The sequence below is a fragment of the Halichoerus grypus genome, chromosome X (genome assembly GCF_964656455.1).
Source record: "Halichoerus grypus chromosome X, mHalGry1.hap1.1, whole genome shotgun sequence".
Taxonomy (NCBI): Eukaryota; Metazoa; Chordata; class Mammalia; order Carnivora; family Phocidae; genus Halichoerus; species Halichoerus grypus.
Genome location: NC_135727.1, coordinates 89861797 through 90149425, shown reverse-complemented (window position 1 = coordinate 90149425; position 287629 = coordinate 89861797). Strand labels below are relative to the sequence as shown.

General features: G+C 44.2%; 2 protein-coding genes, 2 long non-coding RNA genes and 1 pseudogene across 10 annotated transcripts; 4 read left to right on the top strand and 1 right to left on the bottom strand.

Moving 5' to 3' along the window:
* The first annotated feature begins 5162 nt into the window (after positions 1-5162).
* On the top strand, positions 5163-35672 carry LOC118532158 (uncharacterized). 4 transcript variants are annotated; one of them, XR_013444484.1, is made up of 6 exons: positions 5163-5317; positions 20926-20999; positions 30513-30604; positions 31216-31318; positions 33819-33944; positions 35473-35672. It is a non-coding gene; the product is annotated as an uncharacterized LOC118532158 (long non-coding RNA). The 4 variants fall into 4 exon arrangements; XR_013444483.1 differs by lacking the exon at positions 5163-5317 and adding an exon at positions 5573-5655; XR_013444486.1 differs by lacking the exon at positions 20926-20999.
* A 10342-nt stretch (positions 35673-46014) lies between these two features.
* Positions 46015-75347, top strand: LOC144380350 (uncharacterized). 4 transcript variants are annotated; one of them, XR_013444480.1, is made up of 6 exons: positions 46015-46169; positions 61779-61852; positions 69947-70038; positions 70650-70752; positions 73494-73619; positions 75148-75347. It is a non-coding gene; the product is annotated as an uncharacterized LOC144380350 (long non-coding RNA). The 4 variants fall into 4 exon arrangements; XR_013444479.1 differs by lacking the exon at positions 46015-46169 and adding an exon at positions 46425-46507; XR_013444482.1 differs by lacking the exon at positions 61779-61852.
* Positions 75348-85692: 10345 nt separating this feature from the next.
* On the top strand, positions 85693-114718 carry LOC144378757 (P antigen family member 3-like). The gene is made up of 5 exons (XM_078063940.1): positions 85693-85847; positions 109624-109715; positions 110327-110429; positions 112932-113057; positions 114586-114718. The coding sequence occupies exons 2-5, from the start codon at positions 109626-109628 to the stop codon at positions 114606-114608; spliced, it is 342 nt and encodes a 113-aa protein (XP_077920066.1). The 5' UTR covers positions 85693-85847; positions 109624-109625; the 3' UTR covers positions 114609-114718.
* Positions 114719-125119: 10401 nt separating this feature from the next.
* PAGE4 (PAGE family member 4) lies at positions 125120-287198 on the top strand. Its single transcript, XM_078065505.1, has 6 exons — positions 125120-125274; positions 148943-149012; positions 283124-283209; positions 283686-283791; positions 285745-285870; positions 287096-287198. Exons 2-6 carry the CDS (start codon positions 148943-148945, stop codon positions 287110-287112), a joined length of 405 nt encoding a protein of 134 aa, XP_077921631.1. The 5' UTR covers positions 125120-125274; the 3' UTR covers positions 287113-287198.
* Positions 163139-163247, bottom strand: LOC118534121 (U6 spliceosomal RNA; annotated as a pseudogene).
* Positions 287199-287629: the final 431 nt, after the last annotated feature.

Here is a 287629-nt window from a genome sequence, read left to right as displayed (position 1 = left end):
TCCTTACGAACACTTGGAGGGGGGGTCAGTCTCTTTAATTTTAGCCATTCTAAAAGATGTGTAGTGGTATTTCCTTGGAGTTTTAATTTGCTCAACCTGTTGAGCATATTTTCATGTGTTAATTTTCATCCATGTATATTCTTGTCTGGTCAAATTTCCTGTACATGTTTGATTTTTTTAAAGATTTTATTTATTTATTTGAGAGAGAGAGAAGGAGAGACAGTGAGAGAGTACAAGCGGGGAGGACAGGGAGAAGTGGGCTCCCTGACGAGCAAGGAGCCCGATGTAGGGCTCGATCCCAGACCCTGGGACCATGACCTGAGCCGAAGGCAGATGCTTAACCGACTGAGCCACCCAGGCGCCCCTCCTGTGCATGTTTTATTGGGTTGTTTATGATCTTTTTGTTTAGGGTTTTATTTATTTATTTATTTCCTGAAATTTTACAGTAATATACCTTTGTCTATGTTTTTATTCATTTGTGTTGGATACTCATGACCTTCATTTAAAAAAAAAATTTATTGTTATGTTAATCACCATACATTACATCATTAGTTTTTGATGTAGTGTTCCATGATTCATTGTTTGTGCATAACACCCAGTGCTCCATGCAGAAAGTGCCCTCTTTAATACCCATCACCAGGCTAACCCATCCTCCCACCCCCCTCCCCTCTAGAACCCTCAGTTTGTTTTTCAGAGTCCATCGTATGACCTTCATTTTTAAAGGATCATTCTTGCCTTTTTTTTTTTTTTTATAATTTTCTCTGCTTTTTTTCTCTGTTCTCAGTATCTGGAAGTTTTCTTAATCTAATCCTAGATTACCTTTACTAAGACTTTATTTTTTAATTTTTTAAAAAGATTTTATTTTTTAAGTAATCTCTGTACCCAACCTGGGTCTCGAACTTACAACCCCAAGATCAAGAGTCACATGCTCTACTGACTGAGCCAGCCAGGTGCCCCTAAGACTTTATTTTTTATTGTTTCATGCCTTTTGTCTGTTTATGCAACTTTATGGAAGATTTGCTCAACACTTTTTTTGTCTTCCATATTGAATGCTTTTTATTAGCTACTAGATTTCCAAGACATATTTAAAAATCTACTTTTCTTCACTTCAGTAACAATTTTTTAAAAGATTTTATTTATTTATTTGACAGAGAGAGAACACAAGCAGGGGGAGCGGCAGGCAGAGGGAGAGGGAGAAGCAGGCTCCCCTTGAGCAAGGAGCCCAATGCGGGGCTCGATCCCAGGACCCTGGGATCATGACCTGAGCCAAAGGCAGACGCCCAACCAAATGAGCCACCCAGGCGCTCCCAGTAACAATTTTTAAAAGATAAAAAGCAAAAAGAATCTACTTTTCTACATTTTCTTAATTCATGAATGCTTAAAATATAAACATACCGCTTACCTGATGCAGCTCACCTTGTTGGGTTCTGATACCAATATTATGGGAACTTCCTACAAAGTATTGGAAACTCATCCTTCCCTTCCCAGTGGGAGGGTTTAGAGAGCACTGGTATATGTTGCCCAAAGCCTTACAAGCCCTGGCATTCTTAAGCCTTGACAATAACCTAAGTGTTTTTGAAAAGGACAAAAGATGGCTCACGGGGAGCAGGAATTCTTCGGTTGTATTGACTTTAGTTGGAGTGTTTTCTTTGAGCAAAGCTAAACATGGGGCAAGCTGAAAGCCAGGAAAAACTGGCTGATATATGCTGTTTCCCCCCAAGTCACCTGACGACTGTCTTTGATTCAGAAATTTGGGTGAGGAGGCACTCAAAGGGAAAACAAAGTGCAGGCGATGAGAAAGGTGGGGAGTTTTTTTTTTTTTTCTTACAGAAAAAGATAAATCCCTGATACCCGTTTGGTCTGTTTAGACAGCAGTCTATCCATTAAAGGTGTTGGGAAATCTCTTTTTATTGCTCAGGCTTTGATTCCCAGACCTTTATCAGGAGCTGTGTGCCTGGGTCAGAAGTCATCCTGAAGGCTGGTCAGCTTCTCAGCTTGGGCACCTTGGAGAAGAGATACTTATCTAAGCTGTTGGGATCATAGTCCCAGGCAAGGTAAGTAATAGCACAAATTGCTCTATGTCGCCGGGACAAAGACCTCAGGAGGACCAGAGACTGCTAGATAATGTCTGCTGGGCATCAAGAGACTGAGAATCCCGGGGTGAATTCCAAAAAGAGGTACCAGCTCCTCCAAGAGCCATGAGCACCTGGAATTCCAGGACCTGCAGGATGAATATTTGCAGCAGCTGTGGGTAAAGGGCCTCCTCCTTCACTACAACAATCTTCTTTGGCCACTGCTGTGTTTTTAAAATTACTTATGTATTTAAAAATTGTGGTAAAATATATACAGCATAAATTTTACCACCTTAGCGATTTTTAGGTGTATAGTTCTGTAGCAGTAAGTACATTTACATTGTTGTGAACCATCACCATCCATCTCCAGAACTCTATTTTTTTTAAAGATTTTATTTATTTTTCAACAGAGAGAGAGACAGCGAGAGAGGGAACACAAGCAGGGGGAGTGGGAGAGGGAGAAGCAGGCTTCCCGTGGAGCAGGGAGCCCGATGTGGGGCTCGATCCCAGGACCCTGGGATCATGACCTGAGCCGAAGGCAGACGCTTAACGACTGAGCCACCCAGGCGCCCTCTCTTTATTTTGTTTTAAGATTTTATTTATTTATTAGAGAGAGAGAGTGTGTGTGTTGTGTGCTTGCTTGCGTGCACACAAGTGCACAAGGGGGGTAAGGGGCAAAGGGAGAGGAAGAAACCAACTTCCCACTGAGCAGGGAGCCCAATGCGGGACTCCATCCTAGGACCCTGAGATCATGACCTGAGCCGAAGGCAGACGCTTAACGGTCCGAGCCACCCAGGCGCCCCTAAGACAACTTTATTTTAAATTTAAAGTTTTCATAATTTTTTTAAAGTAGGCTCCATGCCCAATTTGGGCTTGAACTCACAACCCTGAGATGGAGAGTCACATGCTCTACCAATTGAGCCAGCCAGGTGCCCCTTCATAATGTTTTTTTAAAAATCATATCTCATTGAATCTCAGATTGTGTGTCACACTACTAGTTTATTTTATTTTTTAATTTAAATGCAATTAGCCCACATAGAGTACATCATTAGTTTCAGATGTAGTCACACTATTATTCTAGTTAACACTTAAGAAAGAAAGGATGCTGCTAATTAAACTATGACCCAATGCCTTCTCATCTCAGTGGCTGACTGCTTCTCCCTCTCCCCCCCCCCCCCGCTCGCTCACTCTCTCTCAAATAAATAAATAAAATCTTTTTAAAAAAATGATTTGAACTTATAGGAAATTTGAGCTGACTGTATTAGTCCGAATGGCGTCCTGGCCCTTCAGCTTCTCCCAGCTGCCCTGAACATTCTTCCTGGGGTCCGGTGCACAGGGGCTCACTCCCCATGGTGCCCACCCTGAGGGCGCTCTGGATGTCTTCTTCAAGATGGAAGCAGGAGGGGTTAGCCACCAAGTGAGCCTCTGCTCGGGGATGCCCACATAATGTCAGGTGCCTCCCTCCCGACTGCTGGAAATCTGGGAGTCCCACCGGCACCACACAAACCCTCAGGTGTCACAGTCTAGTGCAGGAGGCTCACACATATGTACAAGCACAACAAAAAGAAAGTGAAAGGCGCTGCAGTATGTAGGTATGAGAATGGAACACTGGATCCAGATGGCCTTGGTTCCAATCCCGGCTCCAGGATTTCCCAGCTGTGTGACCTCTGGCAGGTTGCTAAACCTCTCTGTTTCTCAGGTGCCTCGTTTGTTAAACGGAGAACACAACACTATCTCATTAGGTTGTTGTAAGGAGTATTATATGAGTTAATATTTGTGAAGAATTTAGAACAGGTCCTGACATATAATAAATGTACAGTAAATGCTTGCTAGTGAAAAAAATCTGAAGCATTGAATTACAAGTACAGCCCATGGAAGTTTAAGAAGGGACACAGGGGAAGAAGACATAATGGTCTCCTCACAGTAAAGCAAAGGGGATACTAGCACTACCCTCCAAAGTTATTTCCTTATATCTTTTTTTAAAGATTTTATTTATTTATTTATTTGTCAGAGAGAGTGCCCGCACAAGCAGGGGGAACGGCAGGCAGAGGGAGCAGCAGGCTCCCCGCTGAGCAAGGAGCCTGATGCGGGACTGGATCCCAGACCCTGGGATCATGACCTGAGCAGAAGCCAGATGCTTAACCAACTGAGCCACCCAGGCGCCCCTCCTTACATCTTTCTTAAAGTGTGGTCCTATGGCTAAGTCCCCATCCTTTAGCAGGAAACCTGTCCTCTCCCAGGCCAGAGCCAGTCCTCTCCAAGGCTACTCATCTAGGATAGCCCTGGGAGTGACGTAGAGCCAGAAATGAGGTGAGCAAAGCCCAGCCCCATTCCTCCCACAGGGATCAGACGCTAGCCTCTTGGAGTTGCATGTCCAGGTCTGGTATAACATGAACCCCAGTCATTAATTTTATTTTGCAAATCATTAGCTATAAATGGTCATTTAGAGTGTTTCCCCCCGGTAGTTCGTTCATACCAACCTTGTGCACACAGCTATGTGCACGTGTGAGTGTTTCTTTAGCACACAATCTTACAAGTAGAATTGGTGAGTCAAAGGAGTCACTCATGCAACAAACACCTAAAGAGTGCCTAGTAAGTGATGGACACCGCTCTAGGTGCTGGGGAGACGTCAAGGAACTAAAAGTCACACGTTCGTGGGAGCTGACATTCCAGTGGAGGAAGTTTCCAGTTTTTATCTTGACAGATGTTGCCACAATGCTGTCCAATTACCAACACCCTCAGCCCACCCCTGGAGTGGGAGCTTTGCGGCAGGCGGATGGATTCCTTGGCCTTTGCTCTCTGCAAGATCTTCAGGGTCAGGGCTGGGGACGTCCATGTGCAGTGCGTATGTGTCACGGGGAGACCGGGACGGAAGGGTCCACTGGGGGTGGGGGGGGGTGGAGAAGGAGGGAGAGAAATGGTTCACAGGGTCTTTGCGTAGAAGCCTCCTTGATCACACCACTAGGGGGCCTACAGGAGGTAGGGAGGAACAGTCCAAGATAGAACCGTCCTCCCAGGTTCTACCCCTTCAGGAGGTAGAGATGGAACAGTCAGCTCTGGGAGGTACCACTGGGTAGGGGGCGTCTATTCTGGAACAAACCATTGTGTGGGCTGGAGAGGCGCTAAGGGCTGCTACCACCCCCGTGCAAGGGGATTGCGCCCAAGCCCCTGATGGAGGCAGGAGTGGCACTGCCTTGACCGTCCGCAGCCCCCGCTCATCCTCCCGGTTCCCATCCAAGTCCCAGGTAAGCTCCCATTATAGCACCGAGAACGCCACCTTTCCCAAGCTTCCGTCGCAGCTTCTTCGGCCCCGCCCTTCTTGGTTCCTTGACTTTGAATCGGGGGCTTGCGCGTGCAGGGCCTAGCGATTGGATCCCAGGAGAAGGGAGCGGGCCCCAAGGCTCGTTTTGGGATCTGATTGGTCAACGCGAGCTTTCCCCAATCCCAAGCTTATCCCGTGCGCGGAAGGGACGTCAGCCCCGCCCCCGTCGCGCGCCGAGCTCCAATCGGCCCCTGGTTGGGCGCACGCGCGGTGGTTGCTTGGCAGGAGTTCGAGGCGTGCGGCGGTGGGGCTTTCGTGATGGTGAGCAAGTTCGAATCCCATGTCCGTGCCTCAGTGTGTTAACTTGTCAAAGGGGCTGAAGGTGGTACTCCTGAAGCAAAATTCAGAGATCACTGGCACGTAGCCATGCTCCGCCTCTTAGTGCAGCGGTGTTGTTGGCTGACCTCGTGTGTTGCCCGTTCATCCTAAACTCAGTCACAAGCCCAGCCCCGCCCCCTCGCAGTCATTCTTGCAGTGCTTCCATTCTTCTCTCCACTGCTGAAATTGCATCATCGGAAAAGTCACTTTATTAAGCAGAAATCCTGCCTGGTGGACCGCCCCTGACCCCAGGACCACAGAGCAGGGCTCCTTGGAGGAGCCGGGTCCCCCAGCAATTGGTGCTAGGAATTGGATATTTCGCCGTGTCGGTTTTCTTTTTGCTGTTAATTCCAGAAGTATGTTAAGGACCTGGAACCAGGTTATCTTGAAACCATACTGCAATCTAGTTTTATTTTTTTTAAAGATTTTATTTGTCAGCGACATAGAGAGAGAGCAAGCAAGGGGGAGCGGCAGGCAGAGGGAGAAGCAGGCTCCGCACTGAGCAGGGAGCCCGATGGGGGGCTTGATTCCAGGACCCCGGGATCATGACCTGATCGGAAGGCTTAACCCACTGAGCCACCCAGGTGTCCCTGCAATCTAGTTTTAAAAAGCAACATTAATTTTTTTTTTTTTTTGGTGGGCAGCAAAGTTTATTGAGCGATAGGGTAAAGCTCCTTAAGAGAGAGGGGACCTGAGAGCATTGCTCGCCACATTAATCTTTATCTAAAGGCAACAACAAATGCTTGTGTTCACAACATTACATTTCCAACATTTCCTCTTGTGATGCATAATAAAGTGGGGGAAGCTACATAGTCAAAAAATAAAAGTAAACATGAAAGTATGGGACAAAAAAGCAAACTCTAAAAGTGAATGCAAGCATACGCAAATGAACCTAACTCTTGATCAAATTGATAACTCACGGAGAGAGTATTCTTCCTGATTACTTTCTCTGGCTGCGTTAATATGGGTCATCACACAGAGGAAGGGCTCCATCTGCCCAGCCTTCAGTACACAATTTTGTTTTCTTTCTGTCAAGATTTCTGAATGCTTCCTGTTTGTTTTAATCAGGATGCTGTCATTTACCTGAAGCCCATTTCTCTAGGACAAGGGCAGACTGGAAAAATAGTCTGTTTATATCAGTTACTTGTCTGAAATTGCCTTGGAATACAAGAGTCAGAACTCGAAGAACTTGGTAAAAAGGTGGCTGGAGCAGACTCACTCTCCTCTCAGGTCCCCTCACCATTCCAGCCCCTGGAGTAGCTCCAGTCACTCTAGCTGCTGAGGGCCATAACCCCAGTGTGGTGCTTGTCATTAGCTCTTTCTTAGAATTCCACACTGATCTCTCTCATTCTATATCAGAGTGACTGCTGAAAAGCCATTATTTATGTAACTGCCTCTACTTATGACTGTCTGTCCTACGGGCTCTTACATGGCTCTAAAATCCCCACATTATACTCCTGTTGTGGTGAATGCATAGGAACGGGACTGTTTACATTGCTATTAGCAGCTGTTAATAGCTGCCCAGACAAACCCAAAAGCCAAAAACCAGCACACCCTGCTGGGATTTTGAGTGGATTGTGTTGAATCTATAGACCAGTCTGGGTAGAATTGATACCTTAACAATATTGAGTCTTCTGATCTATAAACGAGGTATACCTGGCCACTTATTTATGTCTTTAATTTTTCTCAGCAATGTTTTGTAGTTTTCTGTGTATAGGTCTTACATATCTTTTGTCAGAGTTATACCTGAGTATTTCATATTTTTGATGCTATTGTGAGTGGAACTGTTTTCTTAATTTCATTTTCAAATTTGCTAAAATTTTGTTTAGAATTTTTCATTTCGTTCGCTTTTTTATAGCTTCTATTGTATTTTCTACATGGATGATCATATAGGTGATCATAAGAACTTTTTGTTTTCCATTGTGGATGTTTTATTTCTTTGTCTTACCTGACTGCAGTGGCTATGACTTCTGGTACAGTATTGAATAGAAGTGGTGAGAGTGGAAATCCCTATCCTGTTTCTAATGTCAGGGAGAAAACATTCCGTCTTTCACCATTAAGTATGGTGTTAGCTGTGATTTTCCATAGATGCCTATTATCAGGTTGAGCAATGTTTATTCTATTCCTTGTTTGCTGAGAGGTTTTATCAGAAATCAGTGTTGAAGTTTTTAAAATGCTTTTGTCTACCTCTGTTGAAATGATATCTTTTTTTTTTTCTTTTCATGTGTTAGCATGGTGAAATAACATTGGTTTTCAAATGTTAAACCAGCCCTGCATCCCTGGATTAAGCCCTAGCTCCCATGATGTGTTATCCTTTTAATATATTGTTGTATTTGATTTGCTAAAATTTTGTTTAAAAATTTGTGTCTGTAATTACAAAAACATTGGTCTGTAGTTTTCTAATGTCTTGGTCTGATTTTTGTATCAGGGTATAATGCCAGCCTCATAGAATGAGTCTGGAAGTATTTTCTCCTCTTCTGTTTTTTTTTTTTTAATTTATTTATTTGACAGAGAGATAGAGAGCACAAGTAGGCAGAGCGGCAGGCAGAGGGAAAGGGAGAAGCAGGCTTCCCGCTGAGCAGGGAGCCCGATGCGGGGCTTGATCCCAGGACCCTGGGATCATGACCTGAGCCGAAGGCAGATGCTTAACCGACGGAGCCACCCAGGCGCCCCTTCTCTTCTTCTGTTTTAAAGAATTTGCATAGAACTGGTATTTTTTCCCCCCTTAAGTATGTGGTAGAATTCTCCAGTGAAGCCATCTAGTTATTTCTTTTTTAAAAATTTTATTATTTTTGGGTGCCTGGGTGGCTCGGTCGTTAAGTGCCTGCCTTTGGCTCAGGTCATGATCCCAGCGTCCTGGGATCGAGCCCTGCATCAGGCTCCCTGCTCATTGGGAAGCCTGCTTCTCCCTCTCCCACTCCCCCTGCTTGTGTTCCCTCTCTCGCTCTCTCTGTCAAATAAATAAATACATAAAATCTTTAAAAAAATAAATAAAGATTTTATTATTTTTAAGTCATCTCTTACACCCAACGTGGAGCTTGAACTCATGACCCCGAGATCAAGAGTCACATGCTCTTCCAACCGTGCCAGCCAGGCGCCCCCCTCCCCTTAAGTATTTGGTAGAATTCACCAGTGAAGCTATCTAGTTATCTTTTTTTTTTTAAGATTTTATTTATTTGTCAGAGAGAGAGAGAGTGAGAGAGAGAGCGCACAAGCAGGGGGAGTGGCAGGCAGAGGGAGAAGCAGGCTCCCTGCTGAGCAAGGAGCCTGGAGCAAGGAGCCTGATGTGGGACTCGATTCCAGGACCCTGGGATCATGACCTGAGCTGAAGGCAGATGCTTAACCGACTGAGCCACCCAGGCATCCCGCTATCTAGTTATCTATTTCTTTTTGAGTGAGCTTGGATAATTTTTTCTTTTGATGAAATTGTCCATTTCATCTAAATTGTCAGATTTATTGGTATAAAGTTAATGTTTCCTTAATTATCCTTCTAATATCCGTAGGAACCAGTAGTGATATCACCTCTCTCATTCCTGATGGTGATCATTTGTGCTGTTCTACCTGGTAATTCATTGTTGACTCTTGCCTCCTGGCTGACTTGCCCCAAAGAAGAGGCTCCACGGCCAGTCCTGTAAACTTGCCTGAGGATTTGCTCCATAGTCATGCTGATCATCTGTCTCTCTCTGATGATCTTGGTACTTGAGAGTGTGAATGGAACTACCTACTGTTCTTATGCTTCCTAAAATTCTAAACTCCTTCGTCCTTTCATCCCAGCTAGAGTATGGGCTCTCTTAAAGCAAGAAAAAGGGTTGATACCCCCTCTTTTTTCACATCCGTCTGGGTGCAGTGTGATGCAGAGCTGGGTACACAGTAAGTACCCAGTGCATAAGTGAGGACTGATCGTCCCCGCCTATAATAAACATTTGGGGGTTTTTTTTGACATGACTCCATTAATGTCCAAGTTGAAGCTTTTCCCCTCCATAAAAAGCTTCCTGTTTCACAGCAGTTGCAATTGCTTACGAAGACTATTTTGAAGTGTGGGTTGATTTAACTTAAGTCATCATGGTTGCTGAGTGAGAATCACAAAGTTAAGGAGAATTTCAGAGATGACAATATTTCACTTTGAGGGGGTTGGATACAGGGTACAAGACAGAGAACCAGACTTTGCCGCTTTATGTAAGCCCAGTTGAGGAAGTCAAAAATTCAGCTTCCCTCCTGACTCTTTGAGCTGGGCATTGGATTGTGTCCTAACGTTCAGAGATACCCAGTTTCTGAGAAAAGGAGTCTTTTTGAGGTGAGGAGAGGAGACCTGTGTGACATCTGCTCTTGGATTCAGTCAGGGACCCTCTGATGAATCCCCAGGCTGGGGGCTGGGCTGCCGTTAGGAAGCGCGCAGCAAAGCAGGAACTTCTGGTTCCAGTTGGTTCTTGCCAAAAGCCTCAAGACATTTGAAGGAGGTGAGATCTGGCACGCAAAAGAAAAGAGCTTTTGTGCAGCTTAGAGCATGGCACTGAACAAATGGCAGAATAGGCAGCCCCAGAGGAAGGTGCTGCTATCCCAGTGACATCCTGAGAGGCTGGATCCACCTGCAACAGGCCAGGCACCCATTTGGTACGGTTGCGGGGAAGAAAAGATGCATCTGTCATGCTCTCTTCCCTCCAGGAGGGATAAGCCACCCCAGGCAAGCACTCTGGAGGTCACCATTTGATCATTTCCACAACCAGGGCTTTGGGAGGACAGAACTGGTTGGTGCTTTCGAGCCGGTCCTTGAAATGAGTTTCCATGCAGGGTCTCAAAAGGAATAACCAAGCAGGGCAGTATTGACTTCCCCAGGGAGAGAGATTGGGTGCGCCAGGGAGCATCAGCCTAGCTAATTCACCTGTTCATTAACCGGCTCCCTTTTATTCAGATATTCAGTGCAAGACTGTGTTAACTGCTTCTCAGGAATGCTCTTAATCCTCACAACGTCCTTTGAAGAGATGTGGGCCATTGTGACCTCTGTTTTGCACATTAGGAACCCGGGGCACACGACATGTGACCTGCTTCTTGGTCACACTACTAGTGGAGGATGGAGCCAAGGCTCCAACCTTGTCTATCCGTGTCCTGTAGCCATAGTCCTTCGTTAATAACAGTAAGAACTAGCTCTTAATGAGCACCTGGGCTCTGTGACGTTAGCTAATTCATTTCATCCCCACAGCAACATTTTCAGGCAGGTGCCATTATTTCCCCATTTTACAGAAAGAGAAACTGAGGCGAGAAAGGTTAGGTTCCTTGCCCCAAAGTTACATAACACATAAATGGATTAGAATCCTGGCAGTCTAGTGCTGGAGCCCAAGTTCCTAAGCCACCCCCCCACCCCCGCCAATGCCTCTCAAGGGTCACATGACATGAAATGTTGGCCCAGCACCAACTGCCCACCCCGCAGCATAACGTGAGTGTTAAAACATGCCTTAGCAGAAGTGACCATGGGATTCCAACTCTGATGTGTTCTGCTGCAAATCACATTACTGGTTCATTCGCAGAGTCAGGACTATAACCCTGCCTTTCTGACTGGGGGTGAGGTGGGATAGCATGTAGAGAATAACACAAAGGCCCTATAAAAGGCCCCAGCTATTCAAAAACCTCTCTCTCTCCTATCTCCAATGAATTACTCTTTGTGTTAAAACCTCTTTCCCTAAAGATCATAACTGAAGATGAAATACGGTGCCAGATTTATTCCCCAGCTGTCTGTGGTCAGCTTGCTGAATTGGCTCAGAGGGTGTGGAACATAGAACAGGGCAGTTTGGATGGGGCGAGGGTAATGGGGAGGTTCTGGAAGGAAGGACAGTCAGGAGGCAGTGAGCAGGGCACTGGGTACCGAGCAGGACTAGTGAAGAGGGAGAGGAAATCTGATAAAAGAGAAAGAGGGTCCCCAGAGGAGGACAGATAAGAGGCCCCCCAATACTTAGTGTTTCCTCCATCATCTCCCCATAGCCTGACCTTGATCTTAGGAAGCCCTCATGCCCAGGATTTAGCTAAACAGCTGGGGAGGAGGGGGACATCAGTGCCACATGCCATCAAAACCCAGCTGTGGAATGAAACAACAAAACCATCTTGTTCCTTTGTGAAGGAATTTCAGGCATCATCAGCTGGTGGCTTGGGGTTTTCGCAAGGGGAGCGGCAAGTTGGAGCTGGTCTCTGGAGTGTCCTTGGGGTCTCACAAACTCCGCAGGCAGGAAAGCTCATTCTGCTGGGTGCCCAGAAGTCTGACTGTTCTCAACACCAGAAGTGGCAACAATGTGGACTGTATTTCTGATTTTATTTGCTGCTGTCTGCAGCCGTACCTGCATCCCATACTGTTGTGGGTATGGCCTGGGCGCTGCGCATTTCAGTGGCCTTTGTCAGCAGCGGCAACATTAGGACATCGGCTTTTGCAACGTTGTAGGTCCTGTTCCACTTCATGAGTTGCTTGGGGAGGAGGGTTTCTGTCCTCAGACTGAAGGATTCCACACCAGCATGCCGTTCATAGGCGTTCATGTCCAGATGCAGAGGGAAAGGCGCCATCCCACCTGACCTCGTCTCCGTGGGGCTGCCCTTGAGACCCTGGGCCTGGGCCCCAGTGCCCCCCACCCCACCCTGAGATCTGGCTGAGCCCCACGCAAATATACAGACCACAGCTGGGAGTGGGGCCCCTCAAACTCTCCGTCTTCATATGGAACCCTTTGTAGCGGAGTTGAGAACCGTTTATCTGCCAGAACTTCAGTGGTCTCGGTACTGTCACCGTCTGAGACCACTAACTACCAGTTCCTGCTTTCTCAACCTCCTGGATGACATCCGTGGACTATCTGTGGAAGCTCAATTTTAAGACCCCTGGTCTGTTTGTTACCTAGGTGATGTAAGTGAGAGAGGGCTTGTAGGTGTGCTTGGATACTGTGGTTACTCAGTGATCGCCGTTGCTCTGTTCAGTTGCCCACTGCATCCAGCTCTTCATGACCCTCTTGTAATGCCCTGATTACTGGGGATCTGCGAGCAGGGCATAGAGTAGACTGGGGGGGGTGGAGGAGCTTGGGAACAGATTTGGTGTTCAGAAGAGAACAGTGTGAACCCACTGAAGTGGGGAGTCTGCTTGAGACTCTCTCCCTCTCCCTCTGCCCCTCCTTCTGCTCTCTATCTAAAATAAATAAATAAATCTTTTAAAAAAAGTAGCATGATAATTCCAAATTGTATGATGGTTCCAGAACCCTAGGTGTGTGCAAGTAGACAATTGAAAATATTTATTGGCACTTTTTTTGACTTAGGGGAGAAAAGTTCTCCCTATGGGGGCAAACCCAGAGTCATGTATGCCTCCTGGAGGCCCCTGCTTAAAGAGGTCATGAAAGCAACATAGTAAATACTGAAAGAGCCCACTGAGTTAGCTGAGGGCATTCGGGAAGATATGGTGCAGGTACAAACATGAAGCAATAGCTGATGAACTCTTTGCAAAACAGCAAAACCATTTACCCCATCCCCCCACCCACCTCCCCTCCAGCAACCCACGGTTTGTTCCCTATAGTTAAGAGTCTCTTATGGTTTGGGGCACCTGGGTGGCTCAGTCGGTTAAGCATCTGCCTTCTGCTCAGGTCATGATCTGGGGGTCCTGGGATCAAGCCCCGCTTTGGGCTCCCTGCTCAATGGGGAGCCTGCTTCTCCCTCTGCCTCTGCCTGCCACTCTCCCTGCTTGTGTGCGCTCTCACTCTCTCTCTCCTTCTCTCTCTCTTCACAAATAAATAAATATTTTTAAAAATGGAGCTGCCTTTATAAAAAAAAGGGGCACTATGAAAAATTGCTATGGGTGGTTATTTAATTTTATGTATATATGTATTTCAAAGCATGGTTATTTTATTTTATTTTTAAAGATTTTATTTATTTATTTGACAGCACAAAGTTTTTAAAAAGTGGGGCAGCTGGGTGGCTCAGTTGGTTAAGCATCCGACTCTTGATTTTGGCTCAGATTGTGATCTCAGGGTCCTGAGATTGAGCCCCTCATCGGGATCTGCACTAGGCGTGGAACCTGCTTAAGATTTTGTCTCTCCTTTCCCTCTGCCCCTCCCCACCCTCTCTTGCTCCAAAAAATAAATAAATAATTAAAAAGATAAAAAGTTTTTAAAAAGTGCATACCTCACTTGTCCCACCTGTCCAGAGTATAATCCAGGGAAACCCATTCACACAAATGGATTTCATACAGTTTCCCCTGTCTTGTGGATATACATTATTTTAGTCATGGTTTGTAGGTTTTCACTGGGTCAAAGCTTTCCCTTGTAGACAGGCCACTGCTGCTGTAGCTAAAATTCTGTTAAAAAAGATTATCCCAACCTGGGGAATCCCTCTTGAACTTCATAGTGATTGGAGAATCCATTTTACCAGTCAGGTGTTTCAATGAGTCTATGCTGTTTGTCTGGTTTTACAACACTTTCATGGTGTGTATCATCCTCAATCCTTAGGGTTAGTTGAATACACTAAAGGCACTATGAAGACTCAGTTGGCAAGATTTGTAGACACCCTCCAAATAACTTGGCTGAAAGCATTGTCCCTGGTCCTTGTAAATCTCAGATCCACCCCCTTGGAACTTACAGAATTTTACCCTTAGAGATAGTCACAGGATGTCCAATGCACTTGGCCTCTGCCTTCTTTAACCCACTTCGATATTGTAAAGGTCTAATTGTTTCTATTTAAAATAACCATGCTGGGTGCCTGGGTGGCTCAGTCAGTTAAGCATCTGCCTTCGGCTCAGGTCATGATCTCAGGGTCCTGGGATCGAGTCCTGCATCGGGCTCCCTGCTCAGTGGGGGGCCTCCTTCTCCCTCTCCCTCTGTCTGCCACTCCCCCTGCTTGTGCGTGCTCTCTCTGACGAATAAATAAAATATTAAAAAACTTTTTAATTCCAGTGTTATATTAGTTTCAGTGGTTAAACAATTCCATACATCACACAGTGCTCATCACAAGTGTCCTCCTTAATCCCCATCACCTATTTCCCCCATCCCCCACCCACCTCCCTTCTGGCAGAGGTAGGCACTTTTTGTAGCCTTATTAATATCTCCCCACCAATATTGGTTCATGAACACTATCATTTTGTCAGTAGACTGATGGTTTAATGCATCTATAGTGTAAAGCAAAGGGAATTTTAGGATTTCTGGTAGAGCCAGATTGTTATTTGGTCCAAACCAGAGTTCTCTCTCTCTCTCTTTTTTTTTTTAAAGATTTTTATTTATTTATTTATTTGACAGAGAGAGAGAGACAGTGAGAGAGGGAACACAAGCAGGCGGAGTGGGAGAGGGAGAAGCAGGCTTCCCGCTGAGCCGGGAACCCGATGCAGGGCTCGATCCCAGGACCCTGGAATCATGACCTGAGCCCAAAGCAGACGTCCAATGACTGAGCCACCCAGGCGCGCCCAGAGTTCTCTTTTTATATTGAACCAACAATTATTAGATTTCCAATATTGTTTTTCCCTCTCTGGGGCCAATTGTTGGGTATCTCTTGTGAATTTTTCCAAATTATCATTTGGGAGAACATCCCTTTGAAATATGACAGAGGTTTGACTATTGGTTTCCTGGAGGGAAGCATTTTTGGTGGAAGTATCAGCAAGGTAGTTTCCTTTGGTGTCCAAGGAGTTGAGTCTGGAATGCCCAGGAACATTAACAGTAGCCAGAGCAGCTGGTAAAAGTATGGCATCTAATACATTTTGGACATAAGAGCCATTTAAATTTGTAGTCCCATTGGAAGTAAGGAAATCTCATTTCCATATAACATTTCACAGTCATGGGCTACCCCAAAGGCGTACTGACTATTGGTATAAATGTTTGTGGTTTTACCCTTGGCCAAGGTACAAGCTTAAGTAGGGCGTCTAACTCAGCCTGTTGGGCTGAAGTAGCCAAAGGTAAAGGTGTTGTCGCAATGACTTCAAAAGGAGTTGCAATAGCATACCCAGCACAATATCTACCATTTTCATCCTTTAAGTAAGAACCATCAGTAAGCCATGAAAAGTCTGCATTGGTTAGAGGAGTTTCCGATAAATTGTCACAGGGAGTCAAAAGGTGATCTGTCGGTGTTAAGCAGTTGTGAAGGGTTTCTTCTGGATCTAAACATGGTCTTTGCTCCAAGATCAGATGCCCTAACTATAGAACCTGAGTTTGAGCCAACTGCAATTTTTCTTTGGAGACTTTATGTCTCTTTAAGGCCAAAATTTTTTAACAGGTGGATGTGATCCTCCTGTGAAGAGGTTTGAGAAGGGGAGCAGAGAAGCAAATCATCTATGTATTGTAGCAAAGTAGAGCCTGCAGAAAACTTTACATCATCCAAATCAGCTTTTAAGGTTTGTGAAATATAAGAACTCTCTATGAAATCCTGGGACATTACTGTCCAGGTGTATTGCCTTTTTTCCCAAGTGAAAGCAAAAAGATACTGGCTATCCTTGTCAACTGGAATACTAAAAATGCCCTGCATGGATGAATTACAGTGAAAAATTTTCTTTCAGTGAGAATGGATGTCAGCAGTACATGGGGTTAGGAACAACAGGGTGTCAATCGATAACAATGTTATTTATTGCTCCAGGGTCTTGGATAATCTTCCATCCTCGGCCATTTGGGTTTTCTCACAGGTAAAATAGGGGTATTAGAGGAACTAGTGCAGGGGATAATGAGGCTCTGAGCTTTGTAATCTAGTATGGGGTTGATGCCTTGAAAGGTTTCTTTATTTATAAGGCATTGATTAATTCTAGGGAGAGGTTTTGAGGGATCTATTTGAATCTTGATGGGTGGTACATTGTGGATTCTGCCAATATCTGTTGAAGATTTTGCTCATAAAGAGGTTAGCAGCTGCTCTGATAGGAACAAATGATCAGTGTCCCTGGACTCAGTTACAGTGGCATCAGAGATAGAGCAAACAAAAGATGTCAAGGGTCATTTAATTCCCCTGTTGGCTATTTTAATTGCTACTGTCAAATTCTGGAATTATTTCCCCCTTTTGGGAGAAAGGAATTCTGGCATGATACTTTTCTAAGAAATCTCAGCCCAGTAAATGAATAGGGGTTGAGGAACGAAGGGGGAAAGGGTGTGCATCTCTCAAAGGGTGCAGACAAAAGGGAACAGGTTCAGAGACACAAACCTGTTGAGGTTTATTAGAGACCCACCCCTATTTGAACTTTAAGGACTCCAAGGCAGGGGCTGCTTTATAACAGTGAGACTGAACACCAAGAGTGTAGCTCTGGTGTCTATAAAGACAGAGATTCAGTCCCAGTCTCGAGAGTGGTTTCTCTGAGCTGATTGAGAGGGGAGAGCCCACGTGGTTCCTCAGAGGCCTGTCACCGGAAGTTAGGAGGACATTGGAAAGCCTGGCTAGAGGGCTGAAGGCACTTGGAATGCCTACGTTTATAACAGTCTTTTTTTCCAATGCCCTGGTTCTTTGCAATACTAGCAGAAACTAAAAGGGTTTGGGTTTTGTTTAGGGGCCTTTATTTGCTGGAGTTGAAAGTTGAGAATTTTAGTGGTCTTTCTTTTGGGTGACTCATCTAGAGTGTGAGCAAGCTGGTTTGGCAAATTAACTAAACTTGGAATGGACATGGTTTCCCATTCCATCCTGGTCCTTTCAACTAAAAGAGAAAGATCCTGGTTCAGTCCATTAATAAACATAGAGTTAAATGCTACCCAGGTGGATTCAATATCTAACAAAAACCCAGAGTTTTCTTTGAAAACAATCTGAAGTCGATTGTAATAGTCATGAACAAGTTCATTGGGCTTTTCTGTATAAACCTGAATTTCGTTCCAATCAACGGTCTTAGGAAAAGCTACTGTAATTGCTTGGCAGAGATTTTTGGTGAGTGTTCTAGCATCTTGCCAAAAGTTGTGGGGGGGGGGGCGTGGTTATCTCTCTAAATACCTTTCCAGATGTTCCCATCAGGCTAGTTTCATCCAATGTTTGGCCTGGTCTTCACCAAAAAGCATGTAGACTAACTGATATAAAACTGAGAAACCAGGTTGGTAAAAGTTTGAGTAACTATGTTACATGCTGCAGCAAACCTATAGGGGTCCTCAGTCACTTTAGGAAAACATTTTAACTATAGTCCCCAATTCGGCCTTAGTCCAGGAAACATAAGGAATTTGGGGCTTATTTGGATCCCCCAAATGTTTAACTTTAAAGGAGTCACGTTTTAATAGGTTCAGGGAGGAGGAAATGGGGAGAGTTTTGGAGGGAGAGGGAAGTTTGGAGAAAGGATTAGAATGAGGGATTGGGATATAGAAGAGGTGGAATCGGTGCAGACAAAATAGAGGCAAATGGCACCGGAGATGGGGCCCGAGCGCAAGATGTCTGCCATATGTCAGGAGACAAAGAAAGCAGTGGAGTGGGGAAAGAGGTCTCAGAAGCCCTTTTTACTTCTTTTAATTGTCCATTTGCCCCAGTTAATTTAGAAATAGTATTTCGTGGGGCGCCTGGGTGGCTCAGTCGGTGGAGCATCCGACTCTTGGTTTTGGCCCAGGTCATGAACTCAGGGTTGTAAGATCGAGCCCTGCGTCAGACCCCGCACTTGGTGTAGAGCCTGCTTGAGATTCTCTGTCGCTGCCCTTCCCCCAGCGTGCTCTCTCTCTCTCAATTAAATTAAATTAGATTTGATTTAATTTAATTTAAAAAGAAATATTATTTTCCAATGAGGCAAACTTAGAATCCTGAAAATGTTTGGAAGCCTCAGGCTGCCAATTAAAATAGGCTTTTGTTGTTGTTGTTGTTGTTTGTTTTTGTTTTTGTTTTGTTTTGTTATTTTGAACAGTGGCTTTCTAATTTAATTTTGAGAAAAAGAAGTTTTGGAGATCAAAAGTCTTCCATAATGGCCATTGGTGTACTTTTAGCTAAGTTGGTCCATTTAGGTAGAAATGCACATGAGGAGGGAACCGCAGTTTTTAAACATGAAACCGGCCAGGGTCCCAGAAAGAGAGGGGTGCCCTTAAAGTATTTTGATGACTGGGGTCCCACTTCTTAGAAGTTTTTCAGGAACAGCCTGGTTTCAGAAGGAATCATCTCTTTTTTTTTTTTTTTTTTTTTAATTTGACACAGAGAGAGAGAGAGAGAGACAGCGAGAGAGGGAACACAAGCAGGCGGAGTGGGAGAGGGAGAAGCAGGCTTCCCGCTGAGCAGGGAGCCCGATGCGGGACTTGATCCCAGGACCCTGGGATCATGACCTGAGCTGAAGGCAGACGCTTAACCGACTGAGCCACCCAGGCGTCCCTCCAGAAGGAATCAGACCAAAGGCCAGCACAGTTCCAGTAGGGACAGTCTGGTTCTAAAAAGGAGTCAGGCCAAAGGCCAACACAATTCCTACAGGAACAGTCCAAAGGCTAACATAGTTCCAGTAGGCACAATTCTAACAGGACCAGTCTGGTTCCAAATGGAGTCCGATCAAAAGCCAAAGAATACTCTCAGATAGGACAAAGCTTTAAAACAGATCCCAAATAATGCCCGGAGAACTCGAAACACAAAGTGAGCAGAACTTGAATCCAGGAGAAAACTTACCCTTAAACTCTAGGGTTGGCAAGAAAGCAGTGAGCATAGCTGGCTCTGTGGCTACCAGGACAGATTTTGCTCACCAGTCTTGGAGTTGTTGGGGGTCTTCTCTGGACCCCACTTCTGATCGCCAAATAATGTTAACCTTCAAAATAAAACTGTCAGTTATTTTATCTGTAAAAGTGGGTTTATTTAAGAATAACAGAGAAGTATAACTGGGGACATGTAAGCTATGGCAAAACCATAGGCAAGTTGGGAGAACAAAAGAAAAGGATGCTTTTTTATAGAGGAAAACGGGGAGCTGGGAGACACAGAGTCCACTGAAATAAACTAGGATTTCCAAGTGCACTGGTTTTTCATTGGCTGAGTTGTGACAGTCTCTCATTGGCTGGGCTGTTGCTGGGAAAGGAGAAAACCTTTCTCCCTCCTGCTTGGGTAGTAAAGTAGTATGGACTTAAAAGCTATCTTCCTGTTGGGGTCTGCAAATGAGGAGAAGTGATAGGGTGAGAGATCTCCCTTCTGGCCTCCTACCTCCATTTTAGTGAGGCTTCCCTTTCTTAACTGTTCATACAGCCTTTTCTGAATGGATGTCAGTTGATTGCCTTTCTCATGTGAGTTGAGAATTTTTTTTATGTGAGTTGAGAATTTTTCTTGGTTCTTCATATTCTGAATAATTTGAATTATATTCTGGACATTTTGAATATTAGATTATGAGACTCGTGGTCTTGTGTAAATCCTGTGGAGTATGTTTCGATTTCTGTTTCATCAGGCATTTTCTCTTCACAGGCAGGCACAACAGCCCTTGTCCTTGTGTCTGGAGCCAGGACAAGGGAATCAGGTGGGCCTTGGAGGGGAGGGGATTAGATGTAGATGAGGCAAGCCCTGGGGGAATGATTTGAGGTATCTGGGTCCTGGGGGCACCAGAAAATGCCAGCAAAAGGCAGATTTGGGAATCCTAAGTAGGCCAGGATAAAGGGGTGGGAAGGCCCCTACTCACACACCAATGGACAAGTGGGCATGCTCAGTGCCGCATGCCTCCGCATTGACCAATGGTGTGGGGCACGTGCACTGCATACCTCATGCTGAGTTGTGCTGGCCGCATCATACCCTGTGGATTCTTTCATTCTGCCAGAGACTCAGTCTGTAGGTCCCCTGATAAATCCTCCCTGGAGGGTAAGTGTGAGTGGGGGTGAGGGGGGAGCCAGTGAGTTTCAAACAGGTAGGGTCTGTGTGGTTCCTGACCTCTGAGCAGAAATATCCTCAAGGTCGTCACCCTTCTCTTCACAGGTACAGCACCCACCATGGCCTTTGATATCATTGCAGGCAGGGACAAGGGAGGACAATGGACTTGGGGGGGTAGACAAAATTGGGGCAAATATTGGGGGAAAGATTTAAGGTATCTCTGTCCTAGAAGACTCAGGAACTGCTAACAGAGGGCAGATCAAGAATCCCCAGTGGGGCCTGGATGAAGGAGTGGCGAAGCCACTGACCACCCAGCACACAAGATACACTTCACCTGCCCAGTGCCACCAACTTTCCCATCGCCCTTTGGCGTGTGTGTGTGTGTGTGTGTGTGTTTGTGTTTGTGCAACGCATTCTGGGTGCAGAGCTGTGAAGCTCCCACCCCCATGACACACAGGTGGGTTGCAGTGAGCCTGCCTACTAACATGTTCTTTTAAATCCCCTGTTGGCGTGGGGCTCGTGCAGTGCAGTCTGGGTGCAGAGCTGTGCAGGTCGCATCTTATCGTCTGGATTCGTTCTTGGTGTCTGAGACTCAAGTGGTAAGTCTCCAGATCAGTCCTTTCAAGAATTTAAGGGTGAAGAGGGAGCCAGCAGGCCTTGAGGGGGGAGGAGTGGTGTGGTATCTGGCCTCCAAGGAGGAAGGTCCTCAAGGTTGTCCTCCTTTTCCTCCGGGTGTCTCCGCAGACATGACCATTGTCTGTCTTGGTGGGTGTGGGACCCGGGAGGATGGTGGATGTGGGGGTGGGATTGAGAAGAAGATCGGGTGTCCTGGGCCATGATTTGAGGTATCTGAATCCTAGAGGTGCCAGGAATTGCCGACAGAGGGAGGAATAGAAATATTCAGTGGGGCTGAGATGAGGGAGTGGGGAGGCCGGCACCCCCCAAGACACGTGGGACACACTGTACCTGCCCAGTAGCATACTCTTTTATATCCTCCATTGGCGTGGGGTTCCTATGGTGCGTTCTGCGTGCAGAGCTGTGCGGGTCGCGTCTTACCGTCTGGATTCGTTCTTGGTGTGTGAGACCCAATTGGTAGGTCTCTGGATCAGTCCTCCCAGAAATTGAAGTGAGAAGTAGGAGAGCGAGCAGCCTTTGGGTGGGTAGGGGTGGAGGGGTTTCTGGCCTCCAAGGAGGAAGGTTCTCGAGGTTGTCCTTTTCCGCCGAGTGTCTCAGCAGCCATGGTCATTGTCTTTCTTGATGGGAGTGGGACAAGGGAGGATGGTGGGGTTGGGGGTGAGATGAAGATCGAGTGTCTTGGGGGGTGTGATTTGAGGTATCTGGGTCCTGGAAGTGCCAGGAATTGCCGACAGAGGGCAGATTAGGAATCCTCAGTGGGGCCCGGATGAAGGAGTGGGGAAGCCAGCGGCCCCCCCCCACACCCACGTGGGACGCACTGCGCCTGCCCAGTACCATGCGCCTTTTAATCAGCCATTTGCGTGGGGTGCAGAGCTGTGCAGGTCGCGTCTTACTGTCTGGATTCCTTCTTGGTGTCTGCGATTCAGTTGGTAGGTCTCTGGATCAGTTTTCTCAGAAATTTAAGTGTGAAGAAGGAGCCAGCAGGCTTTGGGTGGGTAGGGGTGGAGGGGTTTCTGGGCTCCAAGGAGGAAGGTCCTCGAGGTTGTCCTGCCTTTCCTCCAGCTGTCTCGGCAGGCAGGGCCATTGCCTTTCTTGGTGGGTTGTGGGAGTGAGATGAAGATCAGGCGTCTTGGGGACTTGATTTGACGTATCTGTGTCCCAGAGGCGCTAAGAATTGCGGACAGAGGGCAAATTAAGAATGCTCAGTGGGGCGGGGATGAGGGAGTGGGGAAAGCCCACCCCATTCACAGTGCGCCTGCACAGTAGCATGTTCTTTTAAGTCAGCCCCCATTGGCGTGGGGTTCGCGTGGCGCGGTCTGGGTGCGGAGCTGTGCAGGTCGCGTCTTACCGTCTGGATTCGTTTTTGGTGTGTGAGACCCAATTGATAGGTCTCTGGATCAGTCCTCCCAGAAATTGAAGTGAGAAGTAGGAGAGCGAGCAGCCTTTGGGTGGGTAGGGGTGAAGGGGTTTCTGGCCTCCAAAGTGGAAGCTCCTCGAGGTTGTCCTCCTTTTCCGCCGAGTGTCTCAGCAGCCATGGTCATTGTCTTTCTTGATGGGAGTGGGACAAGGGAGGATGGTGGGGTTGGGGGTGAGATGAAGATCGAGTGTCTTAGGGGGTGTGATTTGAGGTATCTGGGTCCTGGAGGTGCCAGGAATTGCCAACAGAGGGCAGATTAGGAATCCTCAGTGGGGCCCGGATGACGGAGTGGGGAAGCCAGCCCCCCCCACACCCACGTGGGACGCACTGCGCCTGCCCAGTACCATGCGCTTTTTTTTTTTTTTTAAAGATTTTATTTATTTATTTGAGAGAGAGAATGAGAGAGAGCACATGAGAGGGGGGGGAGGGTCAGAGGGAGAAGCAGACTCCCTGCCGAGCAGGGAGCCCGATGCGGGACTCGATCCAGGGACTCCAGGATCATGACCTGAGCCGAAGGCAGTCGCTTAACCAACTGAGCCACCCAGGCGCCCACCATGCGCTTTTTAATCAGCCGTTTGCCTGGGGTGCAGAGCTGTGCGGGTCGCGTCTTACTGTCTGGATTCCTTCTTGGTGTCTGCGATTCAGTTGGTAGGTCTCCGGATCAGTTTTCTCAGAAATTCAAGTGTGAAGAAGGAGCCAGCAGGCTTTGGGTGGGTAGGGGTGGAGTGGTTTCTGGGCTCCAAGGAGGAAGGTCCTCGAGGTTGTCCTGCCTTTCCTCCAGCTGTCTCGGCAGGCAGGGCCATTGCCTTTCTTGGTGGGTTGTGGGGGTGAGATGAAGATCGGGCGTCTTAGGGACTTGATTTGAGGTATCTGTGTCCCGGAGGCGCTCGGAATTGCGGACAGAGGGCGGATTAAGAATGCTCAGTGGGGAGGGGATGAGGGAGTGGGGAAAGCCCACCCCATTCGCACTGCGCCTGCGTAGTAGCACGTTCTTTTAAATCCGCCGCCATTGGTGTGGGGTTCGTGTGGCGCGGTCTGGGTGCAGAGCTGTGCAGGTCGCTTCTTACCGTCTGGATTCATTCTTGGTGTGTGAGACCCAATTGGTAGGTCTTTGGATCAGTTCTCCCAGAAATTGAAGTGTGAAGTAGAACCAGCAGGCTTTGGGTGGGTAGCGGTGATGTGGTTTCCTGCCTCTAAGGAGGAAGGTCCTCGAGGTTATCCTCTTTCTTTGGCTGTCTCCGCAGGCATGGCCCTTGTCTTTCTTGTTGGGTTGTTGGGGTGGGGGTGAGATGAAGATCGGGCGTCTTGGGGGCTTGATTTGAGGTATCTGTGTCCCGGAGGTGCTAAGAATTGCGGACCCAGGGCAGATTAAGAATGCTCAGTGGGGTGGGGGTGAGGGAATGGGGAAGCCCCACCCCACCCCGTGCACGCGGTTCGCAGCGCGCCTGCACAGTAGCATGTTCTTTTAAATCCGCCGCCATTGGCGTGGGGCTCGTGTGGTGCGGTCTGGGGCGGAACCCTGCAGGTCGCATTTTATCGTCTGGATTCGTTCTTGGTGTGTGAGACCCAATTGGTAGGTCTCTGGATCAGTACTCCCAGAATTTTAAGTGTGAAGTAGGGGAGTGAGCAAGCTTTGCGTGTGTAGGGGTGGTATTGTTTCTGGCCTCCAAGGAGGGAGGTCCTCGAGGTTGTCCTGCTTTTCCTGTGCCTGTCTCCGCATGCTTGGCCATTGGCTTTCTTGGTGGATTGTGGGGGTGGGGGTGAGATGAGGATCGGGCATCTTGGGGGCTTGATTTGAGGTATCTGTGTCCCGGAGGCGCTAAGAATTGCAGACCCAGGGCAGATGAAGAATGCTCAGTGGGAGGGGGTGAGAGAGTGGGGAAGCCCCCCCCCCACCCCGTGCACGTGGTTCGCAGTGCGCCTGCGCAGTAGCACGTTCTTTTAAATCCACTGCCATTGGCGTGGGGCTCGTGTGCTGCGGTCTGGGTGCGGAACCCTACAGGTCACGTTTTATCGTCTGGATTCGTTCTTGGTGTGTCAGACCCAATTGGTAGGTCTCTGGATCAGTCCTCCCAGAATTTTAAGTGTATAGTAGGAGAGCGAGCAGCCTTTGGGTGGGTAGGGGTGGAGGGGTTTCTGGCTTTCCAAGGAGGAAGGTCCTCGAGGTTGTCCTCTTTTACCTCCGAGTGTCTCTGCAGCCATGGTCATTGTCTTTCTTGATGGGAGTGAGAAGAGGGAGGATGGTGGGGTTGGGGGTGAGATGAAGATCGAGTGTCTTGGGGGGTGTGATTTGAGGTATCTGGGTCCTGGAAGTGCCAGGAGTTGCCGACAGAGGGCAGATTAGGAATCCTCAGTGGGGCCCGGATGAAGGAGTGGGGAAGCCAGCGGCCCCCCCCCACACCCACGTGGGACGCATTGCGCCTGCCCAGTACCATGCGCTTTTTAATCAGCCATTTGCCTGGGGTGCAGAGCTGTGCGGGTCGCGTCTTACTGTCTGGATTCCTTCTTGGTGTCTGCGATTCAGTTGGTAGGTCTCCGGATCAGTTTTCTCAGGAATTTAAGTGTGAAGAAGGAGCCAGCAGGCTTTGGGTGGGTAGGGGTGGAGTGTTTTCTGGCCTCCAAGGAGGAAGGTCCTCGAGGTTGTCCTGCCTTTCCTCCGGCTGTCTCGGCAAGCTTGGCCATTGTCTTTCTTGGTGGATTGTGGGGGTGGGGGTGAGATGAAGATCGGGCGTCTTGGGGGCTTGATTTGAGGTATCTGTGTCCCGGAGGCGCTAGGAATTGCGGACCCAGCACTGATTAAGAGTGCTGAGTGCGGCGGCGGTGAGGAAGTGGGGAAGCCCCACCCCCACCCCGTGCACGCGGTTCGCAACGCGCCTGCGCAGTAGCACGTTCTTTTAAATCCGCCGCCATTGGTGTGGGGTTCGTGTGGCGCAGTCTGGGTGCGGAGCTGTGCAGGTCGCTTCTTACCGTCTGGATTCATTCTTGGTGTGTGAGACCCAATTGGTAGGTCTTTGGATCAGTTCTCTCAGAAATTTAAGTGAAGTAGAACCAGCAGGCTTTGGGTGGGTAGCGGTGATGTGGTTTCCTGCCTCCAAGGAGGAAGGTCCTCGAGGTTATCCTCTTCTTCTGGCTGTCTCCGCAGGCATGGCCCTTGTCTTTCTTGTTGGGTTGTTGGGGTGGGGGTGAGATGAAGATCGGGCGTCTTGGGGGCTTGATTTGAGGTATCTGTGTCCCAGAGGCGCTAAGAATTGCGGACCCAGGGCGGATTAAGAATGCTCAGTGGGATGGGGGTGAGGGAGTGGGGAAGCCCCACCCCCACCCCGTGCACGTGGTTTGCAGTGCGCCTGCGCAGTAGCTCGTTCTTTTAAATCCGCCGCCATTGGTGTGGGGTTCGTGTGGCGCAGTCTGGGTGCGGAGCTGTGCAGGTCGCTTCTTACCGTCTGGATTCATTCTTGGTGTGTGAGACCCAATTGGTAGGTGTTTGGATCAGTTCTCTCAGAAATTTAAGTGTGAAGTAGAACCAGCAGGCTTTGGGTGGGTAGCGGTGATGTGGTTTCCTGCCTCCAAGGAGGAAGGTCCTCGAGGTTATCCTCTTCCTCTGGCTGTCTCCGCAGGCATGGCCCTTGTCTTTCTTGTTGGGTTGTTGGGGTGGGGGTGAGATGAAGATCGGGCGTCTTGGGGGCTTGATTTGAGGTATCTGTGTCCCAGAGGCGCTAAGAATTGCGGACTCAGGGCGGATTAAGAATGCTCAGTGGGGTGGGGGTGAGGGAATGGGGAAGCCCCACCCCACCCCGTGCACGCGGTTCGCAGCGCGCCTGCGCAGTAGCATGTTCTTTTAAATCCGCCGCCATTGGCGTGGGGTTCGTGTGGTGCGGTCTGGGGCGGAACCCTGCAGGTCGCGTTTTATCGTCTGGATTCTTTCTTGGTGTGTGAGACCCAATTGGTAGGTCTCTGGATCAGTCCTCCCAGAATCTTAAGTGTATAGTAGGAGAGTGAGCGGGCTTTGGGTGGGTAGGGGTGGTGTGGTTTCTGGCTTTCCAAGGAGGAAGGTCCTCGAGGTTGTCCTTCTCTATCTCCGAGTGTCTCTGCAGCCATGGCCCCTGTGTTTCTTGATGGGAGTGAGAAGAGGGAGGATGGTGGGTTGGGGGTGAGATGAAGATCGAATGTGTTGGGGGCTGTGATTTGAGGTATCTGGGTCCTGGAAGTGCCAGGAGTTGCTGACAGAGGGCAGATTAGGAATCCTCAGTGGGGCCCGGATGAAGGAGTGGGGAAGCCAGCGGCCCCCCCCCACACCCACGTGGGACGCATTGCGCCTGCCCAGTACCATGCGCTTTTTAATCAGCCATTTGCCTGGGGTGCAGAGCTGTGCGGGTCGCGTCTTACTGTCTGGATTCCTTCTTGGTGTCTGCGATTCAGTTGGTAGGTCTCCGGATCAGTTTTCTCAGGAATTTAAGTGTGAAGAAGGAGCCAGCAGGCTTTGGGTGGGTAGGGGTGGAGTGTTTTTTGGCCTCCAAGGAGGAAGGTCCTCGAGGTTGTCCTGCCTTTCCTCCGGCTGTCTCGGCAAGCTTGGCCATTGTCTTTCTTGGTGGATTGTGGGGGTGGGGGTGAGATGAAGATCGGGCGTCTTGGGGGCTTGATTTGAGGTATCTGTGTCCCGGAGGCGCTAGGAATTGCGGACCCAGCACTGATTAAGAGTGCTGAGTGCGGCGGCGGTGAGGAAGTGGGGAAGCCCCACCCCCACCCCGTGCACGCGGTTCGCAACGCGCCTGCGCAGTAGCACGTTCTTTTAAATCCGCCGCCATTGGTGTGGGGTTCGTGTGGCGCAGTCTGGGTGCGGAGCTGTGCAGGTCGCTTCTTACCGTCTGGATTCATTCTTGGTGTGTGAGACCCAATTGGTAGGTCTTTGGATCAGTTCTCTCAGAAATTTAAGTGAAGTAGAACCAGCAGGCTTTGGGTGGGTAGCGGTGATGTGGTTTCCTGCCTCCAAGGAGGAAGGTCCTCGAGGTTATCCTCTTCCTCTGGCTGTCTCCGCAGGCATGGCCCTTGTCTTTCTTGTTGGGTTGTTGGGGTGGGGGTGAGATGAAGATCGGGCGTCTTGGGGGCTTGATTTGAGGTATCTGTGTCCCAGAGGCGCTAAGAATTGCGGACTCAGGGCGGATTAAGAATGCTCAGTGGGGCGGGGGTGAGGGAGTGGGGAAGCCCTACCCCCACCCCGTGCACGCGGTTCGCAGCGCGCCTGCGCAGTAGCATGTTCTTTTAAATCCGCCGCCATTGGCGTGGGGTTCGTGTGGTGCGGTCTGGGGCGGAACCCTGCAGGTCGCGTTTTATCGTCTGGATTCGTTCTTGGTGTGTGAGACCCAATTGGTAGGTCTCTGGATCAGTCCTCCCAGAATCTTAAGTGTATAGTAGGAGAGTGAGCGGGCTTTGGGTGGGTAGGGGTGGTGTGGTTTCTGGCTTTCCAAGGAGGAAGGTCCTCGAGGTTGTCCTTCTCTATCTCCGAGTGTCTCTGCAGCCATGGCCCCTGTGTTTCTTGATGGGAGTGAGAAGAGGGAGGATGGTGGGTTGGGGGTGAGATGAAGATCGAATGTGTTGGGGGCTGTGATTTGAGGTATCTGGGTCCTGGAAGTGCCAGGAGTTGCCGACAGAGGGCAGATTAGGAATCCTCAGTGGGGCCCGGATGAAGGAGTGGGGATGCCAGCGGCCCCCCCCCACACCCACGTGGGACGCATTGCGCCTGCCCAGTACCATGCGCTTTTTAATCAGCCATTTGCCTGGGGTGCAGAGCTGTGCGGGTCGCGTCTTACTGTCTGGATTCCTTCTTGGTGTCTGCGATTCAGTTGGTAGGTCTCCGGATCAGTCTTCTCAGGAATTTAAGTGTGAAGAAGGAGCCAGCAGGCTCTGGGTGGGTAGGGGTGGAGTGTTTTTTGGCTTCCAAGGAGGAAGGTCCTCGAGGTTGTCCTGCCTTTCCTCCGGCTGTCTCGGCAAGCTTGGCCATTGTCTTTCTTGGTGGATTGTGGGGGTGGGGGTGAGATGAAGATCGGGCGTCTTGGGGGCTTGATTTGAGGTATCTGTGTCCTGGAGGCGCTAAGAATTGCGGACCCAGGGCGGATTAAGAATGCTCAGTGGGGCGGGGGTGAGGGAGTGGGGAAGCCCCACCCCCACCCCGTGCACGTGGTTCGCAGTGCGCCTGCGCAGTAGCACGTTCTTTTAAATCCGCCGCCATTGGTGTGGGGTTCGTGTGGCGCAGTCTGGGTGCGGAGCTGTGCAGGTCGCTTCTTACCGTCTGGATTCATTCTTGGTGTGTCAGACCCAATTGGTAGGTTTGGATCAGTTCTCTCAGAAATTTAAGTGAGGTAGAACCAACAGGCTTTGGGTGGGTAGCGGTGATGTGGTTTCCTGCCTCTAAGGAGGAAGGTCCTCGAGGTTATCCTCTTCCTTTGGCTGTCTCCGCAGGCATGGCCCTTGTCTTTCTTGTTGGGTTGTTGGGGCGGGGGTGAGATGAAGATAGGGAGTCTGGGGGCTTGATTTGAGGTGTCCGTGTCCTGGAGGTGCCAGGAACTGCTGATAGACGGCTGATTTTGCAATGCCCGGTGGTACCCGGATGAAGGAGTGGGGGAAGCCCCGCCCACTTGTGGCTGCCCGGCTCTGCACATGCGCACTGTTGTTCTCCTTCCCAGCGGCCATTTGTTTGGTACAAGTGCAGTGCTTTCTGGTTGTGAAGCTGTGTGGCTTGCATCCTGCTCTCTGTATTCTTTCTCACTGACGGGGGCTCAATTGATTGGTCCTCAGATTAGTCTCCCTAGGAACTTACGTTTGAGCGTGCGGGCTCAGCCAGCCGGCTTTGGGGCTAGTAGGGATGGCGTGGTTCCTAGCCCCTGAGGAAAAGTCCTCAAGATCATCCTTTTCATAGGGGTTGGGGTTGTCATGGAGGCACTAGGAACTGCTGAGAGAAGGAATATTTAGGAATTTCCAGGGGGGCCTAGGCAAGGGGTGGGGAAGCAGTGTGCATGCCTTGCACTGCTGCATCTTCACCCTCAGGTGTGGGGTATTGCAATGACTTCTGGGTGTTGAGCTGTGTGGGGTCTTTTCTTATTGTCTGGATTCTTTTCTTGCTGCTTGAGACTCAATTGGTGTGTCGGCAGATCAGTAACCGTGAGGAGGGAACCAGTAGATTTTTGGGGGGGTCAGGGCAGGGTGGTTCCTAGCCCCTGAGGAGGACAGTCTTTGAGGTGGTCTTCTTATGGACGTCACAGCCACCATGGCCCTTGATGTGGTGGCAGAACAAGACAAGGGAGGAGGGTGAGCTGGGGACAGATGAGGGTCAGATGAAGATGGAGTTGTCTTGGCATTATTTGAGGTATTGGAGTCCTGGAGGCACAAGGAACTGCCAACAGGGCACAGACTCGGGAGTTCTCAGAGTCTGGGGGCCCTGGGTAAGTGGCAAGTCCAGTGGTAAAGAAACTCCCTAGAAAGGGGGATTGTTGTGTGGTTGCCTCCCTGAGACTTGGAGTGTACCAAACAGGACCAAGAGAGGAGAGTGCCACGTGCAATCTTGATTGCAGGCACTCAACTTTGCGATTCTAGCGCAAAAATAATAGGAGACAGTCTATCAACAATGAATGTGGTTAAGTATCCCCGTAAAACTTTATTGGAGGTGTGGAAAGAAAGGGCTTAGTAAATCAGAGTGTGCGAACAATAGTAGATACTCAGTTCTTCATTCTCTGGTATTTTCTTTTTTCTTTATTGGTGGTATTTTCTTAAATGTCTCCATGATGGTGAATCAAGTTGTGAAACCAGATCCCTTTCAAAATATATTCTTGTCTTAATCATGTGCCTTACTTAATTTCTCCGTCAGCCTGGCCATGAGGTGAGCAGTTGCCTTTGCAAGCTGCCAGATTTGGTGTGAGTGGAGAGCATGCACAATTAAATTACCATTAGACTAACTTTAAAAATATTCTGTGTTGAGACAAAAAGCACACGTCTCCATTTGGCCAGAGAAGTGGTCAAATGTAACCGTCCTCTCAAGTGTATTTTCCAAATCCCAGTGTTCTATTTTCAGTGATGAATATGAATTGGCAAGTAAGATCAACATTCAGACCTAGAGCAAGACGAGATGATGAAAAATCTTCGCAGCCGGTTGGGCCTGTGGTTGTAAGTACTTGAACTTTTGTTTTTTATTAGTACAAATTTATTTTTGTGGAAATGTTGAGCTAGTATAGATACTGATAAGGATTTTCCATGGTAAGGAGCATTTCTCCAGGAGCATTACATTGTTATTTTTTGGATGGATGCGGTTGTGTTCCTGGGAAATATACCTGATGACTTTCTTTTCATGCTTATAAACAACCGATTGCACACATCCATCCCAACATAGATGAAAATGGCTTCCAAAGGCTTTGAGGATGACTCTTTTGGAGTAGCCTCTGTGGGAAGAGTAATTTTATTAAGAATAAGTATATTGAATAGTATTGGAGAAATGTCTTTAGATTTTTGTTGGTGGTGGTGCCATTAAACCATTTTATAAATTCCTTTTGTATGTGACCTCTTTACTAGCTGTGGAGAGTCTGTTCTGCCAGTCTTCGGGTCTTTTTTCTGGGTTATTTACACTTACGTGGTTATTATCTAGGTGTGTATATGGGATGAAGTGAGCTTAGAATCCTCCTACCCTGTCATCTTCCATTGTATTCCAGGTATTTATATTATTGATGTGTATTAACAGCACAAGTTTTTATCTGTTTACATACACATATGCGTACCCCTAGGCCCAGCTGCCTCCTGCTGAGCAACCTCAAGGAGAGGAGCCACCGACTGAACGTAAGGATATTATACCTGATCAAGAGAAAAAAGGAGCATCTGTGGTTCAAGGTGAAGGGAAAGGGAAGGAGAATACCCTCTTGGGGGGGGGGGTGTAAGTGCATGTGCGTTTCACGCATCGTGATATACTTGTAACAGAAGGGAAGACAACAACAGAAAGGAATCTCAAACATTGCCTGGAAATTGGCTGGAAAAGTGAAGAGGATATAGTTTGCAACCTAGGGCGGTTCCTCAGTATAGTAAGCTTTCCCCATTTTGTGAATGAGAAAATGAAGGCTCAAGGATTGTGTTTATCAAAGAGCCATTTGACTACTGAAAACAAAATTTGTGTTTTTTTTAAAGTGGCTCTTAAAAGGAGTTTACATTTTTCTATGGTTAGAAAAACCAAAAGAGGGTCCCCTGGGTGGCTCAGTTGGTTAAGCATCTGCCTTCAGCTCAGGTCATGATCTCAGGGTCCTGGGATGGAGCCCCGCATTGGGCGCTCTGCTCAGTGGGGATTCTGCTTCTCCCTTTCCCCCTGCTCGTGCTCTCTCTCTCACACTTGATCACTCTCTCAAATAAATAAAATCTAAAAAAAGAAAAACCAAAAGGTTAATTATCCTGAAATTAATATGAGACAAAAGTATTTCTCCCAGATACATAGTATTCCCAGTATATGGTATTTTTTTTTTTAAAAGATTTTATTTATTTATTTTGAAAGAGAATGAGGGAGAGAAAGCACATGAGAGGGGGAAGGGTCAGAGGGAGAAGCAGACTCCCTGCCGAGCAGGGAGCCCGATGCGGGACTCGATCCAGGGACTCCAGGATCATGACCTGAGCTGAAGACCGTTTTGAAGCAAGATCTTTACATAATTCAGGCCACTGTTTAAGGTTTCTAGAAAATGACTGACCACAACGTCCATTCATTTCTTTCTACCCTGCCTTTATTTTCACCGTAAAATAGTGTACTTATTGTTACTCACAAATAACTTTGCTCTTCTTTTGGTTCTTTGTTGTGCATGGGATTCACTTATGGAACATTACACATAGGGCCTTTGGACCTAAGTATAACTTTATTTTAACAAAGTAAGATTTGTCATAGTTCTGCAAATACACTCAGCTAAAGAAAATTACATTTTAATTGTAGTTTAATTCCTACCCATGGTGTAGACTTCAGACTTTGTAGAGTTGCTGCTCACTGCCCTTAGTACACTACGGCAAAATACTAGAATTGTACATGTATTATGGTTTATCCTTAGACTGTCATTTTTTAAAATAAAGGTTTCATAATACAGAAAAACTATGTAAAGTCCATTCATAGTTGCTACTAATGTTGCAGAAAAGGTCCTCCATACTGAACTGTACGCTTAAAAATGGTAAAGTTGGGGTATTTTATGTTATGCATTTTTAAACCACAATTAAAAATGAAGTAACTACTGGCTTCTGAAGTACAATGTCATATATTTTCTTTTTATTCTTTGTAGTTCCAAACCACAAAATTTACAGAAAATTTACAAGGGTAGTACAATTATACATATATTTATACAAAATTTTCATCTGGAGTCACCGATTGTCAATATTTTTTACCACTTTGCTTTCATATCTTCTTCCCTTTCCTTTATATATATACACACACATTTATTGGTATGTTTACTATTACTACTGTTTAATCATTTATATAAGGTTCAACTATTATGATCTTTTACCCAAAGTACCTAAGTGTGTGTATATCCTCAGAACAAAGAAAGTCATTCTCTGGGCTAACCACTGGACAGAAACTTGACAGCGGAAAACCTTTGATATACAGTGTAAATCAATTTCCCCAGTTGTCCTGATAATTTTCCTTCATATAATTTTTTTGGATCCAGAGTCCAGTTTAGGATCATGCATTTGCACTTAGTTTTTTTTAAAGATTGATTTATTTATTTGAAAGAGCAAGTGAGAGCGGGGCAGGGGCAGAGGGAAAGAATCTCAGTCACATCCCTACTGAGCCTGATGCACATGTGCATGGGGCTCGATCTCCCGACCCCTGAGATCATGACCTGAGCTGAAATCAAGAGTCAGATGCTTAACTGAATGAGCCACCCAGGCGCCCCACATACAGTTTTTTTTTAATCTGGAACGGTTCTGCACATTTTTGATGACAAAGCAATTGGTTTGCAGAATTTTTATCAATTTTGGGTTTTAAGACTTCTTTCCCCTCAACGTTTATTGACGTCTGCTCTTGCCACATCACATGCTAAGTATGAGAGACATGCTTTCAGCCTTGAACTCACAATCTAGTCAGAGACTCAAGTCACTGGCAAGTATAATGACAAGTACAGTGTAGATAAGTACAAAGGGGACACCTGAATTGTCTGAGGGCAGTTTTGAAAAAGGAAGAGGGTAATAAAACCCTGCGTTACTAGTTTCTGGTAACGGACCCCTGAAATAATGCTCTTGTAATTCTTACCACATTTACTACCACACTAGCCTAAGGCTTTTATTTCGTAACACTGAGGAAATGAATATTATTTCCTTTATTCATATCTCATGTTTTACCACTTAAATTAATCACTTTTTTATTTTCAAGGGCCTGCCCCGGAACCTAATCAAAAGGAACTGGCTGATGAAAAGACTGGGGGTGAGTGTGGAGATGGTCCTGCTGTCAAAGGGAGGGGACTTGCAAATCTAGAGCCCCTTAAGATGCCCGAGGCAGGTATGTGATCCATTAAGCATGCAAATTATAGCGCGTCTGTTTTTAGCAATGTTATATATTTAATAACAGAGGTAACTTTGTTGTTACTTCAATAACCGAGTTCACATATAAAAATTATTTGAAATGTAGTTCAGATCCCAAATGGCTGACTTACAGACTATTAGGCATAGGTTGGGTCAAAGCCATATAAATTACAAAGTAGGAAAACAATTTCTTTTAAATGTAAGTTCTTTAGCCAAGAGCTGATAATTTCAGATACTTTTAGAGAGATCCCCCTTTTTTAAAAATTTTTAAAAGACTTTTATTTGACAGACTCTGCAAGAGAGGGAACACAAGCAGGGGGAGAGGGAGAAACAGGCTGGTGGGCTCTCACAACCCTGAGATCATGACCCTGAAATCACAACCTGAGCCAAAACTGAGAGTTGGATGATTAACTATGCCACCCAGGTGTGCCCCAAGGAGAGATTTTTTTTTTTTTTTTTTTGAGAAAGAGCACCAGGCACAGGCACTAGCAGGGGGGAGGGGCAGAGGGAGAGGGAGAAGCAGACTCCCCGCTGAGCAGGGAGCCTAACATGGGACATGGGGCTCCATCCCAGGACCCTGGGATCATGATCCGAAAGCAGATGCTTAACCGACTGAGCCACAGGTGCCCCCCAAGGAGAGATTCTTAATAGAAGACTGGTATGAATCATTGGGAAAAAAAAATAATCCAACTAACAGATAAATCAAAGAGATGGCTCTTTTAGAAAATATTTATGAATAGAGGATCCACTAGTTTACATAATTTTGAAGAAAATGGACAAAAGCCAAGTATACACAGTAAAGAATATGAACAAGACAGGAACAAGACAGTAACAGATATTGAATATATATTTGGCTTTCCAGTTTCTTTCTTTTTCTCCCCCCATCCTGCCCCCTTTTTTCTGGCCAACCTGAGAAATGGTACTGTTTCTCCTTCACGATTTGATGTTACCTTGATGGTAAATGACTTAAAACTGGTGTGACCATATAATGTGTGCAGATGGGCACACACTTAAGTGTATAAAGAGGCACTGTTCATAATTACGGCAGGCATATGGGTGAAAACAGGGACAGATGGTCACCCTACTTCAAACAACCACATAAGGGCTAAACTAGCTTAAAGTACCGTTCTGCACTTTCCACAATACAGTCAAAACAAATGCAATACTAGCCTTTCTATTTATTTCACTTAAGCAATTCAAAGCAAGACATTACTGTTTTAGATAATCTTATATTCTGAAGGTTTTCTCAAATAAAAATATTTAATTGGTAACTTTTTAAAAGCTGCTTTTGTTTCTTAGGTTTCTTCTTGGTTGGTTGGATTCTTATTAACAGTATAAGAAATTTTTGCTTTCTATTCAAAACTACCTGAGTATAAATGCATTGGGTTTAATCTTTTCTGAACTTGAACCATTCCTTTCTTTGTGGTATTAGAAAGTGTCATTTCTATGCCTTTTAGTGTTGTCTGAATAAAGTTCTGCAAAGTAATGTTACGTTTCTTTTACAGGTGAATGGAAACCGCAGATTTAAACGAAGACAGGCTGAAGCCACGTGGGCACTTCTTGTGTTGAAAAGTGGCTAAAATTCTCTCAGTAAAGTTTTGTTCCTGTGTTGAAAAGTGGCTAAAATTCTCAGTAAAGTTTTGTTCTTGTGTTGAAAAATGGTTAAAATTCTCTCAATAAAGTTTTGCAGTTTTGTCCAAAAAAGTCTTGCACATCTTCTGTGAATTTATTCCTAGGAATTTGAGGTTCTTGAAAATAGTACTTTTTTTTGAAATTTTATATATATATATATTTTTTGTAAGATCAACAGTGACTTTTTTTTAAAGATTTTATTTATTTGACAGAGAGAGACCCAGCAAGAGAGGGAACACAAGCAGGGGGAGTGGGAGAGAGAGAAGCAGGCTTCCCCACGGGGCAGGGAGCCCGATGCGGGGCTCGATCCCAGGACCCTGGGACCATGACCTGAGCCGAAGGCAGACACTTAACAGACTGAACCACCCAGGCGCCCCTAATAACTCATATTTATAAGGTGTGTATCATCTGTTAGTCACTTCTCTGTACTAGGTTCTGTACGTTTATGATGTCATCAAATCCTTAACAAAGAAGGGAAGTCAGAATTGTCCCAGAATTGATCGTCTCTGGGGCGCCTGGGTGGCTCGGTTGGGCAGCTGCCTTCGGCTCGGGTCATGATCCTGGAGTCCTGGGATTGAGTCCCACATCGGGCTCCCAGCTCGGCGGCGAGCCTGCTTCTCCCTCTGACCTTCTCCCCTCTCATGCTGTTTCTCGCTCGCTCGCTCTCTAATACATAAATAAAATCTTAAAAAAAAAAAAAAGGATCGTCTCTGCCTTCAGTAAGAAGCAGATTTGGGGATTGAAGTTCTAAATTCAAAGCCTTCGATCTTTTCTCAGTAAAAGCTTCTGAAAGTGAATGAGGAAGAATCTGACGACCTATATGATGATTTTAGTTACAATCTGATGTTTATGTAAATATTTTTTAAAGATTTTAAAATTTTTTTTAAAGATTTTATTTATTTGACAGACAGCGAGAGAGGGAACACAAGCAGGGGGAGTGGGAGAGGGAGAAGCAGGCTTCCCGCCAAGCAGGGAGCCCAACGCGGGGCTCGATCCCAGGACCCTGGGATCACGACCTGAGCCGAAGGCAGATGCCTAACCGACTGAGCCACCCAGGCACCCCTGAAGATTTTATTATTTGAGGGCGCCTAGGTGGCTCAGATGGTTGGGCGTCTGCCTTCGGCTCAGGTCATGATCCCAGGGTCCTGGGATCGAGTCCCGCATTGGGCTCCCTGCTCCTTGGGAGCCTGCTTCTCCCTCTGCTTCTCTGTCTCTCATGAATAAATAAATAAAATCTTTAAAAAAAAAAAAGATTTTATTATTCGACAGCGCACAAGCAGGGGGAGTGGCAGAGGGAAAGGGAGAAGGAGGCTCCCCGCTGAGCAGGGAGCCCGATGAGGGGCTCGATCCTAGAACCCCGGGATCATGACCTGAGCTGAAGGCAGATGCTTAACCGACTGAGCCATTTATGTGAATATTACGTGTATATATATCATTTGACTTAAAAGGCTTTGTTCTCATCTTGAAGTATCCTAATATGTGCCAAACAGACCTCATGTAGTGCCCCAGATGAAGTCATCAGTAAAAAAAAATTTAAAAATCACATGATTATCTTGTGCTACAGAAAAATATAACTAGAGTACTAAGGCCATTTGAGACCGTTTATGGGGAGACGGAGGAAAGAACTTGTGCTGCAAGCCTCATGGTAAAATGCTACATCTCCTGCAAACATATCTTTTAAAATTATTCGGAGATGGGAGGGAGCAGCCACAAATCTCTTCTTCAACAAAATCTTTCATTTGCCTAATAGATCTCCCTTAGAATCCTCAACTGCCTGATTGCAATCTTCTACCCCTATTCCTATACACAATGACAGCAAGTTTCATCTCTGAGACTCCATTTGTATCTTTACCCCCCATAAAACAGTTTTTTTTTTTTTTTTAAAGATTTTATGTATTTGGACAGAGCTAGAGAGGGAACATAAGCAGGGGGAGTGGGAGAGGGAGAAGCAGGTTCCCCGCTGAGCAGGGAGCCCGATGTGGAGCTCGATCCCAGGACCCTGGGATCATGACCTGAGCCGAAGGCAGATGCCAAACAACTGAGCCACCCAGGCGCACCCCCATAAAACAGTTCTGAAAAGAAACCTAAAACAGTTGTGAAAGAATACCCTACTTAGAATCTACCCTGCTTAGGGAATGGCAGGGTATTACAGAAAGCCATGATTAATTCTCCCTCTTACAGAGGTTTAATAATGTTTCCTGACCCCAAAGGACTGAAAATCCAAGGTTCAAATACAAAGGGACTAAATGTAGGGGATCCCCATTTGCCACAAAATAGGTGAGAGGTCACCTGGTTGTAAAGCTGGCTGAAAAAATTAGGGCCTCCGAAGAAGAAAAGGAACCAAGGGGACTGGCTGAGGCAAAATACCTTGGATCCTACCTCCTTTGTCTCCTTATGGGCTATGCCATGAACTAGGCATGGGTTTCAGTCCTGGCTCTGACACTGATGGTACGAAAAGCATTTACATCCTTTGGACATCTAGGTCTGTTTCCTCATTTTTTAAAAAGATTCTATTTATTTGAGGAGAAAGAGAGCATGAGCTCGGGGAGAGGCAGATGGAGAGGGAGAAGCAGACTCCTCGCTGAGCGGAGAGTCTGATGCGGGGCTCGATCCCAGGAACTGAGCCAAAGGCAGACACTTAACCAACTGAGCTACCCAGGGGCCCCGTTTCTCTTCATTTCTAAAAGAGGAATTACAACGATTGCTGTGATGAATAAGAGAGCATACTGGTACATATAGTGCTTGCTCTGGGGACTATCACACTGGTGGGCCAGACAGATGTAAACCGAAAAGCAGTTGAAGTGCAGAAGAGAAACACAGGGAAGGGACCCAGGAAAAAACAGTGAGTGGGGTGGGGTGGCCAGGAAGCAGGAGGAAACCAGGAGAGGAGACTCACTGTAGGCGTGAAAGAGGCCACCTGGATTCCCATGTCCATTGGTCACTGGGTTTGCATATGTGATCCTGCTGATAGGAGGCTGGGTGACCTCTACCTCAATACTTAACACCAAAATAAGCAGATTGGTCTCACACTTAAAAACTAAGATAATCAGACTGGCACTGTTGTGTTGATCCAAAAGATATTTTTTGAGAGTCTGGTCTGGTCATCTACCCTTTTGTATATGGGAAGATTTTAGTGAATGAGCCGATGCAGCCCCCAGATGAGGGCTGATCTGATCAAGTAGCAGTGACAAAAGACTGTGAAGAGAAAAACAGACATTTATTTAATGTAGTAAGTTTTTTTTTTTTTAAGATTTTATTTATTTGACAGAGAGACAGCGAGAGAGGGAACACAAGCAGTGGGAGAGGGAGAAGCAGGCTTCCCGCCGAGCCCGGAGCCCGATGCGGGGCTTAATGTAATAAGTTTTACATGACCTGAGGAGGTGGTTCAACCTGAGCATTTTTATGCTGGATTTGATGAAGAGTGGAAAGTCATGGAAAAACATGATAGGACAAGAAAAGGTATGAACCGAGTGTAGTAAATTAGGGGAAACAGCAGGACCTGTTCATTCGGATCCCTCTTAGTGTTTTTGTGTTTTTGGAGAGAAGGGTGCTCCTTTTTTTTTTTTTTTTTTTAAAGATTTTATTTATTTGACAGAGCACGAGCAGGGGGAGCGGCAGGCAGAGGGAGAGAGAGAAGGAGGCTCCCCGCTGAGCCGGGAGAGCCTGATGCAGGACTTGATCCCGGGACCCCAGGATCATAACCTGAGCCAAAGGCAGGCAGTCGCTTAACCAACTGAGCCCGGTGCTCAAGGATGTTCTTTTCATGTGAAAGAGGGCACCTTTCACATGAGGGTCTTATGAGCTGTTTCAGGGAAAGGTCAGAAAATCCTGCCTGCACCTTCAGTTTCTCAAATTCCTATAGCTGAAATATTCAATAGGCCAAGGTACCATATTCTGGGGTAGTGTGTCCTGAACTCCATCTTTGGCTATACTTGATTAGGTGAGTAGCAGGTGTCATCCTCACCACTCAAACAAAAACCAAAAACCAAAACCAAACCAAAACCAAAACCAGGGGCGCCTGGGTGGCTCCGTCAGTTAAGCATCTGCCTTCTGCTCAGGTCATGATCCCAGGGTCCTGGAATGGAGCCCCCATCGGGCCCCCTGAGCAGCAGGGAGCCTGCTTCTCCTTCTCTCTCTGCCTGCCATTCCCCCCTGCTTGTCGTCTCTCTCTGTCAAATAAATTTTAAAACAAAAACCTAAAAAACCTTTGAGCACTTGCTGGGAATCAGGATCCTTGCTCTGAGGACATAAGAATGATTCCTACGGGATAAGTTCTGAAAGAGCTCATAGTTAATGACCAGAGGACCACCCACAAGATAACGACAGAGCAAATTTGATGACAGTCATGCAGGGGAGAGCCAGAGGGCGCTCAGAACACAGAAGAGAGAGCCCTTAACCCAGGGGGTCAGGAATGGCTTCTCCCAGGGGATCATAGGTGTGTTTCACTATAAATACATTGCAATCTCTGTTATTATCCCTCTTTCATTAGAAAAACAATCTTACTGCTCAATTATCCTCATTCTGTAGATGAGGTAATTGAGGATAAGAGAAGACAAGTATCTTATTCAAGGGCCAGCCACTTTTCAACCCCAGACTGTTTGAACCCCTGTGTACTCCTCTCTTTGCTTTTAATATTGTCTTCTGTCTTTCTTTTTTTTTTAAAGATTTTATTTATTTGACAGAGAGAGACACAGCGAGAGAGGGAACACAAGCAGGGGGAGTGGGAGAGGGAGAAGCAGGCTCTCCGCCGAGCAGGGAGCCCGATGCGGGGCTCGATCCCAGGACCCTGGATCATGACCTGAGCCGAAGGCAGACGCTTAACGACTGAGCCACCCAGGCGCCCCTTCTGTCTTTCTTTTTTGAGATTTTATTCATTTATTTGACAGAGAGAGAGCACAAGCAGGCAGAGCCGCAAGCAGAAGGAGAGGGAGAAGCAGGCTCCCCGCTGAGCAGAGACCCCCCGACGCGGGGCTCCATCCCAGGACCCTGGGATCATGACCCGAGCCGAAGGCAGACGCTTAACCGACTGAGCCACCCAGGTGCCCCTGTCTTCTGTCTTAATTCACATTCACCATAAATAATTTTCCTTGCTCCTCTTGTCCCATAAGTTCTTTTTCTTTAACTCATCAGGAGTGTATTTATTTAGCTTATTTTTTTTACAGCATTAGTGCCCAACTGCCAAAATAGTTTTCAAAGTGACCGTACCATTTTGCATCCCCACCAGCAGTGCATGAAGGTTCCAGTTGTTCCATATCCTTACGAACACTTGGAGGGGGGGTCAGTCTCTTTAATTTTAGCCATTCTAAAAGATGTGTAGTGGTATTTCCTTGGAGTTTTAATTTGCTCAACCTGTTGAGCATATTTTCATGTGTTAATTTTCATCCATGTATATTCTTGTCTGGTCAAATTTCCTGTACATGTTTGATTTTTTTAAAGATTTTATTTATTTATTTGAGAGAGAGAGAAGGAGAGACAGTGAGAGAGTACAAGCGGGGAGGACAGGGAGAAGTGGGCTCCCTGACGAGCAAGGAGCCCGATGTAGGGCTCGATCCCAGACCCTGGGACCATGACCTGAGCCGAAGGCAGATGCTTAACCGACTGAGCCACCCAGGCGCCCCTCCTGTGCATGTTTTATTGGGTTGTTTATGATCTTTTTGTTTAGGGTTTTATTTATTTATTTATTTCCTGAAATTTTACAGTAATATACCTTTGTCTATGTTTTTATTCATTTGTGTTGGATACTCATGACCTTCATTTAAAAAAAAAATTTATTGTTATGTTAATCACCATACATTACATCATTAGTTTTTGATGTAGTGTTCCATGATTCATTGTTTGTGCATAACACCCAGTGCTCCATGCAGAAAGTGCCCTCTTTAATACCCATCACCAGGCTAACCCATCCTCCCACCCCCCTCCCCTCTAGAACCCTCAGTTTGTTTTTCAGAGTCCATCGTATGACCTTCATTTTTAAAGGATCATTCTTGCCTTTTTTTTTTTTTTTATAATTTTCTCTGCTTTTTTTCTCTGTTCTCAGTATCTGGAAGTTTTCTTAATCTAATCCTAGATTACCTTTACTAAGACTTTATTTTTTAATTTTTTAAAAAGATTTTATTTTTTAAGTAATCTCTGTACCCAACCTGGGTCTCGAACTTACAACCCCAAGATCAAGAGTCACATGCTCTACTGACTGAGCCAGCCAGGTGCCCCTAAGACTTTATTTTTTATTGTTTCATGCCTTTTGTCTGTTTATGCAACTTTATGGAAGATTTGCTCAACACTTTTTTTGTCTTCCATATTGAATGCTTTTTATTAGCTACTAGATTTCCAAGACATATTTAAAAATCTACTTTTCTTCACTTCAGTAACAATTTTTTAAAAGATTTTATTTATTTATTTGACAGAGAGAGAACACAAGCAGGGGGAGCGGCAGGCAGAGGGAGAGGGAGAAGCAGGCTCCCCTTGAGCAAGGAGCCCAATGCGGGGCTCGATCCCAGGACCCTGGGATCATGACCTGAGCCAAAGGCAGACGCCCAACCAAATGAGCCACCCAGGCGCTCCCAGTAACAATTTTTAAAAGATAAAAAGCAAAAAGAATCTACTTTTCTACATTTTCTTAATTCATGAATGCTTAAAATATAAACATACCGCTTACCTGATGCAGCTCACCTTGTTGGGTTCTGATACCAATATTATGGGAACTTCCTACAAAGTATTGGAAACTCATCCTTCCCTTCCCAGTGGGAGGGTTTAGAGAGCACTGGTATATGTTGCCCAAAGCCTTACAAGCCCTGGCATTCTTAAGCCTTGACAATAACCTAAGTGTTTTTGAAAAGGACAAAAGATGGCTCACGGGGAGCAGGAATTCTTCGGTTGTATTGACTTTAGTTGGAGTGTTTTCTTTGAGCAAAGCTAAACATGGGGCAAGCTGAAAGCCAGGAAAAACTGGCTGATATATGCTGTTTCCCCCCAAGTCACCTGACGACTGTCTTTGATTCAGAAATTTGGGTGAGGAGGCACTCAAAGGGAAAACAAAGTGCAGGCGATGAGAAAGGTGGGGAGTTTTTTTTTTTTTTCTTACAGAAAAAGATAAATCCCTGATACCCGTTTGGTCTGTTTAGACAGCAGTCTATCCATTAAAGGTGTTGGGAAATCTCTTTTTATTGCTCAGGCTTTGATTCCCAGACCTTTATCAGGAGCTGTGTGCCTGGGTCAGAAGTCATCCTGAAGGCTGGTCAGCTTCTCAGCTTGGGCACCTTGGAGAAGAGATACTTATCTAAGCTGTTGGGATCATAGTCCCAGGCAAGGTAAGTAATAGCACAAATTGCTCTATGTCGCCGGGACAAAGACCTCAGGAGGACCAGAGACTGCTAGATAATGTCTGCTGGGCATCAAGAGACTGAGAATCCCGGGGTGAATTCCAAAAAGAGGTACCAGCTCCTCCAAGAGCCATGAGCACCTGGAATTCCAGGACCTGCAGGATGAATATTTGCAGCAGCTGTGGGTAAAGGGCCTCCTCCTTCACTACAACAATCTTCTTTGGCCACTGCTGTGTTTTTAAAATTACTTATGTATTTAAAAATTGTGGTAAAATATATACAGCATAAATTTTACCACCTTAGCGATTTTTAGGTGTATAGTTCTGTAGCAGTAAGTACATTTACATTGTTGTGAACCATCACCATCCATCTCCAGAACTCTATTTTTTTTAAAGATTTTATTTATTTTTCAACAGAGAGAGAGACAGCGAGAGAGGGAACACAAGCAGGGGGAGTGGGAGAGGGAGAAGCAGGCTTCCCGTGGAGCAGGGAGCCCGATGTGGGGCTCGATCCCAGGACCCTGGGATCATGACCTGAGCCGAAGGCAGACGCTTAACGACTGAGCCACCCAGGCGCCCTCTCTTTATTTTGTTTTAAGATTTTATTTATTTATTAGAGAGAGAGAGTGTGTGTGTTGTGTGCTTGCTTGCGTGCACACAAGTGCACAAGGGGGGTAAGGGGCAAAGGGAGAGGAAGAAACCAACTTCCCACTGAGCAGGGAGCCCAATGCGGGACTCCATCCTAGGACCCTGAGATCATGACCTGAGCCGAAGGCAGACGCTTAACGGTCCGAGCCACCCAGGCGCCCCTAAGACAACTTTATTTTAAATTTAAAGTTTTCATAATTTTTTTAAAGTAGGCTCCATGCCCAATTTGGGCTTGAACTCACAACCCTGAGATGGAGAGTCACATGCTCTACCAATTGAGCCAGCCAGGTGCCCCTTCATAATGTTTTTTTAAACAATCATATCTCATTGAATCTCAGATTGTGTGTCACACTACTAGTTTATTTTATTTTTTAATTTAAATGCAATTAGCCCACATAGAGTACATCATTAGTTTCAGATGTAGTCACACTATTATTCTAGTTAACACTTAAGAAAGAAAGGATGCTGCTAATTAAACTATGACCCAATGCCTTCTCATCTCAGTGGCTGACTGCTTCTCCCTCTCCCCCCCCCCCCGCTCGCTCACTCTCTCTCAAATAAATAAATAAAATCTTTTTAAAAAAATGATTTGAACTTATAGGAAATTTGAGCTGACTGTATTAGTCCGAATGGCGTCCTGGCCCTTCAGCTTCTCCCAGCTGCCCTGAACATTCTTCCTGGGGTCCGGTGCACAGGGGCTCACTCCCCATGGTGCCCACCCTGAGGGCGCTCTGGATGTCTTCTTCAAGATGGAAGCAGGAGGGGTTAGCCACCAAGTGAGCCTCTGCTCGGGGATGCCCACATAATGTCAGGTGCCTCCCTCCCGACTGCTGGAAATCTGGGAGTCCCACCGGCACCACACAAACCCTCAGGTGTCACAGTCTAGTGCAGGAGGCTCACACATATGTACAAGCACAACAAAAAGAAAGTGAAAGGCGCTGCAGTATGTAGGTATGAGAATGGAACACTGGATCCAGATGGCCTTGGTTCCAATCCCGGCTCCAGGATTTCCCAGCTGTGTGACCTCTGGCAGGTTGCTAAACCTCTCTGTTTCTCAGGTGCCTCGTTTGTTAAACGGAGAACACAACACTATCTCATTAGGTTGTTGTAAGGAGTATTATATGAGTTAATATTTGTGAAGAATTTAGAACAGGTCCTGACATATAATAAATGTACAGTAAATGCTTGCTAGTGAAAAAAATCTGAAGCATTGAATTACAAGTACAGCCCATGGAAGTTTAAGAAGGGACACAGGGGAAGAAGACATAATGGTCTCCTCACAGTAAAGCAAAGGGGATACTAGCACTACCCTCCAAAGTTATTTCCTTATATCTTTTTTTAAAGATTTTATTTATTTATTTATTTGTCAGAGAGAGTGCCCGCACAAGCAGGGGGAACGGCAGGCAGAGGGAGCAGCAGGCTCCCCGCTGAGCAAGGAGCCTGATGCGGGACTGGATCCCAGACCCTGGGATCATGACCTGAGCAGAAGCCAGATGCTTAACCAACTGAGCCACCCAGGCGCCCCTCCTTACATCTTTCTTAAAGTGTGGTCCTATGGCTAAGTCCCCATCCTTTAGCAGGAAACCTGTCCTCTCCCAGGCCAGAGCCAGTCCTCTCCAAGGCTACTCATCTAGGATAGCCCTGGGAGTGACGTAGAGCCAGAAATGAGGTGAGCAAAGCCCAGCCCCATTCCTCCCACAGGGATCAGACGCTAGCCTCTTGGAGTTGCATGTCCAGGTCTGGTATAACATGAACCCCAGTCATTAATTTTATTTTGCAAATCATTAGCTATAAATGGTCATTTAGAGTGTTTCCCCCCGGTAGTTCGTTCATACCAACCTTGTGCACACAGCTATGTGCACGTGTGAGTGTTTCTTTAGCACACAATCTTACAAGTAGAATTGGTGAGTCAAAGGAGTCACTCATGCAACAAACACCTAAAGAGTGCCTAGTAAGTGATGGACACCGCTCTAGGTGCTGGGGAGACGTCAAGGAACTAAAAGTCACACGTTCGTGGGAGCTGACATTCCAGTGGAGGAAGTTTCCAGTTTTTATCTTGACAGATGTTGCCACAATGCTGTCCAATTACCAACACCCTCAGCCCACCCCTGGAGTGGGAGCTTTGCGGCAGGCGGATGGATTCCTTGGCCTTTGCTCTCTGCAAGATCTTCAGGGTCAGGGCTGGGGACGTCCATGTGCAGTGCGTATGTGTCACGGGGAGACCGGGACGGAAGGGTCCACTGGGGGTGGGGGGGGGTGGAGAAGGAGGGAGAGAAATGGTTCACAGGGTCTTTGCGTAGAAGCCTCCTTGATCACACCACTAGGGGGCCTACAGGAGGTAGGGAGGAACAGTCCAAGATAGAACCGTCCTCCCAGGTTCTACCCCTTCAGGAGGTAGAGATGGAACAGTCAGCTCTGGGAGGTACCACTGGGTAGGGGGCGTCTATTCTGGAACAAACCATTGTGTGGGCTGGAGAGGCGCTAAGGGCTGCTACCACCCCCGTGCAAGGGGATTGCGCCCAAGCCCCTGATGGAGGCAGGAGTGGCACTGCCTTGACCGTCCGCAGCCCCCGCTCATCCTCCCGGTTCCCATCCAAGTCCCAGGTAAGCTCCCATTATAGCACCGAGAACGCCACCTTTCCCAAGCTTCCGTCGCAGCTTCTTCGGCCCCGCCCTTCTTGGTTCCTTGACTTTGAATCGGTGGCTTGCGCGTGCAGGGCCTAGCGATTGGATCCCAGGAGAAGGGAGCGGGCCCCAAGGCTCGTTTTGGGATCTGATTGGTCAACGCGAGCTTTCCCCAATCCCAAGCTTATCCCGTGCGCGGAAGGGACGTCAGCCCCGCCCCCGTCGCGCGCCGAGCTCCAATCGGCCCCTGGTTGGGCGCACGCGCGGTGGTTGCTTGGCAGGAGTTCGAGGCGTGCGGCGGTGGGGCTTTCGTGATGGTGAGCAAGTTCGAATCCCATGTCCGTGCCTCAGTGTGTTAACTTGTCAAAGGGGCTGAAGGTGGTACTCCTGAAGCAAAATTCAGAGATCACTGGCACGTAGCCATGCTCCGCCTCTTAGTGCAGCGGTGTTGTTGGCTGACCTCGTGTGTTGCCCGTTCATCCTAAACTCAGTCACAAGCCCAGCCCCGCCCCCTCGCAGTCATTCTTGCAGTGCTTCCATTCTTCTCTCCACTGCTGAAATTGCATCATCGGAAAAGTCACTTTATTAAGCAGAAATCCTGCCTGGTGGACCGCCCCTGACCCCAGGACCACAGAGCAGGGCTCCTTGGAGGAGCCGGGTCCCCCAGCAATTGGTGCTAGGAATTGGATATTTCGCCGTGTCGGTTTTCTTTTTGCTGTTAATTCCAGAAGTATGTTAAGGACCTGGAACCAGGTTATCTTGAAACCATACTGCAATCTAGTTTTATTTTTTTTAAAGATTTTATTTGTCAGCGACATAGAGAGAGAGCAAGCAAGGGGGAGCGGCAGGCAGAGGGAGAAGCAGGCTCCGCACTGAGCAGGGAGCCCGATGGGGGGCTTGATTCCAGGACCCCGGGATCATGACCTGATCGGAAGGCTTAACCCACTGAGCCACCCAGGTGTCCCTGCAATCTAGTTTTAAAAAGCAACATTAATTTTTTTTTTTTTTTGGTGGGCAGCAAAGTTTATTGAGCGATAGGGTAAAGCTCCTTAAGAGAGAGGGGACCTGAGAGCATTGCTCGCCACATTAATCTTTATCTAAAGGCAACAACAAATGCTTGTGTTCACAACATTACATTTCCAACATTTCCTCTTGTGATGCATAATAAAGTGGGGGAAGCTACATAGTCAAAAAATAAAAGTAAACATGAAAGTATGGGACAAAAAAGCAAACTCTAAAAGTGAATGCAAGCATACGCAAATGAACCTAACTCTTGATCAAATTGATAACTCACGGAGAGAGTATTCTTCCTGATTACTTTCTCTGGCTGCGTTAATATGGGTCATCACACAGAGGAAGGGCTCCATCTGCCCAGCCTTCAGTACACAATTTTGTTTTCTTTCTGTCAAGATTTCTGAATGCTTCCTGTTTGTTTTAATCAGGATGCTGTCATTTACCTGAAGCCCATTTCTCTAGGACAAGGGCAGACTGGAAAAATAGTCTGTTTATATCAGTTACTTGTCTGAAATTGCCTTGGAATACAAGAGTCAGAACTCGAAGAACTTGGTAAAAAGGTGGCTGGAGCAGACTCACTCTCCTCTCAGGTCCCCTCACCATTCCAGCCCCTGGAGTAGCTCCAGTCACTCTAGCTGCTGAGGGCCATAACCCCAGTGTGGTGCTTGTCATTAGCTCTTTCTTAGAATTCCACACTGATCTCTCTCATTCTATATCAGAGTGACTGCTGAAAAGCCATTATTTATGTAACTGCCTCTACTTATGACTGTCTGTCCTACGGGCTCTTACATGGCTCTAAAATCCCCACATTATACTCCTGTTGTGGTGAATGCATAGGAACGGGACTGTTTACATTGCTATTAGCAGCTGTTAATAGCTGCCCAGACAAACCCAAAAGCCAAAAACCAGCACACCCTGCTGGGATTTTGAGTGGATTGTGTTGAATCTATAGACCAGTCTGGGTAGAATTGATACCTTAACAATATTGAGTCTTCTGATCTATAAACGAGGTATACCTGGCCACTTATTTATGTCTTTAATTTTTCTCAGCAATGTTTTGTAGTTTTCTGTGTATAGGTCTTACATATCTTTTGTCAGAGTTATACCTGAGTATTTCATATTTTTGATGCTATTGTGAGTGGAACTGTTTTCTTAATTTCGTTTTCAAATTTGCTAAAATTTTGTTTAGAATTTTTCATTTCGTTCGCTTTTTTATAGCTTCTATTGTATTTTCTACATGGATGATCATATAGGTGATCATAAGAACTTTTTGTTTTCCATTGTGGATGTTTTATTTCTTTGTCTTACCTGACTGCAGTGGCTATGACTTCTGGTACAGTATTGAATAGAAGTGGTGAGAGTGGAAATCCCTATCCTGTTTCTAATGTCAGGGAGAAAACATTCCGTCTTTCACCATTAAGTATGGTGTTAGCTGTGATTTTCCATAGATGCCTATTATCAGGTTGAGCAATGTTTATTCTATTCCTTGTTTGCTGAGAGGTTTTATCAGAAATCAGTGTTGAAGTTTTTAAAATGCTTTTGTCTACCTCTGTTGAAATGATATCTTTTTTTTTTTCTTTTCATGTGTTAGCATGGTGAAATAACATTGGTTTTCAAATGTTAAACCAGCCCTGCATCCCTGGATTAAGCCCTAGCTCCCATGATGTGTTATCCTTTTAATATATTGTTGTATTTGATTTGCTAAAATTTTGTTTAAAAATTTGTGTCTGTAATTACAAAAACATTGGTCTGTAGTTTTCTAATGTCTTGGTCTGATTTTTGTATCAGGGTATAATGCCAGCCTCATAGAATGAGTCTGGAAGTATTTTCTCCTCTTCTGTTTTTTTTTTTTTTAATTTATTTATTTGACAGAGAGATAGAGAGCACAAGTAGGCAGAGCGGCAGGCAGAGGGAAAGGGAGAAGCAGGCTTCCCGCTGAGCAGGGAGCCCGATGCGGGGCTTGATCCCAGGACCCTGGGATCATGACCTGAGCCGAAGGCAGATGCTTAACCGACGGAGCCACCCAGGCGCCCCTTCTCTTCTTCTGTTTTAAAGAATTTGCATAGAACTGGTATTTTTTCCCCCCTTAAGTATGTGGTAGAATTCTCCAGTGAAGCCATCTAGTTATTTCTTTTTTAAAAATTTTATTATTTTTGGGTGCCTGGGTGGCTCGGTCGTTAAGTGCCTGCCTTTGGCTCAGGTCATGATCCCAGCGTCCTGGGATCGAGCCCTGCATCAGGCTCCCTGCTCATTGGGAAGCCTGCTTCTCCCTCTCCCACTCCCCCTGCTTGTGTTCCCTCTCTCGCTCTCTCTGTCAAATAAATAAATACATAAAATCTTTAAAAAAATAAATAAAGATTTTATTATTTTTAAGTCATCTCTTACACCCAACGTGGAGCTTGAACTCATGACCCCGAGATCAAGAGTCACATGCTCTTCCAACCGTGCCAGCCAGGCGCCCCCCTCCCCTTAAGTATTTGGTAGAATTCACCAGTGAAGCTATCTAGTTATCTTTTTTTTTTTAAGATTTTATTTATTTGTCAGAGAGAGAGAGAGTGAGAGAGAGAGCGCACAAGCAGGGGGAGTGGCAGGCAGAGGGAGAAGCAGGCTCCCTGCTGAGCAAGGAGCCTGGAGCAAGGAGCCTGATGTGGGACTCGATTCCAGGACCCTGGGATCATGACCTGAGCTGAAGGCAGATGCTTAACCGACTGAGCCACCCAGGCATCCCGCTATCTAGTTATCTATTTCTTTTTGAGTGAGCTTGGATAATTTTTTCTTTTGACGAAATTGTCCATTTCATCTAAATTGTCAGATTTATTGGTATAAAGTTAATGTTTCCTTAATTATCCTTCTAATATCCGTAGGAACCAGTAGTGATATCACCTCTCTCATTCCTGATGGTGATCATTTGTGCTGTTCTACCTGGTAATTCATTGTTGACTCTTGCCTCCTGGCTGACTTGCCCCAAAGAAGAGGCTCCAAGGCCAGTCCTGTAAACTTGCCTGAGGATTTGCTCCATAGTCATGCTGATCATCTGTCTCTCTCTGATGATCTTGGTACTTGAGAGTGTGAATGGAACTACCTACTGTTCTTATGCTTCCTAAAATTCTAAACTCCTTCGTCCTTTCATCCCAGCTAGAGTATGGGCTCTCTTAAAGCAAGAAAAAGGGTTGATACCCCCTCTTTTTTCACATCCGTCTGGGTGCAGTGTGATGCAGAGCTGGGTACACAGTAAGTACCCAGTGCATAAGTGAGGACTGATCGTCCCCGCCTATAATAAACATTTGGGGGTTTTTTTTGACATGACTCCATTAATGTCCAAGTTGAAGCTTTTCCCCTCCATAAAAAGCTTCCTGTTTCACAGCAGTTGCAATTGCTTACGAAGACTATTTTGAAGTGTGGGTTGATTTAACTTAAGTCATCATGGTTGCTGAGTGAGAATCACAAAGTTAAGGAGAATTTCAGAGATGACAATATTTCACTTTGAGGGGGTTGGATACAGGGTACAAGACAGAGAACCAGACTTTGCCGCTTTATGTAAGCCCAGTTGAGGAAGTCAAAAATTCAGCTTCCCTCCTGACTCTTTGAGCTGGGCATTGGATTGTGTCCTAACGTTCAGAGATACCCAGTTTCTGAGAAAAGGAGTCTTTTTGAGGTGAGGAGAGGAGACCTGTGTGACATCTGCTCTTGGATTCAGTCAGGGACCCTCTGATGAATCCCCAGGCTGGGGGCTGGGCTGCCGTTAGGAAGCGCGCAGCAAAGCAGGAACTTCTGGTTCCAGTTGGTTCTTGCCAAAAGCCTCAAGACATTTGAAGGAGGTGAGATCTGGCACGCAAAAGAAAAGAGCTTTTGTGCAGCTTAGAGCATGGCACTGAACAAATGGCAGAATAGGCAGCCCCAGAGGAAGGTGCTGCTATCCCAGTGACATCCTGAGAGGCTGGATCCACCTGCAACAGGCCAGGCACCCATTTGGTACGGTTGCGGGGAAGAAAAGATGCATCTGTCATGCTCTCTTCCCTCCAGGAGGGATAAGCCACCCCAGGCAAGCACTCTGGAGGTCACCATTTGATCATTTCCACAACCAGGGCTTTGGGAGGACAGAACTGGTTGGTGCTTTCGAGCCGGTCCTTGAAATGAGTTTCCATGCAGGGTCTCAAAAGGAATAACCAAGCAGGGCAGTATTGACTTCCCCAGGGAGAGAGATTGGGTGCGCCAGGGAGCATCAGCCTAGCTAATTCACCTGTTCATTAACCGGCTCCCTTTTATTCAGATATTCAGTGCAAGACTGTGTTAACTGCTTCTCAGGAATGCTCTTAATCCTCACAACGTCCTTTGAAGAGATGTGGGCCATTGTGACCTCTGTTTTGCACATTAGGAACCCGGGGCACACGACATGTGACCTGCTTCTTGGTCACACTACTAGTGGAGGATGGAGCCAAGGCTCCAACCTTGTCTATCCGTGTCCTGTAGCCATAGTCCTTCGTTAATAACAGTAAGAACTAGCTCTTAATGAGCACCTGGGCTCTGTGACGTTAGCTAATTCATTTCATCCCCACAGCAACATTTTCAGGCAGGTGCCATTATTTCCCCATTTTACAGAAAGAGAAACTGAGGCGAGAAAGGTTAGGTTCCTTGCCCCAAAGTTACATAACACATAAATGGATTAGAATCCTGGCAGTCTAGTGCTGGAGCCCAAGTTCCTAAGCCACCCCCCCACCCCCGCCAATGCCTCTCAAGGGTCACATGACATGAAATGTTGGCCCAGCACCAACTGCCCACCCCGCAGCATAACGTGAGTGTTAAAACATGCCTTAGCAGAAGTGACCATGGGATTCCAACTCTGATGTGTTCTGCTGCAAATCACATTACTGGTTCATTCGCAGAGTCAGGACTATAACCCTGCCTTTCTGACTGGGGGTGAGGTGGGATAGCATGTAGAGAATAACACAAAGGCCCTATAAAAGGCCCCAGCTATTCAAAAACCTCTCTCTCTCCTATCTCCAATGAATTACTCTTTGTGTTAAAACCTCTTTCCCTAAAGATCATAACTGAAGATGAAATACGGTGCCAGATTTATTCCCCAGCTGTCTGTGGTCAGCTTGCTGAATTGGCTCAGAGGGTGTGGAACATAGAACAGGGCAGTTTGGATGGGGCGAGGGTAATGGGGAGGTTCTGGAAGGAAGGACAGTCAGGAGGCAGTGAGCAGGGCACTGGGTACCGAGCAGGACTAGTGAAGAGGGAGAGGAAATCTGATAAAAGAGAAAGAGGGTCCCCAGAGGAGGACAGATAAGAGGCCCCCCAATACTTAGTGTTTCCTCCATCATCTCCCCATAGCCTGACCTTGATCTTAGGAAGCCCTCATGCCCAGGATTTAGCTAAACAGCTGGGGAGGAGGGGGACATCAGTGCCACATGCCATCAAAACCCAGCTGTGGAATGAAACAACAAAACCATCTTGTTCCTTTGTGAAGGAATTTCAGGCATCATCAGCTGGTGGCTTGGGGTTTTCGCAAGGGGAGCGGCAAGTTGGAGCTGGTCTCTGGAGTGTCCTTGGGGTCTCACAAACTCCGCAGGCAGGAAAGCTCATTCTGCTGGGTGCCCAGAAGTCTGACTGTTCTCAACACCAGAAGTGGCAACAATGTGGACTGTATTTCTGATTTTATTTGCTGCTGTCTGCAGCCGTACCTGCATCCCATACTGTTGTGGGTATGGCCTGGGCGCTGCGCATTTCAGTGGCCTTTGTCAGCAGCGGCAACATTAGGACATCGGCTTTTGCAACGTTGTAGGTCCTGTTCCACTTCATGAGTTGCTTGGGGAGGAGGGTTTCTGTCCTCAGACTGAAGGATTCCACACCAGCATGCCGTTCATAGGCGTTCATGTCCAGATGCAGAGGGAAAGGCGCCATCCCACCTGACCTCGTCTCCGTGGGGCTGCCCTTGAGACCCTGGGCCTGGGCCCCAGTGCCCCCCACCCCACCCTGAGATCTGGCTGAGCCCCACGCAAATATACAGACCACAGCTGGGAGTGGGGCCCCTCAAACTCTCCGTCTTCATATGGAACCCTTTGTAGCGGAGTTGAGAACCGTTTATCTGCCAGAACTTCAGTGGTCTCGGTACTGTCACCGTCTGAGACCACTAACTACCAGTTCCTGCTTTCTCAACCTCCTGGATGACATCCGTGGACTATCTGTGGAAGCTCAATTTTAAGACCCCTGGTCTGTTTGTTACCTAGGTGATGTAAGTGAGAGAGGGCTTGTAGGTGTGCTTGGATACTGTGGTTACTCAGTGATCGCCGTTGCTCTGTTCAGTTGCCCACTGCATCCAGCTCTTCATGACCCTCTTGTAATGCCCTGATTACTGGGGATCTGCGAGCAGGGCATAGAGTAGACTGGGGGGGGTGGAGGAGCTTGGGAACAGATTTGGTGTTCAGAAGAGAACAGTGTGAACCCACTGAAGTGGGGAGTCTGCTTGAGACTCTCTCCCTCTCCCTCTGCCCCTCCTTCTGCTCTCTATCTAAAATAAATAAATAAATCTTTTAAAAAAAGTAGCATGATAATTCCAAATTGTATGATGGTTCCAGAACCCTAGGTGTGTGCAAGTAGACAATTGAAAATATTTATTGGCACTTTTTTTGACTTAGGGGAGAAAAGTTCTCCCTATGGGGGCAAACCCAGAGTCATGTATGCCTCCTGGAGGCCCCTGCTTAAAGAGGTCATGAAAGCAACATAGTAAATACTGAAAGAGCCCACTGAGTTAGCTGAGGGCATTCGGGAAGATATGGTGCAGGTACAAACATGAAGCAATAGCTGATGAACTCTTTGCAAAACAGCAAAACCATTTACCCCATCCCCCCACCCACCTCCCCTCCAGCAACCCACGGTTTGTTCCCTATAGTTAAGAGTCTCTTATGGTTTGGGGCACCTGGGTGGCTCAGTCGGTTAAGCATCTGCCTTCTGCTCAGGTCATGATCTGGGGGTCCTGGGATCAAGCCCCGCTTTGGGCTCCCTGCTCAATGGGGAGCCTGCTTCTCCCTCTGCCTCTGCCTGCCACTCTCCCTGCTTGTGTGCGCTCTCACTCTCTCTCTCCTTCTCTCTCTCTTCACAAATAAATAAATATTTTTAAAAATGGAGCTGCCTTTATAAAAAAAAGGGGCACTATGAAAAATTGCTATGGGTGGTTATTTAATTTTATGTATATATGTATTTCAAAGCATGGTTATTTTATTTTATTTTTAAAGATTTTATTTATTTATTTGACAGCACAAAGTTTTTAAAAAGTGGGGCAGCTGGGTGGCTCAGTTGGTTAAGCATCCGACTCTTGATTTTGGCTCAGATTGTGATCTCAGGGTCCTGAGATTGAGCCCCTCATCGGGATCTGCACTAGGCGTGGAACCTGCTTAAGATTTTGTCTCTCCTTTCCCTCTGCCCCTCCCCACCCTCTCTTGCTCCAAAAAATAAATAAATAATTAAAAAGATAAAAAGTTTTTAAAAAGTGCATACCTCACTTGTCCCACCTGTCCAGAGTATAATCCAGGGAAACCCATTCACACAAATGGATTTCATACAGTTTCCCCTGTCTTGTGGATATACATTATTTTAGTCATGGTTTGTAGGTTTTCACTGGGTCAAAGCTTTCCCTTGTAGACAGGCCACTGCTGCTGTAGCTAAAATTCTGTTAAAAAAGATTATCCCAACCTGGGGAATCCCTCTTGAACTTCATAGTGATTGGAGAATCCATTTTACCAGTCAGGTGTTTCAATGAGTCTATGCTGTTTGTCTGGTTTTACAACACTTTCATGGTGTGTATCATCCTCAATCCTTAGGGTTAGTTGAATACACTAAAGGCACTATGAAGACTCAGTTGGCAAGATTTGTAGACACCCTCCAAATAACTTGGCTGAAAGCATTGTCCCTGGTCCTTGTAAATCTCAGATCCACCCCCTTGGAACTTACAGAATTTTACCCTTAGAGATAGTCACAGGATGTCCAATGCACTTGGCCTCTGCCTTCTTTAACCCACTTCGATATTGTAAAGGTCTAATTGTTTCTATTTAAAATAACCATGCTGGGTGCCTGGGTGGCTCAGTCAGTTAAGCATCTGCCTTCGGCTCAGGTCATGATCTCAGGGTCCTGGGATCGAGTCCTGCATCGGGCTCCCTGCTCAGTGGGGGGCCTCCTTCTCCCTCTCCCTCTGTCTGCCACTCCCCCTGCTTGTGCGTGCTCTCTCTGACGAATAAATAAAATATTAAAAAACTTTTTAATTCCAGTGTTATATTAGTTTCAGTGGTTAAACAATTCCATACATCACACAGTGCTCATCACAAGTGTCCTCCTTAATCCCCATCACCTATTTCCCCCATCCCCCACCCACCTCCCTTCTGGCAGAGGTAGGCACTTTTTGTAGCCTTATTAATATCTCCCCACCAATATTGGTTCATGAACACTATCATTTTGTCAGTAGACTGATGGTTTAATGCATCTATAGTGTAAAGCAAAGGGAATTTTAGGATTTCTGGTAGAGCCAGATTGTTATTTGGTCCAAACCAGAGTTCTCTCTCTCTCTCTTTTTTTTTTTAAAGATTTTTATTTATTTATTTATTTGACAGAGAGAGAGAGACAGTGAGAGAGGGAACACAAGCAGGCGGAGTGGGAGAGGGAGAAGCAGGCTTCCCGCTGAGCCGGGAACCCGATGCAGGGCTCGATCCCAGGACCCTGGAATCATGACCTGAGCCCAAAGCAGACGTCCAATGACTGAGCCACCCAGGCGCGCCCAGAGTTCTCTTTTTATATTGAACCAACAATTATTAGATTTCCAATATTGTTTTTCCCTCTCTGGGGCCAATTGTTGGGTATCTCTTGTGAATTTTTCCAAATTATCATTTGGGAGAACATCCCTTTGAAATATGACAGAGGTTTGACTATTGGTTTCCTGGAGGGAAGCATTTTTGGTGGAAGTATCAGCAAGGTAGTTTCCTTTGGTGTCCAAGGAGTTGAGTCTGGAATGCCCAGGAACATTAACAGTAGCCAGAGCAGCTGGTAAAAGTATGGCATCTAATACATTTTGGACATAAGAGCCATTTAAATTTGTAGTCCCATTGGAAGTAAGGAAATCTCATTTCCATATAACATTTCACAGTCATGGGCTACCCCAAAGGCGTACTGACTATTGGTATAAATGTTTGTGGTTTTACCCTTGGCCAAGGTACAAGCTTAAGTAGGGCGTCTAACTCAGCCTGTTGGGCTGAAGTAGCCAAAGGTAAAGGTGTTGTCGCAATGACTTCAAAAGGAGTTGCAATAGCATACCCAGCACAATATCTACCATTTTCATCCTTTAAGTAAGAACCATCAGTAAGCCATGAAAAGTCTGCATTGGTTAGAGGAGTTTCCGATAAATTGTCACAGGGAGTCAAAAGGTGATCTGTCGGTGTTAAGCAGTTGTGAAGGGTTTCTTCTGGATCTAAACATGGTCTTTGCTCCAAGATCAGATGCCCTAACTATAGAACCTGAGTTTGAGCCAACTGCAATTTTTCTTTGGAGACTTTATGTCTCTTTAAGGCCAAAATTTTTTAACAGGTGGATGTGATCCTCCTGTGAAGAGGTTTGAGAAGGGGAGCAGAGAAGCAAATCATCTATGTATTGTAGCAAAGTAGAGCCTGCAGAAAACTTTACATCATCCAAATCAGCTTTTAAGGTTTGTGAAATATAAGAACTCTCTATGAAATCCTGGGACATTACTGTCCAGGTGTATTGCCTTTTTTCCCAAGTGAAAGCAAAAAGATACTGGCTATCCTTGTCAACTGGAATACTAAAAATGCCCTGCATGGATGAATTACAGTGAAAAATTTTCTTTCAGTGAGAATGGATGTCAGCAGTACATGGGGTTAGGAACAACAGGGTGTCAATCGATAACAATGTTATTTATTGCTCCAGGGTCTTGGATAATCTTCCATCCTCGGCCATTTGGGTTTTCTCACAGGTAAAATAGGGGTATTAGAGGAACTAGTGCAGGGGATAATGAGGCTCTGAGCTTTGTAATCTAGTATGGGGTTGATGCCTTGAAAGGTTTCTTTATTTATAAGGCATTGATTAATTCTAGGGAGAGGTTTTGAGGGATCTATTTGAATCTTGATGGGTGGTACACTGTGGATTCTGCCAATATCTGTTGAAGATTTTGCTCATAAAGAGGTTAGCAGCTGCTCTGATAGGAACAAATGATCAGTGTCCCTGGACTCAGTTACAGTGGCATCAGAGATAGAGCAAACAAAAGATGTCAAGGGTCATTTAATTCCCCTGTTGGCTATTTTAATTGCTACTGTCAAATTCTGGAATTATTTCCCCCTTTTGGGAGAAAGGAATTCTGGCATGATACTTTTCTAAGAAATCTCAGCCCAGTAAATGAATAGGGGTTGAGGAACGAAGGGGGAAAGGGTGTGCATCTCTCAAAGGGTGCAGACAAAAGGGAACAGGTTCAGAGACACAAACCTGTTGAGGTTTATTAGAGACCCACCCCTATTTGAACTTTAAGGACTCCAAGGCAGGGGCTGCTTTATAACAGTGAGACTGAACACCAAGAGTGTAGCTCTGGTGTCTATAAAGACAGAGATTCAGTCCCAGTCTCGAGAGTGGTTTCTCTGAGCTGATTGAGAGGGGAGAGCCCACGTGGTTCCTCAGAGGCCTGTCACCGGAAGTTAGGAGGACATTGGAAAGCCTGGCTAGAGGGCTGAAGGCACTTGGAATGCCTACGTTTATAACAGTCTTTTTTTCCAATGCCCTGGTTCTTTGCAATACTAGCAGAAACTAAAAGGGTTTGGGTTTTGTTTAGGGGCCTTTATTTGCTGGAGTTGAAAGTTGAGAATTTTAGTGGTCTTTCTTTTGGGTGACTCATCTAGAGTGTGAGCAAGCTGGTTTGGCAAATTAACTAAACTTGGAATGGACATGGTTTCCCATTCCATCCTGGTCCTTTCAACTAAAAGAGAAAGATCCTGGTTCAGTCCATTAATAAACATAGAGTTAAATGCTACCCAGGTGGATTCAATATCTAACAAAAACCCAGAGTTTTCTTTGAAAACAATCTGAAGTCGATTGTAATAGTCATGAACAAGTTCATTGGGCTTTTCTGTATAAACCTGAATTTCGTTCCAATCAACGGTCTTAGGAAAAGCTACTGTAATTGCTTGGCAGAGATTTTTGGTGAGTGTTCTAGCATCTTGCCAAAAGTTGTGGGGGGGGGGGGCGTGGTTATCTCTCTAAATACCTTTCCAGATGTTCCCATCAGGCTAGTTTCATCCAATGTTTGGCCTGGTCTTCACCAAAAAGCATGTAGACTAACTGATATAAAACTGAGAAACCAGGTTGGTAAAAGTTTGAGTAACTATGTTACATGCTGCAGCAAACCTATAGGGGTCCTCAGTCACTTTAGGAAAACATTTTAACTATAGTCCCCAATTCGGCCTTAGTCCAGGAAACATAAGAAATTTGGGGCTTATTTGGATCCCCCAAATGTTTAACTTTAAAGGAGTCACGTTTTAATAGGTTCAGGGAGGAGGAAATGGGGAGAGTTTTGGAGGGAGAGGGAAGTTTGGAGAAAGGATTAGAATGAGGGATTGGGATATAGAAGAGGTGGAATCGGTGCAGACAAAATAGAGGCAAATGGCACCGGAGATGGGGCCCGAGCGCAAGATGTCTGCCATATGTCAGGAGACAAAGAAAGCAGTGGAGTGGGGAAAGAGGTCTCAGAAGCCCTTTTTACTTCTTTTAATTGTCCATTTGCCCCAGTTAATTTAGAAATAGTATTTCGTGGGGCGCCTGGGTGGCTCAGTCGGTGGAGCATCCGACTCTTGGTTTTGGCCCAGGTCATGAACTCAGGGTTGTAAGATCGAGCCCTGCGTCAGACCCCGCACTTGGTGTAGAGCCTGCTTGAGATTCTCTGTCGCTGCCCTTCCCCCAGCGTGCTCTCTCTCTCTCAATTAAATTAAATTAGATTTGATTTAATTTAATTTAAAAAGAAATATTATTTTCCAATGAGGCAAACTTAGAATCCTGAAAATGTTTGGAAGCCTCAGGCTGCCAATTAAAATAGGCTTTTGTTGTTGTTGTTGTTGTTTGTTTTTGTTTTTGTTTTGTTTTGTTATTTTGAACAGTGGCTTTCTAATTTAATTTTGAGAAAAAGAAGTTTTGGAGATCAAAAGTCTTCCATAATGGCCATTGGTGTACTTTTAGCTAAGTTGGTCCATTTAGGTAGAAATGCACATGAGGAGGGAACCGCAGTTTTTAAACATGAAACCGGCCAGGGTCCCAGAAAGAGAGGGGTGCCCTTAAAGTATTTTGATGACTGGGGTCCCACTTCTTAGAAGTTTTTCAGGAACAGCCTGGTTTCAGAAGGAATCATCTCTTTTTTTTTTTTTTTTTTTTAATTTGACACAGAGAGAGAGAGAGAGAGACAGCGAGAGAGGGAACACAAGCAGGCGGAGTGGGAGAGGGAGAAGCAGGCTTCCCGCTGAGCAGGGAGCCCGATGCGGGACTTGATCCCAGGACCCTGGGATCATGACCTGAGCTGAAGGCAGACGCTTAACCGACTGAGCCACCCAGGCGTCCCTCCAGAAGGAATCAGACCAAAGGCCAGCACAGTTCCAGTAGGGACAGTCTGGTTCTAAAAAGGAGTCAGGCCAAAGGCCAACACAATTCCTACAGGAACAGTCCAAAGGCTAACATAGTTCCAGTAGGCACAATTCTAACAGGACCAGTCTGGTTCCAAATGGAGTCCGATCAAAAGCCAAAGAATACTCTCAGATAGGACAAAGCTTTAAAACAGATCCCAAATAATGCCCGGAGAACTCGAAACACAAAGTGAGCAGAACTTGAATCCAGGAGAAAACTTACCCTTAAACTCTAGGGTTGGCAAGAAAGCAGTGAGCATAGCTGGCTCTGTGGCTACCAGGACAGATTTTGCTCACCAGTCTTGGAGTTGTTGGGGGTCTTCTCTGGACCCCACTTCTGATCGCCAAATAATGTTAACCTTCAAAATAAAACTGTCAGTTATTTTATCTGTAAAAATGGGTTTATTTAAGAATAACAGAGAAGTATAACTGGGGACATGTAAGCTATGGCAAAACCATAGGCAAGTTGGGAGAACAAAAGAAAAGGATGCTTTTTTATAGAGGAAAACGGGGAGCTGGGAGACACAGAGTCCACTGAAATAAACTAGGATTTCCAAGTGCACTGGTTTTTCATTGGCTGAGTTGTGACAGTCTCTCATTGGCTGGGCTGTTGCTGGGAAAGGAGAAAACCTTTCTCCCTCCTGCTTGGGTAGTAAAGTAGTATGGACTTAAAAGCTATCTTCCTGTTGGGGTCTGCAAATGAGGAGAAGTGATAGGGTGAGAGATCTCCCTTCTGGCCTCCTACTTCCATTTTAGTGAGGCTTCCCTTTCTTAACTGTTCATACAGCCTTTTCTGAATGGATGTCAGTTGATTGCCTTTCTCATGTGAGTTGAGAATTTTTTTTATGTGAGTTGAGAATTTTTCTTGGTTCTTCATATTCTGAATAATTTGAATTATATTCTGGACATTTTGAATATTAGATTATGAGACTCGTGGTCTTGTGTAAATCCTGTGGAGTATGTTTCGATTTCTGTTTCATCAGGCATTTTCTCTTCACAGGCAGGCACAACAGCCCTTGTCCTTGTGTCTGGAGCCAGGACAAGGGAATCAGGTGGGCCTTGGAGGGGAGGGGATTAGATGTAGATGAGGCAAGCCCTGGGGGAATGATTTGAGGTATCTGGGTCCTGGGGGCACCAGAAAATGCCAGCAAAAGGCAGATTTGGGAATCCTAAGTAGGCCAGGATAAAGGGGTGGGAAGGCCCCTACTCACACACCAATGGACAAGTGGGCATGCTCAGTGCCGCATGCCTCCGCATTGACCAATGGTGTGGGGCACGTGCACTGCATACCTCATGCTGAGTTGTGCTGGCCGCATCATACCCTGTGGATTCTTTCATTCTGCCAGAGACTCAGTCTGTAGGTCCCCTGATAAATCCTCCCTGGAGGGTAAGTGTGAGTGGGGGTGAGGGGGGAGCCAGTGAGTTTCAAACAGGTAGGGTCTGTGTGGTTCCTGACCTCTGAGCAGAAATATCCTCAAGGTCGTCACCCTTCTCTTCACAGGTACAGCACCCACCATGGCCTTTGATATCATTGCAGGCAGGGACAAGGGAGGACAATGGACTTGGGGGGGTAGACAAAATTGGGGCAAATATTGGGGGAAAGATTTAAGGTATCTCTGTCCTAGAAGACTCAGGAACTGCTAACAGAGGGCAGATCAAGAATCCCCAGTGGGGCCTGGATGAAGGAGTGGCGAAGCCACTGACCACCCAGCACACAAGATACACTTCACCTGCCCAGTGCCACCAACTTTCCCATCGCCCTTTGGCGTGTGTGTGTGTGTGTGTGTGTGTTTGTGTTTGTGCAACGCATTCTGGGTGCAGAGCTGTGAAGCTCCCACCCCCATGACACACAGGTGGGTTGCAGTGAGCCTGCCTACTAACATGTTCTTTTAAATCCCCTGTTGGCGTGGGGCTCGTGCAGTGCAGTCTGGGTGCAGAGCTGTGCAGGTCGCATCTTATCGTCTGGATTCGTTCTTGGTGTCTGAGACTCAAGTGGTAAGTCTCCAGATCAGTCCTTTCAAGAATTTAAGGGTGAAGAGGGAGCCAGCAGGCCTTGAGGGGGGAGGAGTGGTGTGGTATCTGGCCTCCAAGGAGGAAGGTCCTCAAGGTTGTCCTCCTTTTCCTCCGGGTGTCTCCGCAGACATGACCATTGTCTGTCTTGGTGGGTGTGGGACCCGGGAGGATGGTGGATGTGGGGGTGGGATTGAGAAGAAGATCGGGTGTCCTGGGCCATGATTTGAGGTATCTGAATCCTAGAGGTGCCAGGAATTGCCGACAGAGGGAGGAATAGAAATATTCAGTGGGGCTGAGATGAGGGAGTGGGGAGGCCGGCACCCCCCAAGACACGTGGGACACACTGTACCTGCCCAGTAGCATACTCTTTTATATCCTCCATTGGCGTGGGGTTCCTATGGTGCGTTCTGCGTGCAGAGCTGTGCGGGTCGCGTCTTACCGTCTGGATTCGTTCTTGGTGTGTGAGACCCAATTGGTAGGTCTCTGGATCAGTCCTCCCAGAAATTGAAGTGAGAAGTAGGAGAGCGAGCAGCCTTTGGGTGGGTAGGGGTGGAGGGGTTTCTGGCCTCCAAGGAGGAAGGTTCTCGAGGTTGTCCTTTTCCGCCGAGTGTCTCAGCAGCCATGGTCATTGTCTTTCTTGATGGGAGTGGGACAAGGGAGGATGGTGGGGTTGGGGGTGAGATGAAGATCGAGTGTCTTGGGGGGTGTGATTTGAGGTATCTGGGTCCTGGAAGTGCCAGGAATTGCCGACAGAGGGCAGATTAGGAATCCTCAGTGGGGCCCGGATGAAGGAGTGGGGAAGCCAGCGGCCCCCCCCCACACCCACGTGGGACGCACTGCGCCTGCCCAGTACCATGCGCCTTTTAATCAGCCATTTGCGTGGGGTGCAGAGCTGTGCAGGTCGCGTCTTACTGTCTGGATTCCTTCTTGGTGTCTGCGATTCAGTTGGTAGGTCTCTGGATCAGTTTTCTCAGAAATTTAAGTGTGAAGAAGGAGCCAGCAGGCTTTGGGTGGGTAGGGGTGGAGGGGTTTCTGGGCTCCAAGGAGGAAGGTCCTCGAGGTTGTCCTGCCTTTCCTCCAGCTGTCTCGGCAGGCAGGGCCATTGCCTTTCTTGGTGGGTTGTGGGAGTGAGATGAAGATCAGGCGTCTTGGGGACTTGATTTGACGTATCTGTGTCCCAGAGGCGCTAAGAATTGCGGACAGAGGGCAAATTAAGAATGCTCAGTGGGGCGGGGATGAGGGAGTGGGGAAAGCCCACCCCATTCACAGTGCGCCTGCACAGTAGCATGTTCTTTTAAGTCAGCCCCCATTGGCGTGGGGTTCGCGTGGCGCGGTCTGGGTGCGGAGCTGTGCAGGTCGCGTCTTACCGTCTGGATTCGTTTTTGGTGTGTGAGACCCAATTGATAGGTCTCTGGATCAGTCCTCCCAGAAATTGAAGTGAGAAGTAGGAGAGCGAGCAGCCTTTGGGTGGGTAGGGGTGAAGGGGTTTCTGGCCTCCAAAGTGGAAGCTCCTCGAGGTTGTCCTCCTTTTCCGCCGAGTGTCTCAGCAGCCATGGTCATTGTCTTTCTTGATGGGAGTGGGACAAGGGAGGATGGTGGGGTTGGGGGTGAGATGAAGATCGAGTGTCTTAGGGGGTGTGATTTGAGGTATCTGGGTCCTGGAGGTGCCAGGAATTGCCAACAGAGGGCAGATTAGGAATCCTCAGTGGGGCCCGGATGACGGAGTGGGGAAGCCAGCCCCCCCCACACCCACGTGGGACGCACTGCGCCTGCCCAGTACCATGCGCTTTTTTTTTTTTTTTAAAGATTTTATTTATTTATTTGAGAGAGAGAATGAGAGAGAGCACATGAGAGGGGGGGGAGGGTCAGAGGGAGAAGCAGACTCCCTGCCGAGCAGGGAGCCCGATGCGGGACTCGATCCAGGGACTCCAGGATCATGACCTGAGCCGAAGGCAGTCGCTTAACCAACTGAGCCACCCAGGCGCCCACCATGCGCTTTTTAATCAGCCGTTTGCCTGGGGTGCAGAGCTGTGCGGGTCGCGTCTTACTGTCTGGATTCCTTCTTGGTGTCTGCGATTCAGTTGGTAGGTCTCCGGATCAGTTTTCTCAGAAATTCAAGTGTGAAGAAGGAGCCAGCAGGCTTTGGGTGGGTAGGGGTGGAGTGGTTTCTGGGCTCCAAGGAGGAAGGTCCTCGAGGTTGTCCTGCCTTTCCTCCAGCTGTCTCGGCAGGCAGGGCCATTGCCTTTCTTGGTGGGTTGTGGGGGTGAGATGAAGATCGGGCGTCTTAGGGACTTGATTTGAGGTATCTGTGTCCCGGAGGCGCTCGGAATTGCGGACAGAGGGCGGATTAAGAATGCTCAGTGGGGAGGGGATGAGGGAGTGGGGAAAGCCCACCCCATTCGCACTGCGCCTGCGTAGTAGCACGTTCTTTTAAATCCGCCGCCATTGGTGTGGGGTTCGTGTGGCGCGGTCTGGGTGCAGAGCTGTGCAGGTCGCTTCTTACCGTCTGGATTCATTCTTGGTGTGTGAGACCCAATTGGTAGGTCTTTGGATCAGTTCTCCCAGAAATTGAAGTGTGAAGTAGAACCAGCAGGCTTTGGGTGGGTAGCGGTGATGTGGTTTCCTGCCTCTAAGGAGGAAGGTCCTCGAGGTTATCCTCTTTCTTTGGCTGTCTCCGCAGGCATGGCCCTTGTCTTTCTTGTTGGGTTGTTGGGGTGGGGGTGAGATGAAGATCGGGCGTCTTGGGGGCTTGATTTGAGGTATCTGTGTCCCGGAGGTGCTAAGAATTGCGGACCCAGGGCAGATTAAGAATGCTCAGTGGGGTGGGGGTGAGGGAATGGGGAAGCCCCACCCCACCCCGTGCACGCGGTTCGCAGCGCGCCTGCACAGTAGCATGTTCTTTTAAATCCGCCGCCATTGGCGTGGGGCTCGTGTGGTGCGGTCTGGGGCGGAACCCTGCAGGTCGCATTTTATCGTCTGGATTCGTTCTTGGTGTGTGAGACCCAATTGGTAGGTCTCTGGATCAGTACTCCCAGAATTTTAAGTGTGAAGTAGGGGAGTGAGCAAGCTTTGCGTGTGTAGGGGTGGTATTGTTTCTGGCCTCCAAGGAGGGAGGTCCTCGAGGTTGTCCTGCTTTTCCTGTGCCTGTCTCCGCATGCTTGGCCATTGGCTTTCTTGGTGGATTGTGGGGGTGGGGGTGAGATGAGGATCGGGCATCTTGGGGGCTTGATTTGAGGTATCTGTGTCCCGGAGGCGCTAAGAATTGCAGACCCAGGGCAGATGAAGAATGCTCAGTGGGAGGGGGTGAGAGAGTGGGGAAGCCCCCCCCCCACCCCGTGCACGTGGTTCGCAGTGCGCCTGCGCAGTAGCACGTTCTTTTAAATCCACTGCCATTGGCGTGGGGCTCGTGTGCTGCGGTCTGGGTGCGGAACCCTACAGGTCACGTTTTATCGTCTGGATTCGTTCTTGGTGTGTCAGACCCAATTGGTAGGTCTCTGGATCAGTCCTCCCAGAATTTTAAGTGTATAGTAGGAGAGCGAGCAGCCTTTGGGTGGGTAGGGGTGGAGGGGTTTCTGGCTTTCCAAGGAGGAAGGTCCTCGAGGTTGTCCTCTTTTACCTCCGAGTGTCTCTGCAGCCATGGTCATTGCTTTCTTGATGGGAGTGAGAAGAGGGAGGATGGTGGGGTTGGGGGTGAGATGAAGATCGAGTGTCTTGGGGGGTGTGATTTGAGGTATCTGGGTCCTGGAAGTGCCAGGAGTTGCCGACAGAGGGCAGATTAGGAATCCTCAGTGGGGCCCGGATGAAGGAGTGGGGAAGCCAGCGGCCCCCCCGCCCACACCCACGTGGGACGCATTGCGCCTGCCCAGTACCATGCGCTTTTTAATCAGCCATTTGCCTGGAGTGCAGAGCTGTGCGGGTCGCGTCTTACTGTCTGGATTCCTTCTTGGTGTCTGCGATTCAGTTGGTAGGTCTCCGGATCAGTTTTCTCAGGAATTTAAGTGTGAAGAAGGAGCCAGCAGGCTTTGGGTGGGTAGGGGTGGAGTGTTTTTTGGCCTCCAAGGAGGACGGTCCTCGAGGTTGTCCTGCCTTTCCTCCGGCTGTCTCGGCAAGCTTGGCCATTGTCTTTCTTGGTGGATTGTGGGGGTGGGGGTGAGATGAAGATCGGGCGTCTTGGGGGCTTGATTTGAGGTATCTGTGTCCCGGAGGCGCTAGGAATTGCGGACCCAGCACTGATTAAGAATGCTGAGTGCGGCGGCGGTGAGGAAGTGGGGAAGCCCCACCCCCACCCCGTGCACGCGGTTCGCAACGCGCCTGCGCAGTAGCACGTTCTTTTAAATCCGCCGCCATTGGTGTGGGGTTCGTGTGGCGCAGTCTGGGTGCGGAGCTGTGCAGGTCGCTTCTTACCGTCTGGATTCATTCTTGGTGTGTGAGACCCAATTGGTAGGTCTTTGGATCAGTTCTCTCAGAAATTTAAGTGTGAAGTAGACCCAGCAGGCTTTGGGTGGGTAGCGGTGATGTGGTTTCCTGCCTCCAAGGAGGAAGGTCCTCGAGGTTATCCTCTTCTTCTGGCTGTCTCCGCAGGCATGGCCCTTGTCTTTCTTGTTGGGTTGTTGGGGTGGGGGTGAGATGAAGATCGGGCGTCTTGGGGGCTTGATTTGAGGTATCTGTGTCCCAGAGGCGCTAAGAATTGCGGACCCAGGGCGGATTAAGAATGCTCAGTGGGATGGGGGTGAGGGAGTGGGGAAGCCCCACCCCCACCCCGTGCACGTGGTTTGCAGTGCGCCTGCGCAGTAGCTCGTTCTTTTAAATCCGCCGCCATTGGTGTGGGGTTCGTGTGGCGCAGTCTGGGTGCGGAGCTGTGCAGGTCGCTTCTTACCGTCTGGATTCATTCTTGGTGTGTGAGACCCAATTGGTAGGTGTTTGGATCAGTTCTCTCAGAAATTTAAGTGTGAAGTAGAACCAGCAGGCTTTGGGTGGGTAGCGGTGATGTGGTTTCCTGCCTCCAAGGAGGAAGGTCCTCGAGGTTATCCTCTTCCTCTGGCTGTCTCCGCAGGCATGGCCCTTGTCTTTCTTGTTGGGTTGTTGGGGTGGGGGTGAGATGAAGATCGGGCGTCTTGGGGGCTTGATTTGAGGTATCTGTGTCCCAGAGGCGCTAAGAATTGCGGACCCAGGGCGGATTAAGAATGCTCAGTGGGGCGGGGGTGAGGGAGTGGGGAAGCCCTACCCCCACCCCGTGCACGCTGTTCGCAGCGCGCCTGCGCAGTAGCATGTTCTTTTAAATCCGCCGCCATTGGCGTGGGGTTCGTGTGGTGCGGTCTGGGGCGGAACCCTGCAGGTCGCGTTTTATCGTCTGGATTCGTTCTTGGTGTGTGAGACCCAATTGGTAGGTCTCTGGATCAGTCCTCCCAGAATCTTAAGTGTATAGTAGGAGAGTGAGCGGGCTTTGGGTGGGTAGGGGTGGTGTGGTTTCTGGCTTTCCAAGGAGGAAGGTCCTCGAGGTTGTCCTTCTCTATCTCCGAGTGTCTCTGCAGCCATGGCCCCTGTGTTTCTTGATGGGAGTGAGAAGAGGGAGGATGGTGGGTTGGGGGTGAGATGAAGATCGAATGTGTTGGGGGCTGTGATTTGAGGTATCTGGGTCCTGGAAGTGCCAGGAGTTGCCGACAGAGGGCAGATTAGGAATCCTCAGTGGGGCCCGGATGAAGGAGTGGGGAAGCCAGCGGCCCCCCCCCACACCCACGTGGGACGCATTGCGCCTGCCCAGTACCATGCGCTTTTTAATCAGCCATTTGCCTGGGGTGCAGAGCTGTGCGGGACGCGTCTTACTATCTGGATTCCTTCTTGGTGTCTGCGATTCAGTTGGTAGGTCTCCGGATCAGTTTCCTCAGGAATTTAAGTGTGAAGAAGGAGCCAGCAGGCTTTGGGTGGGTAGGGGTGGAGTGTTTTTTGGCTTCCAAGGAGGAAGGTCCTCGAGGTTGTCCTGCCTTTCCTCCGGCTGTCTCGGCAAGCTTGGCCATTGTCTTTCTTGGTGGATTGTGGGGGTGGGGGTTAGATGAAGATGGGCGTCTTGGGGGCTTGATTTGAGGTATCTGTGTCCTGGAGGCGCTAAGAATTGCGGACAGAGGGCGGATTAAGAATGCTCAGTGGGGCGGGGGTGAGGGAGTGGGGAAGCCCCACCCGCACCCCGTGCACGTGGTTCGCAGTGCGCCTGCGCAGTAGCACGTTCTTTTAAATCCGCCGCCATTGGTGTGGGGTTCGTGTGGCGCAGTCTGGGTGCGGAGCTGTGCAGGTCGCTTCTTACCGTCTAGATTCATTCTTGGTGTTTGAGACCCAATTGGTAGGTTTGGATCAGTTCTCTCAGAAATTTAAGTGAGGTAGAACCAACAGGCTTTGGGTGGGTAGCGGTGATGTGGTTTCCTGCCTCTAAGGAGGAAGGTCCTCGAGGTTATCCTCTTCCTTTGGCTGTCTCCGCAGGCATGGCCCTTGTCTTTCTTGTTGGGTTGTTGGGGCGGGGGTGAGATGAAGATAGGGAGTCTGGGGGCTTGATTTGAGGTGTCCGTGTCCTGGAGGTGCCAGGAACTGCTGATAGACGGCTGATTTTGTAATGCCCGGTGGTACCCGGATGAAGGAGTGGGGGAAGCCCCGCCCACTTGTGGCTGCCCGGCTCTGCACATGCGCGTGTTGTTCTCCTTCCCAGCGGCCATTTGTTTGGTACAAGTGCAGTGCTTTCTGGTTGTGAAGCTGTGTGGCTTGCATCCTGCTCTCTGTATTCTTTCTCACTGACGGAGGCTCAATTGATTGGTCCTCAGATTAGTCTCCCTAGGAACTTACGTTTGAGCGTGAGGGCTCAGCCAGCCGGCTTTGGGGCTAGTAGGGATGGCGTGGTTCCTAGCCCCTGAGGAAAAGTCCTCAAGATCATCCTTTTCATAGGGGTTGGTGTTGTCATGGAGGCACTAGGAACTGCTGAGAGAAGGAATATTTAGGAATTTCCAGGGGGGCCTAGGCAAGGGGTGGGGAAGCAGTGTGCATGCCTTGCACTGCTGCATCTTCACCCTCAGGTGTGGGGTATTGCAATGACTTCTGGGTGTTGAGCTGTGTGGGGTCTTGTCTTATTGTCTGGATTCTTTTCTTGCTGCTTGAGACTCAATTGGTGTGTCGGCAGATCAGTAACCGTGAGGAGGGAACCAGTAGATTTTTGGGGGGGTCAGGGCAGGGTGGTTCCTAGCCCCTGAGGAGGACAGTCTTTGAGGTGGTCTTCTTATGGATGTCACAGCCACCATGGCCCTTGATGTGGTGGCAGAACAAGACAAGGGAGGAGGGTGAGCTGGGGACAGATGAGGGTCAGATGAAGATGGAGTTGTCTTGGCATTATTTGAGGTATTGGAGTCCTGGAGGCACAAGGAACTGCCAACAGGGCACAGACTCGGGAGTTCTCAGAGTCTGGGGGCCCTGGGTAAGTGGCAAGTCCAGTGGTAAAGAAACTCCCTAGAAAGGGGGATTGTTGTGTGGTTGCCTCCCTGAGACTTGGAGTGTACCAAACAGGACCAAGAGAGGAGAGTGCCACGTGCAATCTTGATTGCAGGCACTCAACTTTGCGATTCTAGCGCAAAAATAATAGGAGACAGTCTATCAACAATGAATGTGGTTAAGTATCCCCGTAAAACTTTATTGGAGGTGTGGAAAGAAAGGGCTTAGTAAATCAGAGTGTGCAAACAATAGTAGATACTCAGTTCTTCATTCTCTGGTATTTTCTTTTTTCTTTATTGGTGGTATTTTCTTAAATGTCTCCATGATGGTGAATCAAGTTGTGAAACCAGATCCCTTTCAAAATATATTCTTGTCTTAATCATGTGCCTTACTTAATTTCTCCGTCAGCCTGGCCATGAGGTGAGCAGTTGCCTTTGCAAGCTGCCAGATTTGGTGTGAGTGGAGAGCATGCACAATTAAATTACCATTAGACTAACTTTAAAAATATTCTGTGTTGAGACAAAAAGCACACGTCTCCATTTGGCCAGAGAAGTGGTCAAATGTAACCGTCCTCTCAAGTGTATTTTCCAAATCCCAGTGTTCTATTTTCAGTGATGAATATGAATTGGCAAGTAAGATCAACATTCAGACCTAGAGCAAGACGAGATGATGAAAAATCTTCGCAGCCGGTTGGGCCTGTGGTTGTAAGTACTTGAACTTTTGTTTTTTATTAGTACAAATTTATTTTTGTGGAAATGTTGAGCTAGTATAGATACTGATAAGGATTTTCCATGGTAAGGAGCATTTCTCCAGGAGCATTACATTGTTATTTTTTGGATGGATGCGGTTGTGTTCCTGGGAAATATACCTGATGACTTTCTTTTCATGCTTATAAACAACCGATTGCACACATCCATCCCAACATAGATGAAAATGGCTTCCAAAGGCTTTGAGGATGACTCTTTTGGAGTAGCCTCTGTGGGAAGAGTAATTTTATTAAGAATAAGTATATTGAATAGTATTGGAGAAATGTCTTTAGATTTTTGTTGGTGGTGGTGCCATTAAACCATTTTATAAATTCCTTTTGTATGTGACCTCTTTACTAGCTGTGGAGAGTCTGTTCTGCCAGTCTTCGGGTCTTTTTTCTGGGTTATTTACACTTACGTGGTTATTATCTAGGTGTGTATATGGGATGAAGTGAGCTTAGAATCCTCCTACCCTGTCATCTTCCATTGTATTCCAGGTATTTATATTATTGATGTGTATTAACAGCACAAGTTTTTATCTGTTTACATACACATATGCGTACCCCTAGGCCCAGCTGCCTCCTGCTGAGCAACCTCAAGGAGAGGAGCCACCGACTGAACGTAAGGATATTATACCTGATCAAGAGAAAAAAGGAGCATCTGTGGTTCAAGGTGAAGGGAAAGGGAAGGAGAATACCCTCTTGGGGGGGGGGTGTAAGTGCATGTGCGTTTCACGCATCGTGATATACTTGTAACAGAAGGGAAGACAACAACAGAAAGGAATCTCAAACATTGCCTGGAAATTGGCTGGAAAAGTGAAGAGGATATAGTTTGCAACCTAGGGCGGTTCCTCAGTATAGTAAGCTTTCCCCATTTTGTGAATGAGAAAATGAAGGCTCAAGGATTGTGTTTATCAAAGAGCCATTTGACTACTGAAAACAAAATTTGTGTTTTTTTTAAAGTGGCTCTTAAAAGGAGTTTACATTTTTCTATGGTTAGAAAAACCAAAAGAGGGTCCCCTGGGTGGCTCAGTTGGTTAAGCATCTGCCTTCAGCTCAGGTCATGATCTCAGGGTCCTGGGATGGAGCCCCGCATTGGGCGCTCTGCTCAGTGGGGATTCTGCTTCTCCCTTTCCCCCTGCTCGTGCTCTCTCTCTCTCACACTTGATCACTCTCTCAAATAAATAAAATCTAAAAAAAGAAAAACCAAAAGGTTAATTATCCTGAAATTAATATGAGACAAAAGTATTTCTCCCAGATACATAGTATTCCCAGTATATGGTATTTTTTTTTTTAAAAGATTTTATTTATTTATTTTGAAAGAGAATGAGGGAGAGAAAGCACATGAGAGGGGGAAGGGTCAGAGGGAGAAGCAGACTCCCTGCCGAGCAGGGAGCCCGATGCGGGACTCGATCCAGGGACTCCAGGATCATGACCTGAGCTGAAGACCGTTTTGAAGCAAGATCTTTACATAATTCAGGCCACTGTTTAAGGTTTCTAGAAAATGACTGACCACAACGTCCATTCATTTCTTTCTACCCTGCCTTTATTTTCACCGTAAAATAGTGTACTTATTGTTACTCACAAATAACTTTGCTCTTCTTTTGGTTCTTTGTTGTGCATGGGATTCACTTATGGAACATTACACATAGGGCCTTTGGACCTAAGTATAACTTTATTTTAACAAAGTAAGATTTGTCATAGTTCTGCAAATACACTCAGCTAAAGAAAATTACATTTTAATTGTAGTTTAATTCCTACCCATGGTGTAGACTTCAGACTTTGTAGAGTTGCTGCTCACTGCCCTTAGTACACTACGGCAAAATACTAGAATTGTACATGTATTATGGTTTATCCTTAGACTGTCATTTTTTAAAATAAAGGTTTCATAATACAGAAAAACTATGTAAAGTCCATTCATAGTTGCTACTAATGTTGCAGAAAAGGTCCTCCATACTGAACTGTACGCTTAAAAATGGTAAAGTTGGGGTATTTTATGTTATGCATTTTTAAACCACAATTAAAAATGAAGTAACTACTGGCTTCTGAAGTACAATGTCATATATTTTCTTTTTATTCTTTGTAGTTCCAAACCACAAAATTTACAGAAAATTTACAAGGGTAGTACAATTATACATATATTTATACAAAATTTTCATCTGGAGTCACCGATTGTCAATATTTTTTACCACTTTGCTTTCATATCTTCTTCCCTTTCCTTTATATATATACACACACATTTATTGGTATGTTTACTATTACTACTGTTTAATCATTTATATAAGGTTCAACTATTATGATCTTTTACCCAAAGTACCTAAGTGTGTGTATATCCTCAGAACAAAGAAAGTCATTCTCTGGGGGCGCCTGGGTGGCTCAGTTGGTTAAGCGACTGCCTTCGGCTCAGGTCATGATCCTGGAGTCCCGGGATCGAGTCCCACATCGGGCTCCCGGCTCGGCAGGAAGCCTGCTTCTCCCTCTCCCACTCCCCCTGCTTGTGTTCCCTCTCTCACTGTCTCTCTCTCTGTCAAATAAATAAATAAAATCTTTAAAAAAAAAAAAAAAAAAAAAAAAAAAAAAAAAAGAAAGTCATTCTCTGGGCTAACCACTGGACAGAAACTTGACAGCGGAAAACCTTTGATATACAGTGTAAATCAATTTCCCCAGTTGTCCTGATAATTTTCCTTCATATAATTTTTTTGGATCCAGAGTCCAGTTTAGGATCATGCATTTGCACTTAGTTTTTTTTAAAGATTGATTTATTTATTTGAAAGAGCCAAGTGAGAGCGGGGCAGGGGCAGAGGGAAAGAATCTCAGTCACATCCCTACTGAGCCTGATGCACATGTGCATGGGGCTCGATCTCCCGACCCCTGAGATCATGACCTGAGCTGAAATCAAGAGTCAGATGCTTAACTGAATGAGCCACCCAGGCGCCCCACATACAGTTTTTTTTTAATCTGGAACGGTTCTGCACATTTTTGATGACAAAGCAATTGGTTTGCAGAATTTTTATCAATTTTGGGTTTTAAGACTTCTTTCCCCTCAACGTTTATTGACGTCTGCTCTTGCCACATCACATGCTAAGTATGAGAGACATGCTTTCAGCCTTGAACTCACAATCTAGTCAGAGACTCAAGTCACTGGCAAGTATAATGACAAGTACAGTGTAGATAAGTACAAAGGGGACACCTGAATTGTCTGAGGGCAGTTTTGAAAAAGGAAGAGGGTAATAAAACCCTGCGTTACTAGTTTCTGGTAACGGACCCCTGAAATAATGCTCTTGTAATTCTTACCACATTTACTACCACACTAGCCTAAGGCTTTTATTTCGTAACACTGAGGAAATGAATATTATTTCCTTTATTCATATCTCATGTTTTACCACTTAAATTAATCACTTTTTTATTTTCAAGGGCCTGCCCCGGAACCTAATCAAAAGGAACTGGCTGATGAAAAGACTGGGGGTGAGTGTGGAGATGGTCCTGCTGTCAAAGGGAGGGGACTTGCAAATCTAGAGCCCCTTAAGATGCCCGAGGCAGGTATGTGATCCATTAAGCATGCAAATTATAGCGCGTCTGTTTTTAGCAATGTTATATATTTAATAACAGAGGTAACTTTGTTGTTACTTCAATAACCGAGTTCACATATAAAAATTATTTGAAATGTAGTTCAGATCCCAAATGGCTGACTTACAGACTATTAGGCATAGGTTGGGTCAAAGCCATATAAATTACAAAGTAGGAAAACAATTTCTTTTAAATGTAAGTTCTTTAGCCAAGAGCTGATAATTTCAGATACTTTTAGAGAGATCCCCCTTTTTTAAAAATTTTTAAAAGACTTTTATTTGACAGACTCTGCAAGAGAGGGAACACAAGCAGGGGGAGAGGGAGAAACAGGCTGGTGGGCTCTCACAACCCTGAGATCATGACCCTGAAATCACAACCTGAGCCAAAACTGAGAGTTGGATGATTAACTATGCCACCCAGGTGTGCCCCAAGGAGAGATTTTTTTTTTTTTTTTTTTGAGAAAGAGCACCAGGCACAGGCACTAGCAGGGGGGAGGGGCAGAGGGAGAGGGAGAAGCAGACTCCCCGCTGAGCAGGGAGCCTAACATGGGACATGGGGCTCCATCCCAGGACCCTGGGATCATGATCCGAAAGCAGATGCTTAACCGACTGAGCCACAGGTGCCCCCCAAGGAGAGATTCTTAATAGAAGACTGGTATGAATCATTGGGAAAAAAAAATAATCCAACTAACAGATAAATCAAAGAGATGGCTCTTTTAGAAAATATTTATGAATAGAGGATCCACTAGTTTACATAATTTTGAAGAAAATGGACAAAAGCCAAGTATACACAGTAAAGAATATGAACAAGACAGGAACAAGACAGTAACAGATATTGAATATATATTTGGCTTTCCAGTTTCTTTCTTTTTCTCCCCCCATCCTGCCCCCTTTTTTCTGGCCAACCTGAGAAATGGTACTGTTTCTCCTTCACGATTTGATGTTACCTTGATGGTAAATGACTTAAAACTGGTGTGACCATATAATGTGTGCAGATGGGCACACACTTAAGTGTATAAAGAGGCACTGTTCATAATTACGGCAGGCATATGGGTGAAAACAGGGACAGATGGTCACCCTACTTCAAACAACCACATAAGGGCTAAACTAGCTTAAAGTACCGTTCTGCACTTTCCACAATACAGTCAAAACAAATGCAATACTAGCCTTTCTATTTATTTCACTTAAGCAATTCAAAGCAAGACATTACTGTTTTAGATAATCTTATATTCTGAAGGTTTTCTCAAATAAAAATATTTAATTGGTAACTTTTTAAAAGCTGCTTTTGTTTCTTAGGTTTCTTCTTGGTTGGTTGGATTCTTATTAACAGTATAAGAAATTTTTGCTTTCTATTCAAAACTACCTGAGTATAAATGCATTGGGTTTAATCTTTTCTGAACTTGAACCATTCCTTTCTTTGTGGTATTAGAAAGTGTCATTTCTATGCCTTTTAGTGTTGTCTGAATAAAGTTCTGCAAAGTAATGTTACGTTTCTTTTACAGGTGAATGGAAACCGCAGATTTAAACGAAGACAGGCTGAAGCCACGTGGGCACTTCTTGTGTTGAAAAGTGGCTAAAATTCTCTCAGTAAAGTTTTGTTCCTGTGTTGAAAAGTGGCTAAAATTCTCAGTAAAGTTTTGTTCTTGTGTTGAAAAATGGTTAAAATTCTCTCAATAAAGTTTTGCAGTTTTGTCCAAAAAAGTCTTGCACATCTTCTGTGAATTTATTCCTAGGAATTTGAGGTTCTTGAAAATAGTACTTTTTTTTGAAATTTTATATATATATATATTTTTTGTAAGATCAACAGTGACTTTTTTTTAAAGATTTTATTTATTTGACAGAGAGAGACCCAGCAAGAGAGGGAACACAAGCAGGGGGAGTGGGAGAGAGAGAAGCAGGCTTCCCCACGGGGCAGGGAGCCCGATGCGGGGCTCGATCCCAGGACCCTGGGACCATGACCTGAGCCGAAGGCAGACACTTAACAGACTGAACCACCCAGGCGCCCCTAATAACTCATATTTATAAGGTGTGTATCATCTGTTAGTCACTTCTCTGTACTAGGTTCTGTACGTTTATGATGTCATCAAATCCTTAACAAAGAAGGGAAGTCAGAATTGTCCCAGAATTGATCGTCTCTGGGGCGCCTGGGTGGCTCGGTTGGGCAGCTGCCTTCGGCTCGGGTCATGATCCTGGAGTCCTGGGATTGAGTCCCACATCGGGCTCCCAGCTCGGCGGCGAGCCTGCTTCTCCCTCTGACCTTCTCCCCTCTCATGCTGTTTCTCGCTCGCTCGCTCTCTAATACATAAATAAAATCTTAAAAAAAAAAAAAAGGATCGTCTCTGCCTTCAGTAAGAAGCAGATTTGGGGATTGAAGTTCTAAATTCAAAGCCTTCGATCTTTTCTCAGTAAAAGCTTCTGAAAGTGAATGAGGAAGAATTTGACGACCTATATGATGATTTTAGTTACAATCTGATGTTTATGTAAATATTTTTTAAAGATTTTAAAATTTTTTTTAAAGATTTTATTTATTTGACAGACAGCGAGAGAGGGAACACAAGCAGGGGGAGTGGGAGAGGGAGAAGCAGGCTTCCCGCCAAGCAGGGAGCCCAACGCGGGGCTCGATCCCAGGACCCTGGGATCACGACCTGAGCCGAAGGCAGATGCCTAACCGACTGAGCCACCCAGGCACCCCTGAAGATTTTATTATTTGAGGGCGCCTAGGTGGCTCAGATGGTTGGGCGTCTGCCTTCGGCTCAGGTCATGATCCCAGGGTCCTGGGATCGAGTCCCGCATTGGGCTCCCTGCTCCTTGGGAGCCTGCTTCTCCCTCTGCTTCTCTGTCTCTCATGAATAAATAAATAAAATCTTTAAAAAAAAAAAAGATTTTATTATTCGACAGCGCACAAGCAGGGGGAGTGGCAGAGGGAAAGGGAGAAGGAGGCTCCCCGCTGAGCAGGGAGCCCGATGAGGGGCTCGATCCTAGAACCCCGGGATCATGACCTGAGCTGAAGGCAGATGCTTAACCGACTGAGCCATTTATGTGAATATTACGTGTATATATATCATTTGACTTAAAAGGCTTTGTTCTCATCTTGAAGAAGTATCCTAATATGTGCCAAACAGACCTCATGTAGTGCCCCAGATGAAGTCATCAGTAAAAAAAAATTTAAAAATCACATGATTATCTTGTGCTACAGAAAAATATAACTAGAGTACTAAGGCCATTTGAGACCGTTTATGGGGAGACGGAGGAAAGAACTTGTGCTGCAAGCCTCATGGTAAAATGCTACATCTCCTGCAAACATATCTTTTAAAATTATTCGGAGATGGGAGGGAGCAGCCACAAATCTCTTCTTCAACAAAATCTTTCATTTGCCTAATAGATCTCCCTTAGAATCCTCAACTGCCTGATTGCAATCTTCTACCCCTATTCCTATACACAATGACAGCAAGTTTCATCTCTGAGACTCCATTTGTATCTTTACCCCCCATAAAACAGTTTTTTTTTTTTTTTTAAAGATTTTATGTATTTGGACAGAGCTAGAGAGGGAACATAAGCAGGGGGAGTGGGAGAGGGAGAAGCAGGTTCCCCGCTGAGCAGGGAGCCCGATGTGGAGCTCGATCCCAGGACCCTGGGATCATGACCTGAGCCGAAGGCAGATGCCAAACAACTGAGCCACCCAGGCGCACCCCCATAAAACAGTTCTGAAAAGAAACCTAAAACAGTTGTGAAAGAATACCCTACTTAGAATCTACCCTGCTTAGGGAATGGCAGGGTATTACAGAAAGCCATGATTAATTCTCCCTCTTACAGAGGTTTAATAATGTTTCCTGACCCCAAAGGACTGAAAATCCAAGGTTCAAATACAAAGGGACTAAATGTAGGGGATCCCCATTTGCCACAAAATAGGTGAGAGGTCACCTGGTTGTAAAGCTGGCTGAAAAAATTAGGGCCTCCGAAGAAGAAAAGGAACCAAGGGGACTGGCTGAGGCAAAATACCTTGGATCCTACCTCCTTTGTCTCCTTATGGGCTATGCCATGAACTAGGCATGGGTTTCAGTCCTGGCTCTGACACTGATGGTACGAAAAGCATTTACATCCTTTGGACATCTAGGTCTGTTTCCTCATTTTTTAAAAAGATTCTATTTATTTGAGGAGAAAGAGAGCATGAGCTCGGGGAGAGGCAGATGGAGAGGGAGAAGCAGACTCCTCGCTGAGCGGAGAGTCTGATGCGGGGCTCGATCCCAGGAACTGAGCCAAAGGCAGACACTTAACCAACTGAGCTACCCAGGGGCCCCGTTTCTCTTCATTTCTAAAAGAGGAATTACAACGATTGCTGTGATGAATAAGAGAGCATACTGGTACATATAGTGCTTGCTCTGGGGACTATCACACTGGTGGGCCAGACAGATGTAAACCGAAAAGCAGTTGAAGTGCAGAAGAGAAACACAGGGAAGGGACCCAGGAAAAAACAGTGAGTGGGGTGGGGTGGCCAGGAAGCAGGAGGAAACCAGGAGAGGAGACTCACTGTAGGCGTGAAAGAGGCCACCTGGATTCCCATGTCCATTGGTCACTGGGTTTGCATATGTGATCCTGCTGATAGGAGGCTGGGTGACCTCTACCTCAATACTTAACACCAAAATAAGCAGATTGGTCTCACACTTAAAAACTAAGATAATCAGACTGGCACTGTTGTGTTGATCCAAAAGATATTTTTTGAGAGTCTGGTCTGGTCATCTACCCTTTTGTATATGGGAAGATTTTAGTGAATGAGCCGATGCAGCCCCCAGATGAGGGCTGATCTGATCAAGTAGCAGTGACAAAAGACTGTGAAGAGAAAAACAGACATTTATTTAATGTAGTAAGTTTTTTTTTTTTTAAGATTTTATTTATTTGACAGAGAGACAGCGAGAGAGGGAACACAAGCAGTGGGAGAGGGAGAAGCAGGCTTCCCGCCGAGCCCGGAGCCCGATGCGGGGCTTAATGTAATAAGTTTTACATGACCTGAGGAGGTGGTTCAACCTGAGCATTTTTATGCTGGATTTGATGAAGAGTGGAAAGTCATGGAAAAACATGATAGGACAAGAAAAGGTATGAACCGAGTGTAGTAAATTAGGGGAAACAGCAGGACCTGTTCATTCGGATCCCTCTTAGTGTTTTTGTGTTTTTGGAGAGAAGGGTGCTCCTTTTTTTTTTTTTTTTTTTAAAGATTTTATTTATTTGACAGAGCACGAGCAGGGGGAGCGGCAGGCAGAGGGAGAGAGAGAAGGAGGCTCCCCGCTGAGCCGGGAGAGCCTGATGCAGGACTTGATCCCGGGACCCCAGGATCATAACCTGAGCCAAAGGCAGGCAGTCGCTTAACCAACTGAGCCCGGTGCTCAAGGATGTTCTTTTCATGTGAAAGAGGGCACCTTTCACATGAGGGTCTTATGAGCTGTTTCAGGGAAAGGTCAGAAAATCCTGCCTGCACCTTCAGTTTCTCAAATTCCTATAGCTGAAATATTCAATAGGCCAAGGTACCATATTCTGGGGTAGTGTGTCCTGAACTCCATCTTTGGCTATACTTGATTAGGTGAGTAGCAGGTGTCATCCTCACCACTCAAACAAAAACCAAAAACCAAAACCAAACCAAAACCAAAACCAGGGGCGCCTGGGTGGCTCCGTCAGTTAAGCATCTGCCTTCTGCTCAGGTCATGATCCCAGGGTCCTGGAATGGAGCCCCCATCGGGCCCCCTGAGCAGCAGGGAGCCTGCTTCTCCTTCTCTCTCTGCCTGCCATTCCCCCCTGCTTGTCGTCTCTCTCTGTCAAATAAATTTTAAAACAAAAACCTAAAAAACCTTTGAGCACTTGCTGGGAATCAGGATCCTTGCTCTGAGGACATAAGAATGATTCCTACGGGATAAGTTCTGAAAGAGCTCATAGTTAATGACCAGAGGACCACCCACAAGATAACGACAGAGCAAATTTGATGACAGTCATGCAGGGGAGAGCCAGAGGGCGCTCAGAACACAGAAGAGAGAGCCCTTAACCCAGGGGGTCAGGAATGGCTTCTCCCAGGGGATCATAGGTGTGTTTCACTATAAATACATTGCAATCTCTGTTATTATCCCTCTTTCATTAGAAAAACAATCTTACTGCTCAATTATCCTCATTCTGTAGATGAGGTAATTGAGGATAAGAGAAGACAAGTATCTTATTCAAGGGCCAGCCACTTTTCAACCCCAGACTGTTTGAACCCCTGTGTACTCCTCTCTTTGCTTTTAATATTGTCTTCTGTCTTTCTTTTTTTTTTAAAGATTTTATTTATTTGACAGAGAGAGACACAGCGAGAGAGGGAACACAAGCAGGGGGAGTGGGAGAGGGAGAAGCAGGCTCTCCGCCGAGCAGGGAGCCCGATGCGGGGCTCGATCCCAGGACCCTGGATCATGACCTGAGCCGAAGGCAGACGCTTAACGACTGAGCCACCCAGGCGCCCCTTCTGTCTTTCTTTTTTGAGATTTTATTCATTTATTTGACAGAGAGAGAGCACAAGCAGGCAGAGCCGCAAGCAGAAGGAGAGGGAGAAGCAGGCTCCCCGCTGAGCAGAGACCCCCGACGCGGGGCTCCATCCCAGGACCCTGGGATCATGACCCGAGCCGAAGGCAGACGCTTAACCGACTGAGCCACCCAGGTGCCCCTGTCTTCTGTCTTAATTCACATTCACCATAAATAATTTTCCTTGCTCCTCTTGTCCCATAAGTTCTTTTTCTTTAACTCATCAGGAGTGTATTTATTTAGCTTATTTTTTTTACAGCATTAGTGCCCAACTGCCAAAATAGTTTTCAAAGTGACCGTACCATTTTGCATCCCCACCAGCAGTGCATGAAGGTTCCAGTTGTTCCATATCCTTACGAACACTTGGAGGGGGGGTCAGTCTCTTTAATTTTAGCCATTCTAAAAGATGTGTAGTGGTATTTCCTTGGAGTTTTAATTTGCTCAACCTGTTGAGCATATTTTCATGTGTTAATTTTCATCCATGTATATTCTTGTCTGGTCAAATTTCCTGTACATGTTTGATTTTTTTAAAGATTTTATTTATTTATTTGAGAGAGAGAGAAGGAGAGACAGTGAGAGAGTACAAGCGGGGAGGACAGGGAGAAGTGGGCTCCCTGACGAGCAAGGAGCCCGATGTAGGGCTCGATCCCAGACCCTGGGACCATGACCTGAGCCGAAGGCAGATGCTTAACCGACTGAGCCACCCAGGCGCCCCTCCTGTGCATGTTTTATTGGGTTGTTTATGATCTTTTTGTTTAGGGTTTTATTTATTTATTTATTTCCTGAAATTTTACAGTAATATACCTTTGTCTATGTTTTTATTCATTTGTGTTGGATACTCATGACCTTCATTTAAAAAAAAAATTTATTGTTATGTTAATCACCATACATTACATCATTAGTTTTTGATGTAGTGTTCCATGATTCATTGTTTGTGCATAACACCCAGTGCTCCATGCAGAAAGTGCCCTCTTTAATACCCATCACCAGGCTAACCCATCCTCCCACCCCCCTCCCCTCTAGAACCCTCAGTTTGTTTTTCAGAGTCCATCGTATGACCTTCATTTTTAAAGGATCATTCTTGCCTTTTTTTTTTTTTTTATAATTTTCTCTGCTTTTTTTCTCTGTTCTCAGTATCTGGAAGTTTTCTTAATCTAATCCTAGATTACCTTTACTAAGACTTTATTTTTTAATTTTTTAAAAAGATTTTATTTTTTAAGTAATCTCTGTACCCAACCTGGGTCTCGAACTTACAACCCCAAGATCAAGAGTCACATGCTCTACTGACTGAGCCAGCCAGGTGCCCCTAAGACTTTATTTTTTATTGTTTCATGCCTTTTGTCTGTTTATGCAACTTTATGGAAGATTTGCTCAACACTTTTTTTGTCTTCCATATTGAATGCTTTTTATTAGCTACTAGATTTCCAAGACATATTTAAAAATCTACTTTTCTTCACTTCAGTAACAATTTTTTAAAAGATTTTATTTATTTATTTGACAGAGAGAGAACACAAGCAGGGGGAGCGGCAGGCAGAGGGAGAGGGAGAAGCAGGCTCCCCTTGAGCAAGGAGCCCAATGCGGGGCTCGATCCCAGGACCCTGGGATCATGACCTGAGCCAAAGGCAGACGCCCAACCAAATGAGCCACCCAGGCGCTCCCAGTAACAATTTTTAAAAGATAAAAAGCAAAAAGAATCTACTTTTCTACATTTTCTTAATTCATGAATGCTTAAAATATAAACATACCGCTTACCTGATGCAGCTCACCTTGTTGGGTTCTGATACCAATATTATGGGAACTTCCTACAAAGTATTGGAAACTCATCCTTCCCTTCCCAGTGGGAGGGTTTAGAGAGCACTGGTATATGTTGCCCAAAGCCTTACAAGCCCTGGCATTCTTAAGCCTTGACAATAACCTAAGTGTTTTTGAAAAGGACAAAAGATGGCTCACGGGGAGCAGGAATTCTTCGGTTGTATTGACTTTAGTTGGAGTGTTTTCTTTGAGCAAAGCTAAACATGGGGCAAGCTGAAAGCCAGGAAAAACTGGCTGATATATGCTGTTTCCCCCCAAGTCACCTGACGACTGTCTTTGATTCAGAAATTTGGGTGAGGAGGCACTCAAAGGGAAAACAAAGTGCAGGCGATGAGAAAGGTGGGGAGTTTTTTTTTTTTTTCTTACAGAAAAAGATAAATCCCTGATACCTGTCTGGTCTGTTTAGACAGCAGTCTATCCATTAAAGGTGTTGGGAAATCTCTTTTTATTGCTCAGGCTTTGATTCCCAGACCTTTATCAGGAGCTGTGTGCCTGGGTCAGAAGTCATCCTGAAGGCTGGTCAGCTTCTCAGCTTGGGCACCTTGGAGAAGAGATACTTATCTAAGCTGTTGGGATCATAGTCCCAGGCAAGGTAAGTAATAGCACAAATTGCTCTATGTCGCCGGGACAAAGACCTCAGGAGGACCAGAGACTGCTAGATAATGTCTGCTGGGCATCAAGAGACTGAGAATCCCGGGGTGAATTCCAAAAAGAGGTACCAGCTCCTCCAAGAGCCATGAGCACCTGGAATTCCAGGACCTGCAGGATGAATATTTGCAGCAGCTGTGGGTAAAGGGCCTCCTCCTTCACTACAACAATCTTCTTTGGCCACTGCTGTGTTTTTAAAATTACTTATGTATTTAAAAATTGTGGTAAAATATATACAGCATAAATTTTACCACCTTAGCGATTTTTAGGTGTATAGTTCTGTAGCAGTAAGTACATTTACATTGTTGTGAACCATCACCATCCATCTCCAGAACTCTATTTTTTTTAAAGATTTTATTTATTTTTCAACAGAGAGAGAGACAGCGAGAGAGGGAACACAAGCAGGGGGAGTGGGAGAGGGAGAAGCAGGCTTCCCGTGGAGCAGGGAGCCCGATGTGGGGCTCGATCCCAGGACCCTGGGATCATGACCTGAGCCGAAGGCAGACGCTTAACGACTGAGCCACCCAGGCGCCCTCTCTTTATTTTGTTTTAAGATTTTATTTATTTATTAGAGAGAGAGAGTGTGTGTGTTGTGTGCTTGCTTGCGTGCACACAAGTGCACAAGGGGGGTAAGGGGCAAAGGGAGAGGAAGAAACCAACTTCCCACTGAGCAGGGAGCCCAATGCGGGACTCCATCCTAGGACCCTGAGATCATGACCTGAGCCGAAGGCAGACGCTTAACGGTCCGAGCCACCCAGGCGCCCCTAAGACAACTTTATTTTAAATTTAAAGTTTTCATAATTTTTTTAAAGTAGGCTCCATGCCCAATTTGGGCTTGAACTCACAACCCTGAGATGGAGAGTCACATGCTCTACCAATTGAGCCAGCCAGGTGCCCCTTCATAATGTTTTTTTAAAAATCATATCTCATTGAATCTCAGATTGTGTGTCACACTACTAGTTTATTTTATTTTTTAATTTAAATGCAATTAGCCCACATAGAGTACATCATTAGTTTCAGATGTAGTCACACTATTATTCTAGTTAACACTTAAGAAAGAAAGGATGCTGCTAATTAAACTATGACCCAATGCCTTCTCATCTCAGTGGCTGACTGCTTCTCCCTCTCCCCCCCCCCCCCCGCTCGCTCACTCTCTCTCAAATAAATAAATAAAATCTTTTTAAAAAAATGATTTGAACTTATAGGAAATTTGAGCTGACTGTATTAGTCCGAATGGCGTCCTGGCCCTTCAGCTTCTCCCAGCTGCCCTGAACATTCTTCCTGGGGTCCGGTGCACAGGGGCTCACTCCCCATGGTGCCCACCCTGAGGGCGCTCTGGATGTCTTCTTCAAGATGGAAGCAGGAGGGGTTAGCCACCAAGTGAGCCTCTGCTCGGGGATGCCCACATAATGTCAGGTGCCTCCCTCCCGACTGCTGGAAATCTGGGAGTCCCACCGGCACCACACAAACCCTCAGGTGTCACAGTCTAGTGCAGGAGGCTCACACATATGTACAAGCACAACAAAAAGAAAGTGAAAGGCGCTGCAGTATGTAGGTATGAGAATGGAACACTGGATCCAGATGGCCTTGGTTCCAATCCCGGCTCCAGGATTTCCCAGCTGTGTGACCTCTGGCAGGTTGCTAAACCTCTCTGTTTCTCAGGTGCCTCGTTTGTTAAACGGAGAACACAACACTATCTCATTAGGTTGTTGTAAGGAGTATTATATGAGTTAATATTTGTGAAGAATTTAGAACAGGTCCTGACATATAATAAATGTACAGTAAATGCTTGCTAGTGAAAAAAATCTGAAGCATTGAATTACAAGTACAGCCCATGGAAGTTTAAGAAGGGACACAGGGGAAGAAGACATAATGGTCTCCTCACAGTAAAGCAAAGGGGATACTAGCACTACCCTCCAAAGTTATTTCCTTATATCTTTTTTTAAAGATTTTATTTATTTATTTATTTGTCAGAGAGAGTGCCCGCACAAGCAGGGGGAACGGCAGGCAGAGGGAGCAGCAGGCTCCCCGCTGAGCAAGGAGCCTGATGCGGGACTGGATCCCAGACCCTGGGATCATGACCTGAGCAGAAGCCAGATGCTTAACCAACTGAGCCACCCAGGCGCCCCTCCTTACATCTTTCTTAAAGTGTGGTCCTATGGCTAAGTCCCCATCCTTTAGCAGGAAACCTGTCCTCTCCCAGGCCAGAGCCAGTCCTCTCCAAGGCTACTCATCTAGGATAGCCCTGGGAGTGACGTAGAGCCAGAAATGAGGTGAGCAAAGCCCAGCCCCATTCCTCCCACAGGGATCAGACGCTAGCCTCTTGGAGTTGCATGTCCAGGTCTGGTATAACATGAACCCCAGTCATTAATTTTATTTTGCAAATCATTAGCTATAAATGGTCATTTAGAGTGTTTCCCCCCGGTAGTTCGTTCATACCAACCTTGTGCACACAGCTATGTGCACGTGTGAGTGTTTCTTTAGCACACAATCTTACAAGTAGAATTGGTGAGTCAAAGGAGTCACTCATGCAACAAACACCTAAAGAGTGCCTAGTAAGTGATGGACACCGCTCTAGGTGCTGGGGAGACGTCAAGGAACTAAAAGTCACACGTTCGTGGGAGCTGACATTCCAGTGGAGGAAGTTTCCAGTTTTTATCTTGACAGATGTTGCCACAATGCTGTCCAATTACCAACACCCTCAGCCCACCCCTGGAGTGGGAGCTTTGCGGCAGGCGGATGGATTCCTTGGCCTTTGCTCTCTGCAAGATCTTCAGGGTCAGGGCTGGGGACGTCCATGTGCAGTGCGTATGTGTCACGGGGAGACCGGGACGGAAGGGTCCACTGGGGGTGGGGGGGGGTGGAGAAGGAGGGAGAGAAATGGTTCACAGGGTCTTTGCGTAGAAGCCTCCTTGATCACACCACTAGGGGGCCTACAGGAGGTAGGGAGGAACAGTCCAAGATAGAACCGTCCTCCCAGGTTCTACCCCTTCAGGAGGTAGAGATGGAACAGTCAGCTCTGGGAGGTACCACTGGGTAGGGGGCGTCTATTCTGGAACAAACCATTGTGTGGGCTGGAGAGGCGCTAAGGGCTGCTACCACCCCCGTGCAAGGGGATTGCGCCCAAGCCCCTGATGGAGGCAGGAGTGGCACTGCCTTGACCGTCCGCAGCCCCCGCTCATCCTCCCGGTTCCCATCCAAGTCCCAGGTAAGCTCCCATTATAGCACCGAGAACGCCACCTTTCCCAAGCTTCCGTCGCAGCTTCTTCGGCCCCGCCCTTCTTGGTTCCTTGACTTTGAATCGGTGGCTTGCGCGTGCAGGGCCTAGCGATTGGATCCCAGGAGAAGGGAGCGGGCCCCAAGGCTCGTTTTGGGATCTGATTGGTCAACGCGAGCTTTCCCCAATCCCAAGCTTATCCCGTGCGCGGAAGGGACGTCAGCCCCGCCCCCGTCGCGCGCCGAGCTCCAATCGGCCCCTGGTTGGGCGCACGCGCGGTGGTTGCTTGGCAGGAGTTCGAGGCGTGCGGCGGTGGGGCTTTCGTGATGGTGAGCAAGTTCGAATCCCATGTCCGTGCCTCAGTGTGTTAACTTGTCAAAGGGGCTGAAGGTGGTACTCCTGAAGCAAAATTCAGAGATCACTGGCACGTAGCCATGCTCCGCCTCTTAGTGCAGCGGTGTTGTTGGCTGACCTCGTGTGTTGCCCGTTCATCCTAAACTCAGTCACAAGCCCAGCCCCGCCCCCTCGCAGTCATTCTTGCAGTGCTTCCATTCTTCTCTCCACTGCTGAAATTGCATCATCGGAAAAGTCACTTTATTAAGCAGAAATCCTGCCTGGTGGACCGCCCCTGACCCCAGGACCACAGAGCAGGGCTCCTTGGAGGAGCCGGGTCCCCCAGCAATTGGTGCTAGGAATTGGATATTTCGCCGTGTCGGTTTTCTTTTTGCTGTTAATTCCAGAAGTATGTTAAGGACCTGGAACCAGGTTATCTTGAAACCATACTGCAATCTAGTTTTATTTTTTTTAAAGATTTTATTTGTCAGCGACATAGAGAGAGAGCAAGCAAGGGGGAGCGGCAGGCAGAGGGAGAAGCAGGCTCCGCACTGAGCAGGGAGCCCGATGGGGGGCTTGATTCCAGGACCCCGGGATCATGACCTGATCGGAAGGCTTAACCCACTGAGCCACCCAGGTGTCCCTGCAATCTAGTTTTAAAAAGCAACATTAATTTTTTTTTTTTTTTGGTGGGCAGCAAAGTTTATTGAGCGATAGGGTAAAGCTCCTTAAGAGAGAGGGGACCTGAGAGCATTGCTCGCCACATTAATCTTTATCTAAAGGCAACAACAAATGCTTGTGTTCACAACATTACATTTCCAACATTTCCTCTTGTGATGCATAATAAAGTGGGGGAAGCTACATAGTCAAAAAATAAAAGTAAACATGAAAGTATGGGACAAAAAAGCAAACTCTAAAAGTGAATGCAAGCATACGCAAATGAACCTAACTCTTGATCAAATTGATAACTCACGGAGAGAGTATTCTTCCTGATTACTTTCTCTGGCTGCGTTAATATGGGTCATCACACAGAGGAAGGGCTCCATCTGCCCAGCCTTCAGTACACAATTTTGTTTTCTTTCTGTCAAGATTTCTGAATGCTTCCTGTTTGTTTTAATCAGGATGCTGTCATTTACCTGAAGCCCATTTCTCTAGGACAAGGGCAGACTGGAAAAATAGTCTGTTTATATCAGTTACTTGTCTGAAATTGCCTTGGAATACAAGAGTCAGAACTCGAAGAACTTGGTAAAAAGGTGGCTGGAGCAGACTCACTCTCCTCTCAGGTCCCCTCACCATTCCAGCCCCTGGAGTAGCTCCAGTCACTCTAGCTGCTGAGGGCCATAACCCCAGTGTGGTGCTTGTCATTAGCTCTTTCTTAGAATTCCACACTGATCTCTCTCATTCTATATCAGAGTGACTGCTGAAAAGCCATTATTTATGTAACTGCCTCTACTTATGACTGTCTGTCCTACGGGCTCTTACATGGCTCTAAAATCCCCACATTATACTCCTGTTGTGGTGAATGCATAGGAACGGGACTGTTTACATTGCTATTAGCAGCTGTTAATAGCTGCCCAGACAAACCCAAAAGCCAAAAACCAGCACACCCTGCTGGGATTTTGAGTGGATTGTGTTGAATCTATAGACCAGTCTGGGTAGAATTGATACCTTAACAATATTGAGTCTTCTGATCTATAAACGAGGTATACCTGGCCACTTATTTATGTCTTTAATTTTTCTCAGCAATGTTTTGTAGTTTTCTGTGTATAGGTCTTACATATCTTTTGTCAGAGTTATACCTGAGTATTTCATATTTTTGATGCTATTGTGAGTGGAACTGTTTTCTTAATTTCGTTTTCAAATTTGCTAAAATTTTGTTTAGAATTTTTCATTTCGTTCGCTTTTTTATAGCTTCTATTGTATTTTCTACATGGATGATCATATAGGTGATCATAAGAACTTTTTGTTTTCCATTGTGGATGTTTTATTTCTTTGTCTTACCTGACTGCAGTGGCTATGACTTCTGGTACAGTATTGAATAGAAGTGGTGAGAGTGGAAATCCCTATCCTGTTTCTAATGTCAGGGAGAAAACATTCCGTCTTTCACCATTAAGTATGGTGTTAGCTGTGATTTTCCATAGATGCCTATTATCAGGTTGAGCAATGTTTATTCTATTCCTTGTTTGCTGAGAGGTTTTATCAGAAATCAGTGTTGAAGTTTTTAAAATGCTTTTGTCTACCTCTGTTGAAATGATATCTTTTTTTTTTTCTTTTCATGTGTTAGCATGGTGAAATAACATTGGTTTTCAAATGTTAAACCAGCCCTGCATCCCTGGATTAAGCCCTAGCTCCCATGATGTGTTATCCTTTTAATATATTGTTGTATTTGATTTGCTAAAATTTTGTTTAAAAATTTGTGTCTGTAATTACAAAAACATTGGTCTGTAGTTTTCTAATGTCTTGGTCTGATTTTTGTATCAGGGTATAATGCCAGCCTCATAGAATGAGTCTGGAAGTATTTTCTCCTCTTCTGTTTTTTTTTTTTTAATTTATTTATTTGACAGAGAGATAGAGAGCACAAGTAGGCAGAGCGGCAGGCAGAGGGAAAGGGAGAAGCAGGCTTCCCGCTGAGCAGGGAGCCCGATGCGGGGCTTGATCCCAGGACCCTGGGATCATGACCTGAGCCGAAGGCAGATGCTTAACCGACGGAGCCACCCAGGCGCCCCTTCTCTTCTTCTGTTTTAAAGAATTTGCATAGAACTGGTATTTTTTCCCCCCTTAAGTATGTGGTAGAATTCTCCAGTGAAGCCATCTAGTTATTTCTTTTTTAAAAATTTTATTATTTTTGGGTGCCTGGGTGGCTCGGTCGTTAAGTGCCTGCCTTTGGCTCAGGTCATGATCCCAGCGTCCTGGGATCGAGCCCTGCATCAGGCTCCCTGCTCATTGGGAAGCCTGCTTCTCCCTCTCCCACTCCCCCTGCTTGTGTTCCCTCTCTCGCTCTCTCTGTCAAATAAATAAATACATAAAATCTTTAAAAAAATAAATAAAGATTTTATTATTTTTAAGTCATCTCTTACACCCAACGTGGAGCTTGAACTCATGACCCCGAGATCAAGAGTCACATGCTCTTCCAACCGTGCCAGCCAGGCGCCCCCCTCCCCTTAAGTATTTGGTAGAATTCACCAGTGAAGCTATCTAGTTATCTTTTTTTTTTTAAGATTTTATTTATTTGTCAGAGAGAGAGAGAGTGAGAGAGAGAGCGCACAAGCAGGGGGAGTGGCAGGCAGAGGGAGAAGCAGGCTCCCTGCTGAGCAAGGAGCCTGGAGCAAGGAGCCTGATGTGGGACTCGATTCCAGGACCCTGGGATCATGACCTGAGCTGAAGGCAGATGCTTAACCGACTGAGCCACCCAGGCATCCCGCTATCTAGTTATCTATTTCTTTTTGAGTGAGCTTGGATAATTTTTTCTTTTGATGAAATTGTCCATTTCATCTAAATTGTCAGATTTATTGGTATAAAGTTAATGTTTCCTTAATTATCCTTCTAATATCCGTAGGAACCAGTAGTGATATCACCTCTCTCATTCCTGATGGTGATCATTTGTGCTGTTCTACCTGGTAATTCATTGTTGACTCTTGCCTCCTGGCTGACTTGCCCCAAAGAAGAGGCTCCAAGGCCAGTCCTGTAAACTTGCCTGAGGATTTGCTCCATAGTCATGCTGATCATCTGTCTCTCTCTGATGATCTTGGTACTTGAGAGTGTGAATGGAACTACCTACTGTTCTTATGCTTCCTAAAATTCTAAACTCCTTCGTCCTTTCATCCCAGCTAGAGTATGGGCTCTCTTAAAGCAAGAAAAAGGGTTGATACCCCCTCTTTTTTCACATCCGTCTGGGTGCAGTGTGATGCAGAGCTGGGTACACAGTAAGTACCCAGTGCATAAGTGAGGACTGATCGTCCCCGCCTATAATAAACATTTGGGGGTTTTTTTTGACATGACTCCATTAATGTCCAAGTTGAAGCTTTTCCCCTCCATAAAAAGCTTCCTGTTTCACAGCAGTTGCAATTGCTTACGAAGACTATTTTGAAGTGTGGGTTGATTTAACTTAAGTCATCATGGTTGCTGAGTGAGAATCACAAAGTTAAGGAGAATTTCAGAGATGACAATATTTCACTTTGAGGGGGTTGGATACAGGGTACAAGACAGAGAACCAGACTTTGCCGCTTTATGTAAGCCCAGTTGAGGAAGTCAAAAATTCAGCTTCCCTCCTGACTCTTTGAGCTGGGCATTGGATTGTGTCCTAACGTTCAGAGATACCCAGTTTCTGAGAAAAGGAGTCTTTTTGAGGTGAGGAGAGGAGACCTGTGTGACATCTGCTCTTGGATTCAGTCAGGGACCCTCTGATGAATCCCCAGGCTGGGGGCTGGGCTGCCGTTAGGAAGCGCGCAGCAAAGCAGGAACTTCTGGTTCCAGTTGGTTCTTGCCAAAAGCCTCAAGACATTTGAAGGAGGTGAGATCTGGCACGCAAAAGAAAAGAGCTTTTGTGCAGCTTAGAGCATGGCACTGAACAAATGGCAGAATAGGCAGCCCCAGAGGAAGGTGCTGCTATCCCAGTGACATCCTGAGAGGCTGGATCCACCTGCAACAGGCCAGGCACCCATTTGGTACGGTTGCGGGGAAGAAAAGATGCATCTGTCATGCTCTCTTCCCTCCAGGAGGGATAAGCCACCCCAGGCAAGCACTCTGGAGGTCACCATTTGATCATTTCCACAACCAGGGCTTTGGGAGGACAGAACTGGTTGGTGCTTTCGAGCCGGTCCTTGAAATGAGTTTCCATGCAGGGTCTCAAAAGGAATAACCAAGCAGGGCAGTATTGACTTCCCCAGGGAGAGAGATTGGGTGCGCCAGGGAGCATCAGCCTAGCTAATTCACCTGTTCATTAACCGGCTCCCTTTTATTCAGATATTCAGTGCAAGACTGTGTTAACTGCTTCTCAGGAATGCTCTTAATCCTCACAACGTCCTTTGAAGAGATGTGGGCCATTGTGACCTCTGTTTTGCACATTAGGAACCCGGGGCACACGACATGTGACCTGCTTCTTGGTCACACTACTAGTGGAGGATGGAGCCAAGGCTCCAACCTTGTCTATCCGTGTCCTGTAGCCATAGTCCTTCGTTAATAACAGTAAGAACTAGCTCTTAATGAGCACCTGGGCTCTGTGACGTTAGCTAATTCATTTCATCCCCACAGCAACATTTTCAGGCAGGTGCCATTATTTCCCCATTTTACAGAAAGAGAAACTGAGGCGAGAAAGGTTAGGTTCCTTGCCCCAAAGTTACATAACACATAAATGGATTAGAATCCTGGCAGTCTAGTGCTGGAGCCCAAGTTCCTAAGCCACCCCCCCACCCCCGCCAATGCCTCTCAAGGGTCACATGACATGAAATGTTGGCCCAGCACCAACTGCCCACCCCGCAGCATAACGTGAGTGTTAAAACATGCCTTAGCAGAAGTGACCATGGGATTCCAACTCTGATGTGTTCTGCTGCAAATCACATTACTGGTTCATTCGCAGAGTCAGGACTATAACCCTGCCTTTCTGACTGGGGGTGAGGTGGGATAGCATGTAGAGAATAACACAAAGGCCCTATAAAAGGCCCCAGCTATTCAAAAACCTCTCTCTCTCCTATCTCCAATGAATTACTCTTTGTGTTAAAACCTCTTTCCCTAAAGATCATAACTGAAGATGAAATACGGTGCCAGATTTATTCCCCAGCTGTCTGTGGTCAGCTTGCTGAATTGGCTCAGAGGGTGTGGAACATAGAACAGGGCAGTTTGGATGGGGCGAGGGTAATGGGGAGGTTCTGGAAGGAAGGACAGTCAGGAGGCAGTGAGCAGGGCACTGGGTACCGAGCAGGACTAGTGAAGAGGGAGAGGAAATCTGATAAAAGAGAAAGAGGGTCCCCAGAGGAGGACAGATAAGAGGCCCCCCAATACTTAGTGTTTCCTCCATCATCTCCCCATAGCCTGACCTTGATCTTAGGAAGCCCTCATGCCCAGGATTTAGCTAAACAGCTGGGGAGGAGGGGGACATCAGTGCCACATGCCATCAAAACCCAGCTGTGGAATGAAACAACAAAACCATCTTGTTCCTTTGTGAAGGAATTTCAGGCATCATCAGCTGGTGGCTTGGGGTTTTCGCAAGGGGAGCGGCAAGTTGGAGCTGGTCTCTGGAGTGTCCTTGGGGTCTCACAAACTCCGCAGGCAGGAAAGCTCATTCTGCTGGGTGCCCAGAAGTCTGACTGTTCTCAACACCAGAAGTGGCAACAATGTGGACTGTATTTCTGATTTTATTTGCTGCTGTCTGCAGCCGTACCTGCATCCCATACTGTTGTGGGTATGGCCTGGGCGCTGCGCATTTCAGTGGCCTTTGTCAGCAGCGGCAACATTAGGACATCGGCTTTTGCAACGTTGTAGGTCCTGTTCCACTTCATGAGTTGCTTGGGGAGGAGGGTTTCTGTCCTCAGACTGAAGGATTCCACACCAGCATGCCGTTCATAGGCGTTCATGTCCAGATGCAGAGGGAAAGGCGCCATCCCACCTGACCTCGTCTCCGTGGGGCTGCCCTTGAGACCCTGGGCCTGGGCCCCAGTGCCCCCCACCCCACCCTGAGATCTGGCTGAGCCCCACGCAAATATACAGACCACAGCTGGGAGTGGGGCCCCTCAAACTCTCCGTCTTCATATGGAACCCTTTGTAGCGGAGTTGAGAACCGTTTATCTGCCAGAACTTCAGTGGTCTCGGTACTGTCACCGTCTGAGACCACTAACTACCAGTTCCTGCTTTCTCAACCTCCTGGATGACATCCGTGGACTATCTGTGGAAGCTCAATTTTAAGACCCCTGGTCTGTTTGTTACCTAGGTGATGTAAGTGAGAGAGGGCTTGTAGGTGTGCTTGGATACTGTGGTTACTCAGTGATCGCCGTTGCTCTGTTCAGTTGCCCACTGCATCCAGCTCTTCATGACCCTCTTGTAATGCCCTGATTACTGGGGATCTGCGAGCAGGGCATAGAGTAGACTGGGGGGGGGTGGAGGAGCTTGGGAACAGATTTGGTGTTCAGAAGAGAACAGTGTGAACCCACTGAAGTGGGGAGTCTGCTTGAGACTCTCTCCCTCTCCCTCTGCCCCTCCTTCTGCTCTCTATCTAAAATAAATAAATAAATCTTTTAAAAAAAGTAGCATGATAATTCCAAATTGTATGATGGTTCCAGAACCCTAGGTGTGTGCAAGTAGACAATTGAAAATATTTATTGGCACTTTTTTTGACTTAGGGGAGAAAAGTTCTCCCTATGGGGGCAAACCCAGAGTCATGTATGCCTCCTGGAGGCCCCTGCTTAAAGAGGTCATGAAAGCAACATAGTAAATACTGAAAGAGCCCACTGAGTTAGCTGAGGGCATTCGGGAAGATATGGTGCAGGTACAAACATGAAGCAATAGCTGATGAACTTTTTGCAAAACAGCAAAACCATTTACCCCATCCCCCCACCCACCTCCCCTCCAGCAACCCACGGTTTGTTCCCTATAGTTAAGAGTCTCTTATGGTTTGGGGCACCTGGGTGGCTCAGTCGGTTAAGCATCTGCCTTCTGCTCAGGTCATGATCTGGGGGTCCTGGGATCAAGCCCCGCTTTGGGCTCCCTGCTCAATGGGGAGCCTGCTTCTCCCTCTGCCTCTGCCTGCCACTCTCCCTGCTTGTGTGCGCTCTCACTCTCTCTCTCCTTCTCTCTCTCTTCACAAATAAATAAATATTTTTAAAAATGGAGCTGCCTTTATAAAAAAAAGGGGCACTATGAAAAATTGCTATGGGTGGTTATTTAATTTTATGTATATATGTATTTCAAAGCATGGTTATTTTATTTTATTTTTAAAGATTTTATTTATTTATTTGACAGCACAAAGTTTTTAAAAAGTGGGGCAGCTGGGTGGCTCAGTTGGTTAAGCATCCGACTCTTGATTTTGGCTCAGATTGTGATCTCAGGGTCCTGAGATTGAGCCCCTCATCGGGATCTGTACTAGGCGTGGAACCTGCTTAAGATTTTGTCTCTCCTTTCCCTCTGCCCCTCCCCACCCTCTCTTGCTCCAAAAAATAAATAAATAATTAAAAAGATAAAAAGTTTTTAAAAAGTGCATACCTCACTTGTCCCACCTGTCCAGAGTATAATCCAGGGAAACCCATTCACACAAATGGATTTCATACAGTTTCCCCTGTCTTGTGGATATACATTATTTTAGTCATGGTTTGTAGGTTTTCACTGGGTCAAAGCTTTCCCTTGTAGACAGGCCACTGCTGCTGTAGCTAAAATTCTGTTAAAAAAGATTATCCCAACCTGGGGAATCCCTCTTGAACTTCATAGTGATTGGCGAATCCATTTTACCAGTCAGGTGTTTCAATGAGTCTATGCTGTTTGTCTGGTTTTACAACACTTTCATGGTGTGTATCATCCTCAATCCTTAGGGTTAGTTGAATACACTAAAGGCACTATGAAGACTCAGTTGGCAAGATTTGTAGACACCCTCCAAATAACTTGGCTGAAAGCATTGTCCCTGGTCCTTGTAAATCTCAGATCCACCCCCTTGGAACTTACAGAATTTTACCCTTAGAGATAGTCACAGGATGTCCAATGCACTTGGCCTCTGCCTTCTTTAACCCACTTCGATATTGTAAAGGTCTAATTGTTTCTATTTAAAATAACCATGCTGGGTGCCTGGGTGGCTCAGTCAGTTAAGCATCTGCCTTCGGCTCAGGTCATGATCTCAGGGTCCTGGGATCGAGTCCTGCATCGGGCTCCCTGCTCAGTGGGGGGCCTCCTTCTCCCTCTCCCTCTGTCTGCCACTCCCCCTGCTTGTGCGTGCTCTCTCTGACGAATAAATAAAATATTAAAAAACTTTTTAATTCCAGTGTTATATTAGTTTCAGTGGTTAATTCCATACATCACACAGTGCTCATCACAAGTGTCCTCCTTAATCCCCATCACCTATTTCCCCCATCCCCCACCCACCTCCCTTCTGGCAGAGGTAGGCACTTTTTGTAGCCTTATTAATATCTCCCCACCAATATTGGTTCATGAACACTATCATTTTGTCAGTAGACTGATGGTTTAATGCATCTATAGTGTAAAGCAAAGGGAATTTTAGGATTTCTGATAGAGCCAGATTGTTATTTGGTCCAAACCAGAGTTCTCTCTCTCTCTTTTTTTTTTTTAAAGATTTTTATTTATTTATTTATTTGACAGAGAGAGAGAGACAGTGAGAGAGGGAACACAAGCAGGCGGAGTGGGAGAGGGAGAAGCAGGCTTCCCGCTGAGCCGGGAACCCGATGCAGGGCTCGATCCCAGGACCCTGGAATCATGACCTGAGCCCAAAGCAGACGTCCAATGACTGAGCCACCCAGGCGCGCCCAGAGTTCTCTTTTTATATTGAACCAACAATTATTAGATTTCCAATATTGTTTTTCCCTCTCTGGGGCCAATTGTTGGGTATCTCTTGTGAATTTTTCCAAATTATCATTTGGGAGAACATCCCTTTGAAATATGACAGAGGTTTGACTATTGGTTTCCTGGAGGGAAGCATTTTTGGTGGAAGTATCAGCAAGGTAGTTTCCTTTGGTGTCCAAGGAGTTGAGTCTGGAATGCCCAGGAACATTAACAGTAGCCAGAGCAGCTGGTAAAAGTATGGCATCTAATACATTTTGGACATAAGAGCCATTTAAATTTGTAGTCCCATTGGAAGTAAGGAAATCTCATTTCCATATAACATTTCACAGTCATGGGCTACCCCAAAGGCGTACTGACTATTGGTATAAATGTTTGTGGTTTTACCCTTGGCCAAGGTACAAGCTTAAGTAGGGCGTCTAACTCAGCCTGTTGGGCTGAAGTAGCCAAAGGTAAAGGTGTTGTCGCAATGACTTCAAAAGGAGTTGCAATAGCATACCCAGCACAATATCTACCATTTTCATCCTTTAAGTAAGAACCATCAGTAAGCCATGAAAAGTCTGCATTGGTTAGAGGAGTTTCCGATAAATTGTCACAGGGAGTCAAAAGGTGATCTGTCGGTGTTAAGCAGTTGTGAAGGGTTTCTTCTGGATCTAAACATGGTCTTTGCTCCAAGATCAGATGCCCTAACTATAGAACCTGAGTTTGAGCCAACTGCAATTTTTCTTTGGAGACTTTATGTCTCTTTAAGGCCAAAATTTTTTAACAGGTGGATGTGATCCTCCTGTGAAGAGGTTTGAGAAGGGGAGCAGAGAAGCAAATCATCTATGTATTGTAGCAAAGTAGAGCCTGCAGAAAACTTTACATCATCCAAATCAGCTTTTAAGGTTTGTGAAATATAAGAACTCTCTATGAAATCCTGGGACATTACTGTCCAGGTGTATTGCCTTTTTTCCCAAGTGAAAGCAAAAAGATACTGGCTATCCTTGTCAACTGGAATACTAAAAATGCCCTGCATGGATGAATTACAGTGAAAAATTTTCTTTCAGTGAGAATGGATGTCAGCAGTACATGGGGTTAGGAACAACAGGGTGTCAATCGATAACAATGTTATTTATTGCTCCAGGGTCTTGGATAATCTTCCATCCTCGGCCATTTGGGTTTTCTCACAGGTAAAATAGGGGTATTAGAGGAACTAGTGCAGGGGATAATGAGGCTCTGAGCTTTGTAATCTAGTATGGGGTTGATGCCTTGAAAGGTTTCTTTATTTATAAGGCATTGATTAATTCTAGGGAGAGGTTTTGAGGGATCTATTTGAATCTTGATGGGTGGTACACTGTGGATTCTGCCAATATCTGTTGAAGATTTTGCTCATAAAGAGGTTAGCAGCTGCTCTGATAGGAACAAATGATCAGTGTCCCTGGACTCAGTTACAGTGGCATCAGAGATAGAGCAAACAAAAGATGTCAAGGGTCATTTAATTCCCCTGTTGGCTATTTTAATTGCTACTGTCAAATTCTGGAATTATTTCCCCCTTTTGGGAGAAAGGAATTCTGGCATGATACTTTTCTAAGAAATCTCAGCCCAGTAAATGAATAGGGGTTGAGGAACGAAGGGGGAAAGGGTGTGCATCTCTCAAAGGGTGCAGACAAAAGGGAACAGGTTCAGAGACACAAACCTGTTGAGGTTTATTAGAGACCCACCCCTATTTGAACTTTAAGGACTCCAAGGCAGGGGCTGCTTTATAACAGTGAGACTGAACACCAAGAGTGTAGCTCTGGTGTCTATAAAGACAGAGATTCAGTCCCAGTCTCGAGAGTGGTTTCTCTGAGCTGATTGAGAGGGGAGAGCCCACGTGGTTCCTCAGAGGCCTGTCACCGGAAGTTAGGAGGACATTGGAAAGCCTGGCTAGAGGGCTGAAGGCACTTGGAATGCCTACGTTTATAACAGTCTTTTTTTCCAATGCCCTGGTTCTTTGCAATACTAGCAGAAACTAAAAGGGTTTGGGTTTTGTTTAGGGGCCTTTATTTGCTGGAGTTGAAAGTTGAGAATTTTAGTGGTCTTTCTTTTGGGTGACTCATCTAGAGTGTGAGCAAGCTGGTTTGGCAAATTAACTAAACTTGGAATGGACATGGTTTCCCATTCCATCCTGGTCCTTTCAACTAAAAGAGAAAGATCCTGGTTCAGTCCATTAATAAACATAGAGTTAAATGCTACCCAGGTGGATTCAATATCTAACAAAAACCCAGAGTTTTCTTTGAAAACAATCTGAAGTCGATTGTAATAGTCATGAACAAGTTCATTGGGCTTTTCTGTATAAACCTGAATTTCGTTCCAATCAACGGTCTTAGGAAAAGCTACTGTAATTGCTTGGCAGAGATTTTTGGTGAGTGTTCTAGCATCTTGCCAAAAGTTGTGGGGGGGGGGGCGTGGTTATCTCTCTAAATACCTTTCCAGATGTTCCCATCAGGCTAGTTTCATCCAATGTTTGGCCTGGTCTTCACCAAAAAGCATGTAGACTAACTGATATAAAACTGAGAAACCAGGTTGGTAAAAGTTTGAGTAACTATGTTACATGCTGCAGCAAACCTATAGGGGTCCTCAGTCACTTTAGGAAAACATTTTAACTATAGTCCCCAATTCGGCCTTAGTCCAGGAAACATAAGAAATTTGGGGCTTATTTGGATCCCCCAAATGTTTAACTTTAAAGGAGTCACGTTTTAATAGGTTCAGGGAGGAGGAAATGGGGAGAGTTTTGGAGGGAGAGGGAAGTTTGGAGAAAGGATTAGAATGAGGGATTGGGATATAGAAGAGGTGGAATCGGTGCAGACAAAATAGAGGCAAATGGCACCGGAGATGGGGCCCGAGCGCAAGATGTCTGCCATATGTCAGGAGACAAAGAAAGCAGTGGAGTGGGGAAAGAGGTCTCAGAAGCCCTTTTTACTTCTTTTAATTGTCCATTTGCCCCAGTTAATTTAGAAATAGTATTTCGTGGGGCGCCTGGGTGGCTCAGTCGGTGGAGCATCCGACTCTTGGTTTTGGCCCAGGTCATGAACTCAGGGTTGTAAGATCGAGCCCTGCGTCAGACCCCGCACTTGGTGTAGAGCCTGCTTGAGATTCTCTGTCGCTGCCCTTCCCCCAGCGTGCTCTCTCTCTCTCAATTAAATTAAATTAGATTTGATTTAATTTAATTTAAAAAGAAATATTATTTTCCAATGAGGCAAACTTAGAATCCTGAAAATGTTTGGAAGCCTCAGGCTGCCAATTAAAATAGGCTTTTGTTGTTGTTGTTGTTGTTGTTTGTTTTTGTTTTTGTTTTGTTTTGTTATTTTGAACAGTGGCTTTCTAATTTAATTTTGAGAAAAAGAAGTTTTGGAGATCAAAAGTCTTCCATAATGGCCATTGGTGTACTTTTAGCTAAGTTGGTCCATTTAGGTAGAAATGCACATGAGGAGGGAACCGCAGTTTTTAAACATGAAACCGGCCAGGGTCCCAGAAAGAGAGGGGTGCCCTTAAAGTATTTTGATGACTGGGGTCCCACTTCTTAGAAGTTTTTCAGGAACAGCCTGGTTTCAGAAGGAATCATCTCTTTTTTTTTTTTTTTTTTTTTTAATTTGACACAGAGAGAGAGAGAGAGAGACAGCGAGAGAGGGAACACAAGCAGGCGGAGTGGGAGAGGGAGAAGCAGGCTTCCCGCTGAGCAGGGAGCCCGATGCGGGACTTGATCCCAGGACCCTGGGATCATGACCTGAGCTGAAGGCAGACGCTTAACCGACTAAGCCACCCAGGCGTCCCTCCAGAAGGAATCAGACCAAAGGCCAGCACAGTTCCAGTAGGGACAGTCTGGTTCTAAAAAGGAGTCAGGCAAAGGCCAACACAATTCCTACAGGAACAGTCCAAAGGCTAACATAGTTCCAGTAGGCACAATTCTAACAGGACCAGTCTGGTTCCAAATGGAGTCCGATCAAAAGCCAAAGAATACTCTCAGATAGGACAAAGCTTTAAAACAGATCCCAAATAATGCCCGGAGAACTCGAAACACAAAGTGAGCAGAACTTGAATCCAGGAGAAAACTTACCCTTAAACTCTAGGGTTGGCAAGAAAGCAGTGCGCATAGCTGGCTCTGTGGCTACCAGGACAGATTTTGCTCACCAGTCTTGGAGTTGTTGGGGGTCTTCTCTGGACCCCACTTCTGATCGCCAAATAATGTTAACCTTCAAAATAAAACTGTCAGTTATTTTATCTGTAAAAGTGGGTTTATTTAAGAATAACAGAGAAGTATAACTGGGGACATGTAAGCTATGGCAAAACCATAGGCAAGTTGGGAGAACAAAAGAAAAGGATGCTTTTTTATAGAGGAAAACGGGGAGCTGGGAGACACAGAGTCCACTGAAATAAACTAGGATTTCCAAGTGCACTGGTTTTTCATTGGCTGAGTTGTGACAGTCTCTCATTGGCTGGGCTGTTGCTGGGAAAGGAGAAAACCTTTCTCCCTCCTGCTTGGGTAGTAAAGTAGTATGGACTTAAAAGCTATCTTCCTGTTGGGGTCTGCAAATGAGGAGAAGTGATAGGGTGAGAGATCTCCCTTCTGGCCTCCTACCTCCATTTTAGTGAGGCTTCCCTTTCTTAACTGTTCATACAGCCTTTTCTGAATGGATGTCAGTTGATTGCCTTTCTCATGTGAGTTGAGAATTTTTTTTATGTGAGTTGAGAATTTTTCTTGGTTCTTCATATTCTGAATAATTTGAATTATATTCTGGACATTTTGAATATTAGATTATGAGACTCGTGGTCTTGTGTAAATCCTGTGGAGTACGTTTCGATTTCTGTTTCATCAGGCATTTTCTCTTCACAGGCAGGCACAACAGCCCTTGTCCTTGTGTCTGGAGCCAGGACAAGGGAATCAGGTGGGCCTTGGAGGGGAGGGGATTAGATGTAGATGAGGCAAGCCCTGGGGGAATGATTTGAGGCATCTGGGTCCTGGGGGCACCAGAAAATGCCAGCAAAAGGCAGATTTGGGAATCCTAAGTAGGCCAGGATAAAGGGGTGGGAAGGCCCCTACTCACACACCAATGGACAAGTGGGCATGCTCAGTGCCGCATGCCTCCGCATTGACCATTGGTGGGGGCATGTGCACTGTATACCTCATGCTGAGTTGTGCTGGCCGCATCATACCCTGTGGATTCTTTCATTCTGCCAGAGACTCAGTCTGTAGGTCCCCTGATAAATCCTCCCTGGAGGGTAAGTGTGAGTGGGGGTGAGGGGGGAGCCAGTGAGTTTCAAACAGGTAGGGTCTGTGTGGTTCCTGACCTCTGAGCAGAAATATCCTCAAGGTCGTCACCCTTCTCTTCACAGGTACAGCACCCACCATGGCCTTTGATATCATTGCAGGCAGGGACAAGGGAGGACAATGGACTTGGGGGGGTAGACAAAATTGGGGCAAATATTGGGGGAAAGATTTAAGGTATCTCTGTCCTAGAAGACTCAGGAACTGCTAACAGAGGGCAGATCAAGAATCCCCAGTGGGGCCTGGATGAAGGAGTGGCGAAGCCACTGACCACCCAGCACACAAGATACACTTCACCTGCCCAGTGCCACCAACTTTCCCATCGCCCTTTGGCGTGTGTGTGTGTGTGTGTGTGTGTTTGTGTTTGTGCAACGCATTCTGGGTGCAGAGCTGTGAAGCTCCCACCCCCATGACACACAGGTGGGTTGCAGTGAGCCTGCCTACTAACATGTTCTTTTAAATCCCCTGTTGGCGTGGGGCTCGTGCAGTGCAGTCTGGGTGCAGAGCTGTGCAGGTCGCATCTTATTGTCTGGATTCGTTCTTGGTGTCTGAGACTCAAGTGGTAAGTCTCCAGATCAGTCCTTTCAAGAATTTAAGGGTGAAGAGGGAGCCAGCAGGCCTTGAGGGGGGAGGAGTGGTGTGGTATCTGGCCTCCAAGGAGGAAGGTCCTCAAGGTTGTCCTCCTTTTCCTCCGGGTGTCTCCGCAGACATGACCATTGTCTGTCTTGGTGGGTGTGGGACCCGGGAGGATGGTGGATGTGGGGGTGGGATTGAGAAGAAGATCGGGTGTCCTGGGCCATGATTTGAGGTATCTGAATCCTAGAGGTGCCAGGAATTGCCGACAGAGGGAGGAATAGAAATATTCAGTGGGGCTGAGATGAGGGAGTGGGGAGGCCGGCACCCCCCAAGACACGTGGGACACACTGTACCTGCCCAGTAGCATACTCTTTTATATCCTCCATTGGCGTGGGGTTCCTATGGTGCGTTCTGCGTGCAGAGCTGTGCGGGTCGCGTCTTACCGTCTGGATTCGTTCTTGGTGTGTGAGACCCAATTGGTAGGTCTCTGGATCAGTCCTCCCAGAAATTGAAGTGAGAAGTAGGAGAGCGAGCAGCCTTTGGGTGGGTAGGGGTGGAGGGGTTTCTGGCCTCCAAGGAGGAAGGTTCTCGAGGTTGTCCTTTTCCGCCGAGTGTCTCAGCAGCCATGGTCATTGTCTTTCTTGATGGGAGTGGGACAAGGGAGGATGGTGGGGTTGGGGGTGAGATGAAGATCGAGTGTCTTGGGGGGTGTGATTTGAGGTATCTGGGTCCTGGAAGTGCCAGGAATTGCCGACAGAGGGCAGATTAGGAATCCTCAGTGGGGCCCGGATGAAGGAGTGGGGAAGCCAGCGGCCCCCCCCCACACCCACGTGGGACGCACTGCGCCTGCCCAGTACCATGCGCCTTTTAATCAGCCATTTGCGTGGGGTGCAGAGCTGTGCAGGTCGCGTCTTACCGTCTGGATTCCTTCTTGGTGTCTGCGATTCAGTTGGTAGGTCTCTGGATCAGTTTTCTCAGAAATTTAAGTGTGAAGAAGGAGCCAGCAGGCTTTGGGTGGGTAGGGGTGGAGGGGTTTCTGGGCTCCAAGGAGGAAGGTCCTCGAGGTTGTCCTGCCTTTCCTCCAGCTGTCTCGGCAGGCAGGGCCATTGCCTTTCTTGGTGGGTTGTGGGAGTGAGATGAAGATCAGGCGTCTTGGGGACTTGATTTGACGTATCTGTGTCCCAGAGGCGCTAAGAATTGCGGACAGAGGGCAAATTAAGAATGCTCAGTGGGGCGGGGATGAGGGAGTGGGGAAAGCCCACCCCATTCACAGTGCGCCTGCACAGTAGCATGTTCTTTTAAGTCAGCCCCCATTGGCGTGGGGTTCGCGTGGCGCGGTCTGGGTGCGGAGCTGTGCAGGTCGCGTCTTACCGTCTGGATTCGTTTTTGGTGTGTGAGACCCAATTGATAGGTCTCTGGATCAGTCCTCCCAGAAATTGAAGTGAGAAGTAGGAGAGCGAGCAGCCTTTGGGTGGGTAGGGGTGAAGGGGTTTCTGGCCTCCAAAGTGGAAGCTCCTCGAGGTTGTCCTCCTTTTCCGCCGAGTGTCTCAGCAGCCATGGTCATTGTCTTTCTTGATGGGAGTGGGACAAGGGAGGATGGTGGGGTTGGGGGTGAGATGAAGATCGAGTGTCTTAGGGGGTGTGATTTGAGGTATCTGGGTCCTGGAGGTGCCAGGAATTGCCAACAGAGGGCAGATTAGGAATCCTCAGTGGGGCCCGGATGACGGAGTGGGGAAGCCAGCCCCCCCCACACCCACGTGGGACGCACTGCGCCTGCCCAGTACCATGCGCTTTTTTTTTTTTTTTAAAGATTTTATTTATTTATTTGAGAGAGAGAATGAGAGAGAGCACATGAGAGGGGGGGGAGGGTCAGAGGGAGAAGCAGACTCCCTGCCGAGCAGGGAGCCCGATGCGGGACTCGATCCAGGGACTCCAGGATCATGACCTGAGCCGAAGGCAGTCGCTTAACCAACTGAGCCACCCAGGCGCCCACCATGCGCTTTTTAATCAGCCGTTTGCCTGGGGTGCAGAGCTGTGCGGGTCGCGTCTTACTGTCTGGATTCCTTCTTGGTGTCTGCGATTCAGTTGGTAGGTCTCCGGATCAGTTTTCTCAGAAATTCAAGTGTGAAGAAGGAGCCAGCAGGCTTTGGGTGGGTAGGGGTGGAGTGGTTTCTGGGCTCCAAGGAGGAAGGTCCTCGAGGTTGTCCTGCCTTTCCTCCAGCTGTCTCGGCAGGCAGGGCCATTGCCTTTCTTGGTGGGTTGTGGGGGTGAGATGAAGATCGGGCGTCTTAGGGACTTGATTTGAGGTATCTGTGTCCCGGAGGCGCTCGGAATTGCGGACAGAGGGCGGATTAAGAATGCTCAGTGGGGAGGGGATGAGGGAGTGGGGAAAGCCCACCCCATTCGCACTGCGCCTGCGTAGTAGCACGTTCTTTTAAATCCGCCGCCATTGGTGTGGGGTTCGTGTGGCGCGGTCTGGGTGCAGAGCTGTGCAGGTCGCTTCTTACCGTCTGGATTCATTCTTGGTGTGTGAGACCCAATTGGTAGGTCTTTGGATCAGTTCTCCCAGAAATTGAAGTGTGAAGTAGAACCAGCAGGCTTTGGGTGGGTAGCGGTGATGTGGTTTCCTGCCTCTAAGGAGGAAGGTCCTCGAGGTTATCCTCTTTCTTTGGCTGTCTCCGCAGGCATGGCCCTTGTCTTTCTTGTTGGGTTGTTGGGGTGGGGGTGAGATGAAGATCGGGCGTCTTGGGGGCTTGATTTGAGGTATCTGTGTCCCGGAGGTGCTAAGAATTGCGGACCCAGGGCAGATTAAGAATGCTCAGTGGGGTGGGGGTGAGGGAATGGGGAAGCCCCACCCCACCCCGTGCACGCGGTTCGCAGCGCGCCTGCACAGTAGCATGTTCTTTTAAATCCGCCGCCATTGGCGTGGGGCTCGTGTGGTGCGGTCTGGGGCGGAACCCTGCAGGTCGCATTTTATCGTCTGGATTCGTTCTTGGTGTGTGAGACCCAATTGGTAGGTCTCTGGATCAGTACTCCCAGAATTTTAAGTGTGAAGTAGGGGAGTGAGCAAGCTTTGCGTGTGTAGGGGTGGTATTGTTTCTGGCCTCCAAGGAGGGAGGTCCTCGAGGTTGTCCTGCTTTTCCTGTGCCTGTCTCCGCATGCTTGGCCATTGGCTTTCTTGGTGGATTGTGGGGGTGGGGGTGAGATGAGGATCGGGCATCTTGGGGGCTTGATTTGAGGTATCTGTGTCCCGGAGGCGCTAAGAATTGCAGACCCAGGGCAGATGAAGAATGCTCAGTGGGAGGGGGTGAGAGAGTGGGGAAGCCCCCCCCCCACCCCGTGCACGTGGTTCGCAGTGCGCCTGCGCAGTAGCACGTTCTTTTAAATCCACTGCCATTGGCGTGGGGCTCGTGTGCTGCGGTCTGGGTGCGGAACCCTACAGGTCACGTTTTATCGTCTGGATTCGTTCTTGGTGTGTCAGACCCAATTGGTAGGTCTCTGGATCAGTCCTCCCAGAATTTTAAGTGTATAGTAGGAGAGCGAGCAGCCTTTGGGTGGGTAGGGGTGGAGGGGTTTCTGGCTTTCCAAGGAGGAAGGTCCTCGAGGTTGTCCTCTTTTACCTCCGAGTGTCTCTGCAGCCATGGTCATTGTCTTTCTTGATGGGAGTGAGAAGAGGGAGGATGGTGGGGTTGGGGGTGAGATGAAGATCGAGTGTCTTGGGGGGTGTGATTTGAGGTATCTGGGTCCTGGAAGTGCCAGGAGTTGCCGACAGAGGGCAGATTAGGAATCCTCAGTGGGGCCCGGATGAAGGAGTGGGGAAGCCAGCGGCCCCCCCCCCCCCACACCCACGTGGGACGCATTGCGCCTGCCCAGTACCATGCGCTTTTTAATCAGCCATTTGCCTGGGGTGCAGAGCTGTGCGGGTCGCGTCTTACTGTCTGGATTCCTTCTTGGTGTCTGCGATTCAGTTGGTAGGTCTCCGGATCAGTTTTCTCAGGAATTTAAGTGTGAAGAAGGAGCCAGCAGGCTTTGGGTGGGTAGGGGTGGAGTGTTTTTTGGCCTCCAAGGAGGACGGTCCTCGAGGTTGTCCTGCCTTTCCTCCGGCTGTCTCGGCAAGCTTGGCCATTGTCTTTCTTGGTGGATTGTGGGGGTGGGGGTGAGATGAAGATCGGGCGTCTTGGGGGCTTGATTTGAGGTATCTGTGTCCCGGAGGCGCTAGGAATTGCGGACCCAGCACTGATTAAGAATGCTGAGTGCGGCGGCGGTGAGGAAGTGGGGAAGCCCCACCCCCACCCCGTGCACGCGGTTCGCAACGCGCCTGCGCAGTAGCACGTTCTTTTAAATCCGCCGCCATTGGTGTGGGGTTCGTGTGGCGCAGTCTGGGTGCGGAGCTGTGCAGGTCGCTTCTTACCGTCTGGATTCATTCTTGGTGTGTGAGACCCAATTGGTAGGTCTTTGGATCAGTTCTCTCAGAAATTTAAGTGTGAAGTAGACCCAGCAGGCTTTGGGTGGGTAGCGGTGATGTGGTTTCCTGCCTCCAAGGAGGAAGGTCCTCGAGGTTATCCTCTTCTTCTGGCTGTCTCCGCAGGCATGGCCCTTGTCTTTCTTGTTGGGTTGTTGGGGTGGGGGTGAGATGAAGATCGGGCGTCTTGGGGGCTTGATTTGAGGTATCTGTGTCCCAGAGGCGCTAAGAATTGCGGACCCAGGGCGGATTAAGAATGCTCAGTGGGATGGGGGTGAGGGAGTGGGGAAGCCCCACCCCCACCCCGTGCACGTGGTTTGCAGTGCGCCTGCGCAGTAGCTCGTTCTTTTAAATCCGCCGCCATTGGTGTGGGGTTCGTGTGGCGCAGTCTGGGTGCGGAGCTGTGCAGGTCGCTTCTTACCGTCTGGATTCATTCTTGGTGTGTGAGACCCAATTGGTAGGTCTTTGGATCAGTTCTCTCAGAAATTTAAGTGTGAAGTAGAACCAGCAGGCTTTGGGTGGGTAGCGGTGATGTGGTTTCCTGCCTCCAAGGAGGAAGGTCCTCGAGGTTATCCTCTTCCTCTGGCTGTCTCCGCAGGCATGGCCCTTGTCTTTCTTGTTGGGTTGTTGGGGCGGAGGTGAGATGAAGATAGGGAGTCTGGGGGCTTGATTTGAGGTATCTGTGTCCCAGAGGCGCTAAGAATTGCGGACCCAGGGCGGATTAAGAATGCTCAGTGGGGCGGGGGTGAGGGAGTGGGGAAGCCCTACCCCCACCCCGTGCACGCTGTTCGTAGCGCGCCTGCGCAGTAGCATGTTCTTTTAAATCCGCCGCCATTGGCGTGGGGTTCGTGTGGTGCGGTCTGGGGCGGAACCCTGCAGGTCGCGTTTTATCGTCTGGATTCGTTCTTGGTGTGTGAGACCCAATTGGTAGGTCTCTGGATCAGTCCTCCCAGAATCTTAAGTGTATAGTAGGAGAGTGAGCGGGCTTTGGGTGGGTAGGGGTGGTGTGGTTTCTGGCTTTCCAAGGAGGAAGGTCCTCGAGGTTGTCCTTCTCTATCTCCGAGTGTCTCTGCAGCCATGGCCCCTGTGTTTCTTGATGGGAGTGAGAAGAGGGAGGATGGTGGGTTGGGGGTGAGATGAAGATCGAATGTGTTGGGGGCTGTGATTTGAGGTATCTGGGTCCTGGAAGTGCCAGGAGTTGCCGACAGAGGGCAGATTAGGAATCCTCAGTGGGGCCCGGATGAAGGAGTGGGGAAGCCAGCGGCCCCCCCCCACACCCACGTGGGACGCATTGCGCCTGCCCAGTACCATGCGCTTTTTAATCAGCCATTTGCCTGGGGTGCAGAGCTGTGCGGGACGCGTCTTACTATCTGGATTCCTTCTTGGTGTCTGCGATTCAGTTGGTAGGTCTCCGGATCAGTTTCCTCAGGAATTTAAGTGTGAAGAAGGAGCCAGCAGGCTTTGGGTGGGTAGGGGTGGAGTGTTTTTTGGCTTCCAAGGAGGAAGGTCCTCGAGGTTGTCCTGCCTTTCCTCCGGCTGTCTCGGCAAGCTTGGCCATTGTCTTTCTTGGTGGATTGTGGGGGTGGGGGTTAGATGAAGATGGGCGTCTTGGGGGCTTGATTTGAGGTATCTGTGTCCTGGAGGCGCTAAGAATTGCGGACAGAGGGCGGATTAAGAATGCTCAGTGGGGCGGGGGTGAGGGAGTGGGGAAGCCCCACCCGCACCCCGTGCACGTGGTTCGCAGTGCGCCTGCGCAGTAGCACGTTCTTTTAAATCCGCCGCCATTGGTGTGGGGTTCGTGTGGCGCAGTCTGGGTGCGGAGCTGTGCAGGTCGCTTCTTACCGTCTAGATTCATTCTTGGTGTTTGAGACCCAATTGGTAGGTTTGGATCAGTTCTCTCAGAAATTTAAGTGAGGTAGAACCAACAGGCTTTGGGTGGGTAGCGGTGATGTGGTTTCCTGCCTCTAAGGAGGAAGGTCCTCGAGGTTATCCTCTTCCTTTGGCTGTCTCCGCAGGCATGGCCCTTGTCTTTCTTGTTGGGTTGTTGGGGCGGGGGTGAGATGAAGATAGGGAGTCTGGGGGCTTGATTTGAGGTGTCCGTGTCCTGGAGGTGCCAGGAACTGCTGATAGACGGCTGATTTTGTAATGCCCGGTGGTACCCGGATGAAGGAGTGGGGGAAGCCCCGCCCACTTGTGGCTGCCCGGCTCTGCACATGCGCGTGTTGTTCTCCTTCCCAGCGGCCATTTGTTTGGTACAAGTGCAGTGCTTTCTGGTTGTGAAGCTGTGTGGCTTGCATCCTGCTCTCTGTATTCTTTCTCACTGACGGAGGCTCAATTGATCGGTCCTCAGATTAGTCTCCCTAGGAACTTACGTTTGAGCGTGAGGGCTCAGCCAGCCGGCTTTGGGGCTAGTAGGGATGGCGTGGTTCCTAGCCCCTGAGGAAAAGTCCTCAAGATCATCCTTTTCATAGGGGTTGGTGTTGTCATGGAGGCACTAGGAACTGCTGAGAGAAGGAATATTTAGGAATTTCCAGGGGGGCCTAGGCAAGGGGTGGGGAAGCAGTGTGCATGCCTTGCACTGCTGCATCTTCACCCTCAGGTGTGGGGTATTGCAATGACTTCTGGGTGTTGAGCTGTGTGGGGTCTTGTCTTATTGTCTGGATTCTTTTCTTGCTGCTTGAGACTCAATTGGTGTGTCGGCAGATCAGTAACCGTGAGGAGGGAACCAGTAGATTTTTGGGGGGGTCAGGGCAGGGTGGTTCCTAGCCCCTGAGGAGGACAGTCTTTGAGGTGGTCTTCTTATGGATGTCACAGCCACCATGGCCCTTGATGTGGTGGCAGAACAAGACAAGGGAGGAGGGTGAGCTGGGGACAGATGAGGGTCAGATGAAGATGGAGTTGTCTTGGCATTATTTGAGGTATTGGAGTCCTGGAGGCACAAGGAACTGCCAACAGGGCACAGACTCGGGAGTTCTCAGAGTCTGGGGGCCCTGGGTAAGTGGCAAGTCCAGTGGTAAAGAAACTCCCTAGAAAGGGGGATTGTTGTGTGGTTGCCTCCCTGAGACTTGGAGTGTACCAAACAGGACCAAGAGAGGAGAGTGCCACGTGCAATCTTGATTGCAGGCACTCAACTTTGCGATTCTAGCGCAAAAATAATAGGAGACAGTCTATCAACAATGAATGTGGTTAAGTATCCCCGTAAAACTTTATTGGAGGTGTGGAAAGAAAGGGCTTAGTAAATCAGAGTGTGCAAACAATAGTAGATACTCAGTTCTTCATTCTCTGGTATTTTCTTTTTTCTTTATTGGTGGTATTTTCTTAAATGTCTCCATGATGGTGAATCAAGTTGTGAAACCAGATCCCTTTCAAAATATATTCTTGTCTTAATCATGTGCCTTACTTAATTTCTCCGTCAGCCTGGCCATGAGGTGAGCAGTTGCCTTTGCAAGCTGCCAGATTTGGTGTGAGTGGAGAGCATGCACAATTAAATTACCATTAGACTAACTTTAAAAATATTCTGTGTTGAGACAAAAAGCACACGTCTCCATTTGGCCAGAGAAGTGGTCAAATGTAACCGTCCTCTCAAGTGTATTTTCCAAATCCCAGTGTTCTATTTTCAGTGATGAATATGAATTGGCAAGTAAGATCAACATTCAGACCTAGAGCAAGACGAGATGATGAAAAATCTTCGCAGCCGGTTGGGCCTGTGGTTGTAAGTACTTGAACTTTTGTTTTTTATTAGTACAAATTTATTTTTGTGGAAATGTTGAGCTAGTATAGATACTGATAAGGATTTTCCATGGTAAGGAGCATTTCTCCAGGAGCATTACATTGTTATTTTTTGGATGGATGCGGTTGTGTTCCTGGGAAATATACCTGATGACTTTCTTTTCATGCTTATAAACAACCGATTGCACACATCCATCCCAACATAGATGAAAATGGCTTCCAAAGGCTTTGAGGATGACTCTTTTGGAGTAGCCTCTGTGGGAAGAGTAATTTTATTAAGAATAAGTATATTGAATAGTATTGGAGAAATGTCTTTAGATTTTTGTTGGTGGTGGTGCCATTAAACCATTTTATAAATTCCTTTTGTATGTGACCTCTTTACTAGCTGTGGAGAGTCTGTTCTGCCAGTCTTCGGGTCTTTTTTCTGGGTTATTTACACTTACGTGGTTATTATCTAGGTGTGTATATGGGATGAAGTGAGCTTAGAATCCTCCTACCCTGTCATCTTCCATTGTATTCCAGGTATTTATATTATTGATGTGTATTAACAGCACAAGTTTTTATCTGTTTACATACACATATGCGTACCCCTAGGCCCAGCTGCCTCCTGCTGAGCAACCTCAAGGAGAGGAGCCACCGACTGAACGTAAGGATATTATACCTGATCAAGAGAAAAAAGGAGCATCTGTGGTTCAAGGTGAAGGGAAAGGGAAGGAGAATACCCTCTTGGGGGGGGGGTGTAAGTGCATGTGCGTTTCACGCATCGTGATATACTTGTAACAGAAGGGAAGACAACAACAGAAAGGAATCTCAAACATTGCCTGGAAATTGGCTGGAAAAGTGAAGAGGATATAGTTTGCAACCTAGGGCGGTTCCTCAGTATAGTAAGCTTTCCCCATTTTGTGAATGAGAAAATGAAGGCTCAAGGATTGTGTTTATCAAAGAGCCATTTGACTACTGAAAACAAAATTTGTGTTTTTTTTAAAGTGGCTCTTAAAAGGAGTTTACATTTTTCTATGGTTAGAAAAACCAAAAGAGGGTCCCCTGGGTGGCTCAGTTGGTTAAGCATCTGCCTTCAGCTCAGGTCATGATCTCAGGGTCCTGGGATGGAGCCCCGCATTGGGCGCTCTGCTCAGTGGGGATTCTGCTTCTCCCTTTCCCCCTGCTCGTGCTCTCTCTCTCTCACACTTGATCACTCTCTCAAATAAATAAAATCTAAAAAAAGAAAAACCAAAAGGTTAATTATCCTGAAATTAATATGAGACAAAAGTATTTCTCCCAGATACATAGTATTCCCAGTATATGGTATTTTTTTTTTTAAAAGATTTTATTTATTTATTTTGAAAGAGAATGAGGGAGAGAAAGCACATGAGAGGGGGAAGGGTCAGAGGGAGAAGCAGACTCCCTGCCGAGCAGGGAGCCCGATGCGGGACTCGATCCAGGGACTCCAGGATCATGACCTGAGCTGAAGACCGTTTTGAAGCAAGATCTTTACATAATTCAGGCCACTGTTTAAGGTTTCTAGAAAATGACTGACCACAACGTCCATTCATTTCTTTCTACCCTGCCTTTATTTTCACCGTAAAATAGTGTACTTATTGTTACTCACAAATAACTTTGCTCTTCTTTTGGTTCTTTGTTGTGCATGGGATTCACTTATGGAACATTACACATAGGGCCTTTGGACCTAAGTATAACTTTATTTTAACAAAGTAAGATTTGTCATAGTTCTGCAAATACACTCAGCTAAAGAAAATTACATTTTAATTGTAGTTTAATTCCTACCCATGGTGTAGACTTCAGACTTTGTAGAGTTGCTGCTCACTGCCCTTAGTACACTACGGCAAAATACTAGAATTGTACATGTATTATGGTTTATCCTTAGACTGTCATTTTTTAAAATAAAGGTTTCATAATACAGAAAAACTATGTAAAGTCCATTCATAGTTGCTACTAATGTTGCAGAAAAGGTCCTCCATACTGAACTGTACGCTTAAAAATGGTAAAGTTGGGGTATTTTATGTTATGCATTTTTAAACCACAATTAAAAATGAAGTAACTACTGGCTTCTGAAGTACAATGTCATATATTTTCTTTTTATTCTTTGTAGTTCCAAACCACAAAATTTACAGAAAATTTACAAGGGTAGTACAATTATACATATATTTATACAAAATTTTCATCTGGAGTCACCGATTGTCAATATTTTTTACCACTTTGCTTTCATATCTTCTTCCCTTTCCTTTATATATATACACACACATTTATTGGTATGTTTACTATTACTACTGTTTAATCATTTATATAAGGTTCAACTATTATGATCTTTTACCCAAAGTACCTAAGTGTGTGTATATCCTCAGAACAAAGAAAGTCATTCTCTGGGCTAACCACTGGACAGAAACTTGACAGCGGAAAACCTTTGATATACAGTGTAAATCAATTTCCCCAGTTGTCCTGATAATTTTCCTTCATATAATTTTTTTGGATCCAGAGTCCAGTTTAGGATCATGCATTTGCACTTAGTTTTTTTTAAAGATTGATTTATTTATTTGAAAGAGCCAAGTGAGAGCGGGGCAGGGGCAGAGGGAAAGAATCTCAGTCACATCCCTACTGAGCCTGATGCACATGTGCATGGGGCTCGATCTCCCGACCCCTGAGATCATGACCTGAGCTGAAATCAAGAGTCAGATGCTTAACTGAATGAGCCACCCAGGCGCCCCACATACAGTTTTTTTTTAATCTGGAACGGTTCTGCACATTTTTGATGACAAAGCAATTGGTTTGCAGAATTTTTATCAATTTTGGGTTTTAAGACTTCTTTCCCCTCAACGTTTATTGACGTCTGCTCTTGCCACATCACATGCTAAGTATGAGAGACATGCTTTCAGCCTTGAACTCACAATCTAGTCAGAGACTCAAGTCACTGGCAAGTATAATGACAAGTACAGTGTAGATAAGTACAAAGGGGACACCTGAATTGTCTGAGGGCAGTTTTGAAAAAGGAAGAGGGTAATAAAACCCTGCGTTACTAGTTTCTGGTAACGGACCCCTGAAATAATGCTCTTGTAATTCTTACCACATTTACTACCACACTAGCCTAAGGCTTTTATTTCGTAACACTGAGGAAATGAATATTATTTCCTTTATTCATATCTCATGTTTTACCACTTAAATTAATCACTTTTTTATTTTCAAGGGCCTGCCCCGGAACCTAATCAAAAGGAACTGGCTGATGAAAAGACTGGGGGTGAGTGTGGAGATGGTCCTGCTGTCAAAGGGAGGGGACTTGCAAATCTAGAGCCCCTTAAGATGCCCGAGGCAGGTATGTGATCCATTAAGCATGCAAATTATAGCGCGTCTGTTTTTAGCAATGTTATATATTTAATAACAGAGGTAACTTTGTTGTTACTTCAATAACCGAGTTCACATATAAAAATTATTTGAAATGTAGTTCAGATCCCAAATGGCTGACTTACAGACTATTAGGCATAGGTTGGGTCAAAGCCATATAAATTACAAAGTAGGAAAACAATTTCTTTTAAATGTAAGTTCTTTAGCCAAGAGCTGATAATTTCAGATACTTTTAGAGAGATCCCCCTTTTTTAAAAATTTTTAAAAGACTTTTATTTGACAGACTCTGCAAGAGAGGGAACACAAGCAGGGGGAGAGGGAGAAACAGGCTGGTGGGCTCTCACAACCCTGAGATCATGACCCTGAAATCACAACCTGAGCCAAAACTGAGAGTTGGATGATTAACTATGCCACCCAGGTGTGCCCCAAGGAGAGATTTTTTTTTTTTTTTTTTTGAGAAAGAGCACCAGGCACAGGCACTAGCAGGGGGGAGGGGCAGAGGGAGAGGGAGAAGCAGACTCCCCGCTGAGCAGGGAGCCTAACATGGGACATGGGGCTCCATCCCAGGACCCTGGGATCATGATCCGAAAGCAGATGCTTAACCGACTGAGCCACAGGTGCCCCCCAAGGAGAGATTCTTAATAGAAGACTGGTATGAATCATTGGGAAAAAAAAATAATCCAACTAACAGATAAATCAAAGAGATGGCTCTTTTAGAAAATATTTATGAATAGAGGATCCACTAGTTTACATAATTTTGAAGAAAATGGACAAAAGCCAAGTATACACAGTAAAGAATATGAACAAGACAGGAACAAGACAGTAACAGATATTGAATATATATTTGGCTTTCCAGTTTCTTTCTTTTTCTCCCCCCATCCTGCCCCCTTTTTTCTGGCCAACCTGAGAAATGGTACTGTTTCTCCTTCACGATTTGATGTTACCTTGATGGTAAATGACTTAAAACTGGTGTGACCATATAATGTGTGCAGATGGGCACACACTTAAGTGTATAAAGAGGCACTGTTCATAATTACGGCAGGCATATGGGTGAAAACAGGGACAGATGGTCACCCTACTTCAAACAACCACATAAGGGCTAAACTAGCTTAAAGTACCGTTCTGCACTTTCCACAATACAGTCAAAACAAATGCAATACTAGCCTTTCTATTTATTTCACTTAAGCAATTCAAAGCAAGACATTACTGTTTTAGATAATCTTATATTCTGAAGGTTTTCTCAAATAAAAATATTTAATTGGTAACTTTTTAAAAGCTGCTTTTGTTTCTTAGGTTTCTTCTTGGTTGGTTGGATTCTTATTAACAGTATAAGAAATTTTTGCTTTCTATTCAAAACTACCTGAGTATAAATGCATTGGGTTTAATCTTTTCTGAACTTGAACCATTCCTTTCTTTGTGGTATTAGAAAGTGTCATTTCTATGCCTTTTAGTGTTGTCTGAATAAAGTTCTGCAAAGTAATGTTACGTTTCTTTTACAGGTGAATGGAAACCGCAGATTTAAACGAAGACAGGCTGAAGCCACGTGGGCACTTCTTGTGTTGAAAAGTGGCTAAAATTCTCTCAGTAAAGTTTTGTTCCTGTGTTGAAAAGTGGCTAAAATTCTCAGTAAAGTTTTGTTCTTGTGTTGAAAAATGGTTAAAATTCTCTCAATAAAGTTTTGCAGTTTTGTCCAAAAAAGTCTTGCACATCTTCTGTGAATTTATTCCTAGGAATTTGAGGTTCTTGAAAATAGTACTTTTTTTTGAAATTTTATATATATATATATTTTTTGTAAGATCAACAGTGACTTTTTTTTAAAGATTTTATTTATTTGACAGAGAGAGACCCAGCAAGAGAGGGAACACAAGCAGGGGGAGTGGGAGAGAGAGAAGCAGGCTTCCCCACGGGGCAGGGAGCCCGATGCGGGGCTCGATCCCAGGACCCTGGGACCATGACCTGAGCCGAAGGCAGACACTTAACAGACTGAACCACCCAGGCGCCCCTAATAACTCATATTTATAAGGTGTGTATCATCTGTTAGTCACTTCTCTGTACTAGGTTCTGTACGTTTATGATGTCATCAAATCCTTAACAAAGAAGGGAAGTCAGAATTGTCCCAGAATTGATCGTCTCTGGGGCGCCTGGGTGGCTCGGTTGGGCAGCTGCCTTCGGCTCGGGTCATGATCCTGGAGTCCTGGGATTGAGTCCCACATCGGGCTCCCAGCTCGGCGGCGAGCCTGCTTCTCCCTCTGACCTTCTCCCCTCTCATGCTGTTTCTCGCTCGCTCGCTCTCTAATACATAAATAAAATCTTAAAAAAAAAAAAAAGGATCGTCTCTGCCTTCAGTAAGAAGCAGATTTGGGGATTGAAGTTCTAAATTCAAAGCCTTCGATCTTTTCTCAGTAAAAGCTTCTGAAAGTGAATGAGGAAGAATCTGACGACCTATATGATGATTTTAGTTACAATCTGATGTTTATGTAAATATTTTTTAAAGATTTTAAAATTTTTTTTAAAGATTTTATTTATTTGACAGACAGCGAGAGAGGGAACACAAGCAGGGGGAGTGGGAGAGGGAGAAGCAGGCTTCCCGCCAAGCAGGGAGCCCAACGCGGGGCTCGATCCCAGGACCCTGGGATCACGACCTGAGCCGAAGGCAGATGCCTAACCGACTGAGCCACCCAGGCACCCCTGAAGATTTTATTATTTGAGGGCGCCTAGGTGGCTCAGATGGTTGGGCGTCTGCCTTCGGCTCAGGTCATGATCCCAGGGTCCTGGGATCGAGTCCCGCATTGGGCTCCCTGCTCCTTGGGAGCCTGCTTCTCCCTCTGCTTCTCTGTCTCTCATGAATAAATAAATAAAATCTTTAAAAAAAAAAAAGATTTTATTATTCGACAGCGCACAAGCAGGGGGAGTGGCAGAGGGAAAGGGAGAAGCAGGCTCCCCGCTGAGCAGGGAGCCCGATGGGCTCGATCCTAGAACCCCGGGATCATGACCTGAGCTGAAGGCAGATGCTTAACCGACTGAGCCATTTATGTGAATATTACGTGTATATATATCATTTGACTTAAAAGGCTTTGTTCTCATCTTGAAGAAGTATCCTAATATGTGCCAAACAGACCTCATGTAGTGCCCCAGATGAAGTCATCAGTAAAAAAAAATTTAAAAATCACATGATTATCTTGTGCTACAGAAAAATATAACTAGAGTACTAAGGCCATTTGAGACCGTTTATGGGGAGACGGAGGAAAGAACTTGTGCTGCAAGCCTCATGGTAAAATGCTACATCTCCTGCAAACATATCTTTTAAAATTATTCGGAGATGGGAGGGAGCAGCCACAAATCTCTTCAACAAAATCTTTCATTTGCCTAATAGATCTCCCTTAGAATCCTCAACTGCCTGATTGCAACCTTCTACCCCTATTCCTATACACAATGACAGCAAGTTTCATCTCTGAGACTCCATTTGTATCTTTACCCCCCATAAAACAGTTTTTTTTTTTTTTAAAGATTTTATGTATTTGGACAGAGCTAGAGAGGGAACATAAGCAGGGGGAGTGGGAGAGGGAGAAGCAGGTTCCCCGCTGAGCAGGGAGCCCAATGTGGAGCTCGATCCCAGGACCCTGGGATCATGACCTGAGCCGAAGGCAGATGCCAAACAACTGAGCCACCCAGGCGCACCCCCATAAAACAGTTCTGAAAAGAAACCTAAAACAGTTGTGAAAGAATACCCTACTTAGAATCTACCCTGCTTAGGGAATGGCAGGGTATTACAGAAAGCCATGATTAATTCTCCCTCTTACAGAGGTTTAATAATGTTTCCTGACCCCAAAGGACTGAAAATCCAAGGTTCAAATACAAAGGGACTAAATGTAGGGGATCCCCATTTGCCACAAAATAGGTGAGAGGTCACCTGGTTGTAAAGCTGGCTGAAAAAATTAGGGCCTCCGAAGAAGAAAAGGAACCAAGGGGACTGGCTGAGGCAAAATACCTTGGATCCTACCTCCTTTGTCTCCTTATGGGCTATGCCATGAACTAGGCATGGGTTTCAGTCCTGGCTCTGACACTGATGGTACGAAAAGCATTTACATCCTTTGGACATCTAGGTCTGTTTCCTCATTTTTTAAAAAGATTCTATTTATTTGAGGAGAAAGAGAGCATGAGCTCGGGGAGAGGCAGATGGAGAGGGAGAAGCAGACTCCTCGCTGAGCGGAGAGTCTGATGCGGGGCTCGATCCCAGGAACTGAGCCAAAGGCAGACGCTTAACCAACTGAGCTACCCAGGGGCCCCGTTTCTCTTCATTTCTAAAAGAGGAATTACAACGATTGCTGTGATGAATAAGAGAGCATACTGGTACATATAGTGCTTGCTCTGGGGACTATCACACTGGTGGGCCAGACAGATGTAAACCGAAAAGCAGTTGAAGTGCAGAAGAGAAACACAGGGAAGGGACCCAGGAAAAAACAGTGAGTGGGGTGGGGTGGCCAGGAAGCAGGAGGAAACCAGGAGAGGAGACTCACTGTAGGCGTGAAAGAGGCCACCTGGATTCCCATGTCCATTGGTCACTGGGTTTGCATATGTGATCCTGCTGATAGGAGGCTGGGTGACCTCTACCTCAATACTTAACACCAAAATAAGCAGATTGGTCTCACACTTAAAAACTAAGATAATCAGACTGGCACTGTTGTGTTGATCCAAAAGATATTTTTTGAGAGTCTGGTCTGGTCATCTACCCTTTTGTATATGGGAAGATTTTAGTGAATGAGCCGATGCAGCCCCCAGATGAGGGCTGATCTGATCAAGTAGCAGTGACAAAAGACTGTGAAGAGAAAAACAGACATTTATTTAATGTAGTAAGTTTTTTTTTTTTTAAGATTTTATTTATTTGACAGAGAGACAGCGAGAGAGGGAACACAAGCAGTGGGAGAGGGAGAAGCAGGCTTCCCGCCGAGCCCGGAGCCCGATGCGGGGCTTAATGTAATAAGTTTTACATGACCTGAGGAGGTGGTTCAACCTGAGCATTTTTATGCTGGATTTGATGAAGAGTGGAAAGTCATGGAAAAACATGATAGGACAAGAAAAGGTATGAACCGAGTGTAGTAAATTAGGGGAAACAGCAGGACCTGTTCATTCGGATCCCTCTTAGTGTTTTTGTGTTTTTGGAGAGAAGGGTGCTCCTTTTTTTTTTTTTTTTTTTTAAAGATTTTATTTATTTGACAGAGCACGAGCAGGGGGAGCGGCAGGCAGAGGGAGAGAGAGAAGGAGGCTCCCCGCTGAGCCGGGAGAGCCTGATGCAGGACTTGATCCCGGGACCCCAGGATCATAACCTGAGCCAAAGGCAGTCGCTTAACCAACTGAGCCCGGTGCTCAAGGATGTTCTTTTCATGTGAAAGAGGGCACCTTTCACATGAGGGTCTTATGAGCTGTTTCAGGGAAAGGTCAGAAAATCCTGCCTGCACCTTCAGTTTCTCAAATTCCTATAGCTGAAATATTCAATAGGCCAAGGTACCATATTCTGGGGTAGTGTGTCCTGAACTCCATCTTTGGCTATACTTGATTAGGTGAGTAGCAGGTGTCATCCTCACCACTCAAACAAAAACCAAAAACCAAAACCAAACCAAAACCAAAACCAGGGGCGCCTGGGTGGCTCAGTCAGTTAAGCATCTGCCTTCTGCTCAGGTCATGATCCCAGGGTCCTGGAATGGAGCCCCCATCGGGCCCCCTGAGCAGCAGGGAGCCTGCTTCTCCTTCTCTCTCTGCCTGCCATTCCCCCCTGCTTGTCGTCTCTCTCTGTCAAATAAATTTTAAAACAAAAACCTAAAAAACCTTTGAGCACTTGCTGGGAATCAGGATCCTTGCTCTGAGGACATAAGAATGATTCCTACGGGATAAGTTCTGAAAGAGCTCATAGTTAATGACCAGAGGACCACCCACAAGATAACGACAGAGCAAATTTGATGACAGTCATGCAGGGGAGAGCCAGAGGGCGCTCAGAACACAGAAGAGAGAGCCCTTAACCCAGGGGGTCAGGAATGGCTTCTCCCAGGGGATCATAGGTGTGTTTCACTATAAATACATTGCAATCTCTGTTATTATCCCTCTTTCATTAGAAAAACAATCTTACTGCTCAATTATCCTCATTCTGTAGATGAGGTAATTGAGGATAAGAGAAGACAAGTATCTTATTCAAGGGCCAGCCACTTTTCAACCCCAGACTGTTTGAACCCCTGTGTACTCCTCTCTTTGCTTTTAATATTGTCTTCTGTCTTTCTTTTTTTTTTAAAGATTTTATTTATTTGACAGAGAGAGACACAGCGAGAGAGGGAACACAAGCAGGGGGAGTGGGAGAGGGAGAAGCAGGCTCTCCGCCGAGCAGGGAGCCCGATGCGGGGCTCGATCCCAGGACCCTGGATCATGACCTGAGCCGAAGGCAGACGCTTAACGACTGAGCCACCCAGGCGCCCCTTCTGTCTTTCTTTTTTGAGATTTTATTCATTTATTTGACAGAGAGAGAGCACAAGCAGGCAGAGCCGCAAGCAGAAGGAGAGGGAGAAGCAGGCTCCCCGCTGAGCAGAGACCCCCGACGCGGGGCTCCATCCCAGGACCCTGGGATCATGACCCGAGCCGAAGGCAGACGCTTAACCGACTGAGCCACCCAGGTGCCCCTGTCTTCTGTCTTAATTCACATTCACCATAAATAATTTTCCTTGCTCCTCTTGTCCCATAAGTTCTTTTTCTTTAACTCATCAGGAGTGTATTTATTTAGCTTATTTTTTTTACAGCATTAGTGCCCAACTGCCAAAATAGTTTTCAAAGTGACCGTACCATTTTGCATCCCCACCAGCAGTGCATGAAGGTTCCAGTTGTTCCATATCCTTACGAACACTTGGAGGGGGGGTCAGTCTCTTTAATTTTAGCCATTCTAAAAGATGTGTAGTGGTATTTCCTTGGAGTTTTAATTTGCTCAACCTGTTGAGCATATTTTCATGTGTTAATTTTCATCCATGTATATTCTTGTCTGGTCAAATTTCCTGTACATGTTTGATTTTTTTAAAGATTTTATTTATTTATTTGAGAGAGAGAGAAGGAGAGACAGTGAGAGAGTACAAGCGGGGAGGACAGGGAGAAGTGGGCTCCCTGACGAGCAAGGAGCCCGATGTAGGGCTCGATCCCAGACCCTGGGACCATGACCTGAGCCGAAGGCAGATGCTTAACCGACTGAGCCACCCAGGCGCCCCTCCTGTGCATGTTTTATTGGGTTGTTTATGATCTTTTTGTTTAGGGTTTTATTTATTTATTTATTTCCTGAAATTTTACAGTAATATACCTTTGTCTATGTTTTTATTCATTTGTGTTGGATACTCATGACCTTCATTTAAAAAAAAAATTTATTGTTATGTTAATCACCATACATTACATCATTAGTTTTTGATGTAGTGTTCCATGATTCATTGTTTGTGCATAACACCCAGTGCTCCATGCAGAAAGTGCCCTCTTTAATACCCATCACCAGGCTAACCCATCCTCCCACCCCCCTCCCCTCTAGAACCCTCAGTTTGTTTTTCAGAGTCCATCGTATGACCTTCATTTTTAAAGGATCATTCTTGCCTTTTTTTTTTTTTTTTATAATTTTCTCTGCTTTTTTTCTCTGTTCTCAGTATCTGGAAGTTTTCTTAATCTAATCCTAGATTACCTTTACTAAGACTTTATTTTTTAATTTTTTAAAAAGATTTTATTTTTTAAGTAATCTCTGTACCCAACCTGGGTCTCGAACTTACAACCCCAAGATCAAGAGTCACATGCTCTACTGACTGAGCCAGCCAGGTGCCCCTAAGACTTTATTTTTTATTGTTTCATGCCTTTTGTCTGTTTATGCAACTTTATGGAAGATTTGCTCAACACTTTTTTTGTCTTCCATATTGAATGCTTTTTATTAGCTACTAGATTTCCAAGACATATTTAAAAATCTACTTTTCTTCACTTCAGTAACAATTTTTTAAAAGATTTTATTTATTTATTTGACAGAGAGAGAACACAAGCAGGGGGAGCGGCAGGCAGAGGGAGAGGGAGAAGCAGGCTCCCCTTGAGCAAGGAGCCCAATGCGGGGCTCGATCCCAGGACCCTGGGATCATGACCTGAGCCAAAGGCAGACGCCCAACCAAATGAGCCACCCAGGCGCTCCCAGTAACAATTTTTAAAAGATAAAAAGCAAAAAGAATCTACTTTTCTACATTTTCTTAATTCATGAATGCTTAAAATATAAACATACCGCTTACCTGATGCAGCTCACCTTGTTGGGTTCTGATACCAATATTATGGGAACTTCCTACAAAGTATTGGAAACTCATCCTTCCCTTCCCAGTGGGAGGGTTTAGAGAGCACTGGTATATGTTGCCCAAAGCCTTACAAGCCCTGGCATTCTTAAGCCTTGACAATAACCTAAGTGTTTTTGAAAAGGACAAAAGATGGCTCACGGGGAGCAGGAATTCTTCGGTTGTATTGACTTTAGTTGGAGTGTTTTCTTTGAGCAAAGCTAAACATGGGGCAAGCTGAAAGCCAGGAAAAACTGGCTGATATATGCTGTTTCCCCCCAAGTCACCTGACGACTGTCTTTGATTCAGAAATTTGGGTGAGGAGGCACTCAAAGGGAAAACAAAGTGCAGGCGATGAGAAAGGTGGGGAGTTTTTTTTTTTTTTCTTACAGAAAAAGATAAATCCCTGATACCTGTCTGGTCTGTTTAGACAGCAGTCTATCCATTAAAGGTGTTGGGAAATCTCTTTTTATTGCTCAGGCTTTGATTCCCAGACCTTTATCAGGAGCTGTGTGCCTGGGTCAGAAGTCATCCTGAAGGCTGGTCAGCTTCTCAGCTTGGGCACCTTGGAGAAGAGATACTTATCTAAGCTGTTGGGATCATAGTCCCAGGCAAGGTAAGTAATAGCACAAATTGCTCTATGTCGCCGGGACAAAGACCTCAGGAGGACCAGAGACTGCTAGATAATGTCTGCTGGGCATCAAGAGACTGAGAATCCCGGGGTGAATTCCAAAAAGAGGTACCAGCTCCTCCAAGAGCCATGAGCACCTGGAATTCCAGGACCTGCAGGATGAATATTTGCAGCAGCTGTGGGTAAAGGGCCTCCTCCTTCACTACAACAATCTTCTTTGGCCACTGCTGTGTTTTTAAAATTACTTATGTATTTAAAAATTGTGGTAAAATATATACAGCATAAATTTTACCACCTTAGCGATTTTTAGGTGTATAGTTCTGTAGCAGTAAGTACATTTACATTGTTGTGAACCATCACCATCCATCTCCAGAACTCTATTTTTTTTAAAGATTTTATTTATTTTTCAACAGAGAGAGAGACAGCGAGAGAGGGAACACAAGCAGGGGGAGTGGGAGAGGGAGAAGCAGGCTTCCCGTGGAGCAGGGAGCCCGATGTGGGGCTCGATCCCAGGACCCTGGGATCATGACCTGAGCCGAAGGCAGACGCTTAACGACTGAGCCACCCAGGCGCCCTCTCTTTATTTTGTTTTAAGATTTTATTTATTTATTAGAGAGAGAGAGTGTGTGTGTTGTGTGCTTGCTTGCGTGCACACAAGTGCACAAGGGGGGTAAGGGGCAAAGGGAGAGGAAGAAACCAACTTCCCACTGAGCAGGGAGCCCAATGCGGGACTCCATCCTAGGACCCTGAGATCATGACCTGAGCCGAAGGCAGACGCTTAACGGTCCGAGCCACCCAGGCGCCCCTAAGACAACTTTATTTTAAATTTAAAGTTTTCATAATTTTTTTAAAGTAGGCTCCATGCCCAATTTGGGCTTGAACTCACAACCCTGAGATGGAGAGTCACATGCTCTACCAATTGAGCCAGCCAGGTGCCCCTTCATAATGTTTTTTTAAAAATCATATCTCATTGAATCTCAGATTGTGTGTCACACTACTAGTTTATTTTATTTTTTAATTTAAATGCAATTAGCCCACATAGAGTACATCATTAGTTTCAGATGTAGTCACACTATTATTCTAGTTAACACTTAAGAAAGAAAGGATGCTGCTAATTAAACTATGACCCAATGCCTTCTCATCTCAGTGGCTGACTGCTTCTCCCTCTCCCCCCCCCCCCCGCTCGCTCACTCTCTCTCAAATAAATAAATAAAATCTTTTTAAAAAAATGATTTGAACTTATAGGAAATTTGAGCTGACTGTATTAGTCCGAATGGCGTCCTGGCCCTTCAGCTTCTCCCAGCTGCCCTGAACATTCTTCCTGGGGTCCGGTGCACAGGGGCTCACTCCCCATGGTGCCCACCCTGAGGGCGCTCTGGATGTCTTCTTCAAGATGGAAGCAGGAGGGGTTAGCCACCAAGTGAGCCTCTGCTCGGGGATGCCCACATAATGTCAGGTGCCTCCCTCCCGACTGCTGGAAATCTGGGAGTCCCACCGGCACCACACAAACCCTCAGGTGTCACAGTCTAGTGCAGGAGGCTCACACATATGTACAAGCACAACAAAAAGAAAGTGAAAGGCGCTGCAGTATGTAGGTATGAGAATGGAACACTGGATCCAGATGGCCTTGGTTCCAATCCCGGCTCCAGGATTTCCCAGCTGTGTGACCTCTGGCAGGTTGCTAAACCTCTCTGTTTCTCAGGTGCCTCGTTTGTTAAACGGAGAACACAACACTATCTCATTAGGTTGTTGTAAGGAGTATTATATGAGTTAATATTTGTGAAGAATTTAGAACAGGTCCTGACATATAATAAATGTACAGTAAATGCTTGCTAGTGAAAAAAATCTGAAGCATTGAATTACAAGTACAGCCCATGGAAGTTTAAGAAGGGACACAGGGGAAGAAGACATAATGGTCTCCTCACAGTAAAGCAAAGGGGATACTAGCACTACCCTCCAAAGTTATTTCCTTATATCTTTTTTTAAAGATTTTATTTATTTATTTATTTGTCAGAGAGAGTGCCCGCACAAGCAGGGGGAACGGCAGGCAGAGGGAGCAGCAGGCTCCCCGCTGAGCAAGGAGCCTGATGCGGGACTGGATCCCAGACCCTGGGATCATGACCTGAGCAGAAGCCAGATGCTTAACCAACTGAGCCACCCAGGCGCCCCTCCTTACATCTTTCTTAAAGTGTGGTCCTATGGCTAAGTCCCCATCCTTTAGCAGGAAACCTGTCCTCTCCCAGGCCAGAGCCAGTCCTCTCCAAGGCTACTCATCTAGGATAGCCCTGGGAGTGACGTAGAGCCAGAAATGAGGTGAGCAAAGCCCAGCCCCATTCCTCCCACAGGGATCAGACGCTAGCCTCTTGGAGTTGCATGTCCAGGTCTGGTATAACATGAACCCCAGTCATTAATTTTATTTTGCAAATCATTAGCTATAAATGGTCATTTAGAGTGTTTCCCCCCGGTAGTTCGTTCATACCAACCTTGTGCACACAGCTATGTGCACGTGTGAGTGTTTCTTTAGCACACAATCTTACAAGTAGAATTGGTGAGTCAAAGGAGTCACTCATGCAACAAACACCTAAAGAGTGCCTAGTAAGTGATGGACACCGCTCTAGGTGCTGGGGAGACGTCAAGGAACTAAAAGTCACACGTTCGTGGGAGCTGACATTCCAGTGGAGGAAGTTTCCAGTTTTTATCTTGACAGATGTTGCCACAATGCTGTCCAATTACCAACACCCTCAGCCCACCCCTGGAGTGGGAGCTTTGCGGCAGGCGGATGGATTCCTTGGCCTTTGCTCTCTGCAAGATCTTCAGGGTCAGGGCTGGGGACGTCCATGTGCAGTGCGTATGTGTCACGGGGAGACCGGGACGGAAGGGTCCACTGGGGGTGGGGGGGGGTGGAGAAGGAGGGAGAGAAATGGTTCACAGGGTCTTTGCGTAGAAGCCTCCTTGATCACACCACTAGGGGGCCTACAGGAGGTAGGGAGGAACAGTCCAAGATAGAACCGTCCTCCCAGGTTCTACCCCTTCAGGAGGTAGAGATGGAACAGTCAGCTCTGGGAGGTACCACTGGGTAGGGGGCGTCTATTCTGGAACAAACCATTGTGTGGGCTGGAGAGGCGCTAAGGGCTGCTACCACCCCCGTGCAAGGGGATTGCGCCCAAGCCCCTGATGGAGGCAGGAGTGGCACTGCCTTGACCGTCCGCAGCCCCCGCTCATCCTCCCGGTTCCCATCCAAGTCCCAGGTAAGCTCCCATTATAGCACCGAGAACGCCACCTTTCCCAAGCTTCCGTCGCAGCTTCTTCGGCCCCGCCCTTCTTGGTTCCTTGACTTTGAATCGGGGGCTTGCGCGTGCAGGGCCTAGCGATTGGATCCCAGGAGAAGGGAGCGGGCCCCAAGGCTCGTTTTGGGATCTGATTGGTCAACGCGAGCTTTCCCCAATCCCAAGCTTATCCCGTGCGCGGAAGGGACGTCAGCCCCGCCCCCGTCGCGCGCCGAGCTCCAATCGGCCCCTGGTTGGGCGCACGCGCGGTGGTTGCTTGGCAGGAGTTCGAGGCGTGCGGCGGTGGGGCTTTCGTGATGGTGAGCAAGTTCGAATCCCATGTCCGTGCCTCAGTGTGTTAACTTGTCAAAGGGGCTGAAGGTGGTACTCCTGAAGCAAAATTCAGAGATCACTGGCACGTAGCCATGCTCCGCCTCTTAGTGCAGCGGTGTTGTTGGCTGACCTCGTGTGTTGCCCGTTCATCCTAAACTCAGTCACAAGCCCAGCCCCGCCCCCTCGCAGTCATTCTTGCAGTGCTTCCATTCTTCTCTCCACTGCTGAAATTGCATCATCGGAAAAGTCACTTTATTAAGCAGAAATCCTGCCTGGTGGACCGCCCCTGACCCCAGGACCACAGAGCAGGGCTCCTTGGAGGAGCCGGGTCCCCCAGCAATTGGTGCTAGGAATTGGATATTTCGCCGTGTCGGTTTTCTTTTTGCTGTTAATTCCAGAAGTATGTTAAGGACCTGGAACCAGGTTATCTTGAAACCATACTGCAATCTAGTTTTATTTTTTTTAAAGATTTTATTTGTCAGCGACATAGAGAGAGAGCAAGCAAGGGGGAGCGGCAGGCAGAGGGAGAAGCAGGCTCCGCACTGAGCAGGGAGCCCGATGGGGGGCTTGATTCCAGGACCCCGGGATCATGACCTGATCGGAAGGCTTAACCCACTGAGCCACCCAGGTGTCCCTGCAATCTAGTTTTAAAAAGCAACATTAATTTTTTTTTTTTTTTGGTGGGCAGCAAAGTTTATTGAGCGATAGGGTAAAGCTCCTTAAGAGAGAGGGGACCTGAGAGCATTGCTCGCCACATTAATCTTTATCTAAAGGCAACAACAAATGCTTGTGTTCACAACATTACATTTCCAACATTTCCTCTTGTGATGCATAATAAAGTGGGGGAAGCTACATAGTCAAAAAATAAAAGTAAACATGAAAGTATGGGACAAAAAAGCAAACTCTAAAAGTGAATGCAAGCATACGCAAATGAACCTAACTCTTGATCAAATTGATAACTCACGGAGAGAGTATTCTTCCTGATTACTTTCTCTGGCTGCGTTAATATGGGTCATCACACAGAGGAAGGGCTCCATCTGCCCAGCCTTCAGTACACAATTTTGTTTTCTTTCTGTCAAGATTTCTGAATGCTTCCTGTTTGTTTTAATCAGGATGCTGTCATTTACCTGAAGCCCATTTCTCTAGGACAAGGGCAGACTGGAAAAATAGTCTGTTTATATCAGTTACTTGTCTGAAATTGCCTTGGAATACAAGAGTCAGAACTCGAAGAACTTGGTAAAAAGGTGGCTGGAGCAGACTCACTCTCCTCTCAGGTCCCCTCACCATTCCAGCCCCTGGAGTAGCTCCAGTCACTCTAGCTGCTGAGGGCCATAACCCCAGTGTGGTGCTTGTCATTAGCTCTTTCTTAGAATTCCACACTGATCTCTCTCATTCTATATCAGAGTGACTGCTGAAAAGCCATTATTTATGTAACTGCCTCTACTTATGACTGTCTGTCCTACGGGCTCTTACATGGCTCTAAAATCCCCACATTATACTCCTGTTGTGGTGAATGCATAGGAACGGGACTGTTTACATTGCTATTAGCAGCTGTTAATAGCTGCCCAGACAAACCCAAAAGCCAAAAACCAGCACACCCTGCTGGGATTTTGAGTGGATTGTGTTGAATCTATAGACCAGTCTGGGTAGAATTGATACCTTAACAATATTGAGTCTTCTGATCTATAAACGAGGTATACCTGGCCACTTATTTATGTCTTTAATTTTTCTCAGCAATGTTTTGTAGTTTTCTGTGTATAGGTCTTACATATCTTTTGTCAGAGTTATACCTGAGTATTTCATATTTTTGATGCTATTGTGAGTGGAACTGTTTTCTTAATTTCGTTTTCAAATTTGCTAAAATTTTGTTTAGAATTTTTCATTTCGTTCGCTTTTTTATAGCTTCTATTGTATTTTCTACATGGATGATCATATAGGTGATCATAAGAACTTTTTGTTTTCCATTGTGGATGTTTTATTTCTTTGTCTTACCTGACTGCAGTGGCTATGACTTCTGGTACAGTATTGAATAGAAGTGGTGAGAGTGGAAATCCCTATCCTGTTTCTAATGTCAGGGAGAAAACATTCCGTCTTTCACCATTAAGTATGGTGTTAGCTGTGATTTTCCATAGATGCCTATTATCAGGTTGAGCAATGTTTATTCTATTCCTTGTTTGCTGAGAGGTTTTATCAGAAATCAGTGTTGAAGTTTTTAAAATGCTTTTGTCTACCTCTGTTGAAATGATATCTTTTTTTTTTTCTTTTCATGTGTTAGCATGGTGAAATAACATTGGTTTTCAAATGTTAAACCAGCCCTGCATCCCTGGATTAAGCCCTAGCTCCCATGATGTGTTATCCTTTTAATATATTGTTGTATTTGATTTGCTAAAATTTTGTTTAAAAATTTGTGTCTGTAATTACAAAAACATTGGTCTGTAGTTTTCTAATGTCTTGGTCTGATTTTTGTATCAGGGTATAATGCCAGCCTCATAGAATGAGTCTGGAAGTATTTTCTCCTCTTCTGTTTTTTTTTTTTTAATTTATTTATTTGACAGAGAGATAGAGAGCACAAGTAGGCAGAGCGGCAGGCAGAGGGAAAGGGAGAAGCAGGCTTCCCGCTGAGCAGGGAGCCCGATGCGGGGCTTGATCCCAGGACCCTGGGATCATGACCTGAGCCGAAGGCAGATGCTTAACCGACGGAGCCACCCAGGCGCCCCTTCTCTTCTTCTGTTTTAAAGAATTTGCATAGAACTGGTATTTTTTCCCCCCTTAAGTATGTGGTAGAATTCTCCAGTGAAGCCATCTAGTTATTTCTTTTTTAAAAATTTTATTATTTTTGGGTGCCTGGGTGGCTCGGTCGTTAAGTGCCTGCCTTTGGCTCAGGTCATGATCCCAGCGTCCTGGGATCGAGCCCTGCATCAGGCTCCCTGCTCATTGGGAAGCCTGCTTCTCCCTCTCCCACTCCCCCTGCTTGTGTTCCCTCTCTCGCTCTCTCTGTCAAATAAATAAATACATAAAATCTTTAAAAAAATAAATAAAGATTTTATTATTTTTAAGTCATCTCTTACACCCAACGTGGAGCTTGAACTCATGACCCCGAGATCAAGAGTCACATGCTCTTCCAACCGTGCCAGCCAGGCGCCCCCCTCCCCTTAAGTATTTGGTAGAATTCACCAGTGAAGCTATCTAGTTATCTTTTTTTTTTTAAGATTTTATTTATTTGTCAGAGAGAGAGAGAGTGAGAGAGAGAGCGCACAAGCAGGGGGAGTGGCAGGCAGAGGGAGAAGCAGGCTCCCTGCTGAGCAAGGAGCCTGGAGCAAGGAGCCTGATGTGGGACTCGATTCCAGGACCCTGGGATCATGACCTGAGCTGAAGGCAGATGCTTAACCGACTGAGCCACCCAGGCATCCCGCTATCTAGTTATCTATTTCTTTTTGAGTGAGCTTGGATAATTTTTTCTTTTGATGAAATTGTCCATTTCATCTAAATTGTCAGATTTATTGGTATAAAGTTAATGTTTCCTTAATTATCCTTCTAATATCCGTAGGAACCAGTAGTGATATCACCTCTCTCATTCCTGATGGTGATCATTTGTGCTGTTCTACCTGGTAATTCATTGTTGACTCTTGCCTCCTGGCTGACTTGCCCCAAAGAAGAGGCTCCAAGGCCAGTCCTGTAAACTTGCCTGAGGATTTGCTCCATAGTCATGCTGATCATCTGTCTCTCTCTGATGATCTTGGTACTTGAGAGTGTGAATGGAACTACCTACTGTTCTTATGCTTCCTAAAATTCTAAACTCCTTCGTCCTTTCATCCCAGCTAGAGTATGGGCTCTCTTAAAGCAAGAAAAAGGGTTGATACCCCCTCTTTTTTCACATCCGTCTGGGTGCAGTGTGATGCAGAGCTGGGTACACAGTAAGTACCCAGTGCATAAGTGAGGACTGATCGTCCCCGCCTATAATAAACATTTGGGGGTTTTTTTTGACATGACTCCATTAATGTCCAAGTTGAAGCTTTTCCCCTCCATAAAAAGCTTCCTGTTTCACAGCAGTTGCAATTGCTTACGAAGACTATTTTGAAGTGTGGGTTGATTTAACTTAAGTCATCATGGTTGCTGAGTGAGAATCACAAAGTTAAGGAGAATTTCAGAGATGACAATATTTCACTTTGAGGGGGTTGGATACAGGGTACAAGACAGAGAACCAGACTTTGCCGCTTTATGTAAGCCCAGTTGAGGAAGTCAAAAATTCAGCTTCCCTCCTGACTCTTTGAGCTGGGCATTGGATTGTGTCCTAACGTTCAGAGATACCCAGTTTCTGAGAAAAGGAGTCTTTTTGAGGTGAGGAGAGGAGACCTGTGTGACATCTGCTCTTGGATTCAGTCAGGGACCCTCTGATGAATCCCCAGGCTGGGGGCTGGGCTGCCGTTAGGAAGCGCGCAGCAAAGCAGGAACTTCTGGTTCCAGTTGGTTCTTGCCAAAAGCCTCAAGACATTTGAAGGAGGTGAGATCTGGCACGCAAAAGAAAAGAGCTTTTGTGCAGCTTAGAGCATGGCACTGAACAAATGGCAGAATAGGCAGCCCCAGAGGAAGGTGCTGCTATCCCAGTGACATCCTGAGAGGCTGGATCCACCTGCAACAGGCCAGGCACCCATTTGGTACGGTTGCGGGGAAGAAAAGATGCATCTGTCATGCTCTCTTCCCTCCAGGAGGGATAAGCCACCCCAGGCAAGCACTCTGGAGGTCACCATTTGATCATTTCCACAACCAGGGCTTTGGGAGGACAGAACTGGTTGGTGCTTTCGAGCCGGTCCTTGAAATGAGTTTCCATGCAGGGTCTCAAAAGGAATAACCAAGCAGGGCAGTATTGACTTCCCCAGGGAGAGAGATTGGGTGCGCCAGGGAGCATCAGCCTAGCTAATTCACCTGTTCATTAACCGGCTCCCTTTTATTCAGATATTCAGTGCAAGACTGTGTTAACTGCTTCTCAGGAATGCTCTTAATCCTCACAACGTCCTTTGAAGAGATGTGGGCCATTGTGACCTCTGTTTTGCACATTAGGAACCCGGGGCACACGACATGTGACCTGCTTCTTGGTCACACTACTAGTGGAGGATGGAGCCAAGGCTCCAACCTTGTCTATCCGTGTCCTGTAGCCATAGTCCTTCGTTAATAACAGTAAGAACTAGCTCTTAATGAGCACCTGGGCTCTGTGACGTTAGCTAATTCATTTCATCCCCACAGCAACATTTTCAGGCAGGTGCCATTATTTCCCCATTTTACAGAAAGAGAAACTGAGGCGAGAAAGGTTAGGTTCCTTGCCCCAAAGTTACATAACACATAAATGGATTAGAATCCTGGCAGTCTAGTGCTGGAGCCCAAGTTCCTAAGCCACCCCCCCACCCCCGCCAATGCCTCTCAAGGGTCACATGACATGAAATGTTGGCCCAGCACCAACTGCCCACCCCGCAGCATAACGTGAGTGTTAAAACATGCCTTAGCAGAAGTGACCATGGGATTCCAACTCTGATGTGTTCTGCTGCAAATCACATTACTGGTTCATTCGCAGAGTCAGGACTATAACCCTGCCTTTCTGACTGGGGGTGAGGTGGGATAGCATGTAGAGAATAACACAAAGGCCCTATAAAAGGCCCCAGCTATTCAAAAACCTCTCTCTCTCCTATCTCCAATGAATTACTCTTTGTGTTAAAACCTCTTTCCCTAAAGATCATAACTGAAGATGAAATACGGTGCCAGATTTATTCCCCAGCTGTCTGTGGTCAGCTTGCTGAATTGGCTCAGAGGGTGTGGAACATAGAACAGGGCAGTTTGGATGGGGCGAGGGTAATGGGGAGGTTCTGGAAGGAAGGACAGTCAGGAGGCAGTGAGCAGGGCACTGGGTACCGAGCAGGACTAGTGAAGAGGGAGAGGAAATCTGATAAAAGAGGAAAGAGGGTCCCCAGAGGAGGACAGATAAGAGGCCCCCCAATACTTAGTGTTTCCTCCATCATCTCCCCATAGCCTGACCTTGATCTTAGGAAGCCCTCATGCCCAGGATTTAGCTAAACAGCTGGGGAGGAGGGGGACATCAGTGCCACATGCCATCAAAACCCAGCTGTGGAATGAAACAACAAAACCATCTTGTTCCTTTGTGAAGGAATTTCAGGCATCATCAGCTGGTGGCTTGGGGTTTTCGCAAGGGGAGCGGCAAGTTGGAGCTGGTCTCTGGAGTGTCCTTGGGGTCTCACAAACTCCGCAGGCAGGAAAGCTCATTCTGCTGGGTGCCCAGAAGTCTGACTGTTCTCAACACCAGAAGTGGCAACAATGTGGACTGTATTTCTGATTTTATTTGCTGCTGTCTGCAGCCGTACCTGCATCCCATACTGTTGTGGGTATGGCCTGGGCGCTGCGCATTTCAGTGGCCTTTGTCAGCAGCGGCAACATTAGGACATCGGCTTTTGCAACGTTGTAGGTCCTGTTCCACTTCATGAGTTGCTTGGGGAGGAGGGTTTCTGTCCTCAGACTGAAGGATTCCACACCAGCATGCCGTTCATAGGCGTTCATGTCCAGATGCAGAGGGAAAGGCGCCATCCCACCTGACCTCGTCTCCGTGGGGCTGCCCTTGAGACCCTGGGCCTGGGCCCCAGTGCCCCCCACCCCACCCTGAGATCTGGCTGAGCCCCACGCAAATATACAGACCACAGCTGGGAGTGGGGCCCCTCAAACTCTCCGTCTTCATATGGAACCCTTTGTAGCGGAGTTGAGAACCGTTTATCTGCCAGAACTTCAGTGGTCTCGGTACTGTCACCGTCTGAGACCACTAACTACCAGTTCCTGCTTTCTCAACCTCCTGGATGACATCCGTGGACTATCTGTGGAAGCTCAATTTTAAGACCCCTGGTCTGTTTGTTACCTAGGTGATGTAAGTGAGAGAGGGCTTGTAGGTGTGCTTGGATACTGTGGTTACTCAGTGATCGCCGTTGCTCTGTTCAGTTGCCCACTGCATCCAGCTCTTCATGACCCTCTTGTAATGCCCTGATTACTGGGGATCTGCGAGCAGGGCATAGAGTAGACTGGGGGGGGGAGGAGCTTGGGAACAGATTTGGTGTTCAGAAGAGAACAGTGTGAACCCACTGAACCAGCAAAAGGGGAAATTATCCCAAGCCTCAACTCAAGATTTACTTCAGTTTTATTAAGCCATAGCAGTGTCCACTAGATTTCACTCTTGCCAAGTAAATACAGATTAAATATTTTTTTTCAGTATGATAGAGTTTAGAACAATGTATTTTTAGGACATTATCTTGCATCACCATTCCTATAACTTGCATGTTTAACTTCCCTTTGGAAATCCCACAATGCTCTTTAAAACTATATATTGTAAGCTTAAATTTTTTTTCTACCACTTGCGTTACAATTGACATTCCATACACATGGCACACACTTAAAAGTGTAGGTGATTTTTTAAAAGATTTTATTTTTTTTTTGAGAGAGAGAGAGAGAGCACACGTGCGCAGAGGGAGAGAGAGGGAGAAGCAGGCTCCCTGCTGAGCAGGGAGCCCGATGTGGGGCTCGATCCCAGGACTCTGGGACCATGACCTGAGCAGAAGGCAGCCGCTTAACCGACTGAGCCACCCAGGCGCCCCTAAAGTGTAGGTGATTTGATGAGTTTTGGCATATGCATATACCTGTGAAACCATCTCCACGATCAAGATAGTGAACGTATGCATCACCCGGAACAGTTTCCTCATGTCCCTTTGGAACTCCTCCCTCCCAGCCTTTCCTCCTACTGTCCCATCCCCATGCAACTGCTGTCTGCTCTCTGTTTGTATTTCCTAGAATTTTATATAAATGGGATCATACTGTATATATTCTTCGTCGTCTGGCTTCATTCACTCAGCATGATTATTTTTAGATTTATCCATGTTGTTGCTGTGATGTGCTAATTCCATAGCCCTCTCTAGCAAGTCTTAAGTTTCCAATTTTAACACTCTTCATTCCTTTGGCTAAAGGCTCTGATGACATTTATAATACACACACCCTTGGGAAAGGTAAAATTTAGACATTATCAACCATCCAGGTGAAGATCTTGTCAGAACTTTTTTTGCAGAAGTGGTTTTGTTAGAAGTGTGATAGTGGTAAGGTGAAAAGAATAAGGCTTCTAGGCATATGAGAAGTGTCCCTGAGGGAAACCAATAAAGCAGGGAAAGGAGGCTTACTCCTGAAAACAAATGTTTCCTTGCAGCCTCCCAATGTTGTGTGTATCTGCGAAGCACAATAAAGTAACGTGCAATAAAACAAGGTGTGCCCAGGGGCGCCTGGGTGGCTCAGCTCGGGTCATGATCCCGGGGTCCTGGGGTCGAGCCCCGCATCGGGCTCCCTGCTCGGCGTGGAGTCTGCTTCTCCCTCTCCCTCTGCCCCTCCCCCTGCTCTCTCTCTCTCTCTCAAATAAATAAATAAATAAAATCTTAAAAAAACAAACATAAAAAAACAGGGTGTGCCTGTAGAGGGCTGGCCCTGTGGCTTTTCTCAGCTTACTTTAACTTGCCTGTCACAAAATTTTTCCACAGGCACTCGCCTTCATTTGGTAAATAACTTGCCCAGCCTCGTCAGATCCCCTAGCTTTATAATGCATCTTTTGTATAAATATATATCGATAAATACACTTGCCGACTCCTGTATGCATTTCATGTAAGGTCTCTTTTGAAAGCACAGATTTCAGTTTTCTAGACTATAAAATATGGATGTTTCTTTACTTTCTAAATTAGGTACTTTAGGGTGCCTGGGTGGCTCAGTTGGTTAAGCAACTGCCTTCGGCTCAGGTCATGATCCTGGGGTCCTGGGATCGAGTCCTGCATCGGGCTCTCCCTGCTCAGCGGGGAGTCTGCTTCTCCCTCTCCCTCTGCCTGCCGCTCCCCCTGCTTGTACGCATGCTCTTCTCTCTGTCAGATAAAGAAATAAAATCTTTAAAAAAAAATAAATTAGGTACTTTAGTTAGAATGTTAAGGTATCCATTTTGTAGAACCATAACTACCTTGAAAAACTGTTGTATAACTATTTTCAAGAGCTCTGGCTGTAATCCTGAAGAAGTTTCTAACCATTATGAGAGGAGAGGAGCTGATCACTGCTATAAACATGAATTCATGCATCCTAGTGGCCACTTTACCCCTGAGAGGCCAGTTACAAAAGATGTGAAGCAACTCCTGAGTCCCACAGGTGTATGGGGGTGAGGGTGGGTAACAAATACCATAAAAGAGCAACAACAACAAACCTCGTTGACAGTATTAGGAATAGTCATTTTTATTTTATTTTTTAAAGATTTTATTTATTTATTTGAGAGAGAGAGAGAGCACAAGTAGGGTGAGGGTCAGAGGGGGAGGCAGACTCCCACTGAGCAGGAGCCTGATGTGGGACTTGATCCCAGGACTCCAGGATCATGACCTGAGTCGAAGGCAGATGCTTAACAACTGAGCCGCCCAGGCGCCCCCACTCATTTTTATTTTAAAGCACTTATACCCTTGATCAGGGTGTCTCAGCCAAGGCTCTGTTGACATTTGGGGCCAGATTTTTCTTTGTTGTGGAGCCTTGTCTTGTGCCTTGTAGGATGTTTAGTAACATCTAACCACTTCTGACCTCTCACCCCTAGATGCCAGTAGCACCTCCCCTGGTTGTGAACAATCAAAAATGTCTCTAGATATTGCCGAATGGCGCCTGGGGGACAAAATCACCCCCCTTGCTCTCCACTGAGAACCACCGCCCTAGAGTAAAAGGTTCTAAAATTTTAAATTTGAAAATAAAAAAGACAGCTTTATTGAGATGTAATGCACATACCACACAATTCACCTTGGAAAAGTGGCTTTTAAATGTATTTACAAGGTCAAGCAACCATTACCACAGTCTAATTTTAGACCAATTTTGTCCTCCCTTAAAAGAAACCTCATGTGCATTAGAAGTCAGCCCTTATTCCCCACCACCCCAGGCAACCACTAATCTACTTTCTGTCTCTGTGGATTTGCCTGTTCCAGACATTTCATATAAATGGAATCATACAGCCTGTGATTTTTGTGACTGGTTTCTCTCATGTAGCATAATGCTTTCAAGGTTCACCTACTTTTTAGCATGTATCAGTACTCCATTCTTTTTTAAGGCTGAATAATATTCCATTGCATGGATAAACCACATTTGGTTTATCCATTCATCAGGTGTTGGTCATTTGGTGTGCATCTACCTTTGGGCTATTATTATTATTTTTTTTACTATTTTTAGATTTTATTTATATTCAAATTAGTTAACATATAGTGTATTATTAATTTCAGGGGTAGAATTTAGTGATTCATTACTTGCATATAACCTCCAGTGCTCATTACAACAAGTGCCCATCACCCATTTACCCCATCCCCCCACCCACCTCCCCTCCAGCAACCCATGGTTTGTTCCCTATAGTTAAGAGTCTCTTATGGTTTGGGGCACCTGGGTGGCTCAGTCGGTTAAGCGTCTGCCTTCGGCTCAGGTCATGATCCCAGGGTCCTGGGATCAAGCCCCGTGTCGGGCTCCCTGCTCAGTGGGGAGCCTGCTTCTCCTCCCACCCCCCCTGCTTGTATTTCTGCTCTTGCTGTCTCTCTGTCAAATAAATAAAATCTTTAAAAAAAAAAAAAGAGTCTCTTATGGTTTGCCTCCCTCTCTGTTTTTATCTTATTTTATTTTTTCCTTCCCTTTCCCTATGTTCATCACTTTTGTTTCTTAAATTCCACATATGAATGAAATCATATGGTATTTGTCTTTCTCTGACTAACTTATTTCGCTTAGCATAATATACTCTAGTTCTATCCATGTCATTGCAAATGGCAAGATTTCATTCTTTTTGATGGCTGAGTAATATTCCAGTGTGTGTGTGTGTGTGCACGCACGTGTGTGTGTATATGTATTTGTATATATATTCCATATACCATATCTATATCTATATCTATATATATACCATATATATAATGCAATATGATATGTATTATATATATGTCATATATATAATGGAATATTTTATATATACACACACACACACACACACACATCACATCTTTATCCATTTATCAGTCAGTGGACATCTGGGCTCCTTCTGTATTTTGGCTATTGTGGACATTGCTGCTATAAACATTGGGGTGCATGTGCCCCTTCAAATCACTATTTTTGTATCCTTTTGGTAAATAACTAGTAGTGCAATTGCTGGGTCGTAGGGTAGCTCTATTTTCAACTTTTTGAGGACCCTCTATACTGTTTTCCAGAGTGGCTGCACCAGCTTGCATTCCCACCAACGGTGTAAGAGGGTTCCCCTTTCTCTGCATCCTCGCCAACATCTGTCGTTTCCTGACTTGTTAATTTTAGCCATTCTGACTGGTGTGAGACGGTATCTCACTGTGGTTTTGATTTGTATTTCCCTGATGCCGAGTGATGTTGAGCACTTTTTCATGTGTCTGTTGGCCATCTGGGTGTCTTCTTTGGAAAGTGTCTCCACAGAGCATGGGTGTGGGGAGACAGGAGGTGCCGGGCAGGGTTCCTGGGGACACGGCCTGCATTTCTGTGCCTCAGAGGTTTCCAAGACCTTTCAACAAATTAAAAAAATGATTATTAACTAAGCTTACAGCTTTAATCAAGAAGGAGAAAAGCAATCTCTTCCTCTGTGCTGCCCGTGGAGGTGGCAGCCATCTCCTACTTGGTATCATGACCACCCTCAGAACCCCCGTGAAGCCCAAGATCATTAAAAAGAGGACCAAGGAGTTCATTCGGCACCAGTTAGACTGATAGGTCAAAATTAAGCGCAACTGGCAGAAACCCAGAGGCACTGACAGTAGGGTGCACAGAAGAATCAAGGGCCAGATCTTGATGCCCAACATCAGGTACGGAAGCAAGAAAACAGAGCACATGCTGCCCGGTGGCTTCCAGAAGTTCCTAGTCCACAGTGTCAAAAGAGATTGAAGTGCGGCTGATGTGCAACAAATCTTACTGTGCTGAGATTGCTCACAATGTCTCCTCCAAGAACCGCCAAGCCACTGTAGAAAGAGCAGCCCAGCTGGCCATCAATGTCACCAATCCCAATGCCAGGCTGCGCAGTGAAGAAAATGAATAGACAGCTTATGTGCAGGTCGTATTTGTGTTAATAAAACCATAAAACTACAAAAAAAAAAAAGATGGAGAAAAGCACAAAACAGTTTGGCAATTGATGTCTGCTTGTGTCTAGGGCACCTCCATGTTTAGTCTCCCAAATTAAAACCTTATTTATCTCTTACAGGCCCCATGTCTTAGCTTGCAATGTGTTTCCAGTTTGCTCTTTCCCATCCAGGTCCAGTTCTACCATCTGGATCTCTACTTTTATCTCCTCACTCCGTGATAATCACAGGTACCTTAATTGGCTCCTCTGCAGCCCCATCTAGTTTCTCCTTCTCTTGCCTATCTAGTCTGTCCCAGCCAGGCTAAGCCTTGAGAACAGAATTGCTGTGATTTGGTCTCCACCTTTTGGTCAATGACAGGAATTCAAGTTAATTCAATTCAATTCAATTCAATTCAATTCATTCATTCATTTATCAGATACTTATGCCCAGAATTTACTGTGCTGGGAATGCTGGAGGAGTTCCAGATACACATTAAAGTCCCTGTCTTTCATTAGGACAGATAAGATAATTACAAAATACCCATTTGAGGTAGTGTGTGGTAAGAGCCATGGTACAAGCACAAACATAGAGATCTTTGCTGGTGGGTGAGATTGTGGATGACTTTGTGAATGGGATGCACTGAAGAACTGTTAGGAATTCCTTATATGGAGATGGTGGTAGTAGGGCATCTGGTGGAGAGGATTCCATGAGCAAGGGCATGGAAATAGGAAAGCACAGATGGTGTAAGAGTTAAATAATTGAAGTAGATGAGTAATGAAAGATCAAGTAGTGCAGTTATGTAGACCAAAGAGAGTGGAAGGCTTTGAAAGCCAGGCCAAGGGGTTTGAAGTGTATGTGGTGGACATTGGAAAACAAGTGATCTGGGGCTTCTCTGTTATCATAGCTTTCCTGGCCTATTGTTAGGAGATGCTATTATGCAGTTGAGAAGGTTCTGATGAGAGGGTTTGGGGAATCTGTGAACTTCGTCATGAACTCCCTTCATGATTTCTTCTGGTTGCTTTATCTCTTTGGACCGGGTTTTCCTTGTCAATAAACCCAAGTATGTGGAACAAAATGATCTTCCCAGCATCTCTACTCCTGACTCTAAGCATGGACCAAGAAGCCCTGATGCTATTTGAAGAATTAGGGATGTTGGGCTATAAGGCCCATGGATAAATGGCAAGGATCATTTGTGGGATTTCCACGGAGAAATGAGTCATATTTGGAAACCCTGGAAAATAAGAAAATATTTGTTTATAATCAACCCAACTTTCCTCCTGCACATATTTTTTCCCTTTCGTGGCTTCCTTCCCACCTTTAATATAGAAGGTTGTAAAGTTCTTCAGAGATGAAGCGCATGTGCTTTGCCTCATCTTTGCATCCCTTGTGCATAGCACAGTGCCTGGCTCATAGCCTCTCAGTAAGACTCTGCTATATGAATAACTTCCAATTTCCATCAAAACCTGCTCTCAGGAAGGAAAAATGTAAGCAAATTCATACTAAGGTATAAATAGCCAATAACCATTTAAATTAGGATACATCTACTAATAGAAAATTTTCTTAGAAGGAATAGAATAGCCCTTTGCTAAAATCAAAATCCAGCTCTAATAGTGGCATACATAGAACTAAGGGAGGTTTCAGGATAAGCATGACGTTTCTAGCTGGGTTCCCAGTCCCTGTTATCCCTTTTTTCCCCTAAAGGGGCCCCTCAATTTCCACCTAGAGGCTAAATCTTGGCTCATTCTCTACAAATGCCATTTGTTCTCAGTGGAAATTTTGGGAGCTCTGTTTTAACATTCTGGGGCTCAGTGTTGGGCTCTGCTTGCTTTTAAATTGATTTCTGGGTCTTTATAGCCCATTTCACAGAACTGGGCTTCTGTCTTGTTTCTTTAGCCTGGGTATCTACCACGATGATATGTCCCCTCCCCTGGATGATCTCAGATTAGAGCTCTGTGCTTAACTCTTTCCAGTATGCCCTAATACCTTTCCCCAACTGACTACCATGGCATCAAGTTTTGGCTTCCATAGCCAGTCCAGTACCCATCGTCTAACCCCCGGTTGTAAGATGCCCCCAAGGCTGACTGACAACCTGCTTAGACTTCCAAGAATCACATTCATATATAGTCTGCTCCTTGATACTCTGCCACTGTGCCCTGAGAGCTAGCTAGAATTCTTGGCACTTCAAATTGGAGCTTCCTCTCCCACCTCACCCAACTCACCTAACTAGTGACTTGGACTGCCCTCTACCATTTGCTCCCACAGCTCCTGGGCATTATATTCATCCGGCCACCACATCTGAAGGTGAGCCAGCTCCCTTGTGAGAAGGATTAGGTGAGTCTACTTCTAGGCTCTGGCTTGTCTTAATTGAACTTCTGGTGCCATGCCCTGGAAGATGGCAAACAAGGGCCCATTTATCTGGAGCTCCTGATGTCAGACCCTGGAGATAATAGCCTATCCTGCCAGGTTATAAAGAAAGCCACATGGCTAGCATCTTCCTGTGGGAGTCACCTAGGCAACTGAGGCTGCCCTGTTGTCACAAGATAATAATCTTCCATATGGATATTTTTCGCTAGCTAGACACCTTTTACTTGATTCAGATCTGGTTTATATTTCTCTAAAATTCTCTTCCTTGACACATAGGAAAGTTGACTTAACTTCTGACTATGATCTTCCATCTGCTTCCTTGTGTTTTGTGCTTATTGCATTCAACTTAAGCAGAAATGAATTTCTGTTTTTTAAAGATTTTATTTATTTAGAGGCGTCTGGGTGGCTCAGTCGTTAAGCGTCTGCCTTCGGCTCAGGTCATGATCTCAGGGTCCTGGGATCGAGCCCCTCATCGGGCTCCCTGCTCAGCGGGAAGCCTGCTTCTCCCTCTCTCACTTCCCCTGCTTGTGTTCCCTCTCTCGCTGTGTCTCTCTCTGTCAAATAAATAAATAAAATCTTTAAGAGTGACAGAGAGAGAGAGAGCACAAGCATGGGGAGCAGCAGGCAGAGGCGCCCCCAGAAATGAATTTCATTGGCAGAAGGGCCATTATCTGCTCAGGGTAGGTAGATTTCTTTACGGTATAATTTCAGGCATTCACAGAAAATTTCTACGCTCAAAACATTACATTGATGCTAACTGCACCATCATCATTATTTCCATCTCTTACTCTTTAATGGATGTGGCTCAATTCCTACGCTATGTTTTCAAAGACTCAGAGTGACTTGGATAGAAGGAAACAGAAACAAGGCAAAAACTGTAGTTAGTAATTATTATGACTGCTGGCCTTTTGGATTCTCCCTATCATACACTGATGTTTTTAGAGGAATTTATTGGCTTGCACAGTTGGGAAATGCAGTGTTCTATGCTTTGAGGCACAGCTGGATCTAGGGGCTCAAATTGCATTGTCAGGGCTCCCCTATGTTATATCTTCCTTGGTAGGCAAGAAAGGTCCCAAGGAGGACGCTGATTGGCTGATTTGTGTAACGTGACCTCCCTTTATCCAAATACTGTGCCTAAGAGGGAGGTTGATGCTGACTGGCCAGCTTAGGTCACAGGAGGCCCAGCCTGATAGTCAGAAGGGGCAGACTTTTTGGGGGGTGGTAGATTTCTTAAAATTTTTTTTATTTTGAAATAAGTATAGACTTGGAGGAAATTGCGAAAATAGTACAACCTCAGCTTCACCCAGCTTCTCCCAATGGTGACATCTTACATAGCTATAGTATACTATCAAAACTAGGAAACTGACATTGGTATATTACTGTTAATTAGAATATAGACCTCATTCAGTTTTTACCATTAAAAAAGCCCTGCATTTATGTGTGTGTGTGTGTGTGTGTGTGTGTGTGTGTGTGTGTGTGTGTAGTTTTATGCCACTATCACAATCAAGATCCAGAACTGGTCCATCACCACAAAAGAACCCCCTCATGTTACCTCTTTGTATTCGCTCTACCACCAACTCTTCTTCACACCAGCAATGTAAGGAGATCCAGTTTCTCTGTGTCCTCACCAGCATTTGGTATTTTTCACTATTTTTTATTTCATCTATACTAACAGGTGCCTAGTGATACCACATTGTGGTCTTAATTTACATTTCTCTAATGGCCGGTGATGTTGAACATTTTTTCAGATACTTATTTGCCATCTATATTTCCTTTTTGATGAAATGCATGTTCATGTCTTTTGCCATTTCTAGTTGGATTGTTTGCTTTTCTATTGTTGTGCTCTGAGAGTTTTTTTATATATACTAGATATAAGGCCTTTGTTGGATATGGGGCTGGCAAATATTTTCTCCCGGTCTGCAACGTGTCTTTTCATCTTTTTAACAGAGCCTTTCAATGGAACAAATGTTTTTAATTTTTATAAAGTCCAATTCATCAGTTTTTCCTTTTAAGGATTGTGCTTTTGGTGTCAAGTCTAAGAACTCTTTATTGAGTCCTAGGTCCCAAAGATTTTTTTCCTAATGTTTTGATTCTAAAAGTTTGTTTCTAAAACAGTTTTACATGTTACATTAACTCCATGATCCATTTTCAGTTCATTGTACAAGGTTGGAGGTTTAGGTTAAGGTTCATTTTTTTGCTTATAGATATCCAGTTGCTCCAGCACCATTTGTTGAAAAGGCTATCATTCCTCCATTGATTGTTTTTGCATCTTTGTCAAAAACCAGTTGGGTGTTATTTGTGTGGGTCTATTTATGGGTTTTTTATTCTGTTCCATTGACTATATCTGTTATCTCTGTTAATACAATCATTACCTTGATTACTATAGCTTATGTAGTAAGCCATCAGGTAGAGTGATCCCTCCCAACTTATTCTTTTAAAAAAAATTGTTTTGGGTGCCTGGGTGGCTCAGTTGGTTAAGCGACTGCCTTCGGCTCAGGTCATGATCCTGGAGTCCCAGGATCGAGTCCCGCATCGGGCTTCCTGCTCAGCAGGGAGTCTGCTTCTCCCTCTCACCCTCCTCCCTCTCATACGCTCTCTCTCTCTCTCATTCTCGCTCTCTCAAATAAATAAATAAAATCTTTAAAAAAAAAAATAAAAAAAAATTGTTTTATTTTTATTTATTTATTTTTTAAAATTGTTTTATGTTTAATTAAATATTTAAAAAATTAGCTTAAAACTAAATTTAAATAAAAAATCAAGCATGTTTTGGGATGCCTGGGTGACTCCATTGTTAAGCGTCTGCCTTCGGCTTGGGTCGTGATCCCAGGGTCCTAGGATTGAGTCCTGCATCAGGCTTCTTGCTCGGCAGGGAGCCTGCTTCTCCCTGTGTCTGCTGTTACTCCTGTTTGTACTGTCACGCTCTCTCGCTCTCTATCTCTCTGGCAAATGGATAAAATCTTTAAAAAAATCAAGTATGTTTTACTTAAAATTTAATATTGCTATTTTAGGGTTTGTGCCTTTCCATATATATTTTATTTTATTTTACTTTTAAGATTTTATTTATTTGAGAGAGAGAGAGAGAGCATGGGAGCATGAGTGGGGGGAGGGACAGAAGGAGAGGGAGAAGCAGACTCCCCACTGAGCAGGGAGCCCTCCACGGGGCTTGATCCTGGGACTCCCGGGACCATGACCTGAGCCGAAGGCAGACACTTAACTGACTTTGGGCACCCCTCCATGTAAATTTTAGAATAAGCTTGTCTATGTCTACAAAACACCTAGATAGGAAATGGATTAAACCTATAGATTTGGAGAGAATTGACATCTCCATTATTTTGAGTCTTTCAATCTATAAACATGATATATTTCTCCATTTATTTAGGTCTTTGATTTCTTTCATCAGCATTTTGTAATTTCAGCATACAGATCCTGTACATGCTTTTAGATGTTATGGTTGTGCCTTGAACAACATGGGTTGGAACTGCATGGGTCTACTTATATTTGGATTTTTTTTTTTTTAAAGATTTTATTTATTTATTTGACAGAGAGAGACACAGCGAGAGCAGGAACACAAGCGGGGGAGTGGGAGAGGGAGAAGCAGGCCTCCCGCAGAGCAGGGAGCCCGATGTGGGGCTCGATCCCAGGACCCTGGGATCATGACCTGAGCCGAAGGCAGACGCTTAACGACTGAGCCACCCAGGCGCCCTATATTTGGATTTTTTACAGTACAGTACTGTAAATGTATTTTCTCTTCCTTATGATTTGTTTAATAACATTTTCTTTTCTCAAGCTTACTTTGTTGTAAGAATACAGTATATGGTACACATAACATACAAAATATGTGTTAATGGACTGTTTGTGTTATTGTAAGGCTTCGGGTCAACAGTAGGCTATTAGTAGTTACATTTTTGGGGAGTCAAAAGTTATACACAGATTTTCGACTGCACAGGGGTCAGCACCCCAACCCCTGCATTGTTCAAGGGTCAACTGTATATCTAAGTATTTCATTTTCTTTGGCACAATCATAAGTGGTACTGTGTTTTAAAGTTTGGTTTCCACAAGTTTGTTGTTAATATATATATACATGCAATTGGTTTTTGAGTGTTGACTTTGTATTCTGAAACCTTGCCAGACTCACCTATTAGTTCTAGGAGGAGGTTTTAGGAGGGTTTTTTTTTTTTTTTTTTTTGGTAGATTCCTTGGGATTTCTTATACAGACATTTACAAATAGGTTTGGTTTTATTTCTTCTTTTAAAAAAAATCTGCATTTAAAAGTTTATTCTGTTTTTTCTTTTACCTTTTTGTCTTATTCCACTGGTTAGAACTTTCAGTAGAACATTGAATAAGAATGATAGGGATGCCTGTGTAGCTCAGACGGTTAAGCGTCTGCCTTCGGCTCAGGTCATGATCCCAAGGTCCTGGGGTCGAGTCCTGAGTTGGGCTCCTTGCTCAGTGGGGGGCCTGCTTCTCCCTCTGCCTGCTACTCCCCCTGCTTGTGCAGGTGCTCTCTCTGTCTCTCTGACAAATAAATAAAATCTTAAAAAAAAAAAAGAGTGATGGGATACATACATCCTTGCTTTGTTCCTCATCTTAAGGGAGAAGCATTCAGTCTTTCCCCATTAAGTATAATATTAACTGCAAGTTTTTTGTAACTTACTCTTTATCAAGTCAAGGAAATTTCTCTCTATTCCTAGTTTGCTGAGCTTTTTAAAAAAATCATGAATGCATGTTGGATTTTGCAGATGCTTTTTCTGCTTCAATATATCTTCTTAGTGAACTGGTCCTTTTATTATTATGTAATGTCCTTTGTTTCTAGTAATTTTCTTTGCTCTGAAGTCTACTTTAATATTAATATGGTCACTCCTGCTTTTTTAAAAAATTAATGTTTACATTATATGGGGCGCCTGGGTGGCTCAGTTGGTTAAGCGACTGCCTTCGGCTCAGGTCATGATCCTGGAGTCCCGGGATCGAGTCCCACATCGGGCTCCCTGCTCAGCGGGGAGTCTGCTTCACCCTCTGACTGTCTCCCCTCTCATGCTCTCTCAAATAAATAAATAAAATCTTTAAAAAAAAAATTAATGTTTACATTATATTCATTTTTCCATCCTTTTACTTTTCACCTACGTATGTGGTTGTATTTGAAGTGGGTTTCTTTTTTTTTTTTTAAAGATTTTATTTATTTATTTGACAGAGAGAGAGAGAGAGAGACAGCGAGAGAGGGAACACAAGCAGGGGGAGTGGGAGAGGTAGAAGCAGGCTTCCCACTGAGCAGGGAGCCCGACGTGGGGCTCAATCCCAGGACCCTGGGATCATGACCTGCGCCGAAGGCAGACGCTTAACGACTGAGCCACCCGGGCGCCCCTGAAGTGGGTTTCTTATAGACAGTATATGATTTGATTAATTTTTTATCTACTCTGCTAATCTCTCTAATTGGTATATTTAAACTATTTAAATTTAAGGTAATTATTGATATGTTAGGGCTTAAGTTTGCCATTTTATTATATTTACATGGTCATAAATATGTTAACACTGAATATTGCTTTAACCCCAAACCATGATATAAATCTGCTGGGAAGATGGGAGGAAGGCAAACTATGTGTGCAAAATGCTGGGAGAAGAGAGGTAGATCTTTATCTTCTCTAGTAGGAAGTCAACTTATAATAGATAAAATTGAAAATAAATAAGAAATATCTGTATAATAATAGCACTGATAAATAGAGGTAAATAATTTAAGGAAAGAGTTACAAGGGTTGAATGTGGTTGCCTCTGGGGAATGAGAATCAGGGATGGGTAAGAGTAGAGCAAGACATTGCATTTTTGGGGCACCTTGGTGGCTCAGTTGGTTAAGCATCTGCCTTCGGCTCAGGTCATGATCCTGGGGTCCTGGGGTGGAGCCCCATGTTGCTCAGCTGGGGGGCCTGCTTCTCCCTCTCCCTCTGCCCGCTGCTCCCCCTGCTTGTGCTCTCTCAAATAAATAAATAAAATCTTAAAAAAAAGACATTGCATTTTTAAAAGCCTTAGAAAGTATCATTCAGGAAAGCTGCAAAATTTAAAAGACATACCTCTCTCATTCCAAGAGGTAACTACAAAATGTGCCTCTAAAGGGAATCATAGCATTTTTAAAACTGTACAATTCAGCGTTTTTTAGTATGTTCACAGAGATGTGCAACCATCACTACTAATTCTAGAACATTTTCATCATCTTCCAAAGAAACCCTGTACCCATTAGCAGTCATTCCCCATTATCCCCTCCTCCCAGGCCCTGGGAACCGCTAACATATTTTCTGTCTCTATGGATTTGCTTATGTTGACCATTTCATTTCAATGGGATTGTACAATGTGTAGCCTTTTGTGTCTGCCTTCCTCCACTTTGCATAATGTTTTCAAGGTTCAACCATGTTGTACCATGTATTAGTTCTTTATTATGGCTGAATAATATTCCATTGTATCGATACGCCACATTTTGTGTATCCATTCATCAGCTGATGGACAGTTAGGTTATTTCCATTTTGGGTGACTGTGAATCATGCTGCTGTGAACATTCATGTACAGATCTTTTGTGTGGACATACGTTTTCATTTCTCTCGGGTATATACCAAAGAGTGGGATGCTCGGTTCTATGACAGTTCTTTGTTTAACTTTTTGAGGAGCTGCTGAACTGTTTTCTACTGCAGCTGGGCCATTGTACAGTCCCACCAGCAATTTATGAGGGTTCCCATTTCTCTACCTCTTTGTCAACACCTTGTTGTTATCTGTCTTTTAAATTATTGCCATCCTAGCGGGTGTGAAGTGGTATCTCATTGTGGTTTTGATATGCATTTTCCCTGATTTCTGAGGATGGTGGGCATCTCTTCATGTGCTTGCTGGTCATTTGTATATCTTCTTTAGAGAAATGTCTATGCAGGTCCTTTGCCAAATTACCATCTCTGTGGCAGCCTGCTGGGCAGGTCAGACCACAACCTCTGCTGCAATTGGTGCCAAACCATCAGGAATTCAACAACTGTCAGCTTCCCTGTTGTTGGCTCCAGCTTTCAACTCAGCACTCACCAGAGAAAGCCAAATCGGCTTCCCAAACCAGTCACATAGGATGCCCTGCTTCTTAGTAGCCCACCTCCAGCTTTTTAAAAAATTAATTAATTTTTTTGGGGGGGGAGGGGCAGCAAGAGAGAGTCCTAAGCAGACTCTGCTCTGAGCATGGAGCCCAGTGTGGGACTCAATCTCAGGACCCTGAGATCACGATGTGGGCTGGAACCAAGAGTCAGATGCTTAACAGACTGTGGCAGCCAGGCACCCCACAGGCCACTTCTAGCTTTTCCTGCCAACAACCTCCAATCAGACCCGAGAGACTGCATATGCAAATGGACAGTGACCAGACCACATATAAAAATAGAACTTTGGGGGCGCCTGGGTGGCTCAGTCGTTAAGCGTCTTCCTTCGGCTCAGGTCATGATCCCGGGGCCCTGGGATTGAGTCCCACATCGGGCTCCCGGCTCTGCCAGGAGCCTGCTTCTCCCTCTGCCATTCTCTCTCTCTCATGAGTAAATAAATAAAATCTTTTTTAAAAAATAGAACTTTGCCCTACAACCTGCAGCAACCTGCCCAGGAAACCAAACCCATATCAACAATAAACAACCCAGGAAGCCAGCCTGCTGTAAATCATACTTGCAGGAAGTCAGATTGCTATCTCTAGTGACAATCCAGGAAACGAAACAATAACTTCTGTAACAACCAGCCCCAAATGGCCAGGACTTGATTAATAACTGACAAGCTTCCTTCATTGTCCTGCTTCCAAATTAGGACCAATGGGAGAAAGCTAAGTATGCACCCCTAACCAATCACCTAGGATGCCCTGCTTCTAGTTAATCTGCCTACATGCCAGTGGCCTCCAGTCAGGGCACACCTGAAGCCTTCTCTCTCTCTCTCTCTCTCTCTCTTTTTTTTTTTTTACAAAAAGCCTTACCCTCTCTGTCTGCCTTTGAGTCTGTGCCAAAAGGCAAGTGACAGTGTCTGATACCCTTGCTCTCAGAAGCTCAGAATAAATGGCCTTTGCTTTTCTCATTTGGCTTGTCTTCATTTATTTTCACAGGGCATACCTGAAGTCTTTCCTTTTTTTCACTATAAACTTTCCCACTCCCCTGCCTTCCTTTGAATCTCTGCCAAACATAACTGATGATGGCGGACTCCGTTGCTACAGCAAGCGCTGAATAAATCCCTTTTTTTTTCTTTTTTGGTTCTCATTTGGGTGGTTTTCGTTGATTTTCACAGTGGGATTGCCAGATAAAATATAGGATGCCCTGTGAAATTCAAATTTCAGATAAACAACAAACAATTTTTAGTATGACTATGTCCCAAATATTGCATCATTGTGATTTGCTAAATCTAGAACACTAAGCATATGTAAAAATGTAACTCCACACAGAATTCTCAGAGAGGAGTATCTTGACACAAGGCAGCTGAATAATTCTGCTCGGCTGAGCCCTCTGGTTTGCTAAATGCCAATTAAATGACATTTCTAGTTTCTGTTATGTTGTGTTGTGTTGTGTTTCTGTACCAGAAAAGAGCTTTGCCTCCAATCAGTTCGTGCTTTCATTTGCCTCTATCAAGCTGGGAGACTTTCAAGTTACTGTCTGGGTTTTAGTCCCAGACAATGCAAGGCATTTTATTCTAAAAGTCCTTTGCTCCATGTGCGTTAATTAGTTGTTTCCCCGGTCCCTGCTGCCAGTCTCCCTGTGCTCTTCAATGGCGAGTCATGTCAATTCAGTTGCCCAAGTCCCTAGGGGTTCACGCAGCTTTCATCACGGATTTATTTTTGTCCCGACCAGATGGCTCCAGGTTCCTGTGACTGCATAGGAGTCTTTTGGATTATCCTGTTTATCTTTCCCAGTGCCCAAGGTAAGGGTGGCTCTTCATGAAGCACATTTGTCAACACGATAAGCCGTTCACCACCACTGCTGCCTGGTAACCGAAGTTATTAGATTTAATATACGTGTTCATAATCTCCATAGCAAACGCTGGAAGGGGATAGTTGGCTTGCCAGTGGAAGGGCGGCAGCTGACAGGGCTCAGCAGAGAGGAAAGGGACACTACAGGGGGTGCTGGGGGCCCCCCCCCGTCTGAGCCCTTCTTCACCTTTAAGGAGGTGAGCCTGAAAAAGATAAGCAGAATATCTTTAATGAAAGATATATATATAATAAACATGCGAAGGTAGGTGTGATGTTTAAAGAAACAATAAATCAAACCTGACACAGGCAATATTTCACTGTGAGATTCAGGAATTCGTCGACAGAGAACACTTGGCTTTTATTAAAAAAATAACTCCATACATTCCCACACAATGAAAGATCTCTTACATTGGCCCAGGATAAAGCTGACTATGCTCTGGTCAGTGCAGGTTTTAAAAACTTTGAAAAACATGCAGGGAGCCGCCCAGTACAAGATTCGTGGCACTGAAACTTACACACACGTGCATGTGTGCACGTCCCCAGCAGAGCACATATAATCCAGGAATTATGAATTCCTCTTGTCGGGGGTTTCAGTCCCCACAAACGTCTATTGTTCAGAATGCTGAAGGACCCATGATGGACACAGATTGTCAGATGACTGGTTCTCATTCCTAAATCAGTTCCTCTTATGGACCTACCCACGCAATGCAGAAGCCAAGTGGACTCTAATGGCAGGGGGAGCTGCTTGGCCTTTATCCTAGAGAAACCAAATCAAGACTTTCTGACTTTGGGGATCTAGCTAGATGACTCTGTGCCTTGTTTTGGCTGGCCCCAGGGAACTCAAAGGCTAATAAAATAGTATGCTTGCCTCATAAGCCAATTAGAGGTTTTTGCCTACAAAAGCCATTAGGACACAGTGCTGTCCACGAAGAGTGCTATATAAAGGTAAAAACATGCTGGAAATACTGTCCTGATTTAATCCAGACCTTGAAAGTTAAGCAAGGCAGTGAAGGATGAGTTCTGCGTGTGTTTGGGGGTGGGGGTGGGGTGGGGAGAGGGAGATAGGGTACATTCAGAGTAAACAAAAATAGAAGCCAGGAAGAGCAAGGAATGTTTATGAAAGGGGGAGCAAAGTGGGTGTTTTGCAACTTGGTTGCAAGAGGGGATGCAAGAGAGTGAAGAAGAGAAAGGAAATGTCAGGGGCGCCTGGGTTGCCCAGTCGGTTAAGTGTCTGACTCTTCGTTTCGGCTCAGGTCTGATCTCAGGATCATGGGATTGAGCCCTGAGTCGGGTTCTGTGCTTGGCGAGGCTTGAGATTCTCTCTCTCTCTCCCCCTCTGTGCCTCCCCCACCCCTCTCTCCTCTCTCTCTAAAATAAAAATAAGTAAATCTTTAAAAAAAAGGCAATGTCAATGATAGAGAACTGAAATCACAATAGCAACTACTATAAATTTCCTGCTTTATATTTGCTAAGTGCTTTTCACCAAATATTACAATTAAAGCACACAACTCTCTGGAATAGGTATTGTAATTCTTATTTTACGGGTGAGGAAAGTGAGGCACAAAGAGTTTCTATCACTCAAGGTTTCAATCTAGGGTATTGACCTGTAACACATCATGTTGAGGAACTCTACTGGGCACCAGAAGGAGCTAAGATGGAAGGTTCTGATTACCAGGTCAGTCTGATTCTGTTCCTCCACACCTTCATACCTTCTTGCATTAAGCACCCTCACCCTCCTTTGCCTTCCCACAGTTTATTCATATTATTAAGCTCCACCATGACCATATTCTTTTTTTTCTTATTTTAAAAGATTTTATTTATTTATTTGACAGAGAGAGAGTGAGAGAGCACAAGCAGGGGGAGCGGCAGAGGGAGAGGGAGAAGCAGGCTCCCCACTGAGCACCCTTGCGGGGCTCAATTCCAGGACCCCGGGATCATGACCTGAGCTGAAGGCAGACACTTAACTGACTGAGCCACGCAGGCATCCCCCACCGTGGCCATATTCTTGAAGTATTGGTTCATATGTGTATTTTATCTGCACAACTCACACTGTTTCCTTAAAGGAAGGGATCTTGTCTATCCTTCTGTATCTTTCCCAGAGCAGGGAGCTTAACACACACAATGGTTAATTGATTGATGAGGATTCCACCAAGCATTTCATGTAAGCTCCTTTCTACCTGTAACACTTTTTATTTTTTATTTTTTGTTAAAGATTTTATTTATTTGACAGAAAGAGCACAAGCAGAGGGAGAGAGAGGGAGAAGCAGGCTCCCTGCTGAGCAAGGAGCCCGATGTGGGACTCGATCCCAGGACCCTGGGATCATGACCTGGGCTGAAGGCAGCCGCTTAACCGACTGAGCCACCCAGGCGTCCCAACACTTTTTTTTTTTTTTTGAAGATTTTATTTATTTGCCAGAGAGTGAGCAAGCGAGCGAGCAAGCAAGAGAGAGAGAGCACAAGCAGGGAGAGCGGCAGGCAGAGGGAGAAGCAGGCTTCCTGCTGAGCAAGGAGCCCAATGTGGGACTCGATCTTAGGACCCTGGGATCATGACCTGAGCCGAAGGCAGATGCTTAACCGACTGAGCCACCCAGGTGTTCCTGTAACACTTCTAGAGTGCCTGATTAGAGCACCTTCATCATCAACTTTACCTGGGAAGGCAGCTTTTCTGCAAATGTGCAGGATGCAGTGCTGGGCACTGGCACTTTTGTGATCTCTCTTAATTTTCTCTAGGTGTGTATTGTACATTTCCGTTTTTCAAGATAAGGAAGCTGAGGCCCATAGAGGTTAGGTTAGCATGTGTCAAAGTGTTAGAGTAAGCAGTTAGTTAGGTTTTTTAAAAAAGATTTTATTTGGGGCGCCTGAGTGGCTCAGTCGTTAAGCGTCTGCCTTCGGCTCAGGTCATGATCCCTGGGTCCTGGGATCGAGCCCGATATCGGGCTCCCTGCTCGGCGGGAAACCTGCTTCTCCTTCTCACGCTCCCCCTGCTTGTGTTCCCTCTCTTGTTGTCTCTCTCTGTCAAATAAATAAAATCCTTAAAAAAATTAAAAAAAATAAAAGATTTTATTTATTTATTACACTGACACTGAAAAAAAATCTCCAAGGTATATTGTGAAGTGACATAAGCAAGATTCAGAGTATTATGCAAACTTTATGTAAAGATGTGTTTGTGTTTATACACATCTAGGATACCTCTAGAAGGAGATACAAGACACCAAGAACATTGGTTGCCTCTATGAAGGGAAGGGAACCAGGTGGCCAGGGCATGGTGTAGGAGAGGGATGGTTTGAGATAGGGAAGGACAGTGGTGTTTTGTTATAAAAACCCCTGGTGGAGCACCTGAGTGGCTCAGTTGGTTAAGCGTCTGAATTAGGCTCCCCTGCTGAGTGGGGAGTCTGCTTGTCCCTCTCCCTCTGCTCTTCCCCCCCTCCACTTGTGCTCTCTCTCTCTCTAATTTTATTTATTTATTTATTAGAGAGAGAGAGAGTGGGGAAAGGGAGAGGGAGATGGAGAGAATCTCAAACAGACTCCACACCGAGCACAGAGCCAGATGCAGGGCTCGATCTCACGACCCTGACATCATGACCTGACCCGAAACCAAGAGTCAGACACTCAAATGACTGAGCTACCCAGGCACCCCAGTTAGTTAGGTTTTAACAGGATGCCTGAAGGCCAGAAAACGGGGAATCATGCCTGCTCTGGGAAAGTTAGAGACCTGCCCTGGCAGCATTCCAAAAACACCACCACAAGAAGCTGGATCAAACCAGACAGGCCCATGACAAAGAAAGCCAGACAACCTGACCAAGTAAGGGAGAAAAGGCATGAAACCTGCTTCCAAGAAATCCCATCCCCAAGTAATAAATAATCCACCCCTCGTTAACAACTGTAAATACAAGATAGAGACCCAAAACCTCAGGGAGCTCAGCTTCCCCCTGAAGCTCACCTGCTCTCACATCTTAAGAGTGTACTCTCTTTAATAAGCTTTCCCACTTGCACTGCTCAACCACTGTGTCTGATCTTTCCTTGAATTCTTTCTAGCAAGAAGAAAGCCTTTGGTGACGTCCAGGGATGGGCTGGGTGGAGGCCTCAGGGCCTGGGGATCTTCCCAGTCCACCTGGTAATGAAAGAATAACCCAAAGACATATTGTAAATTATTATCGCACTGATTTGCTTGAACACAAAACTCTAATAACAGATTGATTTTATCTAACTATGGATTTATCTATAAGAAAGATGAGAGAGGAAAGAAGGAAAACAACAGCCGTATTTGGAAATGGTGAACATTGTTTTCCTCTTGTGGGGTAAGCTGGCAACCAGCAAAAGGTCGGTTGGGGGTGTTCTGCCCTTGGTCAGCAGACTGGGTCCTCGGGGGGGAAACCAATGTAGATGTTTATGGATTCCCAGAGGACCTTGGGAATTTAATTCCGAGCAAGGTGTGACAGGCTATGTCTGTGCTACATCTGTCACTGTCTTCTCCATCTCAGCTCTGCTAACCCTATACCAGCAACTTTCCCAGAATTTTTCACCTACCCCTCTCAGTCACTCAGCACTCAGCCATGTGGACTATGAGGGCTGCTGGTTCCTTCTGATGCTGCTCATGAGTTAACTGTTGCTTTGGGATCATGGTTATGCAGCAACATTTAAGAACCTGGACATTAGATGGCGAAGGAGAGCAAAAAGCCTAAGGACAATCACACTAAGGAATGTTGAAATCCACTGCATGTCCAATTTCTTAGTTTGCCTAAGCCCAACCTGGAGAGCAATTCACAAGGATGAGTTTGGTCAATATTAGTTAAGCAAGCAGCTTTTAAGTTAATTGATTGTACCACTTCTCCTAAGGTATTTATTGGGTGCAATAAGATGTGTTACCCATTGCCCAGACTCCACTTTGGCTGGTGAGCAAATAAAACGTCTATCTGATAAATTTATGCTCATCTGTTATACTTCTAATGCTTGAGCTATTTCTTTTGCTGTTTGAGCCAGAATCTGATATAAATTATGGATAACATGATCTAGTTCAGGAACTCCTAGCCAGAGCATAAATCCTTGCCCTAATCAGTGAAATAATGTCTTGGATACCTCCTGGTAAGGGAATACATCAAAATAGTAATAAAACGAGAGCACAGGGAAGTTCAGTTTTGAATGCCTGGAAAGGCTGAATGAGTATACTCAAAGTGTAGGCATATTTTAATATGGCACGCATAGGAAATCCATCTGATTACACCAAAAGAACATCCCAGGGATGCACACTGAAGAGGCACAAACGTATTGTTTATGGTATCACTGACACTGCCTTTCGTGTACTCATGAGTGCATGCCCTGGAGTTTAAATGCAGTGCTTGTAGTTAAAAGGACCTCAAATGGTCCTTTCCGGTGTAGCTCTAAGGTGTCATTTCACTGGTGTCTCTTCCCAACAACCCCAGTCTCCTAAAGACAAATCATGTAAGGGTGTATCTGGGGGTATTCTCTTTGAGAATGCAGCTTGCACCTGTTGAGCATATGATGTTGTTTTTGACAATATTTGTTTTATTTAAAGATTTTATTTATTTATTTGACAGAGAGAGAGATAGCGAGAGAGGGAACACAAGCAGGGGGAATGGGAGAGGGAGAAGCAGGCTTCCCGCTGAGGAGGGAGCCCGACGCGGGGCTCGATCCCAGGACCCCGGGATCATGACCTGAGCTGAAGGCAGGCATTTAACGACTGAGCCATCCAGGTGCCCCTGTTTTTGACAATATTTGATAAGCTTGAAATGTTAATAAGGTAGAGCCTGATAGAGGAGGAATCATCATAGTCTCGTGGGTCCTCCTGGAATCATTTCATGTGACGGCCTCTAAGGATTAAACTTTTGTGGAAATTGGGATGATTTTGATTTAAAAGATCACTAGTCCATTCAGTTCTGCCAAAATTTTATAGGTCAATATGATCAAGGAAGTTTTTATTTTAATGGATGTACCTTACACAGTTTCTTAAGTATTTCACCTGTAAAGTGAGATTCCCTATCACTGGAGAGTAATGAATATACTATCCAAGTGGTAAAAACAAAATCTATCTATTATTAGTTTTTGTTTGTTTGTTTTGGCAATATAATATTAGCCTTTTAGTAGGGGAAGACTTCAATACAAGCATAAAACTAACCATTACTAAAGTGTTGTAGGGATGGAAAAACTTTTCTTCTACCCCCTTTTTTTTTTTTTAAAGATTTTGTTTATTTATTTGACAGAGAGAGACAGAGCGAGAGAGGGAACACAAGCAGGGGGAGTGGGAGAGGGAGAAGCAGGCTTTCCACCGAGCAGGGAACCTGATGTGGGGCTCGATCCCAGGACCCTGGGATCATGACCTGAGCTGAAGGCAGACGCTTAATGACTGAGCCACCCAGGCGCCCCTCCTCTACCCTTTTATGCTCGTTCAGTGGGGCTTGTGAATTAAACTGACAAAAGACAGATGAGCAAGACAAAACACAGGTTTTTTTTTTTATTTTTTAGACAGGGGGAGGGGGGTGGGACAGAGGGAGAGGGAGAAGCAGACTGCTTGCTGAGCAGGGAGCCCGAAGAACCCCAGGACCCTGGGATCATGACCTGGGCCAAAGGCAGACACTTAACTGACTGAGCCACCCGGGTGCCCCAGAGAGAGAGAATCTTAAGCAGGCTCCATGCCCAGCATGGAGCCCAACACAGGGCTCTATCTCACAACATTGAGATCATGACCTGAGCTGAAATCAAGAGTCAGCTGCTTAACCAACAGAGCCACCCAGGTGCCCCAACCAGTTCTTTTGTTTTGTTTTGTTTTGTTTGTTACATACACAGTGTACATACATGCAGAAGTGCTCAGTGATAAGTAACTCGGAAGGGTGGTTAGAATTGGGAGGCTTGGGGCGCCTGGGTGGCTCAGTCAGTTAAGCGGCTGCCTTCAACTCAGGTCATGATCCCAGGGCCCTGGGATCGAGCCCCGCGTCAGGCTCCCTGCTCAGTGGAGAGTCTGCTTCTCCCCCTCTCTCTGCCTACTTGTGCTCTCTCTCTGTCAAATAAATAAATAAAATCTTTGGAAAAAAAAAAAAAAAGAATTGGGAGGCTTATATACCTGACTTAGTAGGGAAAAGGGTGGGGGGAAAAGGCTCTTATGAGTAGAACAAATAGGTTTCTTAGGAAAGACAAATGGGTTTTAGGAGAACAAATGGGAGCTAAGAAAGTTTGCGATGTTTGTTTATGCAGAGGCAAGTGATCTTTCCCTTTTCTTCATGGCCATGAAACTTCCCTGGAGAGGGGATTTATGGTAGGTTTACTCTTGGTCTCTCTTCTGGGAGTAAATCTGAAGCGGGAATTTATGGAAACCTCATTTACCAGAAGTTGCTGCTTTGAGTCAGATAATGGAAGCTCTAAGAGAACTTCTTTCTACATCTGTTGATTCTCAATTGCCTTCAGCTCAAAATAATTTTTATGCCAGAGTGGCAGATTTTGGGGTGGCGTATTCTATTCTCCTTCAATGTTGTTCAAAATTTTGTGATTTGGGCTGAAGGGTAGCAGAATACGGCACCCTAAAATAGGCCTCTTTGGCATGCAAATTATTTTGAGCTGATTTTTTTTTTTTTTTTTAAGAAAAAGAAGACACAGGAGAATCTCTGAAAACAGAGTTGAATTAGTTTTTTTGTAAGGGAAATTTACATTTGTAAGGGAAATCTCCATTTGTAAGGGTGTCTCCCTCTTTGTACCAGGAAAAGAAGGATGATTTATTTTCAAGAAACTCTCATCAATAGAGAATACGCCTGACTTAAATCTGCATAACATCCTTACTGTACTTTTCCTGGTAACCTTCCATAACTGCTCCTCTCCCTCCAACATCTTCCTTTTGTCGTTAGCTGAAGATGGTATTTAAGCTGGTGACTTGGGCCATTTGGGGGAGTTTTATTGTTTTTTTTTTGGTATCTCCCACGTATACGTGAGGTATACATATTATTAAACTTCTGTTTGTTTTTCTCTTGTTAGTCTGTCTTGTATTACCGGGAGGCCTCCGCCAAGAATCTTGAAGGGTAGAGGGAAAATATTTTTCTCCCCTATAGAGCAATTGAATAAAACCCATTTGAAAATGTTCAAATTTTTTTTTTTTTTTTTAAGTAGGCTCCACATCCAGCATGGAACCCAATGAGGGGCTTTTACTCACAACCCTGAGATCAAGACCTGAGTTGAGACCAAAGAGTCAGCCACTTAACTGATTGAGCCACCCAGGTGCCCCGTTCAAATGGTTTTTGAGGCAAGGGTTCTGAGCTCTGCTTTTCTTTATAGCTTTTCCTGGGTTATGATAATGACAGGGCAAGATTTGGCCACATTTCTGGAGTAAAATTTCCTCACCAATATTTTTTTAAAGTTTGAACCAATTTATCTTTACCATTGTGAATAATTTCACAGAGAATACATTAAACGTCTGGAGATGGTCTCTGGGAACATTAAGCAGCCATCTTGGCAACACAAATGCCCATGATTGTGATGAGGAATAAAAGCAGAAAAATGTTCACTTTTAGCCTGAAAGGTTGACCTATAGGCTGCATAGTTTCGATAAGGATCAAATACGTGCTGGTTGCTGCATTCTTAAAGGGTCTCATGACTGCCTGTAAATCTCACCGATAGTTAATATCGAAGTGAATGATAAGCACCAGAGAAATCTTGCAAAAGTAGTTTTAGCAGTAGAAATTTGAAGAAAACATTTATGATCTAATACTCCCTGCACGTCCCCTCCCCTTTGAGCACAAAGCATAAAACCTCCAGCTTCATACAGCAAAAGTGCAGCTCTTTATGCTCACGGGTCCTGTCCCCATGCTACTTAAATAAACTTACTAAGTTGCACCATTAAGACATCTCAAGACTTCTTTCTTGACCGTTGCGCTCAATGATCCCAGAACAATTCTACATACGCCAGTTTTTGAGATGGCCGGTATTTCTTTTCTTCTGAGGGGGAAGATTATCAAATTTGAATGAGCTTTTCAGGATTCATGAAATTACATTGGGCAAGCCCCTTCCCCCTGTCCGACAGTTACCTCTGCTTCATTATAATGTTAAAGTCCCTGCCCTAGGAGTAGCACAAGCTTCATTAACATAGGATGCAGGGTAGGCATGTTTTCTAAGTATGCCTGCACAATCTTATGCCCACATTTACATGCTCCAAGAGCCAGTATAAACTGGATGGTGTCTTGGGCTCCTTCTCTCAGGTAGGGAATGCAAGGTCTTGCTTACTTTTTGAAACAGCACTGGGAGTTTTAACCACTGATTTATTGTCTCTGATATAGTTAGGCTAGAGACTTGTGAGTTTTTGCATTCTCTTTGTTCCCTTAAAATCCTTAACTACTGAGCTTTTGCATTTCTTTGTAATTCTGACACCTCCTAGGAAGTTCTGCAAGAAGTGTGCTTGGACAGATAGGGCATAGATCATGGAAAACAGCTAGGGGCCCCAAATGACTTGTCTTATGTCACAAAGCTATATCTAATCTTTCTTTTTCTGGAGATCCCTAACTCTTTCTGCTTTCAACAGTCTTAGGATGAGCCCCTGATTTTTGAGCAAGTTTGCTTTCATGGGAGGAGCTTAGCCCAGTTAGAAATGCCTGATTTTGAGCTTGCTATAAGGCCTGCTCCGAGGAAGAAAAGGGCTACTGTCATATGAACCCCAAAGTAGGGGCTCTGGGACATTGACCTTTTTAGACCATTCATCAGTGGCTGAGGTCTAGCAATAGTACCTAACTGCAAGATAGGTCTTCAGCAGCTGTTTTTTTTGTTGTTGTTGTTTTTGAAGACCAGTGTTCCTTCATCAGAATGAATGCAAGTAAATTGGCAGGCATTGATATCATGATAATATTTACCGAACAATCATTTGGTTGTATTCTTTGTTTTTCAGTAATACCAAATCGATCTAGCATTCTTATAACAAACTGTAGAAATGATCTCTGAAAGTATAGTCTTTATCTAGCATTCTTATAAATGGAGGGGATGCCATATATATAAATACTTAACATATATGAACTATATCTACCAACACTATATTATACCTTGTCCTCCATTTAGCAGAGAATGTTATACACAGGTCCAAACTCTTTTCTATAGACATCTATTTTTATTTTTTTAATTAAAAAAAAGTTTTTTTTTTTAAGATTTTATTTATTTGCGAGAGAGAGAATGAGAGACAGAGAGCATGAGAGGGAGAGGGAGGAGGGTCAGAGGGAGAAGCAGACTCCCTGCTAAGCAGGGAGCCCGATGTGGGACTCGATCCCGGGACTCCAAGATTGTGACCTGAGCCAAAGGCAGTCGCTTAACCAACTGAGCCACCCAGGCACCCTCTATAGACACCTATTTTTAAAAAACTGACCAGCAGCGTAGTGGTTTATTTTATTCGATTTACTCCTTTTCAAAATCTCTTCCCTCAGTTACACTGCAGCTGTTCCTTACTCTTCTGTCATCATGCCTGTTTCTAAGAGCCCACTTTCAGGTCATTGCTTCTAATGTGCCGTAGGAAGGAACTAGACAAGCAGGCTTTTAGTAAGTGGTGTGTGTGGGGAGGAATTCCAAATCTGAACGAGGCCCGAGGGCAGTGAAACGGTTCAGCTTTAGAGCATGGGCTTTGTTAATGGATATTTTTGAGATCTATTGCTTTGCTTGGATGTTTCCTGCCTCCCACTTTTGTGGAAGTGGCTGTCAGACTGACACCTCAGGACGACATCACCACAAACATTATTTCCACCAGTCTTGTGCAAGGTACTTGTCTGGGAATATCAAAGAAACACAGGACTCTCTGGATTCTTGGGAACTCAATCTAATTTGGGATAGTAAATCCTCCTAAGAACAAAGCAACACATTACACATTCATCCCATATCAAGTGATTCAACACTGAAGGAACACCTCATAAAGATTTCCTGGAAAAGATTTGTGTGGAATCAATTTTCTTTAGAGAAAGTGACAGATATGTGTAGGAAAGGACAAATTTCCCTTTATTCCTTTCTAGGTTCTTTGCCTGGATTAATAATTAAATTGACGTAAGAGATTAACAGGGAAAAAAAACAAATTTCATAAGTATAGGAACCCCATAAAAATATGAGACCCAAAGGGCAGCCAGGTAATTGAGGCTTATATAACATTTTGAGCTAAGGAAAGGGTAGGGATCTGGGATACAAAGGAGAAAAAGGCCATTCACAGGAAGGTGAGAGAAGATGGTTGGAGAGCAACCTTGTTATGTAGATAAGTTTCTTAGGTAAAAGGTATCTCTAGTAATAGCTCTCTTCCTGGTACAGGCTCACCATCCAATTGTAAATTTAGGCAGTTGAGGAGGAGGTAAAGAGCTTTTCCTGAATCTGCTGGGTTTTGATTGCCTTCAACTTAAAATAATCCTTATGCCAAAAAGACATATTTTGGGGTGGCAAAATCTCTCTTTCATATGCTTTGGTGAGAGCAGGAGAAGGCTGTTAAAATATAATTTTCAGAGAAAGGTAAAATCATGACTCTCATACAGATCTAAAGGTCAACACATGTTAAGGAATTAATTTTACTCCTATTAAAGAGGACCAGAGCCTTCCCGTAGCTAAAGTAGTAAAACAGACTTTATTCAGGAACTATTGCATTAGGGGAAAGAAAGAGAGCTCAGTATAGAACTGAGCTCAATTCCAAATGCAACAAAGGCAGCTGGGGACTTAGAGCCTAGGAGCAGAATGAGGGGATCAGTGGATGGAAAGTTACTGAGAGGAGACATCAAAAGGGTAGGGAGATTCTTGCTAAATTGAGTTAATAGGATTCTTGCTGAAAGCAGGACAGGATGGGATATCAAGGGTGGGGAGATTCTTGCTAAAATGATTTAGGATTCTTGCTACAAGCGGGCTGTGCAGCACCGCCCCCCCCCCCCAAGGATGTAGGGCCAACATCAAGGCCTCACTGAGAACAGGGCTCAGGGAAGCTTGACCAAAGTTTGGTCAAGGAGAGTGTTTGTCACTTCTATGATATGAGAGAACCAGGTGGATGTTATAATTGGTTCAAGGAAAAGTCAAAACTGTACAGATTTATATGAAGTAAAGGAATGTTGAGACAAGTTGCAAAGGTCCGCAGAAATTGTTTTGCCACAGAGGGAAGGAAGTTAATTAGAATTACTACCGAACAGGACAGCATTTACATATCTATCAGCTGCCTACAGCTTACAAAGAATTGCAAAGTAGCTCAAAGACAATGAATAGGGCTAGGATCTGATAACCCAGAAGGGCAGGCTATAGACGATATAGAGTTTTCCATTGAAACGCAAATATTTCTCCATAAGGAGCTTCTGGCAAGGTGAATGGAGGGTTAAGAGCAGGAAAGTTAAAAGAGGAGGAATTTAGGAAGAGTAAGGAAGTCACAAAAGGTTAACCCATTGGTTGGACTTGAAATACGACCTGTAGGAGACGCAGTGGCTTTTTCAGGGTGAAAGAGAAGTTTTAATTTCAGATTCTCTAAATCTTTAATGCATGAAGATTCCGTGTATGCATATTTGATCCTAATGGCTTTAGGATTCCTATGTGCTGATTCTAGCTACTTCTAGTTTCTGTGGCTACAGAACTTTTCACTGAGCCAGGTAGTGTCTGAAGTTGTTCATATGGGGTTTTTGAAAACCTTCGGACAGCTTGGAGCTCTATAGGTGGGGTGGGGAGAGAAAGAAGATGAGAAATTTGACTTATTTTATTTCTGTGTTGGCTTTTATTTTTAAAATAACTCTGTACTCCTTGTAAAGTTTTCCCTCAGAACAGTTTTTCCTCTGCACACTCTCTTTTTCTTCATCACGTTAATGGCTGCAGCTTTGCTCTGGTGAGTCAAAAGGAAGGACCAGATCTTCACGAACCACTTGCTAGAATAGAGGGACCAAATTATATAGGAGGGCCCCTAGGGGGGATAGTAAGGTGAGGAAGAATGGGGATACAGGTAAGCATGGTGAGGGGCAGGGCGTGTGGGAGAGACATGAAAGACGAGAGCTAGGAAGGGCTTATCACAACAAATGGCTTAGTCAGGAAATGGGAGCTAAAATTCCATTTCTGCTAGAACATGCCCACACTAATTTTGCTCAAAAGGTTTTTGGATGCAGCTATAAGGGATGAAAAAGTTTTCCTTGCCCCTCTTAGGGTGCCTGGGTAGGCCTGAAAATTAAACTGACAAAGATTAACAGGAGGAAAGCATACAAATCTGTTTGATACATGTTTTATGTGTTGTGGGAGCTTTAATGAGGCCTGACCTAACAGACCCGAGTATTTTTATGCTAGGTTTGATAAGGAGTAGACAGTTGTAGAGGAACATGATAGACAAGGAGTATGAGGTAAGTGTAGTAAACTGAGGGAAACTTAACAAGGCCTGTTCTTTCAGATTCTTCTCAGCATCCCTGTGTCTTCAGACATAAGGATGCTCCTTTCCTCTGGAGGTAGGCAGGGCACCTCTCACATGAGGGCCTTATGACCCACTTTAGGGCAGAAGGATGAGGGAAGGTGCTTCTGCTGTTTTTTTCATGCTCCTTCAGCTTAAAATATTCAATATGCCAAGATACCATATTTTGGGGTAGTGTGTCCTGATCCCCATCACAGCCAAGCATCTTTATTCCCTTTTTTATTAAAAAACATTTTTTATTATAAAATGGTCCTTATATTTTCTTCTATAAGAGAATTCCCACAGAAACGTTAGGTTTTATGGGATTTGAAGGAATATTTAAGAATATTCACTGAGTCATTTTTCAAATGAGATATAATTGACATATAAATTGTATATGTTTAAATTGTACAATGTGTGGATTTGATACATTTATATATAGCAATGCCATTACCACTGTAATATTAGCCAACACCTCTATCATGTCACATAATTATCATTTTTTTGTGGTGACAACATTTAAGATCCAGTCTCTTGGCAATTTTAAGTATATAATACAAGTATTGTTGATTATAATCACTATGCTGTATATTAGATCTCCAGAACTTATTTATCCTACATAACTGCAGCTTTGTACCCTTTGACCGACTTCTCCCCACTTCCCCCACCCCCCAGCCCCAGTAACTACCATTCTACTTTCTGTTCCTATGCGTTTGGCTTTTTAATTTTAATTTTTTTTTTATGGAATGCTTCACGAATTTGCGTGTCATCCTCGCGCAGGGGCCATGCTAATCTTCTCTGTATTGTTCCAATTTTTTAGTATATGTGCTGCCGAAGCGAGCACGGCTTTTTAATTTTTAATTTGAATTAATTTGAATTTATTTTGTATATTTTTTTAGATTTATTTATTTATTTATTTATTTAATTTGAGAGACAGAGAGAGCACACAGAGGGAGAGGGAGAAGCAGACTCCCCACTGAGCAGGGAGCCTGATGCAGGGCTCAATCCCAGGACCCCCAGGATCATGACGTGAGCCAAATCAGATGCTTAACCGACTGTGCCACCCAGGTGCCCTGGCTTTTTAAGATTCCACATATAAGTGAGATCACAGATAATAGTACTTGTTTTTCTCTGTCTGATTTATCTCACTTAGCGTAATATCCTCATGGTCCATCCATGTTGTTGCAAATGACAGGCATTTCTTCTTTCTCATGGCTGAACAGTATACCATTGTGTGTGTGTGTGTGTGTGTGTGTGTGTGTGTATGTATACACACTGTACCTTTTTTATCCATTCATCTATTGATGGGCACTTAGATTGATTCCGTATATTGGTTATTATGAATAATGTTATGAACATTAAAGTGCAGATATCTTTTCAAGATCCTGTTTTCATTTCCTTCAGATATATACCTGGGAGTGGGATTGCTGGATCATACAGTAGTTCAATTTTTAATATTCTGAGGAACCTCCATACTGTTTTTCACAGTGGCTGTACCAATTTAAGTTCCCACTAACAATGCACAAGGGTTCCCTTTTTGCCACATCCTTGCCAACACTTGGTATCTCTTGTCTTTATGATAGCCATTCTAACAGGTATGAGGTGTGCCATGAGCACCCTATGAAGGTGCACACACGAGTTGTGTCTTTCCACAATGTCAGCTTTATTCAATCATAAAGCAAAGTTTAATCACAATTATAAAGCAGGTTCAGGATTCCAAACTCAATGACATTTCACCATGTGATTAAACTTGGCTTGTTACACAGCACACAGAGCAGGACAGAAGACAAACCACACAATGGACAAGATAACAGGTATAGGAGGTTAATGAACCAAATGCAAAGTCAGTCTATGGGCGCGCAGTTGAGATAAAGCCCCAGTCTGCGGCAGCTTTTGGCACTTACTCCTTCGTTCAAGCAGTGAAGGATCTCAGTTCTGTTCAGAGATCAGTTGGTGGCAGTTGCCTTTTTTAAGTGGTCAGACATAGAGGGGTCACGTCTGAAGAGTCTGACAGCTTGCTGCCAGAATCCTTCCCTTTTTAAAGGGATTTAATTGGTTTCGGGTCCCTGCAGACCTCCTCTGGTTCTGCTTGTTATCAGTTCTGGGGTGTCGGCTGATGCTGGTCCGGGCCATCCCTCCTAGCTGCAGTACCTTTACCTACTTGCGTCATTGCTCGACGCGGGCTCCTGCTTGACACGAGACTCCATTTTGCTCTCTATTAAGGTGATAGTTCATTGTGGTTTTGATTTGCATTTCCCTGATGACCAGATGTTGAGCCTCTTTTCATGTACCTGTTAGCCATTTGGATAGCTTCCTTGGAAAAACACCTATTCTGTTCTTCTGCCCATTTTTACATTGGATTGTTTGTTTTTTGTTATTGAGTTGTATAAGTTCTTTATATATTTTTGATATTAACCTCTTACCAGATATATGGTTTACAAATATTTTCTCCCATATCATAGGTTGCCTGGGTCATTTTTGGTTAGATGACATTTCTCCTTTCTTTTTCATGAGTAGAGCAGGGAAAGCAACATGAAACTCAGATATAAAGCCAGAAGGCTCAAAAGCCACATTTGTGTCTTTGGCTCCATTTAGGCAATGGTCACAGAGGACTCTTGGTATTCAGATGACACCCAACAAAGACTATGGTCAGCTTCAGTTTGAGCTCACACGTGACAAAGACTCTCTCCTTGACCAAACCTCAGTCAGGCTCCTCTGAGACCTCTTTTCAACTAGGCCTTGTCCTTGGGACCTGTCTTCAGCCTGCCTAGTCCAGTCATAGCAAGAATCCTGCTAAGTCAGTTTAGAGAGAATCCTCTCTTTTTTTAAAAAAAAGATTTTACTTACTTATTTAAAGACTTTATTTATTTGAGATAGAGATAGAGAGAGAGAGAGAGCATGAGCGAGGGGGGGCACAGAGCAGAGGGAGAGGGAGAAGCAGGCTCCCTGCTAAGTGGGGAGCCCAACATGGGGCTCGATCCCAGGACCCTGGGATCATGACCTGAGCCAAACGAAGGCAGATGCTTAACTGACTGAGCCACCCAGGTGCCCCTAAAGATTTTAAAGTAATCTCTATACCCAATATGGGGCTCAAACTTAAAACCCCGTGATCAAGAGTGACATGCTCTACTGACTGAGCCAGCCAGGTGCCCTGAGAATCCCCACTCTTGATATCTGATCACCCTGGCTTGCCTTCAGTAAGAAGCCTGCTGAGTGGGGCGCCTGGTGGCTCAGTCGTTAAGCATCTGCCTTTGGCTCAGGTCATGATCCCAGGGTCCTGGGATCGAGCCCCGCGTCGGGCTCCCTGCTCGGCGGGAAGCCTGCTTCTCCCTCTCCCACTCCCCCTGCTTGTGTTCTCTCTCTCGCTGTCTCTCTCTCTCTGTCAAATAAATAAATAAAATCTTAAAAAAAGTGGCAAATCCTTAAAAAAAAAAAAAAGAAGAATCCTGCTGAGTTAGTTTAGCAAGAATCCCCCTACCCATGATGTTTCCTTTTAGTAATTTTCCATCTGCTGACCCCTCATTCTGCTCATTGGTTATAAATCTTCACTTGTCCTTGTTATATTTGGAGTTGAGCCCAATCTCTCCCCTCTGTTGTGATAGTTTTGACGCTTGAAGGGGTCCAGAATAAGCTACTGTGGCATAAAAATTATTTTGAGAAGAAGGCATTTGAGGTCCTGAAATCTCTTATCTGCCTAAAAGCAGAGCCTCCCCAGAGAGCTCAGTTGTCATAAATCCCCTTCCTGGGAGCAACCAGGGATGACTGGCTCTTATCAATGGAGAGGAGAAGTCTTCACATCATGCCTGAGCAGACACTGTCACAAAACTACCGTATCTTCCATCTGTTCTCCTAAGGGCCTATTTATCTTTCCAACAAGTCATTTGTTTTCCTGTAAGTACCTTTATCCCCTACCCCTTCCTCTATTAATATAAACCCCAAATTTTATTTTTTATTTTATTTTATTTTTTATTTAAAGCTTTCTTTTTTTTTTTAAGATTTTATTTATTTATTTGACAGAGAGACAGCAAGAGAGGGAACACAAGCAGGGGGAGTGGGAAAGGGAGAAGCAGGCTTCCCGCGGAGCAGGGAGCCCGATGCGGGGCTCAATCCCCGGACCCTGAGATCATGACCTGAGCCGAAGGCAGACGCTTAACGACTGAGCCACCCAGGCACCCCTATAAGGCCCAAATTTTAAATGCCTCTTTAAGTTATATTTTTCTGCAATGTACAAACAGGAATAAAAATCTGTTTTTACTCTTGCTCATCTGTTGTAGGAGAGGAAAACAAGATCTCTTTCTTCTACCCATCCCAGGGTCATTGGCTGGGGCTCTGCAAATTAGACTGACAAAAGATTAACAAGAGAAAAACAAATAGAAGTTTATTAATGTGTGCATTTTAAATACACATGGGAACACTCACTGATGATTAACCCAAGAGAGCAACACATTTTTAGAGACGTGACAAGATAAAGGAAAAGAAAGGCCTTTGAGTTTCTTTTTCTTTTTTTTTTAAGATTTTATTTATTTATTTATTTGAGAGAGAGAGAGAGAGAGAGAGAGAGAGAAATAGCATGAGAGGGGAGAGGGTCAGAGGGAGAAGCAGGCTCCCTGCTGAGCTGGGAGCCCGATGTGGGACTCCATCCCAGGATTCCGGGATCACGACCTGAGCCGAAGGCAGTCACTTAACTAACTGAGCCACCCAGGCGCCCAAGGCCTTTGAGTTTCTAAGGGTGGCAAATTATGGGAAGGTAAACATATGGAAGAACTAATGGAAGATAAGGGCTAGTTAGAAACATTTGGTATGTAGACTTTTCTGGTGCTCTCTCTGGGCTGATTAGTCTAGAGTTGTCTCTGGTGATTAACTTCTGTCCTTCCTGGTGGAGAGGAGAGGGGGAACATCTTTACAAATTCATGTCCTACTTGTAGAAAAACAGAGGGAGGGCAGAGAACTTTTCTTCTATCTGCGTCTTCTCAATTGCCTTCAGCTCAAAATAAATCTTATGCCAAAGTAGCATATTTTGGGGTGGCATATTCTGCTACTATTCACTGTCTTTTGTCAATTTAATTTGTAGGCTCCCAAATACTGAAGGTAAGAGAGTAGAGGGAAAGTTTTTCCTCCCTGATATATCTATTGCAATAGTCCTGAATAAAGTCTTCTGTACTATGTTAACAAGCATCAGAATCATTTTTTTTTTAACAGGAGGGATTTTAAGAGTCTATAAGTTATTTCCTGCCTCAGCTTCTTCCTTTTCCTTACAAACATCCTTATGTTATAAAAGCTTATTGTCATCTCTCTGGTATTATGCTACTGAGGGCAGGAGGTCAGTTACATTGGCTAGAGGTCAGTTACAGCTCATTTTATTGAATGAAATTTGGTATTTTTTAAGCTGTCGTTTTTGGTGCATTTTCTTACTGAGCCTTCCCAAACCAGACATCCTAGAGTGTAGAAAAAACCACTCTCCACCCATTTTCCTTGCTTTTTTTGAGTTAACAACAATGGTACAGAACATGTTTCAAGTTCCAAATAAGTAGTATTTAGTGAGAAATTAAGTGCAGGGCTATTTCCATGCTGGCTTTTTGGGGAATTCCATTTTATGCACGCATTCAAGGGCTTTTTTTTTTTTTTTTTTTTAAAGATTTATTTACTTATTTGAGAGGAGGGGCAGGGCAGAGGGAGAGGGAGAGAGAGAAGCTTGAGCAGACTCCCCACTGATCGCAGAGCCCAATGTGGGGCTTGATCTCTTCTCCCTGAGATCATGACCTGAACCGAAATCAAGAGTCAGACACTTAACCAACTGAGCCACCCAGGCGCCCCTCAAGGGCTATTATTGAGCACCTGTTTGCCAGTCCTTGTGTTAGGCATTGGGATTAGAGTTGAGGATGAGATCAACATTGTCCTGCCCTTCATAGTACTTATAGTCTACACTCTATTTATTTATTTCAGAGAGAGAGAGCAAGCATGAATGGGGGGGAGGGGCAGAGGGAGAAGCAGACTCCCCGCTGAACAGGGAGCCCAATGCAGGGCTCAATCCCAGGACCCTGGAATCATGACCTGAGCTGAAGGCAGACGCTTAACTGACTGAGCCACCCAGGCACCCCACAGTCTAATCTCTAGACAAATAGAAGCCTGGGCCTCTATTAAGGCCATTTCTCTATGAATAAACATGAATAAAGGTTCTTTTGGCCTTTCTGGAGCTTCCCCTGTAGGGAAGACAGACCAAGACCCACAAAGAAATGATTTCATTATATTAGGGTAAAGTATAAATAAGAAAAAGGTACGTAGAGAAGTTTTAGCCAAAGCTCATAAAGGAGGTAACATTCAAGATTGATAGGTTAAAAAAAAAGGATAATTCTAGAGGGAAAGTCATATGTCTTGGAAGAAAGAAACAGCATGGTGTGTAGGGAGAACTACAAAGAATCCAGTACAACCATTAAATAAATCACAGAACAGGGAGTTCCTGGAGATGGTAGTGAAAAGCAGGGAAAGCAATGTCCTGGAAATTCTGTGTGCCAGGCTTGGGGTTTTGCTTGTAGCCAATGGAAGGTTTTCTGGCTATACCGTGGAGGAGAGATTTAAGGGAGTTGTGCTGGTTATCTGCTGTGTATTCCCCTAGATCCACTTTCTGCAGTTTTTTCTGTTTTGCTCTATGCCCAACGGGCTGAGTCCTTACAGACTGCATTGCTTACACTCTCAGAGCTCCTGTTGTCTATAACTGCAAACCACCCCAAACCTAGTGATATAAAGCAAGCATAATCATTTACTATTATCTCTCACAATCTAGGGGTTGACTGGGCTCAGTGAGGCAGTTCTAAGTTGAGGCTATTTCAGGAAGTTAAGTCAGACAGCTGACTGGTGCTGGAGTCATCTAGAAGGCTTCCTCACTCATTTGTCTGGTGGTTGTGCTGGCTTCTGGCTTGGACCTCTGCAAGGGCTTTTGCCAGAATATAGTCTGCACATGGCCTCTCTAGGTGGGCTTGGGGTTCCTCACAACATGGCTGCGTTCCAAGGGCAAGCATCCCGAGAGAGAGAGCTGGGCAGAAGCTGTATTGCCTTTTATGGCCCAGCCTTAGAAATCATGTAGCATTACTTCTTCCACATTCTATTTGTTAGACGTGAGTCATTAAGGCCAGCCTATATTTATATTTAAGTGGAGGAGAATTAGACTTCACCCCTTGATGAGGGGACTGTAAATGAATTTGAAGATGATTTAAAACCACTTCATCCTCTAACCTCCTCTTGATTTTGGACAATGCATGTGTGTGTGTGTGGGGGGGGGGGAAGTGGGCACCAGCAGATCAGAGTGTGGTTAGAGGGAGAGAGTTTGTGGGGATTTCTCCGTCCATTCTGCAAACCCTGACTCCCTTCCTGCCTGGCTGTGGAGCCATCAGTGAGTCTGGTTTTCTACCTGCAGCAATAGCTGCTGTCTGCTGGCCCCTTTTCTGTGCCACTTCTCACTGGGTTCCTGTAACACTTCTTCCTCCCCTTGCCCCTTTACATTAAGGGATGGTAATGGCTTCTCCCTGTTGCTCTTCCCCAGGTGTCTCATCACCCTTAACCTCCTTTCACTCTCTTAAAACCTTTGTGACGGTCCATTAATTCAAGTCCTTTTGTTTAAATACTTTGAACCATCTTTCTTATTGCCATGAAGCTGACTAAATTCAAGGGACTGAAATGGAGATAAAGAGACTATTGGGAGGATGTTATGGTAGTACAATGAAAGATGATAAAGGCATGAGAGTAGTAGATGGACTCCAGAGGGATTATTAAGGTAAATTTTGCAAAACTTTGTGACAGACCATAGTTTATAGGACTAGGTACTGTAAGTCAAATCTATAAGGAGTCAATGTCAAGAAGAGCAAATAGAAGGGGCGCCTGGGTGGCTCAGTCCGTTAAGTGTCCGACGCTTGATTTTGGCTCAGGTCATGATCTCAGGGTTGTGAGATTGAGGCCCATGTCGGGCTTTGCGCTGAGTATGGAGCCTGCTCGAGATTCTCTCTCCCCTTCTCCCTCTGCCCATCCCCCGCTTGTACACGTGCTCTCTCTCTCTCTCAAAAAAAAAAAAAAAAAAAGAAAAGAAGAGCAGATAGATTAGGACAGATCCGGCAGTTATCAGTCAGTGTTTTGGAGGTCACAAGGCAGAGCTGATGATCCCGGAAGCCAGATAGATCCACATGAGCACTGATCCTAAGCCAAAGGTGGTTTGGCTCAGTCTTGTCTTCTTAGAGTTGCAAGAATTAAATGAACTAAGTCACACAGAAATGCTTTGAATATTGTAAAGCATGATACATGTGTGAAATCCAATGGTAATTGGTATTATAATTAAAATAATTCTTGTAATTATTTCTGGGTATTTGTATATCTAGATTAATACATTTTGATCATATACAGAAGGGAACTTGAGCTCAATTGAAGAAGTGATAGAAACAGTATTTACCCATGGTTCTTCTTGTTAAGTCGGAGAGATTTGATCATTTAAGATCCTCTTTTTCCCACAAATGCTCATTCTTGTGTCTCTGTCTACTCATTGTCACTACTTATTGTTCTTTGCCTTTAAGGAAGGGGACAGTAACACAGATGATCCTCCACAATCGCATTCGTGTCTTTGCAATTTCTAACTCTCATTCTATGGGCAATGAGAACAATGGTAGCTAAGCAATTTGATAGTGTACTCAGGAGAAGCTACAGCTTGGTCCAAGGTAAACAACTGAGCAGATAATACAGAGATGGATAATCCAGTTACTCTCCCCAATCCCTATATTTTTAATTGTGGTAAAATACACATAAGATTTATCATCTAAACCATTTTTAAGTGTACAGCTCATTAAGGACATTCACACTGTTGAGCAACATATCTCCAGAACTTTTTCATCTTATCAACCTGAAACTTTATACCCATTGAACACTAACTTCCGATTTACCTCTCCCCTAGCCCCTGGAAATCACCACTCTACTTTCTATGAATTTGACTACTCTAAGTGCCTCATGTAAGTGGAATCTTATAGTATTAGTCTTTTTGTGACGGGCTTATTACATTTAGCACAATGTCCTCAAGATTCATCCATGTCATAGCATATGCCAGACTTTCCTTCTAAGGCTGAATAATAGTCCATTGTACGTATATACTAAATTTTGTTTCTCCACTCATTCTCAATGGACACTTGGGTTGCTCCTGCCTTTTGGCTATTGTGGATAATACTGCTAGTCAGCACTTTCATAGGGTCTCTATAGCAAGGTTTGTGTATTATGTATTTTTGGTCTGTATTCAGGTGTAGGGTCTCTGAAATCTTTGAGGGTTTGTATCCCAAGGTATAACTCTGAGGTATTTAGGATCTTTTTCAGTTGGGATGCCTGGGTGGCTCAGCGGGCTAAGTGTCTGCCTTCAGCTCAGGTCACGATCCCAGGGTCCTGGGATCGAGCCCCACATTGGGCTCCCTGCTCAGCGGGGAGTCTGCTTGTCCCTCTCCCTACCCCCCTGCTCGTGCTGTCTCTCACTCTCTCTCTCAAATTAATAAGTAAAATCTTAAAAAAGAAAAAGGATCTCCTTCAGGTAATGAGGTTTTAAAATGCTTTGATTATCTGTGTTCCAAAATTTAAGTCTGAGGTAATTAGGTTTTATATTCTGTGGTGTATGTGGTCACTGAAATTCTTCACTCAGTGTTCTCTGCTTTAGGTCTGATTTATTTGGGAGGTCTGGGTTCAGGGTCTGAAGCCTTAGAACTTTTAGAGAGTCTGTCCCAATTTGTTTCTGAGGTATTTGGTGTCTGAAGTCAGAATGTTAGGTCCTTAAAGCCATTAGTATCTGTGCTCCAAAGTTTGAATCTGAGGTATGTGGGGTTTGTGTTCAGGTGGTGCGGTCTCTGAAATCTTTGAAGGTCTGTGTTTCAAGATATGAGTCTGAGGCAATTGAGAGTCTGTGTTCAGGGCTTCCTATCTCCAAACTCTTGAGGCTCTGTCCTATCGTAGGGGTTCAGGTATTTGAGCATTTGTGTTCACTGTGTGAAGTCTTTGAATATTTGAGGGTTTGTGTCACAAGTTTTGAGTCTGAGGTGTCCATGGGTCTTTGTGCAAGGTGTGAGGTGTCTGAAATTTTAGATTGTCTGTGTTCCAAGTGTGAGTCTGAGGTATTTGGAGTCTGCTTTCAGGGAGCGAGGCCTCTAAACTCTTGGAGGTTCTCTTCCAAGGTTTGAATCTGATATATTTGAGGTTTCTGTTCTAGGTGTGAAATTCCTGAACTGCATAAGGTTCCATGTCCCAAGGTTTGAGTCTGAGGCATCTGTCTATATAATTCAGGGTGTGAAGTCTCTGAACTGTTTGAGGCTCTCTCCCAAGGTTTGAATCTGAGGTATTTTTTTTTTTCAGGTTGCAAGGTTTCTAAATGCTTTGATGGTCTGTGTTTTAAGGTTTAACTACAAGGTATTTAGATGTCTGTGTTCAGGGTTTGAGCTTCCTAAATTCTTTGAGGATGTGGGTCCCAACGTTTGAAACCTAATTAACAGGAGGGTCTTAATTCATAATGCATGGTAAGTAAACTCTTTAAGGATCTGTTCCAAGGTTTGCATCTGAGGTATCTGGGGGTCCTAGTTGAGGATGTGCGTTCTCCGACGTATTTAAGAGTCTATTTTCTAAGTTTTGAGTCTGAGGTAATTTGAGTCTGTGTGCAGGGTTTGAGTTTTTGGAACTCTTCGAGGATCTGTGTTGCATGGCTTAATTCAAAGATATTTGGAAACTGTGTTCAAATTGTGAGGTTTCTGTCTCTTCTAGGGTCCATCCTATGGTTTGAGTCCAAGATATTTCAGGGTCCATATTTAGAGTTAGAATTCCCTGAACTCTTTGGAGGTCTGTGTTTCGGGTTTTGAGGTTTATGTATTTGGTGAAATCTGGTCAGGGTATGAGTTCTGCTTTAATACAGGTTTTATTATTATTTAGGTATGGTCAGGCCAGTGGATCAGGAAATGACTGTCATTGAAAAGATAATTTGTTATACTCACAACTCCCAAGAGAAGATGGCATGCTATACCATGGAGTGCCACATGGGGAAGCACCAGGGTCAGTCAGGATGCAGAGGGAGATAGGAAATTGTCTTTATTGTGGTTTTCACAGGAAGGAATGGGCTAGGCAGGGTAATCAGCTTAGGATTTGGCTAGTTTGAATAATTTCAGTGGACTCTGGGTATAGGGGCTGTCTCTAGTTGTTTGGTACCTGGCCTTGGGTGTTTAGGGCAGAAGAATAGTGGTCTGGAGTGTAAGAGTGTGATAGAGGAGGTGGTTGGGGTGTGGGCTATGGATTGGTTGGTATGTACTTGAAAAGTACTCTCTCAGGCAAGTTATTTACTATTTCTAGGACTCGGCTAACCCTGGGAGGGGCAGTCCCTCCAGGGTCGGCAAGGCCCCAGATGTCAAATCATAAGAATACCGAAAATAAAAGACACGGTTAATGCATGATCTCTGAAATCAGTAAGTGTGTTTCTCAGTGTTAGAGTCTGAAGTATTTGGAGTCTTGTTACTGGTGTAAGGTCTCTGAATACATTCGTGGTCTGTGTCCTGTGGTTTTAGTCTGAGGTGTTTGCAGTCTATTTTCAGGGTTTGAGATATCTCATCTCCTCGAGGATCTGTGACTCAGAAGTTTCAATGTAGGGTATTTGGGGGTTTTTGTTCAGGATGTGAGATCTCTGAACTCTTTGAGGGCCTGTGTTCAAAGTATTGAGTCTGAGGTGGTTGGAAGTTCATGTTCTTGGCTTGAGGTCTAGAACAACTCTGTTGTTTAGAGTCTGAAATATTTCAGGTTCTTCATTTAGTGTGTAAAATCTCTGAACTCTGAGTGTGTTTGTCCTCAAGATTGAGTGTGATGTATCTGGGAGTCTGAGTTCAGGGTTTGTGGTCCATAAATGCTTTGGTGATCTTTGTTTCAGTGATTGAGTATGAGGTGTGAGATCTCTGAACTTTTAGAGGTTCTGTGTCTCAAGTTTGGTTTGAACTATTTGGGGTCTGAGTTCAGAATGTGAGGTCTTTGAACTTTTTCATTGTCTCTTTTCAGTTTTTAATCTGAGATTTTGGGATCTGTGTTCAAGGTCTGTGGTCTTTGAACTCTTTGAGAGTGTGTGTCCTAAAGTTTGAGTCTGAGGTATTTGGGGTCTTGTTCAAGGTATGGTATTTCTAAATCCTTTGATGAGTCTGTTCCAAGGTTTGGGTCTGAGTTATTCGGGGGTCAGTTTTCAAGGTATGATGTCTCTGCGCTCTGTAGTGTTCTGTTTCCCAATATTTTACTCTGAGATAGTAAGTGCCTTTGTTCAGGGTGTGAGGTCTGTGAATTCTTTGAGGGTCTGTGTCCTTAGGTTTGAGTCTTAGGTAGATGGGAGACTGTCTTGTTGGCATGAGGTCTTTGAATTCTTTAAGTGTCTATCCCAAGGTTTGAATCTGGTGTGTTCAGAGTTCTGTTTTCAAGGTGGAATGTCTCCGAACTCTTTTAAGGTCTGTCCTAATGTTTAAGTTGACATATTTGGGTGTCTTTGATCAGGATGTGAGGTCTCTGAACTCTTTGAGAGCCTGTGTCTAGTAAAGCAAGAAATGAATCTAGATAGGACCCAATCTTTACCTAAGGGCTGTCCTATGTGTCTCACATGTTTTTCTTTGCTGAATTATGAGAAGCACCTACTAGAAATGGGAGAACACACCCATTGGAGCAGCACAGAGCCACTCTGAAGCCCTGGCTGCCACCCCATTGTACAATCTTAGGGCTCAATCCATGTGAGAGGCTGCTCTGAGAACTTAAACCACCACTTAATCCTAGAGCCTCTGGCATCTTGGGAGGTTGATTCAGGGGTGGGTCCCAGATAACCAAGAAACTATCTGAGCTCTGCTCTTTAGAAGATTGTGTACTAATGATTCCTAGGGACAGAACCCAAACTGAACCAAGAGAAAAATCAATGCACGTAATACCGAGCTAAAGCCAAAGCCTAATGTTACATGGAAATGTTCAAATGAATGCAGTCTAGTCCTGATAGCCCAAGTGCTTGACATCCAGGAGGTATTCAATGTATACAGGATAAATGAGTGAATCCAAGGGGCAGCAGAGTATGGGAGAAGAGCTCTTATTTGCCAGTAAAGGGCTCTGAACGTACAGTCTAGCTCTGCCTATTATACCTTGTGTGACTCTGTGTAGGTTAGTTCATGCCTCTGAGTTTCAGTGTCTTTTTTACCTGCAAAACAGGCATCATTATACCTATCAGATAGGTTTATTGAGAAGGTATGGAGATGGCTTATTTACACAAATGGAGGGCCTAATGACAGTGCCTGGGCCAGAGCAAAGCAGTGCCTAAGGTCATTGTTCTGAATAAATGATCACAACCCATGCCACTAGGCACTGCTATGCCTTTGGAGGCCGTGAATGTGTGGTGCTCACTCAATCAGTGGTTTGCACTCCTGTGCTCCTGCACTTCCTAGGGCTGGCATTTTCTCTGTTGGCATTCATCTCCTGGAGCATCACACCAAACTTGACCACATAATAACCACTCGTGTCCAAGATCGGCTGTCATCGTTTCTGCAGTAACTCTCACAGTCAGAACACGGCACATATATTGTTTCTAATTCATACAATAATAAAACAAGATAGGTATGTGAGGTCCATTTAGAGATTTGGAAAGTGAGCTGAGAGAGGCTGATAAGTAACTTGCCCCAAGTTATATAGCCCAGCAAGGGCAGGAACTGGTAAGAGCTGACACCAAAACTCTAGCATGTCCACAGTAGATGCCATCTCAGAAGGGACCACAAAACATGACCCAGGAGTAAGTTCATGTTTCAGCTAGTGTGGAGCCCCAATTTCAGAGCTACCCCAGATTGGATGAACTGAGATCAGTGACAAATAATGCAGTGTCAAGAGAATGGAGTGCATTTATTTTTCTTTTGCTGCTTTCAGAAGATTTTCTCTTTGGCTTTGACTGTCAACATTTTTATTATGCTATGTCTGGGTGTGGATTTCTTGTTTTATTTTGTCTTTATAAGTCTACCCCAGGGCTTCCCAACCTTGGCTGCATATTGGAATGACCTGGGGATCTTTTAATTTATTTATTTATCTTTAGAGAGGGAGGGGAAGAGAGAGAGAGAGAATCTTAAGCAGGCTCCACACCTAGCGTGGAGCCCGATGCAGGGCTCAGTCTCACAACCCTGAGATCATGACCTGAGCCAAAATCAAGAGTCGGATGCTTAACTGACTGAGCCACCCAGGCGCCCCTAGGTGTGGATTTCTTTGCGTTTATTTTATGTGTAGCTTTTTGCGCTTTTTGGATGTGTAGATTAATGGTTTGTAACATATGTAGGAAATTTTCGGTGGTTATTTCTTCAAATAATTTTTCTGTTCATTTCTCCCTCTCCTCTTCTTCTGGTACTCCCATTATGTATATGTTGGTGTACTTCATTGTGTCCCATAGGTCTCTGAGGCTATGCTCACTTTTCCTCATCCTTTTATCCTTCCTGTTCTTCAGATTGTATAATCTTGAATGATCTATCCTTGAATTCACGAATTCTTTTTTTCTGCCTGCTCAAATCTATTTTGAGCCCCTCTAGTGATTTTTTAAATTTTAGTTATTGTACTTTTCAACTCCAGAATTTCCTTTTTAAAAAAATAATTTCTATCTCTCTATTGATGTTCTTTATGTGATGAATCATTGTGATAAAACTTTCCTTTAATTGTTTATACATGGTTTCCTTTAATTCTGTAAACATAGTTATAATAGCTACTTTGAGGTCTTTGTCTGCTAACTCCCACATCTGGGTCCCCTTAGAGTGGTTTCTGCTGCCTGTTTGTTTTTTTTTTTAAACTGTACAAGAATCACACTCTCCTGTTTCTTTGCAGTCTCAGAACTTTCTGTTGAACACTAGGCATTTCAGATAACATACTGTAGCAACTATGGATTCTAACGAACTTCACCCTCCCTCTGAGGCTTTTTCATGGTGCTGTTTTCTTTATTTTTATTATTATTTTTTTTAAGATTTTATTTATTTTGACAGAGAGAGTACAAGCAGAGGGAGCAGCAGAGGGAGAGGGAGAAGCAGGCTCCCTGCTGAGCAAGGAGCCTGATGCAGGGCTCGATCCCAGGACCTGGGATCATGACCTGAGCTGAAGGCAGTTGCTTAACCAACTGAGCCACCCAGGCGTCCCATTCTTTTTTTTTTTTTTAAGATTTTCATGGTGCTGTTTTCTTTTAGTTTATTTGTTTAATGTCTTGCCTGGACTAACTCTATAAAGTATATTTCCCTTACAGTGTACAGTCTCTGATATCACTCTCCAGCTTTTTAACCTTGTTTTTATTTTTAAGCCTAGCTTCCTAGAAGTTACCCCAGGTCAGCATAGCTTCATATTCAATCAATGACTATTTAGAGGTTGTGCTTATGCTCCCTGAGCCAGTGATGGGGATCAGGACACACTACTCCAAAATATGGCACCGTGACACGTTGAATATTTTAAATTGAAGGAGTCTGACCAAATGGCAGAAGCAGGAAGTTCACTCTGACCTTCCCCTTATACTTCCTGCCCTGAAACAGGTCATAAGACTCTCATGTGAGAGGTGACTTCCCTATACTCAGAGGAAAGTAGTAACATCCTTATCTCTGAAGACAAAGGGATGCAGAGAAAAATCTGAAAAAGAAGCTTGCTAAGTTTCCCCCAGTTTACTACACTTACCTCATACTCCTTGACCTATTGTATTCTTCCATAGCTGTTCTCTTTTCATCAAACCTAGCATAAACGTACTCCGGTTTAATAATTTCTTTGGGTTTTCATTTCCTTATGAAGGCCCCCGTCTCATGTAAAACTTAAATAAATTTGTATGTGTTTCTCCTGTTAGTTTGTCTTTGTCAGTCTAATTTTCAGATCCCGGCAGGGACTCTAAGAAGACTGAGGAAAACTTTTTCCTCCCCTTTGCTGATGGATCTGTGAGTGGTGTGGGGGATGCTTTACATTCTGCCACATGCTCTAGTGGAGACTAGTAGCTCTCAAGCGTATGCTGCAGGTGCTTTTTAGTGGGTGCAGCCTGCCATGGGCACAGCCTCTTGACCCCTAGGGAGAAGTATGATCTTAACAGGGTACTTTTGAGCTATTTCCCTGGTTCTCACTGTTAAACTTCTGGGTGATTTGCTGCTTTGTCTTTTGGTACTGGTTTCATAAAACCATTAGCCTTCTCTTAATTGTCTGACAGTAAGATTATTATTGCTTTTGACTACACCTTAAGACATGAGTTCCTCCTGTGGGGGAGGAAAATATTTTCATTCTACCGTTTTAAATTCTTGGTTAAGGCCCCTATCATGAAAGACAGATAAATAAGAGAAAAACAAACAGAAGTTTATTAACATACATACCTCATATATACATGGAAAAATAACTCCCAGAGATGGCTTAGATTTTAGGCCTAAATCCCATTTTCAATTAAAGACAAAAGAAAGAAAGGTGTAGGGAGGCCAGGAAAAGCATGGCAAACATGGATATAGTTTGTTATGCAGATTTAAGTCAGTGCCTTCTCCACTGATGGGAGTCTCTTGTGATTTAGAGTTATCCTCTTCCTGATACAGAGAGATATACCTTTATAAATAGAGATTTCCTTTATAAATATAAATGTCCCTTGCAAAAGAGTAACTTCTACTCTGTTTCCAGACCTTCCGTGTGTCTGCTGTTTCTCAAAATAATCAGCTCAAAATATATATACCAAATATACTAAAAGGCATATTTTGGGGTAGATTTTCTGGTCTCCTATACTCCACTCTGTTCTAAGTAAAATCAGCCTCTCAGCAGAGCTGTGGAGTTGCCGGTCCTCTAGTCTCGCCTCTCCTCTTGGCCAGAACTTCTGTGGTCTTGCACTGAAGATAGGGCTGGGGATAGGAATGGTGGCCTGCTTCTCCTAGAGTGACACCTCTGCCCTGAAAGTGGGAGCTGAAAGGGACTGTAGCTCCTATCTTTTTCTGATTGTCTCTCCCTGTGTAGAACCACCACCCTATGGGCAGGATCTGAGGGTGGGGTTTGCTATTGGGGCTCCAGTATTGCCTTGCGTGGGGTACAGCTTCTTCCACATACTATGGGTGGAGGTGGGAGGGGGAAGGGAGCCCTGGTCTTCTCTGCCATGGACCAGAGTTTCTATAATACAGAGCTGGTGGGTGGGAGGTGGGGGCGGATGAGAGATGCCTGCAACCCATCCCTTTTGGGGTAGAACGGCAGCCCTAAAACCAGGAGCTGTGGGTACCGGGAGCCCCCATCTTCTTGGCTGCACTTTCTTGGAGGTAGAGCTGCTGTAACATGGAGCTGGGTGGGGTCGGAGTTTAAAGGGGAGGTAGGAAAGCAGGTTCTAGCTCAAATGCCACAGACTCATGCTGTTCTAAGTGTTTATTAGATTTTATTGAATAAATGCTTCTCAATTTGCTGTATGATCTTAGATCATTTGCTTAACAAGGACTTTAAATTGTTGTGTTTTATAATTTTTACCAGTTGATTTTTTTTTAAAGATTTTATTTATTTATTTATTCATTTGAGAGAACGAGAATGAGAGAGAGAGAGAGAGCACTCATGAGAGGGGGGAGGGTCAGAGGGAGAAACAGACTCCCTGCTCAGCAGGGAGCCCGACGTGGGACTCGATCCCGGGACTCCAGGATCATGACCTGAGCCGAAGGCAGTCGCTTAACCAACTGAGCCACCCAGGCGCCCCCCAGTTGATTTTTTTAATGGGGTGAGAGTCCACTGAGCTCCTCACACTGTCCAGAAGTCCCCCCTGTCTTACTACTCTTGTTGAAAGTACCACGATCCAAGTAAATTAACAGATAAAATGCAGCCAATATAATAAAGGCTTTTTCCTATAATTGTGTCCATGCCTCAGCTGTACCTGCTGACGTGGATCTCTGTCCCACTGGTGACTCATGCTCTCTTTTGTCCTTGGAGGCTTGAAAGCCCCTTTTTAAGTTTATTTGTTTTTTTTAGTAGTCTCTGTACCCATCGTGAGGCTCGACCTCACGACTCCGAAATCAAGAGTCATATGCCCTTCTGACGAAGCTAGCCAGGTTGCCGAGCCTTTGTTTAAGGCGAGAGCAGCCTAAGAGTTCTCCTGCCTCTGTCCATGGGTGTATTCCTGTCTCTATAGCAACAGCCACTTACTTGCCCAAGGATAAAGCCATCATAAGCTGTAGTCACTTGTCAAGGACAAAATGCTGATGGCATCTGCCAGGAAGACCACCCAGCATGCTGTTTCATCCCTTTCCCTTGCTCATGCCACACCTCCTCTGCTTAGTCACTCAGCAAACATCTGTGGGACATCCATGAAGTGAGGCCTTGGGGCACAGCAGGGAAGCTCACAAGGTTCTCCTCTTGTGGGCTGACATGCTCTCTCTCTTTTTTTTTTTCTCAAGATTTTGTTTATTTATTTGAGAGAGAGAGAGCAAAAGAGAGCACGAGCGGGGTGAGGGGCAGAGAGAGAAGCAGACTCCCTGCTGGGCAGGGAGCCCGATGTGGGGCTCGATCCCGGGACTCTGGGATCATGACCTGAGCCAAAGGCAGACAGTTAACTGACTGAGCCACCCAGGCGTCCCTGACATGCTGTCTCTTAAAAGGAATGGCTTTTTCGCTACTTTTTGCCTTCCCATTTATCCCTGACCTAAATGTCCATTTCCCTTTCCTCTGAAATTCTTCATTTCCTAAGATGGGGACTGAGCATTCAGCCTTCATCCCTGGATGCTCCTGTGGTGAGGGAGCTTGCTTGGGCTTGCTCATCGTTCTCTGCAACCTGATGCCTGTCCTGCAATGAAGGAATCCTTTCCTGGTTCTTTACCATCTCTAGAGTACCTGTTAGATTTTTGTTTTGGAATTTTGTTTATCACATGTGTAATTCTGTCCTAAAACAGCTACTACAGAGTCTTCAGAAAATACCTTGCATTTGGATAGCACTTGTGTAATTGCATTTGTGTTAACAGGTGTTATCCTGATGTTTTCACTACAATCAAATGATTTCCTGAGGGCAAGTAGGAATGGGTATTTTTTCCCCATTTTACATAATGGAGGGTTGATCCCACCAAAGGTAATTTTAGGGACTCATCTAGAGTCCCAGAGTAAGAATGGATCTGAGATCTCCCACCTCCTAGCCTTCCACAGGACTCTAGAATTAGGAAGTACGCTCCCATCAAGGGCAATCAGTACCTTAGGTTAGGACACAATTTGGTGTGCTGAGAATTCTCTCAATCACTTGGGATGGGGTGAGAGACATTCAGCTGTCGCCTGAACTCTGCAGGTAATTTGCAGACTTCCATTTCCTTCCTGTATCCTCCTCTACAAAGTCAGTAGCTCAGAGGCACAAATAGGGTTTCTCCCTACTTGTTATATTTATAATTGCTGGCAGTCATTCCAGCTCTGCTGCCCAGCTGTATGGGTTCCCACCTTCTGGACTGGACCCAATTTACCTCCTTTGATCTTGGTTTTCCTATATGTAAAATGGGGGCTAATACCCCTTTCTCATTTATACCTTAACAAATCATAGGTTATAATATGGATGCTCTGGAATAATACACGGTGACGCAAAGTTAAAAGATCGGGACAAATGGAAGAGCCCACTCTAGCTCCAGCTCTGACAAGGGTTATTTTGCAACTACCAAGGAGTGGAGTGATTTTTTTGCTCTGCAGCCTCCCGGAGGACTGATGTCTCATCTGTGAATTTGGTGCAATAGTACTTACAGCCTTATGCTGATCTCAATCTTGTTTCTCCTTCCTTCTTGGATTATGCTAATATATTTGTATAGTCTACTATTTTTAAAGTAGTGCCTTCTATATTATCTCACACAATTCCTAAAATAACTCTTGTGACTTAGGCAGGCCAGGTATGGTCGTTTCCATTTCTCTCCCCTCAGCTTCTTCACCCCATCAGCACTAGTCCCTTCATGGAGCCTCACTGCATTACCTCCTCCAGGAAGCTTGCCTGATTGGAATCTGGGAGAGCACAGCACTCTGTGGAGAGGAGGGGCCTGAGACACTTGAAGGAATGCATGAATTTATGACTCCCCAGTAGAATCACTCTCACTTGACAATGAAAAACAGAGGTTCTGACCTTTGTTTTTGTTGTTTTGTTTTGTTTTATCTAAGTACAAAATGCTAAGGTTTTAAAACATGAGCATATCTGACATTTGGGGAATGGGCACCATACAATTCTTACCATGTGATTACCTTGTTATTACATTAGCACCATTTTTTTTTTTTTACACAAAAGGGGGGAAATGTACAACTGCAAAGCTTTTTATTTTTATTTTTTAAGATTTTACTTATTTATTTGATGGAGAGAGACACAGCGAGAGAGGGAACACAAGCAGGGGGAGTGGGAGAGGGAGAAGCAGGCTTCCCGCCGAGCAGGGAGCCCCATGCAGGGCTCCATCCCAGGACCCTGGGATCATGACCTGAGCCGAAGGCAGACGCTTAACGACTGAGCCACACAGGTGCTTCAGCTTTTTATTTCTATATAAAGCCTAGATGCTTTTAGCAGCACTCACTACTTCCTTTAAATGTGCTGAGAGGATGGAAAGTTTGGAGACCATCCTTCAGCTTTGCTCTGGAGGAACTGTGTGATATTGTCTGAGGTTTTTTTTTTTTTTCCAGGAGGTTAAAATAATCCTTTTTTGTTTAGTGTCTATATCCACAAAATGAAAGATGTGTTTTAGGAAACTTGGGGGCAAAGGCAATTATTCAGATGATTCAGGCCAAAATGCATCCTGCCATGAAGGAGGAAAACAAAGTATGCAGTTGGAGCTGAGCTGTCCAGTTTGCACGTTGGCATCTCTCAAATTCATGGAATGAATTATTCCTTTGCTTGTGTTAGTAGAGAATTTGGGGAGGGGGGGTCTGTTAGTTTATTAAGACTGATAAGTGAATGCTTTCAAGCTACTGACCTCCTACAACCAAAGGATAGCAGAGACCCAAGGAACCTTTAAATCCTGGGAAATTACTAGGATTCTAAAGGACTTCTACCTTCCAAGGGCACCCTCTAAATTACATTCAGAGAGGCAGGAGAAAAGGAGCACTCACTTGGTTGAGTACCCAATGTGTGCTGGACATTGTACTGGGTGTTTTATATAACTTCTTTCCCCCTTTAAATTCTCATGACAACACTCTGAGATCAGAATTTATAGATGAGAAAATCAAGGCGCAAAGAAATGAAAGTGCCCCAAACAGCTGGCCAAACTAGGATGAGAACCTCTAAAACTTTGCTAGTTCCCCAAATTCTTGAATCATCTACCACAAGTACACCTGCTTCTGGAGCATTCTAGGTGTAATTCAAGTTAGTTCATTATTAGTTAGATTCATCTTTGAGCACCTACAGTGTGTGGGCATAATGCCGGGAGCTGAAGACACTAAGATAAATAAGTCAAGGCCCAACCTGTTGAGGAATCTGATACGATACCAGATGAGTCTGATACACATCTTTGTGACAGTAGTACAATGTGAGCAAACTGCTGTGGGATTGCAAAGGAGATGCTGATCAGCTGTTTCCTAGGAAAATCCTTAAGGGCCACCATAGGAAGGGGAGAGGTCTAAAACCGCAGGGTCACCTGGACCCAGGATCTATTCTCCTCCTGCACTAGGCCACATGGTTAGATGGAGAACCCCACATAAGTTAGTTCACAGCAGGAAGCAATACTGCAGTTCAAAAAGAGTCTGGCATTTGAGCACAAGGGGTTTGGGCTCAGATTCCAGCTCTGTCATTTACAATGTGTGTCACGTGCAAGTTATTTAACCTGAGTCTTGGGGCTTGCCTTTCTAAAAACATTTGGATAAAAATGCCAGCTTCATGGGATTGTTATGAAGCAGAATCTCAAGATCCTTTACATTTTGGTTCTACTCTCTCTTCACAAATGTGGAAATATATGTCAATTCCTATCCCTGGCCCTCCAGACAGAGGGCCCTTTGAGGACAGAAGCAGTGAGAAACCAGGCCAATATGCTCTACAGTCTCAGGTGAAGAGACCAGGCCCAGGAGGCAGGCAGGCAGGCAGCATAAAATAAACCAGAAAAAGATCAGCCCTAGGGTCTGGCCAGGACACTCAGATGTAACATCTCAATGATCTGTTGGAAAACAAACCAAATGGGAATTACATTTACCAGTGATAATATTTGGGTACTGATGAAGAGGGGCAGACCATAAATATTAAGAAGCCAGGGCTGTGGGTGCCTGGGTGGCTCAGTCAGTTAAGCATCTGCCTTCAGCTCAGGTCATGATCCCAGTGTCCTGGGATCGAGTCCCACATTGGGCTCCCTGCTCAGCGGGGAGTCTGCTTCTTCCTCTGACCCTACCCCCTTCTCTCTCTCTCTCCCTCTCAAATAAATAAATAAATAAATAAAATCTTAAAAAAAAAAAAGAAGCCAGGGCTGGGAAGACAGACAGAAAGGATTTAATAGCCAATCTAGTGAAGAAGAAGGCCAACTCTGGAATGAGGCATGCTCCCCAAAGGTCCCAGGCTGTGCTCTAGGAGTTAATGAGACAGATTGTCACCGGGCCGTGCTGCAGCTGGGAAAGGGGCTAACGAGACTGCAGATCACCTGTCCTCAGGCCAGCAGCAGTCATGTGTCACCAAGTAGGGAGGCCAGTTCCCCTCTTAGAACCATTCATCTGAAACTGTATGTATGATGTAGTGTTTGCTTCTCAGCTTCTTATTAGTGACACTGTCTCCTTATCTTGGCCCAGCTGCAACAGGAGACAGTTGCCTGATTACCTGGCTAGACAGAGATGCCTCTTGGGAAGGCCAAAGGTGGGTTCATGGATGGAAAAGGGAGACATGGGCGCATGGGCACAGTGAGAAGACAGATACTCTCTTGGCTTTGCAGTGTGAACCCTGGGTGATGGGTATATCCTAGATTACTGGATTTGGATGGATGGTGGGGGCAGGAGTGTATGAATATCTGAATTGTTTTAGATGGGGGATGGGGCAGAGGGAGAGGGAGAGAGAGACTCTTACGTAGGCTTCACGCCCAGCACGAGCCTGATGTGGGGCTCGATCTCACGACCCTGAGATCATGACCTGAGCCGAAATCGAGAGTCAGATGCTTAACTGACTGAGCCACCCAGGCATCCCTGGATATCTGAATGTTTAACAAGCAAATAAAAGTCTGGCTTTATAGGTGACCTTGGCCATAATCACAGTTGTATTTGGGAATCCAGAAGACCACTCTTAGGTTCAGTGATTCATTAGAAGGAATCAGAGAACTCAGCAAAGCTATTATACTCATGGTTATGGATTATTCCAGTGAAAAGATACAGATTAAAATCAGCAATGGATGGTGAGTGCTGTGAATTGTGTAAGACTGATGAATCACAGACCTGTACCCCTGAAACAAATAATACATTATATGTTAATAAAAAATAATAATAATAAAAAAAAGAGGAGCTTCAAAAAAAAAAAAAAAATCAGCAATGGAAAAAGGCTCATAGGACAGAGTCCAGAAAAGACTAGGTGTGAGCTTTCAGTTGTTTTCTCCTAATGGAGTCATATGGACAGTGATTAATTCTCTCAGCAATGACATGTGACAACATGTGTGGAGTCTTAGTATTGTCAACTAGGGAAGCTCACCAGAGCCTTGGTGCAGGGTTTTTATAGGGCGCCAGTCATATAGCCATGGACGCCCATGTGATTAACCTTAGCTACTCAGTCTCCAGCCCCCCAGAGGTCAAACTGATACCATACGGTCCAAGGCCCCACTGTTGCCATAAACCATTTGGTGTGGCCAAGGCCTCAGATAAACAAAGATACTCTTAACAAGCAGGAAATTCCAAGGGCTTAGAGGTTCTCTCTATGGAGCTGGGCAAGGGTCAAACCTTTCTTTGGGCTTTTCAAGGTTTGCACAACCCAGACCTGCTGAGTTATCCTTTACTGCACAATGGCAGAAATACAGGAGTGCTAGTCCCTTTCCTTCCAGGAGAACAGCATTTGTTTGGCATATGGCTTGATATTCTAAAACATGTGTATGACTCTTTTCTGCCCAGCTGAAATCTTATTTGGATGCTGTATTTGGCCGGGCTTGGTGGTAGTGTTATAAAGAGGGAAATGCACTAGATCAGGAGGAAATATGGGTCAGCTTTGGAGCTCTGTGCCAATTGACTGCGAAGCCACAGAGAAGTCCCTCAGCCTACTTGGTTCTAGCATCATCCCCTGTCAGACAGGACTGGTGATACTTAATCTACCTCCTGTGGGTAACACCAACCCTTGCTGGGAGGATCAAATTACACAATAAATGCAAAATCAACTTGAAAATTTAACACAATACACAAATGAGATATCTGTGATTAAAAGTGCTTTGCTGTTCAATAGATTTTCAAGGGAAAAAACACAACACAATTCCTGATCCAGAACGTTGGTTGGGGCCAGTGATAATTTAAATAAAAATTTTTTAGACCTTATTTCTTAAAAAGATTTTATTTATTTATTTGAGAGGGAGAGACAGAGAGAGTGAGAACACGAGTGGGGTGAGGGACAGAGGGAGAAGCGGACTCCCTGCTGAGCAGGAAGTCTGATGTGGGGCTCGATCCTGGGACTCCAGGCTCATGACCTGAGAGCCAAAGGCAGACGCTTAACCAACTGAGCCACCCAGGTGCCCTAGACCTTATTTTTTATTTCTTTATTTTTTTATTTTTGAAAGATTTTATTTATTTATTTGACAGAGAGATAGAGAGCACAAGTAGGCAGAGCGGCAGGCAGAGGGAGAGGGAGAAGCAGGCTCCCCACCGAGCAGGGAGCCCGACGCGGGGCTCGATCCCAGGACCCCGGGATCATGACCTGAGCCGAAGGCAGCCGCTTAACCAACTGAGCCACCCAGGCGCCCCTAGACCTTATTTTTTAGAACAATTGTAGTCACAGCAAAGTTGAGCAGAAGGTACAGAGAGTTCCCCTATATCCCCTACTTCTACATATGCACAACCTCTCTCACTATCAAAATCTGCCACTAGAGTTTGCTCTGTTGAGGAACCTACATTGGCTACATTGAGGAACCTACATTAACACATTATCACTCAAAGTCCACAGTTCACATTAAGGTTCACTGTTGGTGTTGTACATTCTATGGGTTTGGACAAATGTATCATGACATGTAGCCACCATTATAGTATCATAAAGGGTAGTTGTGGCAACGGTAATTTTTACCATTCCTGAAAGATTGATTGAAAACCTCAAAGATGATGAAAAATGCTGTTAAAATACCTAAAGGTTGGACAGGGCTTGTTAATGCTACCCATCATCTTCACTGGCTATCTGACAAGCCCTCTATCTAGAAGGCATCTACTCTGGCTCGAATTGTTCTCTTTTGAAATCACCATAGCAGGTTGGTCAGCATCATCCTTTCACCGGGGAGGTCTGGAAGGGGCCGCCACATACGGCCCTTGCTGGTTGTGAACTGTACAACTCTAGGGGGCACTATTCACGTAGACTGCAGCATAATCACACTCCTTGGAATTGTGCGCTGTGGAAACCCTGATCCTGGGAAGGATCTAAAAGAATCTATTTAGAAGTCTTTAGACCTATGTTTAACCAGGCTGTGCTAAAATCAGATTCTCGTAGTTAAGGTCATTTTTAGATTCCCCTATGTCTAAAGAGTTTAAAAATCAGTTTACTACAAATTATTTGCTGTAGATAAGAATTATTGATCATTTTCCTATGGAACTGCTTTCTTTATCAATAGTCTTTCTGACACAGAGGGATGGAAAGATTTTTTTTTTAAGATTTTATTTATTTATTTGCCAGAGAGAGAGCGAGAGAGCAAGCACAAGCAGGGGGAGCGGCAGGCAGAGGGAGAAGCAGGCTCCAGGCTGAGCAAGGAGCCCGATGCGGGACTAGATCCCAGGACCCTGGGATCATGACCTGAGCCGAAGGCAGTTGCTCAACTAACTGAGCCACCCAGGCACCCAGCACCTGTTATTCTTTTTTTTTTTTTTAAGATTTTATTTATTTATTTGACAGAGAGAGAGGGAACACAAGCAGAGGGAGTGGGAGAGGGAGAAGCAGGCTTCCCGCTGAGCAGGGAGCCTGATGCGGGGCTCGATCCCAGGACCCTGGGATCATGACCCAAGCCAAAGGCAGACGCTTAACCAACTGAGCCACGCAGGTGTCCCTGTATGGAAAGATTTTGACTCTTGATATTTAGAAACTCAAACACTGTGGCTCTAGTTGAGACATGCGCTTGAGTGGGGGGCTGTTAGGCCCAAATCATATTATCACGAGTGGCTGCCTATTCCTCCTCCCAGGATTCTCCTCTCACAGAGTTGACTTAGGGTAAAAAGGACAAATCTTTAAATTTCAGTTATGAATATGCCTTAGGGTCTATGGGAATGTTTCATTTTCATGATTCTTCTACCTCGTTGCCAACGGTAGCTGAGAGTTGATGACATTGAACGTATTATGCTACTAAATTTGAAGGACAGTGACACTCATTGTGTCATTAATTAAATTGCACTCATTTAACTGATTAGACAAAATGCAAATGTGGAAAAATGCTTTTCAATATTTTTTTCCTTCTTATTTATACCAACCAGTAGAAATTCTTAATTAGGCCTTCAGCAGAAAGTATTCCATAAGCTGGGCTTTTCCTTCATCTTGAAAACTCACTATGTTAAATATCCTTTACATTCAAAAGTTAGGGAGGGATAGATAGCTGCTTTCAGTCTTACCTTGCCTACACAATCTCCATTTCTTAGATCATTGCCATTGCTTTTTCTGTGCTTTATACACAGCTTTTGCCATACTGTTCCTCTAGCTAGATTAGGGCTACAGAGACCAACAGAAGTGGTGGCTTTTATTTTTCTCCCTCAAGAAGGCATCCTTAGAATAACATTTTCTCACATAATTTGTAAAAAAAAAAAAAAATAAGGCAACTGGCTTGATTTGTGTTATTTGAAGAACTAATAAGACTTTCAGAATGTTTTGGTCATGCATGTTAGTAAAGAAGTTTGATCCCTTGGGGAACCTGGGTGGCTCAGTCAGTTAAGCATCTGCCTTCGGCTCAGGTCATGATCCCAGGGTCCTGGGATCAAGTCCCATCGAGTCCCGCATGGTGCGGGGTGTGGGGGTGGGGGGGTGGGGGTCTCTGCTCAGCAGGGAGTCTGCTTCTCCCTCTCCCTCTGCCCCTCCCCCCTGCTTGTGCGCTCTCTCTCTTGCAAATAAATACATAAAATCTTTAAGAAAAGAAAAAAGAAAAAAAGATGTTTGATCCCTTAATTTTGTTTGTGTATTTCGATTACTTTTTTCATTACTGATTCCTACAAATATGATCCCTTCCTCGTGCTTTTGCTGCTGTTTTTGAAGTCACTCCTGCCCCTCTTGCTGGATCTCTTCTTCTTCCCATTCTACTGACCTTGCTAATTTCTTTTTTTTTTTTTTAAGATTTTATTTATTTGCGAGAGAGAGAATGAGAGACAAAGAGCATGAGAGGGAGGAGGGTCAGAGGGAGAAGCAGACTCCCTGCTGAGCAGGGAGCCTGATGTGGGACTCAGTCCCGGGACTCCAGGATCATGACCTGAGCCGAAGGTAGTCACTTAACCAACTGAGCCACCCAGGCGCCCTGACCTTGCTAATTTCTAAGAGCCCAGAGTTTTCAGTGCAGGACTGGGGAGGGCATAGGAGACCACTGAGGGTAGGACCAATTAGTATACCAATTGACATGTCCCTCAGAGGGGGCATTCAGACAGCTGTGCTGGACTCTCTGCTGATCTTCTGCCCCTACGTACATGCCTTTGTTTTTCCTTTAATTTAATTTATTTATTTTTAAAGATTTTATTTATTATTATTTTTAGAGAGTGAAAGAGTGAGAAAGAGAGGGTGCGTGTAAGCGTGAAGCAAGCACAGGGGAAGGGGCAGAGGGAGAGAGAGAATCCCAAGCAGACTCCATGCTGAGCGTGGAACCAAACGCAGGGCTCGATCCCACGACCCTGAGATCATGACCTAAGCCAAAATCAAGAGGTGGACGCCTAACCAACTGAGCCACCCGGGTACCCCTGTTTTTCCTTTTAAAAGCACTGCTTGTCCTCTGCCCACCTCCACCAAGTCTCTCACATTCCCAACAACATCAAATATTTGTGGTTTTTTTTGTTTTCTTTTTTTAAGATTTTATTTATTTATTTGAGAGAGAGAGAGAGATAGCAAGAGAGAGCACACGCAGGGAGGAGAGGGAGAAGCAGGCTCCCCACCGAGCAGGGAGCCTGGCTGGGGCTCGATCCCAGGACCCTGGGATCATGACCTGAGGCGAAGGCAGCCGCTTAACCACCTGAGCCACCCAGGTGCCCCCAACTATTTGTTTTTAAATATAAATGTTCACCTCCTCAGGGATCAAGAAGAGCCAGAGAAAAGCCAAACAGAAGGGGAAGATGCCTGGAAAGGCATTGAAACCCTAAGGGAGAATTTTTTTTTTCCTTTGTGAGAACTGACCTTCCAGAGAAAGCAAATTAAATTATCATCCTCATCTTTGTGCTGTGACATCATTAAAGTGCACATTATATACCGATACCCTTCGTTTTGTATTCATAACCTTAAACCCGAATTAATCTATTGTCACATGGAGTTAGCAAGTTCGTTAATGGTGACTAATCAAAAGCCTGAATCATTCAAGAAAAGCAGCTTTGGACACAAATAACAGGAAAAATTACATTCCTGCTTGCAAAGGAATAACATTCCCATCCTCTATTTTTGGGAAATTCTGCTCTGCTGTCTGAAGTGGGGTTTAAGTGCCTCGAGAGAAGAAAATCCTCAATTAATACGGAGCATATCCTACACGGTCTCACCAGCGTATTCATTTAGCTAGTGAGCATTTAGGAAGCTCCGATTTTGAGTCCAAGCCCTTACCGTGCATTTTTCCTTTCATAGAGTTATTGGGAACATATGACTTGTGAGTATCTGCTGAGGAGTCATTTATGAGAAGTTTGGGGTCACTGCCTTCGAAGAGCTTTTAGTCATGTCACAGAGAAAACAAATCAACAGCCATGTGTGTGACACAGTGGGACCCCACGGGGTGCTATTAGAGTACAGAGAAGGAATCCCAAATGTAGCCTTGGGCAATCAAGGAGGGTGAGACGGTGGCGTCTCAGCTGAACTCAGGAGGACTGGACGCAAGCTTGGTAAAGAAGGTGGGCAATGCCATTCCAGGTAGAGGGAACCGCAGTGCACAGGACTGGAAGTGCATTACGAGTATAGATGCAATGCAAGGCCATTGAAGAGTTGTAGGAAAGAGTGGATCTGATCATATTTGCCTTTTAGAAAGCCGTCTCTAGTTTCAATGTGGAAAGTTGACCATGGAAAGGCTAACCTAGGGGCAGAGAAGTGAAGTTGGTGGTCTTTATTTCTCCTGTGAAGGATGGTGATAGCTGGCTGGAAGGTAGTGAAGTCAAGGATGGAGAGAAATGAACGTCTTCAATATATACAGGTGACCCTTAAACAACACAGGGGTTAGGGGTGGCAACCCCCGCCCCCCCAGCAGTTGAGAATTTACATATAACTTTTGACTCCCCCAAAACTTAACTACTAATAGCCTAGTGTTGACTGGAAGCCTTGTCAATAACATAAACAGTCGATCAACACATATTTTGTATGTTACATGTATTATATACTGTATTCTTACAATAAAGTAAGCTAGAGAAAGGAAAATGTTAAGAAAATCATAAGGAGGAGAAAATACATTTACAGTACTGTACGGTATTTGTTGAACCCGCACAGCTCAAACCCAGGTTTAAGGGTCAGCTGTGTTCAGGAGGCGGAAGAGTCCACCAGATTGGCTGGATGATTAGATGTGGAGGAGGGGCAGACGTTGGAAAGACAGAAGTCACACGCAGAGCTTCTGCCCTCCAGGAGCTTACAGAATGCTTGAAGGACAACCTGTAAGCAGAAACCTTGATGTACCAGTTTAGTGTAGTGGAAAGAGCCCGGGCTTTGAAATCAGCCAAACTTGCCTTGAATCCCTGTCATTCCATTGATCAGCCACCTGACAGAGACAGACCACTTGAACACACTGCATCTCAGTCTCCTTATTACCTTACAGGTGGTTGACGCTCCCTGGTGGTCTAGTGGTTAGGATTCGGCGCTCTCTCTCTCTCTCACCTTACAGGTGGCTATGAGCTTTCATGTGTGAAAAGCGTGTGGTACCTAAGAAATGTTCTATAAATATTAGTAAATATTTCTATAAAAGAATAATTATTATTATTACTCCAGCACCAGGAAGATAATACCAGTCATGATTATGCAAAAACAGTTAAAGACGTTTATGGGTTAATGTATATATTTTTGGGGAGTCCAATATATATTAAAGGATATTTTTGCTCTTTTTTAAAAAAGATTTTTATTTATTTATTTGACAGAGAGAGACAGCGAGAGAGTGAACACAAGCAGGGGGAGTGGGAGAGGGAGAAGCAGGCTCCCTGTTGAGCAGGGAGCCCGATGCGGGGCTCGATCCCAGGACCCTGGGATCATGACCTGAGCCGAAGGCAGCCGCTTCACCGACTGAGCCACCCAGGCGCCCCGATATTTTTGCTCTTAAAAGATTCTGAGGAAGAGAAGACTCCTTCTAGCGTGCAATTAGGAAAACAAATAGAGGTGGCGCCTGGGTGGCTCAGTTGTTAAGCATCTGCCTTCGGCTCAGGTCATGATCCCAGGGTCCTGGGATCGGGCTCAGGTCATGATCCCAGGGTCCTGGGATCGAGCCCCGCATCGGGCTCCCTGCTCTGCGGGAAGCCTGCTTCTCCCTCTCCCACTCCCCCTGCTTGTGTTCTCTCTCTCGCTGTGTATCTCTCTCTGTCAAATAAATAAACAAAATCTTTAAAAAAAAAAAAAAAGGAAAACAAATAGAAATATGTATTATGTTTCTGAATATCTTAGGGCAATGGGTTCCACGCCTCCCTGAATCAACATTTTATCCCTATGATGGGCAGGAAGTTCTTCCACCTATCTGACTGCAATCCCTCTTGCTTTATTTTAGTCTGTCTGCCTTTGCCTGGTTCTGTTAGGTTTCTTCTTGCTGTTCCAAGTGTAGTTATTCTCTTGCCAGGGAGTGGTTTATTACTATTGTCTCAGACATTATTGTGCTGGGGGCTTTAACTGTGTTGTTCTGATTTCTTAGCTCTGCCTCAAGAATATGTTGTCTTATTTCTTGGAATTGTTGTTGCCATCTCTACACACCTTGCTTACCAATTGTCTACGTAGACAAAATATTTACAAATTCTTTTTTTTTTCATAAATGTTCCCTTCTCTGATGGAAATGTTTCAGAATTAGATAGTAGCAATGGCTGCACAACATAGTAAATATACTAAAACCCACTGAATTGTGCACTTTAAAATAGCGAATTTTATGTTATGTGAATTATATCTCAGTAAAATAAAATAGAAAATAAAATGCTTTGGTTTAAAAAAAAAAATGTGCTGTTCTTCTGCCATCTCTTTGGTGGCTATCTTTTTGAATGGCTTTTATTTGCATGCAAAACATTGCCTAAGCCAGCATCATGCGGTTCCAAGGGAGCCGTTCTAGATCCTTGATATGCAGAAATGTTCATTCCCACTTTATTTTTTTTTTAAGATTTTATTTATTTATTTATTTGAGAGAGAGCGAGAGAGAAAGAGCACAAGCGGGAGGAGGGGCAGAGGGAGAGGGAGGAGCAGACTCCCTGTGGAGGAGGGAGCCCTACGCAGGGCTCAATCCCAGGACCCCCGGATCATGACCTGAGCTGAAGGCAGACGCTTAACCTACTAAGCCACCCAGGCGCTGTCATCCCCACTTTTATAGATGGGAACCTGAGGCAAAGAGAGGCACCTGATTGACCCAGAGTCACCCAGCTGCTGGACACCTGCACAGAATTGATCCGACAACACGATCTGGTGTGGCTGCAGGCAAACTGGACTCGGCAATTTCTGCTTTTGGAGTTTCCCCGACCTCCTTCTTCAAGGGTACCCATAGCCAGCCCTTGCTCTCTTCTATTTTTGCTTCTTCTGGTCAAATTTGCTTCTGGAAAGGATCTAGCCTACTTTCAGTGTATTTCAGAGCAGGTGCTACCATTCTCTAGGAGATTTTCCCTTAAATCCTTGTCTGTATTTAGTAACCAGAAGGTATTGTTCCCTATAGGGAAAAGCAGGCACTAACAAGGCAGCTCAGGGAGGGAATGTTCTGGATTCTCCCCAGAGTTCTTCCAGTGCTGCCACATCCCTCCATCTATTCTGTCTCTACCTAAAGCCAACTGTATATCTGAATAATGACTCTGTTCTTCCCCCCAGCTGTCAATGGCATTGACTCTGAGGCTTCACTGTATTTGAGGCTGTATGGGGCAGACAGACCCAGTCTCCGACCTGAGCCTGTCCACAGACTGCTGGTAGACCTTGGGTGGGTTATTTTGAGCCTCGGTATCCTTATCTACAGTCTGGCCACAGCAATCCTTATTTTATAGGATTGAATGGAAGCAAGTGTAGAGTTTCCAGGCCAGCATAGTGCTCAGATCGCTGGGCCTTGTAAAATCTCCTTTCTACCTGCTTCTAAGTCAAAACCCCTGAGCTTGGCCCATGTTTTCATTGCAGTTCCTATCTTCGGTCGGGAAGTGCTCTTGGAATGGCTGCAATTTGTAATGAGGCAGCATGCCACAAGAAATCTAGTGGGTTGAATTGTGTCCCTGCAGATGATATATCCGATTTCTAGCCCCCCATACCTGTGAAGGTGAACTTACGTGGACATAGGTTGTGAAAATTGATAAAAGGAAATCTTGTTTAGAATGGAGTCCAGGAGGTCAGCAGGGGGAGCTCTAATGTCCTACCACTGGTCAGGTGCAGATCAGACAGGTAGAGATGAACCTTGCATGTGGAAGTGACTTTACTATCCCAGGAGGAGGAAGAAAGGCTTTCCTCCTCCCCTGGCAACAACCCAGGAAGTGAGAGACACTCACGACTTGGCCAGTGGAAGGCCACTACACTTTGAACTCCCAGTTTATTACAGTGGCCTTTTTGTTTATAACAGCCTATCCAACTTCCCCCTTTTCTCTATAAAAGAGCATTCCTCGGGCACCTGGGTGGCTGAGTTGGTTAAGCGACTGCCTTGGGCTTCGGTCATGATCCCAGAGTCCCAGGATTGAGTCCCGCATCAGGCTCCCTGCTCTGTGGGTAGTCTGCTTCTCCCTCTGACCCAACCCCCTCTTGTGCTCTCTCTCTCTCTCTCTCAAATAAATAAATAAAATACAATCTTAAAAAAAAAAGAGCGTTCCTCTACTTTGTTCTGCAGACTAGCCCATGGTTCTTCCGTAGCTTGCTTGTTGCCGATTGCAATTCTCTGTTATTCCTGAATAAACCTCTCTTTGCTGGTAAGATAACTGGTGGTTTTATTTTTAAGGTTAACAGGGACTTTGCAGAGGTTATTCAGTTAAGGGGAGATCAACCTGGATTTAGGGTGGGCCCTAAATCTGATGATTGAGGTCCCTTGTGAAAGAAACGAGAAGGAGGGTTGAGACCGAGACACAGAGGAGAAAGCCTCGTGACCACAGAGGCAGAGATTGGAGTTGTGCTGCTACCATCCAAGGAATGTCTGGGACCCCTTGAAGCTGGGAGAGGCAAGGAAGGATTCTCCTCTACAGCCTTGAGAGGGAGCATGACCCTGATGACACCTTGATTTCAGACTTCTGGCCTCCAGAACTGTGAGAGAAGAAATTTCTGTTGTTTTAAGTCACCAAACAACAATTTGTTAGTTTGTTACAGCAGCCCTAGGGAACTAATAAGCTGCCTGAAGGAAGGACAGTTATTCGTTAATGGATATGTCCAGAGAAACTCGCATACCTGTTTGCTAGTGCTTTCCCATCTGGGTGTGTTTAGAGCATCAGGAGAGGCAGGAAGCCTCCCAGTAGCCATCTGGTCTCCCTCCCCATCTCTGGGCAGAGCCAGCACCTGCACATGGATGGTCCCAGACTGCATGTGGTGGGGTTACCAAGTGGGATGCATCGCATGGGAGGCACCTGTAGACCTCTTCACATGGAGGCAGAATACACACATAGCTCTATAAATGTTCTCCCGGAAAGGTCTGGCCTGAAGCATAATGGCAGTAATGGTAATTACATCTCCGCAGGAACGCAAATTGCCAGTTACCATAGTGCTAAGCAGTAGCTGCTAATTTTCTTCTTTGACCAAAAATGTCTTGAAATTGCTTTTGATGAAATAGGATCGACATTATTTTCCTCTGTATGCATTGCATCTATCAATTGAAATGGAAGAAAAAAAATTCATTACCAGCTTTCATAGATAGGTAGATAGAGATATTTAGGATTATCCCTCAGGAGTCACAGAAGCCAATGGAAAGGAAAGGTTGTAATACTAAGTGCATATACTTTAAGGGGATGGCAAATAAGAACAAAGCCCTGCTAGCTTACATGGACAGCTTTGTATCCTACCCTGCGGGCCCACAGGGTGTGTGTGTGTGTGCCAGAGGGAACCTGAGGTGGCCAGCTCTTCACAACTTCTGTCCTATAGACAGTTGCTTACCCCACTCCTCACCACTGGAATCATTTGAAATATATAGCATCTGGGGTGCATGGGTGGCTCAGTCTGTTAAGCATCTGCCTTCGGCTTGGATCGCGATCCCGGGGTCCTGGGATCGAGCCCCGCATCGGGCTCCCTGCTCAGCGGGAAGCCTGCTTCTCCCTCTCCCACTCCCCCTGCTTGTGTTCTCTCTCTCGCCGTGTCTCTCTCTCTGTCAAATAAATAAATAAAATCTTAAAAAAAAAAAGAAATATATAGCATCTAAAAGTGATAAAATGCACAGTGGACCCAAGTAGCAGGATTTCTGACAATGAGGACCCACAGCTCAAATCAACAAAGAGCTGGGCTGCTGTTAGTGTCGCAGAGGCTCATGGTCTAACAGCCCGAAGGCAGTAGCACAGATGCAGGGGATATTTGTGTCCTCCCATCTGCTGGAAGCCACTCTGGTACCTCCTACCTCACCTCTGAAGTTTCCTTTGAGGGAAGAGGGAGTGGAATGTGTGCAAGTTTTGACAGTGAATTCAACCTCCTCTCCCAGCAGAGCTAAAGGGCCTACTTCCCAAATGATCCCGTCTGACATTTAGATAACACTGGATTCAGTCCATCCCTCTCAGAGGAATTAACAAGTCGGGTCTCTCTGTCCAGGAGAGGACAACAGCAGAACACCTAGCTTGTTTTCTCACACAGAACACTGAGCACTACGCAGCCTGGACATGCTCCCATTCAACACCTTTTAATGGAACAAGTTCATGCTAGGTAATAAACAGTAAATACAACCATTATCCATTTTGCCATCTTCAACCAATCCCTGGATGAGTTTCCAAAATCTAATTAAAATGTTTGAATAAGAGGGCGCCTGGGTGGCTCAGTCAGTTAAGCGTCTGCCTTCAGCTCAGGTCAAATGCTAGACTCATGCTGAGCCCGAGAAGTCCAAGATCAAGGTGTCTGCAGCTTTGGTTTCGGGTGAGGCCTCTCTTCCTGGCTTGCCGACAGCCACCTTCTTGCTGTGGGCTTACGTGGCATCTTCTTTATGAGTTTAGAGAGAGAGGGAGAGTGAGCTTTCTTGTGTCTCTTCTATTTTTTAAAATTTAATTTTAGATTTTATTTTTTTTAAGATTTTGTTTTATTTATTTGTTGGAGAGAGACACAGCGAGAGAGGGAACACAAGCAGGGGGAGTGGGAGAAGGAGAAGCAGGCCTCCCGCTGAGCAGGGAGCCTGATGTGGGATCATGACTGAGACGAAGGCAGACACCCAACGACTGAGCCACCCAGGCGCCCCTAATTTTAGATTTTAAAATTTTCACTCCAGTATAGTTAACATACAGTGTTATTATTAATTTCAGGTGTACAGTATAGTGATTCAGCAATTCTATACATTACTCGGTGCTCATCATGATAAGTGAACTCCTTAATCCCCATCACCTATTTCACTCATCCTACCCCTTGCCACCTCCCCTGGCATAAGCATCAGTTTGTTCTCAGTTAAGAGTCTGTTTTTTTGGTTTGTCTCTTTTTTTTCTTTGTTTGTATTGTTTCTTAGATTCCGCATATAAGTGCAATCATATGGTATTTGTCTTTCTCTGATTGACTTATTTTGCTTAACATTATACTCTCTATCTCCATCCATGTTGTTGCAAATGGCAAGATTTCATTCTTTTTATGGCTGAATAATATTCCATTGTGTGTATAAATTGTATATATACCACTTCTTCTTTATCCATTCATCAATCAGTGGACACTGGGGCTGCTTCCGTAATTTGGCTATTGTAAATAATGCTTCAGTAAACAAAGGGGTGCATATATCTTTTCAAATTAGTGTGTTAATATTTGTTGGGTAAATACCAGTAGTGGAATTACTGGATCATATGGTAGTTCTATTTTTAATTTTTTGAGGAAACTCCATAATGTTTTGCAGAGTGGCTGCACCAGTTTGCATTCCCACCAACAGTGCACGAGGGTTCCTTTTTCTCCACATCCTTGACAACACTTGTTTCTTGTGTTTTGGATTGATGTCTCTTCTTTGAAGGATACTAATCCTATTGGATCAGGGCCCTGCCCTTATGACCTTATTTAACCTTAACTACCTCCTTGAAGGCCTTATCTCCAAATATAGTCACACTGGGGGTTAGGGCTTCAACATATGAGTTTGGGTGCTGGGGGGGGGGGCGGGGAGACATGATTCAGTCCAAAGCAGAGGGGAATCTATAGGCAGTGGAACAGCTTCCCTGAGAAACTGTGGGCATGGGGACTCCATTCCCAGGGGAAGTAAAAGCTCGTTGGGCTGGTCCAGTTGCACAACATGCTGTAGGGAGAACCAATTTCTGGCCATTTGGTGATGTGAGAAAGGGAAGGGCAGACTAAAAGCTCAGGTTGCTTGGGAAATAACAATCATTTGATGAATGCTTTAATCTGGTAACCTCTCTGTCTCTCTCTCATAGTGGAATACTTGTGCATTCTTACTGGACAGATAGTACTAGGTTAGGAAGGAAGGAACGAATGCATGAACAAATGAACAAACGAATGGATGAATGAATGAATGAATGAATGAAGAAATTAGAGCCAGTAGAACTGTAGAAATGCAACTACATCCCCCCGGGGGGAAAATGGGGACTGAGAGGCAGTGCGTTCTCTTGATCATGCAAGCAGTTACTGGCAATTTGTTCTGGCCAGCAGAACATCTGATAGCACGACTCCAGGTGGCTGTGTAATAACCAATCTAGGAATAGAAATGGAATTGTTATTTTTTTCTGCCTGAAGACATTTTTTCTGTCCTTTGATGTAAAGGCCAAAGGCTATTCACCATGCCACTGAGAATTATAAAACCTTTCTGAAATATTCATCAAAGTTCTTTTTTTAAAATATATATTTTTAAAGATTTTATTTATTTATTTGATAGAGACAGAGACAGCGAGAGCAGGAACACAAGCAGGGGGAGTGGGAGAGGGAGAAGCAGGCTTCCCGCTGAGCAGGGAGCCCGACGTGGGACTCGATCCCAGGACTCTGGGATCATGACCTGAGCCGAAGGCAGCCGCTTAACGACTGAGCCACCCAGGCGCCCTTCATCAAAGTTTTGGACTGAATGTGTGATAGATAGGAAAGCTGGGCTAATTTAAATCCCTACCAGAATTCATGAGGTAAAATGAGATATAAAAATTATAGCAGCAAAGAGTCCTGTGGAAGCCAGCACACCCAGTGCTGTGAGCTCATAGACAGCCACTGGTTTTCATCTCCCTGGTGGCTGAATGGGAATCAGGCAGTGGCCAAAGGGAATGCAAAGAAATGCTCCTCTCTTACTATGATGGTGTAGATCTCATGGGCTCTTCACAATGGCATGTGGGTCAGTGTTTACTGGAGCCTGGACTAGTACACCTTCCTTATGGCATCTTAAGAGAAATAATCTCCAGGCTTGATAGAAACCCTTGATCTTCTTGCTTCGAAAGCTTGGAGGTCAATGAATATTCACATTCCCATCTCACTTTCACCCTGATTTGTTAACCTGATACTTGCCAAATCAGGCCAGAAAGAAAGCAGTTAGAACCTTGACCTTCCAATTTTAGATAAATACCAATCTCTACATTAAAGGCTATACAAATATTTGTGACTTTATCACTGGGACACAGAATTGGTGTATTATCTCCAGGTGATCCTCTTCTCTCAGCATTTGTATTTATATATTTATATATGAAGTTTAAGTTATTTATAAGGGTATCTGTCTATATCTATATTGATCAGTTGCTGTAATGGACAGAAGGAGGGAAAGAGAGACAAACTTATCAGTCGATGTCACATCATGGTAGAACACAAGGCTCGAACATAGGTTCAACCTTACCGAAACCCAGCTGGTCTGACCTTGGGAAGGACTTCCTCTCATTGAGCCTCAGGGCCTCCATCTGCAAATCCAGAGAATGAATTCATCTTTACTAAAAGCCCATCCAGTCTTTTGAATCTATAATCGTAAGTGTGGTGGTCAGATGCTCTTCCATACTCTGCCACCTGGAGAGTGCATTCTGCTTTTATTTTCCATTTTGGTGATGGGGAATTTGAAGCCAGGCAAGGTTATGAGAGGCCCAGAGCAATTGGTGTTGGAGGCTCATCTCCAATTCAAGGCTTTGGCTCCTGGCTCTCTGCTGCATTAACTGTCTTTTAGGTGTGTGTTGACATCATATTGGCCTATTCACAATGCCATCCTGAATGACACCACGGACTGGGCAGAAATGTTACATTATTAGAACATTTTGCAGAGTCTTCTTAATGAGGTTTATACTCCTAGAAAGCAGACATAACAGCAAGCATATAAATCATATATAGTATTATTTTTAGTTCCTGACTATTACCAAAAAAGTTTGAAGCAATTTACACTAAAAACAGGAATTACAATCTTAAAAAGCCAGGAGGAAAATTTGGGCAGAGAAGTCTCTGAGAAGCATCCCCAAACTAATGGCTAGGGAAAATAGACCTCTCCCTCTCTCTTTTTCTCTCTTCTTTCTTTTTCCTTCTCTTTCCCCTCTTGACTTGTATTAAGCTTTCTCTGTTATTTTCTCTTTTCTGTCCTTTTCTGCTTTCCCATCTATCTGGTGAAAGGTAAATTGAGTCAGGTTTCTGAAACTTAAAGCCAAAATCATCCTAGTAGACACATTTAATTCTCATGGCAGCTCATTAGGTATGAACTTTTATTACCCCCATTTTACAGATGAAGAAACTTGGGCACAGAAGGGTTAAAAATTGCCTAAAGTCACACAGCTGATAAATATGTGGAGCTGGGATTTTAATCAAGAAAGTCTGAATGGCTACACAATTAACCATTAATTTATATGCTCGTAAGTGTGAAGTCAGATTATAAACCAGGTCTGTTTGATTCAAACCCCAATGATTTTGACTTTTAGACTCTGCTACCTGTGATAAAAATGATGATAAACATCACAACAAGTGCCCTCTTTAATCCCCATCACCCATCTAGCCCATCCCCCCCACCTCCCTCCATCAACCCTCAGTTTGTTCCCCACCTTAAAGAGTCACTTAACGACTTGTTTCCCTCTCTCCTTTTGTTGTGATGAGCCCTGGGTGTTGTATATGTGATGAATCACTGGATTCTACTCTAGAAACCAATATTGCACTGTATGTTAACTAATAAAATTTAAATAAAAAATAAATTAAAAAAAATGATGAGCATACAGTAATGATTACTGTAGCTGACATTTATGTTTTTATTTTTTATTTTATTTATTTATTTATTTATTTATTTTTAAAGATTTTATTTATTTATTTGACAGAGAGAGAGCACAAGCAAGGGAGTGGCAAAGGGAGAGGGAGCAGGGAGCCCATGCGAGGCTTGATCCTAGGACCCTGAGATCATGACCTGAGCTGAAGGCAGATGCTTAGCTGACTGAGCCACCCAGGCGCCCCTGTAGGTGACATTTACTGAGCTTTTATAGTATGTCAGCATTAGTCTAAATATGTTAAATAAATTAACTCATTTAATCTTCACAAAAACCCTATGAGTTAGAAATACTATGAGGTATTTAGAAATACTCATTTCTATTCACATTCATATACTGAGGAACAGAAAATTTATTTCTAAAAGTTTTTAATTAAGATATAATTCACATACCATAAAATTTACCCTTTTAAAGTATAAAATTTAGTGATTTTTAGGATATTCATTATGTTGCACAAGCATCGCCACTATATAATTGTAGGACATTTTCATTACCCCAAAAAGAAGGCCTGTATGAATTCGCACTCCCCCCAGCCCCTGGCAACCACTAATCTACTTTCTGTCTCTATGGATTTGCCCATTCTGGACATTTCATATAAATGGAATCATACAATATATGGCCTTTTGTGTCTGGTTTCTTTCATTTGGAATAGAGAAAAACAGCTACCATTTATTGGTTGCCATGACTACTGTGTCCTAAACACTGTTATGGAGCTTTGTGTGCATTATCTCTAATCCTCCCAATAACCTTGTGGCAGAGTAAAACTATTATCTTCATTTTAATGGGAATACTGAGTCACAGTGCTGTTCAGTAACCTGAATAGAGTGCAACAGCTTATAAACGGCAGAGTTAAAATGCAAACCTAGGTCTCTCTGTATCCAGATCCCACACCCTTTGCCCTACATCCCTCTGCCTCAAGGTCACATGAAAATGTGGGATAGTAACACGGTGGTCTTGAAGCCCGAGCAAAGGAGTCAAGTCAGCCTGATGGTGGTGGAAAGTACAGCCCCAAGCTCTCCTGGACTGGTGCCTGTCGTGGGGTCGGGGTAGGGGGCACCCCCTCCTGAGCCTGTGCTGTAGACCTCAACAAACTTATCTGCCGAGGTCCTGCTTGACCTCTTCTCTCTGGAGCTCCCTTGAGGCCCCAGGTACACTCTTTGGTTTTACTCAGTTTGGATGTGTAGGTTGAAGAACTTGTATGGTGGAATTTCTGAGAGCCATTTATGCTGTTGATCTATCCTGACACTTTCTCCCAATGTAAAAATCTTCAAGCTGTGCCCTGGTGGGATCTGGGGTAATGCACTTTGAATAGAGAGGATCACGTCTGATTGATAAAGCTGAGATGTGCACCGTGCCGTGGTGATAAATTATTCTTTGTTGGCTTTGGAGGATTTCACATAAAAGAAAAAGTGGTATCTCAAAGAGCAGAATCCTAGAACGTTAGAGTTGGAAGTGACCCCCCCCCAAGACCAAGTATTTAGCCTTTCTTTTTAGAGACAAATAAATCTACCAAGTCCCAGAAAGGAGTGTGGCACAGAGCCCCATTGTGTGTGGTATCTGTGGGTGCCAGTGACACAGCCCACAGGGAACATGGTGCGTTGGCTGCTTAACTCTGTGAGGCCTTGGCCCCAGTGATCCCCAAATTTCAGCGACACACAAACATATCAGGTGGTACTTGTATCATAGACTCTTCTGGCTCTTGGTGCTGCCATATCACTGGCTCTCTTTTGTGAAAATGTGCCCTCTGCGGGATGGATCCTGGTCACTACCCAGAGCACTGATGATGATGATCATGATGATGAATGACAACATCATCTCAGAAAACCCCAAGAGTTGTGGAAATGACTCATGTTCTAGTGGTTTGCAAGGATGCCTCGGGGTACCAGCCCCCCAGCTGCCACCTCTCCTCAAAGTCACTCATCTAATGTGCCCCCTTCTCCTCCTGAAGGACCACTAGGGCAGCCTGAGAGGGGTGAGGAGACAGCGCAGTTCAGCGAAGCAGAACAAAAATACCCAGCACTACAATTAGCTCTTCCCATGTACCAGCCCCTAGAGTTCTTTTATTTACATATTGCACACAAGCAGATGTTTATACTAATGTTTATGGACAATGAAGAATTCAGTGATGTTTTCCATGCTTTGTATAAGAAGACACAGAAATGGATACTACTGTTCTAGAAATAGTGCTTTCCAAAAGAGTTTGTTTCAATGATTTGGAAAATAGAGGTCCAAACAGCTCATTTCTTCAGATTGCTGAACTGATTTGCTGTTACTGCATCTAGAGGCCTTTAAGAGTCACTGTTGAGTTCTCAGGTGAAGCAGGAAGCTGGCAGGAAAGAGGGTATCTGGAGGAAAATCTTTGTCTTTTTGACATTGGGGACAGTGTGCCTCAGGCTCCCCTTTTTAACTTTTTATCTTGAGATAATTTTAGACTTACAAAAGGATTTTGAAAATGGTACAGAGTAGTTCCCTTATGCTCTTCACCCAGCTTCCCCTTATGTTAACATCTTATATAACCATAGAATATTTATCAAAAGGCATTAACCTTGATACAATACTGTTAACCAAACTATAGAATTTATTCAGATCTCATCAGTTTTTCTTTTCTTTTCTTTCTTTTTTAAAGATTTTATTTATTTATTTGACAGAGGGAGAGAGACAGCGAGAGAGGGAACACAAGCAGGGGGAGTGGGAGAGGGAGAAGCAGGCTTCCCTCAGAGCAGGGAGCCCGATGCGGGGCTCGATCCCAGGACCCTGGGATCACGACCCGAGCCGAAGGCAGACGCTTAACAACTGAGCCACCCAGGCGCCCCTCTCATCAGTTTTTCCACTGAAGTCCTTTTTCTGTTCCAGGATTTCACATTGCCTTTGTTGCCTTATTCATGTCATGTCTTCTTGGTCTCTTCCTTAGTCTGGGACAGTTCCTCAGTCTTTCCCTGTCATGCATGACCTTGACATTTTTGAAGATTAGGGGTCAGGTATTTTGTAGAACATCCCTCAATTTGGGTTTGTCTGATGTTTTTCTCATGATTAGAATAGAAATTTCTCATGACTAGATAGATAGGGGAGCATTTTGGGGTTAAATTTAAGAAAGAACATTACTTTTCTCTGGCTTCCTTCAACTCTCCCTCAATGTCCTCTGTCTCCATCTCCAGTCCTCCTCTCTCTACCCTCAGTAGCCAAGACTTTAAAAATACTTGCTCCTTGTCCAACCCAATGGTTGAGGCATGGGGCACAGCAGAATAAAGGTGCATTTTTTCCCTTTTCTTTCTTTCTTTCTTTTTTTTTAAACAAGTGCCTTCAATCTCCAGGAAGGAATTCCAATCTCTTACATCAAGACTCCAAGGAGGTGGCACAGTGCTCCTTTTGAAATGGTTTGAGAAGAGGGGCAGTCCCTCCTGCAGCTGGGATTCATCATTACATTATTGCGTGAAAAACAATGATGTCCCATTAGCAAAATATTAAGCCTGCAGTTTTTTCTACTGAAGTCTGAGGGAGCTTTTTTTTTTTAAAGATTTTATTTATTTATTTGACAGAGAGAGAGAGACAGCGAGAGAGGGAACACAAGTAGGGGGAGTGGGAGAGGGAGAAGCAGGCCTCCCGCTGAGCAGGGAGCCTGGTGCGGGGCCTGATCCCAGGACTCTGGGATCATGACCTGAGCCGAAGGCAGACGCCCAACGACTGAGCCACCCAGGTGCCCCTTAAGGGAGCTTCTTGAGGTGGCTTCCCCACCTGGGTGATGAGATGTTTCATCTCAGAGGTACTGATATTTCTTATTTTTGGTGGAGGGAAAAACACTAACTCTTAGTTTTCTAGAATTTCTAGAAAGTTGAGAAGTATTATGAAATCATCAACATTGTAGTTCAGAACATGATCCTTCCAATTTATGCCAATGGCTAAGATTATCTTTTTCTGATAAAACTTTAGGGCTTTAAAAAGTTTTTTTAATTTTAATTTTTTTTATTCAAGTATAATTAACATATAGTGTTATATTAGCTCCAAGTATGCCATGTAGTGATTCAACAATTCTTTTTTAAAAAAAGATTGATTTATTTATTTGAGAGAGAGAGAGAGAGAGAATCTCAAGCAGACTCCCTGCTGAGCAGGGAACCCAAGCTGGGTGCCATCTCACGACCCTGAGATCAAGACCTGAGCCGAAATCAAGAGTCGGATGCTTAACTGACTGAGCCAGAGAGGCATCTCTAGTGATTCAACAATTCTATACATTATTCAGTGCTCATCACTATAAGTGTAGTGTTAATCCCCTTCACCTATTTCACCCGTTCCTGCCCCTCCCCTCTGGCAACCACCAGTTTGTTCTCTATATTTAAGATTCTGTTTTTTTCTTTTTTTTTTTCTGTTCGTTTATTTTGTTTCTCAAATTCCACATATGAGTGAAATCATATGGTATTTGTCTTTCTCTGACTGACTTATTTCACTTAGTATTGTACCCTCTAGATCCATCCATATTGTTGCAAATGACAATATTTCATTCTTTTTTATGAATACGAGTAACATTCCACTATACACACGCACATATACATATATACACATATATGTACACATACATACCATGTCCTTTTTATCCATTAATCAATTGATGTACACTTGGGTTGCTTCCGTATCTTGGCTAGTGTAAATAATGCTGCAATAAATATAGGGGTGCATATATCTTTTCAAATTGGTGTTTTCATTTTCTTTGGGTAAATAGCCAATAGTGGAATTACTGGATTATATGGTAATTCTATTTGTAAGTTTTTGAGGAACCTCCATACCGTTTTCCACAGTGGCTGCATCAGATTGCATTCCTACCAATAGCAACAGTGCACAAGGGTTCCATTTTCTCCACATCCTCCCCAACACTTATTTCTTATATTTTTGATTTTAGCCATTCTGACAGGTGTGAGGTGATATCTCATTGTGGTTTTGATTTGCATTTCCTTGATGATGAGTGATGTTGAACATCTTTTCATGTTTCTGTTGGCCATCTGTATGCCTTCTTTGAAAAAATGTTCATTTCCTCTGCCCACTTTTAAATTGGATTGTTTTTTGGGTGTTGAGTTTTATAAGTTCTTTGTTTATTTTGGACATTAACCCCTTCTCAGATATATCATTTGCAAATATCTTCTCCCATTCAGAGGGTTGTCTTTTTGTTTTGTTGATGGTTTCCTTCACTGTGCAAACCCTTTTTATTTTGGTATAGTCCCAGTAGTTTAATTTTGCTTTTGTTTCCCTTGCCAAAGGAGACATATCTAGAAAAATGTTTCTACAGCTGATATCAAAGAAATTACTGCCTATGTTTTCTTCTAGGAGTTTTATGGTTTCAGTTCTCACATTTAGGTCAAAGTTAAGGGCTTTTTAAAAATGCTCTATTGAAGGGGCACCTGGGTGGCTCAGTCGGTTGGGCATCTGCCTTCAGCTCAGGTCATGATCCCAGGGTCCTGGGATGGAGCCCTATGTTGGGCTCCCTGCTCAGCAGGGAGTCTGCTTCTCCCTCTCCCTCTGCTTCCTGCCTCCCTCCCTGCTTGTGTTCTTTCTTTCTCAAATAAATTAAAAATCTTAAAAAACTATTGAGCATCAGGGCACCTGGGTGGCTCAGTCGTTAAGCGTCTGCCTTCAGCTCAGGTCATGATCCCAGGGTCCTGGGATCGAGTCCCACATCGGGCTCCCTGCTCGGCAGGAAGCCTGCTTCTCCCTCTCCCACTCCCCCTGCTTGTGTTCCTGCTCTCGCTATCTCTCTCTCTGTCAAATAAATAAATAAAATCTTAAAAAAAAACAACAAAAAACAAAAAACTATTGAGCATCAAAGTCAGATAAGATGTTGTTCACATTGCTGCTATTTTACAGATGACATCGTTGAGGCCAGAGAGGGAAAAACAACCAATCAGTCGACCAATGAAAGCTCTATTTCCCATTTTTCTAGGTGCTCAGTTCTTTACAGGTTAGTATAAGGGCATATAGATTTATAGGTCTGTCTTCAGCTCAGGTCATGATCCCAGGCTCCTGGGATCAAGCCCCTCGTTGGGCAACCTGCTCGGTGGGGGTCTACTTCTCCCTCTCCCTCTGTGCTCTCTCTCTCTCTCGAGTAAATAAATAAAATCTTTTAAAAAAATAAAGTGACAATGACAAGGCAGTGTGTTATGGTACTGATGCTAAGCGTCATAAGAATTCATAGAAAGTCCAGTAAAAGCTCAAAAAAGCTTTAAAGAGGAAGTAAAAACTGAGCTGGATCTTTAACAACTTACAGAATTTGGAGAGATAAAAAACCAGATCATAGAAGGCATGGAAGAAAAGGTTGGAGGATTGAGGGCACATGAGTGACATGAGGAAAGTAGTGTTTATAGCACTTTAATTAGCCTGAGATATGCAGTGCAATCAGTTGTTGAAGGCGGGGAGTCATTCATTGCCAGGCAAGAGTGACATTTATTCTGGGCCTCCTGGAGGCAGCACCAAAGCACTGTGGTTCATTGGTGAGACTAGGAATCAGGTAGGAAAGGAAAATTGCTGTATGGATCACATGGGAGAGCCTCTCTGGAGGAAATGTATCCCTGAGTGCTTCTTAGATTAATTTAAAAGGCGTATTGGCTAACATTTTAAAAGTGCTTATTATGTGCTAGCCATTGCTTTATGTGCAGTAGTTCATGTAATCGCTCTTCTACAGAGTTGGAAACTGAGGCTTGGAAAATAAGTAACTTCTTCAAAATCACAGGGCCAGCAAACAGCAAAGTAAAGTTTCCCAAATAGGCCTGATTTCAGAGTCCTTATCTGTCCTGATGCCCAGTACATGGCTGCAATATTTCTTCTATGTTAGAGCTGGAGGAATGTTTGAATTCTAGTCCAAGGTCTGGTCTTAATGAAGAGCGAGCCAAAGCCCAAAAGAGGGGGAGCGGCGCACGTAATCCCGAATCAATTAGCTCTTCTGCAAAATTGTGGTGCCTCTGATACCAGGTATCCTGGCACTAGGGATGGGGGTGTCTGATCCTGAGTGCTCTGTGACTTGGGGGGACAAACCCTCTCTAGAGGAACTCAGGCTTTAGATTTTGCTGATTAAAATCAGGGTCCCTATATCCTTCAGTGACTCTTCCCCCTCCAGTTGTGACTAGAGCTCTGGTTCAGGAAGAAGCTAAAAGGAGGGCTTTCCTGTCAGGAGCCCATGTACCCAGGGTTGGGAAGTCAGTGGTGGGGATGGTGGACCTAGACCTCGTCACACCATGACTCTGAAGGCTTTTCTGTTTAGACAAGTGCTTTTTATGACATGGCCACTGTGTGTCCTTGGGCAAAATCTTTACCCTTTTTGAATGTCAGCATTTCATTTGTAAAGCGAATACACTGATCATTCTTGCCTTTTTAGGATTTTGGGTGTCAGAATGAAATAGCTTTGGGTTAGTATACAGAGTAGGCCCTCAATGAACATTAACTCCCTGAAATACCTTGGTAGGATAAGCAGCAGGCTGCAGAGGGGCAAAATCACTTAATCTAGGGCGCCTGGGTGGCTCAGTTGGTTAAGCGACTGCCTTCGGCTCAGGTCATGATCCTGGAGTCCCGGGATCGAGTCCCGCATCGGGCTCCCTGCTCGGCGGGGAGTCTGCTTCTCCCTCTGACCCTCCCCCCTCTCATGTGCTGTCTCTCTCATTCTCTCTCTCTCAAATAAATGAATGAAATCTTTAAAAAAAAAAAAAAATCACTTAATCTAGAGCCAGACAACACTGACAATGCATTTAGGATCTAACTTGGGTATGGTCTTGAGTGAAGCAGATAGGCTCTCACCTGAAAACGAAGGAGTTCATTTAAATGGAGCAAAGTGGTAATTGTTATGAAGGTACATGAGATGCAAAAGCTGTGGGGGACGAGAAGCCGATAAAAAAGGCAAGGGAGAAGGGAACTATCCAGAAATCTACTTTTTTGCATCTCACTTATTTTCCCAAACCCTTTGTTTCCATGGAGAACACAAGCCCGATACAAATAAAACTGCAAATAAAACTGCAAACTACAGGTAGTTTTAGAGAAACTTAACCATAATAGTAATGGTAATATGCACCATATGTTGAGTGATGCAATGACCAAGACCTGAGCTGGATGCTTTACACAGAGTATGTTAATCTTCGATAAGAATCCTGCAAGGTAAGAATTACTGAACACAGTTTCCAGGCGAGGAAACTGAGTTTCTGATATGTTGAGTTAATATTCCAGATTCTACAGATAGGTCGCAGGGGTGATGGGACTCTAACTAGGGTTTCTTGGGCTTCAAATGGCTTGCTCTTTGCTTATGCCTGGCTATTTCTAATTTTCACTATGTGCTGGCCTTTCAAGTTGGTCTAATTAAGAGGCTACATTTATTTTCAGAAGCTGTAGCCAGACCATAAAGCCTTCCTGGTGTTCCTCTTTTAGAGTTGGTTTTCAGAAATACACAAAGATATCAATCATTCCTGCTCCTTTCCAGCCATAGCCAGTGGTAATTTCACCTTTGGATTCCCTACCTTGTTTTTTTTTTTAAGATTTTATTTATTTATTTGTCAGAGAGAGAGCACAAGCAGGGGGAGTGGGAGAGGGAGAAGCAGACTCCCCGCCGAGCAAGGAGCCGGATGTGGGACTTGATCCCAGGACCCTGGGATCATGACCTGAGCCGATGGCAGACGTTTAACCGACTGAGCTACCCAGGCACCCTGATATCTCCTGTTGTACTTCTTTTTTTTTTCCTGTTCTATTTCTTGACCTGAGAGGCCATTTTGTTGGTGTTCACTTTATACTATAGTACATCAATTCTATGAAACGTGTGTGTGTGTGTGTGTGTGACTGTGTGTATGTCTGTGTGTGTGTGTGTCTGTGGCCTGTTGGGCTTCACTTCCCTCACCTAAAAGTGAAGAATCTCCAAGGTCCCTTCAAATTCTAATAATTTGTATTTCTAGTGTCCTCTGATGACCAGGACTTGGCAGTGAGGGTAAGAAACCATTGCTGACAGACTCTCCCATACAGGGCTTCAACTCATTCCTGGTGGGAGCAGAGGGGACATGATCTATGGAACTGAAATGCCCCAGCTTTCCTTCTGGGTCCCTTCCTCCATGCCACTTCATATGGTAACAAGCAGATGATGCCACTGTGCACAGGTTTCTTCAGCAAGTCCTCTGTCATGTTTTATTGCTTGGGAATTGCTCAACTGATGTGCATGTGCTTCTTGCTTTGGCTCATTTCACTCATTCACAGCAAAGATGGGAATCCTGCCAGGTCAACAAAACACAGTTAAATACACTGCAAATCATGCAACACATTCAACACGTGTTTTCCTACCACATATCACATATTCAGAAGGCAGTGGCTCCAAGAGGAGTTGAAAAACCAAAGTTCTGCCTGCACCATTGAGACAGAGCGGGGATTGGACTCGGATCCCCTCAACCCTTACCACCAAATCCAGCATTCCAGGATAGCTAAAACTCTACGCTCTAGAGTAGCATATCCTGTAGAAATGCGGAGACAAGATTCTTTTTGAAAGGAGGGACTTGGGATGCCTCGGTGGCTCAGTTGGTTAAGCATCTGCCTTCAGCTCAGGTCATGATTCCAGGGTCCTGGGTTCGAGCCCCACATTGGGCTCCTTGCTCAGCAGGGAGTCTGCTTCTCCCTCTGCCTGCCGCTCCCCATGCTTGTGCTCTCTCTCTCTCTGACAAATAAATAAATAAAATCTTAAAAAAAAAAGAAAGGAGGGACTTGACAAAGACTGGTGAAGACCAGACCAAACCAGTCAGTGCCAAGATGGACCCCAGTGCTAAACTTTCACCAACTTTTCCCCTCATTATTATACTAAAAACCATGCCCAGGGATGGAGATTTAACATGTTAATTAGACATGTGATATGTGAAGAAGCATGATCTTTAAGTACACAGGTGCTAATAAATCACTGCCTCTACATGCTTAGATCACCCTTTTCACACCTAAGTTTCTTTAAAAAACCCTCCCTGACCTCTCTTTGGGGAGTCAGCCTGAGGATTGTTTCCTTTGTGCTGTTTCCCTTGTGCTCCAGCATGAACCCCAATAAAGCCTTGCCTGAAACTCCCATTTGACCTTTTGTCAATTTTTATTGTTTAGTGAGCCCAAGAGCCTGTTTTGGTAACATGGTGACCTCTAATATGCTGTACGACCTGGAGCACGTTATACTGTCTGGCACCTGTTTCTTCTTTAAAATGTCCAAGTTCAGGGCACCTGGGTGGCTCAGTCGTTAAGCGTCTGCCTTCGGCTCAGGTCATGATCCCAGGGTCCTGGGATCGAGCCCCGTATCGGGCTCCCTGCTCAGCGGGAAGCCTGCTTCTCCCTCTCCCACTCCCCCTGCTTGTGTTCCCTCTCCCGCTGTGTCTCTCTCTGTCAAATAAATAAATACAGTCTTTAAAAAAAAAAGTGTCCAAGTTCTTTTTAAAATGTCCAAGTTGGATGAGCCTCGAAGTCCTGGCTCTAAAATTCTCTTGATCTCTCTATTGCATTAAACACAGAGGGCGCCTGGGTGGCTCAGTCATTAAGGGTCTGCCTTCGGCTCAGGTTATGGTCCCAGGGTCCTGGGATCGAGCCCTGTGTCGGGCTCCCTGCTCCGCGGGAAGCCTGCTTCTCCTTCTCCCACTCCCCCTGCTTGTGTTCCCTCTCTCACTGTGTCTCTCTCTGTCAAATAAATAAATAAAAATCTTAAAAAAAAACCAAAAAAACCCACATAAGTATATACAAAGATGTGTCTTAGAAAAAGCAACATGCAGGGCACCTGGGTGGCTCAGTTGGTTAAGCGACTGCTTTCGGCTCAGGTCATGATCCCGGAGTCCTGGGATCGAGTCCCACATTGGGCTCCCTGCTCAGCAGGGAGTCTGCTTCTCCCTCTCACCCTACCCCCTCTTGGGCTCTCTCTCACTCTCTCTCTCTCTCAAATAAATAAATAAAATCTTAAAAAAAAAAAAAAAAGAAAAAGCAACATGCATAGCTCTGTTCCTGAAGAGGGGTGGAGAATTGGATTGAAAGGCAGGCTGTGGCCACATTGTGAATGGCCTCAAAGGACAACTGGAGGATGTTTGGACATTACCTTACTGCCATGGAGAATTACTGAAGGTTTTAGACCAGGGCAGTAGTGCTGAGGATAGTTTTAGATAATATAAAAATAAATATTCAGGAAGAAAGAGTAATAGGATAAGAAATATGGAATGAACCAGAAAGTCATTCTGGGCAGACTCTAAAAGATTTGGACTGTACCTCTTCTGTTTTCACAGGTGCATTTGTTTTGTTTTTAATAATGTAGCATTGAATATCACAATTTACAGGTTTTTATTTTTTTTAAGATTTTATTTATTTGACAGAGAGAGACAGCAAGAGAGGGAACACAAGCAGGGGGAGTGGGAGAGGGAGAAGCAAGGGGAGCGGGAGAAGGAGAAGCAGACTCCCCCCTGAGCAGGGAGCCCGATATGGGGCTCGATCCCAGGACCCCGGGACCATGACCTGAGCCGAAGGCAGACGCTTAACGACTGAGCCACCCAGGCACCCCACGATTTACAAGTTTTTAGTTGAAAAAAAAGGACCGATAAGGATGAAGAATTCTATTCCTCCTTTATTTCACTTTTTTGGGATAAATGATGTATTTTAAATGTCTTATCAGAGAAGAGGAGCCATTCAGTACAACACGTCAGCATTGCTGTCCCCAAGGGGTAGGGACTCTGGAGACAAATGCTCCAGCTCCTTTATGGGAATCAGTTACATCTGAGGGATGAAATAAAGTGATCTGCTTAACATTTATTTAATAGAAATAAGGTTTATTGACAACTTCTAAAACAAAGTCTGGCTCAACTCTTTACCAAACTATTCACCCTTTCTATGCTTTAATTTTCTTGTCTGCAGGGTGAGCTAATGAGAGTACATACCTCAGGGTTCTAAGGATCGAACAATGTAATTTTTTAAGATGAGAGTCTTCATTATTCAATTAATGCTGACAGGAAAACAGTTTCACAGTTCAGAAAAACTAATAATAAATGCAAACTTTCAGGATTATACTTCATACCTTATACCAGAATACATCCCAGATGAATTAAAAATAAGCATATATTTTTAAAGATACTTAATATATGTAAAGGATCTTCACCAATAGAGAAGAAGAATAGGAAAATGGGCTAAGGACACAGACAGTTCACCAAGTACAGTTGTTATTGTGAAGTACACAGCACTCTATCTTGGAAGTGTCATTTCTAAGGAAATGGAGATGCATGAGGATGTACCCATAGAGTTTCCTTCTAAAGTATTAATAGTATACATTGTGGAATTATGGAGGAGTTTATTGATCTGTATCTTCTAAAAAACAAATATGTATTACTTGTTTTTTTTAAATATGTATTACTTGTACAGTTGTGTGTGTATTTTTTTTTTTTTTAAAGAAAAGAGGTCCTGGACAAAATGGTGAAAATAAAGAGTTTTCCTTCACTTTGTGAAATCTGTTTCCTTTTCTACAGCACTCCTTCCCTCCTTCCAGTCTAATTCCCCACGTGGCTTCAAAGATTCAGTCCTAACTCTTAGGCACACCTGATTCCTAGCCCAAGTCACACAGTTGCACTCTCTCTCAGCCACTGTGGTACCTCTGGACTTCTCCCACTACTCCGTGCTATTGGCTGAAAGGAGTGAATGTAGTTATACAAAGCAATATCCAGTAGTCTAGAGATAAGTTAGAACACAGTTCCTGCTGGTGAGGGAAAGGGAACCAGTTATTTCATCTTTGCATGGGAAAGTTGGCCCTGTGCATTAGGATTCAGTGATTCCCATGTCCTGAGTAAAATGGCATGCTTCCAGAGGGATGCACGGGGGAAATCCCTGGCTTTCTTGCCAGCAGCCTCCCTTGGCTGTTCCCTTGGAGGACATGACAAGTGTATTGCAGTACTCTTTCCAGCTGAGCCCTGGCACAGCCTCAGAATCCTGACCCAGGATTCCTGAGCACAGTGCTATATCCTAGCTCCTCAGAGTATGGTCTTAGCATCACCCAGGAGTTTATTAAAGATGCCCATATTCAGGCCCCACTCCAAGCGTACTGAATCAGGATCCGGGTCTCATTTTCAGGAATTCTTATGTGGTATACTGCTGTGGCAGAGAATTACCTAAATATAACCCAATCATCCCATTTCACTGAGCATGGTTTGAGGTCACCTAGGATATTTTAGAAAAGGGTTTCATATGCATTATCTCATTCTCCACAACAATCCTACCAGGGTGATACCATTATCTTCTTCATTTGACAGATAAAGGGAATTGAGACATGGGGAGGGGCCAAATACTCCGAAAGTCGCTAAGCCTAGACTCAAATACTCCAGGTACCATGTGAACTTGGTGAAGGAAAATGATGTATGAGACAAGGTCTTGGAATAAAGCTTTTTATAATATTGAAGCATGCCCACAAATAACTTAGATAAAGAAGTATCCAGAAGTTCCAAGGGGGTACAAGTGAATGTCATAAACTTTTGAAGGAAGAAGAGGTCACCTTCAAGTTCAATGATCAGAGCAGATTTCATGAAGAGGTGCTTTTTTTTTTTTTAAAAGATGTATTTATTTTTATTTTAGAGAGCAAGAAGAGAGGCAGAGGGAGAGAAACTCAAGCAGACTCCCTGCTGAGCAAGGAGCCTGACTTGAGGCTTGATCTCAAGACCCCGAAATCATAACCTGAGCTGAAATCAAGAGTTGGACGCTTAACCCACTGATCCACCCAGGCGCCCCCTCATGAAGAAGGTGCTTTTTATTTTTTTTAAGGTTTATTTATTTATTTATTTATTTGAGAGAGAGAGAGAGAGAATGAGAGACAGAGAGCATGAGAGGGAGGAGGGTTAGAGGGAGAAGCAGACTCCCTGCCGAGCAGGGAGCCTGATGCGGGACTCGATCCTGGGACTCCAGGATCACGACCTGAGCCGAAGGCAGTTGCTTAACCAACTGAGCCACCCAGGCGCCCCAAGAAGGTGCTTTTTAAATGTAACCTTGAAAGATGTTAAGTAAGGGCTCTGGTAGGAAGAGAGTGAATGAATTACTATGTGGAAAGTAGAACACTCTTAAACAGGATCTGACATAGAGGAAATGCTCAGTGAATATCAGCTATTATAATGTATCTCTACTGTGTTATATTAGTTTCAGGTCTACAGTATAGTGACTCAACAATTCCATACATCACCCAGTGCTCATCACGACATGTGCACTCCTTAATCCCCATCACCTGTTTCACCTGTCCCCCCCATCCCCCTCCCCTCTGGTAACCTTCAGTTTGTTCTCTGTAGTTAAGAGTCCGTTTCTTGATTTCTCTCTCTCTCTCTTTTTCCCTTTGCTCATTTGTTTTGTTTCTTAAATGGTATGGCAACTAACTGGAATTAGAGTAAAGACTTAAATAAAATAAAAATAAAGTTGTTAAAAGTATACATTTTCATGACATAATAAATGAATTTGTGTAAAACTGAGCCAGAAAAAAGTTCAATTTAGGTATAAATTTGTTAAAATGGTATGTAGTGCATTATATAAAGAAACACAAGATTTGTAATGTGTAAATTTATGCTATTACTCATCTGTTTTTTCACTCTCATTATGTTTTAGAAGTTACAAAATATTTTATTATTTATTTTTATTTTTAAAAAAGATTTTATTTATTTATTTGACAGAGAGAGACACAGCGAGAGAGGGAACACAAGCAGGGGGAGTGGGAGAGGGAGAAGCAGGCTTCCCGCTGAGCAGGGAGCCCGATGAGGGGCTCCATCCCAGGACCCTGAGACCATGACCTGAGCCGAAGGCAGACGCTTAACGACTGAGCCACCCAGGTGCCCCAGTTATAAAATATTTTAAAGAAAAAAATGTATCTCTACTGTATCCATCTGTTGTGTGTGTGTGTGTGTGTGTGTTGTAAGTTTATAATGTGTATGGTGAGGGCCTCTATAGAAGCATTATGGTGGGTACAAATCCACCAACCTTACCTAATCCAGATTTCATGTCTTTCCAGGAGGTCATTCTGAGAAATTTGATCAAAGACCACATCCCAGATATGAGTGCCCTCCTCCTGCTAGTCTGGTCACTGTCCAAAAAGACCATGAGAGGCATGTGTGATGAGACTTTTTGTAAACTCATCCACATCTTGCTGCTTAGCCCATGTAGGTGACTACATGGAAGTAGTAGGTGACTACTTCCTTCAGTCCATTCCCTGGGATTGAGGGGGTCACACCCACTGTCTAGGGGGAGTCACAGGATCTCCCCTGAACTGCTTTGTGGAGATCTCATTGCAGGGGATTTCTTCTGTGTCTTCTGACATCAGACATGGAGTGGGTACCCATCTTGTAGTGGATGGACACATTTTGTCCTCAGATGTTGGGGCCATCTCACCTCAAGCCTGACACCCAAATAATCCAGGACTTGTGGGTTCTGGAGCCCGGAAGACTTCATTTCAAAGCCTGGAGCCCTCAAGTCCTGGTTGTGTGACCTTAGGCAAGTCATCTATCCTCTCTGAGTCTCAGGAAGATGCCCACCTTGGAGCGTATCTCTGTGTTTTAGTAATGTGTGCCAAGTGCCTGGCTTCTAGCCACCTTCAGAAAATTTTCTGACCACCAGCCATGTGCCTGAGTACTGTTCTAGGTGCTGAGGATACAACAGAGAACAAAACCAAGAGTCCCCGATTTTATAGATTAGGTCAGTAAATATATATAGCAGAGAGTGGCATGTGCTGCATAGAAAGATAAGGCCAGGTTGGAGGAAAGGGTATGTTGGGGTACACTGGGGGTGGAGGGATTATATTTAGGGTGGGCAGGGAAGGCCTCACTGATAGGGGTCATTAGAGCAGAGAGACCAGAGGGATGTGATGCTAGAGAGAGAGAGACACTTTCACTTCGAGGTTTTTATCCTGATGCTTCCCCTAACCTGGGACACCACCCCCAGATAACCCCATGGCTGACTCCCTTATCTCCTTTAGGCCTCTCTGCTTCTTATTTCCTTCCTGGTGAGGCCTTCTCAGACACCTCCTTTGGAAAATAGCTGCAAGCCACAGTCAGTCTCTACCTCCTCACCCTATTTAATTTCTTTCCATAGCGTTCATCACCACCTGACATATATCTATTAATGTATTGGCTTAATGCCAACACATCGCCAATGCCCATGTCTCTATTTTTAAAATATTTTATTTATGTATTTGAGAGAGAGAACAAGCAGGGGGAGCAGCATAGGGGGAGGGAGAAGCAGGCTCCGCGCTGAGCAGGGAGCCCAATGCTGGACTCAATCCCAAGATCCTGGGATCATGACCCCAGCAGAAGGCAGATGCTTAACCACTTAACCGACTGAGCCACCCAGGCTCCAGGCCCCCCCCCTTTTTTTATCCTTTTACATGCAGTCTCTTTTTTAAAAATTTGAATTCAGTTAATTAACATATAATGTATTTGTTTCAGGGGTATAGGTCTGCGATTTGCCTCTCGAAGAGAGGTTGGCAAACTATTGCCCATGGGCCAAAACTGACCCACTATCTGTTTCTGAAGATAAAATTTTATTAGAATACAGCCACACCCATCCCTTTACATATTGTCTATGGCTGCTTTTGCATTACAATAGCAGAGTTGAGTAGTTATGAAAGAGACCATATGACTCTCTTAGCTTAAACTATTTGTTATCTGGCCCTGTACAGGAAAAAGTTTGCTGACCTCTGTTCCAGCATGTAACCCCTGTAGAAGCAGGAATTCTGTTTTGTTTATAGCTGTATTCCCAGCTCCTAGTGATGAGGGAGCAGAAGGCTAGCTGAAGACAAAGCATAAGCTGACACCCTGCAACCTCCCCCCACCCCACTCCTGGGTGGGATATGTGTGACGTTCTTCCAGGAAGCTCCCAACTATCTTAATGTTAATGCCTTGCTAGAGGGAAAAACAACCTTAACTTGACAACCGCAAGGCCTCCCATATCTTGTAGGTCCTCTTTAGCGTTATCTTGTAGGTCTTCTTTAGCATATGAAAGTTCTTTTGAAAACCTCCCTTTTCCTTACCTTCCCCAACTCACTTGTATATAATCAATCACCCCTCGCAACCCTGGTGCAGCAGCTCTTTCTGCCCATGGGTCCTGTCCCCGTGCGTTAATAAAACCACCATTGTGCACCAAAGACGTCTCAAGAATTCTTTCTTGGTCGTTGGCTCCGGACTCCACCCCACTGAACCTCACCTATATTCCAAAACCACATCACTAGCACAGTGCTTGGCTCTACTTGGCATATATAGCAGGCCCTCACGAAATATTAGTTTACTGAATGAATGAATGAATGAATGTAGGAGAAGAGTGATTGGAATAACCAGAAAAGTAGTCCAGGCTTAAGTTGGGTCATAAATGCTATGCCAAAGGGCTTGGCTGTTGTTTCTCTGATGATGGTGGGGGTGTCCTATGAGGGCGAGAGTGAGGGAAACTCCCTAGGTTCTGTCAGTGAAGAAGTTAAACAGCTGTTTCTACTAGGAGATCACTAATTTTTTTTAAAGATTTTATTTATTTACTTGACAGAGAGAGACACAGCGAGAGAGGGAACACAACCAGGAGGATTGGAAGAGGGAGAAGCAGGCTTCCTGCAGAGCAAGGAGCCTGATGTGGGGCTCGATCCCAGGACCCTGAGATCATGACCTGAGCCGAAGGCAGACGCCCAACGAATGAGCCACCCAGGCGCCCCTGAGATCACTATTATTCATGACAACATGATGTTAGAACGTCCTGTATAAAGTATGGTCATGCAGGCATCATTTGTGGACATCTGGTAATACTACTCAAGGCAGAAAAGAGTTTTAAGGGAGGACATGTAGGGTCACAAAATGCAGGGTGTGAACCCTGCTTCTCCCATAGACTGGCTGTGGGGCCTGGAGAGTTGAATAAACTTCTCTATACCTTAGTATTCCTCATGTTCAAAAAATGGAATATTAAGAGGCCCACCCTCATTGGTTTGCTTATAAATTTAAGTGGGTTAATTACATAAAATGTTTGGATTAGTGTCTGTTGATGGGGTTTTGGAATATAGATAAGGTTTGGTGAGGTGAAGTCCGGAGCTGACGACCAAGAAAGAATTCTTGAGACGTCTTTGGTGCATGATGGTGGTTTCATTAAAGCACGGAGACAGGACCCGTGGGCAGAAAGAGCTGCCGCACCAGGGTCTTTGAGGAGCGGTGATTATATACTCAGGAGTTGGGGGAAGTAAGGAAAAGGGAGGTTTCAAAAGAACTTTCATATGCTAAAGAGGACCAACCTACAAGATACCTACAAGATACCTGAGGCCTTGCCATTGTCAAGTTAAGGTTGTTTTCCCCTCTAGCAAGGTATTAGCATTAAGATAGTTGGGAGATTCCTGGAAGAATGCACACATGTCCCACCCAGGAGGTTGCAGGGTGTCAGCTTATGTCACTCTCCATTATTAACAACTTTCCATGATGACCCCCCATGTGTATATTATTATAACAGTGTATAATATTGGATAGTAAAGAATTTAACTTTGCTCAGACAGAGGTCTGGCCTTTGTCCTCAGCTTCTGAACCGTAAGCTCTAGGCCTTGGAATGTCATGCTTGATGGGAGTGTCTTTGTTTGCTTGGGAGTCTTAGTCCGGCAGATACTAACTTGTGATTTAGAGTGGGGGCTTTGAGCCACACCAACAGTATGATTTAGTGTGGGGGACCGAGTGCAGCCAGATAGTAGCTATGTGATGTGAAGTGGGGACTCAGAGCTACACCAACAACATGATGAAGGGTGGGGGTTTTGGGTCATGTGCCTTGGCCTCTTGATGGCTAGAAACTAAGACCAGCCATGTCGGCAGGCAAATGTGCCTACATCAAGGAGCCCCATTGAAGACTCTGGACATTAAGGCTTGGGTGAGTTCCCTGGTTGGCAGTACTCTATGCTATTGTTAGATATCAATACCAGGAGAATAACACTGCTCTGACTCTATGGGGAGAGAACAACTGGAAGCTCTGCATTTGGTATCCTCCTGGACCCTGCCCTGTTCATCTCTGCCGTTAGCTTATTTTAATTTTAATCTGTATTCTTTCCCTATAATAAACTATAACCATGAGTATAACAGCTTTCCGTGAGTCCTGTGAATCCTTCCAGCAAATTATTGAAACTGAGGGTGGTTTTGGGAACCCCCTGAACTTACAATTGCTGTTGGTAGTGACAGTGGGTTTTTTTTTATTTTTTACAGATTTTATTTATTTATTTGACAGAGAGAGATAGTGAGAGAGGGAACACGAGCAGGGGGAGTGGGAGAGGGAGAAGCAGGCTTCCCGCCGAGTAGGGAGCCTGATGCAGGGCTCGATCCCAGGACCCTGGGACCATGACCTGAGCCGAAGGCAGACGCTTAACTACTGAGCCACCCAGGTGCCCCGTGGCAGTGGTTTTGTGTGGACCATTCCCTCTAACTTTTCAGTTGGCTATCTTTTTGAAATATGCAGGGTGGGGGCCTACATGGGCCCCAGGTCTTTTCACAGCCTGCCCCCTTGTGAGGTGCTGGGTCCCCACACATCCTCGCCAGGGGACCTGCACCCTCTTCAGCAGGTTGTGAAACTCTGAGGTTGACAGAGAGGGCAAGGCCACCACCTTATCCCAGGAGCACCATCTTGTAGGGGCCACAGAACTGGGTTTTTCTAATAGTAATGGGGTTCTGGGACAGAGGAGGATGCATGTTTCTCTTCTTTCTTTTCCAGACCTTTGTGGTGAATACCCCTGTTCTCATACTAGGGTCTCACACCGGGGCTGCAGAGGTGGACAGATGGGGCCTACCCTAAGGGGAATAAGGTCCTTATTCCATGGGGGAGAAAAACATATCAGTGCATAATAATGGCAATAATCAGAATATTAGAAATTAATAAAAGTTTGCTCTTCCCATTCTTGTGCACACAGCTCTGTGCATGTATACGAGTGTTTCTTTTTTTTTTTTTAAGATTTTATTTATTTATTTGAGAGAGAGGATGAGAGGAGAGAGAGAGCACATGAGAGGGGAGAGGGTCAGAGGGAGAAGTAGACTCCCTGCTGAGCAGGGAGCCTGATGCGGGACTCGATCCCGGGACTCCAGGATCATGACCTGAGCTGAAGGCAGTTGCTCAACCAACTGAGCCACCCAGGCGCCCTATATGAGAGTTTCTTTAGGACACATTCTTAGAAGTGGAATTGCTGGGCTCCTGGGTGTCTCAGTCAGTTAAGCGTCTGCCTTCAGCTCAGGTCCTCAACCCAGGGTCCTGGGAACAAGCCCCGCATCCAGCTCCCTGCTCAGCGGGGAGCCTGCTTCTCCCTCTGCCTGCCGCTCCCCCTGCTTGTGCTCTCTCTGTCAAATAAATTAAAAAAATAAAATCTTAAAAAAAAGAAGTGGAATTGCTGCATCAAGGGAGTCATTCATTCAACCACAACTAATGAGCACATACTGTATACTGAGTGGAGTTCTAGGCAGTGGGCAAGTGTTCTTCTCTTGGGTGTGAGGTCCCTGAGCTCTTTGCAGTTTTTTCTCTAGGGTGTAGTAAGGACCCTAAGGTACTTGAGGGTCTCTGTTCAGAGTTTGCAATGTCTGAGCTGTTATGGGGTCTGTGTCCTCGGTATGTCATCTTGGAACTCCATGAGGGTCTGTGTCCCAGGGGGGTGAGGACTCTGAGCTGTCTGGGGGATCTTTTCTCCAGCAGACGAGGTCTCTGAAATTTCGGGGGATCTTTTGAAGGGTGTGAGGCTTATTTCTTTTTTCCCCAGCTTTACTGAAATATAATTGCATATAACATTGTTTAAGTTTAAGGTATATAATGTATTGTTTTGATACATTTATATATTGCAAAATGATTACCACTATAACATTAGCTAACGCCTCCATCCTTTTACATAATTACCATTTCTTTATTGTACTGAGAACACTTAAGATCTACTCTCTTCGCAACTTTTAATTATATGATACAGTATTATTAGCTTTAATCACCGTGGTGTACATTGCATCCCCAGAACCTATTCATCCTTTTTTTAAAAAATTTTATTATGTTATGTTATTCACCATATATTACATCATTAGTTTCTGATGTAGTGTTCCATGATTCATTGTTTGCATATAACACCCAGTGCTCCATTCAGTATGTGCCCTCTTTAATAGCCAACACCAGGCTAACCCATCCCCTCTAAAACCCTCAGTTTGTTTCTCAGAGTCCATAGACTCTCATGGTTCATCTCCCCCTCTGATTTCCCCCCCTTCATTTTTCCCTTCCTGCTATCTTCTTCTTTTTTTTGAACATATAATGTATTATTTGTTTCAGAGGTACAGGTCTGTGATTCAACAGTCTTGCACAATTCACAGCACTCACCATAGCACATACCCTCCCCAACGTCTATCACCCAGCCACCCCATCCCTCCCACCCCCACCACTCCAGCAACCTTAAGTTTGTTTCCTGAGATTAAGAATTCCTCATATCAGTGAGGTCATATGATACATGTCTTTCTCTGATTGACTTATTTCGCTCAGCATAATACCCTCCAGTTCCATCCACGTCATTGCAAATGGCAAGATTTCATTCCTTTTGATGGCTGCATAATATTCCATTGTAAATATATACCACATCTTCTTTATCCATTCATCTGTTGATGGACATCTTGGCTCTTTCCATAGTTTGGCTATTGTGGACATTGCTGCTATAAACATCGGGATGCACGTACCCCTTCGGATCCCTACATTTGTAACTTTGGGGTAAATACCCAGTAGTACAATTGCTGGGATGTACGGTAGCTCCATTTTCAACTTTTTGAGGAACCTCCATACTGCTTTCCAGAGTGGCTGCGCCAGCTTGCATTCCCACCAACAGTGTAGGAGGGTTCCCCTTTCTCCGCATCCCCGCCAACATCTGTCGTTTCCTGACTTGTTAATTTTAGCCATTCTGACTGGTGTGAGGTGGTATCTCATTGAGGTTTTGATTTGGATTTCCCTGATGCCGAGCGATGTTGAGCACTTTTTCATGTGTCTGTTGGCCGTTTGGATGTCTTCTTTGGAAAAATGTCTGTTCGTGTCTTCTGCCCATTTCTTGATTGGATCATTTGTTTTTTGGGTGTTGAGTTTGATAAGTTCTTTTTTTTTTTTTTTTTAAAGATTTTATTTATTTATTTGAGAGAGAGAATGAGAGACAGAGAGCACGAGAGCGAAGAGGGTCAGAGGGAGAAGCAGACCCCCTGCTGAGCAGGGAGCCTGATGTGGGACTCGATCCCGGGACTCCAGGATCATGACCTGAGCCGAAGGCAGTCGCTTAACCAACTGAGCCACCCAGGTGCCCTGATAAGTTCTTTATAGATTTTGGATACTAGCTGATATGTCATTTGCAAATATCTTCTTCCATTCTGTCGGTTGTCTTTTGGTTTTGTTGACTGTTTCTTTTGCTGTGCAAAAGCTTTTCATCTTGATGAACTCCCAATAGTTCATTTTTGTCCTTGCTTCCCTTGTCTTTGGTGACATTTCTAGGAAGAAGTTGCTGCGGCTGAGGTCGAAGAGGTTGCTGCCAGTGTTCTCCTTTAGGATTTTGATGGACTCCTGTCTCACATTTAGGTCTTTCAACCATTTTGAGTCTATTTTTGTGCGTGGTGTAAGGAAGTGGTCTAGTTTCATTCTGCATGTGGCTGTCCAATTTTCCCAACACCATTTGTTGAAGAGACTGTCTTTTTTCCACTGGACATTCTTTCCTGCTCTGTCAAACATTAGTTGACAATAGAGTTGAGGGTCCATTTCTGGGCTCTCTATTCTGTTCCATTGATCTATGTGTCTGTTTTTGTGCCAGTACCATACTGTCTTGATGATGACAGCTTTGTAATAGAGCTTGAAGTCCGGAATTGTGATGCCACCAGCTTTGCTTTTCCTTTTCAACATTCCTCTGGATATTTGGGGTCTTTACTGGTTCCATACAAATTTTAGGATTATTTGTTCCATTTCTTTGAAAAAAGTTGATGGTATTTTGAGAGGTTGCGTTAAATGTGTAGATTGCTCTAGGTAGCATTGACATCTTCACAATATTTGTTCTTCCAATCCATGAGCATGGAATATTTTTCCATTTCTTTGTGTCTTCCTCAATTTCTTTCATGAGTATTCTATAGTTTTCTGAATACAGATTCTTTGCCTCTTTGGTTAGATTCATTCCTAGGTATCTTATGGTTTTGGGTGCAATTGTAAATGGGATCGACTCCTTAATTTCTCTTTCTTCTGTCTTGTTGTTGGTGTATAGGAATGCCACTGATTTCTGTGCATTGATTTTATATCCTGCCACTTTACTGAATTCCTGTATGAGTTCTAGCAGTTTTGGGGTGGAGTCTTTTGGGTTTTCCACATAAAGTAACATATCATCTGCAAAAAGTGAAAGTTTGACTTCTTCTTTGCCAATTCGGATGCCTTTTATTTCTTTTTGTTGTCTGATTGCTGAGACTAGGACTTCTAGTACTATATTGAATAGCAGTGGTGATGGTGGACATCCCTGCCGTGTTCCTGACCTTAGGGGGAAGCTCTCAGTTTTTCCCCATTGAGAGTGATATTCGCTGTGGGTTTTTCATAGATGGCTTTTATGATATCGAGGTATGTACCCTCTATCCCTATCCTCTGAAGAGTTTTGATCAAGAAAGGATGCTGTACTTTGTCAAATGCTTTTTCTGCATCTATTGAGAGGATCATATGGTTCTTGTTCTTTCTTTTATTAATGTATTGTATCACATTGATTGATTTGCGGATGTTGAACCAACCTTGCAGCCCAGGGATAAATCCCACTTGGTCGTGGTGAGTAATCCTTTTAATGTACTGTTGGATCCTATTGGCTAGTATTTTGGTGAGAATTTTTGCATCCCTGTTCATCAAGGATATTGGTCTGTAATTCTCCTTTTTGATGGGGTCTTTGGTTTTGGGATCAAGGTAAGGGTGGCCTCATAAAACGAGTTTGGAAGTTTTCTTTCCATTTCTATTTTTTGGAACAGTTTCAGAGGAATAGGTATTAATTCTTCTTTAAATGTTTGGTAGAATTCCCCTGGGAAGCCATCTGGCCCTGGGCTTTTGTTTGTTGGGAGATTTTTGATGACTGCTTCAATTTCCTTAGTGGTTGTAGGTCTGCTCAGGTTTTCTATTTCTTCCTGGTTCAGTTTTGGTAGTTTACACATCTCTGGGAATGCATCCATTTCTTCTAGATTATCTAATTTGCTGGTGTATAGTTGCTCATAATATGTTCTTATAATTGTTTGTATTTCTTTGGTGTTGGTTGTGATCTCTCCTCTTTCATTCATGATTTTATTTATTTGGGTCCTTTCTCTTTTCTTTTTGATAAATCTGGCCAGGGGTTTATCAATCTTGTTAATTCTTTCAAAGAACCAGCTCCTAGTTTCGTTGATGTGTTCTACTGTTCTTTTGGTTTCTATTTCATTGATTTCTGCTCTGATCTTTATTATTTCTCTTCTTCTGCTGGGTTTAGGCTTCATTTGCTGTTCTTTCTCCAGCTCCTTTAGGTGTAGGGTTAGGTTGTATATTTGAGACCTTTCTCGTTTCTTGAGAAGGGCTTGTATTGCTATATACTTTCCTCTTAGGACCGCCTTTGCTGCATCCCAAAGATTTTGAACAGTTGTGTTTTCATTTTCATTTGTTTCCATGAATTTTTTTAATTCTTCTTTAATTTCCTGGTTGGCCCATTCATTCTTTAGTAGGATGCTCTTTAGCCTCTATGTATTTGAGTTCTTTCCGACTTTCCTTTTGTGATTGAGTTCTAGTTTCAAAGCATTGTGGTCTGAAAATAATGCAGGGAATGATCCCAATCTTTTGGTACCAGCTGAGACCTGATTTGTAACCTAGGATGTGATGTATTCTCTAGAATGTTCCATGGGCACTAGAGAAGAATGTGTATTCTGTTGCTTTGGGATGGAATGTTCTGAATATATGTGTGAAGTCCATTTGGTCCAGTGTGTCATTTCAAGTCTTTATTTCCTTGTTGATCTTTTGCTTAGATGATCTGTCCATTTCAGTGAGGGGGGGTGTTAAAGTCCCCCACTATTATTGTATTGTTGTCAATGTGCTTCTTTGCTTTTGTTATTAATTGGCTTATATAATTGGCTGCTCCCATGTTAGGGGCATCGATATTTACAATTGTTAGATCTTCTTGTTGGATAGACCCTTTAAGTATGATATAGTGTCCTTCCTCATCTCTTATTATAGTCTTGGATTTAAAATCTAATTTGTCTGATACAAGGATTGCCAGCCCAGCTTTCTTATGGTGTCCATTAGCATGGCAAATGGTTTTCCACCACCTCACTTTCAATCTGGGGGTGTCTTTGGGTCTAAAATGAGTCTCTAGCAGACAGCATATCGATGGGTCTTGTTTTTTTATCCAATCTGATAGGCTGTGTCTTTTGATTGGGGCATTTAGCCCATTTACATTCAGGGTAACTATTGAAAGGTATGAATTTAGTGCCATTGTATTCCCTGTAAGGTGACTGTTACTGTATATTGTCTGTGTTCCTTTCTGGTCTATGTTACTTTTAGGCTCTCTCTTTGCTTCGAGGACCCCTTTCAATATTTCTTGTAGGGCTGGTTTCGTGTTTGCAAATTCCTTTAGTTTTTGTTTGTTCTGGAAGCTTTTTATCTCTCCTTCTATTTTCAATGACAGCCTAGCTGGATATAGTATTCTTGGCTGCATGTTTTTCTCGTTTAATGCTCTGAATATATCATGCCAGTCCTTTTTGGCCTGCCAGGTCTCTGTGGATAGATCTGTTGCCAATCTAATGTTTCTACCATTGTCGGTTACAGACCTCTTGTCCCGAGCTACTTTCAGGATTTTCTCTTTGTCTCTGAGACTCGTAAGTTTTACTATTAGATGTCGGGGGGGTTGACCTTTTTTTACTGATTTTGAGGGGGATTTGCTGTGCCTTCTGGATTTTGATGCCTATTTCCTCCCCCAAGTTAGGGAAGTTCTCTGCTATAATTTGCTCCAATATACCTTCTGCCCCTCTCTCTCTTTCTTCTTCTTCTGGGATCCCAATTATTCTAATATTGTCTCATCTTATGGTGTCACTTATCTCTCGAATTCTGCCCTTGTGATCCAGTAGTTGTTTATCTCTCTTTTTCTCAGCTTCTTTATTCTCCATCATTTGGTCTTCTATATTATTAATTCTCTCTTCTGCCTCATTTATCCTAGCAGTTAGGCCTCCTTTTTTGATTGCACCTCATTAATAGCCTTTTTGATTTCGACTTGGTTAGATTTTAGTTCTTTTATTTCTCCAGAAAGGGTTTCTCTGGTATCTTCCATGCTTTTTTCAAGCCCAGCTAGTGTCTTTATAATCGTCATTCTGGACTCTAGTTCTGACATCTTACTAATGTCCGTATTGATTAGGTCCCTGGCAGTCGGTACTGCTTGTTCTTTTTTTTTGAAGTGAATTTTTCCATCTTGTCATTTTGTCCAGAGGAGAAGAGATGAATGAGAGAACAAAATGCTAACAGGGTAACAACGCCCCGAAAAATATACACTAAACAAATCAGAAGAGACCTGAAACCAGGGGAAAAGAAAGGGAAAGAAAGAAAAAAGAAAAAGATTAAAAAAACCAGAATATGATCTAATATGATCAGGCTGGTGCATAGATCAGTGCCACACACTAGATTTTGGGTGTATGTTGGTCTGTTAGAAGAAAGTGCCTCCCAAAATTTTAAGGAAAGAAAAACTTATATATGTACAAAAATAAGGGTAAATACGATGAAGGGATGGAATATGAGTGTAAAGATGAAAATTATAAAAGATTTGATAAAAGGAATTGATAAGAAGTTGGATGAAAGAAGAAAGAAGAGGAATTAAAAATAAAAGGAGTGGAGAGAATGTGATCAGGCAGGAGACTAGAACAAAGCCATACACTAGAGATTTAGGGTATATTTTGGTCTGTTAGAAGAAACTGTATCCCAAAATTTTCTTTTTTTCTTTTTTAAAAATATTTTATTTATTTGACAGAGAGAGAGAAACAGCGAGAGAGGGAACACAAGCAGGGGGAGTGGGAGAGAGAGAAGCAGGTGTCCTGTGGAGCAGGGAGCCTGATGCGGGGCCCGATCCCAGGACCCTGGGATTATGTCCTGAGCCGAAGGCAGACGCTTAACAACTGAGCCACCCAGGCACCCCATGTATCCCAAAATTTTAAAGAGAGAATAACTTATATATATATATACCAAAAATAAGGTTAATAATATGAAGGGATAGAATATGACTAAAAATGAAAAATAAAAAAGATTTTTTTAAAAAAGGGATTGATAAGGGCGCCTGGGTGGCTCAGTTGGTTAAGCGACTGCCTTCGGCTCAGGTCATGATCCCGGAGTCCCGGGATCGAGTCCCGCATCGGGCTCCCTGCTCAGCAGGGAGTCTGCTTCTCCCTCTGACCCTCCCCCCTCTCATGTGCTCTCTCTCATTCTCTCTCTCTCAAATAAATAAATAAAATCTTTAAAAAAAAAAAAGGGATTGATAAGATGTTGGTTGATAAAGGGAAAAAGAAAAATCCAAAAAAAGAAAAAAAGGAAAATTTCAAAAATTAACTTTGAAAGACTAAAGAATCATGGTAAAAAAGCCATGGATTCTATGTGCATTATTCCCCTAGCGCTGGAGTTCTGCCGTTCTCAGTGATCAGTAAATTCAGTCTTGGCTGGCTGTTCTCGCTGATCTTCTGGGGGAGGGGCCTGTTGCCATGGTTCCCAAATGTCTTTGCCGGAGGCAGAATTGCCCCGCCCTTGCCGGTCCGGGCTAAGTAATCCGCTCGGGGTTGCTCTCGGGAGCTTATGTTCCCTGCAAGCTTTCCGTACAGCTTTGGAGGCGGAGAGTGAAAATGGCGGCCTCCCAGTCTCCGCCCCGGAGGAGCCGAGAACTCGGGGCCCCGCTCCTCAGTGCGCCCCCAGAGAAAAGCAGTCAGTCACTCCCGTCTCCCCGGTCTCCGGCCGCACTCCGCGCTCACCCGGCCTGTGACCGCGCCTTTCTATCTGGCACCCGACCCCGTGTGGAGTCTCCAAACCCAGCAGATCCCTGCGGTGTGCTCCCGCACCTCTCCTCCCGGGGGAAGAAGGTGAGTCTCCCTGGATCTGCCGCTTGTCGGGTCCCTGCTGGAGGAGCAGTGGCCCGACTGTGCCGCGGATCACGGTTTATGGCAACCCCGAGCTGAGAGCCCGCTCCTCTGCTTCGTCTCTGCAGCCGGCTTCCCCGCTCTGATACCTGGGAGCTCTGCCGCACTCAGGCACCCCTGGTCTTTCTGTGACCCCGAGGGTCCTGGGACCACACTGTCCCACGAGGGTTCCACCCCCGGCTTAGCCACTGGAGTGACGTCCCTCAGCGGAGCAGACTTCTACAAGTTCTGATTTTGTGCTCCGCTGCTCTGTCACTTGCCAGAAGCAGCCGACGGAGGCCCCCTCCCCGCCGTCTATCCTCCCGAATATCGCCTCGGATTCACTTCTCCCCACGTCCTACCTTCCAGAAAGTGGTCGCTTTTCTGTTCAGAGTTGCTGCTATTCCTTTCTTCAATCTCCTGTTGAGCTCCTAGGTGTTCAGAATGGTTTGATCCCTATCCAGCTGAATTCCTGGGACCAGACGAAATTTAGGTCTCCTACTCCTCCGCCATCTTGTTCCTCCTCTATTCATCCTTTTTTTAAGAGGTAGAGAGAGATTGAGAGAGAGAATGAGAGAGAGAGAGAGGGAGGGATTACATGAGTGAGGGGGGAGGCACAGAGGGAGAGGGAGAGAATCTTAAACAGGCTCCATGCCCAGCGCAGAGCCCTACTCAAGGCTCAATCTCATAACCCTGAGTTCATGACCTGACCTGAAATCAAAAGTCAGATGTTTAACCAATTGAGCCACCCAGGTGCCCCAGGAACTTACTCATTTTATAACTGGAAGTTTGTACCCTTTGACCAATATCTCCCCATTTCTTTTACCCCTTGCCCCTGGTACCTACTACTCTACTATTTCTCTGAGTCTGGCTTTCTTAGTTTCAGGTTCCACATAGAAGTTATACCATGCAGTGTTTGTCTTTTTCTGTCTTATTTCATTTAGCTTAATGCCCTCAAGTTGGATCCAGATTGTTGCAAATGGCAGGGTTTCCTTCTTTCTCATGGCTGAATTTTATAAATATGTATATACATCACATCATCTTTATCCATTCATCTGTTGACAGACACTTAGGTTGTTTCTATATCTTGGCTATTGTTAATAATGCTGCTATTGATCATGGGGTACAGATGTCTCTTCAAGATTCAGTTTTCGGGGGGCACCTGGGTGGCTCAGTTGGTTGGGCAGCTGCCTTCGGCTCAGGTCATGGTCCTGGAGTCCCTGGATCGAGTCCTGCATCCGGCTCCCTGCTCGACGGGGAGCCTGCTTCTCCCTCTGACCCTCCCCCTGTCATGTACTCTCTCTCTCTCTCTCATTCTCGCTCTCTCAAATAAATAAATAAATCTTTAAAAAAAAAAAAAAGATTCAGTTTTCGGGATGCCTGGCTGGCTCAGTTGGTTAAGCAGCTGCCTTTGGCTCAGGTCATGATCTCAGGGTCCTGGAATCGAGTCCTGCATCAGGCTCCCTGCTCAGCGAGGAGCCTGCTTCTCCCCCTGCCTGCTGCCCTCCTTGCTTGTGCTTGCTCTCTCTCTCTGACAAATAAATAAATAAAATCTTAAAAAAAATATATTGAAAAAAGGAAGATCCAGTTTTCATTTCCTTTGGATATATGCCCAGAAGTGGGATTGCTGGATCATATGGTAGTTCTATTTTGATTTTGATTTTTTTTTTAGAAACTTCCGTACTGTTTCTTGTAATGGAATGGTGACTATACCAATTTACCTTCTCACCAACAGGGCACAAGAGTTCCCTTTTCTCCACATCCTCACCAACACTTTTCTCTTGTCTTTTTAATGATAGTCATTCAAAGAGGTGTGAGGTGATATCTCATTGTAGTTTTGATTTGCATTTCTTAGTGTGAGGTTTCTAGACAGTTTTGGGGTTCCTTGAGTGTTTTTGTCCCTGTGTTTGGAGTCTGTGTTCAGAGTTTCAGATCTGTGAACTTTTAGAGGGTATGTATCCCAATATCGGTGTTGAGATACTTGTGGGTATGAAGGTAAGAAACACAGAAGCAGTAAAAATGAATATTTTTGTAAAATATCAGTGAAGGAACTCACAAAATAAAAGGATGTAAAACATGACACCATATATCTAAATGTGGGGAAGAGAGTAGTAAAAAATGGGTTTAAACTTAAACTACCATCAACTTAATATAGACTGGTATATGCAGAAGAGGTTATATACAAACCTAATGGTAACCACAAATCAAAAACCACTAATAAGGGTGCCTGGGTGCTCAGTCTGTTAAGTATCTGACTCTTGATCTCAGCTCAGGTCTTGATCTCAGGGTTGTGAGTTCAAGCCCTGTGTTGGGCTCCATGCTGGGTATGGAGCCTACTTAAAAAAAAACACTAATAAATATGCAAAGAATAAAGAGAAAGAAATTCAAATATATCACTAAAGAAAGCCAGCAAACCATGAAAGAGAGAACGACAAGAAAGGATCAGAGAAAATCTTCAGAAGCAACTACAAAACAGGTAATTAAATGGCAATAAATACATATCTATGAATAATTACTTTGACTGTAAATGGACTAAATCCTCCAATCAAAAGACATGGGGTGACAGAATGAATTAAAAAACAAGACCCATCTATATGCTGTCCACAAGAGACTCATTTTAGACCTAAAGACACCTGTAGATTGAAAGTGAGGGGATGGAGAAACATTTATCATGCAAATGGATGTCAAAAGAAAGCCAGAGTAACAATACTTATATTGTACAAAATAGGCTTTAATCCAAAGACTGTAACAGGAGACAAAGAAGGGCACTATATGATAATAAAGGGGACAATCCAGAAGAAGATATAATAATTGTAAATATGTATGCACCCAACATGGGAGCACCCAAATACATAAAATAGTTATAACAAATATAAAGGAACTAATCGAGAGTAATACAATAATAGTAGGGTACTTTAACACAGCCCACTTACATCAATAGACAGATCATCCAAACAGAAAATCAACAAGGAAACAATGGCTTCGAATGACATACTGGACCAGATGGATTTAACAGATATATTCAGAACATTCCGTCCTAAAACAGGAGAATACACATTTTTTAAAGTGCACATGGGACATTCTCCAGAATAGATCACATATTAGCCCACAAAACAAAGCTCAACAAATTCAAGAAGATTGAAGTCATATCATGCATCTTTTCTGACCATAATGCTATGAAACTAGAAGTCACGGGCAAGAAAAAATCTGGGAAAGATCACAAATACATGGAGGTTAAACAACATGCTATGAAACAATGAATGGGTCGACTAGGAAATAAAAGAAGAAATAAGAACGCACATGGAAACAAATGAAAATGAAACCACAATGGTTCAAACCTTTGGGATGCAGCAAAAGTGGTTGGAGAGGGAACTTTATAGCAATACAGGCCTACTTCAAGGAGGAAGAAAGATCTCAAATAAATAACCTATCCTTACACCTAAAAGAGCTAGAAAAAGAACAAACAAAACCTAAAACCAGCAGAAGGAAGGAAATAATAAAGATTAGAGCAGAAATAAATGATATAGAAACTTAAAAAACCCAATAGAACAGATCAATGAAATCAGGAGCTGGTTCTTCAAAAAAATTTATAAAATTGGTAAACCTTTAGCCAGACTTATCAAGAAAAAAAAGAGAAAGGACCCAAATAAATAAAATCACAAATGAGAGAGGAGAAATAGCAAACAATACCACAGAAATACAAATAATCATAAGAGAATATTGTGAAAAACTATATGCCAACAATTTGGGCAACCTCCAATGGATAAATTCCTAGAAACATATAACCTACCAAAACTGAAACAGGAAGAAATAGAAAATTCAAATGGACCAATTGCCAGAAAAGAAATTCAGTCAGTAATCAAAAACCTCCAACAAAAAAAGTGCAGGACCAGATGGCTTCACAGGCAAATTCTACCAAACATTTAAAGAAGAGTTAATAGTACTCTTCTCAAACTATTCGAAAAAATAAAAAGGAAGGAAAACTTAGAAATTCATTCTGTGAGGTCAGCATTTCCCTGATACCAAGCCCAGATAAAGACACAACAACAACAGAAAGAACTATAGGCCAATCTCTGATGAACATAGATGTAAAAATCCTCAACAAAATACTAGCAAAAGAAATCCAACAATACATTAAAAATCATTCACCACAATCAAGTGGGATTTATTTCTGGGTTGCAAGGGTGGATCAATATTCACAATTCCATCAACAACATACATCACATCAATAAGAGAAAGGATAAGAACTATATGATCATTTCAATAGACACAGAAAAAGCATTTGACAAAGTACAACATCTATTCATGATAAAAACCTCCAATAAGTATGTTCAGAGGAACATACCTCAACAGCTAATATCATCCTCAATGGGGAAAAACTGAGAACTGTTCCTGTACAATCAGCAATAAGATGGGGATGTCCACTGTTACCACTTTTATTCAATATAGTACTGGAAGTCCTAGCCACAGCAATCAGACAACACAAAGAAATAAAAGGCATCCAGGTAGGTAAGAAAGAAGGAAAACTTTCACTGTTTGCAGATACCAGGATACTATATATAGAAAACCCAAACTACTCCATGAGAAAACTCCTAGAACTGATGCACAAATTCAGTAAACTTACAGGATACAAAATTAATGTACAGAAATCGGTTGCATTTCTATACACCAATAATGAAGCAGCAGAAAGAGAAATTAAGGAAACAATCCTATTTAAAATTGCACCAAAAATATTAAGATACATAGGAATAACCCTGACCAAAGAGGTGAAAGACCTGTACTCTGAAAATTATAAAACATTGATGAAAGAAATTGAAGACAACACAAAGAAATGACATTCCGGGGCACCTGAGTGGCTCAGTTGGTTAAGTGTTTGCCTTTGGCTCAGGTTATGATCCTGGAGTCCTGGGATGGAGTCCTGCATTGGGATCCCTGCTCAGTGGGGAGCCTGCTTTTCCCTCTGCTTGCTGATCCCCCTGATTGTGCTCTCTCTCACTCTATCTCAAATAAATAAATAAAATCTTAAAAAAATGACATTCTGTGCTCATATATTGGAAGAACAAATATTGTTAAAATGTGTATACTACTGGGGGCGCCTGCGTGGCTCAGTTGGTTGAGTGACTGCCTTCGGATTGGGTCATGATCCCAGAGTCCTGGGATCAAGTCCTGCGTCGGGCTCCCGGCTCGGCGGGGAGCCTGCTTCTCCCTCTGACCCTCTCCCCTCTCATGCTGTTTCTCTCTCTCTCTCTCAAATAAATAAAATCTTTAAAAATAAATAAATAAAAAATAAAATAAAATAAAATGTGTATACTACTCAAAGCAATCTACACATTCAATGCAACCCTTATCAAAATAGCAACAGCATTTTTCACAGAACTAGAACAAACAATCCTAAAATTTGTGTGGAACCACAAAGGACTCCAAAGCAATCTTGAAAATGAAAAATCAAAGCTAGAGGCATCACAATTCCGTACTTCAAGTTATATTACAAAGCTGTAGTAATCAAAACAGTATGGTACTGGCACAAAAATAGACACCTAGATCAATGGAACAGAACAGAAAACCCAGAAATGAACCCACAACTATATGGTCAATGAATCTTTGACAAAGCAGGAAAGAATATCCAATGGGAAAAAGACAATCTCTTCAACAGATGGTATTGGGAAAACTGGATGGTAACATGCAAAAGAATGAGACTGGACCACTTTCTAATACCATACACAAAAACAAATTCAAAATGGATTAAGTACCTAAATATGAGACCTGAAAGCATAAAAATCCTAGAAGAGAGCACAGGCAATAACTTCTCTGACATTAGCCATAGCAACTTTTTTTCTAGATATGTCCCCTGAGGCAAGGGAAACAAAAGCAAAAATAAACTATTTGGACTTCATCAAAATAAAAAGCTTGTGCACAGTGAAGGAAACAATCAATGAAACTAAAAGGCAACCTACAGAATGGGAGAAGATATTTGCAAATGACATATCTGATAAAGGGTTAGTATCCAAAATATATGAAGAACTTATAAAACTGAACACCCAAAAAGCAAGTAATCCGATGAACAATGGGCAGAAGGCATGAACAGACATTTCTTCAAAGAGGACATCCAGATGGCCAAAAGACACATGAAAAGATGCTCATCATCATTTATCATCAGGGAAATACAAAGCAAAACTACAATGTGATATCATCTCACACCTATCAAAATGGCTAAAGTCAACAACACAAGAAACAATAGGTGTTGGTGAAGATGTGGAGAAAAAGGGACCCTCTTGCAGTTGGTGCGAATGCAAATGTGTGCAGCCACTGTGGAAAACAGTATGGAGGTTTCTTAAAAAATTAAAAATAGAAATACCATAAGATGCAGCAATTCCACTACTGGGTATTTACCCAAAGAATACTAAAACACTAATTTGAAAAGATATATGCACCCTTCTATTTATTGCAGCATTATTTACAATAGCCAAAGTATGGAAGCAGCCCAAGTGTCCTTGACAGATGAATGGATAAAGAAGATGTTATATAACACACACACACACACACACACACACACACACACACACACACACAGTGGTATATTACTGAGCCATAAAAAAGAATGAGACCTTGCCATTTGTGACAACATGGATGGAGCTAGAGAGTATTATGCTAGGTGAAGTAAGTCAGAGAAAGACAAATACCATATAATTTCACTTGGAATCTAAAAAACAAAATGCATGAACAAACAAACAAAAAACGAAATGGGCTCTTAAATACAGAGAACAAACTGGTGGTTGCCAGAGCGTAGGTGGATAAGGGGATGGGCAAAATAGCTAAAGGAGATTAAGAGGTACAAACTTCCAGTTTTATTTTTTTTTTTTTTATTTTTATTTTTATTTTATTTATTTATTTATTTGAGAGAGAGAGAATGAGAGAGAGCAAGCACACGAGAGGGGAGAGGGTCGGAGGGAGAAGCAGACTCCCTGCCGAGCAGGGAGCCCGATGCGGGACTCGATCCAGGGACTCCAGGATCATGACCTGAGCCGAAGGCAGTCGCTTAACCAACTGAGCCACCCAGGCGCCCAAAACTTCCAGTTTTAAATAAATATGTCACAGAAATGAAAAGTACAGCATAGGAAATATCATCAATAATATTGTAATAACATTGTATGGTGACAGATAATGACTACACTTGAGTAGCTATGGTGAGCACTGAGTAATATGTAGAATTGTTGAATCAATATGTTGTACACCTGAAACTAATATAACATTGTATGTCAATTATACTTCAATAATAAAAGAATAAAGTGTAATGTCTTTGAACATTTTCAAAGTCAGTGTCCCAGGATTTGAGGTTTCTAAATTGTGTCCCAGGGTGACAGGTGTCTTATGTTAGGAGATTCTTCACCTGGGTCCATATGCAAGATGTGAGGTCTTTTAGTTTTGGAGTTCATTGTTCAGAGTATGAAGTATCTGGAGTTTTGAAGGCCTCTGAACAACATGGGGGCCTGTGCCAAGGCTGTAAAGTGCATGATTTCTTCTGTGGTCTGTGTCCCAGAAGATGATGTTTTGGGACTATTTCAGGGGCCTATGACCACAGTGTGAGTTGTCTAAGCACTTCGAAAAAGTGGCCCAAGGTATGAGGTTCCTAAGTTAATTGTGGGTCTGTTTCCCAATGTTTATAGTCTTTCACCTCTTTAGGGGATCTGTATTCAGGCTCTGAAATCTGTAAGTCTATTTTTGGGTCTTTGCACAGGATATTAGATCTCTAAATTGTTTGCCTGTTTCCTGGTGTGAGGTCTTTCAGCTTTTTGGAGGTTTATGTTCAGCATGTGATGTCTCTGAGTTCTTTGGGGGTCTATGTCCTAAGTTTTGAAGTTTCTGAGGTTTTCTGGATCTGCATTCTTGGTGTGAAGTCTCAGAACTCTATAGGAATCCTTGTTCCAGGGTGTAAGGATGCTGAGTTGTTTGGCAGTGTTTGAGGGTATGAGGTCGGTCAGTTGTTTCAGGGTCTATGTGGAGTGTGAGGTCTCTGGGTTCATTAGTTGTCTGAGCTATGCACTGATTGTGGGTGAAGTCCTGAGCTCCATGGCGATCTCTCAGGCTATATACAGTTCTGTGTCTAAGATGTAAGATGTATTTATTGTTCGGTAGTATGATTTCTAGGGTGTGACTTCTGTGGCTTTTAGGAGGTCTGAGTTTAGGGTGTGGATTCTCTGAGCTCTTTTTGGGAAGGGGAAAAGGTCTATATAAAGATTTTTTTTTAAAGATTTTATTTATTTCACAGAGAGAGACACAGTGAGAGAGGGAACACAAGCAGGGGGAGTGGGAGAGGGAGAAGCAGGCTTCCTGTGGAGCAGGGAGCCCGATGTGGGGCTCCATCCCAGGACACCGGGATCATGACCTGAGCCGAAGGCAGACACTTAACGACTGAGCCACCCAGAAGCCCCTATATAAAGATTTTTTAAGATTCCAAGCTGTACAGGTGCATTGTGAGATTTCTGAAGTATTTGATGGTCTATTTTCAAGTATGTGTTTTCTGTGGCTATTTGGGGGTCTGTGCCCCAGGATATGATGTATCCAAATTTCTGGTGAGTCTATTAAGCATGTAAGGTTTGTGTAATTTCTGGAGGTCCATTTTAAGGCTGTTGGGTCTCTGAGTTCTTTGGTGTTCTGTGTCCAGGATGTGAGCTTTCTGAGCTGTTCATGTGTCTGTGTCCAGAGTGAGTTGTCGAGTTGCTTTGATGGACTGGTGCTTGGATAGCTCTCTGAGGTCTTTGGGGGTCTGTGCCCAGGATATTAGGTCTCTCACCTATTCAGAGGTCTTTGTCTAGGTTCAGAGGTACATGGAGTGTATGTATTATACTGAACTCTTTAGGGATCTATTTTTAGGTTGTGAGGTCTGGATATTTAGGGGTCTATATATCCTCAGTGTCAAGTGGCTCCACTCCAACGGGGATGTCAGGTGTCTGAGCTGTTTGAGTATGTGTGACCCAGGGCATGATATTAGTAGGCTTTTTGAGGGTCTGTGCCAGGGTGTGAAGACTCTTTACTGTTTGGGACTTTCTGTTCTGGGTGTGACGTCTGTGAGCTGCTTAGGGGGGTCTGTGTTCAGTCCCAGGTGTGTGGTCTCTGTGTTATCTGTGGATCTATATCCACAGTATGACATCTCTGGGGGGGTCTCCTTACATAGTGTGAAGTCTCTAAGCTGCTTCAGTGTCTTTATCACGAGGTATGAGTTCTAGAAACTGTTTGGGGGTCTGAATCAACTCTGAGGCCTGGGGCCTCATCAGAAAGGTGAGGGAGGCTCTCTGCACTTGGCTGAATACCAGACTGGTCAGGGCATGGAGAGAAAGCTTTCTGAGGGCTCTGAGGATGGAGGTGCTTATGTTGGATACTTCAGAAGGTGGGATAAAGGAGAAGACCCCAGTTACCAGGCCTCTCCCATTCCTGCAGACATTGTTCCTGGCCTGCAGATGTGGAAAGCCCTGGGCCTGGGACCTGTCTCACCTTGAGTGACAAGATCTTACTATTCTCAGAGGAGCAGGTGAGGACTCAGGTAAACTAGGATGCCCTTGCTATGCAGAATCCAGGAGCTGGCTCTGTGGAGAGGGTCAACTCTGTGAGGAAAGCTATGCCACAGGGAACATACTGGTCAGAGAGGGTTTATGTGGGTGTCCACATCTGTCCACACCCTTGGTTAAGCCTCCTTCTCTATCCATCTGCCATGGCCTGAACCAAACTCCAGGTCTAAGCCTCCAGAGTGGCAATGCTCTGAGGCTTTTCTCACAGTCTCCATTTCCAAAGGCTTTAAAAGACCCAATCCTAGCTTTTGGACTGTTGGACTGTGCGCCTGCTAGGGGAGGGAGAGGGGCCCAAGATCACAATGATGAAAAGCTGAGTATCCACAGTGCTCCAGGGTCCTGAGAGTGGGTGGAGGGGATGTTCTACCTGGGAGGGTCTAACTTTTTGCCCACAATGTCCTCCACAGGTGCCCCATGGGCCCCCTTCAGCTCTTTATAGTGCCTCCTACTCTGCAGCAGTTCCCAAAATGGGGTGGGATGGGGTTGGGATGAGGTCTCACTCCCCACCCACCACCTTTCCTGGATCTTGGGGCCCACATCCTCTGGGCCTTATTACTCCCATATCTTTAATGGGCAAAAGGCACTTATGTGTCTCACCCATGTCTGTCTTCCTTCCCCACTCAGGCCTAGGCCCTGGACTTCTGGGTTAATCCGTTAACCCAAGTAATTTCCAATATGATTAACGTTCTTGTTGGTAAAAGGCCAGACAAATCCTCCTCTACTGGGCTATTCTGCAGGAATATAACCTTCCTCAGCGGGCCCCAAAACACCTGGCCCTTACTCCAGGGCTGAGGATAGAAGGGAGAGAGGTAAACAAAACATGCTTAAGGGGATAGCAAGGAATGATGTGGGGTATTGTACATTTTATTTGGGGTGATAATGAAAAGACTCTCAAATGAGGTGATGTTTGAACAGAACCTTGAGAAATGAGCCAAGTGCAGGGCTGTGTAAAGAGTGGACTAGACATGGCTAGCCAGTGCAAAGGCTTTGAAACTTGACTCCCTTGGGGCAGAAACACTTGGTTCCTCTTCTGGACCCCAGGCTTAAGTCCCATGGAAGGGGCTCTGAACCACATGCCAGGTTGAAGTTCTGAGGCCAGCAACTGGAAACTGGGCCTTTGTTTCCTACAAAAAATTCAGGGTTTGCAGTAATCCATTTCTGGATGTTGGGATGGGTAAACAGGAAGGGACAGTCTAGAGTGCATGAGGATTGATGTGGATAAAGGACTCCTTTGAGTGATTGGGAAAGGAGCTGTGGATGGAGCATTTCACTAGTATAATATAGCGGGGGGATACAAGGAGGGAATGGTCTACTGTTGGGAGGGGCTGTGCTAGACCCATACACTGTGGTTCAGGGAGGAGGGGAATCAATACCACTCCTGGTGGAGATAAGAATCTGACAACCCTATCCTCCTGGCTTCTACTTGGGCTCTAAGCAGACACCCACTTTCCAGCTTTGACATTCACCTGTTCTGTGACCTCTATCATTGTTCTTAGTCTACCTCTTCATCCTTTTGTCCACTTTGAATTGGCCTTAAGACTGAGTATCCAGGGCAGACACTGGCTCTGGGATGAGGGGAACAGAAATCAAAGATGTTCCTGGGCTCTGATTGGTCCTAGAGAACTTTCAAGCCCCAGTTCTGCCCAGTTATAGAGGATTTCAAGTCCTCATAAGTCTTGCTCCCTCCCTCAGATGCTGTGCTGTCATTGGCTACTATTCTGCACAGGTGCCTCAGTAGCTGGGCTGGTCCTCATGACTTTGGAAGACAGGGCTTTGGTGCTGGAGTGTGCATACATTTTGGAGTTATCTCTGACTCCTCCCTGCCTGCTTACCCCTGGAGGAATCAGCCAACTCAGTCAACTGTAGACATGCCCTCGTAATTGGGGCTGACCTTGTGTGAGCCCCTGTTCACCCCTAAACTCAGTCACAAGCCCAGCAGGAACTTCTTCCTCCGGTCAGTCATCCCTGAAGTGCATTCATGCATTCAACCATTCTCTTCTTTACTTGAAACAAAAATTGGATTTGGATTTTAGATGAACTTCATAGAGGTCATTTCATTAAGCAGGAATCTTGCCCTGGTGGAAGAAGGACAGCTGGTAGTGCAGGGTTCCTGACCTCAGGGCACAGAGCCAGGAGGGCTCAGCTTGCAACAGTTGGGTGGGATGTGAGTGAGAGATGTGAGAATATGAGGGAGAGGGCAAAAGGGATGAGAAGGTAAGAGGGAGGGAGGAGGAAACAATAAAAGCAGAAAGGAGAAGTCAAGAGACATCAGAAGAAAAGTTCACACATGGGTGCTTAATATGGGCCAGACATTGCTTTTAGCAATGCACAGCAAAAGCCTAGAAGGAAATGAAGAGGATCAGGGTAGGCCACCTCCAAATATGCAACTTTGGCATAAGAATTATTTTGAGCTGAAAGACTTGGAATTCCTGTAATCTCTTATCTGCTTAAAAGCAGAGCCTTTCTAAAGGACTCCAAAGAACTCAATTATCATAAATACTCTCCGTGGGAGCAACTCTTATCTTCTCTTCTGAAGATAAGTTGGTACTACATCCAAACAGACATTGTCGTTAAGACTATTATGTGAGGGGCGCCTGGGTGGCTCAGTTGGTTAAGCGACTGCCTTTGGCTCAGGTCATGATCCTGGAGTCCCGGGATCGAGTCCCACATCGGGCTCCCTGCTCAGCAGGGGGTCTGCTTCTCCCTCTGACCCTCTTCCCTCTCGTGCTCTCTGTCTCTCATTCTCTCTCTCTCAAAAAAAAAAAAATCTTTAAGAAAAGACTATTATGTGAAAATGAATAAAGGAAACCTAATTCAAAATGGAGTTGGGAAGCAATAAAGGGAGGGTCCCACTCAGGCATGACTTGTTGTAGCTTACTTTATGTATCCCAGCAGGAAGAAGGAAGATTTTCTCCTTGCCCAGCAACAACCCAGCTAATGAGAAACCACCACAACTCAGCCAGTGAGAAGCTGCCACAACCTCAAACTCTCTCTCCTCCAATGAACTTCCATTCAAAACAACCCTTCCCAACTCCCTCCTTTCTTCTATAAAAAGCAAGCCCCTCTAATTTGTCCTTGGACCTGCCTATGGTTCATCACAGTTTGCATGCCCTGAATTGCAGTTTCTCTGTTATTCCTGAAAAAAGTCATTTTTGCTGGTTAAATCACTGGCTATTTTATTTTATTTTTTTACCATTTTAACCATTTTTTTAAAAGATTTTATTTATTTATTTGAGAGAGAGAGAGCACATGAGAGGGGGTAGGGTCAGAGGGAGAAGCAGACTCCCTGCTGAGCAGGGAGCCCGATGCAGGACTCGATCCTGGGTCTCCAGGATCATGACCTGAGCTGAAGGCAGTCGCTTAACCAACTGAGCCACCCAGGCGCCCCCATTTTAACCATTTTTTAAAAATTTTATTATGTTATGTTGGTCACCATACAATACATCATTAGTTTTTGATGTAGTGATCCACGATCCATTGTTTTCGTATAACACCCAGTGCTCCATGCAGTACGTGCCCTCCTTAATACCCATCGCCGGGCTAACCAATCCCCCCTCCCCCCTCCCCTCTAAAACCCTGTTTGTTTCTCAGGTCCATAGTCTCTCATTGTTAAAAATAGAGCTACCCTATGACCCAGCAATTGCACTACTGGGTATTTACCCCAAAGACACAGATGTAGTGAAAAGAAGGGCCATATGCACCCCAATGTTCATAGCAGCAATGTCCGCAATAGCCAAACTGTGGAAAGAGCCGAGATGCCCTTCAACAGATGAATGGATAAAGAAGATGTGGTCCATATATACAATGGAATATTACTCAGCCATCAGAAAAGATGAATACCCAACTTTTACATCAACATGGATGGGACTGGAGGAGATTATGCTAAGTGATATAAGTCAAGCAGAGAAAGTCAATTATCATATGGTTTCACTTATTTGTGGAACATAAGGAATAACATGGAGGACATTAGGAGAAGGAAGGGAAAAATGGGGGGCGGAATTGGAGGGAGAGATGAACCATGAGAGACTATGGACCTGGCTATTTTATTTTTAAGGCTGACAGTTAAATCTCCCATCTATTCTACCAAGGGCCCATTTAACTTTCCAAAAAGTCGTTTGCTTTTCGCTAAGAACCCTTTCTCCACTTCCTTTTCCCTTACTAAGTTAAGTATATAGACTCCAAATTCTAGCCACCTCTTTGAGTTAATCATCACTGAAAGCTCCCAAGTATATAGGATGCATGTGTTAATAACTTCTGTTTGTTTTTCTCTTGTTAATCTGCCTTTTATCAGTCTGATTTGCAGGAACCAAAGCAAAGAATCTAAGAGGGTAGAGAGAGAAAGTTTTTCTTCCTCTTACAGAAACTATACAATATATTAAGTGGTATTCTTGAGTGGGAAATTCTGGGTAATTTTCCAATAAGTAATTTTTCCTTCTTTTATTATTTACTTGCATTTTCCTAATTTACATTAATCACTTTTTGTTTTGTTTATAATTTTATTTATTTTTATTTTTTGCACACAGCATAGTTTTAATGAGTTTAGCATAAGTCTATTCCCACAGGCTTCCACACATAAGTTTACAAACACTTATATCTTCATGAATGAAGATATAACTTGAAAGATGCATTATACACAGGGTAATTTCAAGGCTTCAGCACAGGGCTATTCACATATGCTTCCACACTAGTGTTTACAAACACTTTTATCTAAAAGAAGGAAGATGTTACTTGAGAGACTTTTTATACATAGTATAATTTCAATGAGTTAAGCATATGGCTAATCCCATATGCTTCTACCATTTTGTTTACAATTAAAAAAATGATTTTTCTAAAGGCTCATTTTCCTAGCTCTCTAACTGTTCCAGGGTAGTAAATGTTTTGATATCTTTGTCAGGTTAGAAATCAGTGAGTGAGCAGGGGTAGTATTTATAGCAAAAGGAAGATCTGAGATGCAGTATTGACTGCTGGTGTGGGGAAGGATTGCAGAGGGGATGGAAGGTCAGCAAAAGTCTTTAAGTGTTCTGGAAAATGCCAAGGCAATACAGGCAAAACCCAGGTCCCTATGAAGAGACTGTGCATTGTCAAGATAAGTTTCTTTATTAAGGCTTCCTAGACTTTGCCCCAGTTTTGGTTCCAGCGGCTCATTTGATTAGGTCACAGTACGCACAGGCAGTACTATTTGTGAGCAGTGCCAAGATCATGGGTTTAAGCCTCATCTACAGCACTTTTTACTTTCTGAGCAACTCTGAGGATCACTTGGATCACTCTTCTTGCTTTCTGGAAGACTGTAGATTGACAAAGGAAAAAAATAGGAAATCAATACATAGTGAAATAGTTAGACCCAACTTCTTCCTCAACCACACCTATGAAGCCATCAGTAGAAAGTAAAAAATACCACTTGTTGTTGCAGTGAGTTATGAATTACAGGTTTCAACTTGATCACTCTGAAAAGAAACACGGAATTTGAAAGCAAATTATCAAGGGGAAAATAAACTGTAAGAGAGTTAGAAGACTAGAATTACTAGACTATTTTGTTACTAGAGTTACTAGACTATTTTTGTTAGTTACTAGAGTTACTAGATTAATTTGCCAAAGGGGACTAAGTGGATGTAGTAAACATGGAAGGAATTGGGCACATTAGACAGGTATTTGGGAAGTAAAATGGACTGAACTCAGCAAGGATTTGGACTTGGGGTGAAGAAGAGGTAGGTGTAAAATGTTGAGAGCAGGTTTCTGTGTTGGGAAATGAAACGGGTGATGGTGCCATTGATTGATATGGATAATATGAGAAGAGGACTATTTGGTAAAGAATTACAAAACAGAAATTTTTCTTAAAGGGCTCATGGTCTAAATAGAAGTCAGGATGAGGGATTTCTCTCATGACCTATAGTTACATGTCCCTATGAGTTTGAGACCCTATTCCTCTATGCTCCTCATATCCCCAATCTCATACAGCCCTGTAGTGCCAGTATTGTTTTCAGTATATGTCTTTCCTTTAGAAATATGTACACAGAAAATACATGAATATAGTCTACTGGAGAAGCTTCAAATGATATCTAAATACATGGACTACATTAGGCTATTATCATCTACCCCATTCTTCCCCACCTCACAGGTTAGTTAAAGTGGGGTCAGTTAAAGGTGTTTTATTCCAGACATTTTTCTCTGCTCTCACACATCACACACACACACACTAACAAGGTCCCACTATGAGCATTACCCACTTGCAACCCATTAATGATATGTCATGGAGAAATCCTGGCCAGTACAGATCAATCCCCCTTATTCTGTTTTGCAGCTCACTTGTGCTCCATGGTATAACATGAACACTCATCACTCATTTACCTTCCAATGTACGCTGTTGGCTATTAATAGACATTTAATGTTTTTACCAGTTGTTTTCTCCTTCTGTCTTGTGCACATAGCTCTCTCTCTGTGTGTGTGAGAGGTTTTTTTTTTTTTTAAGATTTTATTTATTTGACAGAGAGAGAGATAGTGAGAGCAGGAACACAAGTAGGCAGAGTGGGAGAGGGAGAAGCAGGCTTCCTGCCAAGCAGGGAGCCCGATGCGGGACTCGATCCCGGGACCCCGGGATCATGACCTGAGCTGAAGGCAGACGCTTAACGACTGAGCCCCCCAGGTGCCCCGAGAGAGTTTATTATATATTCTTACAAGTAGGATTGCTTGGTCAAAGAGTTTCGTCATTCAGCCAATCCTTATTAAGCACCTACTATGTGGCTAGGGATTATTCTAGGAGTTGGGAAAACTTTAGTGAACAACACAGACAAATATCTCTAAGGGTGGAGTGACCATTTTTTCTTAATTTTGATGAATGCTGTAACACTGTTGTCTCTCACAGGGAACTTAATGCCTGTTTACTGCTATCCTAAATACCACTCCTTGTTTGGGGTTTCTTCAGCTGACCAAAAATATTCAAATAATCCAAAAAAAGGCGGGGAAGAGGGAAGAGAACAGATAAACAAGCAAAAAAATAAATTAAAAAAAAAACAAATAAAACAAAAACCAGAGGGGACACACAGAACAACCTCCCTTCCCAATAACCTGATATCCCTGAACACAATCCTATCAATTATTACATCAAATGTTAGTGGCATAAACAATAAAACATAGAGATGCACAGAGGAGATAAAAAGCAAGGCCCTACTAAATGCTACACACAAGAAACACAGAATTTAAATATAAAGCTACAGAGAGTTTGAAAGTAAGTGAATGGAAAAAGTTGTATTATACACACCAAAAAACATAAGAAGGATGGAGTGGATATTATAAACCAGATAAAGCAGACTTGAAGACAGTAAAAGGAAAATGTCATAATGATGAAGGGATAGTTCCTTAGAAAGATATAACAATCATAAATATGTATGTACCTAATAATAGAGCCTCAATATACATGAAGCAGAAATTGACAGAATCATGGCAGGAAATCTGAACACCCTCTTTAGTTGATACAATGACTAGACCAAAAATGAAATCAGTGAAGACACAGATGGTTTAAGCACTGCTATCAACCACCTTGACTTAAAGCTTTTTTTTTAAAGATTTTATTTGTTTGAGAGAGAGAGAGAGAGATATAGCACAGAGGGAGCAGGAGAGGGAGAAGCAGGCTCCCCGCTGAGCAAGGAGCCCACTGCGGGGCTCGATCCCAGGTCCCTGGAATTATGACCTGAGCCGAAGGCAGATGCTCAACCCACTGAGCCACCCAGGCGCCCCAACCACCTTGACTTAAATGACATCTATAGAATGCTCTATCCAACAATTGTAGAATATACAGTCTTCAAGTGCACATCATACCTTTCACCACAATAGACCATAGGTTGGACCTTAAAGCATATCTTGATAAATTTTAAAGGGCCAAAATTATACAGAGCATATTCTATGATTACAGTTGAATTAGATCACAAGTCAATTATACGATATATTGGAAACCCCCTAAATCTGGAAATTAAACAACATACTTTATTTTTTTAAAGATTTTATTTATTTATTTGTCAGGGAGAGAGAGAGAGAGAGAGCACAAGCAGGGGGGAGTGGCAGGCAGAGGGAGAAGCAGGATCCCTGCTGAGCAAGGGAGCCTGATGTGGGGACTCCATCCCAGGACCCTGGGATCATGACCTGGGCCAAATGCAGAGGCTTAACCAACTGAGCCACCCAGGTGTCCCTAAACAACATATTTTAAAATGATTTATGGGTCAAAGATGAAATCATGAGGGAAATTAGAAAATATTTTGAGCTGAATGACAGTGAAAGTAGAACAGATCAAAATTCATGGGATTGAACGAAAGGAATGCTTAGAGGAAAATTTATAGCTTTAAATGATAATATTTGAAAAGAAGTATGTAAAATCAGTGACCTAAGTTCTCTCTTTAAGAAGCCAGAAAAAGAAGAGCAAAGTTAATCCCTGGTAACGAGAAGGAAGGAAATAATAAAGAGCAGAAATAAACTTTATTGGAAACAGACAGTAGAGAAAATGAACAAAGCCAAAAGTCAGAACTTGGAAAAGATCAACAAAATTAACAAACTTCTAGTTAGACTGAGTAAGAGTAGGGAGAGAAAACAAATCACTGATATCAGGAACATACATGGGGTTATCAACAGAGACCCTATAGACATTAAAATGGCAATAAGAAAACAGAATGAACAACTTCCAGCCAACAAATTTGACAATGTAGCCAGGATGGGTAGAGGGAGAAGCTGAACGGTGATGCAGGCCCTATTACTGCCATGGCTGACCCCTTGGGAAGCTCTTGAGTGCCCATCAAAGTTATCCCAGGTTGGGGTTAGATGGTCATACCTTTATATCCCCCTATTTTTTAAAAAGATTTTATTTATTTATTTATTTGAGAGAGAGAGAGAGAGAGAGAAATAGCATGAGAGGGGAGAGGGTCAGAGGGAGAAGCAGGCTCCCCGCTGAGCCAGGAGCCCGATGTGGGACTCGATCCCAGGACTCCGGGATCATGACCTGAGCCGAAAGCAGTCGCTTAAGCAACTGAGCCACCCAGGCGCCCTGTATCCCCCTATTGATCAGTCATTAAATGTAGGCCACCCAGGGAAGGAGTGTGACCTTGAGTGAAGCAGCTCTCTCCAGTTGGGACAATCCCTGAAGGGGGCTGACAGCTGTCTGATGGGGGATCTGGGTGGTGCATCCCAGTTTCCACCACAGGTCCCTTTATGAACGCTTCTTTTCAAAACCAGATCAACACTGTGAGTAACATGACAGAATGGATTCAGGTAAAGAGAATTAAAGGCATGATGGTTTATTAGAATAATGGATGAATAAATAACTACCACCCACTGTAGGTCAGGCACCGTGGAAGGAACTAAAAATATTGAAAGAAGGGCGCCTGGGTGGCTCAGTTGGTTAAGCAACTGCCTTCGGCTCAGGTCATGATCCTGGAGTGCCAGGATCGAGTCCCGCATCGGGCTCCCTGCTCGGTGGGGAGTCTGCTTCTCCCTCTGATCCTCCCCCTCTCATGCTCTCTGTCTCCCATTCTCTCTCTCAGATAAATAAATAAAAAATCTTAAAAAAAAAAAATATTGAAAGAAGTTATAGTCTCTGTCCCTGCTCTCAATGGGAGGAGGCACAGCAGACAGAGTGAAATGAAATCTCACAGAAAATATGTATTATTATAATGCCACAGGAGTGAAGAAGGGTGAACAATCTACTCTGCCTTTGGCTAGAGGTGGGAGGTATGTGTGTGAGTGGGCTGGATTTCCAGAAAGGTTTTAGGTAACATTTTAGCATCTATAAGACCAAGAAAGTTTTGTACAGGATGTGGTATTTGAGGCATGCTTTAAACATAGTCCTGATATTTTAATGCAGAGCTAGAGTATAGTTTGGTTTAGAAAAATATAATATCCACAAAGAGTTCTTCTAAAACAACTGCTAATGGAAGACTGTGTTACTATAAACAATATATTTTTCCTGGAAACACTTTTCCTGCCAATTATGTGCTGCATTTTAAAAACAACCATTACAATATCTTCAGGACATTTTTCCCCTCAGAAAATATGGAAATCTATAACAAGCAAGGTTTATTTAGGACATTTGAATTTACAGACACTATTTTGGAAGTGTGCTTATGATGTTAAAAAAAAAAAAAAGTTCCTACCACCCTTTGGCTATGTATATATAGGACCTCTCAATAGGAAATGGTACTTCATTCAGTTACCTCAGAGTCAAATCTTGGAACACAGGTCCCAAAGAATTCGGAGACCTCATACCCCGAACACAGACCCCCAAAACTTCACATTCAAAGGACCTCAAAGATTTCAGAGACTTCACACCCTAAACATCAGTAACCAAATACTACACACACTACTCTTGGAGCACTGACCCTCTTAAGTTCAGAACCTCACACCCTGAGCTTAGATGCCAAAAAACAAAACAAAACCAAAAAACTTGGAAGCAAACTTGGGAAACAAACCCTCAAAAAGGTCAGACTCCTCCATCCTTGAAAAGAGACCCCAAACACCTCAGACTCCAACCTTGGAACACATACCATGAGAATATGCTATGTCATTACCATCTGGACACACCTCCGAATATTGGTGATTCAATATTTGGAACTTAGACCTTCAATGAATGCATAGACCTCATACCCAGTATACATCCTTACAAATACCTGAGATTCCAACCTTGACACAGACCTTCAACAAGTTCAATAAACTCACTCCTTTAAAAAAATCCATGTATGTCATATAAACATTAGAATAAGGCCCTACAGGATTTGTGAGTATTACCCCCAGAAAACAGACATAAAAGGCCTCACCTCTTGGAACACAGACCCTTAAAGATTTCACAGAACGAAAACTCTAAACACAGACATACAAATACATCAAATGCATTATCATAGATCCTCAAAGACTTCAAACCCTTACTCTCAAAATATTGATGCACGAATACCTCAAAATCAACTGTAAAAAAAACCAACAACTTCAAAGAGTCACATACCTCAGGCACTACCTGAACATGCACCACCAAACACTTAAGACCTTGACCTGCCGACATAGACCTTCAAAGGTCAGAACGCTCACACGCTGAATACAGACTCCAGAAGCTCAGATTCAAAATTCATCTATCAAAGACCCTCAGCAATTTCAGAGTCCTCATACTCCAACCACAAATCCCTGAATTCACAAACCCAGATCCCCTGCAACATTAGACGGAAACCTGGGAATGCAGTTCCTCAAAATGTTTCAGAACCTCCAACCCAGAAGTCACAGCCCTATAGAACACAAACTTTCGCACCAACATCGTTATAGCATGGAGTGACCTCACACTCAGATCACAGACCCCAAAATACTTCAGATCAAACTCTGGAGCACAGACAGTTAATAAGTTCAGATACCTCTTATGCCCTGATCACAGACTCCCAGAACCCCTGTTTCAAACCTTGGCACAAACCCTCAAAGACTTCAGAGTCCTTATCCCATGAACACAGACCTCCAAATATCTCAGATTTAAACCTTTGAACGTAGATTCTTAAAGAGTTCAGAGACCTCACATCCCGAACAGGGATGTCTAAACAACTCAGACAAAAAACTTGGAACCTAGAACTTAAAAGATTTCAAGAACCTTATTCTTTGAACACAGGGCAAAAATACCTCTGAAACTTGGGATCCAAGCTAAAGGTTTCAAAGACTTTACAACTTGATCACAGACCCCCTGTTACCTCAGATTGAAACCTTACACTGCAGACCCTGAAAAATTTCAGAAGGTCTCATACCCTGAACACAAACCAGCAGTTACTTCAGACTCAAACCTTTGGAGTGACCCTGAAAAATTTCAGAGAACATGAACACACACCTCTAAATATCTGACTCAAAACATGGAATATATGCCCTTAGGGAGATCAGAGACTTCCTACCCTAAGCATGGACTTCCAAACACCTCAGGCAAAAAACTTGGAACAAAGACTTTCAAAGAATTCATGGACCTCACTTTCTGAACACAGACCCCCAAATACCTCAGACCGAAATGTGGGACTCAGACATTCTAAAAGTTCAAAGACTATACACCCTGAAAACAAGTCTCTTAATTCCTAAGACTAAACCCACAGAACAGAAGCTGGAAATCTCAGAGTCTTCAAACTCTGAATACAGACCTATAAATAACTCAGGCTGAATCTTTGGGACACAGATCCTCAGAAAGTACAGAGACCTCATGCCATGAATGCAGACCTCCAGATACATGAAACTTAAGCCTTTGGAAACAGACCCCCACAGGTTTTGGAGACCTCTCACCCTGAACAGAGACTCGCCAAACACCTCAGACTCAAACATTAAAAGAAAGACACCAAAAGGTATGAGAGGCCTCACACTCTGATCATAGACCCACAATGACCTTAGGTTCAAACCTTACAACACAAATTTTCGAAGACTTCAGAGACCTCACACTGTGACCACAGACAACCAAATACTTTAGAGTCAAAACCTTGAGCCACAGACCTCAAGGAGTTCAGAAATCTTATACCCTGAACATGAACTCCAAATACCTTACACAAAAATCTTGGAGCATAGCCACTCTAAGTGTTCAAGGGCCATACTCCTTGAGCACAGACCCCAAATGCATCAAATCTAAACATGAAACACAGACCCTCCAAAATTTTAGGGATCTCACACCTTGAATGCAAACCCCCATGTACCTCATGAACCTTATAAAGCTCATAAGCCTCATTAAGCCTTATAAAGCTGATCTCAAAGATTTGAGGGACCTCATACCCTACACAGATAAAGTATTCAGAAGCTTCACACTCTCAACACTAATACCACATAACTCAGATTCAAACCTAGGGACCCAGAAATGGTAAATATCTGGGTAAATATAATAGACGATTCTTTTCCTCCCCGGTTCTTTAAAGCATGTTCGACACTTAAAAGTAAAATTTATAACATTGTCTGGCTTTTTTTCACAATGGGTTTGCCGCCAGAACACAGGTGTCATGAAAACTATCCCTAAACCTAAACCAAAATGGGAAAGGAAAAGACTCATATCAACAGCGTTGTTGTTGGACACATAGATTCGGGCAAGTCTACCACTACTGGTCATCTGATCTACAAATGTGGTGGGATCAACAAAAGAACTATCAGAAAATTGGAAGAGGCTGCTGAGATGGAAAAGGGCCCCTTCAAGTATGCCTGGGTCTTGGATAAACTGAAAGCTGAATGTGAATGTGGTATCAACATTGATATCTCCCTGTGGAAATTTGAAACCAGCAAGTATTATGCAATGATCACTGATGCCCCAGGACACAGAGACTTTATAAAAAACGTGATCACAGGCACATCTCAGGCTGACTGTGCTGTCCTGATTGTTGCTGCTGGTGTTGGTGAATTTGAAGCTGGTATCTCCAAGAATGGCAGACCCATGAGCATGCCCTTCTCGCTTATGCACTGGGTGTGAAACAACTAATTGCTGGTGTTAACAAAATGGATTCCACTGAGCCACCCACCCTACAGCTAGAAGAGATATTAGGAAATTGTTAAGGAAGGCACCACCTACGTTAAGAAAATTGGCTACAACCTCAACACAGTAGCATTTGTGCCAATTTCTGGTTGGAATGGTGACAACATGCTGGAGCCAAGTGCTAACATGCCTTGGTTCAAGGGATGGAAAGTCACTGTAAAGATGGGAATGCCAGTGGAACCACAATGCATGAAGCTCTGGACTGTATTCTACCACCAACTCATCCAACTGATAAGCCCTTGCACCTGCCTCTCGAGGACGTCTACAAAATCGGTGGTATTGGTACTGTCCCTGCGGGCCGAGTGGAGACTGGTGTTCTTAAACCTGGCACGGTGGTCACCTTTGCTCCAGTCAACGTTACAACTGAAGTAAACTCTGTTGAAATGCACCATGAAGCTTTGAGTGAGGCTCTTCCTGGGGACAATGTGGGCTTCAATGTCAAGAATGTATCTGTCAAACATAACATAATAATAAAAAAAAAAAATTAAAAAAAAAAAGAATGTATCTGTCAATGATGTTCATTGTGGCAATGTGGCTGGTGACAGCAAAAGTGACCCACCAATGGAAGCAGCTGGCTTTACGGTTCAGGTGATTATCCTGAACCATCCAGGCTGAATCAGTGCTGGATATGCACCTGTGCTGGATTGTCACACAGCTCACATTGCTTGCAAGTTTGCTGAGCTGAAGGAGAAGATAGATCATCGTTCTGGAAAAAAGCTGGAAGATGGTCCCAAGTTCTTGAAAACTGGTGATCCTGTCATCATTGATATGGTTCTTGGCAAGCCTATTTGTGTTGAGAGCTTCTCTGACTATCCTGTTCATGACTATTCATGACAGACTATCCTGTTCATTTTGCTGTTCATGACATGAGACCGACGGTTGCTGTGGGTGTCATCAAAGCAGTGGACAAGAAGGCAGCTGGAGTAGACAAGGTCACCAAGTCTGCCCAGAAAGCTCAGAAGGTTAAATGAATATTATCCCCAATACCTGCCACCCCAGTCTTAATCAGTGTTGGAAGAATGGTGTCAGAACTGTTTGCGTCGGGCGCCTGGGTGGCTCAGTCGTTAAGCATCTGCCTTAGGCTCGGGTCATGATCCCAGTGTCCTGGGATCGAGCCCCGCATCGGGCTCCCTGCTCCGCGGGAAGCCTGCTTCTCCCTCTCCCACTCCCCCTGCTTGTGTTCCCTCTCTCGCTGTGTCTCTCTCTGTCAAATAAGTAAAATCTTAAAAAAAGGGAACTGTTTATGTTAATTGGCCATTTAAGTTTAATAGTAAAAAACTGGTTAATGATAATGCATTGTAAAACCTTCAGAAGGAAAGGAGAATGTTTTGTGGACCATTTGGGGGTTTGTGTGTGTGTGTGTGTGGCATTTAAGTCATTAGTTTTTAAACTCAGTACTTTTTAATGGAAACAACTTGACCAAAAATCTGTCACAGAATTTTGAGACCCATTAAAACAAAAGTTTAATGAGAAAAAAAATTATAACATTGTGTGTAGTTTTCAACGTATGTGAATGTAACCAATCAGACAACTATAGCCTAAAGAGGAGATGGTAAAGAGGCCTATAAGGTGGCAAGTTTTCTACATTTGAACTGAAATGAGAAAATATTGATTCTAAGTGGAAAATGAAAAGTTAAATATGTACTTTGTAATTCCTAGAGCAACTACTATAAAACCACATGCAAAGATATAGTCAAACTCACAACAGATATATTGAAATGGGATATTGAAAAGTTTTAAATAAACCAAAACAAGGCAGTAAAGGTAAAACAGGAATGAAAAACAGAAGGAAAAAACAGAAAACAATAACATGGTAGGTCTAAATCCAAACATCAATAATCCACGAAATTTAAATGGCCTAACTACATCAATTAAAGAACAAAGACTATCAAAATTAAAAACCATGACCTAACTATATGCAAATGTAATGATATAGGTAGGATGAAAACAAAAGGATGGCTGGCTTCCATGTGGAGATATACAGACTTGGAAAGAGCATCACTTCCATCCTCACAAGAAAAAAGCTGGACAAACTGCAACTTAAATACTTTTCTTGAAACCATCAATGAAATGAGGTTTCTGGGAAAATAACTAACTTGAAATCTAGAGACAGGCACCTATAAGAAGACATAGGACCTGAGCATTTGATTATCTGAGAAAGATGCCTTCAAATGTCACATAAGCCAGTAAGAAAATGAAGGTAAACATGTTTAACGAATTGCTAAAGGCTGAGTGTGTAGTACTGTGAGAGTGTGAAGTCCTAGGGGGTCGCAGACCTGGGAGTTTCACACCTGCTTGAACCCTTTTCTTCTAGAACACCACTAGGCACTGGCAGGGAAGCTGAGGAGAATCCTGAGAAGACTGAGGAAAATGGACAGCAGGGGCTGCTGAAAGTATACAAACCAATCTTCTCAATCTCCCATACAAAACAAAAGCCTTAGTTTGCATGCTGAAAACTATCAAAATATGTTGCCTAAGGTCACTGGTAAAAACCCACTGCAGTTGGAAGAAACATATGGAAACTGCCATTGAAACTCTTGCCTACCCATTCTCTCTATCTCCCCTAAGTAGCAAAAGCCTTCATCTGCAGGGGGAAGGACATCAAAGCTCTAGCCTACTGCAGCTGGGAGAAGGGAAGTCTGGGAGTGGGAATGGGGAGTAATCTCTATCCCTGGAGTAATAAGTGCTAGGCTCAGCATTCTATCTGGCAGAGTGCCAGAAACTCTTGTGAGGGCCACATAACCCTGAGACCCAGGTTCACAGTGCCTGCCTAATACTGAGACTTACTAAGGACATCAGGAAACATACTCCCTCCCACTCCCCACCCACCAACAAGTCTCAACGAAAACATAAGCATGAAATACAGCTAAGAGGGGGGCCTGGGTGGCTCAGTGGTTAAGCGTCTGCCTTTGGCTCAGGTCATGATCCCAGGGTACTGGGATCGAGCCCCGCATCGGGCTCCCTGCTCCGCGGGAAGCCTGCTTCTCCCTCTCCCACTCCCCCTGCTTGTGTTCCTGCTCTCGTTATGTCTCTCTCTGTCAAATAAATAAATAAAATCTTAAAAAAAAAAAAAAGAAATACAGCTAAGAAAGCTCTAAGAAACAGACTTTCTCTAGGGAACCACACAATGGAAAGACCCAAGTCCAAGTGGGGAGATCAAAACAAGGCATGAGTAGAAGGACTTGAAGGCTCTTGGTGCACTGAGGGTAACTACAGCAACGATAAACTTAGTACAACTCCTTACTAGATTAATACTAAATCCTAGCAGACATACCCATACCAAAATCCTAGGAGAAGTAACTGTACACTCTTCTCCAAACGTACAAAAGATTTCCTTCAGTATCTAACTGTGCTATACAACATATCACATTTTCAACATAGAATTCTTCTGCCTACAAAAAGGCAAGAAACACACAGCCTGGAGACAAAGCAATCATCAGAGCCAAACTTGGATATAACACAGATGATGAAAGTATCAGAGAAGTTAAAATAATTGTAGTTAATATGTTAAAGGTTCTAACGGAAATGGGAGTGAGAGAGAAAGTCCTCTCTGGTGTCTCAGTTAAGCCTGATTCTTAGGCAAGCACCGTGGACCGTGGTGTCGGGGGAACACCTTCACAATATTCCTGTCCCTTCCCTATGGGTAGAGCTTGTTTCCCGTTTGCTTCTCCCAGCAGCATGAGTATACCTAGCTACAGCTTTGATGCCCTGGCTCCTGAAGATGGAAGTTTTTGTTACTTTGGGAAGATAGGAAAGTAGGTCTGGGCCAAGCTTCCTTGATGACCTCCATTGCTTTCCCCTAGTTGCAGCACAATTTTACCAGTGCCTGCAGATTAAGCTTTTTCATTCTGTAAGGGGGATCAGGGAAATGGGTCTGGGAGGATTTTGGCAATGGCTGTTCTCTTCTCCTTGCTAGCACCACAGGGAAACCTTTCTGGATTCTCTGTGTGAGCCTGGTGGTATTCCTGGAGGAAAAGCCTGCAAGAGGGTGGGAACTCCACATGGCTGAGTCCCCTGGGAACTTCGCGTTCTCATGCCAGGTCCCCAGGAGTTCATCACAATTTTTTGTTTAATATTCATAATGGCTTCTGCCCCTGGTAAGCAAATGCTCCAGGCTTGTGTCTCCCTGCAGCTGCCTATCTCCCTCCAGATTTTGGGAAGACATTTACTCTATGACCTCAGTTCTTTGATGAGTACAAGAAAACTCATTAGTTTGTAATTCGTCCGATTTTCCCTTTGATGGGATAGGCAACATCTTTCCAGCTCTCTATCTCTGAACTGAACTTCTAGGTCATATGGTATGTGTATATTTAACTTTATAGGAACCTGCCAAACCATTTTCTAAGAGTGGCTATACAATTTTGTATTTGTGCCAATAACATATGAGAGATCCAGTTGTTCCACACCCTTATCAGTCCTTGGTATTGTCAGTACTTTCTCGTTTTGTCATTTAATAGGTGTGTAATGGTATCTCTTGTGGTTATAATTTGCATTTCCCAAATGGCCAATAATGTGGTGCATCTTTTCATGTGCTAATTTCCCATCTATATATCCTCTTTGGTTTAGTGACCATGACTTTTTGCCAATTTATAAATTGGGTTGTGTTTTTTTCTTGTTATTGAGTTTGGAGAGTTCTTTATATATTCTGGATGGAAGCCCTTTGTTAGATATATGATTTTCAAATATATTCTGTTTGTAGCTGTCTTTCATTAAAGTTAGTATTTTATTAGTTTAAGGACATTGAAGAGCCCTCATGAAAATTCAGACCTAAGGTGGGATTTTATAATATACACACGCATCCTCAAAATTGCAGCCTAAACTTTCCTACTCTTGTATAGTCATAAGCCAGCCACCTTATCTTGTATAATCGTAAGCCTACCACTTTTAAGATACCTTAAACAAAGAATCAAGTGCTCTGCAGTTTTAAGGTCAGAATATTAGGCAGGAATATGTTTGACCTTGTAAAGAGGAGATTATATCAGTTCAAATTAATTATCTTCTATGATAGAGAGAAAGGCCTTAAAATAAACTAATAGATTTTCAATTAATCAGGCCTGAGCTAGGCTTCTATTTCTATCCTTTAGTCTTACTAATGATTAGTTCTGTGGTTTAGGAATCATACTCCCAAGGAATCCAGCAGTTCTATAGAGGATCCCCCAGAGGCTGTCTAAGAGATCAGCAAGGCAGGGACAGAGATGATGCAAGGCAGGGACAGAGATGATAAGCTTCTGAGAGCCTCTCCTCTCTGGCTTCAAGCAGAGCAGCTGTTTTTTTATTATTAAGTTTGGCTATATTTTTTATTTAATAAACATTTATATTTTGAAATGATTAGATTTACAGAACAGTTGCAAAGATAATACAAAGAGTTCCCAACATGGTATCTTCGTCATAGCTAAAAAATTAACATTGGTACTGTGCTTGGAGTACTGCTAACGAAACCACAGACTTTATTTAGATTTCATTAATTTCTCCAGTAAGATTCTTTTTTAAAAAAAAGATTTTATTTTTAAATAATCTCTACCTGCAACATGGGGCGCAAACTCACAACCCCGAGATCAAGAGTCACACACTCCATTGACTGAGCCAGCCAGGTGCCCCTCCACTAATATTCTTTTAATGTTCCAGAATCCAATCCAGGAAACCACGTTGCATTAGAGAAGATTTTCTTTTCATTCTTTTGACAGTGTCTTTCACAAAGCCAAAGTTCTAAATTTTGACGAAGATTGACTTACCAATTTTTTTGTATGAATTGTGCTTTTAGTGTCATGTCTAAGAATTTCTGGACAAACTCAAGGTCTCCTAAGTTTTTTTCTTTAAGTTTTATAGTTTTATATTTTACATTTAGATATATGCTTATTTGGTATTAATTTTTGTGTATGATGTGAAGTTTAAATAGTTCATTTTTGTTGCATATGACTGTCCAATTGTCCCCACACCATTTATTAAAAATACAGATTTTCCTTGCCTTACAATGGGGTTATGTCCCAAAAAAAACCCATCAAAAGTTGAAAATACTGTAAGTTGAAAATGCATCTAATAAACCTAACCTACCAAACATCATAGCTTAGCCTAGCCTTAAACAGGCTCAGAACACTTATATTAGCCTGCAGTTGGGCAAAATCATCTAACACAAGGCCTATTTTATTTGATCATTTTTTAAAAGATTTTATTTATTTATTTGACAGAGAGAGAGAGAGAGAGCACACACAAGCAGGTGGAACGGCAGGCAGAGGGAGAGGGAGAAGCCGGCTCCCCGCTGAGCAGAGAGTCTGATGCGGGGCTCGATCCCAGGACCCTGGGACCATGACCTGAGCCGAAGGCAGACGCTTAACAACTGAGACACCCAGGTGACCGACAAAGCCTATTTTATAATAAAGGTTGAATATCTCATGTAATATATTGAATACTGTACTGAAAGTGAAAAACAGAATGGTTTTATGGGTACAGAACGGTTGTAAGTGTATTGGTTCCTCTTAATTGCATGGCTGACTGGGAGCTATGGCTTGTCGCTGCTGCCCAGCGTCACGAATAAGTATTATACTACATATACTTAGCCTGGGAAAAGATGAAAACTCAAAATTCAAGGTACCATTTCTACTGAAAGTATATTGCTTTTACACCACTGTAAACTTGAAAAATTGTAAGTCAAACCACTGTAAGCCATTGTACTGCCCTGTACGATCATCTGTACTACCCTTCATCCATTGAATTGGTTTTGCACCTTTGTCAAAAACACAATTGGCCATATTTGTGTGGGCCAATTTCTAGGCTCTATTCTATCCCATTCATCTAGGCATCTTGATTACTGTCACTTTATAATAATTCTTTTTTTTAATTTTCTTTTATTATGTTATGTTAATCACCATACATTACATTATTAGTTTTTGATGTAGTGTTCCACGATTCATTGTTTGCATATAACACCCAGTGCTCCTTTCAGTATGTGCCCTCTTTAATACCCATCACCAGGCTAACCCATCCCCCCACCCCCGTCCCCTCTAGAACCCTCAGTTTGTTTCTCAGAGTCCATAGTCTTTCATGGTTGGTCTCCCCCTCCGATATCCCCCCTTCATTTTTCCCTTCCTACTATCTTCTTCTTCTTCTTTTTTTAACATATAATGTATTATTTGTTTCAGAGGTACAGGTCTGTGATTCAACAGTCTTACACAATTCACAGTGCTCACCATAGCACATACCCTCCCCAATGTCTATCACCCAACCACCCCATCCTTCCCACCCCCCACCACTCCAGCAACCTTAAGTTTGTTTCCTGAGATTAAGAATTCCTCATATCAGTGAGATCATATGACACATGTCTTTCTCTGATTGACTTATTTCGCTTAGCATAATACCCTCTACTTCCATCCATGTCGTTGCAAATGGCAAGATTTCGTTTTCTTTGATGGCTGCATAATATTCCATTGTATATATATATCACATCTTATTTATCCATTCATCTGTTGATGGACATCTTGGCTCTTTCCATAGTTTGGCTATTGTGGACATTGTTGCTATAAACATTGGGGTGCACGTACCCCTTTGCATCACTACATTTGTATCTTTGGGGTAAATACCCAGTAGTACAATTGCTGGGATGTACAGTAGCTCCATTTTCAACTTTTTGAGGAACCTCCATACTGCCTTCCAGAGTGGCTGCGCCAGCTTGCATTCCCACCAACAGTGTAGGAGGGTTCCCCTTTCTCCGCATCCCCGCCAACATCTGTCGTTTCCTGGCTTGTTAATTTTAGCCATTCTGACTGGTGTGAGGTGGTACCTTATTGAGGTTTTGATTTGGATTTCCCTGATGCCGAGCGATGTTGAACACTTTTTCATGTGTCTGTTGGCCATTTGGATGTCTTCTTTGGAAAAATGTCTGTTCATGTCTTCTGCCCATTTCTTGATTGGATCATTTATTCTTTGGGTGTTGAGTTTGATAAGTTCTTTATAAAAGATTTTGGATACTAGCCCTTTATCTGATATGTCATTTGCAAATATCTTCTCCCATTCTGTCGGTTGTCTTTTGGTTTTGTTGACTGTTTCCTTTGCTGTGCAAAAGCTTTTTATCATGATGAAGTCCCAATAGTTCATTTTTGCCCTTGCTTCCCTTGCCTTTGGCGATGTTTCTAGGAAGAAGTTGCTGCAGCTGAGGTCGAAGAGGTTGCTGCCTGTGTTCTCGTTTAGGATTTTGATTGACTCCTGTCTCACATCTTAGGCCTTTCATCCATTTTGAGTCTATTTTTGAGTGTGGTGTAAGGAAATGGTCCAGTTTCATTCTTCTGCATGTGGCTGTCCAATTTTCCCAACACCATTTGTTGAAGAGACTGTCTTTTTTCCATTGGACATTTGTTCCTGCTTTGTTGAAGATTAGTTGACCATAGAGTTGAGGGTCCATTTCTGGGCTCTCTATTCTGTTCCATTGATCTATGTGTCTGTTTTTGTGCCAGTACCATACTGTCTTGATGATTACAGTTTGTAATAGAGCTTGAAGTCCGGACTTGTGATGCCACCAGCTTTGCTTTTCTTTTTCAACATTCCTCTGGCTATTTGGGGTCTTTTCTTGTTCCATACAAATTTTAGGATTATTTGTTCCATTTCTTTGAAAAAAGTTGATGGTATTTTGATAGGTTGCGTTAAATGTGTAGATTGCTCTAGGTAGCACTGACATCGTCACAGTATTTGTTCTTCCAATCCATGAGCATGGAACGTTTTTCCATTTCTTTGTGTCTTCCTCAATTTCTTTCATGAGTATTCTATAGTTTTCTGAGTACAGATTCTTTGCCTCTTTGGTTAGATTTATTCCTAGGTATCTTATGGTTTTGGGTGCAATAAATGGGATCGACTCCTTAATTTCTCTTTCTTCTGTCTTGTTGGTATATAGGAATGCCACTGATTTCTGTGCATTGATTTTATATCCTGCCACTTTACTGAATTCCTGTATGAGTTCTAGCAGTTTTGGGGTGGAGTCTTTTGGGTTTTCCACATAAAGTATCATATCATCTGCAAAGAGTGAGAGTTTGACTTCTTCCTTGCCAATTTGGATGCCTTTTATTTCTTTTTGTTGTCTGATTGCTGAGGCTAGGACTTCTAGTACTATGTTGAATAGCAGTGGTGATAGTGGACATCCCTGCTGTGTTCCTGACCTTAGGGGAAAAGCTCTCAGTTTTTCCCCATTGAGAATGATATTCGCTGTGGGTTTTTCATAGATGGCTTTTATGATATGGAGGTATGTACCCTCTATCCCTACACTCTGAAGAGTTTTAATCAAGAAAGGATGCAGTACTTTGTCAAATGCTTTTTCTGCATCTATTGAGAGGGTCGTATGGTTCTTGTTCTTTCTTTTATTAATGTATTGTATCACATTGATTGATTTGTGGATGTTGAACCAACCTTGCAGCCCAGGAATAAATCCCACTTGGTCGTGGTGAATAATCCTTTTGATGTACTGTTGGATCCTATTGGCTAGTATTTTGGTGAGAATTTTTGCATCCATGTTCATCAAGGATATTGGTCTGTAATTCTCCTTTTTGATGGGGTCTTTGTCTGGTTTTGGGATCAAGGTAATGGTGGCCTCATAAAACGAGTTTGGAAGTTTTCCTTCCATTTCTATTTTTTGGAACAGTTTCAGAAGGATAGGTATTAATTCTTCTTGAAATGTTTGGTAGAATTCCCCTGGGAAGCCATCTGGCCCTGGGCTTTTGTTTGTTGGGAGATTTTTGATTACTGCTTCAATTTCCTTAGTGGTTATAGGTCTGCTCAGGTTTTCTATTTCTTCCTGGTTCAGTTTTAGTAGTTTATACATCTCTAGGAATGCATCCATTTCTTCCAGATTATCTAATTTGCTGGCATATACTTGCTCATAATATGTTCTTATAATTGTTTGTATTTCTTTGGTGTTGGTTGTGATCTCTCCTCTTTCATTCATGATTTTATTTATTTGGGTCATTTCTATTTTCTTTTTGGTAAGTCTGGCCAGGGGTTTATCAATCTTATTATTTCTTTCAAAGAACCAGCTCCTAGTTTCGTTGATGTGTTCTACTGTTCTTTTGGTTTCTATTTCATTGATTTCTGCTCTGATCTTTATTTCTCTTCTCCTGCTGGGTTTAGGCTTCATTTGCTGTTCTTTCTCCAGCTCCTTTAGGTGTAGGGTTAGGCTGTGTATTTGAGACCTTTCTCGTTTCTTGAGAAAGGCTTGTATTGGTATATACTTTCCTCTTAGGACCGCCTTTGCTGCATCCCAAAGATTTTGAACAGTTGTGTTTTCATTTTCACTTGTTTCCATGAATTTTTAAAATTCTTTTTTAATTTCCTGGTTGACCCATTCATTCTTTAGTAGGATGCTCTTTAGCCTCCATGTATTTGAGTTCTTTCCGACTTTCCCCTTGTGATTGAATTCTAGTTTCAAAGCACTGTGGTCCAAAAATGTGCAGGGAATGATCCCAGTCTTTTGGTACTGGTTGAGACCTGATTTGTGACCTAGGATGTGATCTATTCTAGAGAATGTTCCATGGGCACTAGAGAAGAATGTGTATTCTGTTGCTTTGGGATGGAATGTTCTGAATATATGTGTGAAGTCCATTTGGTCCAGTGTGTCATTTCAAGTCTTTATTTCCTTGTTGATCTTTTGCTTAGATGATCTGTCCATTTCAGTGAGGGGGGGTGTTAAAGTCCCCCATTATTATTGTATTGTTGTCGATGTGTTTCTTTGCTTTTGTTATTAATTGGCTTATATAATTGGCTGCTCCCATGTTAGGGGCATCGATATTTACAATTGTTAGATCTTCTTGTTGGATAGACCCTTTAAGTAAGATATAGTGTCCTTCCTCATCTCTTATTATAGTCTTGGGTTTAAAATCTAATTTGTCTGATATAAGGATTGCCAGCCCAGCTTTCTTATGGTGTCCATTAGCATGGTAAATGGTTTTCCACCCCCTCACTTTCAATCTGGAGGTGTCTTTGGGTCTAAAATGAGTCTCTAGCAGACAGCATATCGATGGGTCTTGTTTTTTTATCCAATCTGATAGGCTGTGTCTTTTGATTGGGGCATTTAGCCCATTTACATTCAGGGTAACTATTGAAAGATATGAATTTAGTGCCATTGTATTCCCTGTAAGGTGACTGTTACAGTATATTGTCTCTGTTCTTTTCTGGTCTGTGTTACTTTTAGGCTCTCTCTTTGCTTCGAGGACCCCTTTCAATATTTCTTGTAGGGCTGGTTTCGTGTTTGCAAATTCCTTTAGTTTTTGTTTGTCCTGGAAGCTTTTTATCTCTCCTTCTATTTTCGATGACAGCCTAGCTGGATATGGTATTCTTGGCTGCATGTTTTTCTCGTTTAATGCTCTGAATATATCATGCCTGTCCTTTCTGGCCTGTCAGGTCTCTGTGGATAGATCTGTTGCCAATCTAATGTTTCTACCATTGTCGGTTACAGACCTCTTGTCCCGAGCTACTTTCAGGATTTTCTCTTTGTCTCTGAGACTTGTAATTTTTACTATTAGATGTCGGGGGGTTGACCTATTTTTATTGATTTCGAGGGGGTTCTCTGTGCCTCCTGGATTTTGATGCCTGTTTCCTTCCCCAAATTAGGGAAGTTCTCTGCTATAATTTGCTCCAATATACCTTCTGCCCCTCTCTCTCTTTCTTCTTCTTCTGGGATCCCAATTATTCTAATATTGTCTCATCTTATGGTATCACTTATCTCTTGAATTCTGCCCTTGTGATCCAGTAGTTGTTTATCTCTCTTTTTCTCAGCTTCTTTATTCTCCATCATTTGTCTTCTGTATCACAAATTCTTCCTTCTGCCTCATTTATCCTAGCAGTTAGAGCCTCCATTTTTTATTGCACCTCATTAATAGCCTTTTTGATTTCGACTTGGTTAGATTTTAGTTCTTTTATTTCTCTAGAAAGGGTTTCTCTAGTACCTTCCATGCTTTTTTCAAGCCCAGCTAGTATCTTTATAATCATCATTCTGGACTCTAGTTCTGACATCTTACTAATGTCCGTATTGATTAGGTCCCTGGCAGTTGGTACTGCCTCTTGTTCTTTTTTTTGAAGTGAATTTTTCCATCTTGTCATTTTGTCCAGAGGAGAATAGATGAATGAGAGAACAAAATGCTAACAGGGTAACAACGACCCCAGAAAAATATACACTAAACAAATCAGAAGAGACCTGAAACTGGGGGGGAAGAAAGGGAAAGAAAGAGAAAAGAAAAAAAAAGAATAAGAAGAAGAGAAAAAAAGGAAAATAAAGAAGAAAAAGAAAAAAAAAGAATATGATCAAATATGATCAAGCTGGTGAGTAGATCAGTGCCACACACTAGATTTTGGGCATATTTTGGTCTGTTAGAAGAAAGTGCCTCCCAAAATTTTAAGGAAAGAAAAACTTATAAATGTACAAACATAAGGGTAAATATGATGAAGGGATAGAATATCAGTGTAAAGATGAAACTTATAAAAGATTTTATAAAAGGAATTGATAAGATATGAAGTTGGTTGAAAAAAGAAAGAAGAGAAATTAAAAAAAATGGGGGGGAGAGAATGTGATCAGGCAGGAGACTAGCACAAAGCCATACACTAGAGATTTAGGGTATATTTTGGTCCCAAAATTTTAAAGAGAGAACAACATATATATACCAAAAATAAGGTTAACTACAATGAAGGGATAGAATATGACTCTAAAAATGAAAAATAAAAAAGATTTTTAAAAAAGCGATTGATAAGATGTTGGTTGAAAAAGGGAAAAAGAAAAATTAGAAAAAATAGAAAAAGAAAAAAAAAGAAAATTCAAAAAATTTACTTTGAAAGACTAGAGAATCATGGTAAAAAAGCCATGAATTCTATGTGCAGTATTCCCCTAGCGTTGGAGTTCGGCCATTCTCATTGATCGGTAAACTTGGTCTTGGCTGGCTGTTCTCGCTGATCTTCTGGGGGAGGGGCCTGTTGCCGTGGTTCCCAAATGTCTTTGCCGGAGGCGGAATTGCCCCGCCCTTGCTGGTCCGGGCTAAGTACTCTGCTCGGGTTTGCTCTCGGGAGCTTTTGTTCCCTGCAAGCTTTCCGTACAGCTTTGGAGGCGGAGAGTGAAAATGGCGGCCTCCCAGTCTCCGCCCCGGAGGAGCCGAGAACTCGGGGCCCCGCTCCTCAGTGCGCCCCCAGAGAAAAGCCGCCAGTCACTCCCGTCTCCCCGGTCTCCGGCCGCACTCCGTGCTCACCCGGCCTGTGACCGCGCGTTTCTATCTCTGGCACCCGACCCCGTGTGGAGTCTCCAAACCCAGCAGATCCCCGTGGTGCGCTCCCGCAGCTCTCCTCCCGGGGGAAGAAGGTGAGTCTCCCCGGATCTGCCGCTTGTTGGGTCCCTGCTGGAGGAGCAGTGGCCCAACTGTGCCGCGGATCACGGTGTATGGCAACCCCGAGCTGAGAGCCCACTCCTCTGCTTCGTCTCTGCAGCCGGCTTCCCCGCTCTGATACCTGGGAGCTCTGCCGCACTCAGGCACCCCTGGTCTTTCTGTGACCACGAGGGTCCTGAGACCACACTGTTCCATGAGGGTTCCACCCCCCGCTTAGCCACTGGAGCGACGTCCCTCAGTGGAGCCGACTTCTAAAAGTTCCGATTTTGTGCTCCGCGGCTCTATCACTTGCCGGTAGCTGCTGACGGAGGCCCCCCTCCCCCGCCGTCTATCCTCCCGAATATCGCCTCGGATTCACTTCTCCCCACGTCCTACCTTCCAGAAAGTGGTCGCTTTTCTGTTCAGAGAGTTGCTGCTATTCCTTTCTTCGATCTCCTGTTGAGCTCCTAGGTGTTCAGAATGGTTTGATCCCTATCCAGCTGAATTCCTGGGACCAGACGAAATCCAGGTCTCCTACTCCTCCACCATCTTGCTCCTCCAGTCTATAATAATTCTTAAAATCAGATGGTTTAGCATCCAGATCTCCGTTTCTGAATACCATTTCTCAATAAAAGAAACCAGGAACCCTGGAGAAATGGCTGATTCTAGGGCAGAAGATGAACCTGTATAATCTTGTAGTGCCAGAAAGTAAGGGGAAGCTAAAAAACAAAAAGAAAAACAAAACAACAAAGAAGACGAAGGCCATGTCAAAATCACACAGGAGCCAGTCTGAGAAGACGTAGGTCCCAATGGCCAAACTGCAACAATTGGAGCCACAAAATACAAAACAAGTGTATTGGAATAGAACCTAAGAAATAAAATAAATATCCATGTATACATACTGATATAAATAAATGATTGAATAAAAAAATAAATGGGGGAGAAGGGACAAATCTTCCTTACAGAAGAATTCCATACATCACCAGTTTTTGATGTAGTGATCCATGATTCATTGTTGTCGTATAACACCCAGTGCTCCATGCAGTACGTGCCCTCCTTAATACCCATCACCGGGCTAACCCATTTCCCCCCCACCCCCGGCGAAAACCCTCAGTTTGCTGCTCAGAGTCCATAGTCTCTCATGGTTCATCTCTCCTAACATAACATAATAAAATAAAAAAAAAAAAAAAAGAATTCCAAATAATAAATGTAGAAGGAATGAGTGAAACAGAAAATCAGTAAAACCACTATTAGAACAGCACAGCAATAGTTTTTCTAGGCAAGTTCCCTGGATTCATACTAAAATCAAAGGCCTAAACATTGAGGTGAAAAAAATATTTTCATGGCCTCAATGTATTTTTCTCCAAATATTTGCTAGTTTCTATAGAGATTTTAACATATATCTATAAATTTTTTTATATATTCTTTTCTCCAGGAGGTGAAGCTTAACTCTCTTCTTCTTGGGTGTGGGCTGGACTTAGTAATGCACTTCTAATGAAGACTAGGGAAAGGGAAAAACAGTAATTTTACAATGGAGAAATCTGATGGATACCACCTAAACCATGTGATCAAGGTTAATATCACCAGTAACAAGTCATATTTATATAACATACCCTCAGATATGATGTAACAAGAAGGGCATTTCACCTGAATGGTATTCTTCCCCAAAAGCCATTATCTTAGTTCAATCACAAGAAAATATCAAACCCAAATTGAGAGAGTCTAAAAATGACCTGACAAGTACTCTTCAAAAGGAGGTAGTGTGGATTCCTTCAACTTTCTTCTTTTTCCAAAATTGTTTTCGCTATTCCAATTCTTTTACCTTTTTTTACACTTGATCTTAGCCAAAAGGCCGAGAAGTGATTTTATTTATTTGACAGAGAGAGAGACAGAGCACAAGTGGCGGGGGGGGGGGGCACGGAGAGGGAGAAGCAGGCTCCCTGATGAGGGATTTGATCCCAGGACCCTGGGATCATGACCTGAGCTGAGGGCAGACACTTAACCGACTGAGCCACCCAGGCGCCCCTCTTTTGCCTTTTAAAAATAAATTTTATTTTATTTATTTGTTTATTTTTGCCTTTTTAAAATAAATTTTAAAACCAGCTTCTCTATATATACAAAAAATTCTTGCTAGGATTTTGACCAGTATTGTGTTAAATCTATGTTTCAATATGGAGATAGTTGATATCTTGACTATGTTGGGTTTTCAAATCTATGAACATAGTGTTTTCATTTATTTAGGCCTTTTTTGATTTCTTTATTCAGTATCTTACAGTTTTCAACATACAGATCTTGTTTTTTTAATTTAAATTCAATTAGCCAACATATAGTACATCATTAGTTCCAGATGTAGTGTTCAGTCATTCCATCAGTTGCGTATAACACCCAGTGCTCATCACATTACATGCCCTCCTTAATGCCCATCACCCAGTTGCCCCATCCACCAACCCACCTCCCCTTCCGCAGCCCTCAGTTTGTTTCCCAGAGCCAAGAGTCTCTCATGGTTTGTCTCCCTCTCTAATTTCTCCCCATTCAGTTTTTACCTCTACATACAGATCTTGTATGTATTTTGTGAGATTCAGATCTAAGCATGTCAATATTCTGAATGATTGTAAATATTTTAAAAATAATTTGGGTTTCCAATTTACATGGCTTATGTATAAAAATTCAACTGCTTTTTGTATGTTGCTCTTGTATATTGTGGCCTAGCTAAACTCACTTATTCTAAGAAGTTTGTTTTGTTTTGTTTTGTTTTTCCAGATTCCTTGGGATTCCTATATAGACAATCATGTTGTCTGCAAATAGGGTGATTTTTAGTTTTATTTTTTCCTTTCTAATATGAATGCTTTTTCTTTCTTATTCTTGCCTTATTATGCTGGTTAAGATTTTCAGCATGTTGGGGCGCCTGGGTGTCTCAGTCATTAAGCCTCTGCCTTCGGCTCAGGTCATGATCCCAGGGTCCTGGGATCGAGCCCCGCATCAGGCTCCCTACTGTACAGGAAGCGTTCTTCTCCCTCTCCCACTCCCCCTGCTTGTGTTCCCTCTCTCGCTGTGTCTCTCTCTGTCAAATAAATAAATAAAATCTTAAAAAAAAAAAGATTTTCAGCATGTTGTTGAGTAGAAATGATGAGAATGGAAATCTTTTCCTCATTCCTAATCTTTGAAGAAAAGCACTCAGTCTCCCAACATCAAATACTATGTTAGCTATAGGTTTTTGCACATACCTTTTACCAACTTCAGGAAATTTCCTTCTAGTCCTAGTTTGCTGAAGGTTTTTTTTTAAATCATGAATGGATGTTATATTTTGTCAAATGCTTATTCTGCATCAATTGACATGATCATATGGTTTTTTCTTTAGACCATTAATATGGGGAGGATTAAATTGATTATCCTTTGGCAGGGGGGCTCTAAATACTCTTTATTTTTTTAAGTTTTTAAAAAGATTTTATTTATTTGAGAGAGAGAGAGAAAGAGAGAGAGAGCATGAGCAGGAGGAGGGACGGAGGGAGAAGTGGCCTCCCTACTGAGCAGGGCTCGATTCCAGGACCCTGGGATCATAACCTGAGCTGAAGGCAGACGCTTTACGACTGAGCCAACCAGGCTCCCCTTTTTTGAAGTTTTTAAATTCCAGTTAGTTAACAGAGAGCTGTAATATTAGTTTTAGGTGTACAATACAGTGATTCAAGACTTACATACAACACCTGGTGCTCATCACAACAAGGGCACTCCTAAATCCCCATCACCTATTTAGCCCATCTGCCAACAGCCCGCCTCTGGTAAACATCAGTTTGTTCTCTATAGTTAAGTGTCTGTTTCTTGGTTTGCCTCTCTCTTTCTCTTTTCTTTCCCTTTGCTTGTTTGTTTTGTTTCTTAAATTCCACATATGAGTGAAATTGTATAACGTTTGTCTTTCTCTGACTAACTTATTTCACTTAGCATAATACTCTCTAGCTCCATCCATGTCATTACTAATGGCAAGATTTCACTCCTTTATATGGCTGAGTAATATTCCAGTGTGTGTGTGTGTGTGTGTGTGTGTGTGTGTACCACTTCTTTATCCATTCATCTATTGAGCACACTTGGGCTGCTTCCATACTTTGGCTATTGTAAATAATGCTGCTCTAAACATAGGGGTGCATATATCTTTTCGAATTAGTGTTTTAGTATTCATGGGGTAAATACCCAGTAGTGGAATTGCTGGATCTCATGGTGTTTATATTTTTAATTTTTTGAGAAACCTCCATACTGTTTTCCACAGTGGCTGCACACATTTGCATTTCCACCAACTGCAAGAGGGTCCCTTTTTCTCCACATCTTCGCCAACACCTGTTGTTTCTTGTGTTGTTGATTTTAGGCATTCTGACAGGTGTTAGGTGATAACTCATTGTAGTTTTGATTTGTGTTTCCCTGATGCACAGTGATGTTGAGCATCTTTTCATGTGTTGGCCATCTGGATGTCCTCTTTGAAGAAATGTCTGTTCATGCCTTCTGCCCATTTTTAATTGGATTATTTGTTTTTGGGATGTTCAGTTTTATAAGTTCCATATAAATTTTGGATGTTAAAAATAGAGCTACCCTATGACTCAGCAACTGCACTACTAGGTATTTACCCCAAAGACACAGATGTAATGAAAAGAAAGGGCACATGCACCCCAGTGTTCATAGCAGCACAATGTCCACAATAGCCAAACTGTGGAAGGAGCCGAGATGCCCTTCAACAGATGAATGGATAAAGAAGATTTGGTCCATATATACAATGGAATATTATTCAGCCATCAGAAGGATGAATACCCACCATTTGCATCAACATGGATGGAACTGGAGGAGATTATGCTAAGTGAAGTAAGTCAAGCAGAGAAAGACAATATCATTTGGTTTCACTTATATGTGGAACATAAGGAATAGCATGGAGGACATTAGGAGAAGAAAGGGAAAAATGAAGGGGGGGAATCAGAGGGGGAGATGAACCATGAGAGACTATGGACCCCGGGAAACAAACTGAGGGTTTCAGAGGGAAGGGGGGAGGGGGAGGAGGTTAGGGTTACAGGGTGATGGGTATTAAGGGGGGCTCGTGTTGTGATGTGCACCGGGTGTTATATGTAACTAATGAATCACTGAACACTACATCAAAAACTAATGATGTACTATACAGTGGCTAACTGAACATAATAAAAAGTATTCCATATTTTAACATATTTCTGATTTCTAAGATTTTATTTATTTATTTGACAGAAAGAGAATTAGTGAGAGCAGGAACACAAGCAGGGGGAGTGGGAGAGGGAGAAGCAGGCTTCCCGCGGAGCAGGGAGCCCGATGTGGGGCTCGATCCCAGGACCCTGGGATCATGACCTGAGCCGAAGGCGGATGCTTAATGACTGAGCCACCCAGGTGCCCCTTAATATATTTCTTAAGAATATATTCTTTCATAATATGTTGCTAGTGCTATTTTTATGTGTTCTTTCAAAATTTTAGTATTTTTAATGATTTAATAAAGTAGCCAGTGATATTCTTCAAAGTTGCATCATAGCTGATAAGTTTGAAACTTCTTTAAATTTCTCTATATACTATCCTATTTTTAGCCAAGAAAATGCTTACCCTACAGGCACGAAGGTATGTCAAGTGCAGGGCAAATTCTACTAAAGAGGAGAATATTTTCAATTCTACTTTCTTTTTTCCACTTAAATTGTGTGTGTATACGTATACATACATTTACACACACACACACACACACACACACACACACACACAATCATCCAAAATATTTTTCACAGGTACTATCATTTTTTCTTTCTTCAAAGGAACTTTCTTTAGCCAATATGAAAGCCCTCCCTAATTTAGATGCTGCAAGCTTATAGGCTTTCTCAATTTTATTCCAATCTATTACAGAATATAAATTTGCCCCATTAAGAATAAGAGCTTTTCAAAAAAGCACTCTTATAAGAAGATACATTACAAAGCTAATTACAGAATTTCAAAGTAAATCTTTTACACTATTTGAGCTCTCATTGTATAATTTATTCAGATCTTCCCATGCTTGCTTAAAGGGACATTTTTCAATACCTTCCTGTTTACAATCTTTGTTTTCAAGCATTGGCATTTATTAAAAATTTCAAAAGCTCAGTGTTGTGTTCCATTTGATTTTCTAATTTGACTACAGGTTTCCAAATGATATTTTGAAAGTAATGATAACAATGGGAGAATTTATCTGCAAAAAAGTTCAATAATATTTTAGGATCTTTAGGTTGATATGTGTGTCCTGCAGTCCTTCATATTATCAGATATACCTAAGACTGTGTACTGCTATGCTGAAGGCTTTTTTAAATGATTTTTTTAGTATTTATTATCAGCTTCATTACAAAAATGTTGTAGTTCATTACTTTCATCATGTATATTTGCATGTATATACATACACACACATATATATGAATGACTGTATTATGTCTATATCACCATCAATTGCAAATAAATTTCTATTTCATTTGTTTCTTCAAGAAATAAAAAATAAAAAAAATAAATTTTGGATACTAACCCTTTATCAGATATGTCATTTGCGAATATCTTCTCCCATTCAGTAGGTTGCCTTTTTGTTTTGTTGACTGTTTCCTTTGCTGTGAAGAAGCTTTTATTTTTATTTTTTTTTTTTAAAGATTTTATTTATTTATTTGACAGAGAGAGACACAGTGAGAGAGGGAACACAAGCAGGGGGAGTGGGAGAGGGAGAAGCAGGCTTCCCGCTGAGCAGGGAGCCCGATGCGGGCTCGATCCCAGGACCCCGGGATCATGACCTGAGCTGAAGGCAGACGCTTAACGATGAGCCACCCAGGTGCCCCAAGAAGCTTTTTATTTTGATGTAGTCCCAATAGTTTAGTTTTGCTTTTGTTTCCTTTGCTTGAGGAGACATATCTAGACAAATGTTGCTACAGCCAATATCAGAGAAATTACTGCCTGTGCTCTCTTCTAGGATTTTTATGCTTTCAGGTCTCACATTTAGGTACTTAATCCATTTTGAATTTATTTTTGTATATGGTGTAAGAAAGTGGTCAGAGAAATCCATAGTTATAGCCTGAGATTTCAATATCTCTTTTTTTAAAAGATTTTATTTATTCATTTGACAGAAAGAGAGAGGGACAGAAAGAGAGAGAGAGAGAGCGAGCACGTGCACAAGCAGGGGGAATAGCAGAGGGAGAGGGAGAAGCAGACTCCTCATTGAGCAGGGAGCCCGACATGGGGCTCGATCCCAGGACCCTGGGATCATGGCCTGAGCTGAAGGCAGACACTTAATCAACTGAGCCATCCAGGTGCCCCAATATCTCTTTCTTAATAATTGACAGAATATATAGGCAGAAAATCAGCAGATATAATAGACAATCTGAAAGATGCAGAATACCAAGGCTCACTTAAGAAGAAATAGATAACCTGAATAACCCTTCATCTATTAAAGGAATTGAAATTTTAGTGAAAAAAAAAAATGTTCCCACAAAGAATACTCAAATCCCAAATGGCATCACTGGAGAATTATAACAAATATTTGAGGAGTAAATAATAGCAATTCTATATGAACTCTTCCAAAATATTGAAGAGGAAAGACTACTTTCCTACTCATTCTATGACGCCAGAATTTCCTTGATTCCAAAACCAGATAAAGACAATAGAAAACTACAGATCAGTCTGCCTCATAAGTATAGATACAATAATTTGATACAAGATTTTAACATATTAAACCCAACAATATGTTGAAAAGATAATACATCATGACTGAATGGAATTTATCTCAATAATACAGGGCTGGTTTAATATTTGAAAATCGATCAATGAAATCCACCATATTAATAAACCAAAAGAGAAAAAGCCCATATGATTGTTTTAACAGATGCAGAATATTGAATGCTTTTGCCCTAATATCAGGAATAAGACAAAGATGTCCACTCTCACCACTTGTATTCAATATTGTACTCAAAGTTCTAGGTAGTGTAATCAGGTAAAATTAAAATGCATACAGATTGGAAATGAATAAGTAAAACTGTCTACTCATAGATGACACGATCATTTTCATAGAAAATGTGATGGAATATATTTTAACAGTTTATTTTTATTTTTTTTTAAGATTTTATTTACTTATTTGTCAGAGAGAGAGAGAGTGCGAGAAAGTGGCAGGCAGAGGGAGAAGCAGGCTCCGTGCTGAGCAGGGAGCCCGATGCAGGACTTGATCCTAGGACCCTGGGATCATGACCTGAGCTGAAGTCAGATGCTTAACCAAATGAGCCACCCAGGCACCCAGAAAATGTGATGGAATCTAATTAAAAGCTACTAAAATCAACAAGTGAGTCTAGCAAAGTTGCAGGATTCAAGCTCAATATAAAGGAGTCAGTTTTATTTCCATATACTAGCAAGAACAAAAAATTGAAATAAAATCCAATAGAATTTACAATACCATAAAACATATGAAATACATAGGGATAAATCTGACAAAAGAAGTGAAAGATATGTACACTGAAAACTACAAAACACCGCTGAGAGAAATTAAGACCTAAGTAAATAGAGAGATATATATCTTGTTTATGGGTCTAAGGACTCCAAATGGTTAAGGTGTTGATTCTCCCCAAATTAATCTATAAATTTAACACATTCTCAATCAAAATCCCAGCAGTATTTTTTGTAGAAATTGACAAGCTGATTCTAAAATTCATATGGAAATGCAAAGGACCTAGATTAACCAGAACAAGATTTCAAGAATTATTATAAAACTATATCACAATAGTATGATATTGACATAAAGATAGATAAATGGAACGAAGCAGAGAGTCCAGAAATAAACCCATGCACGAACTGATTTTTGGCAAAGGCATATACAGGCAGAAGAGCCAGCAAAGGCCAGCATGACCAAGGTACCTTCACCAGTCGTCTGACTACCAAGGGATATGTACATAAGTGGAAACTCATCCGAGAGAGAAAAGTCCAAAGCTGGATGAGCACAGGTGCGAAGCCCTGGACAGAAGACTGAAAGCACAGTTATAAATTGGGGATTGGTTGGCACAGAAAGGGAACTCTGGAAGCTTCTGTATAAGGAAGAGAGAAAAAAGGGCAATTTCTGCAGGTGATGGAGCTGCCAAGAGGGACAAAAGCTTCCTTCCTCTCCATGGCTTCAGGTGAACCACCCAAAAATGCCGACACTAAGTAATAGCTATCTGAATACACGCGAGTGTGTGTGCAACAACTAAATGTGCATGAGTGGTATCTGGCGTTTACAGATTGTTGGAGTCAAAGTTTAAAATGACATGCTTTGTCAATCAGAGTTACAGGAACTCTCCTTTGCAATCATGAAAACTTCCTTCATGATTAGCAGGCAGTGATTTAAAAAAATTACCTCACAGAATATTTATATTGTCAATCTACTCATTCACTTATTGTACTCTACTGTTGGTCGAGGACACAAAAGAAAAGATCCCCCTCTCACCCAGAGCCTGAATCTCTAGCCTCAGGGGCCTCTGCAGTTTCCAAGCATTTTAGGACCTACCAGCTTCCATGACTTAGCTCATGATGTTACCTGTGCCAGTGCTGGATCCAGCACATATGGGTACTTAACACCACATCACCTCTTATGGATGATGGTCATGGGGTTGCTAAGCTTCTTCTTGAGCTAAAGGATTCAAGGGAACTGGCAGATCCATGCGGCAGCACAATGTAAAGAAATGAGCAAAGGCAGTGGGATCAGATAGGTTTAATTCCTGGAATACCTTGCCAGAGGGTGTGATGTCAGGCAAGTTGTAAATACCCTTAAGCCCTTATTTCTTCATGTAGAATTTTTTTCCTAAAGAAATCATTAAGGGGGCGCCTGGGTGGCTCAGTCGGTTGGGCGACTGCCTTCGGCTCAGGTCATGATCCCAGGGTCCTGGGATCGAGTCCCACATCGGGCTCCCTGCTCTGCGGGGAGCCTGCTTCTCCCTCTCCCACTCCCCTTGCTTGTGTTGTCTCTCTCTGTCAAATAAATGAATAAAATCTTTAAAAAAAAAAAAAAGAAATCATTAAGGAAGTAGGCAGGCAATGATTCATGAGGATGTCTGCTGCAGCATGGATGATAATCTAGAATGAATGTGTAAGACATATATATATGGAAATATATGCATTAAAATGACAAAGAGAAGAGAGTTTTTTTTATGAGAGGGAGAGGAGGGGGAGGGGTGGAGGGAAAGGGAGAGAGAATCTTAAGCAGGCTCCACGACCAGTGCGGAACCGACTTGGGGCTTGATATCACAATCCTGAGTTCACGACCTGAGCTGAAATCAAGAGTCAGATGCTTAACTTACTGAGCCACCCAGTCACCCCAGAAGAGAGGTTTTTAATGAATGCTGGAATCCCAGGGTTATTTCTCAATTCTCCCCTTTCTGACTTTATGGGTTTTTTTTTACTATGAGCATGAATTACTTGAGTAATAATGTTCAACTTTATTATTTATCAAGAATGCAAATGCAGATACTAGTATGGTAACATTTTCTCCCATCAAAATAGCAGAAAAAGAACTAAAGTTATACCCAACAATTGCAAGGGTGGAAGAAAACAGGCCTTCTTGGGGCGCCTGGGTGGCTCAGTCGGTTAAGCATCTGCCTTCGGCTCAGGTCATGATCCCAGGGTCCTGGGATTGAGCCCTGTGTCGGGCTCCCTGCTCAGCGGGGAGTCTGCTTCTCCCTCTCCCTCTGCCCCTCCCCCACCTGTGTGCATGCTCTCTCTCTCAAATAAATAAAATCTTTTTTAAAAAAAGAAAACAGGCCTTCTTATACACAAGCTGGAGTATAAAATGATTTCTCCTATTTTTGAGTCATCTAGCAAGACAAATTAAAAACATTTAAAGCTCCCACTTTCCTTTCATCCAGCAATTCAGTTTCCAGGAATACATTCCAATATGAGAAAAGTGTGCTACAGCACAAGAATAAGATGTTCATTCCAATTTTTCTTATAATAGCAAAAAGATGAGAAATAATCAACAAAAAACACACACATAGACACACATGTGTCTGTTTAAAACAAACAAAATCAGGGGCGCCTGGGTGGCTCAGTCGTTAAGTGTCTGCCTTTGGCTCAGGTCATGATCCCAGGGTCCTGGGATCGAGCCCCACATCGGGCTCCCTGCTCAGCGGGAAGCCTGCTTCTCCCTCTCCTACTCCCCCTGCTTGTGTTCCCTCTCCCGCTGTGTCTCTCCCTGTCAAATAAATAAATAAAATCTTAAAAAAAAAAATAAAATCATACTATAGTATTCTATGCCTTTTTGGTATTATTTAACCTTAATTAATGGACATCAGTATATACCACTATATGTTAATTGATCTAATTCTTCAATGGCTGCAAAATTTCCATTGTCTAGTGTTACTGCAGCTCCTATGAGCAAATACATTACTGAACACACAGGCACTTTTTGCATTCTTACAACTGTTGTATATATACCACAGTCTACTTGGATGAATATACCTTTACAATGAATCCCAAAAGGGAGATTGCTGGGAAAGAATGCTTAGTGCATTACTAACTGAGAGATACTGAGAGTGTCAGGAGTTTCTCATGAACCTCTAAACCTGCTTCCTCTCCCTCATCTAAAGGGGTGCGGATGAGTTACGTGAGCTGTTGGGGCTCACCACAGACACAACTCATACACCCTAGCTGTATACCCTCTATTGCTCTCTCTCTCCAAGGCTAGCTGTTGGGATTTCTCCCAACTGCACATGAGGGTGGTGGTTGTGAGCAGTAACTCCCAGGTGTGGTCCACACTCAGACCCACAGGGGCAGTACCTAGGCCAGCAGAAGACAAGACAGGGAAGAACAGAGCCCTCCCCACCACCATCATCTCCCTCGGAAGCACACACTCGCAGTCAGTACGTGACCCTGACTCTTCCCCTCCTCCAGGTATCGGACGCAGGCTGGGTCAGCACCCACTCAGCACAGTCACAGCTGCCTCCCCTCACCGTGGCTTCACCACGGCCTTGTGTCTGTACATCCTGCTCACAGCTGACCCAGGTAGCATATATCACATTTCTCCCAGTGGGTCTTCGGACAGTCTGAAAAGGGCTCACCTTTGGCCCGTGTACCACCTGGGCCTTGGCCTGGGGTTGGACCCTGATACCTGTTCCACTCCAGACTGGGCACAGTCGCTAGTCCCCATTCTTGATCATCACCTCCAACAATGGTAAATGGATGGACAAAAAAATCTCTTTTCCCTCTGCTATGGTGAGGGAGGGGAGGGACAGGAATGGCATAAAGGGATGCCATGTGGCTCCCCTCAGTGGTCCTAGCAACAACACTGTTACTTCCAGGCGTTAATTCTACCCAGAATTAGATGACCTCATGCTGGGATTTAAATAATCATGACATGACAGTGGGACCGAGCAATTCTTAGTTGACTGAATTATTTGTAAGGAACAGGTTTTACTTGTGCCATAAAACAAATAAAATGAAATGATACCTACAGTCTTCACAAGGATACAAACAAGGGCTTGGGAGTACCTGATTGTCCTTGGTCAGAGCAGTTGCTCTGTCCTAACGCTGTCCGAGTATGAGGTTACCCGGAAGGCTTGCAGCACTGGGCAGATTGGATTTTTTTTTTCAGTTTAGACTCCAAGCTCTCACACAGACAGGACCCCATCTTCCCAGCGTCCTGAAGAAACTTGATCCTACCCAGAGAGCACAGCTGCTGCCAACAGACAAAGCACCAAGGTCAGGGAAACAGCTGGGCAGCAGATAGCCTTTCCAAGAGATAACAGGAAATGACTAAGAGCCAATAAAAGAGCTTACCTGAGGGGAAACATGAGACTGAGGTCAGATCCCACAGTTTATGCTGATTAAAGAGTATGAGACCTCAGTCCTTCTCAATAAATCTTTATTTCATACACATGAAGATCTGAGTTGTAGGAACAGCTCCTGATTAGATATTAAAAGTGGTTATCCCTAATTAGTGAGATTAAGGAAAAATTATATATTCTTTACACTTGGCTCTAAATTGACTCTAGAGCTTGTCTGTATGAGACAGGGAGGGTGAGAGGAGGGGAGAGAGGGAAGAAGAGAGGGAGTAACGTGGCAATTCTGCTTCTGCCACAGGGGATCTTTCTAACGATCAAAGAATGTGTGCTTCTCTAAAGGTAACCTGCAGGGTTTGGGAATGAAAGACAGAAAGGGTTTTTGGTAGGGGGTGGAGATAGGGCAGGGCAGGGCAAAGTCCTTTCTGTCTTATGGGTATCCACCTGCCGTTGTTTCCCAAAAGCAGGAGCAGTGGGCGGCTGTCCTCCTCCTCTTCCCCTCCCCTCCCCTCCCCTCATTCTTCCCCTGACAGTGGAGGACCAGACCACCTAGGTGATGGTGAAGCTTTTGGAGGTTTACCAGAGGCAGGAGACCTACAACCCTGAGGACTGCATTTTACCTGCTGTGTTACCTGGGGAGTACCATGTGTCTTTGGAGCCCTGGAACTTGCTGGCTTCAGGAAAACAAAGTCTATTTACTGTCTGAGAGGAGTAGGAGGCGAACTTTTCCAAAGCCTCTCTCTTCTTTTGGGATCGTGCTGCACATACACAAGGCTACATAACCAGCTGTTTCAAGTTAATAACTCAATGTGAGCAGCACCAATATGACAGCAGACATTATTCAGTATTGGTTTTGATGGTGGCCACATTTCATTTTCAAATGTGCTGCAATTTATTTATATAGCAAGTCCATGACCATTCTTTTTATAAATTAAGCTGCTTTGGAAGTCCCATGTATCTAAATCTTTGTTCACATCCAAGACAGTTTCCTTAACATAAAGTTTTATTTTTTTAAGATTTTATTTATTTATTTGAGAGAGAGAGAGTGAAAGAGAGAGATCATGAGCAGGGGGGAGGGTAGAGGGAGAAGCAGACTCCCCACTGAGCTGGGAGCCTGATGCGGGACTCGATCCCGGGACCCTAGGATCATGACCTGAGTGGAAGGCAGACGCTGAACCGACTGAGCCACCCAGGTGCCCTAACATAAAGTTTTTAGAAGTACGAGTGCTGGGTTACAAGATGTGTACGAGTTTTAAAGCTTATACATTTGGATTTGGATTTATCAATCCGTTTCTTTGCATTTTCTGGATTCCTCTCATGCTTAAAATGGCTTTGCACACTTTCAGAGCCTAAAAGCTTTCACACATCTCTGGGGAGACTAAAGATTCTCTTGAGGGCCCCTGGGACAGCTGCACTGAGGAGAAAATTTGGAGAGCCAATTGGCAGGTGAAATGCAGGGCTGGGAACAGTCCTAGACACACTGAAAGATTTTGGGGGTGGAGAAGGGAAGGACAAGTCTTCCAGGACTCAGAAACAATGCCCTGCTCCAGGCGGGGCAGAGTTTCTGCTTGGTTGGGGAAGGCTGGATCCACAGCCTATGTGACACACACATCGCCGTGCATACCCACAGGTGTTATTACACATACCTCCGAAGCTTGGGATTGGCTGGTGAAGTTGACTCCGCAGAGGTTGTGTTTAGGTGGCAACGGAAGATAGATACCATTTTCATGCCCTTTCTGATTCTCCAACAGGCTCTCTCCTGTCTCTCGGCAAGTGTAAATGTGAATAGGCGTGAATGCATGAGTGTGAGGGGGGGCCAGCAAGACTCAGATGGATCGGGGCAGAGAGATCTGTAGTCTCTGAGAAGGAAGTTCCTCCAACTCGTCCTCTTTCTCCTCAAAGGTCCTGTGGCTGCCATGGCCCTTGCCGTGGCGGGGCCAGGACAAGGGAGGACGGTGGGCTGTAAAGGGGTCAGATGAAGTTGGGGTGCGTCTTGGGGATGTTATTTGAGGTATCTGGGTGCCAGAGGCATCAGGTACTGCCGACAAAGGACAGATTACGGAATCCTCGGTGGGGTCCCGGATGAAGGGATGAGACAGCCCCGCCCACGAAGCGCATGCGTGATGCAGTGCGCGTGCCCAGTGCCCACACTGTCCCATCAGCCATTGGTGTGGGGCTGTGTGCAACGCGGTCCGGGTGCAGTGCAGTGCAGATTGCATCGTTCTGTCTGGATTCTTTCTCGCTGTCTGAGACTCAATAGGTAGGTCTCCAGATCAGTCTAGAAGTTTAAATGTGAGTTTGAGGAGAGAGCTAGTGGGCTTTGGGTGGGCAGGACCGTGTAGTTCCTGGCCTCTGTGGCAGAAAGCCCCCGAGGTCTTTGTTCTTCTCATGGGTGTTGCAGCTACCATGGCTCTTGTCACGGTGGAGAACGAGTGAGGATGGTGGGCTGTGGAGGGGAGGGGGTCATATGAAGATGGGACAGAGCTTGGGGCATCATTTGATGTATCTGGGTCCCGGAGGCACCAGGAGCTGAAAGAGGGCAGATTTGGGAATTTTGGGCACGGCCCTGGTGGGGGGAGGGGAAGCCATACCACGTGGCACGTGCTGCGGCAGTGCACGTGTCCAGTGCTACGCGCCTTCCCATCAGCCTTTGGTGTGGGACGTGTGCAAAAAGCTCTGGGTGCGGAGCTGTGCAAGTCGCGTCTTTCTGTCTGGATTCTTTCTCACTGAGACTTGATCATTCTCCCAGGAGTTTTAAGTGTGAGTGAGTAAGGAAAGAGCCAGTGGGCTTCAGGCAGGTCTCCGAGGAGCAAGGTTCTTGGGGTAATCGTATTTCTCTTCACGGGTCTTGCGGTTGCCATGGCTTTTGTCTTTGTTGGGGGGGGCGCCGAGACAAGGGAGGATGGCGGGCAGGTGAGGAAGGGGGGGTGAGATGAAGATGGGACGAATCTTGGCGATGTTATTTGAGGTATCTGGGTCTTGGAGACACTGGGAACTGCCGATAGAGGACAGATTCGGGAATTTTTAGTGAGGCCTCGGGGGGCAAGGAAGCCCTTCCCCCTACGGCACTTGCCCGATGCAGTGCACATGCGCAGTGCCCAGCACTTGCCCCTTGGTGGTTGGTGTGGGCGCATGCGCAGCACGTTCCGGGTGCTGAGCTGAGCAGGGCCAGTCTTACTTGTGGATTTTTTCTCACTGAGACTCAATCGGTAGGTCCGCAGATTTGTCCACCCAGGAGTTCAAGTTTGAGTGAGTGTGAGGAGGGTGCTGTCTGTCTTTCGGTGGTTAGGGGCAGTGTGGTTCCTGGTCTCTGGGGAGTAAATTCCTTGAGGTCGTTATCCTCCTCACAGGTATGGCCACCATGACCTTTGTGGTGGGGGTGCTGGGAAAGGGAGAATGATGGGCTGTGAAGGGGAGGGTGCCCGATGAAGATGGGGGGAGTCTAAGGGGTGCTATTGGAGGCATCTGAGTCCTGGAGGCACCTGAAACTGCTGACAGAGCACAGAATTGAAAATGGTCAGTGGGGAGGTGGACAGGGCTATATATTATGAAATCTCTTCATAGTGGGGAGTCCAGTTGTGAAACTAAATCTCTTTGGGAAAGTTGTATGTCTTTTTTCAAGTACTTGAAGGTCCCTTGTCTGCCAGATTGCTGTGAAACAGATTTTGTAGACAGCCTAATTTGATGTGATTGGAAAATAGGCAGTTGTTATTAATTCAAGATTTATTTTGGAAATCTCAAAAAATGTAAAAAAAGAATTTATAATCAGCAGTTGGCTGTGAAGATAGTCCAGTATAATTATTGTTTTCTTACAATTTTCAGTTAACGATTTTCTACTTTCAGTGAGAAATATGAGTGCTCGAGTAAGATCAAGATCTAGAGGAAAGAGAGATGGAAAAAAGCCTTCTAAGCTGGATGAACCTGGGGTTGTGAGTGCTTTAACGTCTTACTTCCATTGGCAGAAATAATTTTTATGAAAAACCATTGAAAAAGTTGTTGAACCAATATAGATCTGTTGTTTAAAGGACTTCCTTGCTGAAAATGGGTGAAAAATTAATCCCACGAAAGAGACTGAGCAAAAAGACTTATATTCTGTTGTTGCCTGGCTACGTAAATTGAGCCTGGAACTCGTCTCTATGATTTTTCTATTGTACTTGTTAATAAACAGGTAATACATCTCAGAAAAGATTAAAAAGTTTTCCAGAATTATTGGTCCTTGCAGATAATTCTTTTCTTAGAATATTTTCTTTATAAGAAAGAGTAATTTTATTGAATACTTACAGAGAAGAGCATAGGGAAAATTCAGATTTGTGATTAATTATCTCCATGTAGTATGTATATTTGCGCCTTCTATCATTATAGTATTAATATCAATACTCTTTATTTGCACCTACCCTCCCCCAAGGCTAAGCAACCGGGTAAAAAAACACTGCAAAAAGAGGAACCACCAGCTGAGGATCTGGATATTGAGCTTGGACAAGAGGGAGAAGAAGGAGCATGTGGGGTTCAAGGTGATGAGGGGATGGAGAAACATGTTGTATTTCATTTAGGAGGTTGTATTAGTAATAGAAATGGATAAAGGGTTCCCTGAAAATTGGCTGGAAACCTGTTTGGTAAGGGAAAGGTGGAGTTTGCAGCTGACTACAGTCCCTCTCTGATAAGTGTTCCTTCTTTCAGCACTTCACCATCCCATGGTGAATTAAAACTATTTGGCATGCTTGGAAAATATTATTTGGCATGCTTGGAAAATACAGTTCTTGCCAGGGCTCTATATTAGCAAATCAAGGGAAACAACATTAAATTTAGATAGAATTTACACTATATCACTAGTTAAATTTGGCCTTTTTTGAATGCTGTTTTCTGGGCTTCTTAAGTCATTGCATCAAACATTTGAGCAAACCTAGATATATTTTGGTTAGTTCTTAGATTGTAATTTTTGAAAATCATAGAGAAACAAAAATGTGAAATCCTTTCCTAGTGGCTGTTAAAGTCTTCAATATTTTTGTTTCCCTGAACCATAATCTAGTTGTCACATATTCTTTTTTTTTTAAAGATTGATTTACTTTAGAGAGAGAGGGGCCTGTGTGTGGTTGTGTGAGTGGAGGGAGGGGTGGGGGAGAGGGAGATCGAGAATCTCAAGCAGACTCCCTGCTGAGCGCAGAGCCCTATGTGGGGCTCGATCCCACGACACTGGGATCATGACCTGAGCCGAAATCGAGAGTCGGACGCTCAACTGACTGAGCTACCCAGGTGCCCCTAGTTGTCACGTACTTTTTTTTTTTTTTAACTTTTTACTTAGAAAAGATTTAAAGCTTACAGAAAGGTTATAAGAAAGTACAGTGTATTCTTGTATCCTCTATCTCAATTCACAAATTGCTAACCTTGTGCCACATATCACCCTTTCTTTAGATAGTAATACACATATTATTATTGCTAAACCATCCGAGAGTAAATTTCAAATATCAACCATCTGAGAGTAAATTTCAAATATAACTCTTTACTGTCAAGGTAATTCAGTATCTGTTTCCTAAAAAAAGGGGATATTATTTTACATAACCCCAGTACAATGATCAAATTTAGGAATTTTAACATTAAGAAAACATTAATATGTAGTCTGTTGGCCTAGTAATATCCAGTTTTTTTAGTTGGCTTAGTAATTTTTTTTTGAGATTTTATTTATTTATTTATTTGACAGAGACGCAGCGAGAGAGGGAACACAAGCAGGGGGAGTGGGAGAGGGAGAAGCAGGCTTCCCGCTGAGCAGGGAGCCCGATGCGGGGCCAGGACCCTGGGATCATGACTTGAGCCGAAGGCAGACGCTTAACGACTGAGCCACCCAGGCGCCCCTTGGCTTAGTAGTATCTTTTATACCATTATTTTTTCCTGATCCAGGATCAACCCAGAACCACCCGCTGTATTTAGTTGTCATCTCTCTTTGGACTCCTTTTTCCTGGAAGTGTACTTCAGTCTTTCTTTGTCTTTCATGATTGACATTTTTTGGAATCCAAACCATTTGTTTTGTAAAATATTCTTCAGCTTGGGTTTGTCTCGTCTTACTATTTGTAATGACTTTTTTCAGTAATTTATTGGGGCCTGCTTGGTGGCAGGTAATGTATTAGATGCTGAGGAAAAAAATATAAATGAGAGAATGATTTCTGTCTTGAGCTCACAATCTTGCCAGAAATTCATGTAAACAAATAGCTGATCTAATAAGTATAATAATAGAAGTGTATATAGGTTACAAAGGTAACAACTAAGTTGTCTTAAAACCATTTTAGAAAAGGAAAAGCTTCGTAGAGGAGATAATATATGAGAAACAACTCCATTTTCTAGCAGAAAACTCTTTAATGCTCATTGCATTTTTATACATCACATTTATTACAGTACTAACCTACAGAGCTTTATTTAGTAAGATGAATTTATGGTTTACTGCTTACATTAATAATTCTGTTTATTTATATAAGAACTTGAATTGGAAGTTGAAAGCCAGGAAAAGGGTCTGGAAAAGACTGGGGGTGAGCTTGGAGATGGCCCTGATGTGAAAGGGAAGACTCCACCTAACGTAACACCTGCTAAAATTCGAGAACCAGGTAAGTTATCCATTAAGAATACAAGTCATGGGGTTGTTTTTTTTCTGCAGTATTATCATACCTTTGTAACAAATCACAAATATAAAGATTATTTGGAAGGTAGTTCATACATGAAATGTTAGATTCAAAGACAGAGTCAGAGCAAAAAAATAAGTCAAAGCCATGTTGTTGAATTATAAAATATGGAAGTATTATTACTTTGGAATAGAAGTCCTTGGAAACCCAATGCAAGTGGTCGAATACTTTTTAAAGTACATGAATTATTTAACATACCCAAATATCAACTGGATATCTAAACAACACAGTAGTATTGATTTTCTTTTAATTTGCCTAAACTGTCTCTCAAAAATAACTATATCTTTTGTATCTTTTAGACACCAAAAAATAATATGGATCTCTTTGTTTTGTTTTTATGGGTTAGTTTGTTGATTTTTTTTTTTTTAAATTGTGAGCTCTACAAATGAGAAATGGTGATATTTTCCTTCACATTTTAATGTCATCTGTGATGGCAGTGGCTTATAATTAGTGTGGTCTGTAATTTTTTTTTTTTTTTTTTTGGTGATCATGTAATTATCATCATCTAAACCAGGACACTCTTGAGAGTTAAAGGGAGTGCTGTTGACTGCTTACACCAGGACGATAGGTGCAAATGAACAAAATGGCCACCATAGTATAAATAGACCATATAAAGGTTGAGCTAGATCAGCGAAATAATTTTGCACCAAAGAGACCAACCAAATGGAGTAATGTCCTTTGCCCTCTATGTAGTTAAAACAATTCCAAGTATGACATTATTATTTTAGCTAATATGGATAATTAGAAGACCATTTCAAGTGAATGAATTTGAATGAATGCGAATTACACTGGGTTTACTTGTTTGTTTTGCTTCTTGGAGTTTCTACTTGGTTGATTTTCTTTTAACTGAGATCACCGGCATATTTTGCTCGCTATTTAAAATTATCTTTAAATAAGCTCTTGGAATTTAATCTGTTCTGGGTTTGAGAAATCTGTGTTTCTCCATGCCACCAAAAAGAGTGATGCGTTTAAAGAGTTAGAAAAGTTAAAAAGCCTGAAAATGTACATTAGTTTAGAAGTCTATGCAGTGGTTAGGGTTCTGGTTTTAGGTTCATCTTATAAAACTAAAGCCGTAGTGTCCTTTTTGTACTTTTGTTATTGTCTAAAGTTCTGCTAAGTGATGTACGCAACTGTTACGTTTATGTTTTAGGTGATGGACAGTCATAAATTAAAAAGACGAGAAGCTGAAGCCACACATACAGTCTGTTATATTGATAATTTGGCTTAAATTCTCTCAATAAAGATTTAAAAGTTTGCTCTGAAGTCGTCATGCATATCTTTTGTTAAATCTGTACCTAGGAATCTGATACTATTATAAATGGTATTTTAAAAAAAACTATGTTCTATTTAGAGCTGGTCTATAGAAGTGCTATTTATTTATTTATTTTTATTTTTATTTTTTTAAAGATTTTATTTATTTGATAGAGAGAGACACAGTGAGAAAGGGAACACAAGCAGGGGGAGTGAGAGAGGGAGAAGCAGGCTTCCCGCTGAGCAGGGAGCCCGATGCGGGGCTCGATCCCAGGACTCCGGGATCATGACCTGAGCCGAAGGCAGACGCTTAACGACTGAGCCACCCAGGCGCCCCTATTTATTTTTTTTAAAGATTTTATTTATTTATTTGACAGAGAGAGACAGCGAGAGAGGGAATACAAGCAGGGGGAATGGGAGAGGGAGAAGCAGG

Bases quoted from the DNA above. Each gene is read 5' to 3' on its own strand.
- LOC144378757 (XM_078063940.1), top strand. From the start codon at position 109,626: ATGAATATGAATTGGCAAGTAAGATCAACATTCAGACCTAGAGCAAGA. The intron at 109,716-110,326 runs GTAAGTACTTGA...GCGTACCCCTAG, and splicing joins AGCCGGTTGGGCCTGTGGTT to GCCCAGCTGCCTCCTGCTGA. The intron at 110,430-112,931 runs GTGAAGGGAAAG...TTTATTTTCAAG, and splicing joins AGGAGCATCTGTGGTTCAAG to GGCCTGCCCCGGAACCTAAT.
- PAGE4 (XM_078065505.1), top strand. From the start codon at position 148,943: ATGGCTCCAGGTTCCTGTGACTGCATAGGAGTCTTTTGGATTATCCTG. The intron at 149,013-283,123 runs GTAAGGGTGGCT...TTCTACTTTCAG, and splicing joins TATCTTTCCCAGTGCCCAAG to TGAGAAATATGAGTGCTCGA. The intron at 283,210-283,685 runs GTGAGTGCTTTA...CCCTCCCCCAAG, and splicing joins AGCTGGATGAACCTGGGGTT to GCTAAGCAACCGGGTAAAAA.